This window comes from Xenopus laevis, chromosome 3L (genome assembly GCF_017654675.1).
Source record: "Xenopus laevis strain J_2021 chromosome 3L, Xenopus_laevis_v10.1, whole genome shotgun sequence".
Lineage (NCBI taxonomy): Eukaryota > Metazoa > Chordata > Amphibia > Anura > Pipidae > Xenopus > Xenopus laevis.
The window spans coordinates 90,142,230-90,430,587 of record NC_054375.1 but is presented as its reverse complement, the minus strand read 5'-3'; the positions used below and the strand labels follow the sequence as shown (position 1 = coordinate 90,430,587).

Genomic DNA, 288,358 nt, shown 5'->3' with positions numbered 1-288,358 from the left:
CAATTTCCTAAATGCAACAGTCACACATAAATAGGTCCACATAACTGAAATCTGTTTGTGAAGCAAACATAAACTTTATTTATGGTTGCAAAGGTGAATGCTGATATAAGAGAGTGGATGCAAATGATGAAACACTGTGTACAAAAACAGAACACTGTGTTCATAAAAGCCCTGAAAACAATATATTGTATTGATATTGTTGCAGATTATATTAACTGCCAACAAATGAACACATTTGTTTACCCGCAGGTCTTGTGGGTTTGGGCTGACCTCAACACACACTTTGTGGGTCGCTGGCTTCTTGAACTCTCTTTTATACCCATGCGCTCACCCCACTCCGCCCCTTTTGTGATGTCATTGGTGGGGAAGGTCTATTTGCAGAGGTTAGGATGCGGGTTGAGTTTTTCTCAACCTGCACATCACTAATACACATGCATAGGCAATACTACAGTATTTTCCCATTTGTCCTGTGAGCCAAAAAGCGGATATTATGGAGGACCCTTATCAACTAATCACCAATTATTTTCGTCCAGTTTACAGTTAAATTAACAAATGCAAATAAGTGATTAATATGGAGAAAGTAAGCACATATATGAATAAATATACAGTTAACATCAGGACTGAAATTTCTTATTGGATCCTTAGAACCCTGCCATGCTGTAAAGAAAAAAAATAAATAAATTATATATATATATATATCTATATATATATATATATATATATATATATATATATATATATATATTAGAGATGCGCCAAATCCAGGATTCACTCTGGGATTCAGGCAAGATTCTGCCTTTTCCAGCAGGATTTGGAATCCAAGTGCAGTAAATCTAAAAAATCACATAACTTTCTTCACACAAACAAGGAAACAAAACATTTTATGGTTCTCTTTTGCCCTAATTTCATTACATATGTGGTAGCTGTACTGACCCCCCCCATGCATGGGCCAATAAGATACTGATTTGGTCTGGTGTGGTCAAGTTGGCACCTAATGTTTTGTCCTCAGTAAGACATCTCTCAAAATATTGACTAATAAACACATGAGATATTTGTTGAAAATGTAAACCTGAGTGCAACATTATATTTTTGAAATACATAATACAGATATATTAAAATAGATTTTCTTTTAAATCCAAACCCTTGCCCAACCCAGCACTTCTGTACAGATACCTGTATACATTAGGTACCACCCCAGACCAAATCAGTAGCTTATTGGCTCACACATGGGGGCCAGTACAGCCAGGGCAGCCATCAGGGGGGGACAGGGGGGAGAGTTGTAGGGGGCCCGAGGGTAAGGGGGGCCAAGCCACGCCACACTTACTTGATTAGCCGGGCCCCCCATCTTTGAGAACTGCTGACTTCGGGAAGGCATGGACTTTTAAGGGGCCCTGGCCACCAATTTTCTTATAATATGGGGGGGGGGCCTGACCACCAATATTTTTTAATGGGGGGGCCTTGCCACAAATGTTATTTTATGGGGGGCCCTGACAACCAATATCTTTTTATTTTTTTATTAACATGTGGGAACCCTAGCCACCAATATTTTTTTTGTTTTTTTACTGTGTGGTGGGGGGCGGACCTGTGGGGTGGGGAGGGCGGACTGTAAGTGTGGCTTGCAGTGGGCGCAGCCCAGGAAACGTTGTCGTATGGGGCCCTGTGATTTCTGATGGCGGTCCTGAGTACAGCTACCTCTCTCTCAATCTCTTTCAATTTTATTGGCATATCATTGGCATGTTGTGGCAGGCAATACAATTAATACTATGCAAATGAAAATAATTTATTTTTTAACAAAATTGGGACAGTGAGGGGGTGAAATGTTCTGATCTCAATGCCATGTTAAATGCTGGTTGTGAATTCCTGTTCCACAGGCTGGTGCAGCAGTAACTCAATGTTCCGCATTGACCACAGGCACATGATTGTGCAACCTGTCTTTTATTTAGAAACAGTGACAGCATCATATTAAATAGTACAAATTGTCCAAATAGATCTAAACCTTACAGACAGACATATTCAATGATTAGTAACTTTAAATATGTGGAAGAAATGTCTTCTCGATACGTCCATGAAGGAAGGAGTGAAGGAAACCTATGGTACGGGTTAAACACAAGAAGCACACACACGTAATACAGAGGACACGCCTAGGGAAGACTATACGTTTTACGTTACCATCATCATGCCCCAGTCAAATAAACATAAGCATGGAATAACGTTAAGCAGATGTAACACTCTGGTTCGAAACAGAGAAGTACAACTCCTAAATAAACACTTGAAGCAAACTGAAGTGATATTGCCACAAGTATATACGCTGATCAGAACCTGCAGGTTCATACCAATGTCCCCGATGAGAGGGCCCCGAAGAGCCACCGAGGCGATGATTGGCACTGCCTCTGTTTCCATAACAACAGCTCTCTTTCCGGGAACGTGTCACATTCTCAATGCGGTAAGGATGGTATGACCGCAGCAGCGGTTTGACGTTTACGTACGTCAAATGCACACGCACATTCTGCCTTCATCGCAAGGTTTGCTGGGACATGTAGTTTTGAAACTAGTAGACGAGCGGCTCTTTGCCTACAGATCGCAATGTGTAGTCCAAGGGTTGCCAATTGCCAGGTTGGCTGGTTTCCAGTCAAATTGGGCTACTAATTTAAAGCTCAGGTGGGTTTTGAAACTACAAACTAGCCAAGGTACGGATTTGGGCTACTTTTTTGGCTGGTTTTTACTTTGGAAACCAGCCAAAGTTTTTTCTTGCCGTAATGTGCCAAGCCAAGCCAGTCTCCCAGTGTATGTTGGGTAATGTAGTTTTTGTTTAACAAATTGCAGACTGCCAAGTTTAATGTAAGACTACAATACCCAGCATGCAATGGGACTGACCTGTGTAGAAGTCGGGAGTTAGCAGATTTTGGCCTCTGTACCCCAATTAGTGTTGCCACCCGGCCAGTATTTTACCGGCCTAGCCGGTAAAACACCAGCCAAGGCCGGGGCTGGTATTACAAATTTACCGGCAATGTAGCTGCCGGTAAATTTGTAATACACCTAAAAAAGCCCGTGGCCTGCCCCCAGCCTGCTCCAAACTCACCTTTTTTCCTGGGCTTCTTGCCAAATGTGTGTGTTTGGCTCCACCCCCTTTGACGTGACGACCCGACCAGCCAATAGCGTGTCACGGCCTGCCTCCTTTAGCGTCACGGCCCCGCCCTTTTAACCACGGCCCCTCCACCTGCCGGTGAAGCTTATTTTAAAAGGTGGCAACCCTAACCCCAATCTCCCTTCCCTTAAGCATTCACGCATTTTCTGGTGACTTTCCTCAATTTCAGACAATTTTGGGGCAAAAATCTGCTGGCCAGCAAAATGTCTAGAGATTGAGTTGTTTTACCAATATTTATTGAAATTGTATATGTATTAGGCCCTTATGCGACCACTATACCCCCCTGAGCCCCCCCCCCTCTGTAGTTACGCCCCTGGTGACAGGCAAATCTTTCCGATTTCGGAAAAGTGCAAATCAGTAAAAATGGAAAAAGGCGTATTTTCACATATATTCATTTATTTTTAAGACTTTTTTTTTCACTGCACATGTGCTATTTTTGGGCTACTTTTGAAGTGCCTCTTGGTTAGTTTTGGGCTGCTTTTGTAGCTGACTTTGCTGTTTTTGAAATTAGACCTGGCAACTCTGGTGTAGTCCGCTATTTAGTCTCAAATATTTCATGTGGATGGCGAAACATCCTATATGCCACTGCCACTACAAATGCTACCCTCTGCTTTCCTGAATGACAACCTCCTGACATGAGAATACACCTATTAATATCACACATCTCCATTCCTTATTTTGAAATTTTGGCACTTATTCTCTGTACTTTTTGGGAAGCACATAATTAATTTTTCTATGTCTGGGGCACATGTCTGCCAGGGTCATTATCTAGATTAGTGTAGGACTGGGGGCAGGCTGTGGCCCTCCACAAAGTTAAGTTTAGTTGGGGCGAGTATGCAAAGATTTCCATAGACCTTTTTGCATTGTTTTATAAAATACCAGCTAATGTACCCATCATTGACTGAAAATGTTTATGTAACATTCTTAGGATACTTAAAAAAAAAAAAAGAGCAAGAGAGATAGCTCTGCCTTGCTCCAAAAATATGGATTATAATTATTAGTCATTTATCAAAGGTTTTCTGTGTTTAATCTTATAAGAGCCGTTACCAAAAATCAACCAAAGTGTGTAGTTCCCAGTCCAAGCTTCTGACCACTCCCCACTTCAGTTATCCAGTTATTCTGAAAGCTTCCATTTTTTTTTAAAAAAAATATATTTTATTAAAATTAAAGTTCCTTTTAATAGTGGCATTATTTGTTTGCTTCACAACCATTGAAATATTCTTTTGAGAGAAATTACTATTAAAATAAAATTTTAGCACATGCTAGAAAACAAACAGGGGGCATTTCCCTGCTCATATCAGCTGTTGACTGACCAGAGCATCTTCCCATTAGTAAAAACAAAACATTGCCATTTTTTAAAAACAGAAGGGAGAAACAAGTCTGAGTTTCATATTTAGTAGTTCAGTGACCGCTTCCTCAGAAACCAGGAAGATGCTCCTGGCTTGGTTCTCACTACTGTTCCTAGGCACAGTACCAGTTAACAGTCATATTTTTACCTAATGGCTCATAGAACCATTTTACTATATGGAGTTATCTACACACTATCCCTTTGTGTGTCCTATAATTTCCCCTATGCATGGTCAGTTTTACTCAGCAATGGAGACTTAATTTCTTCTGATTACATAGCAAGGGTTGTTTCATTAACCTCTACGTAGGGAACAAATATTAGTAGCTTTGTACATGGTATCCAATAAAACTTTGGAAAGTATCTTTTAGAGGTTTCATTTTGTCTGATTATCATTCTAACAGGCATAATTTAGTTTAATCATATGTATCAGGCCTAACATATAATATATATATATATATATATATATATATATATGTGTGTGTGTGTGTGTATATATATAGTTAGGCACTCAGGACTCCATGCAAGCGGACCAAGCCCTGCGTGTTTATTAAATGTAACATTTCAGGGGCGTACCCCTTCGTCAGACTAGCAAACCACACCAATGCTGAACATTTAAGGCCTATCCAAGAAAACACTGGCACTCAAAAGCAAGCAACAGCAGGGTTATACCCTTGCGTATTTATTCTGCAAACGTGCAACGTTTCGGGGTCAGACCACTTTGTCAAGCAAAAACATTGCTTGTTTGCAGAATAAATACGCAAGGGTATAACCCTGCTGTTGCTTGCCTTTGAGTGCCAGTGTTTTCTTGGATAGTTTGCTGAGGAGGGTGCTGATCTCTCCAACACCGTGCACCAGGCGCTGAACTGCTGAAGGCAAGGGTTGTGCGAGTGGGCTACAACACAGAACATTTAAGGCCACCATACTATAAATTAATTAGCATACAATTAAATCACCTCCACACCAGTTAATTAGAAAATTGTGCTAAATGTCCTTATTTTATCCATTTTGAATCCTGAAACCAGACAAAAGAAATTAAATTTTTTATATAAAAAGTCCAGAAAATATCCAGTGTCATAATCAATTGAAAAATACACTTGTGAGAAAAATGTAAATTTTTTTATACAAAGTTAAAAACAACGTATCACATTACCCAGGCATGAAACATTACCTTGCCCTCATCTATGCATAATCTAGCATAAAGTAAATTGCTTTTACCTTGCCCTTGCAACATACCGATTCAATTCTCATATCTGTAACATAAAGAGGTAAAAGCAACATATTAACATCTTTACAGATAACTGGCAAGATTAAATTCCTCATTCAGTCCCCATGGAACTTTTGTTTGTAAAGCCCAAAACCAGTGGCACTCTCTTTGTAATAGCAGTTTTTTATTATCCTGCTGATCGCTTATACCAATTTTTTCCAGTATGCCATCTCAATTGAGCAACTCTTTGACCCTTCTCATCTTTCTGATTAATAGAGGGCTGGTAATTACGCATTGTACTTTTATGCTTGTTTTAACATATTTTTATTGGTCTACTTGTCTGCCCTACGTAGGTGCAGGGATTGGCCTGCTTGCATGGAGTCCTGAGTGCCGGTAATTTTCTTATTTTCATGTGTTGAGGAAGTGTGCCGATCCCCTTTTTTACCGTGAGAGGCCAGGGTGCGCTGGTGGGTTTTGGAATTGGACATTTGACCATACTGACATAATGCCTTAGCCATCGTGGACTCTAATATAATTTCCTCTAAGTCCAATGCTTCCTCTTATGCTAATGTATCCATTTACCGTTTAACTACCATAATTCAGGGTCTATGCATTGGGAAAAAACATGGTGAGCCCTGCTGTCCCAGATTTGCTCCCTGGGCACTGAACCCTTACCTTCAACCTGCCAGATCACAAGATAAAAAACAAGGCAAAATAAGATACGTGGGAGGCAGAGGGGGGTAGAAATGTTATACATTATTTTTCGGTGTCTTGTACCCCAAGAGCTGTGCCTTGGGGTACAGTAAAGCTCACTGAGCATGTGAGTGTCACAAGTGCTGTGGTGTGCATCAAGAGTGGGTTACCTTGTCATATACAATTATACCATGTTACAAATTATTCACAAAAAGGGCATACATATGGTGTGTGGACTTATTCTGGATGTTGCCCCTGTGATTTGTACATTGTGTGTTCCACTCCCTCTCAGGTCTACCTCCCACCAAACGCTCCATAGCTTGTCAAAGTGTCTGAGAGTCCCCCTGGCTATATGAGTAAATTGAATAAGCGGTAGGGTTTGGTTATGTAAAGATATCCATTCCTGCAGTGTCAGGGGATTGGGTCTTATCCACGTTTTGGCAATAAGCTTTCTGGGATAGAAAAGTAGAGTCCTGTATCATTGTCTGGCTTGGCTGGTAGAGACTAGTTTGTCTACTATCCCAAAAATACATACCCGAGGTGTCAATATGTTTGGGAATGGTAGCTTTTCAGCCATCAATGCAGTTTAACTGATATTTCTAATTAAACAGCAAAAAATTGTTACTTCCGTAATAGCCTGGAAATCTATACTGCAAGTTTGGATACAGGAAAAATGGCTCTTCATTATGTATATTTAAAAATATGTTATTCAATCCATTCCATCCATCAATTCAAAAATAAACATATATACATAATACCTAATTGAGGTATGGAACAGTTTTATTTGTACATTAGACAAAAATAAAAATCAGTCTTACAATGTTTTCAATATTCAACTTATTTTGAATCAGGGGTGCTGCTAAATGACCCACTTATATGACTCTACTAGAAGATTTTGTCCCCACATCAGAACAGCTCTTAAATATTGATGATCTTGCTTTGCAGTGTTCTGCAATCATACTCTAAAGCAAAAACTAAACTATTTTGTGCTGCATTCGTTGTAATGTTTCAAAAGAAAAAAAATGTGGGTATAGGGTTACAACTTATGCCAGTGGCAAAACCTAAACCTGGGATGGGCCTCTTATGTCAAGAGTTGGTGAGATGATGTTAGGAGGTAGAACTATAATTTGGGGGGGGGGGGGGGGTGGACCAGTGACATTGTAAGGGCAAAGTGGTGACAGGACAGGGCTATCACATCAAGGGCTGAGACTGTGCTGATTTCTAGTGATGAGCAAAACTTTTCGCTGCAAAAATAACACCCATAGACTCCAAATGGGATAAAAAAAAATATTGCTGGTCAAAAGAAATTTGTTGCACGTCAAAAAGAATTTCGCCCATAGACTTCAATGCATTTTGGCTAATTTTCTGCAAAATGAAACGGGTCAGATTCGTCCATCACTACTGAATTTGTCTGGGTTTCACAATGCTGAAACTCAGATAAGCAGTTTTGTACTACTTGTAAAACATTCAGGTCATACTCCCTCTCTCAGCATCTGTCTCTCTTCATTCAGGAGTTTAATGTCAAAATTTATTGACAGGTCTAGGACGCAAACCCAAGACCCAGGCGACAAAAAAGTAAATCTGGCCCTGGTGGCAGGTATTAAAGGGGCGAGGTGGCAAACCTAGCCATAGGCCACCCAACTCCAACTGTGGGGGTTTGACATCTGAAACCTGACCGCTATGTGAGTATTCATCAGGTATCAGACCTGATGCAGGATACTCCTTTTAAAAAAAAAAAATAAAGTATATTTTTTATTAAATGTACATTGGAAAGTTGAAGAATTCCATTTTCTTTTATTATGCAAAAACAAACATCATTTCTATGAATTGCTTCCACGCCATTAGGGCTGGATCAACAACTCATGAACAGCAGAAATGAAAGCAGTGACTTCCCACGCCTTCATTCATTCATATCATTTAAATCACAGAAGCAGGAGGAATGGGCGGTACTTGCACTTTTCATTTCCGGGTGAGTTTTCACTTTCTTTTCGCCCTTTTTTTCCACTACAGGAAGTGCTTCCTGTCACTACCCTTCTGGGAACACTGTGCCTATCGAGCGTCAGACATTTTTAGGCTGCTTGGATTTTTATTTCTTTGTGCAGCGTGTTGCAAAGGGGAGCTCCCTGTCTATCATTTGGGAGGAGTGTACGGGATAGGTGTACATCCGGTTCGATGGATCCTTCGCTAGACGGATATGCCTTCCCTTCAGGATAGTGGCATCGGAACACAAGTACGGTTGGAGGGGAATCGTTCGCATGAGCTAGGGTTTATACGTTGTGCCCTAAGGAGCACCATGGTAAAGTTTTCAGCATTGCGTACAGCAGGGGCATTGAACGATTTCATTGGTTGGTTATTGTTGACGCTGGCAAGTGAGATTTTGGTTCGTTCGTATTCTAGCCGCTTGCTTTGGGCATCAAGCGTGAAAGTAAAGGCAGGTATTGTGTAACGCTGTGTTGCAATGGGAACGTGTCATTTTCTATGTGTGTGGGAAGAAGCAGTGGCACGTATTTGTTTCTGTTTAGCTCATGCGTATCAGGCGCACACTTGTCAACAGGTCTAATTTTCAAAACCAGCCCAAAACTAGCCAAGAGTCACTTCAAAAATAGCCCAAAACGAGCACAATATGCGTAGTGAATTTTATATATATATATATATGTGAAAATACATCTTTTTCAAATTTTCACTGATTTGCAAATTTTTCCATGAAATAAAACGGGACAGATTTGACCATCACCAGGGGGGTAACTACAGAGGGGGGCCCAAGAGGTATAGGGGCCCCATGAGACCCTAATACATATACAATGTCAATAAATATTAGTAAAAACCTATAGAGATTTTGGTGGATTTTTGCCCCAAAATTGTCTGAAATTGAGAAAAGTCACCAGAAAATGCGAGAATGCTTAAGAGTGATGGGAGACTAGGGTACAGAGCCCAAAATCTGGTAACTCCTGACTTCTATACAAGTCAGTCCCATTGCATGCTGGGTATTGTAGTCTTACATAAAACACATTAAACATGGCAAATTGTTAAACAAAAACTACATTACCCAACATGCATTGGGAGACACAGGCTTGGCACATTAGGGCAACAAAAAACTTTGGCCTGGTTTCCAAAGTACAAACCAGCCAAAGACCCAAATCTGTACCTTTGCTAGTTTGTACTTTCAAAACCCGCCCCCGGGCTTTAAATTAGTAGCCCAATTTGGCTGGAAACCTGGCAACCCTGCTTGTCAAATACAAGGTGATGGGAGGACGATGTGCAGGATTGTAGTGCCTGTTGGGTAATATGAGTGGGAACTGATTTTGTCAGAGGGGTTTGCTCAGTGCCTCGGCTAATAAAAGTAACGAGATTAATACTTTCACATTGTTTACTTTCTGGAAGCGCCTCCATGGCACTGTGCCTAATGTGTCAGATGTATTTTCATCTGGAAATGGCCGACGCTGAGGCAACCCTAGCCTGCGGGCATCTTTAGTTCTTTGTGTAATGTGACATACCCGCATAGTTTCATCACTTCAGAGACTTCTACAGCCCTAAGCATTTAGCTGAATTCAAAGTTTACTATCAGTTTTGGGATTCTGCCAATCTTACAAAAAAAAAAACTGGTTTTAGCACACGACTACAAAAAATTAAGCCAATGCAATTTTCTAAAGTTGCATAGATTTAATCTCATTATACCAAAATAGTTTTGGGTGGAAATCACATTTAAAGGGGAACTGTAAAAAAAATGAAAATTTAATAGAAGCTTATCATACTAACATAAAAAAAATTCAGTACCACTTCTAAAGTAATCAAGATGTTCTTTACTCTCCATCTCTCGGCGTCTGTCTCTCTTCATTCAGGAGGTGTCAGATTTTCATTGACAGATCTAGTATATCTTATAGGTGGACTCATAACATGTATTAGAGCTCACTCAAATAATGGAATCTGGCTCAAAAAACTGACTTTGGCACAAATCCTGCATGTAGAAAGACAGGATTCTTATGATGTTTAAAGAGTTGGCTATATCAAGGCTATATTAGATCTAACTGTCAATCAAAATCACACTCCTGACTCCTTCATTAAAGGAGTTGTTAACCTTTTAATTAACTTTTAGCATGCTATAGAATGGCTAATTCGAAGCAGCTTTTCAATTGGTATTCTTTCAATTGGTATTCATTATTTGTTTTGTTTTTTATAGTTTTTGAATTATTTGCTTTCTTCTTACTCTTTCCAGCTTTAAAATGGGTCACTGACCCTATCTAAAAACAAATGCTCTATTTGGCTACAAATATATTGTTATCCTCATTCTTGTCAGACCCTTCCCTATTGATATTCCAGTCTCTTATTCATATTCCAGTCTCTTATTCAAATCAGTGCATGGTTACTAGGGTAATTTGGACCCTAGCAACCGGATTGCTGAAATTGCAAACTGGAGAGCTGCTGAATAACTCAAAAACTGCTAAATAAAAAAAGCTGCAAAATTACTCAAATCACAAATAGTCGTAAATGAAAACCAATTGCAAATTGACTCAGAATATCACTCTCTACATCATACTAAAAGGTAACTCAAAGGTGTACAGCCCCTTAAAGGGAGAAAGAAGAAAGACAGATACTGAGAAGTGAAGAGTAACTTCATTATTTCAGAAATGGTACAGCAGTTTTTATTGATTATATTTAGAAAGTTTTGTCACAATGTGATGAAGCTTATATAAAATTTTCATTTTTGTGATAGTTCCTCTTTAAGCTAAGCTGCCTCCCTCAATTGCAAAGCCTTTCTCTACAATAAACAATACTATTTAAAGGACCAGTAACATCAAATTTTTTTTTTTAAATCGTTCGTATACATCGAAAAATAAAACACAAATTAAACTTTAAAATCGCAAAGTCTTTATTAAGAAATAACTTACTGAAACTCCGCTTGCACTCCTCACGGCAATGACCCATCGTGTGGCGCTCGATTTCTACTCCCTGGCTATCCCCTATAAGGAAGGCAGGGAGGAGAAATCGAGCGTCGCACAATGGATCGCCGATCATTTTCTGAAGAGGATCGCAAGTGTAGCTTCGGTGAGTTATTTCTTAATAAAGACTTTGCGATTTTAAAGATTCATTTGTCTTTGTGTTTTTTTTTTTTCGATGTATACTAACAAATTTTTTTATTATTCATAGTAATATATTTGTTATCCCTGAATGCTATTTACAGTCTTAACTTGAGTCCCTTGGCAAAAAACATTTAAATTGTGGGATGTCCTGTTACTAAATTTGTTAAATTTATAAGCTATAATTTTTTTTGGTTTTGGTATCTGCTAGCATATTTGCTACTACACATGGACCAATCTGCTTTTCTTCAGTCACATGCTTCTATCTTGTTGTCACCCAGTAGAATTTAAAGGGGTTGCAAAGTAGCAAAGTAAAAAAGCAAAGAATTGATATTTGGGTTCTCCACACAAAAATAAACCTATCCCAGTCTACTTCCTTTAAAATGTGTGCACCATTTAAGAAATAGAGTTTCCCACTTTGACCTGACAGCCATCCGTAATGATGTTCTGTCAGCTGCTGGCTGTGATGCTTTGAAGGAATTTTCGGCTCCTGCTCCACTGCCCAAGAGTATGAGAATTGCTGCTCTCTGTTTCTCATCCTATCTCTGTCATTTGCAAGACCAAAGAAAAGCTGTACTTTTGAGCAGTGGAGCAGGAGCTGCAAAAATCCTCCTAAACAGCCAAGTGGTGGCCTTCAAGTCCTACTTATAAAGGGGTGTGTTTACTAACAATGAAGATAAATATCATCAGTACTGTTGCCCATAGCAACCAATCAGGCTTTTTTTGTTTTCTAACTTGTAGGTGACTTGGTTCCCTTCTGCTCCATATGAGTGCATAATTTCAGGACTCTAATCAGCCAGTAAATGTGAACATATTTTTTATTTTGTAATCTATGTTGTTGTTTTTTTTTTTAATTACAGAAGTATGACATTCAGAATGGCAATATTAGAATTCCAAGTCTCCTGTGAACCTGTATAACTTTCAGTTCCACAACCATAGCATGCCAGTGTTACCAGACATAGATATGTAAGTAATTATTTAGCTTCTTTCATAACAAAGTGTGCTTTCATTATTTTTTTTTTTAAAGTTAAATATATACAGTTATGAATATTGTAAAATGAGCTGCTCTCAGTGTAACAAATTGTCTCTTTGTAAAGGCAATACAATATTTTTAAAGTTCCTTGAGTATTTCTTAGGCTACATCTAAGTGGTTGGGGTGGTTAAAGGGATTAACTATCACATATATTGCTTTTTAACTAATTTTCTGATACTGTTTCTTTGTTTTTGTTTTTCTAGGCTTAAATTAAACTGTGAAGGTAAGATCATCTAAATTGCAAAGAAAATAATCAGTTGTGATAGATTTTACATTGGCTTGTATGCTTTGCAATTTATTTTTCTAGCTGTTTTTAAATATGTTAAATATTCTAAAATGACTTTAACAATACATTAAAGAAACAAAATACTGGCTTTAAGTTAGTGGACATATGGTGGATACTTAACCCCTGAGTCAAGAGCCTTTTCATTTTTTTTCCAACCCACATCAACAGTATTCCCGCATCGACTATTTTCTTACACCACATAATAATCTTCCCATGTGCTCTAAGGCTACCATTGGTTCTATTACATGGTCAGACCATGCTCCCATTTTCTTATATTTTATGAGGCAGAGTCCGCCTTGCAAATCCTGGCAATGGAAACTGAATGAAACCTTATTGGAAGACACCTCCATCATTCAACGTATATCAGAGACCCTAGAGTGATACTTCAAGGAGAACAACACCCCTACCTCAAACCCGCAAGTGGTGGGGGAAGCACATAAACTATACTAAAAAAGCGATCTTTTACCAAAAACAGCTCTATTTTGAGCATGGAAACAAGTGCGGCCGTCTATTGGCCTCTGCCTTAAAAATCAAGCAAAGAGGAAACCACATCATGAATATTAGGGCAGAGAGGCTAAAACCACTCCTATCAAGCATTGTTGACCCTGAACAAGTGGGGTTTGTTTCGCGGAGAGAGGCACAAGACAACACACTCAGAGTATATAGCATTATTCATTATTCCATTATTGGGAATCGGGCCCACTTTCCTACGCTATGTATAAAGCTTATATGCACAACCGCAGGCACATATCCGTATCAACGGGACTTTGTCAGAACCTTTTTCTATCAAAAATGGCACACGACAGGGGTGCCCGTTGTCCCCCCTCCTGTTTATTCTTACGCTTGAACCATTTCTACAAAAGATTAGACAAAATCTGAACATTACAGGAGTAAATATCTGAGGCCATCATCACAAAACAGCAGCATACGCAGATGATATGCTATTTTTTTTATCATGAACCCGAGAGCTACACTCCCAGCAATCCTGCATGAATTTGACATATATGGGACTCTTAAGTTACTTGAAAATAAACCAGCAGAAATCTTGCTTCCTCAATATTTCTCTATCGCAATAGGAAGTACAGCACGTTCAGAGCACCTTTACATTTACGATTGAACCGAAGCATCTTATATACTTGAGTCTTAAGATGTCAGCAAATACAGCGGATGGGGTGCCACTAAATATTGATCCGCTTCTCAAAACAGTGAAATCCGATCTATAACCGTGGGATAAACCTGGCTTCTCGTGGTTCGGTCGCATTAGCATCATAAAAATGAACATTATCCCCCGCTTCTTGTATCTGTTTCAGACGGTCCCGTTCCAGATACCTAGATTGTTTGTTTTTTAAAGAGCTACATTCTACCATCTCTCAATATATCTGGAAACATCAGAGGGCCAGACAGAAATTTGACAATCTTACGCAGCCAAAGGCAACAGGGGGGTCTGGGCTTACCAGATTTCTGGGCATACCATAAAGCCGCTATCCTACAAAGAATGTTAGATTTACACATGCCTCAGACCTCCAAACTCTGGACTGGTGTCGTACAAGACCGTTATGAGATCGCGTTAGACACATACCTATGGTTGCCCAAACGTTGCCGCGATACCCCAAAAACGCCAGACCCAATCGTTAAGGAGATTGTTGGCACATGGGATGCATTAAAGCATAAGAAATGCCTTTTGAATGAAAACTCCAGAATTACCCCAATACTACATAATAAAGATTTCCCTCCTGGAATGAGACCCATACATTTCAAACACTGGACTCCAACAGATTCGTTATGGGCCTTCCAATTGCTTAACGGAAGATCCCTTAAATCCATGGTGGATATACTACCTCTTGAGAATACAACGCCGCTTGAGATGCTGCGCCTATGCCAAATACGACACTTTTTGAATGCTAAAAGAATTACAGATGAAACGGGGCCAGATGATACTTTATTTGAGCAAATGTTTACTAAATCGGACTGCACTCCTCATGAAATTGCTAAAATCTATAAAATACTGATTTGCTGTACCATAACACCAATGAGCAATTTTCGACGGAATTGGGAAAAAGAATTGCTTCATACTTTTACAGACGAAGAATGGGAACTCATAGTGACAAAGTCGTATACATCCACCAGATGTTCTAGAACAGTGCTGTCCAACATCTATGGTACCGAGGGCCGGAATTTTTCTAATCTTCATGGTGGAGGGCCGATAACGGAAGACAGTGTTTGCCACTCCCTGAGGGGTGCACTTTTAAGGGGTTTTTTTTTCCTTTTTTTCAAGCGTTTATTTAATAATTTGTTTCAGTAATCATGGTCACCCAGTTGAGTGGAATCCAACTACTTCCCCTTCTCCCTCTTGCCAGCAAGTAATAGCTCCTTCTGTGCGGTGGCTGCAGTGTGACGTGCGTATACGCGTCAATTACATCACTGATGCGATTGGGTGGCAGAGAGGCAGAGAGCTGGTGTCCTGCTTGGTGTGGCTCTCGCTGCTCTCAGCGTTGCACAGTTGCACAGAACTGAAGACATTCTTTCTATTACTGTGAAAGTGTGAAGCTTTCTGCTGGCACAGCCAGGTACAGATTTGGGCCGGGCCATATGTTTGCTGTTGCTGCTGGGCTGGCACAGGTACATAAATACTTGGGGGCAATATGATGTGATCAGATTTATTTTTGGCTGCTGCTGACACAGGTAAAGATTGTGGGCAATATGATGGCTGCTGGAGGGCTGTATGATGGATGGCTGCTGGGCTTGCTGGTACCGGTACAGGGGACAGTAATATAAATGAAAACGTGTTGTACACTTTCTTGCTCTCTTTGTTTAAAAACCATCATGGTAAGGAGGGAAATGGTAATGCAGGACAGGGGGCACTGATTGAAGCTCTTGCCTAGGGTGCCAAGCTACCTTGTGCCTGCCCTGGCAAGGATGTCACTCATATGTGAAAAAAGTTAAGTCATATTAAGACATATCCATATGCCTCCTCCTCCCCTGTGTATAATAAAGTACCCCAGCATATATGATTAAACACCTTAGGGGCCACTAACAATAATTTTCAAATGCCCCCAGAACAAATACCAAAGTATGACACAGGGAGCATAGGGAAGGCAGAACAGAGCAGGAGACAGGAATCCGGACCAGTCTAATATGTACAACATACAGTGACACAGTGCTGGTGCGCCATTACCATTTTGTATAAAATGTGAACAGGTGAACAATGTGGGCAGTTTCAGTCTGGGTCTCAGGTGTGAACAGTACAGGGTTTTAGGGTGTGAACAATAGAGGGGGATCACAGGTGTGAACAGTACAGGGGATTACAGTGTGAATTTGAGGTTTAAACAATGCAGGGACCAGTCAATCTCTGTAGTGATACCTTTTAAATTTTACATATGATAAGAAGACACAGCAGGCAGACTTTGATATTAAGGGCCACATAAAAGGGGTCGCGGGCTGCCAGTTGGACAGCCCTGCTCTAGAATGTTAGAAAACAATTACAAAATGCTCTCCCGTTGGTACAGAGTACCAAGCATTCTATCCAAGATATTTCCGGACGTATGCTGGAGGTGTGGTCAAACAGGCGGAACTCTTTTACATATTATGTGAAAATGCCCTAACATACAATTGTTTTGGACTCAAATCAAACAACTGCTGCCTCGATTCACAGATTTAACCATACCAGACTCGGCACCTTTTTTTTTTCTGCACTGCAACGAGATGCCCCCAGCACAATATAAAAATGCACTTATTTCTACTTTGGTAACAGTTGCAAAGTCGTTGATACCATTATTTTGGGAATCGAATCTCATTCCTACACTCAGAGACTGGGCACTTAAGGTAAACGAGATTTACCAGTTTGAAAGTTACAAAGTGGACATTAGCAAGCCGAAGCAGCAGGAGAAGCTCACTTTAAAATGGTTCCATTGGGTACAGTTTGTTGAATCTCCGGAATACCTTGCTCTTATAACATGAATGACGCAAAGGTACTGTGGCAGTATCGTTGAGACCCCTGGCATTCGATTCGATTTGATTACCACACGCCTGTAATTTAATTACATATGCCGAAAGTACTCGCTTCTCTACTCACTGAGCAAACACGAAGTTCGTGGAAGACTGCCCATACCAGTTTGTCCTCTCCCTTTTTCTTTTCTTTTATTTTCCCTTGTCCTTTTTCCATGTCTATTAATGGTTCATTTAACTATGACACAGGACAGGCATATTTTAGCAAATGATTAATTGTTCGGACGAATGATATGTAAGAAATTACGAATTGTAACATGCCTTAACTCTATGCTTTGAAGAAGTTTTACCGATACATTTCCTGTGATGTTCAGAAAAACCTTGTATGTGTAATCTGTACACACTTTCCTCTCAGGCTATTACAGTGTGTGGAAAGGACAGATGTATTTCCAGGATCAACTGATATGTGATATTGTTTTCAAGGCTACAGTCAATTGTGGCATTCCAGCTCAGCTGTATGTATTTAGATTCATTTTTCTTTCCTCTATAAATATGAAACATATGTAGGAGGTCTGGATATAACTCAATTGTAAGCTCTGTTGGGCAGGACCCTCTTCACCTGCTGTAACATTTATTGGTGGCTTTGTATTTAATTCTTTATATTCAGTGTATAAACCCATTTATTGCACTTTATAAAGAATTGATAATGTAATATAATGCATCCATGACTTCTAAAACTGACATGGCTATTGCCATAAACATTATTCTTTTAGTGTTAAGGGATTATTTACTGCCATTTGTCCTAAAGAGTCTTTATCTTTCCCTAGCCTTGAAAACGTGATAAGAATTTAGTTCAAGTGGCACTTGGTGGGTTTGATGTTTTTTTTTTTTCTTACACGCATGTATTTTTAGCATAAGGGTAGGGACACACTGGGCGATTTGGGGAGATTTAGTCGCCTGGCGACTAATCGCCGCGACTTTCCACGACCAATCTTCCCCGAATGCCTCCCCTCACTCTGCGCCTGGATAAAATGAAAAATCGCCTGCGCTAATCACACGCGGCGATTTGTTTTCCGAAGTCGTCCGAAGTTTCCTCGTGAGGCAACTTCGGGCGATTTCGGAAAACGAATCGCCGTGTGTGATTAGCGCCGGCGACTTTTCATTTTATCCAGGCGCAGAGTGAGGGGAGGCATTCGGGGAGAAAAGTCGCTGCGATTAGTCGCCAGGCGACTAAATCTCCCCAAATCGCCCAGTGTGTCCCTACCCTAAAAGTAAAGACAACTTTTATCTTTTTTTCTTATATTTTTTTAACATACAGGTCAAATAAACTTGAAATTAAAGAAGTAATCAAATTCCCAGAATTAAAACAGAAGTTACAAGGGCATATTTTCAAAGAGAGCTTTAACTGGACAAGAAGGTAAAGTTTGAACTAAATCTATAGCCCATAAATAACAAATGTTTAAGATTAATTTCCCGAGTTAATTACTTGAGTAAATGTCCTTTATACAGTATATCAAGGTGCTGAAGTTCTTTATTTGATATTGACTTTTTGCAGGTTCTTGTTGAAGCAGCCCTTTCTTTTGCTATTGTGTATTTTGGTTATTTTGACCTCTAAGGCAAAGTCATGATTGTTGGGTTGTAATCTGAGTTTTATCAGTTCAGTACAAAATAACAAAAATACAAAGAAAGTACAAAATAACATAGACCTATTGAAACAAATGTTATCTCTGCAAAATGTATTAGTAAAAGGAACATTTTCACTTGCAGCTTTGCTAATTATGAACATAATGTATATTCATTAAAATAGTATGCCACAAATACTTACATTTTCTAATTACTTTCTGTTTTTGTTTTTTAACTTTTTTAAGTTTTTTTTCAAAACCATGTTTTAAAAATGAATTTGAGTCCACCCCCTTTTATTTCCCTTTAACAGTTTAGCAAGTCTGGTTGTAACTCTTACATTTGATACTTTAGTATTTTGTGTCTGCTACTGAGAAATAAGAGAATCTACTGTATCAAATAATGAAGTCAGGGACATGACTAACTGCTCTACTTCTCTGAAACATGCAAGGTGTAAAACTAAACTCATATGATTTTAAATTGTACAAATTTAGAACAAAAATGAAAAGCTTCCTAATAGCACTGCTTTGTTTTTTTTTTTTAATGAAGGTGTACTGCCCCTTTAATGTACATTTCTGAGGTTTGGACCCACCACTTAATGGCAACAGCTGCTAAATGCCCCCTGTGCCATTAGCACATTTGTTATTTGTGTATATAGCATTATTACATCTTACCATTAGAAAATATGGAGTATGTTGATCACGCTTCAAAATTTATGAAAACAATTTAAATGTATGAAGTTTGATATGAGTATTTCACCTTCCCATTACCTTGAGTTCACTATTTTCTCTATTTCAACTATCTCTGACCCACAAATCATTCCTCCGCTTAATCCATCTCTGCTCTACATTTTTTTAAGCGCACTATGGCCCATTACAGCCATTTCCTGAGTTCAGTCATCTGTGCACATTTTATATTAAACTATTGCTTACAAATTTGTAAAACGTACCCCCTGTATAGCATGTTAATTTTTTTTGTCAGAATATATAGTTCTCCTTTGCATCTTGTGTGTTTGAATTTGCTATACTCTATTATAATTGGTTTATGCCATCCCTTTTCTCTTTAGCATGTTTAGAAAATCTCTACTACAGAGCATACCAATGTGGTGGGGTTAGAACTGGACAAATTGCAAACGTTAATGAATGAAAAAGAACTGGTAAGATTAGTGTATTATATCTTTTTATTAGAACAAAATATATGTGTCAGCCAGTCACTTGTGTGTATTTTTTTTCAATGGAAAGTTTATTACAGTACAAGTAAGCCTTATCTACCATATCTTATCTACCTTTATCTTCTGTGTATTTTCATGCTATCAGGGCAGGGGCACAAGGGCAGATTCAGGGAGATTTAGTCGCCTGGCAACTAATCGCCTCTTCTGCGGGGTGACAATCTCCCCGAACTGCCTTCCGCCTGCTATAATGAGAAAACGCCAGCGCCAATGCACTTGCGGCGCTTCGATTTCCAAAGTTGCCTCACAAGGGAAAATATACTCTTTTTAAATCTTCTTAATTTGGTACCATTTTTAAGCCATTTTAGCAGTTCAACATACAGTAAGATACTTTATAAGGCTCATTAACTATAGAGGACAAGTGCTAGAATGATAAGGGGCTACCCACAGCAAGTGAGGAGTGTGCTGTTGATCATAGGCTCATGGATGTTCTGTAATTAATGCAGCTTCAAGCTTGCTCCTGCCATTGCAGCTTGAAGTAAACTCTCATATTTATGATTCGTGAATGCATAGGTTGGTGAACCTACTTACACAGGAAAAATGTTTTTGAGTCAATGTGGTGCATCTGCTAAGTGCTGCTAAATCTGGGATCAAGGTGCATTGTGCCAGTATTTTGAACTTTGTACTAACTAACTTTGTAAGTAGGCTCATTTTAGTGTAATTATTAATTTTACATTACCTGTATAAATATTCTGATTAGTTAACTTGTAGTCTTTCTGCTGTGGCAGCTCTGCAGCCACAATAGAAGATAAATAGTATCCATTCTGAAACGCAACATGAGCAACACAAATATGAATGACTGAACCCTAACAATTGATCTGCTTTTAATGGCTAGGTTCAAAGACCCATACAAATGTCAGATAGCAGCTGAAAAGAGGCCTAATAGGAAGGATTATCATTCTAAAACCATTAAAAACTGAAAAAAAATTATATCAGCTGAAAAAGTTCCTTAGACTGTATCCTACATACCAAAATATTATCTATTTAAAAAAATTCTCTTTAACTTTTAACAGTCTTTTTGCAGACGCAAGAGCTGTTTTTTTTTTTTCTAAGCAAAATAAATGAAACGTATCTATGATCTATCTATTCAGGGACAGTCATACTTTCACTTTCAGCTGTTTGCTATGAAAAAGAAAGCAAAAGCTTTTTTTTTTTTTTCCATTGCACACAAAACTGAAATTCTTTAATTGTTTTAAAGGCTCAGTACTACCAGGAAATAAAATTACACCTACATATATAATATACACTTAACCTTTAATTAGTCTGCCCTTTAAAAACGTGATATTTTTTACTTACAAATACCCTATTTTTCTGTTAAGATTTTTAGGGAAATTTTGTAGTGTTCCCTCTACCATTGTTTTTACACCAATGGGAAAATGCTCAATACCTACCACCTACCACTGCGATTATGGATTTTGGTCCAAAACATGTACTCAATCTTTATTTTTTTTGTTGGTTTACTAGATTTAGATTTATAAGTGTTCCTCTTCTGCTTCTTTTCTTTGTGGGGTCACTGACCCTGACCACAAAAAAACATCCACACAACAGGGATTGGCCAGAGGCGAAATGCAGGCTGAGAATCCTCTGCCCTGCTCCTCCTCTTCTGCTGAGCTGCCTGCTCCCGGTTCATTACCTCCCCTTGGGTGCAGGCAGACGACGCAGATTTTGGCTCGAAATGTGAGATTTTGCATTTCATGCTGAAATCCGCTGTGCCTGCAGTGTGGTCCCAGCCTTAAGGCTAATGTTACATGCAGTATTTTTTCTGCTGGTGGAAAAGCACTAGTGGAGTACTCTGAAAAACCCCATGGAAATAAGCACTGAAGGGCACTGAACTATTAATGCTCACATGGAAGTGGATTTTGGCCTGAAATCACTCTAGTGTGAGATAGTCTGAAGGGACAGTTCGTATATCTATGTATTCTTAGGATTCATTGAACATAGGGCATAGGTGACAACAAACACCATTCAACAGGGGTAAGTTCATAGCAAATGCACTTTATATCTATCCTATACATTTTGAAATGTTTATTTTTCATAAAGAAAAAATCCTGGATGTCATTGAACAATATGTCAAGTTAAATGCACAATTCCTATCGTTAGTGTTATGTGGTTTTCATGCTGTCCTGAAACCCACAATCAGTGGGCCTAACTGTATGTATGACTCTTTCCGGCATACTTCCCTGGCTTAACCCCTTCTGGTACTAACATATATAAAACCTTACCTGCCTCTCCCTCCTCCTGTGATGAGATGGGCACATTGGTTTGGGCATTGGCATATAAATGTGAGTAGCAGTTTTGGCACTGGCATATAAATCAGAGTAGTAGTTTGGGCTCGGAGAGCACAGGTTAGTCCATGCTGCAGGTCTTCAAATTGTTGACCTGCTCATCGCTATTACCTTCAGTCACTTAAAAGGTATATAGACCCAAACAAATTAATTAATAACTTACTCTCTCATCTCTCTAAGCATTTTTGCAGTTTGTTTATTTGTAACTGTTTCTGAGATATTTGCAATTTTAGACTGCTAATACCAGGCTTTTGGCTTATTTGAGAATCATCAGCCTTGAGTTTAACTGAATTCAGTACATAGAAAGTAGGTCAGATTCTCTTAGCCTTCAAAGAGAGCTATTAAACTGAAGCATGTGTAACCAAATATAAATTGCAAATATTTAATAAACTGTTAAAAATAGAAAATAAATATAGACTAAAAAGGTGCTTAAATAAGCATTGTGTATATATACAAGCTGTGCCTAAAAAAAAAGTTAGGTTGAATAAAAGACACACGTTCATTGAGTTTAACCCCGTAATGTCTATATAAAATCAGCCTAACTTCTAGTTGATCCAGAATAAGGTGGAAAACCACATCTGCAGCCCCTCCAATTTGCCTGAAATGGGGTGAAATTCCTTCCTGACTCAAAGATAGCAATTAGACCAATCCCTGGTCAACTTGTACTAAGAGCTATTTCCATTAACCCTGTATGTTCTCACTTGCTAAAAAGCCATTCAACCCCTTCTAAAAGTTATCTTACGTTTCTGCCAGTACAACTGGTTTAGGGGGAGAATTTCACAACTTCACAGTTCTTACTGTAAAAAATAATTTCCCAAATGCTGCTGGAAGGACATACTAGTAAATGAAGCAAAACAGAGTTTATTATATGGTTCCCTTATATATTTATACATAGTTACTCATAATCACCCCTTAAGCTCCTCTTTTGCAACGTAAATAACACCTTTAAAAAAAAAAACTTTCTTTGCCATTTACCAGCTTAGTTGCCCTTCTTTTGGGCTCTCTTTAATTCAGCAATGTCCTGTTTGAGCAGTGGAGGCCAAAACTGCACAGCAAACGCTAAAAGGGGTTTTACCAGTGCTCTGTAAAGTGAAAAATTACTTTCTAATCCCCATAATCAATGCCACTTTTAATATAGCTCAAAACCTTGTTTGCCCTTGCAGCTGCTGACTGACATTGCTTGCTACAGCCAAGATTATCATACAAGGTCCTCCTCTATTATGGATTTGCCTACCACAGTTCCATTAAGGGTATACGTGGCTTGCATATTTTTACATATTTTAAGTGCATGACCTTACATTTACTGACATTGAGGATGTTATTTACCAAACCTCGATTTTCTTTTTTCTTTCTGGTTGAGCTTTTTTTTTGGAAAAAAATTCCAATTTTTAGAGGAAAAAAAAACAACTCGATTTCATCGAGATTTATTGTACCCTGAAGCTGCTAAAAGTCAGAATCCAGAAAATCTGCCATCTTGAGGTCATGTAGAAGTCAATGGCAGATGTCCCTGTTACAGTTTGAAGATATTGTGATCTGTGCTGTGTTTCGTCCAAAATCCGAAAGATTCTTAAACGATTTTAGTTTTTGCACGATTTTATCGAGTCTTTTCCCAGCCTGACTTTTTCGAGTTATTTAATTGATAAATAAGATAAAATTGTGGATGGGAGTTTGGTCGAGCTTAGTTTAATAAAAAAGTGAGATAAATTTGAGTTTTAGTAAAAAAAGACCCTGAATTTCATCTGCCACTTAGCTGCCCAGCTTGCCAGTCTAGTCCGTTTCCTATCCATGTGCAAACAAAACCAACCAACCAACCTTCGTTTAGAAAAGCAGTCGTTTGTGTGTCACTGTATCAAACACTTTGGCAACGTTAAAATAGATCAGAGGAGACTCCCTCCTATGTGACATGAAGTATGCAGCAAAAAAGATTCCCTATTTCCCCTAGGTCTCTCCTGATAGTAGTTGCCTAGTGCTGGCTGGAGGGGTCGGCACCTCTCCCAGCAATATCTGCACAAAAATTTGCCAAACACCGCAGGCTAGTATAGCGGGGATATCCCCTGCACGTTTATTTCGTCAAGTGATGACATCACTTGACGAAATAAACGTGCAGGGGATATCCCCGCTATACTAGCCTGCGGTGTTTGGCAAATTTTTGTGCAGACATGAAGTATGCAGACCGAGGGAGGACACTGCCTTGACATATGTTAAGATGCAATGTCTTTATATTCAGAATCACATGTTCTGATATGATTTGCTGGGATGACTGCACTAATAAGTGTTATATGTAAGTTACTCTGCATGGTTCATATTGATGGTTTGCTATATGCTATTGTACACGTTGCACATTACTCACTTGTAGATGGCATATATCCCGAATCAAGGGTTTATCCATTCATTAAAGGTTCTTGTGTTCAAAGACGATCTTTCTACTTTTCTATAGTTGTGCTAAGCAGCAGTGAGTCTGTCTCGACAAGCTGCCAGTGCTCGGTTTGACACATCGGGTACAAATGTGCTCTGGTTTAGAATAGTTGCCAACATATGAAACTATTTTTCTAGCATCATATACCCAAAAAGTGTATATTTTGAATTTTTTGTGTTTACTTTTAAAAGGATACTATGTAAATATAAATAAGATTAAACGATAAAATGTTTTCTTTACATGGATATTCTGTTTCTACCTCCCGGAAAAAGAAATATAATAACATTATAAACTATAATTATAAATACATTATACATTTTAATGTTTTTACTTACAAAATAGAATTCTGTAGATTTTTTGTTGATCTGGTTCGATTCTATGCTGTTATATGCTGATATGTGTAAGAGAAATTTAAACTGCATGTTGGCTCATGTCCTAGCTGTGACCTAGCTATGCCACATAAGTGAATTTTGTAGCAGACAAAAAAAGGTGTCATGTTTCTATGTAGTGTACTGTTATAGCACACTTTCTTCTCTGTAAGAAGGAGCTCATTCAAGTTATCTTAATTAGTCAATCTTAAAAAAAGAAACAGTAAGCTTATTATAAAATACTGATTCTAAATGTTGCACATATCATTGGTTTCTGTTTTTGGCTGTAATAAACACTACTTTTTTTCTAGAATGTGGGCTACAGTTGATGATCACTAAGTGGCAGATTTATGAAAATTCATCTATTCGTGTTTGGACAGACAATTTCAGAAAAAAGAGTGAATTCCTGAGCTCCGTTGCTTTTTCTGCAGTGATTTCTCCTGGCTTGCTGCGGAATGGGAATTTAAAAAAACAATATTTTTCTCCCATAATTGTGTGTATGCCAAAAATTAAAAGATTGCTACCTAAAACTGGGAAAAAAAACATATTTTCCCATCTAGGAGCAAGCCAGAGCAATCAAATGCAAAAAAGGTGAGAGAAGCAAAGTGTTTTCTGCAGTTTGTTGCCCGAAGATGGGCAGGCAATTCTCTAGTCACTCTCAGTACAGCCGATTTATCAAGCTTGACTAATCTCAACACGTGCCATCACCTTAAAACTTCTATGATATTTCCTGAGTTTATTGCCACAGAAGCAATACTTAAAGGGATACTGTCGCAGGAATAGTGTTGCCCTGCACTGTTAAAACTGATCTATTTGCTTCAGAAACACTACTATAGTTCATATACACAAGCTGCTGAGTAGCAATGGCAGAAATTGAAAAAAGACTATATGACACAGGATAAATAGTGGATAACGGATAACATTATGTTCTACAGAGCTTGTCTGTTATCTGATGTGTAACTTGAGTTTTTTCTCCTTTGAATGGCTGCCCCCATGGCTACACAGTAGCTTATTTATGTAAACAATAGTAGTGTTAAGTGGCTTCAGGCATTTCCCTGCCAGCTAAAATACACTATGTGAAAATGGTCCCATGTATGATTAGTCTCAATAAGCTTGTACAGTAAAGGAAATATATACAGGTGTGGGACCTGTTATGCAGAATGCTCGAGACCTGGGGTTTTCCGGATAATGGATCTTCTGTTATTTGGATTGTCATACCTAAAGTCTACTAGAAAATCATGTAAACATTAAATAAACCCAATAAACCGATTTTACTTCCTATAAGGATTAATTGTGTCTTAGTTTGGATTGTGTACAATGTACTGTTTTAAAAACACAGAGAAAAAGGAAATCGTTTTTAAAAATTTGGATTATTTGATTATAATGGACTCTATGGGAGATGGCCTTTCAGTAATTCGGAGGTTTCTGGATAACAGATCCTATACCTGTGCTTCTATGAACAATAACTCCGATCATAAATATGTTATACAATGTATAGCCCCATACCCAATAAATACAGTAAGAGGCAGTGGGAACTTTAGGCACAAATACATTAAATACAATGAGAGGCATTGGTCTATGTCACTCCAGACTCCCTTACCCTTCCAAAAAAACAGGTTTATCAGAAGGCTGGAGAAGATAGCATTGTAAAGATCAAAATGAAGTCAGAAATTGCTTGCATTGCTAGCCCCTAGTGGTAAAAATGAGAATAGCACCCAAGAAGGAAAAACCCTGAAATGCTGGCTCCTGCTCAAAGCACAGGCACAATGCACTAAGATGGCTGCCTCCACACCAATATTACAGCTAAAGAAAATACATTTGTTGGTTCAATAATAAAATTTTAACTGGTAGAGTGAATTATTTGCAATGTAAACAGTGTAATTAAAAATAAAAAGTAAACCATAAATATCATGACAGAATACCTTTAAAGCAATATTGTGTAGAAATGGCAGGGATGCAAACTATTTGCTTGTGTGATATGTAATTCAGTGTGTGATAGGCAAAGTTTCTTACCTTTTGTGAAACAGGTGCAATTTTTCACACATTTAATAATCGTAGCATTTAAAAGCTGTCCGAACACAGTTTAATGTTGTATCCATAGAATCCTAAGCAATCTTTAAAAGATAGATCTTTGCAGTTGTGTCCGGTCTTCCTTTCCTGTGGTTAAAATATTTCTTCTTTGACATCCTAGAATAATATGAAATTTTCATCAATCTTACAGCAGCTGTAGAATCTGTGTTGTGCTCTGCTTCTAAACAGACGTTAATTTGTGTGCTTCTCTGAGATCTGGCTGGAGACTTACTTTCACTTTCAGCCCGGTTTCCAAGCAATGGAAAGTGAAAACTATTATTTGATATTGGCAATGTTCAGTGTTTGTTTATTGTTTATTAATTAATTTATTTTTGTTTTATAAACTTGCCCCCCCCCTCAATAAAATATGTTGGGGTTCATTTATTAAAGTTGACTTGTGTGCAAAGTGCAAAATGTAGTTCAAATCTCCATGGTTTCTTACCCACAAACCCCCACCCCCCCAAATGCCAACATAATGGTAGGTGGTCTCAAAACGCATGTATAACTTGAGTGATATTTAGCAATGTAGGCATTGTCAGTTATTCTTAATTATTGTGCAGTTCCTGTGGTGTAAAGACATCTCGTCAAAGCAGCTGCTACCTTGCACCTTGAACGTAGTTCATCGGAACTGGTATTAATGCTTTCCGTGAAATCTCAGATTGCCCTCCCATACCTGCCCGTGCTTACCTCTTTTGTATGGGAGCGGGTCTGGGGGGACCTTATGCACAAACCGCAATTGCACTTTCTGTGCTAGAAAAGATAATTTTTCATTTTAAAAACATTCAAAATACAGCTTTTGAAGTTACCAGAGGTGGCTTTTTTGCCACTCATTGTAACCTGCCACATACTGCCGCCTGAAGCAAGAACCTTGCCTCCTAGCAGGAGGTATAGGTTTTTGCAGGTAGTTCTGCAGTTAAACCTGCTTTTGTAAATAAGCCCTATAAAAAGGGAAAATATACCCCCCTTTTTGACTTGAACTTATTTAGTTATATAGAAAAGGTACATAAACACTATCTGAACTTCCAAAAATAAATATTAATTTATTTTATTTTTACACACCAGGTTCCACAGATGAAAGGTATTCTTTCTGGGCTCAACGCCGACATGAAGCTTGTGGGAGCATGCGCAGTTAGGCCAAGTCAGAAATCTGCTTTAACTGCGCATGCTCAAATCGGCGGTGAGCCCCAAAAGAATACAAATTAGCGGAAGATGGTGCCCTAGAGCTTCCCTGTATTTTAGGTTCAGATTTTTATTTAAGGGGTTGTTTTTGTACTAATGCACAGTGAAGGGGGGGGGTGGCAGACCGTTTAGGGTGGATTTTGGTTTGGGGGTTTTAGTTCTCCTTTAAAGTCCCTCTGCTTTACAGAGATTCTGTGGACCAACCAATTCAAGTCCCCAAATGTATCACAATGGAACAAAGTGAGGGAGGGGTTGCATTGCACTCTCATAAGGGATCTTGGTAAATAGCTTGTTGGAGTTATCATAGTTTCCTTAAATCTGTGGAATCAGGTATGTTTGTGTAACGTAAAAATACATTTATATGTATATCTAGAAGTTCAGTTCAGTTTCTGCATACTTTCTATATAATCTAACCCGTAACAGCTGAATGAAGTCATTGTTATTTATCAAATTTTTTTTTTTCCCTTGAAAAAATTTTAGTTTCTGAGTGTAGTTTTCAGTAAAAACACAAGTTTTCAGGTTAATAAAAACCCTCAAATTTTTCTGGTTAAAAGAAAACCTCATATTTTTTGGGGGTTTTTTTAAAAAAAAAAAAACTTGAATTTTTTGTGATTTAATATCCCCTGAAGCTAGAAATAGCTCAAAATCAAAAATACTCTAGCTAAGACCTTTCGAGGTCATGTAGAAGTCAATAGCAGAGGTTCCTTGAACCATTTGAAGATGTGTGTAGCCTTCATGATTTTTTCGGTGCTTTGTGCTCAAAAATGTGGTAAATTTGAGCGATTTCACTTGATGATTTCAGTTTTTCACCCTGATTACACGATTCAAGTTTTTTCATAAATAAGAAACATTCAAATTGTGTGTTTATTCAAGGTATATACTCTACCTTTGATAAATAACCCCCGTAAATGTTAGATCATGGATTGTACTATTCATCTGTATCTGTTTTTCTTGTTTTATTAATTTTAATCCAGTTTAATCCCCAAATCCTAAAGCCTGTTAAACAAAAGACCATAGGTTCTTGCCACAAGAAGGTACTGTAATCATAATGTAATAGGTTGAATGTTTGCAAGTTTCTAGTAACAGTATTTCCAGGGGCCGTCTGTGATTCTTACAGACATTGCTCTGTGAGGCTACAATTTTATTGCTATTGTTACTTTTTATAACCTATTTTTCTATGCAGACCCTTTCCTATTCAGATTCTAGTCTCTCTTTTACCCAACTGCCTGGTTGCTATGGTAAATAAAGCCATAGCAGCCAGCTGCTGCTGAAATACCAAACTGGAGAGTTTCTGAACAAAAAAAATTTAAATGAAGACCAACTGCAAATGATCTTATAAAAATAATAATGTTTACATGATACCAATAGTTAATTTAAAGGTGAACAACCCCTTTAAAGGTTTGGTTCACCTTTAATTAAGCTGCCCCAAGTCATGTGATTTGTGCTCTGATAAACTTCAACCACTCTTTACTGCTGTACTGAAAGTTAGAGTGATATCACCCCCTCCCCTTTTCCCACCAGCAGCCAAACAAAAGAACAATGGTAGGTAACAAGATAGCAGCTCCCAAACACAAGATAACAGCTGCCTGGTAGATCTAAGAACAGCACTCAATAGTAAAAACCCATGTCCCACTGATACACATTCAGTTACATTGAGAAGCAAAAACAGCAGCCTGCCAGAAAGCATTTCTCTCCTAAAGTGCAGGCACAAGTCACATGACCAGGGGCAGCTGGGAAATTGACAAATTGTCTAGCCCCATGTCAGATTTTAAAATTGAATATAAAAAAAATCTGTTTGCTCTTTTGAGAAATGGATTTCAGTGCAGAAGTCTGCTGGAGTAGCACTATTAACTGATTCATTTTGAAGAAATGCCCCCAAGTTGAAGTTATAATACAGAGAAGTGGTACGATTGATTCATTTCTTTTCGTCATAACTGCATTTTTTCATTGATAGGAAAAAACCATATTGCTAGTCTCGGCTAAGGCACTTTCCCTACATCTCCATAGAACAGCACACATGTAGATGTGTATTAAGAATGCTTCAGCTGAGGCAAGTGATATGGCAGCTGAATATAATATTCACCCTCTTCATATTTATGTATTAATTTATTTATTAAGTAGATAGAGAAAGTATGTCCTCTGCACACCATTATTTATTGTTTATATCATTACATTTAGTATTTCTAAAGCACATTCACATTCTGCAACAGTAGTGTGTGTGTGTGTGTGTTAATTAACCCTCGATATTCGACTGCTAAATGTAAATACTTCGAATATCGAAGTCGAAGGATTTAGCGCTATTCCTACGATTGAAGGAATAATCGTTCGACCGAACGATTAAATCCTTCGATTCGAACGATTCAAAGGATTTTAATCCATCAATCGAAGGATTTTCCTTTGATCAGTGAATAGTTAGGAAGCCTATGGGGACCTTCCCCATAGGCTTACATTGGCCTCGGTAGGTTTTAGGTGGCGAACTAGGGGGTCGAAGTATTTTTTAAAGAGACAGTACTGCGACTATCGAATTGTCGAATAGTCGATGATTTTTAGTTCGAGTCGAAGGTCGAAGTAGCCAATTCAATGGTCGAAGTAGCCATATTCGACCATTCGAAACTCAAAGTATTTTTTCTTCTATTCCTTCACTTGAGCTAAGTAAATGGGCCCCTTTATATTAACTTCGTCAGTCATCACCATAAGAGTCAAAGGTTAGAGCCACACATGAATGATGTCATTTATACCATATGTAAAGCAGTCCTGGCAAATTGTCTACTTGATACCATGATCTTGTTCTGCATTTATGAATAACATTCTTTGCTAGAATTGTCTGGGAATGGATTGTTGGGAGGAAGTACACTTGTTCTTCTCTGAAACAGAAGCCATTTGAGAGCACTCCTCTTCGTTCCTCACTCCCAAGTGGTATTAGAGATAAGACAAGGGGAGCCTGGACCAATAGATATGCCTTTTAATCATTAGAATTGTAGGAGTTTTATTCTACCTTTCTTGTTTCTTCCTGTATATTTAAATTCTGCGCAATATGTTGGCGCTCTAAAAATAAACTTTAGTAATAATAATACATTTACATGATCTGATTGAACAATCCTATAAGGATGTGGAAAGAAACTAAATGTCTCTATATCTAAATATTTTTACAGATCTAAACCAAGGGGATCCCTCTAGCCGGACAGCTTTATTTTTATTTCCTCACACCAAATCACTGGGAAAAAGAGATAAAACAAATTAACTAAACAAAAATGTAACCTTGCCGGCAATATAAGTGTTTTTTTTTCTCTTCTTTCTCACCCCCAAGCCACTCCCCAGCCCAGCAGTACCTACAAGTCATTGAGATACATCAAATTTATAATTTTAAAATTCAGTTAAAGTCCTAATCCTCCACGGAAGATTCATCTGAATACTGACTAAGGATTTGGTGCATCCTTAGTTCCAACCTGCCTAACAGGATTCTGTTGGTTGAGGCCGTTTAGTCATGCAGGGCTAAGGGCAGTGCAAATGAGTATTGTTTCCATATTTATTGTAGCCTATAGAAGGATTGTTTTATGCCAGCCCAAGGTGAACCACCCCTTTTAGATAAAAAGATGTCCTTATACAGAGGCTTCTTAGTGCACAGCTTATTTACTTGACTGAGATCAGGAAGTTGTCTTTTCCTACTAAGCCTACTAGAGCAGTTGCTTTTTGATCTTGCTGCACAGACAACAATTGCACAGTATAGATCAAACAGCAACACCTTCCAAAACATTTTTCAGTTTAGTTGATATCAGATAGTACATAAGATATGGAGACTTTTTAAAATTTCTTTCTATCTTGTATTTTTGACCATTGTTCTAATGCTGAAATGTAAGCTTTTTAATAGTCCGTCACCAACATTTCTTATCTTTGGCCCTGCTGAGCAGAATCCCTCAGTTTCATTAAAGGCTGTTGCTATAATTGATACAATAGTTACTGATATTCCACAGATGCTGCTGAGAAATGCGTCAACTAATGTAGCAAAATTGTAACAGTTCAGAGTCTGTGCCTGGACTACTGAGCTGCCAGACTGAAAAACCAGAGACAGGAACATTTAAACTTTGTTAGAAAAACAACTAAAAAATGGAAACCACAATATATTGTATTAAAATATAATCTAAAAATAAAGTGAAAAAAGTGTTTTGAATGTGAACAACGTAAAGTAGAGGGTAAGGTAATGCTGTATTTTGCTTTTTTGTAGAGCAAGAAGAATGCAAGAGGAAGTTTGCCAAGGAAGAAATTTCATTAAAAGTTGGGCTTCTTTTGCCAGGCCTTCAGTATGCCATTATGGAAACCAATATATCATGCAAAGGGAAAGAGCTTTACCCTAAAGAATTAGTACAACAGTATTTAAAGACATTTGCTGAGCAGAAAAAATGGAGAACCCATCAAAGACAAAAGCAGATCTTGCAAAAACGACTAATTCTATATCAGGAAAATGTAGTCAACTTGACTTTTCACGGCTGAGTTCTTACATTTCAAATCCAGTAAATTTCTCTGTTCCATTGCAGAAGGCTTCCAAGCTCTTAGTGGAAAAACCAACAAACTCTGATAATAATGACAATTTAAATAATAACAAAGAGTTAAAAATGTCTGACTGTGAGACTAATATGGCTTTTTCATCAGGAAGAAAGTTTAAGACTGAGAACAAAACCCCACTAAATGGGAAACAAGAGAGAAAAACATGTTATCCAAAGAGCAGCAATCCACTTAAAGATGAGAAAATTAAAGTAAATAACGATGAGGAAACACATCTGCCCCAGAGTCAAGCTTCGCCTATTCAGAGAACTGATAAGCCATATACAAACAAAAATAATATACATTCTTCTGGGGAACACAAACACGTTGGTTCTACAAGCACAACAATTAAACTTACCAGCATTGGCATAAACAGAAGAAAAAGAGGTTAGTTCATGAACTTTTAATATACTTTTTATCTTATTGTATATTGATTAAAACACACCTTTTACTTGCATTGCTAGGGGCAGAGGTCCTTACAGCTGAGTTTGTTCAAGGTGCTGAGATCGAAAAAACAACCCAGGAAGTGTCGAGGAAGAGCAAAACTGGGGATGTTAAAAACACAGCTGCTGGCAGTAGTTTATTAAAGCTAAAAAGTAAAACTGCAAACCCAGGCAGTGCAAAGAATAAAGATGCAACCTTAAAACGAAAGACTTCAGATACAGCTAAAAATAGTAAGTCACATATAGTACATTTATGCTTATCATTTTGATGATAACTTTGATATATTTTAGTATTATAAACTTTACTGGTGTAAAAATCCATCCTGACATGTCAGTTCAGATACCTGGGTAAATGATTAGTTACCACTTGTTAAACATATTATTTATGTATGCTCTTTTTTACTGTAAGACATTCATCACTCTTTTTGTATATACTGGGCTGCTTTATAAGTACCAGTGGCTTAAAACACCAGGCTGTAGCATGGAACAGGAATGTTTTCCAACAGGTAGCTTTTCCATTAACTGTGTTTCTACATGTTCAGTGATCTAGAAAAGGGGTAGGCTCTCATTCAGCTCAGTACTTTTCATGTCAGACCAATGCATGTTTTTATTGTTTTATTTACACGTTTTTGTAGAACCTCCTCTCCTCTTTCTTAATTGTGCATAACGAGTTCTTCATAAATAAACCACTCCTTTCCTTTAGCTGCAGTTTCCAGGATTTGAGATAGGGAGGATCTCATTATATTAAGGGCTTATCAGTGTTCAGTTGCCTGTTAATTTAACTATCTTTGTCTTCTCCCTCAGTTGTTTTCAAGATAAGAAAGTGACATACTGAACAAGATTTCAGTCTGTGCCCTATTTACGGCAAATAATAATAATAAAAAACATGGATTTTTTAAAAGTAATAAATAAGACAAAAGGTATATTTAGCACAAGCACTATTTGTTAAAATCCTATAACTGGTTCTATCCAGTGCTCTTCTTACTACAGTAATTCACAGTAACTGCACCCATTTTTCTGACCTCTGATTCTTGACAACCACATTCTAGTAAGGAAGAATTTCACAAATGTGAAATATCGTAAAAAAAGAATTAAAAAAAACTCCAGCATCATTACAAATTCTTCTACTCCCATGCGGTTACAGGGGAAATTGGGAAATTCACTTTAAAATTAGCTTTTGGTGATTTTGTATTCTATATTTTGTTCAGCAGCTTTCTTTTAAATTGCTATCAGGTTGGGCAGAGCACCTCATTAGAAATTAACGTAAAACGCAAAAAAAACACGCAAAAGTTGTAGCTCTTGAAATAAATGGGGGTTATGCAATAAATGACAAAAGGATACAAAGGTCTAGTAACCTATCAGCAGGTAGTATTCATCATCTATAAGACAGCAGTTTCAATTATAGGTTGAAAATGGAAAGAAGAGAGAGAGATGCAAAAAATCAAAACCTGATAAAAAGTAATAACCAGTATAAAAGCTGCTTGCATTACTTATCGTTGCAAGTTAATAAACATTACATCATAGATTACATCAATAATGGTGAATTCTGTTTCAGTACTAAATGGGTACCATGTTTAAAAAGAAAAAAATCATATATTGTCTTGTTCTTCCTTCACTTTTCTCATAGCTAAACTGGATGAGCCGTCGGAATTGAAAATGAAGGCAAAAAGCTTAAAAGGTCCTGTTGAAAAGCATTCTGATAAATCTATTAAAAAGTCCATAAAGGGTATGGAAAAGGTTAAAAAAAATAGTCATAAAGGGATCAGTTGGTCAGGAGAAAAGCCCAAGCATGACAATACAAAATATGGTGCAGATGGGAAATCAGAAGAGACTATTATGGAGAAACGAATAAGTATGTATGAATCTCATGCTTTAAACTTATTAGCAGACCTTGCCTTAAACTCATTCAATTCTTCAGCAGCCCTTTTCCCTAATATGGATGCTGCATCAGACTCACAGGAATCAAAAAATGGGACCGATATTCTTGTGAAAGCCCTCCATTCTGAAAACAGATATAATACTGCCAGGACTTGCAGTCCTCCTAAACAGCCTACAGTTTCTCTTCTTTCACAGACAACAGAGCCTGATCAGATCCTGGATAAACATGACGAGACTAAAAAAGACAATGAATCCTGCTATATTAATAACTCTTCCATGTTTAAAGTAGAAACTAATTCAAAGACTACACTCAATGTTGCAGTTGCAAAGGTTAAAAATAACCTTATAAGCAACATCTGTCAGGAGCATTCTTATTCTCAGCCCCTGGTAAATAAGCCTAAAGTTGATCCACTCATGGACAAAACCAATGAGAGAGCCATTCAGACTCATCATGACCCAACTGTCAAACCTTCTATGGTCTTTGATAAACCACAAAACCCTGCATGTTTGCCAAGAAAGAACATGAATATGAAAAACAGCATGTATATGAATTTAAAGAAAGGCTCTCGTGCTGTATTACAGTCTGGAGACAGCCTCAAGATTGCACTCAAGTGGGATGCAAAATATGATTTTGGACTGGATAGTAAATTTACCCATGATTCTCTAGAGCTAACAGTTAATAGAGCTTTACATGGGTAAGTGCAATATCATAACATTGCATAACATAAAATCATTGTTTATTTTATCATTCTGCATCTGTAACATAAGCTTTTGGCATTCTGTCTAGCAGCACACGAGGAGAGAAAATGAGAGGGTGCTCATGATACACATTCATGATATTAGCAGTGTTAAAGTGTGCTCAGCATCAGTGAATGATCCCTTTCATTGTAATATTATTATTATGTTATGTAGCTGATAATGGGTTAGGTGTAACAGTCCTTTATTAACAGCTTCAGTCAGCCATTACACTCAAGCAGGAACTTCTAGTCTAACTCTAATAGCAGTATAGAAAGTACTATGTATACAAAGCAAAAGTCTTGTATGCAGTGACATCTACAGGTCATATGTATCAACACCACATGCATTATTATTAACACATATTTATAAAGGAGAAACCTATTCAGGTTTATACTGACTGATGTGTTTTATATGCGGTAATCTTTATTGTCCTAGATTCAAAGATATTTCATGCGATTTTTCACCTGCAGGTAGCCCATCACCCTTAGGATTATTTTTTGAGAATGTTGTTGTTAGTGACCAACAATGGGCTTTTTCAGGTGTATATTTTTTCTTGTTTTTTATAGTTCAGTTTTTAAAATGATATTTCTGGTTGTTTATTTTAGACCATGGAATCTCAATCTACGGGAAAAGGTAGAAGATGTCAAAATTATACTGCACATGTGGTTAGCTCTGTTTTACAGCAAATCAAACAATGCACTGAACTGCAGCTCAAGAAATGTGGTGGAACACAGCAATCCTGCTAAATTTGTTTCAATCAGTACCATCCGTGAACCTATTGACATGGGCAAAATTAGGGAGGCTGAGAATGTGACATCATCAGTTTGCACGTCAGGTTCTCTGAATTCAAAACTGCTGGTTCCAACTGGTAACCAAATTGCATCTAATTACTCTGGAAAGTTATCAATGCAAACTTATTCACAGAGGTATGAGTGGGTAAAGAAAGAGATCAGTTCAGCTGACGACTCTGTCATCTTACCAGTGCTTTCCCAGGTATGATATTTATGTATTGATGTATGAATATAACTTAATCGAAATATGACTTTTGTTTCATACGTAATAGAATCTTATTTGAGATATCACAAAACTTATAGAGAATCTATGTGCTGATAGTGTGGAAATATTTTTTTAGACCACATCTATTTGTAATTTCTAATTAAATGTATTTTAATGCACATACATTTTCAATCAAGCATCTGTTTTTATGCAATTTAATTTTTATATAATATGCAGCCTGTATGATGGATTTTTAAATACCAGTGCATGGAGACACCTGAATGATTCCAAAGATTGGATGAAATTGCTTCAACACATTGCAGTCTGCATTTAGCAGAACATTTTACTTGGCTCTAAAAGAGCTGGGTTCTAGTAGTAATCCCATGTTCAGTCTCGCAGGCAGGTTTACTTGATTATGTCAGCTTATCTTCTCACACAAGACTGCAGTGTATCAGTGGTGACCTACACAACCCATTTAACTTAAAAACAAGCATTTTGTAATGATGTGTATGTCTGTTCAGGAAGCTCATATTTTAAGAGACCTGTCATAGAGGTACCCATATATAACAAACATGCATAAGATAAAAAAACAAGTGCTCATGATGTGGCTGCAAACAGCAAACAATTAGCAATTGGCTTTACAAGGTAGAAAATTAATTGTCTAATCATTGCTTTAATTGCAGTAGTGCAGTTTTAAACATTACCTATTCAATCCATCAGCACATAATAGATCACATTCTCACATTATCCCTTGGATCGAATGACCTAGGAAGGTGACTTAAGAAATACATAACTAAGTACAGTGTTGCAACTGTATTCTATTTGGGTGCATGTCAATATGTAGCCAGTGTGTTTCCAGAGTTCTAAAGTGGTCTCAATCACTTTGGAGATTCAAATTTGCTCTTAGAGCACAAAATATTCTCTAATTTAGTCTTGGTCTGTGTGTTTGTGGCCCACCTATTGTTAATGCCTGCACTTATAAAACACATAAGAAAAAAGGACCTTCAGAAGATTATAACACTTGACACTTGCTGCAAACTTTCATGTACGTTGTAAATGTTATTATATATTCGATTTTGACAGCAGATATTCAGTCTGGGCAAAAAGCTCATTATATATCCATTTCATGGTGCAACACGTACCTGTATTGACAATGTGAAGTTCAAAAAATATATATCCCTTACTGATCTGTACTAAAATCAGTATTCATTAATGGTTTTTTTATTAACATTCCTACTGATTAACATTTCAGGAAAATAACATAACTATGAAGGACACTGATCGCATACATGAAAATGTGTTAAGTGCCTTTCAAAATAATGAAGTGGCAGAAATGGATACATATAAAATGGCAACAGGTGCAAAGTCAGTAAATACAAATATTCCGATTCTGTGTTCTGCACATGACACCCACCAGATTGATGCAGTGAGTGAACAAAAAGAAAAGTGCTGCAGCAGTGGTAAAGTCACTGGATGTTCAATGGAAAAGGTAACCTCAATTTTTTATTAAAGTCTACTTAAATAAGTGCTGAACTTTTTTCAATGCAATTAGCAAACGACAACTAGTGTTAACTGTCCCTCGGTATAGTGCATTACAGCAGAAGTGTCCTCTGTCCTCTTCTAGGGTGAAACATTGGAAAATGAGTTGTTGAGCAAAGACTTTATATCAGACAAAGAACAAGAAACAAACAGAGATGATGACTATTTTCAAAGGGCTGATGCTGTCACATTGAGTGAAGATGCAAGCATTTCTCCAAAAAAGTTTGTTAGCAATGTCTGTTCTAATGGTTCAGAGAATAAGCATCAGCTGGATACAGATTTTGCTCTCCTAGAGAAGGATATACAGGACATTGTAAGTGCTAAAATAGGGCTGTATGGACAACATCTCATGTGTTAGCCTACACATAGTGCATCCTAATGCCAATTTACTAATTGCTAAACTCACAGTTAAGCGCTTTATTAAGGGGCAGATTTATCAAGGGTCGAAGTGAAAATTCGAATTTCAAATTTTTTTGAATTTTCAAGTTTATTTATGGCCAAAACTGTCAACTTTGATTAGGGAATTGTTAAAATTCAATTTGAGTTTTTAAAAAAATTCAAATGAGATTTTCCAGATTTATCATACACTGGCCCTTTAAAGGAACAGTAACACCAAAAAATTTAAGTGTTTTAAAGTAATGGAAATATCATGTATTGTTGCCCTGTCTGTTTGCTTCAGACACACTACTATAGTTTATATAAACAAGTTGCTGTGTAGCAAAGGAAGAAATTAAAAAAAGGCTGTAAGGCACAGGTTAAATAGTGGATAACAGACAACACTATTATTCTTCTACAGAGCTTATCTGTTATCTGCTGTGTAATTTCTCGTTTGAATGGCTGCCCCCATTGCTACACAACGGCTTATTTATATGAACAATAGTAGTGTTTCTGAAGCAAACTCAGCAATTATACCAGTGCAGGGCAACACTATATATTGGTATTGTTTTAATACACTCAAATTTTATTTTGCGGTTTCTTTAAGAACTCGAATTCCACTATTCGCCACCTACAGAATTGCTGTTTTAGCCTATACAAGATGTCAATGGGATCAATTTGGAGTTGTTTGCAGCCTTCCTGACAGTTGATTTATTTATTTATTTTTTTGCACAGAAAAAACTTGAATCGAGTTTGAAAAACTCAAATAGAATTCGAGGTCCGTAGTATTCACCCGACTTAGAAAAATGTAATTTTTTATTAAATTTGATTGGTGGAATTTCGAGTTTATGGGAGTTTTAAAAATTCGATCCTTGTGTTGCATGACCTCAACCAATTATTATAGCTATGGAGTCTATAGTCTAAATACTGTATAGTCTATATATTCTGTATAGTCTATATGCTATGAGGTTCCTCTAAACTCAAAAAGCATGTTAATTGGCTCCTGATGAAATTGCCCATCGTGTGTGATTGTGTTGTATACAGGGAAACCTTAGTTGTTACATACCCTGATTTTACATTTCCCCACATGTTGCACCATTTTTTTCTGGTCCCACCTATATGTAACACACAATACATTACACAGACCTTAAATTTTCCAGAATTTGACACCATTTTTTTCCTGGTTCCATGAAAAATGTAAAATGGCTTTTGCCATGACCCTGTCTGCTTGAGAATTCAAAACTTAGGAAATGGAAAAGGTCATAGTTACTTGCTACTTAATCTTCCTCATTGGCTGGGTCTAGGTTCTTTAACCCAGCCATATCCAGTTTACCCCACCCCCATACCAGTTATAACCACCTGCACCCAGTCTAACCTACAACATACTTCCAAACTGTCCTGTTTTCAGTGGGTTGTCCAGAACAACCACAAGGTGCAACTAAGATACTTTTGTAACAATTTTGAGATAAGCAAATAAATAATTCTAACAATTTAGATAAGGAGGTCCCTTGGGATAAGTTAGACTCACAGCTTAAAGGGCAATTCACCTTCATTAACAAAACTGTAATAACTGGAAAACAAAACACAGAAATATGTTCAAACTTTCATAACCTGCCAAATTTTGTAAAATGAATATGGTAATTAGGGAGTGTGGCCACAAAAATGGGCGTGGTCAAAAAATGTCTTTGTCCCTCTTTTTTTTTTTTTTATTTCCAGAATGTTGGGAGGTATTCTACTATAAGTGATAGCTATAGCTTAAACTACAGTAAAAGCATTGCTTTGAGGTAGAAAGTAAGGCAAGATTATATCCTGCCAATTGTTTGTAGTGTCCTATGTGACTTGACACTGGGAAAATTGTACAGTGTAAATATAAAGTATTTATATATAATTTTTTAATAAATAATTATAAAACTTTTATTTTGTGCTGGTTAATATTTTTTTAGGATCCTGAGGTTGATGAAGCAGAACAGGATAGACCAGCGAGTCCAAAAAAAGACACACCATGCTCTGTGGCCTTTGACACACATAAGCACTCTGAAGTACTGAAAGACTGTGAGAGAGGAGAAAATAAAAGCAAATCTCATATGATATCATCCCAGTCTTTGCAGGAAGAAATTCCTGAAATTTCTGGCGTTCTTCCGCTATCTGAAAATGAAGAGGAGGAATCCACGACTGCGGATTCAAGGTACAGTGTGGAAAATGGGGGCAGAGATGCAGTGGAATCAACAAGCACAACGTCCCACCAGAGGATTGAGACCTGTGCAGGAAACAAGGAGTATGTGGACGATACAATGGAATGCATGGAGAGCGATAATAGAACAAAAACAAGTGTAACAGATTACACCCTTGAGGTAACAGTTCCTGCGAATTAACTATTTTCTTGCTTCTGTAATGTTCTTACTGTTTGATATCTTAACTGTTAAAACAAAGAACAGGATTGGCTCAGGACTGGCACTGGTGGTGGGGAAAAACTGAATTTCATTCTGTCAAGTTTGAGAATATCATGACAGTTTTACATATGAGCTGTTTTATGCAATATCTTTTTACAGAGCCCTTTATTGTTCAGGGGGTATAGTTTTCCTTTAAGAATGATTTAACCTTTGGTAAAATCTAGGACCGCTGGTTGGACGATGCATTAACTGGTCTGGGTAATAAAGAATAAGAGACAATGTTGGATTGCCAAAAGTTACACTTTAAATGAGACTGTGAAATGGGTAAACCCATCTTTCTTTTTATCTTCTCTAGCTTTCTTTCTTCTTCTATCTTTAACGTACAAATTATGAAAAGGAAAATCTTTCAAAAAAGAAAGAGATTTAACCTAGATTTATGATAAAAGTAGGTTTAACTGTATTTTGTTTGTTTTTCAGGAGGGTATCTATGAAAGACAAAAGACTGCAATAAACACTACTTCTGCTTGTTATGATGCTGCAGTTCTAGTGGATAGAGAGCAATTATCAAACAATGTCTCCAATAGTGAAGATGTAAATACAGTTCCCTTGCAGGCCACAGAGCAATGCAGGAAGGACAAACCCACTGGTGTTTCTCCAGCAAAAGAGTCTACAGCAAATGATCCAGTCTCTGAAAAGCTTGATGAGTCAAAAGTACAACAGCATACATTAGATAAATCCACCCATGTAGAAATGTGTATGGATCATCCTGCAGGGGACAATCAGAAGTTAGCCATTGAGCCATTCTCCCTTAGTGAAACCGATTGTGCAGTTCAAGTCGAATTGACAAAGAAAACAGAAAGTACTTTATTGTTTAGCAATGAGCAGAAAAGTTCAGTTCTTTTATCCATAGAAGATAATAAATCCTTGAGAAGTTTCAATGAGGAAACAAACAAGGCAAATGGCTTTATGGATGACACAAAGGAGTCTGCTTATTTTTCACAAACTAGAACACAGAGTTTTTTGGAATCAGATACTGCATGTCAGGAAAACTTGATGTTCCCTCAAACTGAAGGTATGCAAATGACTTGTGAAAAATCCAAAGCCGGCATATTAAATAAAAACGAATCCAGTTCACATGTTGTAAGTACTTTAAATGAGCAACTTTTGGCAAAATCCAATGGAAATGAAATCCGTACTGAAGAAAAGCATAATTCCCTAATACAAGAATGTGCAGTACATGGCAAAGATATATACCCTTTGCATAGCTGTTTGGACACAGATATTTCTAATAAAGGACAGTCTAGCAGCACCCAGAACATTAATGACCAGGCTGAAAAAGCAAATGAAAATAAAAGTGATATGTTACATGTTAAGAATGTGTGCTTTGACCATGTTCAAGGAATTGAGGACAAAGTAACAGATGCCTTTCCTGAAGATCCAATGGTTAACCCTGGGAAGGAGAACTGTGTAGAAATGACGAAGGAAGTCAATTTAACAGTGAATGAAAATCTTACAGCACCTGTAGCATGTGACAGTTCTGAAATGATAATGGTCTCCTTTGAAGAGAAGGTAATGCTTGAAAAACAATGCCAGAATGAGACTTTTGACTGTAGTGCTTTCTTGGCTCATACCAAATCAACAAAACAAGGAGACCTTGTGCTTGACTCTGAGGAAAAAGATACTGTAGAAATACAGGAAGATAATGGTTTAACAACAGATGAGAATTCTGTTGAAAAGAATATCTTCTCTGGAGATACGTTAGGACAGTTAAATCAATGCCAGGGAGTTTCTTACCATTCAAAAACCTCTCCACCTTTTTCTGAATCACTTAAACAGCCAAATGATGTTACCTTCCAAGACAAATACAAATCACCAAGCCCAAATTCTCTAGATGCTTGTCTTACTGCCAGTGTAAATGCAGAAAGTTACGATTATTGGTCAGACGATTCTTATGAGGATGTTGCATTTGCCCAAGAACCTGAAAATCCTGACAAACATTACTCATGCCCCCCAAGTTCAGATCATGTAAGCACTTCATTAAATGAGGCTGCATACTCCACCAAAATAAGACATACCAAGCATTTAAAAAGAAAGTTACATGTTTGTGATGTCCCTTTGTATGATGCAGAATATATCCCTAAGTACTTTAGACAGCGAGAGGGTTTAAGACGAAGGAAATATGAAAATGTTACAGTTAGTAGATATTTTCAAGAAACTGGCAGGACTTTGCCTAGGAAAAGTGGTTCTACAAACAGGCATGAACCATTCAATGTTTTTAAAGAAAGAAGGATAGCATCAGATGGTCCAACACAGGGTACGCTTGATCTGGAGCATTTGCAGTTTAATCATCGATTAAAAGGAATTTTAAGAAATGCCTCCACAGAGACGGATATTTTTGAACCTTCCTCTCAGACAATGTTTGAATCTAAGAGAATTCCATGTTGTTCAGGTTCTGTATCTAAAATAAAACACCCTCTTCTAATAACAATTCAGCATTCTGATCACAAAAGGGACCACACCAAACATAGAAGGCATAATAGTAATCACTCTTCCTCAGTGAACAATGAATATGAGCTAAAGCGTAGATCAGCACAAAGCTGCAGGAACACAAAAAAAGTCAGTGAATGTAAAAAAACAGCTTTTCATTTAAACCAGTTAAAATATGGGAATAGGTCAAAGAAAACAACTGATGATGACATTTCAGTGATCCTCAAGCAGTGTGCTCAGTCTACTCACTTAAAATTGAACAGAGTTAGTTTAGGTGATCCTTTAATAGATCGCACCGCCTCTAGAAATGTCACGGAGGCTTGTTCAAGACAAACATTTGATCCTGATGCACAAAATTCAACTGTTGTGAAGGACATTATTTCAGACTTCTGCACAACTCTCCACTGTAAATTGCACAATGTCGCAAAGCAATCCAGCAGAAGGAATTTTCAATTCTATGTACATGAAACCAGCGATGATTATTTCTTTACTTCAGTAAAGGTAAAAAACATTTCCAAATGTAACCATTAAGTACATATACAGTATCTGTTGCGTGCATCTGTCTTTAAAAAACAAGAAGTGTTATTTATATATTTTGTCAGCATGCCTTTTAACGCATTCAGTTAATCGACTTTTAAAATGCACATTACTATTTAAAAGTTGCAACATTTTGTAACGTATCCTGTTATCAGTAATAGAGCTCTACAATAGCAAGCACAAAGCATCACTCCAATCCAAGCATGTCATTTATTGAAACACAGGCATCAGCTCAACTTTAGTAGTGTTTTGCGATTTACCGAGCACTAAATCATAAGTTAGAGCTCTAAGAGAATTATATCTGGTTAAATACATCTTAATCAATAGCTTCCCGGTTTTTATTAAGTAATCAAAAAAACAATATAGATAGTCTAATCATATGCCAAAAAAAAATGTGTACAGATGCATGATAGTAGCTGTAGTATATTGTCTCTAAATACATCTATTAACAAATACAATTAAAGAAAACAATTAAGGACAAAAACTAAACATAATCAATTTCACCACAGTAACATGAAACATCAGGCTGTTCACACCATGGAGGATTTGTGTGGGTAAAGTAAATATCCACTTCACCTCCTGGTTAATGTCTCCTCTATTACCCATGGTAATATGTTCAATGTCAGTTACTGAAAACTATTGCAGATTACCATCCTTACAATCCTATTGGAAGGAAGAGATGATACCCTTGATTATTTTAGCCTCTTAATAGTAGCTAAGGTCTGATTAAAAAAATCAGTGTGGCCAAATAAGTTAATTAGAAGAGAGAAAAGCACCCCGCTTCTATCAATTACAATAACTGGTCTCACAAGGCTACTACAATGTTAATTCCACATACAACCAAGCAGGGGAATTTGAGGATCAACAAAATACCTGTGCAACAACACCAACTTGACCCCCTTAGGAATCAGTGATCAGCTGTTACTTAACCTAGAGTTTCTGGTTAAAGTGCTTTGTACAATTCATTAAATCAATGTTTGCCAATAATTTAAATAGTGCCTTTTAATTAATTCTAAAAAACAATTATTTGTATAAAGTGCATATGTGAAAATTAATTAAGCATTAATTAATAGACTTGATAATCAATTAAGATAAAGTGTTGTGCCAATAGATAATTCAAATTAACATTTCCAAATTTATTGCAATTAATAATAGTTAATTAATTAGTAACCTTTAAAAAAAGATATACAGGATAAATTATTTCCCAATCGGCTCAATTCATAGAGGAATAGTAAGAAAAATGAAAAGCAGAGAGGTGGAGTTGTCCCATAAGCTGCTACCTAAATTTTTCTGTTCCTGGGACACCACAAAGCTGTAGAAGACAGGGCACCCGGGACTTTGGTCTTGAATATTTAGCTTTCCCCAAGCTGTAAGGAGAACTAGCTTTGACCTCAAAAAACCACAAATCTACGGTACCCTTAGAGTTCCAGTGCAGGAGTGCAATAGAGAAGAGAGGAGAGTTGAATAGAGCGATGGATTGACTGCGCACCACCCCACTTGATCAATTCCCAATTAAAACCACTATAAGCTTAACCAAATTAAAATCAATATGATTATGCAGAGTTCCGCCAACGTGTTTTACTAGTTTAGCTTTCTCAAGGCAAATCGCATTACAATTCTGAAAATGTTTTGAGACCTGATTATTTTTCCAGAGTAAGGTGCAAAATTTGAAAAAACACCACTTCTGCATCTGTTTTGGAATGAGTACTAAAGGTGGCCATAGACGCACCGATAATATCTTACGAAATAAATTTTTGTATGATATTCGGTGTGTGGTGGGAGACGAGCCGACCTTTGACGGCACCTGAACATCGGCCATTGTTAGTGCTTAATCATCAGATGCAGTTAGAATTCTATTGTTGCTACCTGTATATCCGACGATTTTTTGGAAAATATGCTAGAGAGGAGTTTGCCTAAACCATACCACAACCAGCTTCTGCATGCAATATAAATGAGCCTGGATGTTTGTATTGTTTGTGTCTCTGTCACTTTTCTTTGCAGATTTTGTGAAGAAAACATTGGCAATTGTCAAACATTACTTGTTATTATTTTACAAAGCATTCAAGCAGATGTCCCTGATTAAATATTATGCACATGTTGTCCGTTCTTTTTTTAAATGTATTGATATGTGTGTGTCTTAGAATGTACTAAATCAAGCGGGTCACTCTGTAAGTGATCCTCAGCACTTATGCAACATTAATGAAGCATCAGGGGAGATGTTTGTTATCATCAGAAATGAAGACACATCTGCACACATCCAAAAGGTATGCACTGTTGGGTACAATAAATAATTCACTGTGATGCAAAATTTATAGGTAGGAGTGTAATATTAAAAATACATTAAACAACTTATGCAGCAACTTTGCACCAGATCAAAGTGTATTCACAAATATATATATATATAGATATGGGATTTGTTATTTGGGGGTATTGCCTAATGTCCAGCCTACAAAAAACATATTTAAAACACAGTAGAGATGATGGGGGTTATTTACTAAAATCTGAATATACAGTGGTGTGAAAAACTATTTGCCCCCTTCCTGATTTCTTATTCTTTTGCATGTTTGTCACACAAAATGTTTCTGATCATCAAACACATTTAACTATTAATCAAAGATTAGTCAAAGATAACACAAGTAAACACAAAATGCAGTTTTTAAATGAGGGTTTTTATTATTTAGGGAGAAAAGAAATCCAAACCTGTGTGAAAAAGTAATTGCCCCCTGAACCTAATAACTGGTTGGGCCACCCTTAGCAGCAATAACTGCAATCAAGTGTTTGCGATAACTTGCAGCGAGTCTTTTACAGCGCTCTGGAGGAATTTTGGCCCACTCATCTTTGCAGAATTGTTGTAATTCAGCTTTATTTGAGGGTTTTCTAGCATTAACCGCCTTTTTAAGGTCATGCCACAACATCTCAATAGGATTCAGGTCAGGACTTTGACTAGGCCACTCCAAAGTCTTCATTTTGTTTTTCTTCAGCCATTCAGAGGTGGATTTGCTGGTGTGTTTTGGGTCATTGTCCTGCTGCAGCACCCAAGATCGCTTCAGCTTGAGTTCACAAACAGATGGCCGGACATTCTCCTTCAGGATTTTTTGGTAGACAGTAGAATTCATGGTTCCATCTATCACAGCAAGTCTTCCAGGTCCTGAAGCAGCAAAACAAGCCCAGACCATCACACTACCACCACCATATTTTACTGTTGGTATGATGTTCTTTTTCTGAAATGCTGTGTTACTTTTACGCCAGATATAACGGGACGCGCACCTTCCAAAAAGTTCAACTTTTGTCTCGTCGGTCCACAAGGTATTTTCCCAAAAGTCTTGGCAATCATTGAGATGTTTTTTAGCAAAATTGAGACGAGCCTTAATGTTCTTTTTGCTTAAAAGTGGTTTGCGCCTTGGAAATCTGCCATGCAGGCCGTTTTTGCCCAGTCTCTTTCTTATGGTGGAGTCGTGAACACTGACCTTAATTGAGGCAAATGAGGCCTGCAGTTCTTTAGATGTTGTCCTGGGGTCTTTTGTGGCCTCTCGGATGAGTTGTCTCTGCGCTCTTGGGGTAATTTTGGTCGGCCGGCCACTCCTGGGAAGGTTCACCACTGTTCCATGTTTTTGCCATTTGTGGATAATGGCTCTCACTGTGGTTCGCTGGAGTCCCAAAGCTTTAGAAATGGCTTTATAACCTTTGAAATTGAACTCAGGTGTGATAAACCACAGTTAAGTTATTTTTTAACAAGCGGGGCAATCACTTTTTCACACAGACCCAAGTAGATTTGGAGTTTTTTTTTCTCCCTTAATGTAAACCTTCATTTAAAAACTGCATTTTGTGTTGAATTATGTTATCTTTGACTAATAGTTAACGGTTTTTGATGAGCAAAAACATTTAAGTGTGACAAACATGCAAAAGAATAAGAAATCAGGAAGGGGGCAAATAGTTTTTCACACCACTGTATCTCTTTTTTTAATTAAAAAAACCTTGTTTGCAGTTTCAGCAATCTGGTTGCTAGGGTCTAAATAAACCTAACAACCATGTATTGATTTGAATAAGAGACAGGAATATGAACAGGAGAGGCCTGAATAGAAAGATAAGTAATAAAATGACAAATTTGTAACCTTAAAGAGCATTTGCTTTTTAAATGAGGTCAGTGACCCCCATTTGTAAGCTGGAAAAAGTCAAAAGAAGAAGGCACATAACATCTCAGAGCTATAAGGCGACTAATATCATATTTAAAATCTTTATGCGACATCCAATTCACATACAGTCACTAAAATCATTATCAGGCATCTTTTATTTTGGCTACTCTGTATAGTTCATTCCTTGGGTGTCTGAAAAACAGCTTAGCTGCAAAATATTCAAAGGGTTTCAGAACATGTTCACAGGACATGCTCCACCTAGTGGAAGAGTGCAGAAATGTTCATACAATTGAATGTTATGGGTTGTGTTACAAGTATGTAGATGAATGTAAATAGCTGAAAGAAAATGAGTGGGGAAAAATCAAAAGTTATACTGTCACTTTTCTGTAGATTCCTTGTCTGTTGCAACTGCGGCTTCTTCCAAATGTAACCTTTGCTGGTGTGGACAATCCTGAAGACATAATGGATTCATCATATCAGGAACTTCTCCAGTCTGGCGGATTTGTGGTTTCTGATCAGACAGTGATGGAGTCCATAAGTTTAGGTAAGTCTTTTAGTTATTCCAGTGAATGTAAAAGCAGACTTTTGTTTACTTTGTTACCAGTTTATTTTCACAACTGTCCAATTCAGTGGCCTAAGGCTGGATTTTGCTATCCATGTTACCTTATGACCCAGCCCTGTAAGAGAGACCCATAATTAGTATTGTCCTAATAAAACTACCAAGCCTGTACATTTTGGAGTATGAAATATAATTGGCTCCATGGACAGAACTGGTCAGCGCTGGATCAGAACTAACAATAAATTGCAAGCACTGTTAACAAAAAAAAAAAAAAAAAAGCACTTACTATGACATGCTATGTTTTTCTTCAGATAAATTAAAAGACATTTTTAGACTGTTAAAGAAGATGAACAAAACATCTGGTTGGAAATGGCTTGTTCATTACAGAGAGAATAGAAAACTGAAAGATGATAAAAGGTAAGTGTAAAGCTGTTTCCATTACACTAGCACAAGGTTTGTTTAGGTGCAGAAACCCCTAACAAATAAAGAGTTTTGATCCTAAACAGGTGACCAGTACATGTTAGCTGCTGTAGGTGATTAGACATGTAGCAAACGTCACCCACCACCAAATTTGACAGTAGTTAGCAGTTGTTTTTCTTGGAATGTGGTGTTCATCTTCCACCATGCAAAGCGCTTTTTGTTATGACCAAATAACTAAATTTTTGTCTCATCAGTCCAAAGCACTTTGTTCCAAAATGACTGTGGCTTGTCTAACTGAGCTTTTGCATACAACAAGAGACTCTGTTTGTAGCGTGAGTGTACAAAGGGCTTCTTTCTCATCACCCTGCCATACAGATGTTCTTTGTGCAGATTGTGCTGAATTGTAGAACAATGTACAGATACACCATCTGCAGCAAGATGTTCTTGCAGGTCTTTGGAGGTGACGTTTGGGTTGTCTCTAACCATTCTCACAATCCTTCATATATTCCGCTCCTGTATTTTTCTTGGCCTGTCAGACCTGGGTTTTACAGCAACTGTGCCTGTGGCCTTCCACTTCCTGATTATATTCCTTACAGTTGAAACTGACAGTTTAAACCTCTGAGATGGCTTTTCGTAGCCTTCCCCTAAACCAGGGGTCCCCAAACTTTTTTACTCGTGAGACACATTTAAATGTAAAAAGAATTGGAGAGCAACACAAGCATGAAAAAAGTTCCAGTATGTGCCAAATAAGGACTGTGATTGACTCATTGGTAGCCCATATATGGACTGGTAGCCTACAGGAGGCTTTGTTTGGCAATACATCTGTTTTTATACAACCAAAACTTACTTCCAAGCCAAGAATTAAAAAAGAAGTACCTGCTTTGAGGCCACTGGGAGCAACATCAAAGGGGTTGGTGAGCAACATGTTGCCCGAGAGCTACTGGTTGGGGTAAACACATTACGTGTTTACTCTGGTTCCCAGACTTTTTCATATGACTGTATCTCTCTGCAGGTAGAGCTAGTATTTGTTAGTGGGAATGTGACTGCTTTCTTCCACCTGATTGGATTCATAGATGTTTCTGAAATGGTGATTACTCATAATTAATTTCAAGTATAAGTATGAGCCCAGGTGGGTGTAGCCTTAGACAGAGCTTCCGTAGTTTTACATTTAGGGCTCACAAATAGCATGTTCCTCATTTACTGACAATTATAGGAAAGCTGTGTAGGGTTACACCAATGTACACAAACATTTGTGAAATGTAGTCCTTCCTTGCTAGGGACCTCCTGACACATTGTATCTGTGACTTTTTAAAAGTATACACAAAAGATATTTTCACGCACCGCCTTAAAGAAATGAAAGTTAATAATTTCTTGAGTAGTAGCTGCGAGTACAGCGACACCACACGGGTGGCCAAATCAGGCACTATATAGTGGTCACACAGGTAGATCTTTGACCAACATTCTACAAGCAGATACTTTAGGGAATCTAGAGGGCTACACATCTGATATTTCCTTAGTCACCCATATAACTGGACCACTGGGGGGGAGGGTCAGTGCAGTTCGTCCAGCTGATGGCTGTAAATATGAGCAGATATGATCAACAGCCAAGTAAATTTACTGGTATCTCATTTGGACCCCAACATGGGCAGGATATTTGGTTTGAAATTGTGCCGACAGTGCCTTTGACTTGTGTGAACCACTGCATTTTTCTCCCAACAGAATGGGCTGTGTTTCTCAGATGAAGATTTCACTTTTAAGATCTTACCAGCTAAGGAATATGGTTGAAGTTTTGCCTTACCACCTGTGTGACTCTAAGAAAAAGGAAGCATCCGATGAACTGACGTGTATCCTGAATCTTCAGAACCAGCGAATACAAAGTAGACTTGCTGTGTATTTGACAGGTAACGCAGCTATTTATATACTCCGTTACATGCTTTTAGCAAAGAAGTTAGCTATACTACAATACCATATCAATGTAATTGTTTTCTCTCATTGTTCTTGTGACTGTGGCACCATTTATTGTGATGCGTTGTTATGAATTCTTTCATTGTGCTTATTCCTGTTCAGATAAGCCTAGCCCAGTAAGAGAGGAGTATCGGCAGAACGGTATCCTTGTGCTCGATGTGGACAGGTTTATTAGGAGAATCCAGAAACTCGATGCACAGCTTCACTCGTGGTGAGTGGTTATTGCCATCAAATGGTCTTTGGTCACATTTTTAAATTAACATTCAATTTCAGATATATAGAACTAAATCTGGATGTCGCTCAAATGTCCAATTTTCTTGCATAAAAAATATGTGACACATAAAACCTATTCTGAAGTGTTAGTAATACATTTCTGGTTACCCGTACTTCACCTAAAGGGCACAAGCATTTGTAATTATTCTTTATACACTGTGGTTTATCTGGTTCTTTCAGTCATCATACTGAATGGTAACTGTAACAATAATATTGAGTGAAACCAAGTTTAATACAGTTGCTTAGGAAATTAGATTTCCAGAGCCAGAAATTGAATCTGCCAATGCACAACAGTTTATGGTACACTGGCAGATGAACAGCTGATCCTCTTCACTGTCACTTCACTTTTGAAGGCCATTTTGTTTGTAGCCCCATATATGGTTTCCATCTGTTTGGCCCATGCGAAAATGGTGCAGAGATTGTACCTTGTTGGCCTGTGTATGGCCCCTTTAAGGTTCAGTGGTTTGGATTCAGCAGAGCTGGCTGCAATCATACGTGGCTGTGTTACATCAGCTCAATGTGTTTATCCACGAAGTGTGAGCACTTGTTTAAGGGAACTGTTAGAATTTTCATACAGATTATATGGCAGTTGAGTAACTGTGTTTATTACGTCTTTACTCGTGTTCTCTTTGTCTCATATTTTATTTGCTTTTTTTCATGACTGTATAAATGTTTGGGAAAATAATTGAACATGGATATACAGCGAAACCTCAATTTTAAATTCCATCATTTTAAGTTTTCCCTCATTTTATACCCGATTTTTTTGTGTTGTGATCCCACCAAAATATAATGCATTTCCCTGAATTTACATTTTCTTGGACTTTACACCATTTTTTTCTAAGCTCCTGAAAAACATACAATGGGGGTTCTACTGTAATATATTGGGACAGTATTTTTCCGAGCAGTTACATGTGACATTGTAATCATTTGTCTTTCCCCATAGGTGATGAAACATCACAGCACAAACTAGTCCAGAGGAGAATGACGGGAATGGTGTGTCATTTATATATATATATATATATATATATAGCATCTGGATACGATAAGGAGGCACTATGCAAAAAGATTTATTACCAAATGTGTTTTCTTTTGCTGCCACAGCTTTGAGCTGAAAAGTCTGGTACCTTCATTTTGCACAATATGTGCTGCTTACAGTGCTGATTTTAGCCTAGAACAATCCTCAACGGTTTTCCTTTCTGTTAAAGAGCATTTAAGTTATTGTAATCTTTGTTGTTATTTTATTGGAAACTAACATGTAAACAGTTTAGTTCATATGTAAATATATATATCTATATATACGTATTTAGAATTTATATATATATCTATATCTATGCCCCATGGGTTCTTTTTCACTACGTTCCTGTAAATGTTTGTACACACAACACTAAGCTAACCGAAGAGAATAAGCTATTTAACTAAAGCAATGTATGTTACAAGGTTCCACTCACACCTGTCCAACAAGATCTTTATATTCACTTTATATTTTTCTAATGTTTAAGTATTGTTTGTAAATACAGGTGATACCAGTTTGAGTGTCATCTTAATACGACTTTTTTTTATAAGGTACAAGTAACACAGTACGAAGAATAAAATAGGTATGTCAGCCTGTTTACATGACCTATTTGCTGTAGGCTTTGTAACAAATGAATAAAGACCTCTATGCATAATGTGGTCAGTGTCAAGGTGTAATGCTTACCATTAACAATATTCTAATTACCCCTGAAACAAGTGCTAAGTATCTGGTGCACTTCCTCTCTCAAGGCTCTGTTGAAGCCCAAAGTATCTAATGTTATAGTGCAGGGAGGAGCAGAACACCTGACTTGAGAGTATCTTCCCTACTCTATAATAATAGTTAATATTTCATTGCTCCAAAACTAACACCTTCCTAGGTCCCACATGGGGTGAGCTTTTCTATTTTGGGTCCCACTCCCATCCCATGGAAGAAGTCAAACGTGGTGAGGTATAGACAGCCAAGGTCTGGCTTTATGCTTCGCGCTGCTTGCTTTCTCCTTGTGCTTACTCGTGGAGGGCTCATGATGTAATGAATAAGGAAGCAGTGATCCACCAACATGTGGATTGAGTGTAGAACAGACTAAGAAAGAAATTTGGAGCCAAGCCTTGCAACCAAAGGTTGCGAATTATGCAGATGAATGCAAATCAAAAGGGGGAGCAATTCTTCCATAACTCTTAAAAAGCAACCGTATCCTCTATCTCCCTGGCCCAGGTAGATAGATTCTCCACACGCTTTGTGAGGCTACCTATTTATTAGTATTGTTCCTTACTGGTCTTTGTTATAAGCTTTAAAGGAGAAGGAAAGGCTTTGTGCACTTGGGGTTGCCAAATGTTAGGCACCCCAAAGTAATTGTATTTACTTACCTGAAACACCGGGCCGGTGCTCCTATCAGCAGAAAACTGCACCAGCTCAGGGTTATACCAGTGACCACCACAGAGAGATCTTCTTCCGTCTTCGGCTTTCCTTCGCGCGGCTGCACATGCGCAGTAGAACAAAAAGCCGAACTTTAACTAAAAAGTTGGCTATTTCATTCAACCACATCTGCGTTTGCCCCGGGAAATTTGAAGAAAGAAGAAGAAGCCGGTGCCTAACATTTGCACAAAGCCTTTCCTTCTCCTTTAAGACAAGTATTGTAGAAGGGATGGGATCATACTCATATGAAGAACATTCAGGAAAAGAAAATTACGGTAAGTATTGTACAATTTTCCCTGGACGTACTGGATATAAGCACTCACTAGGATGTAGCAAGCTCAATACCCAATAGGATGGGAAACTAGTCTCCATCAGACTCCAGGTGCAGCACCTAGTAATGTACAGGAGACCTATTATAATAAACCTAGAATAAATAGAGTAATGAAAGGAACCTGCAAGAAACCAGACCTAGACAAAGGAACTCACACTGAGAGTAACACCAACCTGAACTTCTCACATCCCTGTGGTGAGAGGTGGACAGTGCCTGACAGATGCCCCCGAATTCAACATAAACTATGAAAAGGCATGCTAAAAAAATATTTATATTTATCTAGGTTCTGGCTTAACCAGTGTAGAACTCTCCATCAGCTGTATATTATCCTGAGAAACAAAAAAACTCTATATGGTAAACTGCATCAAACCAGGTGTTTTTGGGTTTTTTTTGCACCATATTTGGAGTGAGCCAAGGTGTTTAGTTATAAACAAAAAAGGGGGAGACAAAAGGCAAAAGGCCAAAATATTCAGCATGGAATATTTTTAGTCAGCTACGACCATATTCAATGAGTATCCAGTGAGCACCTTATTCCCTTAACATAGAAATGGCTGTTGCAACTAGAGCCTTCTTTCTACTCACTCTTCCATAGTGACAGTGTCATTTTGAGATGACTAAATGTCATTCATATGTATTTTCGAATACTAATCCCAAGAATGAAAATGTGCATGTTGATCTGGGACGGAGTTGGTGGAGGTGTGTCAATCTTACATGATTATATGTTAAAGAGACATGGACTAGATGGTATGACAGCCCTCAAAAACTAAAACATATCTGGAATCTTAGCTGGAGGTGCCATAAAGAAATTGGTTTCTCTGGTGTACAAATTCTAACTGATGTTCTAACTAATGTGCTCCTAGAGTGAATTCAGGGACATCTGCAAGACTTTCTTGTCCAGTACAAGACTATTCAGGCTTTTGTACTACTGTCCCACTACTACTCGCTAAATTCTGCTGCAGAGTAGGTTTGAAGTACTCTCTATCCCCACTGCAGAGCAACTTATTCAGCTTTATGAGCTTCCTTACACCTTCTCCATCACATTCCTTTTCCACTGACCCAAACTGAAACATGATCAGCAAAACTCATGAAAGGTAAATGGAAGTCCAACTTGCTTGTTTATCACATGTAACAATTGTACTGTTTCTATAATGACTGTATTTGTCTCTCATTAGTACGTGTTCCTTAGAACATTATTAAAAATAATAAAATGACCAGTGTTTGTCCCTGTTTGAGCAGGGAAACTAATTGCTCCTCAACAGTGTGTGAGTAAAAAAAGAACAAGCCTTGCATTCATTAGCCAATCCGGATTAATCTTTTTTCATGTTACTATGAATGTAGAAAAAGGTTTTTGGGTATTTTTTTTCTTCTTGGGAATTGAATGTCATTGTCACTAGGAAGAGTTTTCTAGTGTAAGTAAATCTGCCTTATGGTTTTTCACTTTTGCAACATACACTCAGTGAAAGGCATTTATATAAATACACGAGGAAAGGCTAAATCACAGAGGAATGCTTATTTGTTACCCCCCCCCATGATTATAATCCTTTTATCTGAGAGTACCAGGCTATTGAGTGTTGCACTACCATCACGTGGCCTGTCCCAGGTAGTTGCCATGGGCTGGATAAAGTAAATTGGTAACAAAGGTGCTTTTGCTATAGAGATCAGTGTGCACAGCCCAGGGTAGGTGCCAGTGTGGTTTTCAGTTAAGGAATCCTGGCCCAGGATCTGTGGTTAGCAGTTATCGTGGTGGGTACCTAACAAATTGGCACCCTGTAAATGGTTTAACCCTTTCCTTCTCCTTAAACAAGCACTAAAGGAATTGACGAGAAACACGCCCTCTTGCATCCTAAGTGGTAGCCCCCCCTTGCACAGTGATTGCTGAGTGTAGAGCATGGGGCAAGCCAATAACACTGCTACTCAGCTCTGCATTTTCCCAGCAGGCAAGGGGAAAGCCTTCCCACTAGAGCTGCCTAGGGTTGCCACCTGGCTGCTATTTTACCCGCCTGGCCGGTAAAAATGATGGTTGATCCCAATTTTATTAATAGGTAAAAAAGATAAATATATAGGAAGCCCTGTATTTTTTTCCAGAAAAGGTGGCAACCCTAGAGCTGCCAGGTTGAAAAAATGGGAAAGGTGACTACTTGTTTAGGAGGACTCCAATTCCCCTTTAAAACTCCCAGTACCCTTTTGCCTATTATGACTATACTCATATGTATGTGAAACATCCCTCCTTATACTCGTGTGGAATTTCTAAGCAGCAGCCCTTTTGTATTAGGAATAAAGCCAGGAACATACAAGTCCCTGTAATTTAGGATTCCACATATTACCAGAGATGAACACATTTCATGGCCTCTCTAAACCCCAGTCATGTTAATACCTACTCCTGCATCAAAAAATACCATTTCCAGAGGGCGTGGCTTGCAGCTCAATGTGAACGGACGTGTGCAGGAGTGCTCCTCTCTCCGGGCAATAATTATTCTGATTTAAGACCCTGAAAAGTTCCTCAAGACGGCCTCAGACGAGCTAGACTGGCTACAGCTACCCCAAAGAGTCCTCATGGGGCAGAACAAGGCTCAGAAAAGAGCCTCAACATCGGTGAACAGGCTGGACAGGTTTGCCCGGGAGGAGAAGCAAAATGGCGCTCAAAGATCGCCCAGCAGGTCTCCCTCTCCTCCCCCACAGCAACAAGCGCCTGAACCTACACTGCAAGAAATCCTGCAGGAAATAAGAGACTCCAAGGCCACCTGCACCAGTCTTATCAGTACCAAGACGGACGAAATAAAGCTGGACCTCTCTATTATCAAGCAGGACCTGCAGCGGCTAAGGGAGAGAACTACTGAGGTGGAGCAAAGAGTGAGTACTCTGGAGGATACTTGCGCACCTCTCCCTGACCGCGTGGCAGAAGTGCATAGAATGGCTGTGAGTGGCTTCGCAAAAATGGACGACTTAGAAAACCGTCTCAGGCGAAACAATTTGCGCTTTGTGGGTTTTCCAGAGAAGGCGGAGGGGGAGCAAACCGAGCAATTTATCGAGGAATGGCTGGCAAACAATTTCGGCAGGGCAAACCTGTCCCCCTCTTTTGCTGTCGAAAGGGCGCACCGGATTCCAGCTAGGCCCAATCCACCAGGGGCCCCACCGCGGCCTTTAATTGCCAGGTTATTGAATGCCCGGGACCGTGATAACATACTTACCATGGCGCGGAAGAAAGAAACTCTGCAATTCCAGGCGACGTCGGTCTCCATATATGCAGACTACTCCGCAGAAGTCCAACGCCAGCGAGCGAAATTCATTGAAGTGAAGAGGAGGCTTAGAGCAGCGAAACTCGTCTACGCCATGCTGTATCCCGCGCGGCTGCGGGTACTGTTGAATGGTGCCTCGCATTTCTTCACTTTGCCACAAGAAGCCAGCAAGTGGCTAGATGCCCAGAATGTGCCAGCATCCTAGTAGCCCAGAACGCAGTCCCAAGATGGTCTCGACCAAGATACCCGGTACAGGTACTGTTCAGATAACCCCTTTTTATTATGCTCCTCGGTTCGCCCGACACCATTAGATGCAACGATTGTTTCCCGATTTTTATTTTTTTTTTTGTGCACCGGTCTGCGCAATACCAGCACCCCAGATTTGGCTACCCATAGTGGTCCAATTATGTGCATTATCCCCGATCCTGATGTGAATTATACTGTGGCCTTGTTTCTACTTTGGACAGTAAGGGTGTTACAATTGCTGTAAGGGGGAAAATGATAAGGCAACTCAACCTGTTCCCCCCTTTTTTTTTTTTTTTTTTGCCATGTTGCCGGATCTTCTTGGGGCTATAAAGAATCGTTGCCTCATAGCCTGGCTTACTGAATTCACCAACCGTACCATCACCGAACTGTCTTGTGGATCTAGCTAAATGTCCCGGAGAGGGGGAGTTGCAGTGTGTTTTGGTTTTTTTTTTGCTCCGACTGCCCCCAGGTTAAGCACTTGACTGTACGTTCACGGTCTAAAGGTTGGACCGGGCCTAAGGGCCACCCCAGTTTACATTATGTGTTTGGTTTCGGGACTAATTCTGCCCCCCAACAGGGGAAGGGGTGGAAGGGGAGGGGGGAAATTATGGGGAATTTTGAAGTTTAATGTTTATTGTATATGCTCAAGCTACAAGTCTGTGGGGAAATTACTTACTGTATGTACGTGTCAAAGGGATAAACACTTGGGTCAGTATGGCTGAGAAATTAATAAGTTGGAATGTTAGAGGCCTTAACTGTCCGATAAAAAGGAGGTTGGTAATGGATTTCCTCAAGCAAAAGCATGCCTCAATTGCCTTCCTCCAAGAAACGCATTTAGTAGGGAGCAAAACTTTGGCCCTGAAAAGGCCATGGGTGGGGTGGGCCTACCACTCCACGTATACGACCCACTCCTCGGGTGTAACAATATTGATTCACAAGAGGGTTCCATTTGTGCTGGGTGCAGTTAAATCAGACGCTAAGGGCAGATATATTTTTATACATTGTCATATTAACAATATGGAACTAATCCTAGCAAGTATTTACATCCCACCACCCTACAAGAGGGACTGTATGGTAGAGCTGGCACAGTTTATGGCGCAGCACCCATTTGCTCATACCATAGCCATGGGGGATCTCAACACACTGATGGAACCAGCTCTGGACAAATGGGTTAGGTCGGGTCAGCCCCTTCACGCACAAACCTCTGATTTACAGCAATTGGTGGTTGAGCTCGGGATGGTGGAAGTTTGGAGGTACCTGAATCCCATGGTTAGGCAATATTCCTGCTTTTCCCAATCACACCTTTCGTTATCTAGGATTGACTATGCACTTATTGATAAGCCCTTACTGCCTAAAATAATCTCTGTTCAATATCTCCCCAGGGGGATTTCGGACCATTCTCCCTTAGAACTGGCTATCCAAGTACAGCAGAAGGAAAAAGTGTTAAGATGGTCCCTAAATCCGGTTTGGCTGCACATACTTGAAAACAAAGTCTCTCTGGAGGCTGATATGCAGGAGTTCTTCTCCCATAATCGGGGTACTGCGGACCCACTGGTGGTCTGGGATGCCTTTAAGGCTTACCTCAGAGGGCAGTTAGGGGCTGATATAGCGGCGTTTAAAAAAGCAGCATATGCACAGCAGGAGAGCCTTGAAAAAGAGGTGGTGGAGGCGGAACAGTTGGTGGCCCTCCAACCCACTGGGGATAATTTGAATTCACTTAAACTAAAACAACAGGAATATAATATATTTATGACACAGAAAGCCCAGAGAAATTTGCTTTTTACTAAGGCGAAAGTATATGAGCAGGGGAGAGAGGTGGTAAGATGCTCGCGCAGCTGGCAAAACAGCACTCTACCCCTCCCACAATAGGGGCCATACGGAACCGAGAGGGGGTCACCCTAAGAGATGCTGAAGGAATCAATCGCACACTAACTCAATTCTATACTGACCTCTACTCTTCTAAATTGACCAAACCCCTAGAGGACATAGACGAATTCCTGGAAGGCCTCGACATGCCTATACTCATCCCCCAATATCGGGACTTCCTTGAAAACAGAGTTACTAAAGAAGAAGTTGTAGAGGCTATAGAGTCTTTCCCAAACGGAAAAGCCCCTGGCGCTGATGGGCTACCGATTGAGCTCTATAAGCGACATGTGCTTGTCCTAGCTCCATTACTGTTAGAGACATATAATGCGGCCCTAGCTCAGGGTGTTTTACCAGACTCGATGTACGAGGCAGCAATAGCCCTGCTGCCAAAACCAGGCAAAGATCCCCTGCTCTGCGAATCCTATAGACCCATATCCCTCCTTACGGCGGATGTAAAGGTATTAGCCAAAGTACTCGCTAAACGCCTTGGGAAAGTTGTTGCAATGCTGGTCAATCCTGACCAAACGGGCTTTATTGCAGGGAAAACAGCTGTTCTGAACACTAACCGGCTATTTTTGAACCTTACTCTTGATCATGAGAATAAAGGTCAGAGATCTATAGCTGCCCTGGACATAGCAAAGGCCTTCGACACAGTCGAGTGGCCTTTCCTTTGGAAAGTGTTAACACATTTTGGTATAGGACCAGTATTTCAGGGGCTAGTTAAATTGTTATATCACTCCCCGAGGGCCTCATTGAGGATTAACTCTGAGCTAACCACTCCTTTCTGCTTGGCAAGGGGCACCAGACAGGGGTGCCCCCTGTCCCCCCTATTGTTTGCGCTGGCAATCGAACCATTTGCACAGGCAGTCCGGCAGTCGAAAGACATCACTGGGTTTAAAATACGGGGCATTGAGGAAAAAATTCAACTCTATGCCGACGACACTCTGGTGTACTTGGGGGACAGGGGCCCCTCTCTGAAACGCCTTCTTGAAGTCACGGCAAAATTCGGGGAATTATCAGGTCTACAAGTGAGCACGACCAAATCAGTGCTGTTTCCACTTGATCCGCAGGGGCCCGTAGCGGAGGGGGAAGTGGGGGGGATGCCCATGGTGGAGAAATTCACCTACCTAGGACTAGAAATAACCCGTGACCTACATCTATACCCCAAGAATAATATTGACAAAGTGATAGCTTGGTTTGATGAGAAAGCTAAGGTGTGGGAACAACTGCCCTTAGGACCAGTAGGGAGAATACAACTGGTTAAAATGGTGGTCATGCCTAAATTGCTGTATCCGCTGTGGCACTCTCCAGTGTGGGTGCCCAAAGCAAAATTTGATGACCTTAATAAGAAGCTCAGAAGGTTTATCTGGGGCAAATCTAGGCACAGGCTTGGGCTGTCCACCCTTATGAGACCAATGGGGGAGGGTGGCCTGGCACTCCCCATCATGTATAATTATTTTCTGGCAGCACAACTTACGCATCTCCTAACACCTCTTCAACCGCACTACCACCCACCTCTGCATAGATTATGGGGAGCTGTAGCCACGTCAACATCGTTCCCGTGGAACGTTATCTTTGGTACCAAGGAGGGGCTAAAAAATGTTATTTGCTGTGTACAGGTCAGAGCCTTACAAAAGGTTAATGAGCTGCTTAATATTGTGAACATAGACCCCCGCGCCCCACTCTGGGGAAATCCACAGTTTCATTACCTGTCCCATGTAACCCCTCCGCAGTGTTGGACCACCAAAGGGGTTACGTCAATAGCTGATGTTTGGGAGGCAGATACTTTGCTGCCCTTTGCAGAACTAAGGCGTAGATATGGTCTGCCGTGTGGGCAATGGTTAGTGTACCAACAAATGGGTGGCGCACTCTGTAGACAATCCAGAAACAAACCAATCTGCTTAGAAGCATCACCATTACTCGAAATGCTCCTACAACCACATCAAAAGGGTACTCTTTCCATGATCTACAGGAAACTAATGTCAGCTCATGTCAAGGCCACCCCAATTCGCAGCCGTGATGCTTGGGATAATGATTTTCATTTCTTAACAGATGACCAGTGGGGAGAGGCACTTAAGGCCCCTCGACACGTGTCCTACAACTATAACGACAGGTTGCTCCAGACATACATGGTGCATAGAGCTTATTATACCAGGTCTAAACTCCATCTGATGTACCCTGCAGTGTCTCCCAAATGCCTTAGATGTGAAGCCCCTCAGGCCACCCTTCTGCATACCATGTGGGAATGTACAGGCCTTGCAGCTTACTGGGAGGGGGTGCTAAAACACTTGTCATTGGTACTTGGGGTGGTCCTGCCTGCTGACCCGGCCCTTTGTCTATTGGGCATTGGAATTAAAGCGTTGGTTTCCCCTATGTATAGACAACTGTTATCTAGAGCTCTGTTCCAGGCAAGGCGGCAAATTACTATGCAGTGGAAGGGTAGATTACCGCCAACAGCTCAGGCTTGGCCCTTAGCTGTGTCCTCGGTATGTAATAAAGAGAGAATTATTCTTACCCGGCAGGGGCAACTTACGGACAAATGGCCAAGCTGGCAAAAATGGCAGGATACACCCTTTAACTGTGATTTACAGGTTTAGTGTTCTCATGCCTAATACTATTGGTGGGTCATTGACTTTGATACGTAGTACATGTCTGCTGTCTCTGTAACATCTTTTGTACAGCTGTGACTGCCTTTGTGAATTATTTATGCAAAATGAAAATGTCATTTCTCTGTATGTAAACTGTTTATCCCCTAATAAACTTGTCTTGAGCAAAAAAAATACCATTTCCTAATGAATGTGTGCACATGCTTCTGGGCTGACGTGTTAAAGACAGTCGATCCAGAGCTACAAGTGAATGTACCTATAAAGACATCACAAGCCTGATAATGTAGCACGGTATATAAACAGCCAGACTTCCCAAAGGTTCAGCAGCAGCTGTAGCTTTACAGGCTGGAAATCATTGCTGTAGCGTTTTCTCAAGCTACCTTACCAAATCTTTCTTCATTTATTGATGTGGTTGGTTTTTACTTCCTTTTTGGGTCTGAAACCATAACTTAACTATAGCTAATTATATTCATTCAAATCTTTCATAGAAAAAGAGGACTAAGATGTAATCAGGGGCCCATACAAAAAAAACAAGCACTGAATAATAGTGGATGCAATCCTCACTTTTCACTGAAGGCAAATCCCACAGACATGAGTTTAAATACAGATGTGCACACATACTAATACAAACTACCTGGGAAAAATGGGCCAAACTAACTAGCTGGTAGCGATTTGTAAATGGAGTCCCAACTGTACAGAGATATTTGCTCAACATACTGAAATAAGATGTTTTCTATATACAATCAATTAAATATTCTCTACAGTTTCTGAAATAATCACGTTCATATTCACTGTTCCTTTTTCAGCATCTGTTTCTCTTTATTCTGTCTTCATTCAGGAGTTGGGTGTTAGATAAATGATCCAATATATCTTATAGGGGGGCTCATTTTGCCTATATGTATTGGAGCTCTATTAAAATCACCAGAAATCCTGTCTCTCTACAAGCAGAATTTGTGCAGTTATTTTGGGAGCCCCCCCCACTATAATATATATTGGATCATTCATCTGACACCCAACTGCTGCAGGAAGACAGAATAAGGAGAAACAGATGCTGAGAGAGGGATAGTGAAGATAAACTTGATTATTTTAGAAACCATACAGAATTTGTAATTTATTGTATTTAGAAAGTTTCTTACTTAAGTATGATGAAACATATACATTTTTCATTTTCAAGATAATTCCCCTTTAATGTAAATGCTTTTCAAATAGTCATTTTATTATAAGTGTCCTTCACTCTGGCCTAATCATATCCAATGTTTATTGAGTCTTATGTGGCAGGTTTGTGCAATAACACCTTTTTGCCACCCAACTATCGCCCAGAAGTCCTTAAAGGGATTTTTTCCCCCCCAAAATGCATCATTTATAAGTGCTGCTCCAGCAGACTTCTGCACTGAAATCCATATTTCAAAAGAGCAAACAGATTTTTTTTTTTAATTTTTAAATCTGACATGGGGCTAAGACATTTTGTCAGTTTCCCACAAACTGATTCAATGCAGAAGAGAGAGAACGCTGCCCATGTTAGCGAAGAAATCAGCCAGAAGATTTCAGCCCCATGTGGCCATAGCCATAAACTTCAAACAAACAAACAACTGAATGACAGTCTCAGAAAGGGTATATTTTCCCTTTAAAGGGATAGTGTCACATTTTTTCTGCTTTTTATCAGAAACGTGCCACTAGATCTTTAGTAAAGCCTCTGCTGCCTCCCTGTTAAAAACATGTCCGATTCAGACTTAGGTCCTTTCCCTGATGTCCCCGCAGCGAAGTGTTCCCTTTGAGGGCGGGCTACACTCCCAGTAGGCTGGGGCCTAAACAGCTTCTGTTGCAGAAGAGATGAGTGGGGCAGGCAGAGGGCAAACTATGAAAGGGAATGCTTTTCTTAGAGCAGGACAGTTAAACAGAGGAACAACCCTGCGGTTAGTGGAGTACCGCAGGGCTCTGTACTAGGTCCCTTGCTTTTCAACTTGTTTATTAATGACCTGGAGGTGGGCATTGAAAGTACTGTTTCTATTTTTGCAGATGATACTAAATTGTGCAGAACTATAGGTTCCATGCAGGATGCTGCCACTTTGCAAAGTGATTTGTCTAAACTTGGAAAACTGGGCAGCAAACTGGAAAATGAGGTTCAATGTTGATAAATGCAAGGTTATGCACTTTGGCAAAAATAATATAAATGCAAGTTATACACTAAATGGCAGTGTGTTGGGAGTTTCCTTAAATGAAAAGGATCTAGGGGTCTTTGTAGATAACACGTTGTCTAATTCTGGGCAGTGTCATTCTGTGGCTACTAAAGCAAATAAAGTTCTGTCTTGCATAAAAAAGGGCATTAACTCAAGGGATGAAAACATAATTATGCCTCTTTATAGGTCCCTGGTAAGGCCTCATCTGGAGTATGCAGTGCAGTTTTGGACTCCAGTCCTTAAGAGGGATATAAATGAGCTGGAGAGAGTGCAGAGACGTGCAACTAAATTGGTTAGAGGGACGGAAGACTTAAATTATGAGGGTAGACTGTCAAGGTTGGGATTGTTTTCTCTGGAAAAAAGGCGCTTGCGAGGGGACATGATTACACTTTACAAGTACATTAGAGGACATTATAGACAAATAGCAGGGGACCTTTTTACCCATAAAGTGGATCACCGTACCAGAGGCCACCCCTTCAGACTAGAAGAAAAGAGCTTTTTGAAGCAACGTAGGGGGTTCTTCACAGTCAGGACAGTGAGGTTGTGGAATGCACTGCCGGGTGATGTTGTGATGGCTGATTCAGTTAATGCCTTTAAGAATGGCTTGGATGATTTTTTGGACAGACATAATATCAAAGGCTATTGTGATACTAAACTCTATAGTTAGTATAGGTATGGGTATATAGAATTTAATTAAAAGTAGGGAGGGGTGTGTGTATGGATGCTGGGTTTTCATTTGGAGAGGTTGAACTTGATGGACTTTGTCTTTTTTCAACCCAATTTAACTATGTAACCCTGACGGCATATCAACTTCAACAACGCGAATGACTGATTAAATGAAACATGGCACCAGATTCCAGAATTTGGCTTTACTTTGCAGTACAGAAATCATTTCAAATTCTATGGAGCAACACACCAGACAATTCTCAGTTTGGTCCTTTCAAAGAGTTGCAACAGTGTTTAGAAAAATGCGTCCAAGCCTTACCTGCGTAATACTTTGTGTTTGTTACTTTATTAGATTAAAACAGAAAGGTGGTCTACAGCCCAACTTTTTTTTTTTCCCTAGCCGGTGGCAATAGTTTAAAACATGAGAATGGCACTCCAGGAGTTACACAGGGCAGAGAGAATTGGGTACAGACTATACGAGGGGAGGAGAAAGCAGTAACGGAGAGGCGCTTCATTGATAAAAGATTTGTACAATTAATGGGCAAAAGGGTGGGCACAGAATTGTTCCTGGGGCAAGGGAGACTCCTTGCAGGCCACAACCCCTCTAGCTTCTTCCAAAGCAAAATACCATGGTGAATTCTAAATTAAAATACCAAGCTTAAAATGGCAATATTATATGCACATCGATACATCGTTTACACTTTGGATTCAACCAGAACATTTAGATGCCTTCAAAAAACCTATTGGAGGTAACAGAAAAAAGAACCGCACAAATAGGACTTATTTTTAACAGCAGCCTCTTTGATAGAAAAAAGGGAAGGGGGGGGGGGAAAGCCATCATGAAACAGAAGGGAGCAATTACCAGTGCAATACTCTTTGATGTCATGAGGTCTTTACAACAAAGCAGGCCATACAATATTGAGATTCATACAGTGTTCCTAAGTTCCTGAAATACATATTTGAAGCAGATTCAAAACTTCTCCTATACTGGGAGCTTATTGGTCTTCGCCAAAAATGTCGCTCTTCTTGCGTTTCATCTCTTCAAAGTCAAATTCTGAGCCCATCATCCTTTTGTAGATATCCTTAATGTCATTGCAGGTGGTTTCAAAGTGGGTGGTAGGATCATAAGTGCGAGAAATAAATATCTGGGGAGCAAATTACAGTATAAGAAGAAAAAAAAGACAAACAAAACCTTTTATACCTGACCCACAAAAAGCCATATTTCTTAATACGGCTGAGGTAGGGTAATGAATTACTGACCTGGCTTTCGGTTCCCATATCAGTAGGTGCAAACATGTCACTAATGCTAACAAACCTGAAAGGAGGAAATAAAGGAATAGTATCACTATGTAGATAGGTTTCAGTGGTCTCACTGCTCTATACAGAAAATGTAAAACATTTGATTCATTATATAAAAAGCTTTAGATAGAAAAAGGAGTGATTATTTAGCAGAACTAAAGCTCTTTCCAGAGAGCACAAACTGCTGAATGAATTCCTACTCTAGCCATTCAGCTTTGCAACAATGTTCCTCCCAGTTGAAAAACTTTTTAGAACTGTTTTATGGATTCTATATCCTGCAAATATTACATGTGCTATGTTTCCTACTATATGAAACTAGCTTTAGGCCACAAGCTTTTCTGAGCAGGGTCCTTTAATGCCATTTTTATACAGTAATTTTTTTTAAATTATTGTAAGATCCCTCTGTTATAAACGTATGTAAAATACCACAGCATATGCTGGTGCTATACAAGTAATCATAATATAGGCATAAAACATGGTACATGGAAGCAGCAAGGGGGGGGAAGACAGCATCACGAAGCTTGCAATGTATGTATACGGTGTCAATAGGAATATTAGCAATGTTGATGACCCACACCCAGTGTTCTGCTTTAAAGTAAGCTGCAACCATATTTCCCACTGCTATTACCTACTACTACTACTACTAAATCAGCTTATACATGCTTACAATGCATAAAATAGCCAAAACTTACTTCTGCTCAATGGGTTCCAGGAGATCCAGAGCGGGCTTGATCTCTCTCTCCGGGTCGTTTGTTTCAACAGTAGTGCTGATTATTGCAATATATTTTCCTTGTGCAGCCACATTGTGGGCATATGAAATCATGCACACATAGATGTCTTGTGCAAAAAAAAAGTAAATAAGTACACATGCATTACTGAAAGTTAATTGGAAAAAAATCATTGCAACATGTTTGCCTTTGCCTGCTAAGTGAGGTCAGATAAGCAACAATCCACTGTACCTAAATAGTGTATACTTACGCCTAAAAATAAAGACATATCCCAGCATGGAGATAAGGTCAAATAATCCTATCACAATAAGCATCTATGACCTTTTGCAGATACTAAATGAGATCATTACTGCTGTATAGATATTTGATAATCAGCAGTTCTCCCTGTAACTTCTCTTTTGTTATCTGCTTCACTTTTCTTGTGCCAGAAGCAGGCTGCAGCAACATGATGCAGAACAAACAAAGGGCATTCAATATTTCACCCTTCAGAGGATAAAAAATGTGGTACATTTAATGATCAAACACTTCTCTGTATCACTAAAACTGCAAATTTTTATAAAACATTTTAACGTCTTGATCTTTCTCTCTGTATCCTGCCGTATCAATTATTTCTCCTGTTACACTGTTGGGCCTTGACAACGTAACGGTTTTTCTCTCGAGCTCTGACCTTTTCCTATACCCTGCACTCTCATTCCTACTTGTGCACAGACTGACTTTTTGTGAAACTCACCAGATTTTCTGTTGACTTGATTCTGTGGAATGATGATCTGGCAGGAATTGGCATCATTTGTGTTCTTTATTGGATGGCTCAGAATACAAATTACACGGATAACCTGTCCTACTTTAGTCACCCGATCTGGAACGTAACTAGGATCACATATCAGCTGCTTGCATCGGGCCACCTACAAAAGCCAAAAAGCACTTGTTACATTTAGGAAAATCATGTCATGCTGGTTATTTACCTGTCACCATAAAACCCCTATATATCCCCAAATGCAGAATACAAACATGAATACCTGAAGGCAACATACCAAACTGTTAGAAGACAGGCCAAAGTCGTAATATAAAGGCATACTTTATGTGATTGATCTACAGACATTCTGGAAGAAAACTCTATAGCAAAGGAAGCTGGTTGTATAAGACAACTATAATGCATGCTTAACACATTAACCACTGGTTCATACCAACTACACAGACACTTATAGCAAAAGTAAGGCAATATAAATGCATATAATATCTCACCTCCCCTTCAGACTTCACACCAACAATTTTGCCATTCTCCATCACCAGCTCTTCTATTGGTTTGTTCAACATATATGTCCCACCATAAATGGCACTCAGTCTGGAAAACAGAAGGAGGGACTTTATGAGCAATAACTTGTAGGCATACTTCAGTCTAATTATCCAGTCCATCTCCAGCTTTTCATTTATTTGAGGGAAAAACCATACATGAAAAGTTTTCATTCAAAGATGGTCATGGTCTCTCTTACAGGTTTACAATCTACAGGATGTCAGGTAGAAATACAAAGTGAACTTTGGGAAAAATTGACAGCATAATGTAATGGATATGGAAAAAGGATTAGTGAAGGCCATATGGGGTAAGGCAGCACAAAACACCATGGAGACTTGCTGCTTCTAAAATGTAACAGATAATATATACCATTAGTAGCAAAAGCTGCTTACAGGCACAATCCGATCCAGGTATGGGGGAAAACAATATTGGAGAATTCAAGCAGGTAAGATAGGAAAAAAAATTTTTTACAGGCTGGTCTGCAATAAAGATGGATTATGTACGTAAGTGCATCAACTGGAACCAAGTTTATATCTATTTTAAGTAGGGATGCAATGAATCCACTATTTTGGATTCAGCCGAATACTGAATCTGAATCCTAATGCATATGTAAATTAGGGGTGGGAAGGGAAAAACATGTTTAAAAGCATTGTTTTGTGACAAAAAGTCATGACTTCCATCCCCTCCCCCAATTTGTATATGCAAATTAGGATTCGCATTTGGCCAAATCCGAATCCTGCTGAAAAAGGCTGAATCCTGGCCGAAACCCGAACTGAATTCTGGAGTCGGTGCATCCTTAATTTGAATCGAGATTTGGACGTGCCTGATAAGTAAAATGGGTCTTACTGTCTTACCTTGCAAAACCTTGTGGCAGTTCTCCAAGGCCATAGAGTGGATAAAGGTATGGGCTTTTGCCGTATCGAGCAAGAGATTCACTGTACAATTTAATCCGGTTTACCGTCTCAAGACAGGGCTGGTCCAAATATCTAGGGAAAAAAATGAGAATTTTACACAAAACTTGTCTTCATTTAAGAATTAGTTAGCAAGTAGTATGGGAGAAAGGAAAACCTGCAGTCTTTATAGTCTTTCGTGTAATTACCTATTTGGAATTATTAAATAACATATAACTCAACTTACTCATCAGTCCTATAGAGTGCCAGAGCATGACCTGTAAAGTCAACAACATCCTGGCCCAAATCAAACTTCTTGTAGACATCTCGCATTGTAGTTTTCTTTGGGTCAACACCTTCTTGTGTCTTGCTGTCATTCTCATCAAAGCTGGCAACGTAGCTCAGAAATTTCTTAAATCGTCGCTTTTCAAACATCCCCATTAAACCTTAGGACAAAAAAAAAGACAATCAGGTACAAGTAATTTACAAGGTCAGCTGAAGGCCTAATAATCTCCAACCTTCTATGGGCAGATTCCCAAGTAGGCAAACCCAAATATATGTTCCTAAGCCATTTATCATAAAATAACTATGTCGATTCACTTTTAAAACACTTTACAATATAGTTTGTGCATTTTAATAAAAATCCATTTTTATTAAAATGAACACAACAGAGTTGAGAATTCTGTTTAGGAAAGTTACAGACACCAAAAGATTGCAAAATAGCAAACATAAAATATTTTCCACTTTATTTTCATGTGTTCAAAATAAGAGTGGGTGTGTGTGTGTGTGTGTGTTACACACTGCAAAAACTTGGTGTTGCTGGTCCTCACTACAACACCTAGGCCTAAACTATTCACTGTGCACCTGAGTTACATATAAGACATTATATATACCTACCATACACAAGAGCCATGAACATCCTGTAAATTATATAGTTATAAACCGTTCTTAGTGATGTCATCAGTTATAATCGGAGCTTAGTGATGCCATTGCTGTCGCATGACTCACAGAAACTTGTGTATTATAATAAATAAAGTACCCCCTGTTGAAAAATACGAGGCTATTACAAGTCACACCGGTGTCCCATGACCTGCACAAAAGCATTCGGCCTTGTGCTTTTATATGGTCATGGAACGGCTGGGTGACTTAGAATATCCTTATATTTCACAATAGGGGTAATTTATTAACTATATATAAAAAAAAATACACAGCAAACAACCCTTGTATTCTGCTGTGCCATCGCCACTGTAAAATATCCTGGGGATTTGTGTTTTCTTTAAAAAGGCACACTATGCCAAACCAAACCTGGTTGCTGCCCTAATTTTGCTATGGGAAATCATGCAGCCCTTTTCATAAAGCACTCTTTGCGAAAGATGGTATAAAGATGTGAAAAATATGGTATAGCAAGGCTGCTATACCATCCGGAAATATGGCAATTTAAGGGTGAGGAAGCATTTACAGGCAGAGCTCATCAAGATTTCAAAACTGCAATGGTATATTGCTCTGTCATCTGCATTCTTATCTTACAAAGCAAATCAATTGGACATATTGCTAAAGCCTCCCAGGAACAAACAGAAGGCATTACAATTGTGGGCTTCTCACAATGCTGCCAACTATAGTAGTATCTGGAAAGCAGGGTAAGGGGTACAACAGTTACATCCAAGGAAAACAAACTCACTAGATGCAAGGGCTTCTGTTTCAGTTGAAGGGACCTTATAGATTTTGCCTCCTTTGTAGACAAAGCTCCCCTCAATAACTTTAAAGTCCAGATAACGGGTAACTTCTGTGAAAAGCAACATCTTCACTAACTGGCCTGAAAGAGAGATATTTGAAGAATTCAGGGTAAAAAATAAATAAACTTTAATAATTTGCTTTTCTCGTCTCCTCCCATTTTTTTTTTAAATGAGTCTCACTCCTTTAATCGCATTGTTTAATTTAAGAGTTAACATTTTATCCTCTTGCCCCTTACTAGAGCAAGCGTGTACTGTAGGGCATTACAGGAAGTACATGTCACCCTATATGATGCATTTCTGATTTGCAGCAGTGAAAAAAAAATAAAAAAAAAGCAGAACTGCTCATAAACTCTCATAATGAAAGTAAACAGCATTTCCATCCCAGTACTAAGCTGATGTTATTGGACATAAAAATCGAAATAAAACATGGTGAAGAATGACAAATTAACAAAACATTAGCGAGGCCATATAGGTACATTATAACTTAATATAGAATTGCTCAGGGTACGGTTATAAACACTGTTGCAATGTGGCAGTTTGTTAATCACATATCTGCCTTAATAGTTGAAGTTGTTTACCTTGTTCTGTTCAATTTTCCTTTTTTTTTTTACATAATTGTATATCATAGTGAAAACAGACTTCAATAATGAATGCACCAATTTAGAGTCAGGCAAACCCCTTCTTTGGACATGTGTATGCCTAGGCACAGAGTTGGGACAAGCAATTACTTTCACTTTCCATTCAGCACTTCCTGCTCTCCCCACATTCCCCCCAGTTCTCTTAACGACAAAATTGTATAGCCAGTACATGGGGATGGACATCAGGTCCCCCATTCTGGTGCACAAACAAGATTCTGAGATGATGCAAGACTTGTCTTAATAACAGTGTCCACAAAATGGCTCCTGCCTGCTTGTTATAATTATGAGTTCCCAGACTGATGGAAACACGATTTAAGTAACTTTTACAGTGTAATTAAAGTTAATTTTGCTTGACTTACATGATAAAATAGAATTTGGAATAATTTTTGTGGGTGACGGATCCCGGTTAACTGTTTTAGAAACATGTCCCAGTGTTTCCAACTCACCACCTGGAGTCTGCTATACTATTTATGAATTATGAAATTCTAAAGTTAGCTTAATCAGATGAGGAATCATGGGTTCATATTACTTGGGTGGGATATTATAGGAGATGTGAGACAGCTCATCAAGATTTAGGATGCAAGAGGTTGGGAGGATACATCATTTCACTATGAATCCTTACAGGTTAAATTGGTATTGGGATTTGTATGCACATTTAGAAGATATATCTTCGAAATATATATATTTAGAAGATCTAAATTCTTGTAATTTTTGTTTGGCTGTAATTGTCCACCCTCTTAAGCAACTTATTCAATAGTATGTATTCAAACATCAGCACAGGCTACAGATTTCAGACTTACCATTGGCCATAAGAAATTTGGGAATGAGGTCCACATTCCAGTCTCTTCCTCGTCCCATAGACTCCGGAGGGCTTCCAGGTATATTAAACCTTTTGTACAGCTAGAAAGCGATTTTTTTTTTGTCAAATTGCACTCAACAGAAACACACCTTAACACATATGATGTTTGTTTTCCATGTATACATTATTCGAAGAGCAAAACTATAACTTGAAATATTCAATTATAATTTATAAAAGAAGTCTTTCTCTAGCGCTTACATGAATTGGAATGGTGTTAAACTGCCTTGTTCTAACAAGAGCATGCCATTGAGAAGCAAACCCTGTACTGACCTTGAACACATTGCTTACATTAAATCAAATACAAAACTACAACTACAAATGAGACAAAAGACACAAAAATGGCTTTATTCTAGTGGTCAATATGTATCCTTACATCTTCCAAAGGTGTTATTGATGCACTCTCTCCTCCATAGTAAGAGTTTCTATCCATGTGTAAGACCTTTTTGCCATTCACAGACATTATTCCAGAGAGGATGCATTCCTAAAGAGAAGACATGTAGAACTATTTACATAACAGAAATAACTAAATCTTCAATATATTTTCAATTTAGTCTACAAGTATATTGTAGAGAGAACATTATTTGTATTCAAAGCCACTGCAATGTATAAAAAAAAAAAAAAGGATTTAATCAGATGGTGTGATTAGACCCTGACATTTAGAAGATGGTTGTTACAAAGAATCTGACTGCATAATAATAGATCCATCTAGTTATCACACATATAAGAATTGAATGTGTTTTTTTATCCAACTAGTAAGATCCAGTTATAGCACACAACTTGTATAACTCTCTTGCCTGTAGAAGATATCCAAGCTACAAAATAAAGAGTAGGAGGATATTTTAATGCAAAAGTCCTCAGGATAAAGGAAGACTCATGAACTTCTACTAAAAGGCGTAATATACTTATCAATAGAATATAAATGATTTGGCAGAGAACAAGCAGTTCAGTGATCACTACCACACTGGCTGGCGTGTGTGCGTATATATCTACTGACTCAATCATGTCATTAAGACAGTGTAGGTCCAACACAAAGGTATTAGTTGTTACTGGTGAACACTTCTACATTCTAACTGTGCTGCTGTCTGTCAAAGCAAACTAGGAGCCCCGTGGCATCAGATGGGAAGACAGACCAGTGCAATTTGCCTTTAAACACACTCAAATCAGTGTGAAGACATGCCCGGATTTCCCCTAATTCCAAAAACAGGATGTGAAATGAGGCCATTCCAAAGTTGGAGAAAGTAACTACAGATCTGACTTCTCAGCAGAAATAGAAGTTCGCTGCAACAGACTATTAATAAGAAACAGAATATTAACGCTTTGATCAGCAAATTAAAATCATTTCATCTCGCTAATAAAAGACCTGTCTTAAACTGTACTTCTTTCATCAGCAGCTTAGAAGTACTCATGACAAACCAAATGGCTTATACACAGAAAGTTATTATTAGAGCTATGAGTCTAAAGATAAGGCACTAGTAGCATGTTCTCTGCTAGCAGCCTGTCCCGCTTGTTCTAACTGCCACTGGCTTTAAAGGGGTTGTTCACCTTCCAACACTTTTTTTGGTTCAGTTGGTTTCAGCTATTTCACCATAAATAAAGACTTTTTCCAATTACTTTCTATTTTCTATGTGTGACTGTTTCTCTAATATTGAAATGTAAAGTTTAATTTTTTACCTTCTTTTGTCTTTCTAAAGCAGCTCTGGGAGGGGGGCCGCCGACTCTGTAAACTGTTATAAATGGATACATTTAGTTGATACATTTCTTATCTTTGTCCCTGCTGAGCAGAATCTCTGGGTTTCATTAAATGAAGCTGTTAGACTTGATACAATAATTGCTAATACTCCAGAGATGCTGCCGAGAAATGTATCAACTAGATGTTGCAAAATTGTAACAGTTCAGATTCTGCACCACAGGAACATTCAACTTTAAACTTAGATTTTGGAAAAACAGTAGAAAAAATAAATAAAGGAAAGTAATTGACAAAAGTCTATTTCTGGGGAATAATCTGAAAACAACAACTGAAAAAAAGTGTTTGGAAGGTGAACAACCCCTTTAATGAGATATGACTGACACCAGCAGCGACGCATGGATTTTAGCCTGAAAAACACTCAAATCACTGTACACAGCATGAACAGCAGCAACAGGCCTTCTGCTCCTCCCAAAGCTACTCAGGAAAAGCACAGGAAGTTGGAAAGTTATAGTTTTGTAACAGTATGTGCCATTGGTAATCGTAAATAGAAAATTGCCATTTTAAAATCGTAGGATTCACGGTGCACACAAACAAACCATACATGTTAGGTCACATGAGCCAATTAACAGACAGAAGTGTAGACGCAAAAGACAACTCTTTCTGTTACAGTTAAGAGCTGCAGTATTTCTGGTCAGGTGATCTCTGAGGCAGCACACAGGCCTACACAAAATGGTGGTTCAAGACAAGAGATGTAAAAGGGCAATATATACTTAAATATATGTTCCAGTTCTGTTGCTTAAATATTCATTTTGGGGGTAAAGTTTTCCTTTAAGGCTGGAGAGTGTTATAGTTTATTAGACTTGACTGCTCAACAAACCAGATGTCATACAGAGTAACCCGATTACATGGAGAATCCAAAGTGCCTTTTTAGAAACCATTCTATTCTTAGTACTTATTATATTAGCCTTTAATATTTCCTTCCCAGAACCCAATCACCATGCTCTTTTATACACTTGTGGTAGAAAATTGTACATTTCTAACAAACATTTTTCTTTTCCTAGGACTCAGACTGGCCACACATGCTAAGGTTTGAATGGGCAGTTTGACTAATTCTTATAACAGCTTGACTGCCTGCTTGTTTGTGCCACATCAGATATCAGTTCAGACAGACAAACCCAATCAGATTGCTGTTGATCAATCCAGATTAATAATCATGCACATACAGGGATGTGAAGATTTTCATGTAACCAGGCGATGAGAAGTCTGAAGAAACCAGTTTTGCTGTGTAATCTTCTAAAGAAACTGCTTCAACAAGCATTGAAACTTAGTCTTATCACTTCTAGATATTGTATATAATGGAATATGGACTGCAGTGAGGAAGTAACTAGAAGATGAAAGTGGCACCTGCACTAGGGCACTACCAAGACTTGGGTCACAAGGAGGTTCCACATTTGTGCTACAGCCACATTATGGACACTGTCCATTTTCCATTATAGCTATAGGAATGTTGTTTACCAAGAATTCATATAGAATTTACAATTCTTGCGTTACATTTTTATTCATACAGACAAAACGCTGCACATAAAATCAGCTCAAAAAAAAAGGAACTAAAATGTTGTGAAAGTTTGCTGTGATTATCATCTTACTTCACAAATAAACTTCATAAATGAATGTTGAAACTTTAACCCTAGAGCTTTTTGAGTGGCTACCACAATACAGCTTTAGCTGGAAGTCAGTAGCAAAATGGGAACCAACTTCTTGTTTCTAAATACATGCATGTCACCTACTTGGAAACAATATGAAAACTCACTGCAGAATTGTGATAGAATTGCCTTTGTTTGAAGCGTAATCTTACGAAAACTGTACAGGAAGGTAGTTATCAAGACGACCCTTAGGGCTCTTACTGACGAGTGGTTGAAGCTGCGCTCCCCTGCGTTCCGTTTTTCAGCTGCAGGGGAGCGCAGGAATAGACGCATTCAGCTTTTTTCAATGGGGGTGTACTCACACAGGCGTGTGTAGGCGCCGATCGCAGGAAAAATGCAGCATGTTGCGTCTCAACCTGCGTTCGTCGCCTACACGCGCCTGTGTGAGTCAGCTGTTTTAAATTGATACATTTAGTGGATACATTTATTATCTTTGGCTCTGCTGAACAGAATCTCTGGGTTTCATTAAAGGCAGTTGTTAGAAAAAAAATGCAAAGTAATTGAAAAAAAATCTATTTCTGGTGAACAATCTGAAAACAATTGAATTATTATTTGTGGTTTTTGCGTTATTTAGCTTTTAATTCAGCAGCTCCCCAGTTTGCATTTTCATCAATCTGGTTGCTAGGGTCCAAATCCCTAGCAACCATGTATTGATTTGAAAGAGACTGGAATATGACCGGGAGAGGGTCTGAATAGAAAGAGGAGTAATAAAAAGTAGCAAAAATAATAAATTTGTAGCCTTACAAGGAGTTTGTTTTTTTTAGATGGGGTCAGTGAACCCCACTTGAAAGCTGGAAAGAGTAAGAAGAAATAAGGAGGATAATTCAAAAACCATAAAAAATAAAGGCCGGTAGAAAAAAAGTTGCTTAGAATTAGCCATTTGACAATATACTAAAAGTTAACTTAAAGGTGATTCACCATTTAAATGCATGGCAAAAGGTATCACATTTCGACCACACCCAGGAGCATGCATTGTCTTTAATTGATCAGCTTGCAATGCATAAAAAGAGATTACATAGCTGTGGACCCAGCACAGCTATAAATGGTACAATGGTGGTGGGAGGCAGCTGATGCAGAGGCATACATAGGCACACAAGTTAGTTTCAGGCACTTCTGAACAGCTGACAGTGTGGGTTGACAGTTTAGCCATGTATTGACAGTACCTTATATGAAAATGGCAGGAATGAATGAGTACCTAAGCAAGGTTTTCTTCATAGCAATGGAGTGGCAGAGAGCCCACACACACAGCCCTTTATGAGAGCCCTACAGATGCTTCTCATAGATCAGCGATTGACTTCAGCTCCCTAAAACGAGTGTATTGGTGACGGTGAAAAGGAAATAAAGGGAAAAGAAAGGGAAACCTGAGCTAGCTTTAGCAGTGCTGGAAAGTCTGGGACTCTCCACATATCTTATATGGATAAGGAAGTATAAGCTTGAAAAACACAGACTTGGCAAACTGGAAAGGTTTCTAACCTGTGTATAGATGGAACACTGCTTTGCTTAACTAGGGAACCATTTTAGATATCCCCTAATTTGGAATTGCAAGGCAAAGAAATGAATCAGCCCAGTGGTCTAAGCTTATCATTTAAGGTTTCAAATGGTGTCCAGAGTGCTATGAAATAGGCCAAAGCTGCCAGCCCATTAGAGGAGCAGATTGGGTCGGACTTCAAAGCTCCAGCTGCTGTGCAAGTTATGCCGTGTATTTCATTAATAGCAGCTCGGCTGCCCATGCCATTAGCTCGGGCTGGACATAAAGCTGACTCACTAACAAACATGCAGTTATACTTGTGCACTGATGAACGGAAAATACACCACAAATAAACCATATGATTGGTGTGAAATGCATGGCAAGGCTGCTGTACACCACTACTGCAAGGGAGTGTCCCCACACTACGGGCCTTGCCAGCAGGCCACCTCACACAGGCAGTGGATCTGGTGGAGAGCCGAGGTGTGGCTGGCACTGGCCAAGGAAAAAGTACAAGAGCCTACCGTCAGGCCGGTGCCTAACACGATTACGTCGTACTCCTCATTCATGATGTTGCCGGCACCGAGTGAATCAGAAGAAACGCGAGGAAGAATCAGGGATGCGCTCACGGAATACGGGTAGCGGATGCGGAAGCGCTGACAGGGAGGTGGCGCGCGCACGCACTGACAGGCCGACACGCTAGAGGCACGTCCAGCCAATCAAATTGCCTAACATCGACAGTCTCCGCTGGTAAGGAGGCGTATCTAGAGCTGTTCTCCGCAACCTATTGGAGTAGTTCAAGGGTAGGCAGCGATAACGTAAGTACCGATTTGGCAGAAGTACGACAGACGTGTAATTGGCCAATTAGCAAGCAGGGTGTGGTCAACTCTGCGCGTTTATTTGTCAGTCCTCGTGCGTAGGAGGGACACAAAGGGTGGGAGGATATTTCTTTTTTTTTTTGTGTAGCGTATTATTGAATAAATCTCAGTGTTTACCGCTGCAGGAAAGGGAGGTGCCGGGCAATGATACGTGGTCATGAGTCTAGTCTTGTTTGTAACAGGCTGGGCGTCCTGTGGTCAGCAGCATAGTTTTTACTACTGTTTGTGTAGTAGTAGCTTAACCTAATTTTAAATGACATTTCCAAGAACAGTCTCTGGTTCTTAAATGATTCTATGGTTTGTAAAACTGACTAGTGAAACATTTGCATTTCTATACAGAGTATTGTTCATTCCAGTGCCAGGCCTGTACAAATACCAGCCAGAGTAAACCATGATTCTATATGGCATATCTATTCATAGTTTTGTTTTGCTATTAATTGGGGGCTGATAATTTTATATTTTAACAAATTAAATGCCCTATATAACCAAACTTTCTTGGACAATACATTCCCTATTAAATACAATCCTGTATATTATATAATTATACACTAGAGTTTGGTCATCTTTCTATGCATCAAACTGTTAAGTATATAAATGGCACGTTCTGATGCCACAAAGGTACATGCATATACATTTATACAATGGAAGTTGCTGCGATAGCAGCAGGAATAGGAAATGTGAGAAGCGACAAAGGATGTAGATGACAAAAACAAAGCTATATTGTGGTGGCAACGTCCAAAGTTGATAGGTGCGATCACCATTTCTAAACAACCAAATCCCAGAACAGTGACACCACTCAAATTGGTTAGGACTAACTGCACAATTCATAAGCAGCTGTAAAAATATAAATATATATAATATAAAATGTTAACATTATATGTTTTATTTATTTAAAAACCTATTACACAATTACCGTATATACTCGCGTATAAGCCGAGTTTTTCAGCACCCAAAATGTGCTGAAAAACTCAAACTCGGCTTATACGCGGGTCATACCTCCTTCCGCGGCCCCAGCAGGACTGTCTGTGACTGACTGTGTCGCCGCCCGGAGCAGGTCCAGGAGCTCCGGGCGGCGCGTCCTTCCCTGCCGGCGTTCGCTCCCAAAATGGCGGCGCCCATGGCCGCCACGTGGGTAGCGGCCGGCGCCGCTACCCACGTGGCGGCCATGGGCGCCGCCATTTTGGGAGCGAACGCCGGCAGGGAAGGACGCGCCGCCCGGAGCTCCTGGACCTGCTCCGGGCGGCGACACAGTCAGTCACAGACAGGCAGGGAAGGACGCGCCCATCACTAATAGCAAACTGTGTGAGACTTTCCAGTGACAGAGGGATCATTAATTACGGTAATTAGTGAAAAGTAGATGCCCACAGTTTTGAAATTGCATCAGTTGTCGCTGTTTTGCTAATCATGACATTTTTGCCAATTTTGTGTCACTCAAGCTAGATCTGCTTTTAGCATGATTTGCTGGCAAACTGGCCTGATTTGCACATCCGAAATCAATATAATCACAGGCTATTCACACATTCCTAGCAATACCCAAAAGTGATTTCCAGTTTCATTATTTCATTTAATTGCTGATCATCATTATAGCTAAGTAAGTGGCTGTAAGATATAAAGCACCCACTTTGCAGTTTAATGACAAAGTCATTGATAATGATATTTGAACTGAAATTAATAATGGTTTAGTTCTAATAGCTTTTCCATTATTACTATTTGAAAGAGCAAACAAAAAAGTAATAACAATGACAATCTCACCAGGCTTAAATGACCTAGGCTTATACACGAGTCAATACATTTTTCCAGTTTTCTTAGGTAAATTAGGTACCTCGGCTTATACACGGGTCGGCTTATACACGAGTATATACGGTATGTACAATGAGGTAAATACAGCACTGGAGAACAAGCACATTACCCGATCTACAAAAATATACTGCAAAACCAAACAAAGACCCTGCCCAAAGTGGCTTACAATTTAGAAGGGGGAGATAAGATGTATACATAATGAACATCATGTTGCTCATGGAGCGCAATAAAACAGAAAGCAAGAAGCAAGTCCTTAAAGGGGACCTGTCACCCTAAGAAATTATTTCAAATTCTTTTCTATCATGTTAGTTGAGCAAAATAAACTTTACTTACACTGTATTTATTATTTAAATTTTGTTTCCTCCTGTTTTGGAATTATACAATCACAGCAAGCAGGCAGCTGCCATTTTGTGGACACGGTTATTAAGGGAAATTGTATATCACCCCAAAATCTTGTGTATGAACCAGAATGAGGGACCTAATGTCCATGTGCAGTGCCCTACACAATTATAGAGCCTGAGGAGGGAAGGGGGAATGTGGGGAGAGCTGTGACATGTAGGAAGTGCTGAATGGAAAGTGAAAGGAATTGACTGCCCCTCCTCTATGCCACGGGCATAGAGTCGGGGCAGGTAATATTTGATTGACAGTTTAGATATTTAAACACCTTTACAACAGGTATGGATGTTTTAATGAAAACATTTTTTGGGGTTCCATATTTAATTTGGAAAGGGCTTTCATATATGCAGTTTTTTATGTGTTGGTGACAGGTCCACTTTAAAGAACATTTATAGATTGCAGAGAGGATTGGAGATACTGCTTTATTTTTTGTCAAAGCAACCGGTAACTCCTTCCCAGCTATTCCACTGGATTTAGATGCTCAGGAAGACTATTTACACCTAGGGTTGCCACCTTTTCTGGAAAAAAAAATACCGGCCTTCCTATATATTTATCTATTAATAACATTGGGATCAGCCATCATTTTTACAGGCCAGGCCAGTAAAATACTGGCCATGTGGCAACCCTATTTGCACCCAATATAGTCACCCAAAGGGTTGTCCACTAAAGATGACACCCTAAGTACCTGCTCTGGGTATCTACACAGAAAATACAGCCCTAGAGGAACAGATAGTCCTAATTGTACAGATTACAACACTGCTGATAGATATCCCTCTAACTGTGATCTTATACAGAGAGACTGACTATGCAGTTATATAAAGAGACATGAATTGGTTTGGTACTACAGTTGTGGTTGCATGTGGGTAGATGCCTGATAAAGGCTACATTATACAGAGCAGATCACAGTGTGCTTATGCAAATACAGGGAATTGAGTCAGTGCAGGAAGTGGCTGAAATAAAGGAAGGAAAACTTTATATGCTAGGCAGATTGTTTCTCTTCAGTTGTTTATAAGTCACAGTGCAAACAAACATGCAGATAGGAAGAAAGAATCAGATTGTTGGTTAGTAGTTTGTGGTTAAAAAGTGGTGTGTAATTAATGGCACTATTGCTTAACTGAGAAAACACTAGAGGTGTGTGGTATCTGGTAGATCATGATATAGGCTGTTTGAGTAACTACCATGGCTTGGAGTGCTCCTCACTGCTTAGTAGTAGTCTGCATATGTTCACAGCACCAATTTTCATTTCCATAAAACCACCTTTATTGACAATCAAGGACAAAATACAGAAGTCTGCATAACAGCATTTCAGGAACCAAATGCACATTTTTTACTGCAACAGCAATGTTCAATTTAGAAAGCATCATTCACAGCAGAAACTTACGACCGTTTTTTATTTGTGCATAATATGAGGTGTAGCACCTCATGTAACAGTTCAGGCCTTACTCAAAAATTTCTCAAGCCATACTGCCTTATAGCATGCACAATTGCTCTACTATGCTTGCACGGAGTACCATATTATTGCCACAAATACCTGCCCTGGACTGAGTAATCTTTTGCTGTTAAGCTGCCTAGAGCACTGCATCACTGACATGAGAACCTGAATTGCTGATGTCTGATTATGTGACCCTACTGAAGACTCAAAGTACTTGTTTCTTTTAAAAAGGCACTTTTGCATCAGTGAAGTAAGTTGCAGGATCCAATCAGTAATACCTTGTGAACAATTTACTGCAAGTAAGCAACTAAAAGCAAATATCTAGATCAGATTGTTTGATGTGGTTTACTGCACTTGACACTGGGACATGGAAAGGTGCAATTTTTAGAACAATTCCAGGTCTCTAATTATATGGGGCAAGGTGGTTTGTATTTGTTTGTTTATATGACTACACCTGGGTATGACCTAAATAACATTTTTACAGGAGAGGCAGTGCTTGAAGAATACATGTACAGATGGGTGGTTTCAATAATGGATACGATTCCCTGTAGCATAGAAGCCATAAAACAGGTCACTAATGTTAAAACAAATAAATATGTATACAATTGATTAAAAGCCATGTCATCTTTCTGACCCCACTATTACAGCCTGTGTAGTAAGTAGCAGCTTGTTAAAACATTTCCCTTTTAGATGAAAACCAATGCATATTTGAATTGTTAACGAACAAGGGCAGCCAAATTAAGCACTACGTTGTTTGCCGTGGGCCAGTGTGCAATACTGGAAAAAAATGAATCTGCCCAGGGAACCTTATGTAACAGTGTCACACCACCATGTTACCATAAGGCTCCGTGGGATTGAGTTCAGGAACCTCCTGGTTACTGGCTGCTCTGTTTTAATATTGCACAAGAAGAGCAGACAGCAAGTTTCTGGTAATTCTGATCTTTTCACCTGGTCTTCCTATCTCATCCCAAAAGCTTTATTATTCAAGTAGGGTCTGCCAATTAAAGCCAGTTGTGCCCTATTAAAACCCTTGTTCTACATCATTTACTGACCTAAGCATAAGCTTAAGTATGGTGGCTAGCTTTTCTTGCTCTCGCCTTGTCCCAGTCCCGCCTCTATGCTTGTCTTTTTGCCCACCCCATCAAGACATGTTCCTGATTTTCTGCCTCACCCCTTAAATAGTTCAATTTTAGTCAAGATAAATGCAACTTGTCTCAAGGACTCATTACTTTCTCTTCAGATTCCATTACACTTAACTGCCTTTTAGTAATGCCTTGTGTAGATTAAGCCTTATGCAGCGTTTACTCTACTGTGCAAGTGAAAGTATGTCTAAAGTTGAAAATTTCAATACCAAGATATTATGTAACACAAAACTGAACCCAGTGTCAAAAAGCTGTGCCTTTATTGTAGATTATAGTCTTCCAGCAGGATAATGCCCTGAAATGCACTTCAAAAAGCACCCCAGAAAAGGTTAAAAACCTCTTTTGAAGTGGGAAGCACAGAGTCCAGACATAAATCCATTGAAACACTTGTGGAGAGTTCTAAAATTAGAAGAGTGAGTCTTTCAATTGGAGCAGTTTTCAAAAGAAGAGGTCCAAACGGTTTGTAGAAAAATGTTAAAAGCCCATTCATGGCTTTCAGAAGTGCTTCATCTCAGTTATTCTTTCGAAGGGGTGTGTTACTAAATATTTAGTCTAGGGTGTCAATTTTGTCAATATAGTTTTTAAATTTGTAAGGATATGCTTAGTTTTAAATGGAATAACAACTTCTTAAATCTTAACAGAAACAAGGAATTGTAGAAACCTGTTTTTGTCAAATTGAAGCTTATTTTACAGTAGATAAATTATTTTAGTGTCACTTGTGAGTTATAAGTGGAACGATATATTATCCATGTTTATACAATTATTGTGGATAAAAAAAAAAATATAGGGATGCACCGAATCCACTATTTTAGATTCGGCCGAACCTTCAAATCCTTCACTAAAGATTTGGCCGAATAACGAACCAAATCCTAATTTGCATATGCAAATTAGGGGTGGGAACGGGAAAATATTTTTTACTTCCTTGTTTTGTGACAAAAAGTCACGCAATTTCTGCTGTATTCAGTGCATTCCTGAAAAAAGAAAAAAAAAAAAAAAAAAAAAAAAGAAGAGACCAGCTTGGCTGCATCAGTTACTACATAAAACGAAGAAAGACACCGTCCAATTCTTACCTTTAAATATTTTTAGTAGCAAATAGGTATTTACCTCAATAACCTGCAAATGTCTGAATATGCCAGTACGCAATACCAAGCAACTCACCTGCAACAGTGGGCACAATGAAACCACTGCACCGTCTAATCAGCAAATGGCAGCAATCACTTAAGTGCAATGGATAAAAGTAATATGTTGTGTGTATGTTTTGGTTAATAAGAATCATCCGTATATGTAGCAGTTTACATTAAATGATAAAATTTTCAGCCAATCACTTTTTAATAGTTATTTTCTAAAATAAATTTTTTTTAAAAAAAAATGGTGGAGGATAGTGCAGGAGAGACCATAGCATGTTTTAAAGGTACAGTTTATTATTTTTTCTTACCCAAGCTGAATTACAACAGGTGATTTTTTTTTAAAGAAAATCCACAAAACTCTGGCAGTTCCTCTTAGCAGATATTTTTAAAGACCTGGTGAACTTCTGGTTTCTTTGCCAAGTCCTTTGCATACACTCCAGTGCAGTCAGCGGAATCATGGAGTCCAGATTTCAGAAGAATGTGGACACAGGATGCATGCTGACTAGCACTTGCCATGTGAAGAGCTAAATAAAAAGTATAGATCTTGTACAAAATTATAAGAAATATGTGCCCTAGGGTATTGGCACATGGGATGTTTTGTTGCCTCACGGGGAAACCTCAGGCTATTTTGTGTCTGGTATGCCTTCCCACCAGCGATTTATATTATTGTCGATGGAAAAGAAACCAGGGACGTTTTGTCACCCACAGTAGTGAAGATTTATTGTGGGAGACAAAACATCCCGTTTGCTTGGGCCCATAAGGGACATTTAACACCACTTAACCTTGGAGCTAACATTATTAGTGATTCAGGCTATACCAGGTTTGAATAGGGGGTGAACTAAAAAATAACATTAAACAAAATTCAACAGGACTGTTTTGCAACTAGTGTGGCTTTATAAGGCAGTGGCTTATTAAAAATATTTTTTAAAAAAAAATAAGAACTAATTGCTTAAAATTTACAGTATGGCAGATGGCCTCCCAATAATTCTGAGCTTTCTGGATAAGAAATCCTATACATGTGCATGACTGCAGTCAAGATAAAAAAATGCTAATAATTTATTATTTCTATGGACTCTGGATTACTGCAAAAACTGATAAAATTGCAGCATAGACCCCTCGCCTGTGTGTTGCCATTGAACATGATTCTACAAGAAAGCTTTATGTTTAATACGTGCAATAGTATGTTACCCTTACTTTTCCGTAGTAAAAGGGAAGCGAGTGTTACATCTTAAAGGAAATTAAATTAAAGCTGTAGCTAAGTACCTCTAACATTTCAATATTTACCTTTAGCCTTTTGATTCAGTCCCTAACTTTTTTAGTGACACTGTTTAATTCACAGACAAGTTAAAGAGAAAACATACCCCTTTTTTTCCCACATGAGCTCATTCAGATAGGCTTAAAGGGATTCTGTAAAGAGTAAAGAGTGACTGAAGTTTATAAGAGCACAAGTCACATGACTGGGGGGGCAGCTGGGAAATGGACAATATTTCTAGCCGAATGTCAGATTTCAAAATTAAATATAAAAAAATCTGTTTGCTCTTTTGAAAAACAGATTTCAGTGCAGAATTCTTCTGGAGCAGTACTATTAACTGATGCATTTTTCCCTTTAAATAGAAAAGGTGCATAAACCGTATCAGAGCTTTCAGATAAACATATAAATATATTTTAATTACAATTAAGCAGTGTGTATTCTTATAGCGAACTACATTGTTCATATAATTGTTGAAGAGCCTATACACTGTCGATGAATTATATATTTACTGACATAGCCTTGTAAGATTGCTGTGCCTTACTTCATACAATAAAAGTTGCTTACCAGATCTCCCTTTCAGATCATTACAGTGTAGGTCTGCGCCAAGAGTCAACAGGGTTAAAACGGTGCCAACATGTCCTTCCTAAAAAAAAAAGTATTGAATACATGGATACCATATTAGAACAAAACCATAAAACTCATAAATCCTTGCTGATCATCAGAATCAGTTATATATGGTGATATAAACAACAATTCCCACTTTAATAGCTTAAGCATACATTGTAAAATTTATATTAAGGGCATACTGCCACAGTTTGTAGTAGTTCAGGGACCGGGAGTGGTGGTGTGTCTTTTGAACATGCTCCTTTGCTCTCCACTCATTAGCCTTCTCCTGAACACAAGCAGAGCAGTGGACCCACGTATCTGTTGCTGTACATGGATCTGGAGCCCCCCAGCACCGCTCCTGCCATTTTGGTCCACATGACAGACATCTGCCTGAGTCTGCATCTTTCATGTGCCAGATGCCTCCCTGCCTTTACCTAAGTAAGTGACATACACAAACACACATACAGTACACTCTGTACATTAATACAGCTCAAATGCCACCTCCCCTTACCTCTTTTGTGTTGGAGCAGATCTGGGAGTCTGCATTGCTAGTGAGTGAGAATGCAATTCAATCTAATGACTCTGCCATGCATGCATAGACTTTGCTCCACTATCATCTTTGAACTTAGGTCACCAAGTGCTCACCAAGCTACACCTTATCACAAACAAAAATATAGTTCACTTGTAATTAATGTTCACTCACTTGTATTACCCAATTTCAGGCTGTGTAGAGGTATATAAACCAGAATAGGCATACTAAAAACAAGAAAAAGCAGTAAAACCCCACACTACCTTACTAAAATTAATTGAGATCTAATTATATAAGTGCTTAGTGCTATTATAATCATATGCTTAGTTGTCAATCAATTTAGCACCAACATAAAATGAATGGTATTTCAATCTATTGTGTTATATACAAATAATTAAAATGATTAAAGTGCTTAAGAGCTATAAATTAGGTGCTGTGACTTTCAATAAAATGTATCTATACACAATTGATGAATAATCTAAAAGTTCATGGTTCTTATATGAATTAAATAAGGTGCTAGTGCGCAATCCAGAGGCAAAATGTCATAGGTGCGGGGCAGAGGGGGCAGACTTTCTACATATGGTTTGGAGCTGACCCCCAGTAGCCAAATTCTGGACTGAGGTTCTCAAACTCGTAGATGACAAATTGGATTTCCCAAGGATACTTACACCACAGGTGTGTATATTAGGAATTATAGATGATGTAATAACTACCAGCCATGCCAGAACTAGATACAGATCCCTCTTATGTTATGCCAGGAAAATAATTTCTATGATGTGGATGGGCCCTAAACCCCCTACTGTGCAAACCTAGTAAATCAAAATCTGCCACTCATTAAGCTCACCTTGCTGGCTAGAGGCTCACAAAACAAATTCGATAAAATATGGAGTCCGTGGTGGGAGGCGGGGCTGGGAGGTTGTGGTTCTCTTACATAACTTATGAATTGTGGAAAAGGTGATATACATACCCAAGAGAACCGAAGTCTATGACAATGTAACCTTAATTTTTGGGTCTCAATAAGTAATTGCTTCTGCTTTAGAGACAATAAAGTATCAGCCAAAGTACTGGGATGTCAAGTCAATACGATGTTAAATGCTTAAATACTTGTCATTGAAATTGTTCCTAATACCATTGAATCGATATGGCATGTTTTGTTTTTTTTATATTTGTTTTATGTTGTGAAAATAATAAAAAGTTTCATCTATAAAAAAAAAAATAAGGTGCTAGTGCTGTAGTTATAATTTTAAAGTGAGTTCATGGTATCAAACAATTAAAAATAAAGCATCAGCAATTCATGAATAAAAGTTAGAAATTAGAAAATAGTATAGAGGTGGAGTTGTCCCGAAGAAACTGGCTGCATTGTTCTAAGCCCTGGGACACCACATGGCAGAACACGGAGGACTGTGGTCTCGTTACTACATTTAACTGTCTTGTAAGGAGAGCTAACTTTGCTATAAAACCAACAAATCCTCGGTGCGTTAGAGATAATAGAGAATAAAAGGAATGAATGCTGCGCTAGTAGCGCTACAATTCCATTAAATTTCTCTGGAGCCGAGATTCAATTTAAGTTTAAAAAAGGTAAGATTTTGAATGCTTGCCGACGCACGTTTCGCATGCGCTTTATCAAGGCTTGATAAAGCATATGCGAAACGTGCGTCGGCGAGCGTTCAAACCTTTTTTTAAAAAAAAGCTTATTATTGAAATCTTACCTTTTTTAAACTTAAATTGAATCCCGGATGAACTGCAGACGCTTTATTTTTATTTGTTTGATACCATGAATTCACTTTAAAATTATAACTACAGCACTAGCACCTTATTTTTTTTTTTATTTTTTTTACTAGCACCTTATTTAATTCATATAAGAACCATGAACTTTTAGATTATTCATCAATTGTGTATTTTATTGAAAGTCACAGCACCTAATTTATAGCACTTAAACACTTTAATCATTTTAACTATTTGTATAAAACACAGTCAATTGACATACCATTAATTGTATGTTGGTGCTAAATTGATTGAGAACTAAGCATATGATTATAAAAGCACTAAGCACTTATATAATTAGATCTCAATTAATTTTCTCTTCCTTCTCTGTAATTCACTCCCAATTTCTATTAGAATTTCTCCCAATCTAACTGCTTTTAAACATTTCTATAGATGTTTTCTCACTTTGCTGCTCCCTGGTCTCATACCCCCTTCTTCTTTTAGACTGTAAAGTCTATTAAGCAGGGTCATTATAGCTCTTCTATTGGTCTATAGTTGTATGTATTATGTATTTGTGTTATTGAGCATTTCTACCAAAGAAACAAAAATGCTACTGGATGAATAAATTAGTTCAAAAAATGAATTTGCTACAGGTCAAATACAGTCACTGTTTATAAAGATAAATCTTTCTACATCTTTATCTGCAGAAACAGTAGATTTGGACCCTGTTCAAACAAACACCCCATTGTACCCATCTAAATCACAAATTACATAACTACACACCTCAGGTTCAAACATTTTCCCCCCCACACCTGACACTTGTATAGATTGCCACAGCCAACAGAAAGCATTTCTGATTGTTATACATAAAACACCTATAATGATATTTAAAATATTGCATCTTTATTCACTTAAATCACCAGACCTTGGCTGCATAATGAAGTGCACTAAGTTGCATGGAAGTCGCTTTTTCATTTACATTGACACCGAGATGAGACACCAGGTACTGGAGAGATTCATTTTGTCCTGTGACTGCAGCTAGGTGCAAGGCTTGAGCCCCCATTCTGTCAAAAGCTGAGTAGCAGACCTAGAAAAGGTATGATGAATTATTCTCCATATTTAAAAAAAATACTTATTTAGCATTTGTTAATATATTATGCAGCACTATACCATTAATAGTAGTCCAGAGGCAAAAACTATATAAAAATGATCAGGCAGCAGCGAGCGCCTAGTTACCAGGGGCCACAAAAAGCCTCCTCTGGTAACTTCGAGAGCCGAATTTCCATGTTCTAACGGAAATTAGGCTCTCTGCACAGTGATGCGCTTCTCCCTAGACTGGATGCTAAAGTGTTAAGTGCAGAGTGGGGGTGATGGTGGGGTGGGGTGGGATGAGGTTCAGCAGCCCCAGGATAGCCCTTTAGGTACAGAAGCAGAAAATGAGTTAAAGTTTCAGTTCCATATATTGTCCTGTTAAGTGCAAGAAATTATCAGAAACCATACAAATTTTTTAAAGGGGTTATTCACTTAAAGGGGACCCGTCACCCAACAAAAATTATTCAAAATCCTATTTTATCACATTAGTCAAGCAAAATGAACTTAAATTACACAATACAAATTGTTTGAATCTTATTTCCTTCAGTCTGGGAATTCATAATTATAGCAAGCAGGCTGGAACTTTTTTGTGCACACTGTTATTAAGGTAAGACTTGCCTCATCTCAGAATCTTGAAGAGAACAGGGGAATGTGTGGAAAGCAGTGACATCTTACAATTGCTAGGAATGCTTTAATAAAAAAATAGAAATTGGACTTCATGTTTAATTTGAAAATTAAAAATTGTGTGTCTGGGTGACAGGTCCACAACACTTTTTTCAGCTCAGTTGGTTTCAGATAGTTTACCAGAAATAAAAACTTTTTTCCAATTACTTTACATATTTAATTTTTTACTGTTTTTCCAAAATCTAAGTTTAATGTCCCTGTCTGGTGTTTAAATCTGGCAGCTCAGTTATTAACTGCAGACTCTACATTTTGCAACATTCAGTGGTTACGTTCTCAGCAGCATCTCTGGAGTATTAACAACTATTGTATCAATTCTAGCAGCTGCCTTTAATGAGACTCAGAATCTGGTCAGCAGGGACAAAGCTAAGAATTGTATCTACTAAATGTATCGATTTAGAACAGTTTACATGGTCGGCGACCGACCTCCTACAGTTGCTTTAGAATATTAAAAAAACAGCCACACAGAAAATAGAAAGTAATTGAAAAAAAGTATTTATTTATTTCTGGTGAACTATCTGAAACCAACTGAACTAAGAAAAAGTGTTGGAAGGTGAACAACCCTTTTAATTAAAACAAGCTCAGCAATAACAAGAACAGCTTCTCTAATTTAATTAAAGGCAATGGAGTCCCATAACAGAGTCGGTTTACATAAATGTTCGTAAATCCAAGCATACTCCAATGGTTAAAGCATGCTGGAAGCTGTACTCTGGTAATGTATGGAACAAGCTTTGATGCAATGCTGCTTGTTTAAGGTTTTTTCTTAGGATATTTATTTTAGCGAGCTAGAGGGCATAAATAGGAGTGAGTGTAAGTAGATCTTCCATGAGTATAAACTTGCTTTATCAATATTAAATACATTAGGTAATTCAAGTTAATGTGCGGAAAACTACATTCTGGCGGTTAGATATGACCAGAGGAACAGTACATTATTTTTGCAATAATGATTATAAATGCACTTGTACTATATTCTGGTCGTTATACAGTACATTCATAATTCATAACCCCATAATTCATAAACACTGATTAAACATCTATGAGAAATGAACTGCAATAAGCATTACCTTTTTCTTTTCTATGAGCAACTGGGCAATACTAAGGTGACCATTCTGCACAGCATCCATGAAGGGAGTCACTCCACAACTGTCTTTGCAGTCAGGATCATAGTTACACCTTGGAGGAGTGAAAAACCACAGAATGTCTTCATTATACTTTACTGAACTGGTGTTTAAATAAATGCAATATGGAAATGACAATGATCAAAGAAATAAATATATTATAGAAGGTCTGAAATCGGTCAACATTTCTAAAACATCAGCCTTAATATTACTACTACAACTTTTTCTGGTTAGTAATTTTACTGTGTGGTACATATCAAGCAAACTACATACTAAGACATACAAATATCACTGAAGGTGTCCTGTGATGAGGTATCACCATTTTCTTTGAGTCATGTTCCAAATGACTAATTATCATATATGAAGGTAAGAAAAGACATCTGTAATGTCCTCAGATAAAGAATCATATTCTTGTATCTAAGAACCTTTGCAGCTACAAATAATTTGAAACATGCCAGTGTTCACTTCACACTTGTTGATAAGGAAGGTATGCTGACAAAATCTCTCCTCTACAGAATCCTTTACCGACATATGACTGTGAATAGAATTATGTAATGATGACTCTTAGTTGCCTTTAATTCAGGCAACTTTTTATACTACTATCAATCTGGGAATATCCATCCTGATTTCTTGGAATGCCTTTATTAGATCTGAGGGCCCATGCATTACTGTGGCAGCTGAAATGCTCAAGTCTCTTAGATTACCTGCATTCCTCCTTTACAAAACCAATGACCTGGTGCTTTTCTTAGCAATGAAAAATTAAAACTATTGTAAAGCTTGTGTTCCCCGGTAAATGCTATTAAACATACATGTGCAGATGATTATAACACGTCAACCAGAGGTTTTCAACTGGGAGGCTGGGGCCAAAATTAATAAATGAGGCTGCACTCCAGCTTGAGTAATTTTGGCATATTTGTTGTCTTCTAGTCTATATATTCCTAGTTGTAATGTCACTATGGGATGCTTAATACAAACATATAGACATATGAAACATTATTTGCAAGAGACAAGAGGATAAAGCATACCTTTCTAAAAGTACTTCAATAACCTCAAAGCAGCCATGCATTGCTGTTAAAAAGAGAAGCAATAGTTACCACATTAAACACAAACTAATCCAATTTGCTGTCATAAATGAAACATGCAACAATGACAGGGCATTGATGAAGTTTTATTTGACAAGTAGTTTTTAAAGGGGACACAATCTTAATGAAAACTGAAAAAGTACACTTGCTTAAAGAGCACTCTAGAAATTTAGTTTTCTGTATTTAACTCTAACGATTTTGATCAACTGCCATAGGTTGGAGCTGCTTTCTGTGTCCCCTTTGTACTACCTGCCAGCAATCTGAATGAAGCCAATAGACTAGTTTTGAAAAACAATGTTTTTATTTCATTTAAACAATGCCTGGGTATTAGATAGGGTAAGGAGAACTTACCCCATTTATTACCACTAGTGACAATTGTTTCAGGGGGAATAAACTCTCCCTTCGTCACGATTATTCTGACGAAAGGAGGGTTTTATTTTCACCAAAATGTTCATGAGCTCAGTTTCCCTTGAGCATTACAAAAGTGTGCAACTCCTACTTTGTTTTCCTCATACATGTATTGTGTATTCAGTTCTTTCTCTGTGCATCTCTACCATACTACCAGGCTCATTTATTTGCTGTAAATGGTACATTCTGCTGCCATTTCTAATAGCAATTGGGCATTAAACTTTTTTTAAGTTTAGATGCTGTGGATTTGTATACCCTACTGGACAGTGCTGCATGAAATCTGGTGTAACTGACCTACTTGACTTAGTACTTATAGGTAGATGAATTGTGTATGTACAAACTGAGAATATATCAGTGTGGATGTTACTAGTAAGCCGTCGCTTTAAAAATCTAGCCAGTTGATTTTATTTTGGCAGTCCATCATTTTGAAAGCCAAAGTAACACAGCAAATATGATGGCTTGTGATACATTCCACAGTGCAGACTACTATGACTGAGCCTGCTGCAAATTGAAATTACATCCCAACGACTTATGTGATGCACAACTTTCAGGTGCTGCACAGCTTTCAGGTGCTGCACAGCTTTCAGGTGCTGCACAGCTTTCAGGTGCTGCACAGCTTTCAGGTGCTGCACAGCTTACAACAGCCAAGATAAAAAGTTAAGGGAGTTTCTGGCCAGGTCCCAGCTGTGACTATTATGGCCTCCATGTGTTGAGTTTTAAGATGTGGCATTAATAAAAAAAATGTTCAACTCAGGAAGAGATCTGAATGAAACAATTTTAAAGATAAGAATTTGTTTGCATCTTACATTATTTTTAACAATACAGATACATCAGTACTGTAAGTAAGGCTTTCTTCCCAGCAAGCACAATGATAAACTACTGAACTAGTCTTAAAATAGTCTAAAGAGGGGCAACAAACACAAAGTGTACCTGCTGTGTGTAAGGGTGTTCTCTTAATCTTGCTCTCAGTTTTCCAGATATCAGGAAAGACATCAAGTAGATACTGGATAATGGCAACATCACCCTCACGAGTAGCTATGTGAAAACAATTCCAGCCATCTTTGTTCTTCAGCATTGGATTAGCCCGGTGCTCAATAAGATCTTTTATAATATCCAGTTTTGTCTTGGTGCAAGCCATCATTAGTGGGGTCCTAAAAAAAAGGTACGCTTATAGCAATGATAATCAACACATACATTTACTCTTTAAAAAAGCCTATCCAAACATGACATTTAATTTTTTAAAAAAGTTTAGATAAATTGTTAATCTGATTTTATTGGGATAGCCAAGGCAATTACAGCCTTGACAAGAATTGTAGTCTAATGTAAACCATGACATCATGGATCAGCTGAAAACACTCCTATAAAGGAAGCAGTTTCAATTTCTCATTGATGGGTGTTTGGTGACCACTGTAAAGGGAGAGGTCAGACTGGTTAAAGTATAACTTTTTTTGTTATAGTTTTGACTTTGATTGTCATTATGCTCAATAAAAGATGTTAAAAAAAAAGTATAAAATTGGATCCCTTTGTCAGAACTATTGGAATAATCAATTTTAAGGCAATTTCACTGTAAAGCAGTGCATTCACATATTTGTTTTGACTTCTTGTGGATCAAACTGTGTTGCATTTTCAAAGGGATGCTTCATTTACTTAGTCTTTTCCCAAACGAATTAGGATAATATTGTAAAAAAAGGTACAAAAGAAGAAAGATTCACAAAAACAAATACTAAAATATCAAATATGTATTGTACAACACAGATACATGTAGCACCATTTATTTTGAAGGGACTCAGCAAATGTGTTTTTTGAGTTATTTAGCTTTTTATTCAGCAGTTCCCCAGTTTGCAATTTCAGTAGTCTAGTTGCTAAGATCCAAGTTACCTTAGCAACCATACATTGTTTTGAACAAGAGACTGGAATATGAATAGGAGATGTTCTTAATAGAACGATGAGTAATAAGTAGCAATAACAATAAATTTGTAGCCTTACCGAGCATTTGATTTTTAGATGTTTCAAAGCTCGTAAGCTCGAGTCAAAAGGCAAATACTTCAAAAATTATAAAAGAAAAATAATGAAGACTAAGAGAAGTTGCTTAGAATTAGCCATTCTATAACACACTAAAAGTTAACTTAAAGGAACAGTTCAGTGTAAAAATAAAAATTGGGTAAATAGATAGGCTGTGCAAAATAAAAAATATTTCTAATATAGTTAGTTAGCCAAAAATGTAATGTATAAAGGCTGGAGTGACTGGATGTCTAACAGAACAGAACTTTCTGCTTTTCAGCTCTTAAACTCTGAGTTAGTCACTGACTAGAAGGAGGACAAATGAGACATAACCGTTCAGTGAGTTTGCAATTGATCCTCAGCATTCAGCTCAGATTCAAAAGCAAACAGTTATGGCCCATGTGCCCCCCCCTAAAGTCACTGATTGGTTACTGCCTAGTAACCAATCCATGGAAACCAAGAGAGCTGCAAAGCAGGAAGTAGTGTTCTGGCTATTATGTTAAACATCCAGTCACTCCAGCCTTTATACATTACATTTTTGGCTAAATAACTATATTAGAAACATTTTTTATTTTGCACAGCCTATCTATTTACCCAGTTTTTATTTTAACACTGAAGAATTCCTTTAAAGGTAAACCATCCCTTTAACATCTGCTTGAAGGTGATATGTAATGGCATTTTCTTATATTACTATGAGTTAATATGACACATGCCTCAACAAAAAAATGTGGACAGAAGTGAAATGTATGGCCTGGTATTAGAATGAATTTGGGAACCTTGTGGTTATACTATCTGGTCTATGCCTGGCTTCTCTGGCAAACATGGCTTTCAATATGAATTCCACTATCTCATGCTTACCAGTCGGCTTTTTTCAAGCAGTCCACCTCTGTGCCCCTACTAAGCAGATACAACAGGCAGTCCCTGTGACCCATGGATGCAGCTTCATGTAGTGGCCTCTTGTAATCATTATTCAGCACCTCCACATCCATGCCAACAGCCTCAACCAAGTAAGTCAGTATAGACAGATGCCCATGTCTTGCAGCATAGTGCAGCAAAGTATCACCAGACTTCCCAAAATGCTTGACATTCAATGCACCCAGTAGATGGGGTTCCCTCTGCAGCTGCTCCTGGAGGAGTCCCAGTTGCCCTTCTTGTATGATTCTCAGCATGTGCTTATACTGATCCTCCTCATTCATCTTGTTCAAGGAGGAGTTGTCATTTAGCATTTATAATAAACTTGATAACTGGAGAAATGCATTTCACAACAGGAGAATCATAGAAAAACCAACAGCAGCTACCAGTTCTCAGCCTGCACACACCATAACTTACACATAGGGGCGTGTGCAGTGAAACCCACCCACGTGTCAGGCCTACTGTGTCCTATCTATTACACTGAGGTCTCCAAGTGACACGCATAGAGCGCCCACAATTCATTGGGACACAACGTTTGTGCTCAGCTGCGTATCAAGCAGCAGCAAAGTCTCTGCATTCCAAGCTCTGTATTTGCAGACAGCCAGCAAACCGGCCATGAATTGAACTGCAGTCAGTAAGTGATGCACACGCCCATCTCCGTCAGCTAAGCTTCAGGTTACTGTTTGTTTGGCCATTCGGGAGCTAGAGGAACCTTCCACAAACGAAAGTGAGGGTTGGGAAGCAAAGTTTCCTGCTTTGCAGCCCGTGGGTGGAACGCAGCGTATTATGTGCGTTCCATTCGCAGGTTCCAAAGGATCAGAAAACTGCAAGGTCCAAATTTTGTTGAAATATATTGGAGCTATATCTTGGTAACTGCGTACCATGTTTTTAATCTCCGAATTCTGACAATATGCTTTTTTTAGGTGCAAGACTTGAGCCTGTTTGACGCACATACTAACTTATTTGTACTCAAAGCACCGAGTATTTTTATTGGCCCGTGTCAGTTTGGCAGATGATCTTTTATTCAGCCCAGGAGGTAGAAGTGAGAGTCAGTAGAGGGAGCGAGACGTGTGTTTCCTGTGGCGGTGATCACTTCCTGTCTTCAAGTATAATTTCTATTTGTTATTGTCATTGGAATTAGCTTTATTCTATGATACGAAAGTTTTGTTCTGCATACATTTAGTGCTACCTGCCGAGCAACTGCCGAGCGTCAATCCTTATTTTAACGCTCACTGGTTATTAAAGGGGAGGTTCACCTTTATGTTAACTTTTAGTATGTTATAGAATGAACAATTATAAGTAACTTTTTAATTGCTCATCATTATGTTTTTTATATTGTTTTTTAATTACTTGCCTTTTTCTTCTGACTCTTCAAAGTTTCAAATGGGGGTCTATTTAAAAAAACAAATGCTCTGTAAGGCTACACATTTAGGGGCAGATTTATCAAGGGTCGAAGTGAATTAGAGGGAATTTTCGAAGTAAAAAAATTCAAAGTAATTTTTTTAATACTTCGACCATCAAATAGGATACTACGACTTCGATTCAAAGTAAAATAGTTTGAATATTCGACCATTCGATAATCGAAGTACTGTCTCTTTAAAAAAAACTTTGACTTCAATACTTCACAAATTAAACCTTCCAAAGTGCTATGTTAGCCTATGGGGACCTTCTAGAGCAGTTTTCTGCGTTTTTTGAAGTAGAAGAAAAATCGATCGCTGAAATCTTTGCATTCGTTCGATTCGAAGGATTTAATCGTTCGATCGAATGATTTTACTTCGACCGCAAATGGCCAAATTCGATGGAAAAAAAACTTTGACTTCGAGGTCCAAGTAATTCAATTAGATGGTCGAATTTCGAAGTATTTTCAACTTCGAAATTCGACCATTGATAAATCTTCCCCTTATTGTTATTACTACTTTTGATCTTTTTATTCAGTGCATGGCCGCTAGGGTTATTTGTACCCTAGCAACCAGATTGCCGAAATTGCAAACTGGAGAGCTGCTGAATAAAAAGCTACATAACTAATAAAACACGATTCGTAAAAAATGAAAACCAATTGCAAATTGTTTAAGAATATCATTGTCTACATCATAATAAAAGTTTACTCCAATGTGAACAACTCCTTTAAGCAGCAGATCCTTCAAATAAGGAGTAGGTGCTCCAGAATATCGGTGTAAATCACAATGTAGATAGCTCACCAAGTTGATGATGTGGTCGAGGTGCACCAGCCCCAGATCCTCAGCCACAGGGAGCAGAAAAACGGAGGCCCTAGGAGATGTGTGTACATTTTTAACTTTGATTAATAAAAACCTATTTTTTTTTTAGCTGACTTTTTTGGCCCTGTGGATTCAAATGGATAGCCCATGCTTTTCCTCACACCCTGCAGAGGGATTTTGGTACTAAGATATTGGGCTTTGGTGGTGTTGGGGGCAATAATGCTAGAGAACTCTTAGTACTGGGTTAGTAAGCTGTGGGGTTGGTTTCAGTCAGTCACACGTGGAAGAGCAGCATGCATTTCAATAGAGTTTGCATGTATAGTTCATAAATTAGCAGTATAAATAATTTTTTATTATGAGCTTTTTTTTTAATCTGTATCCTACATTTTCTCTTTTCTGTTTGCTAAAACACAAGTGGCACAGTATTCTGCAATTTTAGTTAACATGTTTCTATTTTACAATTTATGACCGCTCTGCTTCTTACCTAGTGTACTGGATGAAAGAAATATGAGCCTATGTCTTTTCTGTCCTGCTGTTTCTTTTTGACTGGCAAATAGTGAAACGAAGGAAGCACCTTACAGAGTGGGAATGCCAGGATCTAGCACAAAGCTATGAAGGCTCATCACCACTCACCCAGCCATTCAGCCACAGACAAACCAGTAGGGATTTAAACCTGGGCCTTTATCCCTGGACCAAAAACGAGAGACGTGCCAGAGGTATGCTAACTATCTTATTGTAGTAATCATTTCTAGCAAAGTGTATCCAAGACAAGCATATAGAAGAGGACCTAATGTAACACAATAGCGATGTGCGGGTCAGGTTTTTCTTGACCCGCACCTAACCAGAGCCTGCCTGCACCCACCTCCTTTCTTTTATCTATAAGTCTGACCTGCCTCACGAAGACGTCAAAAAAGGGGCGTGGCGAGCGCGATCCTATGAAAACCGAAACAGGAAAGCGGCATGTAAGATCAGGGGTGGGGAAAACAGGCAGAAGACCTCAACTCAAACCTGACCCGCAAAGGAAGTGCTGAGGTCAGCCCAAACCCACCCGACTCGTGGGTGTCGGGCCGGCCCGCACATCACTATTAATCTTCACTTTAAATCTCCAGTCCTTATGGACAAATAAAACATAATATAAACATTTCTGTATTTTATTCTAAATGGAAAGATTAAGCATAAAAGTGACAACTGATGCCGTCCTATCCTAGTTATTACATCAGGTTCCAGACCCACACTTCTGCAAAAGAGATAAATTGCACCCCCCAAGTGTGTTACGTGCCAGCCAAATCTGTCCATGCCTTGCTAATGTTAAACCTCTACAATGTACACAGTTGCAGGTTATACAAATGATTAACTGATTATGGTTGATTATTTGGCTATTGCATAATCAGTTTAAGTAAAACACTCTGTCTCCAGTGCACAATAAAATTGGTCTGCTTACTGTACCAATATGGCCACACTGCTACAGTAATCATGACACTTGTGTGCAAGTGCATCAGACAGAGAGTGCTCTCTGCTTATTTAGAAATGTGCTACAGTCCTGGTAGCAGCATGTTCGAAAAGATTAGCGCTACTTCTGGTAAGAGGACAAGAGTTAACACTACCTCGAACTGAAATGCTTGCTTATTTATGAAAAACCTGAATGTAAAAAGCTCAACTGATGCAATTGTGGGGGAAAAACTTGAATACTCTAAATGATCGAGTCATCAGCTAACAAAAAACCTCGAATACCTTGAACCGATCAAGCTTTCGAGTGAAAACCAGCGTAAAAACACAAAAGTCATGAAGGCTACAAACATCTTCAAATGATTCAAGGGACCTCTGCCATTGACTTCTACAAGACCTCGACTAGTTTTAGCTGGAATTTTTTCAGATTCGGCTTTTAGCAGCTTCAGGGCATAATACTTTTTTTTTTCTTTTATCCTGAAAAATTAGAGTTTTTAGTGAAACTACCCTTGAAAAATTAGAATTTTATGGGAAAAACACTACTCGACCATTGATAAATAACCCCATTAAATATCCACAAAATGGCTCATAATTTTATTGACAGTTTTACCAAACTGATAGGAACAGGTTTGCTCAGCTTTAGAGATTCAGAAATGGCCTGTAAATGTAATTTATGTTTTTTTTTTAAAGTTAAATAGATCTTGCAGATAAATATTAAGAAGGTGATAACTGTGCAGCCAAACTGGATGACCCAATTTTCATTGAAGCCCAGCAATGAGCACATGAACCTACAGAATGTTTTATTTATTGGCTATACTTTGTGTCCTTATTGTTTTAGTATCTAATGATAGTAGTAGTGTTCCACAAAGCCTTGTGTTATTAGGGGGCAGATTTATCAAGGGTCAAATAGTAAATTTGCATTTTTGAGTGTCAAAACTCACACATATTCAAATTCGAAAGTGATATTTATTACAGCTTGACCATGGAAACAGTCCTAATTTGAATATTCACCACCTAAAACCTGACGAGTTAATTTACAAGTCAATGGCAGAGGTTCATTAAACCATTTGGAGATGTTAATAGCCTTCCTGACATTTGAGGGAGAATAATAACATTCCAATTTTCGGGTCTGAACCATTAGATCGAATTTTAGACATTCAATTTTTTTCTTAAATAACCTCCCAGTCCAATTGTGAGTATATTCAAATTAAAATAAATTTACATGAATTCGAAATTCAACCTTTGATAAATGGTGTATGTTTTTGAAAAATCTGCAGATCCATTTATTTGTATCTATTTCATTGTGTTTCTTCAGGTCAAACAAGGGGTAGCGTTACACACAAAGACTGTATCAACAGAAGTCGGACACCTGTGACTGAAATGAATGCTGAAGAACTACCAGATGACGTTCTCGATCAGATAGATGATCCTGCAATGCTTTGTGAGGATGAGGAGAATGCTGTTTCACCAAAACTATCTTCAAACAGAAAGCGGACTTTTACATTAATGCAGAGTCAGAGCCAAAATTCACAGTCTTGCTATTCAGATACAAATGAAATCACACCCTCTTCAAGCAGTTTCTTAGAAGATGATGATGATGATGATAATGATGATGAAGAGATGGTTTGCCTTCTTGATTTGCTTCCAAGTTCTCACTATGGACTACTGGGAGTAACTGACCAAGACAACAAATCTTGGGGGCATATTAATCAATTTCCAAGGGAACTCCTCCAGTGTATATTTAGTTTTCTTCCTATTGTGGACCTCTATAAGAACGTGAGCTTTGTGTGCAACCAGTGGAGGACTTTGGTTAATGATCCACTGGTACGTATTGAGATGTTTGCTATATATGTTATATATATACTATACTTAAGTATGCTTGTATTCAACCAGAGTACCAACAGACAGGTGGAGAATCCTCACCCCTTACACTCCCAAAATTCTCCTTCTTGGTGCTCAATGATGGGAGAATCGGCAACCTCCATTACAATACATGAAGAATTTACCAGACACACAAGATGCATTTAGCAGGGCAAGCCCTTGCAATTTTATTTAATGCAATGTGCAACGTTTCGGGGACACGCCCCTTTGTCAAGCATAGTGCATGCTTGGACAGAAAACATTTAATAGTGCTCCCTCATAAACCAATTAACAGTTAATTAACCCAATAGTTGATGAAACAAATTAAGTCCAAATGAGAAGTTCCAAAGTCTCCATTCCCTTGTGGTTAAACCTTGAAGTGAAATCATTGAAACAGTAACCTAATGAAAGGAAATACAAAATGTCCAACAAACCCAATTGCAACAAAAGTATTATACAAATAAATTACATAGTATCAAAATATCCATTGCTTAAAAAGTATAATTACCCTATGTATTGAGGGAAGAGAAATGGAAAATTACCTGTCCCTGGAGGGTAATCAGAATATGCTTGTTACCTGAAAGGAAGAGGAAGCAAATTTAGTATAACAGGACATGTTATATTCTTCATTTAAACCTTTGGGGGATCTGGTTTGAATTACCCAGATCCAATAACACTCTCTCCGTGAGAGTAACCTTTTATTATCTTGTCCTTGTTTGTAGATCTTGAAAAAGGTTAAGGCTAAACAAGGGTGTGTTATTGGATCTGGGTCAAACCAGATCCCCCAAAGGTTTAAATGAAGAATACAAAATGTCCTGTTTTTTATGAACAACATTGGTGCTATGTTCTAATACTAAATTTGCTTCCTCTTCCTTTCAGATAACGAGCATATTCTGATTACTCTCCAGGGACAGGTAATTTTCTATTTCCCTTCCCTCAGTACGTAGGGTTATTCTACTTTTTAAGCAACGGATATTTTGATACAATGTAATTTATTTGTATGATACTTTTGCTGCAATTGGGTTTGCTAGACATATTTTATTTCCTTTCATTAAGTTACTGTTTCCATAATTTCACTTCAAGGTTTAACCACAAGGGAATTAAGACTTTGGACTGTCTCGTTTGTACTTAATTTGTTTCATCAACTATTGAGTTAATTAACTGTTAATTGGTTTATGAAGGAGCACTCTTAAATGTTTTATGTTCCATGTATGCACTATGCTTGACAAAGGGGCATGTCCCTGAAACGTTGCACATTGCATTAAATAAAATTGCACGGGCTTGCCCTGCTAAGTGCATCTCGTGTGCCGGTGAAATTCTTCATGTATTCAACCGGAGGAAATGGTGAATTTAACATTTTTTGTCAAGTTTCACTGCAAAAATGACGCCCATAGATGGGTGAAAAAAATTTGGCATGCGTCAAAAATTTTTGTCCCCATAGACTTTAATCCATTTCAGCAAAATTTCACAGTTTCGCAACTTGAGTAAAGAGCAAAGAGTAACAGGTCAAATTCGCTAATCTCCAAATGTTTTGTTTTCTCAAGGAGAGCATATAGCTTACTCTCAACATCAGGAGATCAAATGCTTAAACAGGGTATTCATTTGCATCATATTTACCACTTCTTTGGTACAAAACTAATCCTCAAAGAATGTTTGTATGTGTATCATTTATTTATTTATTTTATTTGCCTGGAAGGGGATGTTAAGTGAATATTTCTCCCTATTGCTATTCTACTATGAAAGAAGTGTGCTTGAAGTAACATTTTGATGTAAACTCTATGAAATGAGCTATCCTTCCTTAATATAATTTCATTTTTATGTCATTTTTAAGTTCATTCCATGGAAAAAGCTTTATCACCAGTATCTTGTAAAAAATAAGGAAGCTATGGTTAAAGTTGAAAATATTCTCAAGAACAATGGAATAATCAAAGAAGATGAGTTTTGTGTCCTGAATCTAATAAGGTAAATAATAGTAGACTTTATACATGTCTTCTAAAATGTGGACAAAATAAGTGTCCAGCAGGTGCAGAAACTTAGAAGTGTCAAATTATTTATTTGCAGATTCATGGACAACAGCTATGTTTAGAAATATGCAGCCATTTGCCTGTTTTGAAACACTTTCCAATATCTCTGTAGCTGTTTAACTACATTTTGACTTTGCAGCATATTTAATTGCCTGGTCTATTACCTGGAATGCTTGGGGCTTTCCACATAAGTTTAATGAGGTTCATGATACCCTATGTATACTAAAATTATGTTAAAAAAAACTTAATAGGATTATTTAGTCATCAAAATGGATTTCTGCTAATTTAGTTAATACAGGTATGGGATCCATTATCCGGAAACCCGTTACCCAGAAAGCTCCAAATTATGGGATGGCCATCTCCCATAGATTCCATTTTATCCAATTAATCCAAATTTTAAAAAATATTTCCTTTTTCTCTGTATACCTTCAACTTGATCCAAAATAAGAAATAATGAATCCTCATTGGGGGAAAACCAGCCTATTTAATGATTACATAATTTTCTAGTAGACTTAAGGTATGATGATCCAAATTACACAAAGAACAGTTATCCGGAAAACCCTAGGCCCCAAGCATTCTAGATAACAGGTCCCATACCTGCATTAAAGGAGAAGAAATAGCTGTATTTACTTGGGGTGCCAAAAGTGCCTTGAGAGGCAACTTCGGACGACTTTGGAAAACTAAACTATTTGAGTGCCATCCTGCCAGCTATTTAAATTCTAGCCTGCGGGAAGCAGTTTGGGGAGATAAGTTGCCCAGAAGAAAAGCCGATTTATCGCCGGGCAACTAAATCTTGCCGACTCTGAGCGTGTCTCTGCCCTTATAATGTGTAGGCATAAACTAATAGCGGTTGGCACACTCAGATCACTCATTCATGTATTGCAGAAGAGAATCATATCATCTAAGGCAGCTATGTCATGAATGCTTTGCAGGTACTTTACTAATCTCAGAAGTTCCCGAACTGCAGATCAGAAAGCGATAATGGCACGTCTAAGGTACCATCATTTATATCCATTGGCTGCAGCATGTATAACCAACAGGTTGCCTGAGCTGGGGGATACAGATGAGGTACTGTGTTTTGCATTACTTTACAGTGTTGTACACGTTTTATTTGTTTTTGTTTTTTTTAACACAATTTTATTTTTTAACAGTTTTTATACCATTTTATTTGTAAACCACTTAAATGACACAAATTCCTGGTTATTCAAATATTTCTTATGATTGCATAGGTTTTGTGCAGGAACTGTTCACATAATTACCATTTTATACTTTTATTTAATTCTAAAAAAAGCTATTTTCAGTGTTTTTGCATATAGCTTAGTACTTTTGGGTCATGCAGTTCTATCCTAATTTCATCTGAAGAGGCCTATGGCACACCCAGTGCTTAAACTCCTGTGGCCCTCTCATGGAGAAGTGGTGGTGCTTGCAGCCACTTTCCATTCACATGCATACAAAATACACTGCATATGGCAGATAGCGGTGCCATTGTGCAGCCCCACCTTTAGAAAAAAAGATTATTATATAAGAAAAGGGGTGTTTGTGAGAATGCTTAAATGTATCATATTTAGCAGTAAAGCATGTCCATCTGTTTTGTATAGTAGTGTTTCTAGCATTGTCAATAGAATATTTATCGTACTGTAATACTTTATGCATCTGACTTTATACCTTGCAGACTATAAACCCTTGGGCTGTGTTTGCAGTGATTGTTCTTCTGTCTGGCACAGTTAGTGACATCCAGAAGTTAAAAAGGTGTGTGTTGGAATCTACAGTCAGATTTACTGAAATCACAGAAGCATTGTATTGCCTGGCGACACTTCTTAATGCCATGAGACAAGAGAATATCCTTATAAGTAACAGGTACTGTATGTAGTTATTTCACAGTTGAATTAAAATATGAAATAAAAGTATTTGTTACAGACCTCTTGGTGCCACTGCTTTCGTATTTTCATGTTTCTGTCTCTTAATGGTAATTGATATAGGACATATCTGCAAAAAAGAGACTGTTAATCAACTTAAAAGGAAAGGCTTAATCACTGGGGACTGGCAGTTATGTTAGGCAGCCCCACTGGTTATAATTAACCTCAGACTGGTGTTCCTCTTCGATATATAATGCACCGGCCCTGAGTAGTATTGGACTGATCGCTGTGCCCCCCATCTTGCTTCTGATCTCTGCATTCTCGGCAGTGCTCCCTACAATAGTAACCCAGACCAGTGTATTTTTCAGTAAAGAGGAGCACCAGCCTGGAGTCTGAGGTTAGCATTTTACTTCAAGTGCCAAATTCTTGTAGTGAACTTAAAAGGTTGAGATCAGGCAATTGTAGAACATTAACATTAAGGTTCTTGAGCCAGTTCTAAGTGCTGTGTCTTTAAAAAAACTAAAACATTTGGAGTATGTTCCTGTATTTTTCTCCATCCACACTTTCTTGTAATTATATACGATACCTAAGCAACATTTCATTAGGATTAATTCAGTTAGAGCAACATTTCATTGTAGGATTAATTCAGTTAAATTAAAATAATTTGAATAGTTTTTCATGGCACTCCAGAGTAGTATATTGGGACACTTTTCTAAGCATACTGTTTTTTACTTTTTCTTTCCAGGATTCACTACAATGTTGTATATTGCTTATATCTTCAAGAAAATAGCAGTGTTCAAACAAAAACATTTCCTTTCAGTTTCAAATCTGAGTAAGTATTTGCAGCAGCTATCAAAAACTGTTTGCAAGGCATATTTATTACAGGCTATAGTCTGCTGGATATTTTTATGGTAATCACTGTTCCCATTTTAAGGGGTTGTTATTGTCTTACAGCAGGTTTCAGGACAAAAAATCTGGTTTGTTGTCTACAGTACTCTCAGAAACAAACAATAAGCTCTGCCTACATGGAATCAATAACCCACTTTAAAAGACCAGCTCTGATATATGCAGACCATCAAAAATGTAAAATGCCTACTTATTCAAACCTTTGCACACAACCACAAGTCCCAGACACAGCCAATCACACACTGTTATTAAACTATTGGCCAACTCTGTTACAGGAAGTCTTTGCTGCCTTTTGCTTGCTGGTTTGTTATCTCCCCTCTGCATTATGTGTTCCTGTGGTCTATCCCCCTCTCCGCTATAGCTTCCTTAATGTCCTTTTATTCTCCCAGAAATCTCCTAGTTTCCATATCCCATTTGCCCTTTTTCAGTGTCCACACATTGCGCACTGCACCCTGGCCCTTTCAGGCTGTCTGTGAAAATTATAAGAAGCTTTTACATGTTTCATTTGGAGGCATAATTCACTGTTTGTCTAAAAAAATAAATGCTATCTTAAAGTGATACTAACACTAAAAACTACTTTTTAAAATATGAAAGTACATTAAAAGTTACCAAAAGGTCATTTTTTTTTTTTGCTGAGAGGTTTGTGTTTGTAAGTAATTTTTAGTTGAAGTTTCTAAACCTGACTGTTTTTCCAACCTGACTGTCCAATCTCAGCCTGTCAGTTAGAGATTCTAATGCTAACGGACTCCTGCTGCACAAATATGGCAGCCCCCTCATACAGGAACATGGGGCATCAGACAGGTAATGTAAAAGCATTGTGCAAATACTTTATGGCAAAGTTATACGTTTCTTTCAAAGCCAATATTATGATAGATGTAAAAAATTGTTTCATTTCTGGTTTCAGTATCTCTTTAATGTAGTTCTCAAGTTCACAATACATTCAAATAAGATTTTTCAGTAGGACCTACACTGTATAAATTGACTTTTTTTTTTTTTTTTTTTTAAACAAACATTTTTATTGAGTTTTCCAATTATACATTTACTGCATAGTCTGGGCCGCATGGCCTCTGCAGTGTTTAACATAATCAAAGACATAAGGTAATAGAAAATGTAAAAATCACAACTGAGAAAGAAAACTAAAAATAAGAGAAAGGAAAAGAAAAAAAATGGTTAATATTTCAATCTTGCACAGGCATTCTTTATCCTTAAAGGGGCTTCCAAACCAAAACTTGATAAAGAGGCCAACGTAACACAGAAAGACCCTAATATAACCATCATCGTTATTGGTTTCTTCAAAAAGTATGAAAAAATGGCATTGTCTATGCTGAAATCCAGCTGTTTAACAGTTCTTCTCTTTCTGCATCATTTGAAATCCTGGCAGGGAAGGAGGGACTAAACACTGATGCTACAAATTGTAACAACTTCTCCACAGCTTACAGACAGCATGCAAGAACTACATAAACCACAATGCATTGCACTGTGATGATCCTTTCCTTTTTGAAATCACGTGTGCAGGGAATTGTGGGGTTTGGAGGATGCAGGCTAAGGACAGCTGGCTGTTGACAAAGTAACAGTAGTAAGCCAGCTCAGCAAAGTAGTCAAAGAGATCAGAAGGAGAGCAGGGGCTAGGCTTAGGGAACTGTCAGAAACCATTAAAAAGCATGAACAGTCTGCATATTTTTTGATGTATATTGCAAAGTTGCTTCAAATTGTGTTTACTTTTCAAAAAGCTTAAGTTATGTTTTTGTGGAGTTCCCCAGCTCTCTAATTCTGAGTTAGTCAGCAACTTTAAGGGGGTCACATGGGACATAAGTATTCAGTGAGTTTGTAATTGATCCTTAGCATGCAGCTCAGATTCAAAAGCAACAGTTATGACCCATGTGCCCCCCTCAAGCCACTGATTAGTTACTGCCTGGTAACCAATCAGTGGAAACCAAGATTGGCTATTATGGAAAACATCCAGTCACTCCAGCCTTTATACATTACATTTTTGGCTAACTAACTAGTGTATATTAGAAAAAAATTTTTAGTTTGCACAGCCTATCTATTTACCCAGTTTTAATTTTACACTGAAAAATTGTGAAAATGTACTATGTTTTAACAACACTCACCTGAACTATGCAGTGAGTACCCTCTATATATTTTGGAGGAGTCTGGCCATCCATGTTTTTTTGAAAATGGTAACTGGGAAGCAGGCCCGGACTGGCAATCTGTGGGTTCTGGCAAATGCCAGAGAGGCTGCTATAGGGTGCCATAGAAATTCAGTATTTAGTGGGCTGATTGGGCCTCTGTGTACCTAAAATGACAGGGCCTATTTTGATTCTCAGTCCGGACCTGCTGGGAAGACTAGTGCACTTTTTGCATGGTCTAGCTCTTAACTCCCTCAGCCTTTGCCTGCTTGAGATCACAACTGACTTACCAACTCTATTATTTTATTAAAAAAAAGCTTTTATTGAAAAGGCTTTTATTAACTGGAAGTCTATAGCCTCAATGTCTTTAAACTTTTGGAGAAAGTAATTGACTCCCTGCTAAGTAGTAGTAGTTTGGGTCTAGTCTATAATAGAATTGTAACTGACTGTAAATGGCAGTGTCCACCCAGCTCTGTTTCAGTTCCATAGCATTCTCTCTCTTCTGCTTTGCTATCTGTCTTTTGTTTGTAACTTGGTAACTTTGTTGTTGTTCTTTATTACTTTGTTGAATTTAAATACAGTTATTTAAAGGTTTCAGTAAAGATATAGTTGGCATAATAAGCAACATGAAAATGTACTACTTTTTATATATAACTGTTCACTTTTTATTAAAGATAACTGGAATTATAAGTAAAGATGTGGGATCTATTATATGGAGTGCTTGGAACCATTTCCAACCCCAGATAAGGGGTTTTCCCATAATTTGGATCACCATAAATTGTCTACTGAAAAAAAAATGAAACATGAATTAAACCCCATTAGATTTTCTTTTATGGATTCATGCAGCTTAGTTATCCTCAAGTACAAAGTACTGTTTTATTATTTTTAAAAATTAGAATTATTTGCATAAATGGGCCCTATGGGAGATGACTTTGGAATCTGGAGCTTTCTGGATAACGGGTTTCTAGATAAAGGAACCCATACCAGTAATATAAAGCACATAATAATCAAATATGTATATTGTTATGGTTTTTCATCAGTATGCCCTAAGACCTATTCTTATTTATTCCTAGGCAGAGACCAACCTTAAATCTAACCAACGAGCAAAAGCAAATAATTAACCATGACATTGCTCCTGGGCAGGTTGTGAAAATCATGGCTTTTGCAGGTATGCCATATGAATAAGCACTATGTAGAGTTGATGTATTATATCATTCTTATATTGTACACATACAACAAAACAATAATCTTACATACATAACATGGTGTCCAGAGGTATTAAATACAAACTATTTAGCGTTATACTGGTGCCTATGCCTCATTTTGCATTTGGCATGTAAGAACTTTAACATGATAGCAAGCTACAGTATAGACCAGGTAACAGCAGAAACTGATTTGTAAGGAAATCTATATTTACTAGTTGTAATGAGGGTTTTCTGAGGCAGACACAACTGAAATGAAGGTGTTAGGCTTATTGAAGTTATGGGATTGTCTGGGCTTCTCTAGGAATTGCATATACTTAATTACCTACCGTATATTGCTGCTCGCAGTGAGCCCCCTCTCTGCTGATACTTTGTAAGATGTCCACTATATTCAGTATAGCTAGACAGCCACAGAGACAATGTTCAGTGAGATTTCTTTCAGTCTGTGTGTGTAAAAAATGTTTTGTGTGCAACTACAATAATTAAAAATTGTATGCACATAAGTTCATGCAATTGCTAAATTTTATGTGTACATACTAGTGATGTGTAAATGGTGTATTTGTGGACACGTCACTAGAGGGGGTTGGATAAGTGTGGTGATGTCATCAGAGATGTCCCCAGAAATTGCTTTCCAGTAAGAATGATTAAACCAAGGCTTTAATGGTTTTATGGGGTCATGTCTATGCATGGAATTACATGTAAAAAGGCCATTTTTCACTTGCACTTTTGAATTTTTTTTTTAAATTTATTTAAATATCCCTCTTTGTATTTTTGAAGGTACTGGAAAAACATCAACCCTAATCAAGTATGCGGAGAGCAGACCTCATCTTCGATTTTTATATGCCACATTCAACAGTTCTATTGCAAAACATGCTGCTTCACTTTTTCCCGGGAATGTGAAGTGCAAGACTTTCCATTCTTTGGCCTTTGCACAGACTGGTGTATTGTAGGTATCACAGATACTGTCAAATCTATGTTCATGTATATTTAAAAAAAATATTTTATATATATATATATATATATATATATATATATATATATATATATATATATATATATATATAAAGCCTTTAGAGTGCTCCCACAACCCCCCTGTTTTGATATTATATATATATATATATATATATATATTCCTCGATTCATCGGCACTTGCCAATCAAATGAACTCTGGCTGGGTGCTACCCATAAATTAAATATCCAGTACAAAGCACTCACAGATCTTTATTACTCCATACTTCTATCTACTTGTATCGATCCACAGGGGATCGTCGTCAGGATTACATAATATATATCAAGTAATTTTATAATAAATTGCTAGGTTATATCTGCTTAGTTATACATGTAAAATGTTAGATTCTGGTCTAACTTTGCCTCCAAAGTGTGATTGCCAAGGAACAAGGTAAACTAATATCTTGGGTAACTGCTCTAAATTTATTGCATTTGTAGGTATAAAGATAGAAATAAAATAAACTACTCCAAGCTGACGCCATTTTCAGTCAACTTTGTTCTGCCTGAAAAAAAAGCTGGATTTATCAGGGCAAAGCTTGTTGTGAAGACTCTTGAATCATTCTTCTCTTCTGCTGATGAGAATATAGATGTAGAGCATGTTCCTATCTGGTGCAAGGATACTCGTGGAAATCAAGCTCTGGTAACAGAAGAAGAAAAACTGGTGAGTTATTAGACATAAAATCTGAAAGTTTGAAGTATTCTGTAGCTCATGCAACTAGTTTAAAATTGCTGTTTTGGTTTGCTGGAGACTGCTTGGTTTTATGCTCTCGCCTGTTTTGACAGTACAGGTAGTACTTTTTTAAGGGATACTTTTTTTAAACGCAGTTAATAGTGCTGCTCCAGCAGAATTCTGCACTGAAATCCATTTCTCAAAAGAGCAAACAGATTTTTTTATATTTAATTTTGAAATTTGATATGTTTAGACATAGACATATTGTCAGTTTCCCAGCTGCCCCAGTCATGTGACGTGCTCTGATAAACTTCAGTCACTCTTTACTGCTGTACTGCAAGCAGTGACGTAACTAGAGGGGGGCGGCCCAGGCGCGGGATGCATTGCCGGGCCCCCTCCGTACACCTGGAACCGGCCGGGAATCGTGGCACGTGAGCTGCCGGGGGGCCCTGAGGTGATGCGGGCCCTGGCCCAATCGCACCCCCTGCTCCCCCAGTAGTTACGCCACTGACTGCAAGTTGGAGTGATATCACCCCCTTCCTTTCCCCATCACCAGAACAATGGAAAGGTAACCAAATAGCAGCTCCCTAACACAAGAAAACCGCTCCCTGGTAGATCTAAGAACAGCACTCAATAGTAAAATCCAGGTCCCACTGCAACACAATCAGTTACATTGAGTAGGAGAAACAAAAGCCTGTAAGAAAAGTGCTGGCTCTTTCTGAAAGCACATGACCGGGCAAAATGACCTGAGATGGCTGCCTACACACCAATATTACAACTAAAAAAAATACGATTGCTGGTTCAGGATTTCAATTTTATGTTGTAGAGTGATTTAGTTACACTGTGTACAGTTTAATTTAGAAATAAAAACTACATCATAAAAATCATGACAGAATCCCTTTACGAATTATTAATGAATGCCATCTAAAACAGGCAATATTCCTTATCTAAACCTTTTCTCTATAAGATTTTAAAGCAAACAATAATGGTTCAATATTCCATAAGTGCATGTTATCTTACTCTGTTCCTAAGGCTAATGTCACACCAGTCAGCTTATTGTAATATCGTATGTTTGTGTGATAAGTCTGAGTGAAAGCAGCTCTTCTTGCTTTTTATTAATTGCATATTTGCTCTTCATTGTCTCATAGTTTACTGTAAGGGAAGCCTCTAAGATATGGAGAGAGATGAAACTCCTTAAGGAAACCAGACAGTTTGCTTATAAAATGACGCCTGATGGTTCGTATGCAAAATAGTTTTATTGACTTTTTAAGAACTGAAATTTAAAATTTCTCTCGTTGCTGGTTTGTTGCCTTTTCTGTTTCCCCCCTTCCTTATTTATTTTCCTGCTCTGAAAGTGATAGGCTGTTTTTTTTAGAGCAATTGCAGGTTATAAGGTGGAAGTCACTTTTGTAAATGATTGGAATGACATAGGGGTTATTTGTCAAAAGTCAAAGGCTATTAACATCTTCAAATGGTTAAAGGGACCTCTGCCATTTACTCCTACATGACATCAACAGGTTTTAGATGGCACATTTTCTGATTCAAGCTATTTCAGGGTCAGGGTGTAATAAAGCCCGAAAAATCTGAGTTGTTTTTTTTTTGTTTTTTTTAAAACACGAATAATTCAAGGATTTTGTTTTTTTAACCTGAAAAATTGATTTTTGACTCAAATATAACCTCGTAAACTCAAAATTTTCATGGAAAACCCAACTCAAACCCTAATAAATCTGCCCCCAATGCGTGTTGTAAGCATGTACCTTAAGCTTGTCTGGAATAACCCGTTTATGACCACCTTAAATTCTGTTTTTGTTTTTTTTAAACAAACACCGGTTGTTCAAGACAATTGTAACCCTGAATTTCGGAAATTTAAAAGTGAAGGCAGAACACATTACAAGTCTTATGCATTTTGCTCATGTTGAACTAAGATGGATATTTTCTGTAATGTTTGTTTTAACTACAAACAACACATTCATGCAACCTCATTTATGAAGAATTGCATCTTGCATTCTAGCCACCTGCCAATGAAGTTTTCATTCAGTGCAATCTGACTGCTACTGAAGCAAATGATTTGTAGATGGGCCCTAAGAAGGGTTGAAAGCATGTTTATAAAGCATGTACAGGTCTTTTTTTATCCTGAGCCTTCTGAAAGTGGATTTGAGAATATTGATCTGTGTCAAAGGGGATAAGGGAGAAGACATACAATAATTTAAAGTGATATTGACATGTTCCTATGAAATCAATAGGAACATGTCTGTGTTATTAAAGGGGACCTGACACCCAAAAAAAATTATTCAAAATCCTATTTTATCACATCAGTCAAGCAAAATGAACTTTAATTACACTATATAAATTATTTGAATTGTGTTTCCTTCAGTCTGGGAATTCATAATTATAGCAAGCAGGCAGGAGCCATTTTGTGGACACTGTTATTAAGACAAGCCTTGCATCATCTCAGAATCTTGTTTGTGCACCAGAATGGGGAACCCGATGTCCATCCCATGTCCTGGCTACACAATTAAATGGTGAAGAGAACGGGGGAATGTGTGGAGAGCAGTGACATCTAGAAAGTGCTGAATGGAAAGTGAAAGTAATTGTCTGCCCCGCCTCTATGCCCAGGCATAGAGGAGGGGCAGACAATATTTAATTTACGGCTGAGATTTTCAAATGAGCTTACAACAGCTATGAACACTTTAATAAAAAATTAGAAATTGCAATTCATGTTTAAATTGAAAAGGACTTTTATTATACAGATTTTTGTGTCAGGGTGACAGGTCCACTTTAAGACAATTTTTAACTTTTTTTTAGTTAAAAAAAATGTATTCTTTTCCCAAAGGATACCTGAAACTTTGGCAGTTACGTAGGCCCCACCTCACAGATTATGATGCAATTTTTGTTGATGAAGCTCAAGATTGCACACCAGGTTAGTAAGACAATAAAGTAGTACAGCAATGCATGTGATAAAAAAAAAAATCTATGTTATACATCAAAGTATGGATTATTCCTCCCATTTCGCTTGGCGAAAAATTTGTGAATTTCCTGCGAAATGGCGAAATATTCATGAGACTAAAAAATTGACGCCTGCGTAAATTTTGGACATGCATTCGAAAAGTTGCTTGCTTTAATTTTGATGTCGGCAGTAAAGTCAATGGGTGGGTCCAAAATTTTTTGACGCTGGGGAATTTTCGCAAATTTATTCACCATCAGCGAAACGTGGAAATTTGCCGCAAATTTGCGCCAGGCGAATTTGTTCACCCATCACTAATAAGGATAAATGGAGGAAAGGTTTAACAAAGATACTGTAATCTGCAAGGAGATTATATTTATTTTTACCAAGGAAATGCACCCATTTGTGTTTAAACAGTTAATAAACCGATTTAATTAATTTTTACTGTTATCTTTGTGATTAATTTGCATTTATTTTGGTTCCGAGACGCTTTCTTTTTTGTAATTTCAATATATTTTTATTTGAATGCAGCCATAATGGAAATTGTACTTTCTCAGCCCTGTGGGAAGATTTTTGTTGGTGACCCTCATCAGCAGATTTATACATTTCGTGGAGCTGTCAATGCTCTTTGTGAAGTTCCACACACTCATATCTTCTACCTCACTCAGGTGATATACAAGGGAATCGTATTACTATTATTTTAATATTTTGTGACAAACCAGCAAGCATTACTGAGAGGTAAAGCTTAAAATAAACATTGTTCCATTCATGATATAATGAAAATAAATAAGTGAAATTTCAAAACTGACAAAAAATAAATACATAAAGTTGCTTGACAAAACTCCCATTGCCTTCTACAGAAATGTTGCGACTTTTACTTGCTGAGTTTTATTCATGTGACTTTTTGTGTTTTTTTTTAAATTGTGACTATGGGTTAGATGGCAGCAATGGTGCTGCGATAGAAAGATCTCTGGCCCAGTGTATTTTTACCTGGAGTACTACCAGCCTGGGTTAAACAACAGTTTTATTCTCTGGAGGGAGGGGGGGAGGTTTCTAACCAGTCGGAGGCGTAAATAGGTTAGAAACCTCCCCACCTCCCTCTTTTCTGTATCCTTTAATACCAATTGGTTATGCAGAGCAGCTCTCATTTGGCCACCCTCATCCCTGGATCTTTTAAATTATGCTCTGCTATTGTAACTGTAACATGACACGTCTTCCCAGGACTGGTACGGGCAAGATTGTTGTCCTGGACTGCTCATAAGGGGCAATAATGAGCATTGGAGACTGCTCTACATAACTGATCGGGAAGTAACACACTGGGTTTTGTTGTTCTTTAAATTAGATGGATATACTGGTGATTAGATTCTGTGGTCAATTACAGTCTGATGAACGTGCATTGGTGAACTGGTTCACTAAGCTCCTTTTGAACTTAATACAAACTGCTGCAAACATTTTTAATGTTTTTCTAGCATGCTTAGAGGACTGTATTAAATACGTAGCTTTAAAATTGTTTGTAAACAAGACAGTTCTATGACTTCATACAAAATGTATTGCAGGGGTGGCCAGACTTTATCTATGTAGAGTTTATTTAAGACCCCAAGTTTGCTCAGGTTCAGTAACCATAACAATAAAAGTGCCATTTATTGTAAATCAATCCTTATGGCACCCCGATCTAATACATGTTTATAATATTTATTCATTCAAACCCTTAAAGAAAAACCCAGGAAAACTGGTTAATGGATAGGCTGTGCAAAATAAAAACTGTACAGAACAGTACACTACATGCTAGCTGCTTTTCAGCTCTCTTGGTTTCCACTGACTGGTTAACCTGGTGACCAAGCAGTAACCGATCAGTGATTGGGGGGGGCACATGGGCCATAACGATTGCTTTTTGAATCTGAGCCCAATGCTGAGGATCAATTGCAAACGAGCTGAATGCGGAGGATCAATTGCAAACGAGCTGAACAATTTTGTCCCATGTGGTCCCCCTTCAAATGGCTGACGAACTCTAAAAGCACTAACTCTAAACACTAAAAGCTGGAAGTTGGATTCTGGCTATTATATTAGACATCCAGTTACTCCAGCCTATATACTTTACATTTGTGCCTAACTAGCTATATTAGATCCATTTTTTATTTTGCACAGCCTATCTATTTATCCTGTTTTTATTTTTACAGTGAACTGTTCCTTTAAATTCTATTTTATCTTCTATTTTAGAGCTTTCGGTTTGGTGCAGAAATTGCTTATGTCGGTGCCACTATTCTTGATGCCTTCAAGAAAGTGCAAAATAAAACTCTAGTTGGAGGTTATCAGAAAGGTAAGTTATGGGGAAGTGTAATCTACCTTTGCAAAAGGGACACTGACAGGACACCTATGTCATGCTCTGGACTTCTTGGAGATGGTTTTTCTTTTTGTTATAAAGTAGAAGTTCAATACAACTGACTGAAATTCCAGGCCCATCTTACGTTGCTCTGGAATTTGGACAGCTGACAACATTGACCTAAAAAAAAGCTACAGGTATATTAAAAGCATTTTAATCAAATAATACTAATTTTTAAAAAATATTTCCTTTTTCTCGGTCTTTAAAACAGCACCTTGTACTTGATCCTTAGTAAGATCTAATGAATTCTTATTAATTAACAATCGTATTAGGTTTATTTAATGTTTACATTGTTTTATAGTTGACTTAAATTATGGTGATTCAAACTACCGAAAAACCTCTTATCTGGGAAAACCCCAGGTCCCAAGAATTCTGGATAATCGGTCCCATACCTATAAATTGGGTAAATAGCCTTTGCAAAATAAAAAATTGCATCACATCAAGTCACTGATTGGTTAGTGACTGGTAACCAATAAATGGAAACCAAGGGAGCTGCAAAGCAGGAAGTAATGTAGTGGCTATTATGTTAGACATCCAGTCACTCCAACCTTTATAGATTATATATTTGGCTAACTAACTATATTGAAAACATTTTTTATTTTGCACAAGTAGTCTATTTATTCAGTTTATATTTTTATACTGCTTAATTCCTTTAAAGTGTTGAATTTCCAAGACAATTTTTAGAAAAGCATGTACTTTTGGTTGTAGGCACCATTAATGGCCAATGCCAAGAACAGCCTGCTATTCTATGCCGCACAAATTCCTGTGTCTTTGATGAAGCTGTTCGAGTGACTGAAGGAGAAAAACCTGCACAAATCCATATTATAGGGGTAAGGCTAAAAATTGTAAATAGCAAGTGCGTTGTATACGTTTTGAGCTACTACTTTTTCAAGCAGAATTCTTCATGGTCAGGTCATGTAGAAATTTACACGGGATAGCATACAGGGTAGAGTACAGTATGGCCTGTGGTCTGTGGACTTCATATAAAGAGAAAAATGAAGGACTCTGCTTTGTAAATGTTTTGAACTGCTAGTTTTTCATGCTTTCATTACTTAAAAATTGATACTGTCTCATTAATTGGTCAATGGATCATGTAACACTTTTTTTTCTAATTAAACTTATTTAGGGACCCAACAATTTTGGATTGAGTAAAATTTTAGATATCTGGATCCTGCTTCAGCCTGAGTCAGAACGAGAGAGAAGTAAGGCTTGCAATTTTTAAACTACTCAGTTTATATATACAGTATAACCCCCATTTTACGTTTTTCAGGGGACCATAAAAAAATGGTTCAAAATCCAGGATAATGTAAAATCAGAGAAATGTATTATCCATAATATGAAAATGGGAAGACAAAAAAAAAAAACGTAAAATTCAGGTTTCACTAAGAACTACTCAGTAGTCCCACTCATCTCACTTAGAGAATATTTATCTTTTTGAACAGTTACAGATTTTGTTTTACTTTTTATTTTACTATTTTGTGTAGTCAGCTGGTCTATGAATGCTGTGGCACATGGGCCATTTTGATCATTGATGCTTTTAAAATGCAGAAATCTCTACTGGTTGCTAGGAATTTCTACTTCTTGCTTGCTGTTGGCTGCAGTGAGGCCAGTGACCTGCAATTATCAGTCCAAAGCACACGATGCAATGTTTTGAAGTGCCAAGTGAGGCACTTACTACTGTAGAAACTTACTATTAGTACATAATTTCATACCTTACAATTGGTTACTTGTGGTTTGTTTACAGAAGTTATAATGCCATGTGTACCATAGTTCAAGGCAAGTGAATTATTATTGCCATTATATAAAACAAAAAACACAATAAGATTTCATCCCCCAATAAGATACTTAATTGGTAATGCTGAATATAATTAAAATGGAGATGTTTATTAGTCAACCATGCCAACATATATGTATTAAAAACACCATTAAAACACTAAGACACCTGTAAATGGAGGGGCCCCTCTTTCTGTGACACAAACGATTATATTGAAAAGTAACAATGTTATTACAATACTGTTAATAATAACTGTTGTTAATATTAAAATAGACAGTCCACCAAAAATTAATATGTCAGCAAAATATTGTAACTCCTACTTGTAAGTTTGATATATGTATATTGAACAGATTTCAAGGAGAGATGCATCAGCTGCAGATTAATTATATATGCACCATTGTGATTAAGCTTGCTTCCTCAAGAGTGTTCAAGAGTCACAAATAATGTCTTGTATCCCAAAATTGGTCTCCTATTTTTAAAACAACTCCCATTCTGGAGCTTATATTAATATCCAAAATACTTCAGTGTGAGATCAGCGTGTTGCTTGTATCCTTAGGTGCATGGATTTGGATTTGCTAGTGTGCTTAACAGCATATTGAATAAGATCATGTTATGTGGTGCCAATACTTCTCTGCCATCGCAGATATGATATAGATAAACTTGATATTAAACGTCAAATGTTCCATGCACCAATGTAACTTCCGTCTAATTACATCACACGAGCAGCATATCTCTCAGATTCGCTCAATATGCGCCTGGGGAGAGACTATTCCTGAGAGACTTCTGTGCACAGGATTAGAGAGGGGCCCCTCTTCCATAGGGGTCTTCACTTCTGAGTAATTTTTATTTTAGCTTATTATTGCCATTATCATGTCACATGCAAAGACATTTGTTTAAGAATACTTACTTTTCGAGTATACTGTACATGCTTTAACTAAATATTTATAACCCTGCAGTGCTTGTTGTTGTTGTTTTTTAATCCCCAATAGAACAACTGTTTATACAAGATTCGTACATAAGGATGTGGGCAAAGAAGGGAGGGTTTTCCGCTTTAAAATTGTATGCAGTAAGTTCAGAAGACAAAGAATTGGAGGCTAAAATCTCTGTCGTTGAGAAATATAGAAACAGAGTCCCTGAGCTTGTGAACAGGATTAAAAGCTGCCATACAGATGATGAAAAGAAGGCAGGTTAGTATGATTATCTATTTATCCATTAGTCTAAAAAAATAGTGTTGTAGCACCCATATGATGCTTCATGGGGCTAAGCACAAAGGTTATATTTTTGTAAATACGTATACCATTTAGCAAGTCCACACCACAGGTGGGTGAGCCTTCCATTTCAAATTTCCTATGCTTCATCGCTAATCCCTTGGGAGATTAGAAGGATTATGCAATTTGGTAACAATAAATTGTAACTTTTAATCTTTTAAATACATGAAAACACCAACACAATAGCCTTTAAAATAAATATTATTATAATATTATTACTTTGAAATAGCCAATACACAGTATATGTATGAGTGGAAAAGTGAGAAAACAGTATCCATATCAAATGTATGAAACCAAAATAAAATCACCAAAACAAAAGGTAGACTAATGCTAAAAGGTCACACTCCCATACACATGGATTCCATTTCTGTTTATTGTTAAAACTGTGGGTTAGTATAATTATATCAAGGGGCAGATTTATTAAAGGGATACTGTCATGGGAAAAAATTTTTTCCAGAATGAATCAGTTAATAGTGCTGCTCCAGCAGAATTCTGCCCTGAAATCCATTTCTCAAAAGAGCAAACAGATTTTTTTTTATATTCAATTTTGAAATCTGACATGGAGCTAGACATTTTGTAAATTTCCCAGCTGCCCCAAGTCAGTGCTGTGTAAGATGGTACTCCTACATAAATAATAAGGTTCAATTGATTAAATTAACTAGACTGCCATTTAATAGGATAAAAACTATAAATCAATGCTCAAATTCATGAAAAAAGGAGGAAAATGAAATAAGAGGAGGTGGAGTTGTCCCAAAACTGCTACCTGATTTTTTCTATCCCTGGGACACCACAAAGATGGAGAAGGCAGAGTAACCGGAACTGTGGTCTAGTAATTAACTGAGCCCTAAGCTGGTTTGAGAGGCTAATATATCCTGTAAAACCACAATTCCACTGTCTCCTGGGAGTTTAGTATGCAGAGGAAGAGAAAGAGCTGAACCGAGCAAAGATTATTTCCACCACCCTCACAAGAATTGTTTAACCCAAGGTTTTTAAGTAATTTAAATAAAATAGCCAAAAGATCAGGAAAAGGAATGCCGACGCGCGTTTCGCAATGTTTGCTTTGTCAAGGCGTAATGAAAATGTTCCTTCAGACGCGTGGTTTAAGTTACTTCCGCGTCCTACATCACGTGACTGAGTTCTCGCGGGATCTTACCCCTTGATCGCAAACGCTTATACGCTCCCACTACACCTATCGCGAGGACCTTCTGGAGTACGTGTGCCTCCCTCCTATTGGTGCCGCCGTTGTCATGACACCCACACCATAACTCAGTGACTCAGTAACTCCAGAAGGTCCTCGCGATAGGTGTAGTGGGAGCGTATGAGCGTGTGCGATCAAGGGGTAAGATCCCGCAAGAACTCAGTCACGTGACGTAGGACGCGGAAGTAACTTAAACCACGCGTCTGAAGGAACATTTTCATTACGCCTTGACAAAGCAAACATTGCGAAACGCGCGTCGGCGTTCCTTTTCCTGATCTTTTGGCTATTTTATAAGTGCTTACAATTCAACTGACAATTAATAAGTGTGTCCTAATTACATTGTGACTGCCTTAGTTTAACTGATCAAGTGGGGGTTCTTTTCTATTCCTTTGGCATTGTGAAATTTTTAAATACTGACTGCAGTCAGACCTCTACTTGAATCAGAAGGATAAAAACAAAGGGATAGTGTGGTGATTTGTGTTTTTTAAATCAAAAAGTATTGCAATCCAAATAAAGCAGTGTTTCTGTCATACACATGCTTTCTGCTTTTCTGAGCATGATCCCACAAAGGGACAACTTTGAGTATATATCAATCTGCCTAATTTGCTTCTAAAGTTGCAACACTCCTTATTTTTCAGATTTTATTTTGGGAACAGTACATAAAGCCAAAGGGATGGAGTTTGAGACTGTGCAAGTCACAGATGACTTTTTTAAAATCCCTACTGCAAGACACAACCTGGAGAGACTAAATATTAATATCACAAATTGTAAGTAAATATACAAACCCTAACATTGCCATTGCTAATTATGGAGGTGAAATCCTCACCAGTAGTAGTGTATTTTAGTGATGTGCGGGCCTGCCAAATACCCTTAAGACCCGTGGGTCAGGCGGGTTTGGCTCGACCTTGCACCCCCATTTTCAGGTCGCTGGTTCGGGTTGATTATAGAAGCACGCCTGCTTGCCCCACCCCTTTTGTGAATTCATCGGCAGGGCGGCTCTATATAAGCAAGGGGGAAGCCTTGCGGGTGGAGGGAGGGGGGCTGCAGGTTGGGTTTTACCCCTATCTCTAGTTTATTTGTATTATTTAGCACTGACTTATTATGCAGTTCTATACACAAATTTTTTTTCATATTAGTCCCACCCCCTTTGGAGCTTAGCTTTCCTAAGCACACTCTGTGTTTAAAGGGAACCTGTCACCCAAAAAATGTATTCAAAATCCTATTTTATCATGTTAGTCAAGCAAAATGAACTTCAATTACACTGTGTAAATGATTTGAATATTTTTTCCTTCAGTCTGGGAACTCATAATTATAACAAGCAGGCAGGTGCCATTTTGTGGACACTATTATTAAGACAAGCCTTGCATCATCTCAGAATCTTGTTTGTGCACCAGAATGCGGGACCCAATGTCCATCCCCATGCTCTGGCTACACAGTTAAACAGTGAAGAGGAATGTGGGGAAAGCAGTGACATCTAGGAAGTGCTGAATGGAAAGTGAAAGTAATTGCCTGCCCCGCCTCTATGCCTAAGGCATAGATGAGGGGCAGGCAATATTTGATTGACAGCTGAGATTTTTAAATGAGCTTACAACAGCTATGAATGCTTTAATAAAAAATAGAAATTGCATTTCATGTTTAATTTAAAAAGGAATTTTATTATACAGCTTTTTGGTGACGTTCACTTTAATTTCACACATGCAGTAAGAGTTTAGACTACAAGAAACCCAAGCAAACAGTGAGACATTTGACAAACTCATTATCTAGGTCCTGATATGAATTCCAACCATGGAAAAATTGAATGTTTGTTGGCACTGCATAAATAAAGGTTGATAATCATTAAAACCAGTTCAGCTTCATGAGTGTTACAAGCTGCCCATACTGGAATATTTCATAATATCTCCAGTTAGGTGGGCCCTGAAATGTGTCTGTGCACAGTTTTTGCACTGATGCTTTATGCTATAATAAATTGCATAGCACATAACTGGTAAATTAATCAGGATATAATAGATTCATTACAGTATGTGGAGTAACTTCATTCTTAAATCTCTGCACACCTATATTATGAAACAGTACAGGCTAATGACACACAGTGTTTTCTTCTGATCAATTCTGGACAAGCGGATGCTGTTCCTCTCTGTGCATACTCACATGGGCTGTAGTGGGCCATGTCTGAGTTCCCTCTGCAAGCGGAGAAACCGATGTGTGGACTACAACTGATTTAAATGGGAAACATATGGCAGTGCAGATGTTACACTAGTCTTAGGATGGATTTTTACTGCCAAGAAACATTTTAATTGCCTCTGATTGATAAACATTGATAAATATTTATAAACTTTAAATGTCAATGGATCATTTTTACTTTCTGGTCTTTGTGTTCCTGGTGGTGGCCTTTTAGAAAAAAAACCTTTGATCTGAAAAAAAGGCCAAAAGACAGAAAGCACAATATATTATATTGTGGGAATGTGAAAAGGAGAGATATAACCCCAGCAGACAGCATAACATAACCACCACATTAAATGGTATCTAAATCAGAAAGCCTGTGTGTGCAGCTACACGTACACTATATAGTCAGAACTATACACACACGTCTGCCCAACATCTTGCAAAACAAGGGTATTACTATGACATTGGTTATTCCTTTGCTGCTATAACAGCCTCTGCTCTTCTGGGAAGACTTTGGAGCAATTTTGGTGGGATTTGCTTTCATTCAGCCACAAGGTTGGGCACTGATGTTGGGTTACAGTGTTCTAGTTCATCCCACAGGCATTCAATTGTGTTAAAATCAGGACCCCACACAATAATTTCTTTTCCGTGCATCTCTGCAAACTCGTTTTGTGCTTTGAGTGTGGGGGCATTATAGTGCTGAAACAGTAAAGAATCTTCCCCATGTATTGCCAAAATCAGAAGCAGAGCATTGTAAAGAATGTCATTGTTCACTATAGTCTTAAAAAAGGAGGAACCCAAAACACTGGAGGGTCCCACATACATATTTGTGATTCTAGAAACTCACTTAGTACTCTTGGCCAGTGCTGATCTTCTTCCAAAAATGTTCCAGCCCAAAATATATTGATGCTTTTTTTCTAACTCCCCAGATATCCTCTGCACCTATTGTAGAAGGGCACGGGAACTGAACACAAGTCTCTGAGACTTGAATCACGAGGGGGAGTTTCGATTGAATTAGTTTGATTCTATATATATAAATGGGTGACAGTCAGAACTCACCATTTGATGAATACAGTTCTAAAAATCCCATAGGAATGAACAGATGTTTGCAATATTAGACAAATTAAACCTCTGCTGTGGCTCTTTAACCATGCTTCCGTCTTCTTTTTTTGTTTCTAAGGCTATGAAAAGACGCCAATGTTGATCAAATCAGTAGAATTGTGCAAAAATAACGTTTTTTTATTTATGTTTCCAGGCGCATCAGGGGAAGATGAATGGAATTTGTTGTATGTTGCAATAACCAGAGCAAAGAAAAACCTCATAATGACCAAATCTATTGAGAATATCATGACCTTAACTGGGGTAAGGGTACAATACATTGTGCATTGCAGGAAAGTGTCTTGTTTAAATATTTCATAAATATTCTGCACATTTTAAAGTTTAGTCTTTAATTAAAGTGCTGCCTATTTTTTCAGTACATTTAAGGGCAAATTTCTTAACATTTGAAATGGCCAATTCTGAAGGATTCCAAACTACTTGAATTTAATCATGAATTTAATCATAGTTATTAAAGGGATTGGTCACCTGTAAATAAACTTTTAGTATGATGTAGAGAGCCAATTTGCAATTTGTTTTAATTTTTTAAAAAGTTTTTTTGAGTAATTTAGCTTTTTATTTAGCAGCTCTCCGGTTTGCAATTTGAGCAATCTGGCTGCTATGGTCCAAATTACCCTAGCAACCATGCACTGATTTGCATTGAAGAGACTGTAATATAAATAGGAGAAGGCCTTAATAGAAAGAGGAGTAATAAAAAATGGGGTCAGTGACCCTCATTTGGAAGCTGGAAAGAGTCAGAAGAAGAAGGCAAATAATTAGAAAATGACAAAAAATAAATACCAAAGAACTAAAAGTTAACTTAAAGGTGAACCATCCCTTTAAGACATCTCAAGAAACTGTTGTTAACAAAATGATACATTTATCAAAGCATTTTAGTTTCCAACTGTCTTTGCCTCGTGTGTGTGTGTGTATTATGTGAGAAGAGGTTGAGAATCAGTATACATATAAAGTTTTGCTTATGTCACATGACTCACTGAAATATTTATTATAATAAATAATGTGACTTATGATATCCCTATATTTTACATTAGGGAGTACATTATTCCTGTATATTACAATCATTAATAAATCTGCCTTTTGATTCATTCTACAGTTTTATTGTATGGATTTTTGTTCAGTCTGCTCAGCAGGCCATTCCTCCCAGCAATGACATGTCAGACTTGCTAAACTGCTTGTAGGCCTTTCTAATTCTGACATCTTGTAATGTGATTATAATGTGAAGTACAAAAGCACTGGCATTTAAATAGTGTGCCAGTGACACAATGGTTTCTTAGGAAAAGCTCAGACAAGTGATAACTTTACAGAACCTTGGGTTTAAGAAAATTAAGATTTAAGTTTCATAAATATTCTTTTTTTTTTTTTTCTAATGCACCGTAAATCTGTACTAGTAAATTCCCTCATTGTATTATTTCAGGAGTACTTTCTGAGAGCAGAACTGAGCAGCCTGGTCTTTAAGGATGGTCCAATACAATGTGCTCTTAGACACTGCAACAATAGTCTTCTTGAAGATGCTGTCTTGACACTGAAGAAATCCCCAATCATTTATGTAAGTTTTATCAGTGTTTGTTTACCTTATTGTCAAATGATTAATTACAAGTGGACTAGATAAAGCAGTGGCTGCACGAATTCTTTCTGGGTATTGTTATTATGAAACCATAAAGTGCTCAATCACAAGTTTAAAATGATCTCTTGTAAAGTAAATGTATATCTATGTATTTCCTTATGGCTTCTTTTCTCATACTTTGTTATATAGCAATTTAGTGTGTCACAAGGTTGACTTAATCTGATGGGAGTACATATGAAATATGTAAGAATTTCCTGTAGCTCACAAGGGAAAAATGCAATGTTACTGACAAGTCAAACTAGAATACATTGGAAGCAATAGTATTTTTTAGAGTCCTGCGCGGGTCCATTTTTGGGGCCGTACCCGCAACCTGCAATCCGCAACCCGCATTCTTACCCGCTTGGACACCCGACCCGCAAGTACCTTATCTGCAACCCGGACCCGCGACCCGCTGACCATCAAGAATCAGGAAGCGATGTCGTAAACCGGAAGTGACGTCATCGGAAGTAGCCGTGGTCAGAAAAAAAGGAGTAAATGTCGCTATTGAGAAGACCCACGGCACAACCCACAAACCCGCAGAACTGCCAACCCGCGTCTATACCCGCACCTGGAACTTCTATCAGCAACCCGCAGGTTTTTGCGGGTAGCCAGCGGGTACCCAACCCGCTGCAGGACTCTAGTATTTTTTCTGGCAGTGCTCCTAGAGGATAACACCTTTGTGTTATGGAATGTAATTATAAGGGAACCATAAATTAACAGGATACTGTCATGGGAAAAAAAAACATTTTCAAAATGAATCAGTTAATAGTGCTGCTCCAGCAGAAGTCTGCACTGAAATCCATTTCTCAAAAGAGCAAACAGATTATATTATATTCAATTTTGAAATCTGACATGGGGCTAGACATATTGTCAATTTCCCAGCTGCCCCAAGTCATGTGACTTGTGCTCTGATAAACTTCAATCACTCTTTACTGCTGTAGTGCAAATTGGAGTGATATCACCCCCCTCCATTTCCCCCCCCCCCAGCAGCCAAACAAAAGAACAATGGGAAGGTAACCAGAGAGCAGCTCCCTAACACAAGATAACAGCTGCCTGGTAGATCTAAGAACAACACTCAATAGTAAAAACCCATGTCTCACTGAGACACATTCAGTGCAGAATTCTGCTGGAGTAGCACTATTAACTGGTGTGTTTTGAAAAAAACATGTTTTCCGATGACAGGATCCCTTTAAGATAATGCTGTTTCTGACAGCCTAGAAAGTGCTTGCAGAGTAGAACAGTAATGAAGTTACAGAGAATTTTGAGTAGTAGCCGTATGAATTCTGAAGTTGGGCAGTCGGTTATTGGGTAAAAACCTCTCATAAATGCTGAAATCACTCATGGCAATTGGAGATCAGATGTGAAAAAGTAGCTGGAATTATTAATTTGTTAAATGTATTGACGGCTAGTCAATACACAAAAAAAAACTAGTTTTGTAGGCAATTATGAGTAATATTTGGTGTTGCTTTTACATGGTGCTAAAAATTTATATTATCTTTAAAAATAGCCCCTTTATTGGAGCTCCCTATAGATGTTCTCTGGTCCCTGTTTCAAATGAGGGATGGGCGTGTCCTAACAGTCCCTGCCAGAAGCACAGTAGGAGGGGGACAGCCAATCACAGCCCTGCAGTCACACAAGCACAGACAGGCTTCAGTTCTCTATCAGGTCCTGCTAGCTGCTGATTGGTTCCTGTCCTATAGTGCAGTGAGCTGAGAGCCGTCGGCTCCCCTGTACAGCCTGGGAATTCAGGGAGCAGAAAGTGGAAGAGAAGGGACGGATTATTAGGGTTTTTGCAGAAATATTCAATAAATCAGCCTGAAACACTACTTTTTTTAAGCACAATTCTTCGATATCTAAATGAGTATAACGCACTGGTACATTCTTATTTTTTACACAATATGCCTCCTTTAAGAATAACGAGGTTAAGTTACCTGTTTGGGAGAGGATCTGGTAGGTGCCGGCAGAGAGGGTGGTAGCTAGTGGTGTCTCCGAATCCATGTGCCAGGGGGAGACCCCAGTTTGTTGCTTGGGAGCCTGGGCCCCCAAAGTTGACCCCCATGGCAGAAAGTTTTGCTTACCCTGTTTTAATACAGAAGCACTTAAAGTCCTATTCTGTTCACAGCTGAAATCTGCTCATTTAAGTGTTCTGTCTGAAATCTACCTGTCACTAATGGTGATCCCTTTCAAGTAAATGGCAGGCTGCATGGCCACATTTAGGGGCTGCCCAATATTAATTAGATATAAATCAATGGGCAGCACCAGTCCCCATATGGTGCATTGCATATTCCAGATGGCCAGAACCACAGATGCACATATATTTAATTCAGTGGGACCTGACACTGGTGCTGTGCATTTGATGAAACTGGTAATACAAATACTCAAATCCTAATCCCCCAGTATGTTCATCACAGCTACCTTCTGATCTACATTCCATGTGTGGACATGAAGCAATACTGGGCTAACCCAATAGGAGGTGTCTAAGAGAGGTATCAAGCAGGGTAGGCTCCAGTTCTAGGTGATAGAGAGCACCCAGCATTCAGACTGGATGCACCACTCTAGCTCTTTTTTTGAGCGGCCCTAAATGTGGGGTTTAGTCAATAATGAGCTGTGGACTGATGAAAGGGGGTTGTTTACTTCTAATATAGTAACTTTTTGAAAAAAACTTTGTATGAAGCACCCATTTGTTATAACTACAGCCCTTACAGAGTTGTATACAACAATAAAGAAATAGTTAGCCCTTTAGATTATCTCCCTCCTGCTGTTCTCTTTCAGTCTCTCAACTGTGCAAAAATGTCCAAAAAAAAAGAAGAAAAATATTCCATTTCTTGTAGAACAGCGCCTAAAGCAAATGGAGAGAACAAAAAAGCAGGAACAAAATCCGGTGTAGTATTTTCAATTGTTGTTAAAGCACCCTGTGATGGAAAAGTAGACATTAAAAATAGAAATCAAGAAATGTTTTGATAGTGTGGGCTTCCCTTTAAAGAGACCTTTTCTTTCTGTCCCAAAGTGTGTGCAAACGGAATTGGTGTTCTCTAGGTCCTTCACCAAGTTCTAGTAAAATTGCCTACTTACAAGATAGTGGCAGTTATATCACATGTAGTTTGATTCCCTGTATTCTCCTCTCCCCTGCCAGCCATCGTTAGGCTCCCAGATAAGAATACAAAAATTGCATAGTACAATAACGTTTTACTATAAAAAAAATTTTTAAGAACATTTAAAATTACACTCACACTAAGCGGAAGTGACGTCACAGTCAGGCCACAGAGAGAACACCATGAGGGAGAGAGACGCCGGCACAACCTCCTCCTTTGTATTACAGCTGGTGATACTGCCGAAAGACTTGCCTATATGTGACAAAAATCTAGGGGGGGTGGTGGAAGCACTCTTAAGGCTAATACAAAATATATTTAAGTATAATGGAAGTGCTACTTACAATGCACTTCCCTGGGCCCCTGTCTCATAAGTAATTCAATATAAATGCAAATAGCATTACCTGTACACAACGTGTGTTGTGCATTGGTTTCAATCTGAAAGCTAAATCCTCCCCCGCCAGCAAGGGCTTTTAAGAGAGAGAGATTGCTCAAACCAACGCCCATATTTAAAAGCATAGGGCCACCATTATTATAAAGGGGTGGGTATGGGGTGCTATTAAAAAACCACACTGAGCTGAGCCACAGCTTGAGACAAACATACAAAAATCTACACACATTGTGTACAGGTAATGCTATTATGCAGAGAAGTAGCTTTTTATATTGTGACCTGAGTTAAGTAAGTTAGGGACCGCCATATGGGGTTTACCTTGACGTGATATGGTGGCTTTTCAACTTTATGATCATAACTTTGTAACTAAAAACCCCTGTTTTGTAAACATATGCATTTGCATTTATATTGAATTACTTATGAGACAGGGGCCCAGGGAAGTCCATTATACTTAAATATATTTTGTATTAGCCTTAAAGGAGAAGGAAAGGTAAAAACTAAGTAAGCCTTATCAGAAAGGTCCATCTAAATATACCAGTAAACCCCCAACGTTATGTTGCTCTGAGTCCCCTGTCAAAAGAAACACTGCATTTCTTTCCTTCTATTGTGTACACATGGGCTTCTGTATCAGACTTCCTGCCTTCAGCTTAAACCTCATTGCCCTGGGCAAGAGCATGCTCAGTTTGCTCCTCTCCCCCCACCCCTCCCTTCTCTACTGTAATCTAAGCCCAGGCAGGGAGTGATGTCACACCACATTAATACTGCAGCTCCTATTCTAAACAAACAGAGAGTTTCTAGAGCTTTTTACTCAGGTATGGTAAAATATTCTACAGAATAAATATAGCATTCTAGTTTGCACTTTTGCAGCTAATGTATTGGCAATAAAATGCCTCTGTAGCTTTCCTTCTCCTTTAAGAGTGCTTCCACCACCCCCCCTAGATTTTTATATGTGACAAAACCTTACAAACAAATGTGAGTGTAATTTTAAATGTTCTTAAAATTTTTTTTTTAATGAAACGTTATTGTACTATGCAATTTTTGTATTCTTACCTGGGAGCCTAACGGTGGTTGGCAGAGGAGAGGAGAATACGGGGAATCAAACTACATGTGATATAACTGCCACTACCTTGCAAGTAGACAATTTTACCAGAACTTGGTGAAGGACCTAGAGAACACCAATTCCGTTTGCACACACTTTGGGACGGACAGAAAAGGTCTCTTTAAAGGGAAGCCCACTCTATCAAAACATTTCTTGATTTCTATTTTTAATTTCTAATTTTCCATCACAGGGTGCTTTAACAACAATTGAAAACACTACACCAGATTTTGTTCCTTACAGAGTTGTGCCCAGTCTGTTTGGTCCTTCCTGTCGTTTGAGTTAGACAACAACGCTGTATCAAGAATTCCTCTCTTAGCTTGAGGGTGTGAAACAATTTCTCACACCCCAAATGTTATTTATCTAAAACATTGGGACTGTTCTTGTCAGGAAGTGGGTGTTGAGTTTGTTACAGTAATTCCCCACAATATTGGCAGCGATTCATGCAACAGACAGTTTCACTTTCACCCAGAGTATGGGCTATGATAGTTACTCTCAATTACATTTGGTTGAAAGGGGTAGATTATATTTAAACTTTTAGTACCCTTTAGTCATTGATAGCTTTTGCATTTGGTCTTCATTTAATATCTGTGGGTTTATGTGGGTTTTGAATATATTTTTATATAGTTATAATGAACTTATATAGTTATAATTTAACTTTTTTGTGCAGCAGCTCTACAGTCTGGAATTCCGGAGCTATCTGGTTTCCCCTAGCAACCTGGAAGTGGTTTGTTCAAGAGGCAGCAATATGAATACGAGAGGGTTATGGTAGAAAGATACGTAACATAGAGAAACAGTTTTATGCTTGCCAGGGTCAATGACCCCCATTTGAAAGCTGTAAAGAAGATGGTAACTAAACTATAAAATTAAAAATAAAGACCAATTAAAAAGTTGCTAAGAATAGGAATTCTATTACATTCTGAAAGTTAACTTAAAGGTGAACTGATTTTAAGATTAGTGGTATGTATAGCACCCAGCACAGAAATCAGATCAAAGTTTGCACCTGCCTTTGCTAATCTTTTTGTGTGAATTTGAAGAGCGGTATAAAAACAACCTTCTACAGACATCACATTGATGATCCTGTTCTGGAAGAACTCGTTGCAGTGTGTGCAGGAGCATTGGATCAGCTTCACATAGATAGCATAGCCATGTTGATCGAGGGCTGCTGTGATGTGCATATTGGTGGTTGGGGTGTTTTTGTGTCCCGTTTTACTCTAGCCACAACATCAGTGTCAGTTCCCACGGAATATGATACATTTAGTGCCTGTTATTTTCTGCTACATGTTACCTTGATTATTTTATTTTCGTTATATGTCCGCTTGCGTAATAGATCTTTCCAGACTAATTTCTTTTCATGAGAAGGTGAGCAGGGACCTCGATTTTGGGATGGAAGTGGATGTGATCTACTTAGACTTTGCTACAGCATTTGATCCAGTACCTGTGACGAAACTGGGGGGTAGTTCAGTCCACCAGGTATACTAAGTGGGCAAAAATAAAAGGGTACTATAAAAAATACCAATACTCCCAGGCTAATTCAAAGAGGTCTACTCTAGCTTTCAGCAAATTCGTTCAATCACCTTCACCTGTGTATCGTGCTCACTCTCCAGTCAGGCCACACCAGAAGACCCACAGACAATTTCAGCGAACATAGGTATGGATGGAGCACATAACTCTCAGACTCTGCCACAAATACATATTTATTATATCACAACATGTTTCGGATCACAAGAATCCTTTTTCAAGTGAAGGTACAAAATTACAAACACACCTTATAAAACCAACCCCACCTTACAGCTCCACCCCTGTAAATTAGTGTAATTAGTTTGTAAATGCTGCCAAGTAATTCCTTCTTCCACTCGTTAAGTACTCCAAAGTTAATGTCCAAACAATACAGTGTGACCATTCATATTGTCCAAAAAACTGTGAATATTCATAGCTGGGGGTTACTATGAAACCCCCAAAAAGGATAAAATTGGAGGTACTTTTCATCAGCACACAGTTATTTACAAATAGTAATATATAAATTCATATACAGTACAGTAAAGAAAAGGTGAAAAATATTCAGAAACTACCACTTAGGTTAATCCTAGTTTTGCACATCTTGTTGTCTGGGTTGCTTCCTCTGCTTAGACTAACTTGGGCGAGGCTGCGCAAGGGCTTTCCCAAAAGCAGGGACACCTTCCCAGGGATGATTGACAAATCCCTGTGCCACTCAGATGGGGCTATACTAGAACAGTTTAGCCCATCAGCCATTTACCTTCAATGCCTGAAGTTGAGCAAAAACCCACAAGGTCTTTAGAGAACAAAGGAAAGATGGCTCCCTGGTGGATACTTTGAATACCTCCTGGGGGGAAGGTAAAGAGGGGGGGGCATGGGACAGAGGGAGAAACAGAGGGACTGCTTGTAGTAAAGGACCATATAACAGCAGGATACAATAAACTGCACAGAGCCTGCAATGTCTAACCCCCCTTAAAACATGGAGAAAAAAAAATACAAAAGTTTTGCATTTTCTAATTAGTTAGTGGAGTTCCACAGGGCTCTGTACTAGGTCCTTTGCTTTTCAACTTGTTTATTAATGACCTGGAGGTGGGCATTGAAAGTACTGTTTCTATTTGTGCAGAACTATAGGTTCCATGAAGGATGCTGCCACTTTGCAGAGTGATTTGACTGGATTAGAAAAATGGGCAGCAAGCTGGAAGATGAGGTTCAATGTTGATAAATGGAAGTTTATGCACTTTGGCAGAAATAATATAATTGTAAGTTATACACTAAATGGCAGAGTGTTGGGAGTTTCCTTATTTGAGAAGGATCTAGGGGTTTTTGTAGATAACAAGTTGTCTTATTCCAGGTAGTGTCATTCTGTGGCTACTAAAGCAAATAAAGTTCTGTCGTATATAGAAAAGAGCATTAACTCAAGGAATGAAATAATAATTTTGCCTCTTTTTAGGTCCCTGGTAAGGCCTCATCTGGAGTATACAGTGCACACATTGTATGCATACATTGGGCTCCAGTACTTGAGAAGGGTGTAAGGTCACCCCTTTAGACTAGAGGAAAAGAACTTTGATTCAAAGCAGTATTGGTAGTTCTTGACAGTGAGGGCAGAGGGGCTTGGTTTATTTCTTGGAAAAAGTAATATCATTGGCTATTGTGATAACAAATCTACAATGAATATATATTCAGTGTTGGACTGGGTCACCAGGGGCCCACCCAAAAACCTTTGACCAGGGACCCACCAATTAATCTTAGACCATGGGCCCACTCTTAGTATTAATTTTCTTCCTCTCCTCACTCAACCTCTATTCTCCTAGTCTCTTTTCTTTACATACTATACTCTATTTTTCCAACTATTTAGCCTCTTTGTACTCATAAAAATAGGGAATGGCCATGAAATATACCAAATGTTTAGCAGCACGAGGGCCCACTGACACCTGGGCCCACCGGGACTTTTCCTGGTATCCCAGTGGGCCAGTCCGACACTGTGTGTGTGTATATATATATATATATATATATATATATATATATATATATATATATATATATATATATATATATGTATATATGTATGTATGTGTGCTGGGTTTCATTTGGAGGGGTTGAACTTGATGGAATTTGGTCTTTTTTTCAACCCAACTTAAATATGTAACTATGTCTTTGGCTCAGCAGAGGATTTAATGATTGATGCAGGCAGTCTGTGTTGTTTTTTCTCTCTCTCTCTCTCTCTCTCTCTGTTATTTAGAGTTTAAAGGTAGATTTTTTTTTTAACATCTATATAGGGTGACAAATCTGAAGACAAAGGAGGATATATCTGCCATTCTTGTGCCCAACAGCGGATTGGACCACTCATTTCCTTGATGGCTTGTCCAGAACGGGTAAAATCCATGACCCATAGTGTGGAAAATGTGATACTTCCCAGAAACTTTCAGTTGCTTTTAGAAGCTTTTTAAGAAAATAACAAAGGAAAACCAATCATTTTCTTGTTTAGCTTAATCTCCAGAAAAGTGCAATAAGATATAAACCGCATGCAGTGTTTTACATGACTTAACAGACCAGGAATGGCCATTTATACAAGATTTTACACAATCAGCATGGAATTCTCTTTTTACAAATACTTTTGTGTGTGTACATTTTATTTATATATATATATATATATATATATATATATATATATATATATATATATATATATATATATATATATATATATAAAATTACTTTTATTTGTTCTCAGAAAAAACATATGTATAAATAATAAAATAAGTAAGTATAAGAAAGCAACCAATATTTTCTACTTAGTTAGAATATTTTTCTTAATTTCACTGAAAAGAGGAAAAATATTATGTTTGGCTCTGATCCCTTAACTAGATTACACCAAAATTATGTGGACACATTAATGGTCAAAAGTGTAGCAATACCTCTACTAAAATGTAAAAATCCTTAGGGGCACATTTACTAAAGGGGCGATTTGTGGATATTTAGAGACAATTCACCAAAAAGACAATTCGCCATGACATTGCCTATTTACTAAATGGCGAGGAGGACAGTTCACAAGCGCAAAACCTCAGCTAGAGAACTTCGCACCATTCCGCCAGTGAAAATCCTGTAATTTATCTCCGAAGAATTTTCCCTACTACTATTGTATGGAGAAATATACTGGTGAATTTTCGCAGAGAAAATTCACCAAAAATTTCTTGAAAAAGTGATCCTACAATTTTTAGTAAATATGGAGATGTGTTATGAAAATACACCTGGCGAAGTGAGACGAATGTGGTGAAGAGAAAATGCACATTTTAGTAAATGTGCCCCTTAGTTGGAACACTTACTGGTAAAAGTGTATTGCAGAATAACTATTCATGGGGACCCAACATGACCACAACAAGCATTGCCTGGAGTGGTGGGAAGCAGCTGCCATTGTCTCTGAAGCAAAAGGGTGATCTCTGGAGTGATCGCACTTCACCAGCTGTCAGTATGACCTATGTCTGGATGAACACTACTTGCCTAAATGTGTACTGGAGAATTGATGTGTGGATCAGATGGGTTTGTGCCCATGTAATTACTTTCTGGTATTTACAGTATGTGACACTGACTCATAATAATAATAATAAGTCCATATCACACTTACGCACTATGGTTAATTTTAATCAGGAATCTAATAACCTTTCTGTAAGGTTTTGGAGTGTGGGAGGAAATTGGTGTAGCCAGAGGAAACTGAAGTACCCAGAGGAAACCCATGCAGACACTGGGAGGAGATACAAACTCCCTGCAGAGAGTGCCCAAACCACAATGAAACTCAGGGCCCCAGTGCAGCAAGGCAGAAGTGCTGCCCAAGTGGTGAGTCCTGGGCAAAACTTCTATTGAGGTCCATTCCTACCCAAAAGTTCAGTATACATATCCAGTCCTCTCCAGTGATGTAACTATTGAAGAATCCACTCCCAGGGCTGGAACTAGGGGTAGGCAAAAGAGGCATGTGACTAGGGCACAATGGTGGGGGTCACTAGCACCTTACTCACATGTCCTTTCTGCTATTTCTGGCCCTGCTTTCAGCAGTGGCATTGGTTATGTAAGAGATAGAGGAGAGGTGCTAGGAACAGTGGGGGAGACCGGTGTTGCTGGGGGCTTGGTTTGGGCACACTTATGCATTGGCCTGGCTCTGCCTACTCCTATCTGATGTCATCAGAGAGAGCTACTACTGAATTCTAAACTTTTTAAAACTAGGTGTGCTCCTGAATGTCGCAAAAATATATTTATGTATTGTTACTTAACGTAACAACATGTATTCTACTTAATTTTAAAGGCATTGTTCAGTATAAAAAGAACTGGGTAAATAGATAGGATGTACAAAATAAAAACTGTTTCTAATATAGTTAGCCAAATATGTAATGTATAAAGGCTGGAGTGACTGGATGTCTAACATAATAGCCAGAACACTACTTCCTGCTTTGCAGCTCTCTTGGTTTCCACTTATTGGTTACTGCCTGGTAACCAATCAGTGACTTGAAGGGGGGGGTCATAACTGTTTTCTTTTGAATCTAAGCTGCATGCTAAGGATCAATTGCTAACTAACTTTATTATAAATATTTTTTATTTTGCAAAGCCTATCTATTGACCCAGTTTTTATTTTTACACTAAACTGTTCCTTTAAAGAAACAAAGGGATCAGCAAGCCCAGGGAAAGTGTGATGCTGTCATTGAATAACTGGAAAAAATAAAATGGTTCTAGTATATATTTTCTCCATCCACCCAGCTGAAGAATGGGGAAAAAGGCAAGACGACTTTCAGGCTGTTGCAAGATTAATGTGTCTTAAATCAGCTCTTCTCTATCCAAGACTCCAGTTTTCACAAAACCTTGCATGGCTCTGTCATTTCCCTTCATCTTGTCTATTAATCCCAGTTTTTCAATAATATACATAGTAAGGAAAAGGAGATAAGGGAACGGTAATAGACAGATACCGTTTACAAAAGCAATTCCATTTACAAATGGAACCACTGAAAAATCCTTAATTATTTTTAGTTGAAAAGTTTTTTGAAATTAAATTTTGTCATTATTCAAAAAAAAAAAAAAAAAAAAAAAAAAATATATATATATATATATATATATATATATATATATATATATATATATATATATATTTTCATTCCTTAAAGTATCCCCAGTAGCATCCCATTGAGTCACCATGCAAAGTTTCTTTTGAAACATACAAGAATTGTATTGTATATGTATTGGCTTTTAACGATACTGAAAATAATTTGCCATATGTGTACCTCAAGAAGCCCCAGCACAATCATTTATATCTACAGTGAACCCTCCTCTAATTTAGTGGAGGACTAACTAAAATTTAAAGTAGGGGATCCTACAGGAATCACAGCGTGTTCTTTTTTTTCCATTTCTTAATGCTTCCCTCACTGACCGGAAAATGTTCTAGACAGTAAATACAGGTATGGGATCTGTTGTCATCTCCCATAGACTCCATTTTAATCAAATAAATCACATTTTTAAAAATGATTTCCTTTTTCTCTGTAATGATTAAACAGTACCTAGTACTTGATCCAATGAAGGTATAATGAATCCTTTTTGGAGGCAAAATAATCCAGTTGGGTTTATTATAATGTTCAAATGATTTTTTAGCAGACTTAAACTTAAAGTATTGATTCAAATTACAGAAAGACCCTTTATCCTGAAACATTCTGGAGTGTTTTTTAAAATGAAAACATTTATCCAAGCAGATCAGTGTTTCAATCAATCAGAACTGAACCACCCACTTTAAGCCTGAGGGTGTTAAAGGAGAAGGAAAGGTTAAAACTAAGTAAGCTTTATCAGAAAGTTCTATATAAATACACCAGTAAATCTTCAAAGTAATGCTGCTCTGTCAAAAGAAACACAGCATTTCTTTCCTTCTATTGTGTACACATGGGCTTCTCTATCAGACTTCCTGTTTTCCGCTTAAACCTCCTGGGCTTGGGCTTGAGCATGCTCAGTTTGCTCCTCTCCCTCATCCTATCACCTGAGCTCAGAGCTATGAGTGAGCAGGGAGAGACTCGGGCATGAAGTGATGTCACACCAAATGATATGGCAGCTGCTATCCTACACAAACAGAGACTGTCTAGAGCTCATTACTTGGGTATGGAAAAACATTCTAAAGAATAAAAATGGCTTGCACTGTTGTGGCTAATCTATTGGCAATAAACTGCCTTGGTAGCTTTCTTTCTCCTTTAAAAGTTCAGTTGGAAGCTGCTGATTCAGAAAATGCCAGTAAAAGAACAAGTATTCTGTTAGATTTGATGTAGTCCCCTTCTCTGGGCTCCCTCTGGATTGGCAAAGAGATTGGGTACATAAACTAGCCCCCTAGTTTATATACAGACCTGTTCCTTTATGTTTTTGTTTTATCATGTATAAAGCTTTTAATGACAAGATATACATGAGAAAATAAGTGAAATATTATATTTATATACCTAAATGGCCAAAAATATTTTCACAGAAAAAACATGCATAAATATTGTGTGACAGACATAACATACATTATTTCCCAAACCCCACTAACAGTATATTTTTATTACATTAGTATTCATTTTTATTAGTTCTTAACAAAGGAGGGAGTGTTCAAACGGATTTATTTTCTACTGTGCTGGAAAAACACAGCAAAAACTAGGATTCCGTCACTGCATTTTTATATAAGATGTCACAGAACAATACAATGCTACAGTTTCTTTACAGCCGCCAGATTATGCATTGTAATTGCAGAATGTATGTACATAACACTGAGTTCAATGGAAAAAAACTTTTTGAAAGTTATGAAGAGTTTTGATACAAAACAAATAAATATCGTACGAGCTTCATACAGACCTTGTCACCGTGTGTTGTCCCTTTTTCTGAACTCTCTTTTTGGTTTACCAATACTACTTTTTGTACTAAAAGTACTAGTAACAGCAAAAATGAACATATTTTGTCTTTTGCGCATGGAAAATTGATTCTCTCTGCAATTTGCTAATTTCTTGTAAAATATTTTTGCATCGGAAAAGATTGAAAGAATATTGCCACACAAGCAAAACTGTTAGTGCAAGGTCATTGTAGGTTTTGCCAGCTCAGAACAGGCAAGGTTTTGGCAAAAAAAAAGAGGGGGAGATTCAGAATTGATTTTGTACTTAAAGTGAAAGCATGCATGCCAGGTTAGTACTAAAAACAAAATCAACCTGTAAATGAGAGAAAAATACCTGCATTTGCACTTACAGGGAAAAAGGACACTGTTATATTAACTCCCCTTTGAGTAAATTTAGTTCCTAAGTGATCATTACTTATAAAATTATTTTAAGGCATGGTGTTACCAATCATTTAAAAATAAAACAGGTTTCAGTGCTCTGCACTAGAGTTCTGTAGCAAGCTGGGTACCTTTAGGTTGCCTGCAAAAAAAAACCAGGTAACTAGTAAGTGTTTTTGGGTCGGGGATCTGATATATAGCAAGTTATACTCCTTTAAGCCTTTGCCCCACTTCCCACTTCTGATGATATTACTAGTTGGCAAAAACAGCACTTCCAGTTTAATGGAGGTCAAAGGGTAAGGCTGTAGTTAGGTTAGGTAGCAGGTCCACATTCTATATATCGCTGCAGGAAATCAGCTGCTGCCACTTCAGGATCCTTAAGGCGGCATTGGTGATTCTTTGACCAATTTTCATGCGATCCAACAAATCTGTCAAATGATCTATGAATGATTTTTGTCAGGTTCAGGTTAGAAAATTTGCATTGCTCACAAGGAATATATCCATTATCCAATGTTTGCAGGGCCAATCAGGCAGCTACAGTTTTCTACCTTCAACTAGATAATATCGATTGAAATGGTCGTTTTTTGTTGATGGACAAATTGTGCATTTAAACATTCGTTTCCGGTCCTACGATAGTAAAAAAAGTTCTTATTAACATATAAACATCTATGGCCACCATTCAAAATTGTTTTCTATGGAGCAAGTAGTCGATACAATCATAGTCATAGTCACAGTAACTGCTCTTTATCTAGTAGCGTGACAAATGTCTATGAAGTCTATGGACGGTATTGTAGTTTATATGGATGGGTATAACAAGAACACCAAGAGCACTGCTTTCAACGATAGAGGTTTTTACTATTTGCTATTTGCTGCTATAAATGACGGAATCGGTTTAAAAACCGTGATAGGGTCCCTTCTAATTACTGTTTCAACCTGTATTATTAGGTTAGTAGTGACTGTAGTCTAGTGGTGAGACTGCTTGAGCCCCAAGAAGCTTGCTGTTATTTGCCACTCCATGTGACACATTTAGTCCAGTATTCACCTAGGCATTCCCTTTTTTTGCTAATAGTTGCCATCTCAAGTGTGGGACAGTAAAAATGCTCTCTTATTAGATACACTTTGGTATTATATATATTAATGTGCTTTTTGTCTCTGTTGGATGGCCCTAATTTCACATTTGTACCACTGTAAATGTGTACCTTACAATATTGGTACATTCACAGATACTCCAATACTTCATATTTATATTTTTCTGTCCCATATTACTAAAACTCATGTCAATACTGTTTAGAACCCAGAAGACCGTTGTAAGAATCGAATCTGGCTTGGATTGCTTACACAATCATCCTCTACACAGAGTCTTGAAACTTTCTTACAAATATGTCACTTCTTCTGTATTATCATCAGCACTGGGAAATAAGGTAATAGAATCCCTATTATTAAGGCACTCCAGCTCTATTTCATGATCTTCATTAGAAAAACCATCAAATGGCAGATTGTGCGCTGACTGCGTTAAATCTGGCTTGTAAACTGCACGATGCCTGTGGAAAAAGGAATATGGTCATACAATGAATTTACTTGCAAAACCAGAAAAATTTTAAAAAAATTATACATAGGCTTTATTTTCCTAAATTCAGTTACAACAGGGTTTCTTGACGTATGCCCCCCCCCCTGTGCTGTTTAAAGGAGTTGCTCGTCTTTAAATTAACTTTTAGTATGATGTAGGGAGTGATATTCTGAGACAATTTGCAATTGGTTTTCATTTTTTTAATTTAGCTTTTTATTCGCAGCTCTCCATTTTTCTGTTTCAGCAACAAGTCAAGCAGCCATGCACTGATTTAAATAAGAGATTGAAATATGAATAGGAGAGGCATGAATAGAAAGATAAGTAATAGAAAGTAGGAATAACAATACATTTGTAGCCTTAAAAAGCATTTGTTTTGTAGATGGGGTTATTGACCCCCTGAAGAGGAAAGAGTCAGGTGAGGAATGCATATAACTCTTGGACTATAAAAAACAAAAAATGAAGGTCAGTTGAAAAGGTGCTTAGAATTAGCCATTCTATAACATACTAAAAGTTAAATTAAAGGTGAACAACCCCTTTAAGTTGAGTTTCTGCAGAGATGGGTAAATAAAGAAAGTGCAAAACTAAATCTAAGCAAACCATTGGGTCCCTGATATAAAGGTTAAGAAATACTGAATTTCAGTAATGATTTTAGCTACATCTTATAATATATATTTAATAGATATATCTCTTTCCTTAAAATGAAATGCTACCTTATCATTTGATTGTATTGTTTTGTATTCAAATCAACCTCAATTGTAATATAAATCAAGACCCTTCTTTTTTAGTAGCAAATAAATGGCACACAGAGCAATATTGAAGACAAAAGCCTGAGCTAATGGAGAAAAAACCCACGAAGCTACAGGGACTTCAGCCCCTCGCATCATGGGAGTGTGACACAATAGCCCTTTTAGGGCAAACATAGAGGGGCCGATTCACTAACTTCGAGTGAAGGATTCGATGTTAAAAAACTTCGAATTTCGAAGTTTTTTTTGGGCTACTTTGACCATCAATGGGCTACTTCGACCTTCGACTACGACTACGACTTCGAATGGAAGGATTCGAAGTAAAAATCATTCGACTATTCGACCATTCAATAGTCGAAGTACTGTCTCTTTAAAAAAAACTTCGACCCCCTAGTTCGCCATCTAAGTCAATCGAAGTCGAAGGATTTTAGTTCCTAGTCGAATATCGAGGGTTAATTAACCCTCGATATTCGACCCTTAGTGAATCGGCCCCAGAGTGTATGCAGTTTTACGCCAGATCAGGGATGATTAGTAGATTAGATAATTTTAACTGGTTAATCCGCCAGTTGTCAGGCTAGCAAGAAGTTGGGGAACCCAATCAATTTGAGCGATTCAAGGGTTTCTTTTTGCCAAAAACTTGATCAATTCGAGTTTTTTTTTGGGTTGTTAACCCCAAACTTACTGATTCAGGTTTTTTTTCCATTCAAGTTTTTTCTTAACTTAGAAATTATTTGAGGTGTGAGTTCATTCGAGGTCTAACAAAAAGCTCAAATAACTTAAATTCGACCTTTGATAAATTACCCCCTTAATAGATTGAACATGAGATGAGTTAAGAAATACTTGCCTGTATTTTAAAAACAGGATCAAAGAAATGGCAATGATGGAGGCAACAATTGAAACGCCTGAAAAAAAAACCCATAATCAATTCAGTGCAAAGTAGTAGCACATTTTGTACTCACAATGCAATTTTTTGTGGTATCATCAAACCTGTAGTGTAACTTTGACTGTGATATATAGTTCAGCATGTGTGTAGGATATGGTCATATATTTATAGACGCTTCCGTTATGTCCACTATTGTTACAAAATTGAGTGCGTCTAGGCACAACTAAAACCAATTATCTAGCCATAAATGCTTGTGTATAATGTTTCAATTAGGGCAGATATCAGTGAATATGCTCTGCACTTAAGAATAGCAAATGAGTTCATGAGCTGGGGCGATGGCTGGAGTTACGTCTTACCTATTGAGATATACCCCGGCGACGGCTTCTGTTCTATGCCTGCCAAGAAAAATGTTTTGTAATTTTTAATAAGAATTGCTGTAAATGTACAAGAGGAGCTGTGACAGAGTACAGGTATAAGAAAATTATGAATGCTTAGAACACTGGCACATGGAATAATTCAGAGCATATAAATCATATTGAGATACACAAAAAATGGTGCAGCAGTTGGCCCACAGTACTGTAAGACATATTAAATAAGAAAAAGAAAGGCACATGTACAATACCTACCTAGATTATTAGGAATCTGTTCAGTGGTAAATTCAGTGGGATTGGATACAAGTTGTTCTGGCTCTGTTGTAGTTAGCATTCCTTTTTTAGCATCAATTTCTGCAAAAGTCCCAGTGCTTCTTGGAAATGTTAAGGCTTCTGGTTCTATAGACAAACATATCGAAATAAATACAGTGTAGATGTTTCTGTTCTACGTTATTTTTTCTGTCTGTAAAAATATATACAAATAAAAGAACGAAGTCCAGGCCGTCAGAGGCAATCCAAAAAGAGGGTAATAGTAATTATTATATCATATTAGTGAATGGTGTGCAATAAATGCACATGCTGCTTGCCTGACGTTCCGGTGCTCTGTCCATTGGGAGTGCTCTGTTCCAAAGTTCCATGTGTAATAGAATTTCCAGAAGGTGAGATCTCAATTGGTTGAGAGATATCTTGTGGCCTTCTATGTACATCATTTTCAGTAGACATTCCAAAGCTCACTGGTGACATAAAAGCACATGGTTCTATATACATATGTATGATGAAAGTGTATAATCACTAAGATGATTCAGGTCTTTTGATATGAGCATACAGTCAAATCTAAATGTCATTTGGTGTTTCCCATTCATGTTGATGGGAAAGAAAGGAGTACATTTTTGTGTTCTTTTCAGCAACATGTTTTATGTGGGTTTATAACTTGATGGACTTTGGTCTTTTTCAACACAACTATGTAACTATGTATGTAGTTATAATATTTCGAGATCTGTCAGGAAATGACTGCATCAACATGCCGATGAGATCCTCTTCTGCATGGACTGCCTGATCACTATATGGTTGATTTTCAGATAAAAGTTGGGTAGGCCTATCAGCGGTAGCCATACATGGGCCAATAGGGTCTGGAGGGGTCAGATCAGGAGCTTATGTCGGCCCATATATGGCCAGACTAATGCAGACCTAGACTTGCCTAAACTTACCAGGAAATGCTTAAAAAAAGGAAGAGCACGCAAGGGAAAATTTCCATAGTGTATCACCAATGGTATAATTACAAGGTCTCTATGGATGCAATGAAACACTGGCATCAAGTCGGATGTGACGAGGATAAGGTTAGTTGCAGGAATATCTGATGTAGTCGCAGCGTGCATCCGACCCAATCTGTCATGTCGTATGCATGCTGCAACTTCATTCAACATTTCTATTTCTTACATTACGGCAGCGTTTCGTTGTGTGGCGTCGGATCGGACCTAAAACGCACCATGTAGTTCTACCCTTATTCCTGTTACCAAATAACAGGGAATGAGATTACAATATATCAAATAAAGGTTCACCACGGTGCTCTCCCTCCCGCCTAGATACTCACAGACACAATATAAATGTGTTACAGTTTATTAATGTGTTACAATTGCAAATAACACGAAAATATATACATTTTTATATATAACAAAAGATTTAAAGTGCAATTGATTGCTAGGAAGCCAACCTAACAAACACTGTGCAGTGGTAACCAAATGAAGGTATAAAAAACAGTTGGAAAAATGCCCCAAACAGGAGCTATCCAACACCAAACCAGCAACCAGTTGTTAGGGAACCAACGGAGAAACCACTAAAAATGTGTTATAAATAAATTGTAACACATTTATAGTGGTTGCTGGGGCAAGGTCCTAGCAACCACTTGCACTTATATGCACCTGTGCACTTTTTTATTGTAGTAACATATATGTTTAGTGGTTGCCGGGGTCAATTCATGGTAACTGTTTGTGCTTTAAAGACGCTGACACTGATGACGTGGGACGGAGCCTCATGAAATGCGTCATACATTAAAAAATTGTGTTCTTTTTGCTTGTACTTTTATTCATATTGTGAGTATTTAACTATTGATACATCATTAACCATTGTATTGCATGATTGTATATTTTTATCTTTTTTCCACATTGATTGAATCATTTCCACACTACTGCTGATGCTGAAATGCTGAGGAATCAAGTTGGCTTTCGAAAAGCGATCCTTAATCTAATATATTATATATATCCTTATCTAATATATTGTACTTACATTCCCTGTTAATTGGTAAGAGGATTTTGAGACCTTGAAATTATACCATACCAGTGATACACTATGGGAGTTTTCCCTTGTGGGCTATCTTTCTTTTTTAAGCATTTCCTGATTGGTGTGTGTGTGAAGCTGAGGATTCTACACTACTGAGAGCTGCCTTCATTTGGATTTGAGTTCAGAGTGAAACCGTTATTCTTTTATTCGTTTTTTCAATGTGCCTATACTTACACATAGACACATATATGGAAAGTAATATTAAGACAGTCAGGCAATCACACACACACATGCAGTATAGCAATATATATACTTATTATTATTTTATTATTATTAACATATATTTATAGAGCGCCAACATATTGTGCAGCACACATAATACAGACAAACAGAGATACATACGGTACATACACACTTACACTATTACACTTACATGAATATACCCAAGCCCTTACTTACTCTCTATACACAAATACTTATGCACATAATAGATTTGAAAACAAAAAAATACATAAATGACTTGCCTGATAAAACATCATTCTCTGTAGTAGGGTCACTGTATTTATATCCAGTTGTGCTCGTACTTCCAGGAGCTGTGACTTCCTTTGGTTCGGCCCTCTCTTGTGTCTGCTCTGTGGTTGACGGAACTGTAAAGTCAAATTCTTCAGATGTCCCAAAATGATCTGTAGATGTTGATGCACTAGAATCTGAATAATTAATAATGGTTAAGGCTTGTATACAAGCAACACCCAGTGATGTTTCTGGGTTGTCTGAAAGAGTATAAGATGAGAAAACAAGCTCTAGGCCAACAAAGACCTAGAAGGAGATATTATGGATGGAGAAATGAGAAGAGGAAAAGAACACAAGCAAAAAAAAAACAGTTAAAATGTGCAAGAGAGAGGGAGAAAAATAGTTCAGTTGCACTCTCTATAGTGCTCCCAGCCACCCGCCCCAACGGGCAACAGACTCAAAACATCCTTACAGTATTTCTATAAGGTTAGGGCACACAGGCAGACTCAGGGAGATTACTCGCCCGGTGATTCTTCAGGGTGACTAATCTCCCCAAACTGCCTTCCCACCAGCTAAAATGTTACTCGCCGGTGGGATGGCATTTGGAGCGATTCGTTTTCCGAAGTTTCCTTGTCAGGCAAATGCGGGCGACTTCAGAAAACGAATCGCTCCGAGTGCCATCCCATCGGCGATTTACATTTTAGCTGGCGGGAAGGCAAGGGTGGCAGTTCGGGGAGATTAGTTGCCCCAAAGAAGAGGAGATTTGTCATTTCCCTGACAATCTCCCTGGATCTGCCTGTGTGCCCTGACCCTAACAAAGGGTTTTGTTCTGGAAGCAACAATCTTTTTAAATATGTTTCTTCATTGATATAGGATGGCTTTAAGTATTCTATCACTCCAGCAGTATATACTTCACTTCATCAAACACATATACAGTACAATATACTCCTGTAAATCTGATATTATAAAATGAATCAGCAGCCTCCTTGTGGAATATTGCATGGCCCTGTGCTACTGATTATACTGCACACAAGAATTATATTAAACAGTAGCCTTCGTGGCCAGCAGTACATGGCACTGGACTCCATACCCCAGCAGAAACCCACTGTTCCTAAAGCTCACTGAGCAACAACACTAAGTATGTTTAATATAAGTACAGTATATAACACAACAACTTGTATACCTACACAGCAACTCCCATGTTTATGAATTTTTTGCACCCATCAGTTTACAACCACCAGAACAATAGCAATACCAACTGCAAAGCTCATAAGTTACTCATACTGTAAGTTTTAATAAGTTACTCATCTGTAAGAATGAGTCATTTGGGCATGATAGTACATCAGAGTTTACCTGTGGTGCCAAACAATATTCCATCACAAAAAAATACATCGTTCAGTGCTTCCCCACTCTAAGAACACAAACGATAATTTTTGCACATTGCTATTAAAAGTGGGCACAAAAAAACAAGTTTACCCCCAAATAGGTGCATAAACTCACATATATGACAGTTAACCCATACCTGAAGGGGAGAATGCAGTAGGTTTTAAGAGAGGACTGTTGGAGGAGGCTGGGGGTGGAGGTGGAAGTGCTGAAAACAACAACAAAAAGAAAAACAAAACTTCATTAAAAGCTTCTCTTGTTATATAAATTATATGTCCATTCATCGGGCATGTAGAACTATTTTAGTACAGCAAATAATACATTTTACACCAAGAAATATTAATATTAGAAAAGGCATCAAATAACAAGCCCATTTACAATAATGCCATTTTTAAAAAAAAAAAAACATGGTTTGAAAGTGTTCCATTGTTTTTTTACATTGTCAGTTCTTATTTCATGTATTTAAATATTATATACTGTATATACAGCTATGCATTATACAGGAACCTATTATGCAGAAAGTTCTGACATAGAGGAATGGCATTTCTCATAGGGTTTAAACAAACAGTTCTCGTTCTGTAGATAAGATGGGTAACATTTAATGGATAACATTAAAGGAGTTGTTCACCTTTAAATTAGCTTTTAGTATGTGTAGACAGTAATAATCTGTTTACTAGGGCCCATTTACTTTGGCAACCAGGCAGAGACTTGAATATTAATAGGAGAGGACATGAATAAAAAAAGTAATAATAATATAATTGTACTCTCACAGAGCTATCGTTTTTTGACTGCCCGGGTAAGTGACCCCCATTTAAAAGTTGGAAAGTGTCAGAAGAAGGCAAATAATTAAAAAAAATATATATAAAAAATTGCTTAGACATACTATATTAAAGAGATACTGACACCTGAAATTAAACATTGTTTACATCTATCCTAATATTGCCTTTGAAAGCTACTTATAACTTTGCCATAATGTATTTGCACAAAGCTTTTACATTGCCTGACTGATGTCCCATGTTCCTGTATGAGGGGGCTGCCATATTTGTGCAGCAGGAGTCCGTTAGTATTAGAATCTCTTACTGACAGGCTGAGATGGGACAGTCAGGTTGGCAAAACAGTCAGGTTTAGAAACAAACGATATAACTTACAAAAACAAACCTCTTAGCACAAAACAATGAACATTCATATTTTAAAAAGTAGTTTTTTAGTGTCAGTATTATTTTAAGGGGTCTATTTATCATGCTGTGCAAAAAGTGGAGTGAAACATTACGGTTGATGTTACCCAGAGCAACCAATCAGCTATTATATTTCAACAGCTAGGGAACATAAGCAAAAATCTGATTGGTTGCTATGAGCAAGATCACTGTTTCATTCCACTTTTTACACAGCAGCAACAAACCAACTGATAACCATATTCTTAAGATAATGGTTGGGATCTGTCTGCCACAACATACATGAGACACAAATCACTTAACCATCATTTTATAGCTTGGTGTTTGTATGAAAGATCAGCCCCCGTTAGAGCAGAAATAATATAGAAATGTCTCTCCACAATTTATTCAGTGGGAATGTATAGGCAGAAAAAATAGCTTATACAGTATTGGGTATTGTGCTAAAAAGTCTCAAAATGTCTTTATTAATTAATTAGGGGTGGGAGTACTTTTGAATGAATATTGTGGGGACCTATGTTTATAGTTTTTACATCCTTCTGATTCATCATAGCACTGGAATAACTTAAGGCATTTGGACCAGATTCAATTCAGTTCAATTCAGAAAAAGTTATCTCACTGTTTATTACATGGAAACTCATGGACAAGATTCAATTTGAGGAGTGAAAACGTTGCTCTAATTTAATTGCAGTTTTATCCCATAGCGTTTTCATGTGAATAACAGTGAGATAAGTTTTTCTCAATTGAACTGCATGCCCATTATTGGTTGGATGAACATTTGTGGCTATTTTGTGAATTCTGTTTCTACTTACTGATGCAGGATGTGCTTCCATAATTCCACTGGGCTGTCCCATTGATCAGCATGCATACTGCCAGGTTGGAGGTGCCTGCTTCCCTTTTGTAGCCATCCAGACATGTGTATCTCACCACAGAATCCAGTTCAAATTTCCCTTCAATATCATTTGCATACTTTACTGTCTTTGGCGCACTGCACACTGTTAATTTACAAAGGAAAATGAATCACTCTTGCAGTCAAGATATTTAGTTGTCATAATCATCATCATCGTCATTTGTTTATACAGTACCAACAAGTTATGCATCAATTTACATTACAGTAGAACCCCGATTTAATGTAACCTTGTTTTACATTTTCACAGATTTTACATTGTTTTTCCACGGTTCCTTCATGTTCTACTGCATTTCAATAGGAGTTTTTCCCGGGTTTTACATTTTGTTATCCCAGGTTTTACGTCCCTTACCAAACGCTCTATTTTATCAATAAAAACCCTTTTACATTAAGGGGTTATTTATTAAATTCCGAATGGCAAAAAAAATTGTGTTCTTTTACTATAAAATCCAGATTTTTAGTGGAAAAAAAACCCAGAGGAAGGAAAAAGTCAGAATCCGAAAATCCGGCATCTCAGAACAGTCAAGGTTGCATATAAGTCAATGGGAGAAGCATACCTCCCAACTGTCCTGTTTTTAGAGGGATAGTCCCTCTTTTGACAGCTCAACCCGGTATTTTTCAGAAAATAATGAGATAAATTCAGACTTTGATAAATGGGCCTCCTAGTGTTTACACGTTTGAAACTTGTGACTCGCTTAGGGTTGCCACCCCATTTAAAACCGAACATATATGGAATCCACAGCCTGCATGGCTAATTAGCATTTCATTTAGATGTATGGCTGCACATAAATCAGTTTAGTCTGCAACATGCGTGTAATGGAATTGCTAATTAGCCATGCAGGCTGTGGATTCCAAATAGGAATGGACAGCTTTGTTGGAGATTGAGGGATCGAGCATAAGACACAAGAATGTGGTGAAAGCATGTGAAATAACTCAGTAAAGTAATTCTGTTTCAAATAAAAAAAAAATCCTGCACATTTATGTGTCCTTAACACTTTTCCCTTATTTTACATTTTCCTGGATTTTCCTGTTTTTTTTCCAAGGTCCCTTAAGAAACGGAAAATCATGGTTCTTCTGTAATTACATTAATTAATTATAACAAACATGGGTCGTACAATTTTAAGTCCTGGTTCTGAATGGGTCTTATGATAATTTAACAAACGATTTAAAGAATAAAAATGGAATCCGAGGGCCCTGCTCACAAGAGCGCACAATGTATATAGTTATTAAGTTATTAAGGGAGCAATGAAGCAGAGTACCTGTAGAAAGAAAACTAGTCTTAGAGCAGAAAACATAGAGGGCAATAGAATCTCATTGGCTGGGGACATTAAGTTTTCTAGTATCCAGTGAGTGTTGAAGAAAAAGGATATGCCACCAGTTTTTGTAAATGGGTAATATTTGCTTAATAAATGGATAATATTTTCACTGCAAATTCCGGCAGACATATTTTTTTTGTTACCTAAGCAAAAGATGACACACAGATGTTTTATGCAGTACTTTGCCCTTAATCCAAGGGGGTCAATAAATTGCAACACCGATGCTTCGTTTCTTAGGAGGTAACTGACTTGCCTAAGAAGAAGCAAAGTAAGAGGACAACTGGGATAATAAGGTACACTGTGTCTACCAATAACTTCATAAGACTTCTTCATAAGGCTCCTTGTCAATCACATTGCAATAGGGCAGACTGTTGTCAGGTTGGTTAAAAAGGCTATAATTGAGGGGCTGTTCTAAACTGAAAAAATCATGTTCTCTTTAGACTGATCAGAGTCTCAGAATGGGTTTTTCATTTGGACTTTTCATATCCACAGCTGTTTTGTTATGCAGGAAGCAATAGTCATTCACCACTTCCCATACAATCGTCAGCAGACTTCCAGACACCAATTTTCTATTTGACATTCCTAACTTCCACTTTTGAATAACAAATCTCACCCCATAATCAAAAGTTTTCCTAAAGGTAAGGTAAACAGTTTGCTTGATTTCATCCTTTATACTCAATCTATGTATCGATCTATTACACGTATGGTAACTATGGACTGACAATCCTGCAATCCCATTGGTTTAGAGACAGTAGTTTAAAGAAAAAGTATAATCACTGGGGTGTGCCAAAATGTTAGACAGTCCCCTGTAATAATAAAATGTTTCCCTGAGACCCTGGGCTAGTGCACCAGCTACGTACTATTTTACTAACACCATGTCACCTTTTGCTTCCTAAATCCTCTCTATGACCTGGGTGTGCATCTACAGTAGAGTGAAAAGTCAAACTTAGAAGCAGAAAGTTGGTTTCTCATCTGTGCAGGTAGGACCCAAAAACTGGAAGAAGACTGTGACTTGGCTCTCCTACAGTAGTACCCAAGGCTGGTGCAGTTTTAAGTGAAAATGAGCATCAGCCCATGGTCTCAGGTAAGCGATTATAATGAGGGGGTGTCTAATATTTTGTTATCTCCAGTAATTATGCTTTTACCTACCACTCTGACTGGTTTTAAGCCACTCTTTAATAGAGAGCAGTGGGATAGACTTTTTCATAACATTTTTTCAAAACTTTGGGCGTCACCTATCATATTGTGCAAAATGTTTCCTGACTTCAAAAAAAAAACCAAACGGATCACTCATTGGTTACTATGGGTTACTGCTCAGGTGTACATGTTACCACTGTTGATAAATGACCTCGATTGCCTCTTCAAAAGCAACAAAAAGTAGGCTATGCTTCCAAGTTTACCACTTGGTACATATCCAAGGAGCTGCCCAGTAAATTATATAAAGGAGTAAATAGGTGAAGTAAACCGATAATGGAGGGAATTCGGTTTAGCAAACGCAAATGGGAAACTTTAGGGTGGTAAGGTAATTGGGAAGTCCATCTTCCATAGAGGCTGTTTTAAGCAAATAATTCTATTTTTTTAAAACTTTCATTTGCCTCTGTAATAATAAAACAGTACCTTGTACTTGATGGTAATGAAGCTGCATGAAACCATATTGGAGGCAATCAGTTGTATAGGGGTTCTTTCATGTTTAAATTATGTTTTGCAGACTTAAGTTTGGTTATCCAAATTACAGAAAGATCTCTTATCTGGAAAACCCCAGGTCACAAGCATTCTGAATAATATATCCTATACCTGCACTTTGTTTGACTGCTGTTTATAAAGAGGAAATGTACTTACCACTATTTGTTTTTTCTGTAAGTCTTATAGCAGTGCACTATGTGTGTGGGAAGTGGTCCCCCTCTCTTGACAGGAAACAATTTCTCCTGGCCACGAGTATTTGTCCACCTCCCAAAATCCTGCTCAGTGTGCTTTCCAAGCCTGAAATACAGAATACTTAGTGAAAATTCTTCAAGTCACAAAGACAGAAAAATGGGAGGGGGTGCACTGCTGATAATAGTCCTAATAAAGAATAGCAATTGGTAAGTTTCCTCTTTATACTATACAAGATGCACATACACGGGCAGTACACTGGCTAGCTCAGCCACTCATGACTCAATCTATAGCCTATTGGTCAATGTATGGACCAAACAATCCTCTTCCTCAACAACATCTGATCAATAGAAAATTCTATTAACTCAACCTGGCCAAAGAAGTAGCTCTTCTTATTACTCAGCTTTCTACCCTTGATAACAGCAGATCTGGCAGCTTTAACAAAGCATTTTCTGGCAACAAAACACAGGAACAAGGACTTATTTGTTATCTAATACACCTAAAGGATTTATCTATAATGGTATATGGTAAGTATCTGAGTGAACGGTGAGGAGGCAATGATAAATTACCCAAAAAGCTGGAAAGGATGGGTGGCAAAACCAAACTGCACTAAAACAGAGTACAGATCACTGTAAAATGATCACTTCACTTATCCCTAAATCTTCTTTTCTTCCAACTGTAGAGGAACCCTTGTCAGAAGCAAAATCATGGGTCACCTGTGATTTTTTGCATGTTGCAGGTGACCTGCATTCTCTATCATGGGCAAGCCCCAGAAAATTGTGTGAGGGGCCCTTCAAATTTACACAACTGCTGCTGTCTATTGTGCCACAATCAAAGTTGGAATAGGCAGAATGCAAGTAAATGGCTACTGGTCAACCCAGGTTAGGATGACAAACTCTGCTTGTGATACTTTTGTTCATGTACTAATTACTACCAGGAAATCAATTTGGACTTTAAATAATTTTGCAAAATAAAGCCCTGCCAAAATTCCAATTTCATTATTAACCTAAATCAGTGGTTTTCAGAAAGACTTGTATTAAGGCATTCATCCATATTTTCATGAACATCAAAGCCTTATTTAACTCAAATCTTGTTCTAAATGTCCTCCACAATGGCCATGGGCTTCCAGTAATATTGTAACATAGTAGATAAGGTTGAAGAAAGACACACATCCATCACGGTCAACTTCTTTGCTTACATAGATACTGTCTAACTGTTAGTTGCTTCAGAGGAAGGTGAAAACCCCAATCTTAAGTCTCTCCAGTTTGCCTCAGATGGGAAAAATTCCTTCCTGACTGCAATCGGACCAGTACCTGGTCCTACCTTGCACTGGAGGTCATTTCAGTAACTTAATGTTTTCTCTTTTTCAAAAAAAAAATCCAAATCTTATTGAAACAATCGAATGCATCTGCCAGTTCAACAGAGAGAATTCGACAACTTAACAGCAATCACTGTACAATAAAAAACATTTGTTTCGAACTTCCTTTCTTCTAATATGAATGATAATACAGGCAATTATAAAATCAGAGAATTTATTGTATGCGCCCTTATATAGTTGTACTTTGTATATTTCTACAAAGTATACATATTTAACCCTACGGACCTAATAGAAGGTCCAACCCATTAATCTTTAAAGGATTGGCTGCCAGAACACCAATAATAGAATTAAAGAAAAATAAATTCATTGGTTCAAGAATAAAAATTTAAATGGTAGACTAAACTGCATGCAATGTACACAGTGTAATTTAGTAATAAAAACGACACAGTAAAAATTATTTTCATGTTCCTTCTATATTTAAAATAGACGGCCCACATATCGTAATCACTCAGTAATCAGAAATTTCTGTGTCCTGGACAATTGTAAATATGACGGGCACTTAAGGAAACACATATTTATTTTTATTTAATTTCTTGACACTGTGGGGCAAATTCACTAAGCTCCGAAAATACGCTAGCGAAGCCTTAGCCGCACTTCGCCAAACGAAGTTTCGCCAGGGCCCCGCTTATCCGAAGTTACACTCAGGGAGGCGAATGGTAGCGAAGCTGCACTAGCGTTAATTCGTCAAGTGATGTGATGCCTAATTTGCATACGGCGCCAAGTTAAAATACAATGGACGTATATGTAGCAGCAAATACATTACACTACACAAGCCTGGGAAAACTTTATAAAATAAAATAGAGTTGTTATTTTGCCCTATACATGTGCCCACTGTGCCATGTTAGGAAATGTAGGGGGGAAGGAGGGTACCCCCATAAAAAATTTCAATATTTTTCAGCCTATCACCCTTAAAAAAGTAAAAGACGCCAGTGTTTTTTGGGACTTAAAAAAATTTCAACTTTTTTTGAAGCAAACCCTATCTACTCTATTGCACTTCACCTGGTCTGAGGTGGCGAAGGCAAGTCTGGCGCAAGAGGTAACCTTCAGTAAAATGCACAAGTTAGTGAATTAGCGTAGTTACAACCCTTCACCATAGCGCAACTTCACCTGGCGTAAGGGTGTGAAGTAGAGCTAGATTAGGTCCACTTCGGGAATTTATACCAGCACCCGTTAGTAAATTGGCGAATTAACAAAATTACGTCACTCTGGCTTTAGTGAATTTGCCCCTGTAACTGTAATATTATTTCTAAGTATCTGCGACTACTGTTGTGCTGTTTTGAAGATCTGCATTTCTGATTCTGTAACTGGAAATTGGGATCTTAAAGTTACCCGTAGCTGCGTTTTGCATGGCAGGATCATCCTTGAATGCAATAACAAAAAAGTGTTGTTCTTTAGAAAATTCAGTTATCTATAACTGAAAACCATCTGATGCAGAGGTGTACTGTACCCTTTAACAAATGTATGCAGCCTAACATTTAGGATATGGCTATAAATAACAAAATACTTAGAATAGAAATGTCTAGGAATGGCTAAAAAAGAACTGGGAAACAGCCAAAAGGTTAGACCTACATGGGAACAAAAGGCAAATGAGCAGGCCAAAGAGATTAAAGATAAATTATTAAAGGTTTTATCATTTTATCTACCAATAAAGGCACCCTTTGAATTCATTTTCCAGATGTCACATCAGCAATAAAAGCAAGAAGGGAAGCATCAGGAGAAGATTTCTGCTTCAGCAAAATAAACATTTGCCATTCTGTGCAGTGTTCACCCTTTAGGTCTGAGTGAAACTCTTATTTAAAAAAATCCAGGATTGGATAGAATGCACAGAAAATTTTATTGAGGAGCAGGGAGCAGAGAATTGACTGAGAAGAACCAAGAGACACAGGACAGTGTGGGGCATTTAAATTACACTCTGGGACAAAGGGATGTGCTCTGAAATCAGAACTGGCTCACAAAAAACGGGGCAGTTGGGAGGTTTATGGCCTTCAGTTCTAAAAGAGTGTATAACAATGACCCATGTGAAAGGATATATTAATAGAAATAATTTGGAATTTTGGCATTTAAAAATATCAGAGAATGAAATTCTGTGTTGAATTTGTTCAAATACTATGATCAATGCAATGCACTGTAAGTCAAGTCTTCAGGTAAAAGTAAACTTGAATGACTTGTCTCCCCATCCCCCATCTTCTATGTTATTTGTTTTTTTTATCTCTTCACCTGAACCAAGGCTTTAGGTCAGAGTTCAGTCACTTTAACACTAGTACCAATACAGAATGAAGGGATATTTTATGTATTTAACAGTTTACCTGCAATAATTTGTAAAATACATGATCGGAGTAAAGAAGTATCTATTTTCCGCAGATCACAAATTTTTACAATCAGCTGTTCTGGCTTCTGCAGCTTGCTGCATCCTTCTCCTTCAAAACCATCTATGCAATGAACAGGGGTTTTCCCTTAAGTACAGCCTTACAATATTATATTTTGCAAATGTTTTATGCTCTCTTTTGTTCTGGCACATAGCAACAACTCACACAACTTTGTCAGGTGCATACATGCGCACATCTACATATACAGTTTTTGCTTAATTTTTTTCAACCTATTTTTATTTTATTTCAGTATTTTATTGCATTTTAGTGATGTGACTGAATTATTTTTTTGCATTTTCAGTTCTTTGCAGGGTCAGACTTGGCCGGTGGGACACCGGGAAAAAACCTGGTGGGCTCTGCCGAACCAAATCCCTTTCTTCCGATGGCAACTGCGGGCATTGGGCTCTCTGCCATGAGGGGTAAAAAGATTTGTTTAAATGTGGGAAAGCTTTAAATATTTAATGAAAAGTAACATTCACATGGGAGAAACAAGTGCTTTAAAGGAAAATGGGTCAAAATTATGGTGTAACATCCAGCAAATGCCACATAAAATCCAGGGAATGCACCCACTAAAATGCATTATGATAGAAAGGGACTACCAAAAATGGGATGGGGGAGGAATGTGACAAAATGCAAAATGTTAAGGGGAGTGTAAAGTAAGGGGTTTAACTGTACTTAGTTTTGATAATTGGTTATGTGTATAGTAGGGTCGCCACCCGGCCGGTAAGGCCTAGCCAGTAAAACACCTGCCAAGGCCGGGGCCAGTATTACAAATTTTCTAGTGAAAACTCATCTTTTTGCCGGCGACTAGCACACTGTGGCTCCGCCCCCTTTGACATCACAACCCGCCCCATCCAATCGCGCACCGTGGTGACCCGCCCCTTTCGCCATCACGGCCTACCCTTTTGTTCGCGTCCCCTCCACCGGCCGGTGGAAATTTTTTTCAAAGGTGGCAACCCTAGTGTATAGTGGCACACCACTCACAACCTCTATCCTATTGGACAGTTGGTTCAGGAATCAGGTAGTCAGCATCAGCTCTGTGTACTTCCTGCTGTTCCTATTGTTTGTGCCCTTTGCACAAACCTTGTATACAGCTCTGCATCCATTGGGCCTGTTGTTTGAAGAGCCTACCCAATCAGCCTTATATATGTATATATAATGTAAAAGATAACAATGGACTCTGTCAGCTTATAATAGATACTAAAGTAGAGAATTTCTTGATGAAAATGATCAAATTACCATGAATTCATTTTGAACCACTTTCATAAAATTAATTAAAAAGTAGTCTACATCTAAGGGTTCAAGTAACGAGTTAATTTGGGACACTATTGAAAAGATATCTCTAGCTTGAAAACAGAATTGTAGAGATCTTTGATCTGTATTATCAAAAGTTAAATATTCATATTAATGCAGGTATGGACTTCAGCACTTACTGAACACTTCTGACACTTCTCGATAATTACACAATTGAGCAGTCATTAAGCATCTACTTTTGGTCAGCCTTTTACCAGGGTTGCTATGTTTTCAGCACAGCCTTGTGCCATTTTGTCATGGCCTGTAGATGTCATTGTGTTCAGACATATTGTGCATACTTTCTGGACAGCTTAAAAAAGTGAAAGTTACTGTTGTGTAATGGCTGCATGAGACTGCTAATAAAGCACTGTTATACTCTACTCATCCTCGGCATCCCAAAACATAACAATTGGCGACGAGGATGGCTCTTCTACCTCTGCAGCAGCCTGCACCTTTTCTTCCAAACCCTGGTGAGCCTACCATACCTTTTACTGCTTGGATCCGTATGTTTAAAAATTACATTATTGCTGCTGACCAAGGGGAGATTTCTGCTGCTAGAAAGCGTGCTTTACTTATTAACTGCCTGGGAGCAGAGGGACAGCGTATATTCTATACATTACCATTACCTGATGATACTTATGAAACTGCTCTTACTGCTTTAAAGAACTTTTTCGTGCCAAGAGTAAATGTGGTTGCTGAAAGATATAAATTCCGCCAATGTGGACAACGTAATGGCGAATCTACAGAACAATTTGTAGCAGCTTTGAGAGAGCTGGTTGTTACCTATGAGTTTGGGAATCTAACAGATGAAATGCTAAGAGACCAAATAGTGGAAAAAACAAACTCACCTCGCATTAGAGAGAGACTGCTCCTAGAGCAGGATTTAACCCTTGCAAAGGCTATTACAGTTGCAAGCCAAATTGAAACAGCAGTGGCAGAGGCTAAAACTCTCAGTCAAGGAACTGCTGGGAATGTACAGATTGTGAATTCAGCACTGTGGCCTAATAATGCACTGTCACAGGCAAAATACAGTGCTAAGGAAAGGGATTCACCTACACTGCAAAACCATACAGCAAAGACAAATAGAAAATACTGCTTTCGCTGTGGTTCAACACAACACACTGCAAATCATGTTACATGTCCTGCAAAATCTACGGTGCCGCAAATGCACAAAGGTTGGACATTTTGCTAAGATCTGCCGTAGTTCTGCTAAAGATGTTCATGAAGTCACTTCTACTAATGTTACAGTATTAAGTGTGGATAAAGCTGGTACATTTATTCCAGACAAGTTTATATGCACTGTCAGTACTGCTTCTGCTGACAAGGGACACTCCATTAACCTGATGCTTCATACAGGTTCAGCTGTTTCTATACTACCAAAGGATATTTTTTTGAAATACTTTGCAAAAGATCCGCTTGTTGTACCTGCCCTGAGACTGGTCAGTTCCTTAAAGGATCCATTCCCTGTGCTTGGTTGCTTGCCAGTGACTGTACAATTTGAATCAAATATTGCAAAATGTGGCTTTTACATTGTGAATAAGGGTACTGCTATACTCGGAAGGGATCTCTTTGCTGCATTAAACCTACAATTAGTTGATGGTCTCATTACTACAGCACCAGTGCCTGCCACACAGCCAGTGTCTAAAATTTCACCACAAAGCAACACTTCATTGGGTTGTGCAAAGAACTTTGTACACAAAGTTAAGTTGAGACCAAATGTAAAACCAGTACCATTTCCTGATTCAGCATGGGAAAAACTTGATATTGATATTGTCGGTTCTTTTACAGATGCTCCTACAGACTGTAGATTTGCTATAACCTTGATGGACTATTACAGTAAATGGCCTGAAATTGCATTTGTTTCTCATTTAACATCAGCTATAATAATAACATTTCTGTCTACAGTCTTCAGGAGAGAAGGTAATCCAAAGGAGATAATATCAGACAACAGACCACAGTTTGTCTCATCTGAGTTTGAATTCTTTCTGAGAGAGAGGAATATTATGCATAGGAAATCTTCAGTGTATTACCCACAAGCAAATGGAGAAATCGAACGATTCAACAGAAGTCTGAAAGAAGCACTACAGACAGCAAATCTTACTGGGAAATCTTGGAAAGTATTTACAACAGAGTTCTTACATAACTACAGAGCAACGCGCCATGCAACAACCCAATCATCTCCTGCTGAATTATTACATGGCAGACAGATCCGTACTAAGTTACATGTTGCAGACATCAAACTTCCACAAAATACTGTGCCTACAAAATCATCTACTGCTGACATTGTGAAACGTCAACAAGCCAAATGCAAGGCTTATACTGGCAGAAAACGTGGTGCCAGAGAAGTACACTTTCAGCCTGGATCTTTAGTCACAATTAAGAAACCAGGAATACTGAAACAAGGACAATCTAAATTTACTACACCACTTGAAGTGAGACGCCAGCGATGACCATACACATATGAACTGTCTGATGGATGCATATGGAATGCAAGTCGTTTTTCTCCTGTTAGATATGACTTTGGAGAAGCTCCATTTGATGACGGACATTTTCCTACTCCTGATGTCAACTGCAAAAGGCCTGAAGAAAGTGAATCTATAAGGCATACTGAGAGAATCAGAAAACTACCTGCATGGACCCAGTACTATGTGATGTGAATAATGTATATTATTGCTTTAAGATGCATTGTTGTTTATTACATTTGGCCAAATGCTTTCCTACTATTGGGGGAATATGTGGTGTTTATACAAACAAATGGCCTGTAGATGTCACTGTGTTCAGACATACTGTGCATACTTCCTGGAGAGCTTAAAAAAGTGAAAGTTACTGTTGTGTAATGGCTGCATGAGAGCCTGCTAATAAAGCACTGTTATCCTCTACTCTTCCTCGGCTACCCAAAACATAACAGATGACATTACAAAAGGGTCGGCTTGGGTCTATATATAGAGGGGAGGAGGCCGGTGCGGGCAGGTTCGGGTTGAGTCGGATGCTGGTCGAGTTATTCTTGACCCACGCATTACTACCTCACACTGTAACCTGATTGTTGTGATATGCCTACTGTAGCTGATTGCTATATGGTAATGGGTCATGTATTTCAGCTATGCTGCTTTTCCTTCCAGTTTTATAAACCCTGTAATATGTTAATGGAGAAATATCGAATTAACTGCCTGTTGTAATGTAGGTGGGCTGGTCACCTTGCGATGTACCAGAAGAGGTGGGCTGGTGACCTTGTGACCTTGGCAGTGTTCTCCTTAATGTTTTAGAGGTTCCTAGACAGGTGCACATCAATAAAATGTTTTAAAGTTATGGTATCTCTACCTAATGTGTGTAAAGTCCTCTTGCCTGCTGCAGTGATTATTCCTTCGCTGGCTGAGTGTGCGCACTAGAAGGTCATGTTGGTTGGTGTGACAGAAAAATGGGTTACACATACATAAAATACATATTATGGTGACAAATGAAGAACGGGGTCTAAGAAATTTGTTACATTTCCCTAGTTTCCCTACATTATGATGCACAGGTTGCACCACTGTCTCATTGTATCTGCATGGAACTTAATGACACATCTGAATCACACATCATTGAATAAACAGGTATAACTTGTTTTTGTGGAGTAAAGAGTATTTTATAATACTGTCTCTATTTACTTATATCTAAGAAAGCTGTCAGCAATAAGAAGAACTGTGATGAAAATCACATCTTGACAGAATTGTACTTTTTGCTGACATTTCCTTTATCACAATTGTGGAATATGTATGTTTACTTTCATAGTTTTTAAAGCTCACATATGATTACTGTTATCGTCTTTAAGGAACTATTCAGTGTAACAATAAAAACTGGGTAAATAGATAGGTTGTGCAAGATAAAAAATGTTTCTAATATAGTTGGTAAGCCAACAATGTAATGTATAAAGGCTGGAGTGGGTTTAGTTGTTCTCGGGGTGCTCCCATCTTGAGGTAAGTTGAAAAACGTATTTAGGTGGTAGTGATCCACTTGTATTTTGCCATTCCTGGTAACTTTAAGAGCAAAAAGTCTAATTTTTAAACTGAAAACTTGACTCTTCTGATGTATGTGTGTGGCTGTAGGAGGAGTTTCAAGCGAGGAATTGGAATTGCATTTATCTTACCATATTATGGGGAAATAAGATATAGAACTGGCACTGTATTACTTGTACCATGTGTATGGATCTAACCTATGTTTTACCTACAGGTGTTAACATGCCTTCCCCATCGTCGTTATGCTGCTTCTATTCATAGCTGTGGAAAATAACTCTTCCCAGGGTCAGAGAGAGGAAGTAGGAAGTTGGGGAGTTCGGAACCATATTTTATATACAGGGCCGGATTTAGGGAGAGGCCCCCTAGGCCCGGGCCTAGAGCGGCAAGATGTTTATGGGCGGCAAGCAGGCGCCCCTAACATCTATATAACTGTGTAACTGTGCCCCAAAAGGAAAAGGAGCGCAAACAACTTATTCCTTTAGCGCGCGTAATGACATCATCGCGCGACTGTGCTGCGCATGCGCACACACCAGCGCAACGTCACTCTGCACGCCGGCCGCGGACGTGCAGTTCTCATTTGTAAGAGTGGAGTGAGCGAGCCATGGATCTGGGGGGGCGCCACAGCAGCTGTGCCTAGGGGAGCACAAAAGGTAAATCCGGCCCTGTTTATATAGCAAGATTCCTTGATAAGGCTTTTAGAAAAACAGATGCTTTATTTGAATGGCAAAAATACAGATTCCTGGGAAGCTTTTCAGCAACACCGATCAATGTCTGTAATGCCAGGGTCTACTTTGAATCCCAGTTCAAACATGAATTTAGGAGTTCATTTAGAACTTACCCGTCATCAGTGAGTGTCTCCTTCATGAGAAGATGAGGAGAAAGCTCTGCTGTATGAGAACTCTGGGTCAGGGTTGGAATGGCCCAGAACTGCTCGCTGCCCTTGGCATGCTAAAAGTGGCTGTAGCCGGGGTCCGGAGGGGGATTTGGGTTGGGGCTCTGGGGGGCCCTGAGATAGCAGCCCCGGTGGGCTCTGGGCCCCCCAGTTTGACCCTGCTCTTGAAAAGGGAGCGGCTTGCAGGTGGTATTAACCCCTACTATTCTACAGAGGACTTAACTGATTTCATAAATCCTTTCAACATTACTCTGATATACAGTATGAAGTGTTTCTTGTTTGAGCTGATTCATCTATTAACAAACTGACTGTTACACTGGATCAACCATGGATACTTTTATGTACTGTTCTGTCTCAATTAGGATTATTATGATGACCAATCCCAGGGCCAGTCTTATCAAGTGCGGGGCCCAAACAGGACCATTTTGATGGGGCCCCTTAGACTGAGTTGCCAGCTGGCATACCACAAGGACTCCAGTGCCTGCCTCTGCTTTTCTCCTGCTAACTGTTGATGTAACCCTGCCTTTGTATCTCTCTCTCCCTTATTCGATTATCCCCCTGCACTTCATGGCACATAGTGGCCCACAAGTATTTCATACTATGACAGCCCACTGCCGCAAGAATTACTTAAATTCTCACTGCTGTCACCCGTAATTTTCCCACCCTTCACCATTTAACTTTTCTTTATTCCAGTTTTGTCTCCTTTCATTCCTTATTCTTCTTCCGCATCTTCACTCCTATTTATTCTGCCCCTTTATTTTTTTTTCAATCAGCCTCTCCTCCTTTTACAAATTTTTTTTCAATTGTTTTTTCTACACATTGTAAAACAAAATAATGGATAATTGCATTTCATTAAACTATTAGTCTATTAGTCATGTTTCTCCTGTATCCATAGCAAATTATATAGTGAGAGCAGGCACTACAGGCATATTATAAAGTGGAATACAATATTTCAGCTCTTATGTGCTTCCCTTACATCTCCTTCACATACCCGATTTTTTTTTCATTCTTAAGCTTTACTTTGTCCATATATTACCCCCCACACTCACCTCTGCCAGTGGATCATCCCAACTTTTCTCACTTTATTGGTTGTAGCTTCCTTACTGTATCTCCCAGACTCCAGTCTCTCACATTCTTCATAACATTCTCTCACAGTCACATCCCACTACTACCCAACTGTTTTCTCTGTGATTTTTTTCTTTTCTCCTTTAACGTCAGTCTCTGTTATATTCCCACTATGTTTCCTGTTTTCCTCATGATTTGTTAATTTTTCTCATATTTTATGGCACACGTCCTTCTCTGTCATTCTTTGGTTTTTTTCACTTTCTCTTTACTCTTCAACTATTTCTGCATTTTCACCCTCATTTACCATACTTTTATCTGCTTGTCTTTTCCCTCCCCTACATAGATATCTTGCCCCCCTTCCTATGATCATCTGTGCTGGAAAGTTAAAAGTGTTGAAGGAGAGGGGTTAATGAGCAGACCTGTGCTGCCGGCAGCTGCTAGCAAATTAGTTGATTCGTGATCATGGGTACTGCACGCTTACATTTAAGAAAGGGTTCCGACGCTTATGGTGCAGGGCTCCCACAAGCCCTAAGGCTGCCCTGGTCAATCCTATACTGAATGGAGCTACATTCACAGAGCATTCCATTCTCCTGTGATGAGCAAAATACTGGCCTTCCTATATTCTTGTCATTTTTTACTATTAATAACATTGGCATCAAGCATCATTTTATTGGCCAGGCCCATAAAATACCGGCCAGGTGGCAACACTAGGTGTGGATCATTATAAATGCTGCATCATTTATATTAACCCATGTTCCAGGAATTATCTGCTAGTTCTGCCTCACATGTAGTCAATGTCCCCAAGACCCTTATTATGGGAGGAACTACATATCCAAAGGTTAAATGTTTTCAGGAGTTTCCCCTGCACCAGCAAAAAGTAAAGCCCATCCTGAAGCCTCAGGTAGAGATTGTTTGAACGCTTTAGAGGTTCTCTTTGGTACATGTGACAACCCTCCTGCCTGGCTTATTATGTTTCAGAGGCAGAATGAAGATGTCTATGCTTTTATTAGACACCAGTAAAATGCCTTGAGGAAGCTTGTGTAGGGGACATGAGGAATCCTTCCCTGTTTGTCTGCCTGTGACACCATCCAGCCCAGTTGCATGCTGGATAGCGATCCGATTGGCTGGGAACCCCAGTGCATCCTTGGGAGAAAGGGTGTGCCTGACTTTGGAGCCAAATGCACGGGGTCTCCCAGAGAGAGAGCTGAGAGAGCTAGCGTGAGTAGCTGTAAGACTGTAAGGTACAGAGAAGAAGCTGTTCCTGTGTCTTTTATCACAAAGTTATAAAAGACACAGGAATCAGCTTATACATGGAAAGCTGGGTGGGCATCCTGTGGCTAAAGAGCTCAGCATTATGCACTGCCATTGACTTGCACTAAGTGAACCCATTATTAAAGTGAAGTATCAAAAAATCTGTTGATTTTCCTAATAAGAGGCCTCTGTGATGCACCTTAAAGGGAGCTAAAGTCTAAAATAGCATAATTGCTGTATTTTGTATACTAAACATAAACATGAACTTACTGCACCAGAAGCCTAATAACACAAATGATTTTTGCTTTCAAAGTTGGCCACAGGGGATCACCATCTTGTAACTTTGTTAAACATCTTTGCAAGACCAAGACTGTGCACATGCTCAGTGTGGTCTGGGCTGCTTAGGGATCGTCATAAATTATCAAAACAGCACAAGTCAAATAATATCTGCCAGAAACCGATACAGCAAGACTGATTAATAATCGGAATATGCAGACTGCACTGGGTCCTGTGTTGTCATGTTATCTAATGTTGATTTTATAGTTATTGTATTGTTTAATACATACTTTCTCCAACTCTGCAAAACCAGTGGCTGCAGCAAAATAATCCTTCAACGAGAATCCCAGTTTATCTGTTTAAATCTGGCTCCATGATCTTTGTCCCTGCAGCTGGAGTTGGAAACATTAAAGGGGATGTAAAGGCAAAAATAAAATCCAATACGCTGTCTACTCTACAGGGAAACAAACAAAGCTGCTTGAGTTCTGCATGGCTGGGAAGAAAGGTGGGGGTTTGCCCCCTGATGTTAATAAGTATGATCGTTTCCCTGCAGAGCAGTTAGGGACCATCTGAAGTTTTCTATCCACAGCAGTCAGAGCAAGTAAATGAAGGTAGAATTTCACTGCATACAGTCAGGTTATTTTAAAAATGGTACACATTTTTTAACTAAAGTATATTGGAGATTTTTTTTTTAATTAAAGTATATTGGAGATTTTTTTTCATTAAAGTATATTGGAGGTTTTTTTTTCATTAAAGTATATTGGAGGTTTTTTCATTAAAGAAATTAAAAATGTGATTTTATTTTTTTTGCCTTTACATCCCCTTTAAGTATCATCCACCTGGTCAGGGACCTTCTGACGAGTTGATCACATTAGGTGACCTCCCCCATTCTTCACTTTGGGTTGACCCTGCTATCCTTCTTCCCCTCATATTTTGATAAATCTAATGGATGCATAGGCTGGTTAATAAGCAATCATGTTATTAAATTTTCTACTTTGTAGCTTATTGTTGCAATGGGCTGCCTCCAGTGATGTAGTTGAAGATGACAGCGATGATTTCCTATTTGCTGTGCTTGTATGTTTCTGTTGCTCCTTACAGAACCCAACCAGGGGGAGGATGTAGGGATCTCAAGAGGATCTAACTTATCTAACATGCCCAAGATGACTGCAGCTCCTATTCCAGGCTATGGATAAGGACTCTTCTCAGGGTAAGAGAGTAAAAGTTGGAAGTGCCTTCAGGTGGCATTAACCTAATTATTTTACAGAGGACATCAATGACTTTATAAAACATACTTGGGGCATATTTATTATGTGTTGTAAAAAAAGTCAGGATAATTCACCACACATCACCAGGCTTTGCTGTGTAAAAAATAGCATACATTTTTTACACGTTTATTCTTAGAGTGACTTTCGCCACAAGCAATGTAAAATAACGGCGGCAAATCTGGTGTTCGCATGGCGTAAGATAAAACACACCTTGATAAATTCGCCATTTATTATACACAGCTTGTTACACTGTTCTATTGCCAAATTTCATTTTACACAGCATAATAAATATTCTCCAAAGTGTTTGCACTGATTAGTCTGTTATACTGATCTGCTGTGGATTCTTTTATATACTATTATCTCTCAATAAGTATAATTATGATGCTCAATCCTACTGCGAAGGCACCAGCGCTACATTCACAGAACACTGGCACTGTCACACATGTCACAAAAGTGTTGTCTGATGGTGATGCTTTGCCTGTGACTTCCTTGTCACCATTGTGATAACTTAATATGCTTAATAAGGGGGGTTTATAAAGATGTGTCAAATGCGCTACATTATCTTTCTCTGGAAGTAGTTTGAATGAGAACTAGGGATGCACCTAATCCAGGATTCGGCCTTTTTCAGCAGGATTCGGAATCTGCCCGGCCAAACTCAAATTCTAATTTGCATGTGCAAATTAGGGGCGGGGAGGGAAATCACATGAAAAAAAAAATGTTTTCCCCTTCCCATCCCTAATTTGCACATGCAAATTGGGGTTCAGTTCGGTATTCAGCCGAATCTTTCACGAAGGATTTGGGGGTTTGGCCAAATCCAAAATAGTGGATTCATTGCATCCCTAACTAGTTTTTCCCAAGGAGACACAGAGAAAAAACATAGAAACATTGACATTGCAGTACATGAATGGCTATTTTGGGAAACAAAGTTGTGAAACAACGTTGAAATAATCATACCTCCCAACATTTTGGAAATAAAGAGAGGGAGAAAAAATTTGGCAAGCGCAGCGTGGCGAATTTTTTTTTAACCACGCCCATTTTTGTGGCCACATATCTTAATTTTACAAAATTTGTCAGGTTATGAAAGTTTGAACATATTTCTGTGTTTTTTCCAGTTATTACAGTTTTGCTGTGAGTATATTGTTACAGTTACTTATTTCCTTATCTCGAAATTGTTACAAAAGTATCCAATATGCTGCTGTAGCTGTTCTGGGCTCTCTGCCAAAAGCCAATTTAGTTAGAAACTTTGTTTCTTTTTCTGTCTGTTCAGTGCAGAGAAAACCGTGACTTTCCAGTACAAACGAGGGACTGCGGGTTGAGCTGTCAAAAGAGGAACTGTCCCTCTAAAAACAGGACAGTTGGGAGGTAAATCTTTTTGGTTTAGTAGGATACCATGCATCAGTCAGAGCCTGGTTTTTCTGTTCGACTGATATGTAGTCATAAATGGCAAGGATTTATTGCATAGTTTTACAAAACCAGAGCAGAACTGAGAATAATTCAACACTTACCGTGGCTGTCTGTTCCATGTTCCTGGATCTGCAATAACAGGAGGGCTGTCATCAGCACAGTTGAATAAAGGGTGGAACATGTGCTAGGGAAACCACAAGCCATTGAACTGCTGCAAAAAAATGCCCCGTCTTTGGCGTGCCACCCCAACAGGCTCACACAGAAGTCAGCAGTGATATTGCACTCAGTGGGTTCACATTGCAGCCTCTCCAAGAACTACAGGGGTGTCTGAAATGCTTTGTCACGTAGGTAGCCATCGATGTAAACCTTCAAAGTGGAGCCTCAACAGCATGGGTGGAGGAGAATAGCAAGAAGCTCTTTCACTTTCATTTTCTCTCTTAAAGTTACAGTACCAACAGCAACTTTTCATCAAATCCGTCCTAGTGATAGTTATTTTGCACTGCCATTACTACTACTTTAGAAGGTTTTGGAAAAAATAAAAATGTGAGTTGTACAGGGCATGCCACAATCAGGCACTTCAAGAACATTGCATAGGTATATGTGCATGCTCTCACTCTGCTTGCTTGACTTCTGATTTGATGTCTTTAACTGCATACACATACCAGTGATCTGGAGTTCTGCTGTAACTGTGTGCATTGTAAATCTGTTTTTTTTTTTCAGTTCCTGGAGGTAGCATTTAGATTTGGGGGAGGGGTGTAAGAAGGGGTAGAAAGAAAACTTTATGGATCGTGAGAATGTCTCTGCTAGATAATGCAGAGTAAATGGAAATCTCCGTCACAGGACTTGCTGAGTCTGAACTGCAGTTCTGTAAACAGTGTTCCCTGAGAGATGTATGGATGCATGGTATGTGGTAACTAAACAAACCACAAGTCTGAACTGCTTGGCAAATACTTTTTATTGTTTCATTGTGCTGAACAGTGTGCTTAAATACAATCTATAAAACAATTCTGCATTGTTTCTGAAATAATCAAGTTTATATTCACAATTCCTCTCTCAGCATCTGTTTCTCTTCATTCTGTCTTCATGCAGCAGATGGGTGTCAGATGAATTATCCAATATATCTTATAGGGGGGCTCTCTTTCCTAGCAGATGAATTAGAGCTCACACAAATAATTGATTCCAGTACAAACAAAATCTAACAAAATAACTGCCTTTTGCACAAATTCTGCATGAGAGACAGGATTTCTGGTGATTTGAATAGAGCAAGCTCTTGATACATGCTGAAACTAATATTAAACTAATATTACATTTTAATTTTCACAATAGTTCCCCTGTGATTGGATGAGGTTGATGAATGGCAAACATCTCCTTAATACAGTGGCGTAACTAGATGTTATTGGGCCCCACAGCAAATTAATTTTAGGGCCCCAAAAATATCAAGAGGTTGTCCTGTTTTACCAAAATGTATTGAAATTGTATATGAATTTGAGCCTCATGGGGCCCCCTGTACCTCCTGGGCCCCCTGCAGCCGCAGGGTCTGCTTCCTCTGTAGTTACGCCCCTGCCTTAATAGCTGCAGGGAGTTACGAGATTTGTAGGTCAATAACATCTGAACAGTCTCCAGGTGCACATTGTGTCTTTTATTCATGAAAATCTTTTAAAATAAAACACTGTTTCATGTGGTTTATATGAAAAACTAATGCTGATCCAAAAGTTATGCCATTTACAATTAAGGTTGCCACCTTTCTTATAGTAAAATACCGGCCCAAGGTTAGAAGAGTGGTGGTAGGACGATGATCAGTGATGTGAAGGGGCGAGGCAATGACATAAGGGCAAGTAGTAATGTTAAAGGGTCAGTGACAAAAACAGGAGGGATGGAAACCAAGGTATGGGAATTTTGTGGTTATAGACCATTAGCCCCTGCTTTAAGCAGAGGTTGAGGGTGGGCTGGATGCAGAATGACAAGTAGTTGCAAATACAGATACTGTATATGCTGGTAAGTTTCTAATACAGGCTCCAGCCTTGGCTGGTATTTTACTGGCTGGGCCTCTGAAATACTGGCCAGGTAACAACCATACAAACCAGTTTCCCCAGGATACTTTGGTTTCTTCCCACGTGCTCCTAATATAAATTCATATAAAAATATATTGAGTCCTCATAATATAAAAAAATAATTATAAAATATTTAATAATGCTGTATTAAACCTTTTTAAGATGGTAATTCTACCTAAATTAGCACATAAATGTCATATATATACTTAATATGTAATTTCCCAATAGTTTTTTTATAAACTCAAGTTTCCATGGCTGCCAAGCCCCAGATGGTTAAACATTGATGAGAAAAATTGAACCCCTCTTCCCCCCCCCGAAGTAAAGCATGGACTCTTCCACACCAAAAAGACCTCTCCAAGCTTACCCTCGCTCTGGCTGTTCCAATCCCTCCTCGATAGGTGCTCTGTCAAAGCCAAAAGGATGGACGGCACTCCGTTCGAGGAGGTAGCAAGTTTTATTGCAGGGATTGTATCCCGAAACGTGTAGGGCTTTTGATCCTTGTAGGAGCCTGCTATGAGGAAAGACTGGCCAATGGGTGATATGATAACTATGTATAAATATATAAGGGGATCATATAATAATCTCTCTAATGCTTTATTTACCAGTAGGTCTTCCAGCTGACACGAGGTCACCCATTCCGTTTAGAAGAAAAGAGGTTCCACCTAAATATTCGGAAGGGGTTTTTTACATTGGGAGCTGTACCTACATTAAATAGCTTTAAGAAGGGGTTGGATGGCTTTTTAACAAGTGAGGGAATACAGCGTTTTGGAAGATAGCTCATAGTACAAGTTGATCCAGGGACTGGCCATTTAGGAGTAAGTAAGGAATTTTTTCCCCCTCTGAGGCAAATTGGAGAGGCTTCAGGTGGGTTTTTTTGCCGTCCTCTGGATCAACTGGCAGTTAGGCAGGCTAAAAAATGTTAAAAGATTGAACTTGATGGACGTGTGTCTTTTTTCAACCTAACTTACTATGTTACTATGTATTTTAAAGGTTTACTTATCCTTTAAATCTTTTTTTTTTTTATTAGAACAAATGTACCCAAAAGGATTAAAAAAAAAAAAAAAGCTATGGAGCCAAATAGCAAAAAACGTTTATTTATTGTGGTAATCATGTGTTTACTGCATTGAGCAAAAGTGCAGCTCATCCTTGTAGGGCAAAGAAACTACATTTTACCTTCTATAAGAGGGTGCCCAGATTTAGCAGGATCTCTCCTGCGTTTTCCCTTTGATCACACAAAGTAGAATTAAAACATTCTTAGACCTCTGTATCATGTTGATAATGGTTTCATTTGTTTGGATGTACCATTTAGTAAGGTTAGTTCTTATCACACTGGGATTTTTTTTTCAGACAGGCCATGCATATAAAAATGTCTATGGTATAAGCATTATTCATGTATGCATTGTTTACATAGGAGCACAATACTGATAAAAAATTATTGGGGGCTGACGAAGGGGATATTTATCTTGGATCCACCTGGGCCCTTGGCAACGCAGAATGTATATTTTGATTAAGGAGTTCAGGAAATGAGAGAGGTATATGAATACAACATTATTGTTTGGGCCCTTATAATAGCATTTTTAGTCCTATGTTCTATTTAAGATCCAGCACCAGGTGTGGCTTCTATAGAATCACTTTTATTTACGTACCTTTAATATAGAAAGCACACCTGCTTAGATCTCAGGAGGGCCTTTGGACAATTATTGCCACAATGTGTTTACAAGAAATACGTTGTTTATGCATGCCACTTTAACTTTTTCACTGCCAGACAGATTGCTCACTTTCTTAACATGAACTGCCAGCTGATATTGAGCATTCTGCGGTTCTTTACTTAAGGAGTATTTCCTGGTGGATGGATTCTAGGGGTCTTTAAAGAATCTGATGACTAATATACATAGGTTTACCAAAGTATGTGACCTGTAGAGACCCCAAAATGAATGCACCAGCTGCATATGGAAGTGTGGAAGTGCAGTACCCCTGAAATGTGTAAATTATTTTAAATATGTGTTAACATTTCTACAAGTAGCAAATAAAGCACATGGCTTAAGATAAGTCTGTACTATTTAACAACAGAGGTAATGTTTTTTTTAAATGCTTTATTTATTTGTTTTTTGAGTTACAGGTTTGGATGTAGGCCGGAGCTGTATTAGCTCTGGAAAACTTCATTATATTGTCTGCTGCAAATGAAACTTTCTTATCAAAGATAAGATTGTTTTCTTCCTGTAAGGAAATCAAGGAGGAAACAGAGTTCAGAAACTTAATAATTAACAGGAGATCTCTAACTATTTTGAATGATATGCACATATAGTAGCTTACGATGCAACATCACAAATTAATTATCACCTCTCTTGTAAACATTATTGGTGCTCTGAAAATCAATTCCCCACGTTTATAATATACAAACAGTGAAAAACAGCTGTTAGAGCACCCTGCCCCTGCAGAGTGAATAGGGCTGATTCTGGGTCTGCTTCCTGAGTGGCTGTCCCCTAACCTTACGTCTCTTGTGCATGGAGTGAGGGGAGTGAGGACAAAACACTATGAGTGAACTATTGGTTGCCTATATCCATCTGCCACTCTTCATATGTATGTGCTGAGATGGATCTAGTGCTTCCTAATATATGGCACATAAACTATACACTGGGCACATATGTAGGGCATTATAACAAATGTATTTTATTTTATTAAGGTTCTCTGGGCTTGTGTAGTGTAATGTATTTGCTGCAACATATATGTCCATTGAAATCTAACTTCCCGCCGTATGCAAATGAGCCAATGCTAGCGCAACTTCGCTTTGCTTGCCGAATTACGCTAGTGAAATGTCGCGATTGTTCGCGCCCTGGAAGCAACTTCACGCTTTAGTGAATTAGTGTTGTCCTGGCAAATTATCGCCTGGCGAAGTGTGCCGATGTGAGCGAAGCCGTCGCATTTCGTCAGGTTAGTGAATTTTCCTCTAAATTCTATATTTAGTATAGATAAAGGTATATATAGTTTATGTGAAGGTATGGAGGGGTGTTTGAATGGATGCTGGGTTTTCATTTGGAGGGGTTGAACTTAACTATGCCCGATTTAACTATGTAACTAGGTAACTATATGATCTGTTAAAAGATCTGTTAAAAGCTGCCACTGAGACAGCCATACATGAATAGATAGAAAGTAGTTGGCTAAAAACCGACAAATCTGCCTCTCCAGATCTGTGCCTGTCTTTTAGTGGGTTTTCATTGACCCTACCCCCACCTTTTCATTACCAATGTTGTGGGCAGATGCACTGGACTGCCAAGAATGGAAATGGAATTAAAATACCCCAAGTATGGAAGCTAAATAAGAGATGAAATGATATAGTAGCCTTCCTTATCAAATATATCCATTTTTTGGTTTCTCAATATATACAGTTTTCATAAAATGTTTGAAATGCTGTGAAATGGTTTCCTTCCATACAAATGTTTTCATATGTGCAAATGTGCATTGCTCCCTATTTCGGGAGATTAGTCGCCCAGCGACAAATCGCTACTTCTTCAGGCGACTAATCTCCCTGAACTGCCTTCCCACTGGCTAGAATCTAAACTTGCCGACGGGATGGCACTCGGGAGTGCTTAGTTTTCCAATGTCGGGCAACTTCGGAAAGCCCAAGCGATCTGACTGCCATCCCGTCTGCGATTTGCCCTAAGGAACAAAATCACACGGTCACGTTACGTTATCAAGTGATAGACAATGTGGAACCACAGACAAGGAGGTGACTGAGTCGCTTGCTTAAAGAAATTAGAGATGAGATGAATACATTCATTAGGTACACTTAATCCTAGGGAATTGAACCGGTAGTATACTCCTATTTCAATTATTTAAGTAATAGATGTTGTTCTGATTTATTGGTGCCTTTTGGTGCGTAATAACCAAACACAGCTCTTGTCCTTGGGTTGACGTTGATGTTCTTAACATGTAGACATTCAGATCCAAGATTTGAGCAATGATGAGCCAGATTCAATTGAGTGAGAAAAAGTTATCTCACGGTTTATCACATGAAAACTCATGGATGATATTCAATTTGAGTACAAAAACTTTTCTTTAAATTCATTTGCAGTTTTTTTCACATAGACTTCAATAGAGTTTTCACGTGTTAAACCTTGAGATAAGTTTTTCTGAATTGAATTGCATCTTAAATGTAATCATGTTCCTAAAGATAAAGGCAGCTTTATCTACACGGGCAGATAAAGCTGCCGATATCGGTCGTTTGGACTGATTTGACAGCTTATCTGCCCGTGTATGGGGGCTTCCGACGGGTCTTCCCGATCGATATCTGGCCACGATATCGATCGGGAAGGTTTGATTTTTACCCGACCGACCCGTCGGAGCCCCTTGGCGCATCGTAATTCGATCGTTCGGCCATACGCTCCCCGATATAGCCATGCTGTTTAGTGGCATATCGGGGAAAGATCCGCTCGTTTGGCGATGTTTGAGTCTATGGCCAGCTTAACTTTTCATGTGATAAACCCTTTTCTCAATGAACTGAATCTGGCCAAATATATAAGTAGATGTTTATACAAAAGTTTTAATGTGACCATGGCATTTTAAATATGTATCAAGGAGGCAGTCATTCCACAGAAAAAAAAAAGGGTGACAGTTTTTATATACTGGATTATGGACATTGTTTTTCATGTGGACGTCACAATACAGGGAATCTTTGGAGTAATATATATGACACAGCTGGATTTTGTACTTGGACACTTATAGAATTTGATGTGTGATGTTAAAGATGTGTTATTTCACTTAATTATTGTATTTGATGTGGATTGTACTTCGCTGATCATCATGGGAGTTGTACCTCATTGTTGGAGGTGGGGTTAATTTACCACTCCCTCTTAACACATGTATTTAAGGACGTCTTATTACACAAGGTGTCTAAGCCTTGATAAAGAATTGGAGCCGAAATATTGCCTGGTTTATTGGCACAATAAACACTATTTCACAAGATTCTGAGTGCTGCCTGTGCAAGCTTGTGGAGGGGGGTTGCGAACTGTGGTGGGTTGCCTGCGGGAGCGGCTGTCGTGCTGGGCCGTCCGAAAGTTTTTCTGGTGGGGGGCCAGGAATGCATTTATTACGCCCCGGAACCACATTTACCGAAGTTGCTAATCACCATGCATTTCAAGTCAATAGCCTGTGCCTGGTATGTAGATGCACTTTTAAAAGCAAATTAAATTAACTATTTTAGAAACTATCAGCAAATTCCTCCAAGTAATTGATATGTGTGGATATGTGTGGATGTTTATTTTCAAGGAGTCTGACCAAAATTGATTTAGTTCAAAGCACTTCATACTCCATTTACCTATCCTATCGCCCACTCCCTTTTAACCTTATTCTTTATTCTTGATATCTGCAAATTACAGAAAACACTTAACTTTTTAAGTTAGATTTTTTTCTTGTTAAATATTGAACTGTTTAATGCTTATTCTGTGGGTACTATAGAAACATAATAAGAAGGGGAATGGATACGCCTGAACAATAATAAACAATATATGCATACATACCAATCTTCCTAGGCAACGACTGAAACAAGAAGTATAAAAGCAACAACCACAAGCATGCCTCCAGCAACAACTATAGAGAGAAAAGAAGAATAAAAGGCATAAGTCAATATGCATCAAACAAACTGTGCAATGCTTAGATAAATAGTGTATACTAGTAGTTTACTTCACTTCACTGTGCACTTCTTTGCTTGCATGTGTACTTTATTTGTGTCTCCTTGGTGTTTTGTTATCTCATCCACAATGGCTGAGATTCTAGCTATTTTTTTAACAAAGCATAGAAGTATAGACTCCATAACAGGATTTAGGTGCTAAAAAAGGGCCAGTGATAGGATCTGATTTGCAGTATTGTAACTGAGCAGGCACTCAAGGAACAATCTTCCAAACAGACGTGTACAAGAAAACATTCTTTATTAGCTACTCATGCCATCACCTTACGCATTTCATATCTTTACAGACACTTACTCATAGGCTAAACATCCAATCATTACATAGCATATTTAACCCTTTCACTGCCAGCCAATTTGGCCAAGTTGGAATTTCTATTGCCAGACCATGTTTGGAACATTTTTTGCTCTTTCACTTTAGGGGACTTTACTGGGGGGTCTTTTAGTTTACCCACAAAAACAAGGTATGGTTTTTTTCAGGACAACCTAAGCTTTCAAAATATGCAAGATATTTTTGTTATTCCACTCCTGTAAAAAGATATGGTCTTCTAAGTGTATATATATAAAAAAAAAAAAAACAGTTTCACATGACACAAACGCACATATCAGAAGCATAATTTATTTTATGCACCAGAACAAGGCAGATTTGGAAATTTCTGTGTCTCCTGAACACGCCAATACCAAATATATATAGTTTTATGGAGATTTCTCACTTCTATAGATATAAAACTCTGAAGCAGTAAACTGCCAAATTTCCAAAGCACCGCTCCACAAAACTGCAATCATCTGATTTCAAGGCCAAACATTCCACTAACAGTAGGTTTACCCTAAAAAACTACCCCTTATTGGAAAGAACAGATTCTAATGAGTTCAAAATGGGTAAATATATATTAGTACTCCAAACTACCAAGTTGCAATTCTTTCCTAAAGTTAGCAGTTTTTATAAAAATGTGTTACATTTTTGAAGAATTACATCAAAGTGTCCAGTCTACAGCATTGTATCTCCCACATATCATTATATACCAAGATAAAACACCCTAAATATGAGCTCAGGGTCCGCTGAACAGTTTGATGCCCAATATGCATAGGTACACCTAAGTATGTGGCATATAGGAGCCCCAGAATGATGACACCCCATACAAGTTATCAGTTTTGAAATTCAAAATACTACAAAATCAGCACATTTACAGCAGTTTTCAAGTGGCAAAAGTACAAAAATGTACGTTCAACCAGAAAACCATATATTTTTGGAAAATACACATTCTGATGAATCTAAAATGGGCATGCACGTCTTTCTACTCCAAAGTACCAAGCTGAAAAGCTTTCCTACATTTGGCAATTGTTATGGCATTTCTGAAAATCACCTTGATACTACAACTCTGAATCATCGTAGCTCCCACATATTATATACCAAAAAAAACACCCTAAATATGAAACCCCAGGGTCCACTGAACAGTTTGATGCCCAATATGCATAGGTACACCTAAGCATGTGGCATATAGGAGCCCCAGAATGATGACACCCCATACAAGTTATCAGTTCTGTAATTCAAAATACTGCAAAATCAACACATTTACAGCAGTTTTGAAGGGGCAAAAGTACAAAAATGTATGTTCACCCCAGAAAACAATATATATCTGACGAATCTAATATGGGTATGCACGTCTTCCTACTCCAAAGTACCAAGCCACAAAGCTTTCCTACATTTGGCAATTTTTATGACATTTGCGAAAATCACCTCAATACTCCAACTCTGAATCATTGTATCTCCCACATATCATTATATACCAAGAAAAAGCACATGAAAGCCTGGGGTCCACTGAACAGTTTGATACCCAATATGCATAGGTACACCTAAGTATGTGGCCAGGGATGCTTCGCCAATGAGGCAAGTTGAGGCTGTCGCCTCAGGCGGCAGCGCCTCACTAGGTACCAGGGGCAGCATAAATGCTGCTCCTGGTACTTTAAGAGCGAATTTCCGGGGGATGGGGGGCAGCAGCAACTGCTGCTGACTCAGGCAGCGGAGGGGCCTGGATCGACCCCTGTATGTGGCATATAGGGGTCCCAGAAGAAGACACCCCATACAAGTTCTGTAATTCCAGATACTGCAAAATCAGCACATATACAGCATTTTTACGTTCACCCCAGAAAACCATATATTTTTGGAAAGCACACATTCTGCCAAATAAAACTTTGCTAAAGCTATCTTTCTACTCCAAAGCACCATACTGCAAAGCTACACTAAAGGCAGTGTTTTTTTTATGACATTTCTAAAAATCGCCTACAAATATTGCAGTTGGTTGCACTTATCTTACCCAATTTCTTAGATACAAATGGAAAACACCCTAAATATTGATGTCAAGAGTCTACTGAACTGTTTGGAAAATCAACAAAATAACAAACTAACTTATCCGACAGCGTGGTTAGTGGTCAGAATGCTTGAGCCAGTAGTCACGCTGTGAAATCTAAAGTTTTTAGGGAAATAACAAGAGGGAAACTTAGAAATTGAAGAACTAAAAAAAAAAAAGTAAAAAAAAACCCTATAAGTGTGTGTTTGTGTATGCATGGATGTACAGCTCTAAAAAGTGTATAAATTTGTGCATATGTGTATGTGAGTGTGTAAATGTGTGCAAAAGTGTGAAAAATCAAAAAAAATCAGAAGTCAGAAAGGCAAAAAAAAAAAAAAAGTACTTTTACTAATATGTGTACTGTGTATATGTAAATGCTTGTAAAAAGTGGCACTTACCGACTCTGGATGCAGGGGGTCCTTTTCAGTGCTGGAGGGTCCAGGATCGCTGAGTCAGAGCAGCAGGAAGTGTGTGGGCGGGGCTGGAACACGTGAGGTCCGGGTCCTGCGACAAGGAAGCCGTTGCTGCATCTGTGTCCCTCATGGAGGAGGGAATTGGCGATCTGCTGCAGGTAAGCTCATTGCCTAAGGGGCTCTGCCGCTCATTGCTCCTCTCTGCACGCTGATTTTGCGGTGCGTGCAGAGAGAGCGCTATTTTAGTAAAGAACGTAGCTCCTACGTTCTTGGCACTTAAAACCAACGTAGGAGCTACGTTGTTGGCAGGGAAAGGGTTTAAGGGATACTGTCATGGGAAAACATGTTTTTTTTTAAAAAACACATCCGTTAATAGTGCTACTCCAGCCGAATTCTGCACTGAAATCCATTTTTCAGAAGAGCAAACAGATTTTTTTTATATTCAATTTTGAAATCTAACATGGGCTGTCAGTTTCCCAGCTGCCCCCAGTCATGTGACTTGTGCTCTGATAAACTTCAATCACTCTTTACTGCTGTACTGCAAGTTGGAGTGAAACACCCCCTCCCTTTTCCACCCCAGCAGCCTAACAACAGAACAATGGGAAGGTAACGAGTTAGCAGCTCCCTAACACAAGATAACAGCTCCCTGGAAGATCTAAGAACAGCACTCGATAGTAAAAGCCAAGTCCCACTGAGACTGATTCAGTTACATTAAGAAGGAGAAATAACAGCCTGCCAGAAAGTAGTTCCATCCTCAAGTGCAGGCACAAGTCACATGACTGGGGCAGCTGGGAAACTGACAATATGTCTGGGAAACTGACAATATGTCTAGCCCCATTTCAGATTTCAAAATTAAATATAAAAAAATCTGTTTGATCTTTTGAGAAATGGATTTCAGTGCAGAATTCTGCTGGAGCAGCACTATTAACTGATGCATTTTGGAAAAAACATGTTTTCCCATGACAGTATCCCTTTAAAGGATCATCCACCAATGAGCACTAGGATACAAATGCCAGATCTTTAAGGGGTTCACCTTTATATTAACTTTTAGTATCTTATAGAATGGCCAATTCTACACCACTTTTCAATTGGTCTTCATTATTTGTTTTTTTATAGTTTTTTTAGTTATTAGCTTTTTTCTTTGGATTCTTCTCAGCTTTCAAATGGGGGTCACTGAACCCATCTAAAAACCAATGCTCTGTAAAGCTATACATTTATTGTTATTGCTACTTTTTATTACTTATCTTTCTATTCAGACCCTCTCCTATTCATATTCCAGTCTATTATTCAAATCAGTGCATGGTTGCTAGGGTAATTTGGACCCTCACAACCAGATGGCTGAAATTGCAAATTGGAGAGCTGCTGAATAAAAAGCTAAATAATTCAGAAACCACAAATAATAAAAAATTAAAACCAATTTCAAATTGTCTCAGAATATCACCATCTACATCATACTATAAGTTAATTTGAAGGTGAACAACATCTTTAAGACAGATCCCGTGTTGGATAAAATTTTAGAAGATGGTTGCCGGTTTGTGTCTAGAAAGCCAAGAACCCTTACAAGTATGATTAATACCTACAAACAATCTACTTAATTATCATATAAGGTATCATATAAATGTGGGTCAAAGAAGTGCATCATGTGTCGTGTCATGATGTATTGAATTTTCTTCTCATACTACAAAAAAAACCTTTTAAGATAAAACAATATATTAATTGTAATATACGGAATGTGGTTTACCTAATTTCCTGCAAAAAATGTGGTCAGCGATATGTAGGCCAAACAAGTCGAACTTAAAAGAAAGGGCACGTGAACACATTAATAACATTAAAAACAACATAGAGACAAATGTAACCAGACATTTCCGCATAGGCTGCAATAATAACCTGGAGTGCTTCAGCATCTGTGGAATAGAGAGAGCATTTCTGGATCAAAGAGGTGAGATGTAACTAAGAAACGACTTCATTTAGAAACAAAATGGATCTATAATTTAGCCACTAGATTTCCTTCCGTTATGAATAATGAATATGATGTTACCTGCTATTTAGTTTTTGTTCAAATTGTGCTTTATAATGTTTTGTATAAATAAAGTTTTGAATGTTTTGTATTGCCCTCTGTCTTTGAGAGCACCAATATGGCACCTGGAGCTCAGGTTAACGATGTAACACACACAATACCATTGGTAGCTTCTAACTTGTTATTATTTGGCAATTGTATCTGAATGCTCATTGGTGGTTGTTCCTTTAAATATTCTGTTTAGCCTATCATTAAGTGTCTGTAAAGATACAAAATGCGTAAGGTGAAGCCGTGAGTACCTAATAAAGAACATTTTCTTTCACACGTCTGTTTGGAAGATTGTTCCTTGAGTGCCAGCTCAATTACAATATGCTGTGGATCCGCTCCCTTAGCTGAAGGTTCAGGGCAGTGCATCAAGACCTTTACCTACACTTGGTGAGTTAACCTTTGAGTGACCTTCTTTTTTCTTGGTACATAAGATCTGATTTGGCCACATGGAGGGCTAAAGAACATTGACCTTCTTATTCTCCTAATGGTCTAAATGGTAGACCTGAAAGAAAGTGACAGGAAAATAAGGAATGCACTTCTGGATCTGCCAGCGCTTCATAGATGTGTTGGTGAGAAACTGTAGCAGATGGGATTTTCTATCTGTATACAAACATATTAAAAAATACCGTGCAAAAAGTTTGTATACACAGTAAAAGAATACTGAGTGTACTTAATGTACCTCTTATAGTTTGAGTTGATGATGCTTCTGAAGTTGTTGATGATCCTAAAAAGACAAAATAAATTACTAAACATGGTTGCAGCAGCTGGAGGTGGTGCAGTTTCCAGAGTGCGTAGTGGTAAAACACCTGCTGAGGCCGGTATTACAAATTTTCCAGCAATGTACTTGCCAGTAAATTTGTAATATTTTTTACTTGTGAGCCTGGTCTGAACGATTCCCAATTTTGCCCCTTTATCTCTCTGATCCATTGAGAAACTGCTGATGACCAACTCATTACCTCACTGCCCGATCCCTTTACAACCCTACCACGTTACATTAGGGTAAGGTCACACTGGGCGATTTGGGGAGATTTAGTTGCCTGGCGACTAATTGGCTCGTCTTTGCGGTGACCAATCTCCCAATCTCTCGCGAGCCATTTTCGGAATACGAAGCGACACGTGGGCCATGCCGCAGGCGATTTTTCATTTTAGCCGGCACAAGACAGAGGTAAGGCATTTGGGGAGATTGGTCGCCGCAAAGATGAGGCGATTAGTAGCCAGGCGACTAAATCTCCCACCATCACCCAGTGTGACCTTACCCTTTGTGTCCCGTCCCTTTGCATTACCACTTGTCTGCCCAACCTTTTATAAGGTAGCAATCTAACCCCTCAGGGTCAGATTTTTGTGCTGCTATTGTGATATTGTACCCCAATCAAACATTATATTAAAGATAAATGGACAATGGATTGGACAATTTGGGGGCCCACCGGGTTCCAAACTTCGGGGGCCACCAGCGCACATGCTGGTAACGTGAACACTGGCACATGCGGCATATCATTGTTTTGTTTTGGGTACAGGCAGATCAGGGGAGCCCAGTCCGACCCTGGCCCTAGGAAATGCCCCCATTGCCCTGGATACAAAAAAGAGGTTCTTCCACATAAACAGGAGCTTGAATAGAGATTTAAAGGAGAAGGAAAGCTACAGAGGCATTTTATTGCCAATAGATTAGCTGCAATAGTGCAAGCTAGAATGCTATATTTATTCTGTAGAATGTTTTACCATACATGAGTAAAAAGCTCTAGAAACTCTCTGTTTGTTTAGGATAGGAGCTGCAGTATTAATGTGGTGTGACATCACTTCCTGCCTGAGTCTCTCCCTGCTCTGGGCTCAGATTACAGTAGAGAAGGGAGGGGGAGGGGGAAGAGGAGCAAACTGAGCATGCTCTTGCCCTGGGCAATGAGGTTTAAGCTGAAGGCAGGAAGTCTGATACAGAAGCCCATGTGTACACAATAGAAGGAAATAAATGCTGTATTTCTTTTGACAGGGGACTCAGAGCAGCATTACTTTGGGGTTTACTGGTATATTTCGATGGACCTTTCTGATAAGGCTTACTTAGTTTTAACCTTTCCTTCTCCTTTAAAAGAGGGTCAATTTTGAAGAGAGTCCTCCATTTACAGTAATTGTACATTGTTGATGTTGATGAGTGAATTGCATGGGTGCAAATGTTATCAGTTCAGTTCTTTTTCTGAAAAACCATAATACCAGACATTGCAGCAAACCCCTAGTTTTAAATTCATAGGCTGTGCTCCCTGCCACATTAACATTAGTTTCTCTCTGCCCTTCAATTACAAGTACATCTGTCATGTTCGGGTTTAGTTTCATTCAGTTCAGTTTCATCCAAACTTTAAAGGGGTTGTTCACCTTTAAATTAACTTTTAGCATGACATAGACATTGATATCTCTACCCATTACGTGTACTATGGAACTCCGTCATATACAATACAACGCCTAAGGGTTACAGACTACTAGAATAAAAATATTACAGTGCCTGCAGCCTTTGCTTAACTCTAAGCAGACCTGCTGATTTAATTGTGTGCCCTCTGATCCTCTGATATTGTTAACATTTATATAACTTGCATGATGCTATTAAAAAGTAGCACTAGCTCACATTTTGCAGATATTGCAAATATGTGAATATCACTAGTCTTCATCCTACTTTTCATGATATTGTACACATTTTTCATATCCATACTCAGGCTTGTGTTTTCCTTCGCTTGTTTATTTTCATTTGTATTTCCAGCTTTAGTTGTGTACTTCTTGGTCATATTGGGTCCACTTGTTTTATCCCTGTAAGGCAACTCTTGTCTCACTGGAATAGAATTGTTCAGACTGGCATTCGGTATATATGGCAAAGGGCCACAGATATCTGTTAAAAACAAATTACAATTATTGTAATACATTAACATTTACATAATACATTTTAAGGAATTTAAGATTTAATTTCATGTTTTGTATATATTGTTTTTTTATCCCCCAACACTTTTCATTCCTGTAAGGGGCCCTGGACTGGAGTCCCGGTGGGCCCTGGGCCCCCCAGTCTGACCAGCCTACCCTAAATTGATTTGCACAAGTGGCAGTCCTATATTGGTGGAGAGATCAAAATGATTGCTTTGGACCTCATGTCTACACACTAGGAACAAACTTACATTTTTAAGATCTGTGTATTCATGTTCAGTCTGATCTCTCTGGCTTGGTGTGCAGGGGCAAATGCACTCTTTGCACTAGTGAATCCTCCCTGTTGGCACAATAAGGTATCCCCACCTAGTCTCCCAGGGATGTCATTCTGAAATTAATTCCAACACCACCTGGTGTGGGTCATACACAACTTTGTAATGGTTTGCAGACTTGTCTACAGTACAACACCCCTGCCTCAAGGAGGATACTCTTAGATATCCTATGCCCACTGGCAAATGTTTTCCCGTGGGGGTTTATAGCCCCACTTTATTCTTAGGTCGCCCGAGTGAAACGAGGCAAGTCAATAAAATTTGGCTAGTTCCACTCGGGTGACCTAAGAATGGCCTTATGTATAGCATATATGGGCACATGTTAGGGCCTATCTCCTGCAATTGCCTGTTGTTGCCCATCCTCTCCACTGGATTTTTACAAACTCTTTAGCTGCATACTAAAGAAAAGTAGGAAACTATAATATCCAACCTCAACCATTGTTTTCCTGAGCCCCTCCTATCTGCTTAATATTTTTATTTGTTGAATTAATGCTCTCTTGGCTCAGAAGGGATACCTCCCTGGTGCTAACAGAAGGCATATGCAAGAATAACAATAAGAGGTTGCTGCATTCAAAGGCATTGGACCTCGGCCCACCCCCTTCCCTCCTGTGGAGAATCCAGATATGCCCACCCCTCAGATCTGACCCCAGGTTTAGCCACAAGTATCCAGGCTGGGAAGATTTATTTTTTACAAGTTTATTTACAATCTGTACAATTGATGCCTCATACCTGTAAGGTTGTGTTGTTTTTGTTCAAGTTTCCGATTTTGATCACTGGTAGTTGATCCTGTGCCTTCTTTCTCTATTGTCAAAACCAGAAAATAGAAAAAGATAATAAACATTTGCAATAAGCAAAGATAGGGCACCAAATATTCTCTTTTTGTACTAAAATTGCTCATTGTGGGAAATTATTCACCTTCATCATAAGCACTTCATAACATTTGATTGTTGTAAAGAGGTGTAAAGGGTATACTTTTTCCAGATTTTCCCTTTTATAAGTTTAATGGACCTTCCCCCTGCAGTACTGAATGCCTTCCATTGGACCGCCATCTATAGGCACTTCCGATTCTTCCCTTTCCTCTGGGAAGGAAGTGGGTCTGATAACCATTGTTTCTTTTATCACATCCTGACAAAGGCTCTTCTCTGCAGAGGGCAAAGTAGTAATAGCTGGGTGCATAAGTACTGCAGCCGTAACCAGTATAAACCCATGCTTAGAAGTTGCGACTGCAGCAAATGAATATAATCCCAGACATATAAAGTAGTGCTACACAAACACTATCACAGCTTTTTGTAGCGACGGATGCCGACTGTGACTGCTCAGGTCCGGTTCATACTCAGGTCCATTTCAGCAGCTGAAATATTTTTTGGACTGTAGCAAATGAGAGAGTGAACGTGAGTGACCATAGATTCATGAGTGTTTTGCTTGCAGCAAAATAAATACACCCAAGGTTGTGAATGTTGTAGACCAGTATGTGAGTTGTGAGTGGATTGGGGGGGAGTGGACAGCTCTTGCAGGGGGAAATTTTTCCTTGTCATGGGAGGATTTGCCCTTGTGATTCAGGGAAATGCAAAAAGTTTAGAGTGGGAGGGGGTGGGTCTTTTACCGAAAGTAATATTATCAATAAGATCTGCACTTTGTTTTTTTTTTATATATTAGATTTATTATTTTGCTCACAACAGGGTCTTCAAGGATAATGCTATCAGCTTTATGAGACCTCAAGAATGGGATGTGTTCTGCTCTAAGTTTAGGGAGTCTGCAGAGGAGAGATTGTGCAATATGTTTATAACCATCCCGGTTTCCAGGCCATCTGAACTGAAGGTCACCCTGTTGATTGAGAACAAGTCCATCCCACCCGCATACTTAAAGGTTTGGCATATAAGGTTTGGCAAGGTTATAGGGGAAATAGAGAGGGGCATATAAAGGGATTTGGACAGGTAGTTGCCTGTAAAGTTCACCTTCGCATAGGGATTTGGTATGTTGTTTTTTTTTCCAGCCAACCTAGGGGCAAATTTACTTACCTGCGAAAATTTGCCAGCGCTGGCTTCGCGCACATCGCCACAATTCGCCAGGCATAAATTCGCCTGGACAACACTAATTCACGAAGATCCGAAGTTGCGCACAGGGTACCGAACGCTTGTAAAGTTGTGCTAGTGAAAATACGATCAGCAGTTCGAAGTTACGCTAGCGTTGGCTAATTTGCAGTTAAAGTACAATGGCCGTATAAGCTGCAGCAAATACATTACACTACACAAGGCCAGGGAACCTTAATAAAATTATATAGAGTTGTTATAATGCCCTACACATGTGCCCACAGTATAGTTTAGGTGCCATGTGTTATCAAATGTAGGGGGGAAGGAGGGTACCCCAAAAAAAAATTCTATCTTTTTCAGCCTATCACCCTGTAAAAAGGAAGAACCCAGTGTTTTTTGGGACTATGAAAAATTTTCAACAAAATTTCAAGTAAGTCCTATCTACTCCATTGCACTTTGCCTGGTCTCAGGTGGCGAAGTAAAGTCTGGCGATAGAGGTAACGGTCAGTAAAATCAAAAACTTAGTGATTTTGCGTAGTAACGCTCTTTCGCCAGAGCGAAAATTCGCCTGGCGTTAGAGTGAAAAGTTGCGCCAGAGTCTATCTCCTTTGCTAGCATAATTACGCCAGCAACCATTAGTCAATCTGCGAAGTGCCAAAATGACGCCACGCTGGCAAATTTTCGCCAGCGTTAGCCACTTCACCCTTTAGTAAATTTGCCCCCAAGAGCTGGTCAGGGAGCAGCAAACCTTTCAACAGCAGACTCCTAGAGAACATAGGAAAAACAAAGAAAGATTTTAACTAACCTCATTTTTTGTCATAGTGGACCCGTGTATGGTAAAGTTCAAAGCACAGCATAAAACATAAAACCGGCCAACTTGGGCACTTGGGGCAGTAGTAGTCCTGGGGATACTGTTAATTAGGCATGGGTGGGATGTGGCCAATTACGTGTTTTCCCATCAGCCTGGCAACAGTGCAGCTGCAACTGGTACTTGTGAACTAACAATTTGGAGCCTGATCCTGCATTGAAGACAATGTACCAATTGTAAAGGGTCATTTTGTCATTTTTTTGGCATAGCATATCAATCAGCGTAGAGAACCATATCCTCTAGCATATCCTTTATAACAAACAAATGGAATAAATCTAGAAGGTCAAATTTAGCATTATTGACCTTAACTCCAAGGACTCCAGTAAAGGGGGAGGGACAGAGTTACCAGGAGGCACCCATGCAAGCTCTCCAACAGCCTCAGAAAACTCCTCTGCCACTGCTTCCACCTCCTCTTTCTCCTCATCTACCACCAAAGGGACTACTGGGATACTGCTACTGCTACTCCTACCGTCTGACACCGTCAGTCTCTAGTTCACTTGGCACATGCTTTGAATTAGAATCACTAAATTTTATTGAGCTAGAGGCCTCTGCAGCCACGCAAGGCCTTGTGCCTTGGCCACCCCCTCCCTAAAATAAACTGTACAGCCTAATTGCAGTAAAAGGTGTATAGTTTATACGCCTCTGTATAGCGGTGAGAAAACCTGTTTCAGGCAGGCAAGATTCTCTTCTAAAAATTCAAAGTAGGCTGCTGGGAGGCAGCAGAAGGGCTCCAAGATACAGAGGAGTGAGGGAGGCACTTATGAGTACAGCTTTATGTAAGGCAGTGCTGTCCAAACGTTCCCCCCCCCACGTGTAGCCCTCCATTGAAGTCTGGTTACTTTGATCACTTACCTTTGTGTACATTTCAAAAAAACTGAGATTAAGCATTTTTCAGCCCTCTTTTATGGTTAATTCTGTTAGTATATCATTTTGTAAAATGTTATACTTTGCACTAATCTATCAATCTAATTAATCTTTCTTTGCTTTTCTTTTTTTACATTTATTGTGATGGATATGTGAAAACTTCTAATGATCTGATCTTTTTCTAAAAACCTGAGTTGAAGATTTAAAGCGTTATCCAAGGAATGAGATTAAGTTCTGATACCCCAGTGGCTCCAACAAGTTTGCACATGTCACCATAAGAACAACAGGCAGAGCCAGATAGAGCAGGCTCCAATATGTCTTCCCCCACCTGTATGAGAACTGTGGGGCTTGCCTGTAGTCTGGGCCAATAGGGGCATAAAAAGAGCCACCAGGAGATACTTGGGGGCAGTCTTCAGAGAGAAAGAGAGAGAGGAAAGACTCCTGTTCATCAGATCTTCTGCTTCAGTTACTTTTCAGCCATCATAATTTGGACTTTTATATGTGCTTGGGACTTTTCATTATTTAACTTCCACAAAATTATGTGTTGCTGTGTGATGTCATTGGACTTTACATAATAAAGCGAAACATGCCAAATGGATTTTTCTCCAGTGTTCTGACATGCTTCTGTTAGGTAATTTTCCTGGCACTTATGCATTTCCCAGCAAACCTGGGATGAGTTATTTGAGGGTTTATTATCAAGAAAAAAAAATGTGTTATGGCACTCTTGATATGCATAACACATTTTCCTGATTTTATAATTTCCTGGATTTTACACAATTCCTTTCTGGTCCCCTGAAAAACATAAAATTGGGTTCTACTGTACTATATTTGTACTATAGCTCCTCCCCCCCTATGAAGCAAATCAACAGAAACATTTAGGTTAGTACAAACCATTCAATGTACTGTTATAAAGAAAGAAATTAAGTTTTTAAAAAATGGCACTTACTTTTGCATTTCAGATTTCCTGTCCACTTAAGGACTCCTGAATTATTGACGCAGTCATATACTCCATTTGTTTTCCATTCTCGTTGATATCCAGGATCACAAACAAAGGTTATTTTTGTTCCAACGAAAGGCTGCTGTTCTGGGATTATAATGATATCCTTATTTAAGCGGAATATACAATTTGTTTGTATTTTTTTTCTATCATTCATTCTATTTAGAGTATATTTAATGTGATTATACAAAGCATTTTTTCTGTTAGCATGGGTTGATCACGCAGCATAGGCAGGACCTTAAACTGAAATCTGGTTTGGTGTAGGTTGACTTTGCCATGAAAATGTAAGTAGGCTAGAAGCGAGAATTAATAGGAATTGCTCTTAGCTCTTTGTCTTCATCATCTCTTTAGCAAGACTGTCATTTCTGACTGTATGAATAATGCAAATACAAAACAATATAAATAATAGATAGGATTGGCCTATCTCTTGAACTATACATTAATAACTATTGGTCTATTTAAAGATATGTTTGCTATTGGTAGCCTGGAGTAGTTTGTGTGTTTTGAATGGTGGTAAAGAAGACATTACAATATGCAATCTAGGACTTGTATAAATTACAGGTGTATAAAAACATATATATGCTTGTCATGTGGGATTAATAAGACTACCTTTTATGGGCTGGTGTTGAGACCTGTTCAGGGGAGGGCAGTAATGGGTACAATCACTGAGTAAATGAGAATCAGAGGGCCTTATCTACACATGCACAGAACAAAATTATAAGCTTTGTTTTACATGCATATTTTGCCCGCAGTGGATCATTACTTTCCCAGAATTCCAACGAACATGTCACAAAGCACTGTGTTTACTAAGATGTAGAATTGGATTCTTATACACATTTACCCTGCTATTGGCCTTGATGGTACCAGCGGCACAGGCTAAATGCCTCCCTCCCTCCGTATTAAAGTTAGAGCAGCAGGCAGATCTTAGCATGAATAACAGTTTATGGTGACTATATGTTAAGTATTATAATAATTTAACTACCAACAGGACAGTATTTCAGGAAAGGCATGCAAAGTATTTGCCTAGGTCTTTGTGTCTGAAGGTGGCACCCTTGTCTTGTGTTTCTCAATTTCCCCAGCTGCATTTGTCATTGAAGACATGACAACAAGGCAAGATTTATATATTTATATATGGGGAAGGTTTGAGGTTGACTGATTGAAAGACAGTTAATATCACTCCTCCTGGCTTTCTGCAGCGTGCAACTGTTTGTGAGTATGAAGTTTCAGATCAGGCGACTGATCCTGTAGCACCTCTAAGGCAGTTACCAGCTGCCAGACCACCTTCTAATCTGTTACTTCAATTGCATCTCTGTGACCTCCTTCATGTACAGATTTAGAGAGTGACTTAGTAGCTGCTGGTGTCCCGACCCTATCCTCTCTGATTGCCAGGACAGAACATTGTGATTTTATTCAGATGCTACGACCAATAGGAAATGTTATCACTATGTATGAGTCGTCTTATGAATGTCAGTTTGTCTGTGTATTTTTGGACATGTCAAAGAATATGCATATAGGAGAATGTATGTGGGCATGCATGTATTCTCTAGGGCAGGGATCCCCAACCTTTTGAACCCGTGAGCAACATTCAGAAGTAAAAGGAGTTGGGGAGCAACACTAGCATGAAAAATGTTCTTGGGTAAAGAGTAATTGAAGTTTATCAGAGCACAAGTCACATGACTGGGGGCTCCTGGGAAACTGACAATATGTCTAGCCCCATGACAGATTTCAAAATTAATTATAAAAAAAACAGTTTGCTCTTTTGAAAAATGGATTTCCGTGGAGAAGTCTTCTGGAACAGCACTATTAACTGATGCATTTTGGAAAAAGCGTGTTTTCCCATGACAGTATCCCTTTAAGGTTGATTTTGAAAATGCTTTATGGAGGTCTTCTGGGGGGGGGGGCTGCTTAGTAAAAATAAACATCACAGAAATATACTGCAGGAAAAGCAACCTTGAAAGAGTAAACCACAGCTCACCAGCAACACACGCAATTATGTTATCTTTCAGACATGAATGCCTCTAGAGTCACTTTCACTTTTTCCTGTTACAATGCATGCAAATTCTCGCAAACATTTTTTTGTATACATTGAATAGCTGCAATTTAATAAATCAAAAATGTTTGAAAAATCACAAAACTCAGCAAGCAAAAGCTGGTAACTTTCTATATAATCATTGGGAATTATTTCAAGCAATGTTATTTGCCATATTTTCAATTGTTTATCTTTCTTTTAGGGCCTGTCCTACTGTTTTTTCAGTAAGCAAACGGGGGAAAACGGCTTCCTGACAACCAAGCAGGCAATGGGACCAGTCTCTGGATCAACTCTGTAATAAGAGTTAATTTGAGTAACTGCATTTCCCTAACTTTCTAAAAAGTCATCTGACCTTTTTCTTGAAAGTAATGTTTCTGCCAAAACAAAATCCTTGGGGAGAGAGTTCCACAGCTTTACAGCTCTTAATGCAAAAAAGCCTTTCCATAACATAAGATACAACCTCATTCATTGAATCAAATGGATGCCCTCATGTTTGTTTGAAGACCCTACTAATGAATAAAGAAGAGTATGGTCCCCTTCTATACTTATACAGAGTTATTATCCCCCTTAAGTGACTGTTCCCCGGTCTAAACTTAGCCAACCTTCCATGCTCTGCAGTATCTGCTTCCTCTATAGTTACACCAGTGCTGCTACAGGTAAGTGTATTATACATAAGTACACCCAGATCCTTCTCTATCAAGGATGTGTCTTACTTAATGCCATTTGTATTCCAGCTCATCCAAGAACCTACTAGGAATAACTCTCTTTGGACCTTGTAATAACTAATAATACTGAATTCATCTCTAGCATTTGTGTGGGTGACCACAGGCCTGGATTTGTGGTAGGGCCACAAAGTCCCGGGTCTAGGGCAGCAATATATGACAGGCAGCATGCCGCCCAGCTGCTTTCTTAGGAGCACTGGGGACGTGCAGCTCCCCAATTCTCTGGCGCATGGGCGAGTTTGCTTGCGGGCAGTGTGGGCACTAGGACCACGAGGCCCAGGGGCGCTAGGACTGCACAACATAGGGGTGTGGCCTAGGGGCAACCAGTAAGGAAATCCGGCCCTGGGTGAGCATTTTGGGAATAGTGATCATAAAACAGTCTCCTTTGAGATTCTGTTGCAGAGGCAATTCTATAAGAGAGTAATTAAAACAGAAAATTTCAGACATGCAAACTTTGACAGTATAAGGGAATCTTTGCAACATATTAAGTAGGAAATGCTTTTCAAAGGGTTAAACACATAACAAAAATGCTGCTTTAAAATGCTATTTAATAAATATACATGTCAGTATATTTCCATTGTATGCAAGGAATGCTGTTGCATTACAAAACCTTTGTGGTTCAATAGCAGTATTGGTGTTGAGGTGGGTAAGAAAAGACGTGCTTAATAGATCTTGCCAGACTAACTTATATTTTTGCTGATGATACTAAATTGTGCAGAACTATAGGTTCCATGCAGGATGCTGCCACTTTGCAGAGTGATTTGACTAAATTGGAGAACTGGGCAGCAAACTGGAAAATGAGGTTCAGTGTTGATAAATGCAAGGTTATGCACTTTGGCAAAAATAATATAAATGCAAGTTATACATTAAATGGCAATGTGTTGGGAGTTTCCTTAAATGAGAAGGATCTAGGGGTCTTTGTAGATAACACGTTGTCTAATTCTGGGCAGTGTCATTCTGTGGCCACTTAAGTAAATAAAGTGCTGTCTTCAGGCTAGAGGAAAATAACTTTTATTTGAAGCAGTGTAGGTAGTTCTTCACAGTGAAATTGTGGGATGCCATGCCGGGAGTTGTTCTGATGGCTCATTCTGTTAATGCTTTTAATAGTGGTTAAATGATTTCTTGGACAAGCATAAAATCCAAGGCTGTAGTGTATGTATGGATGCTGGGTTTCATTTTGGAGGGGTTGAACTTGGTGGACTTTAGTCTTTTTTTAAACCAATTTAAATAATCAACTATGTAACTATGTAAAGCATAACAAAGAAGTATGCTAGAAAAGCTGAACAATATAGTTTGAGATGTGTACCAGTCCAAGGCGGCCACAGTCTTTTAGCTATGAAGACGTGAATCTGTTCATGCCCCTATAGCTTCCCATTTTCTTTTCTGCTTAGGTTGACTACATAAAGGGATTCTGTCACTGGAAAACATGTTTTTTTCAAAACGCATCAGCAGCTGAAGCAGAATTCTGCACTAAAATCCGTTTTTCAAAAGAGCAAACAGATTTTTTAATATTTAATTTTGAAATCTGACATGGGGCTAGACATTCAAATGGTTAGAGGAGGACAAGGTGCTCCAGAATTAGTTGTAAAGTAACTCACCAAACAGTGAAAGTGGTCCGGGTGCACCAGCCCCAGACCCCCAGCTTTAGGGAGCGGTACAGCAGTAGATAAAGAAGCAGGGCTGACCGGCACTCAAACGGGTCCACAAGACCAGAGATATTCAGTTAAAAAATAAATTTATTGGTAGAAAAATTCAAATTATAGCTTCATCTCCATCCTATCCACATGGGGCTAGACATGTCAGTTTCCCAGATATCCTTAGTCGTGTGACTTGAGCTCTGATACACTTCAGTCACTCTTTACTGCTGCTCTGCAAGTTGGAGTGATATCTAAACCATCCCTTGCCCCCCCCCAGCAGCCCCCCAGCAGAACAATGGGGAGGTACTTGGTACATATGAGTATAGCACTCAATAGTAATAATTAATGTGATGTATATGTTAAAGAGTATGAGGGCTAACCATTTTGTTTAATAAATCTGAGTATTAATAGTTTGTGTTGGCATAATGGCAGGAGGGGGGTGCCCAAAAGTTACATTACCACTGATACTGCTATAATGACTAACTTCTTGTCACGTTCGGCACCCTAAATCCAGAACCGATGCTAAGCTCCCTGGTCTCTGCTCTTGCTTCTGCCTTTAACAGCCGTTTTCACCTCAGCTAATTGGATGCTGCCAGGTCCTACTAAGAGAGGTTCTGGACGAGCAAAGGGGCACAATGGTTTGACAAGGATACTGGAAATGGAAGACCACACAACTTGGAAGACAGGCCAGAAAACACAGCGTGGAACAGGCAGGCCGGGCCAACACAAGCAGAGTTTAATAGTCAGACAGGCCGGATTGGTGCAGGCAGAGTTCTAGGAATGGTCAAACAGGCTAGGATCAGGATTGGAGAGCGCAGAGTAGTCAGGCAGGCAAGGTTCAGCTTGGAGAGGTCAGAATAATCAGGCAGGCAATAGTCAGATTGGAGAGTACAGAATAAACAGGCAGGCAAGGACCTGGATACAGAGTTCAGAATAATCAGGCATGGCAAGGGTCAATAACCAGGAGAACAACGGATTCACATAGAATAACACACCAAGGTACTAGCAAATAGAGCCTAACAATGGGCAATCTTTATAACACTGAAATCCCCTTAAATACTATTTGAATTTCACGCCATTGCTCCATGACATCATCATGCCGGCGCATAAACCCGGAAGCATGCTCCCGCATGTGCCATAGGGGAACAGGACGCATGCAAGGAGGAGCACCATCCAGGGGTTTAAGGTTATCAATTATATTTACCAGGGGGTTGCATAAAATGTTCACATCAACTGATGCCTCATTTACAAAAAAAGAAAAATTAAACAATACAAAAGTGCTTGTGTACAAACCAAAGTAAGTTTGCAAGCAGTGCCCTACTGCATACATTTAAACTTGATTGTAACCTCTTATGAGCAGGGCCTTCTTTACCTGCAGGAAAACAAGTACCAAATTGGCCCCACCACTAGATAGAATTTTGTGGTGTTAACATTGTTATAGTTGAGCTATATGCTTTTAATCTTTTGTTTTTTATAATTGACACTAATATTTTACAAGCTGGAATTTCCTGCCAAACAGAAAATGGCTGATTAAATAAAAAGTCCGGATTCTATCTCTGTGCCAAGAAAGATGGGGGAAATGAGGCACAGCTCTTTTATTGCTAATGCATCACTTTCTGTTCCTATTATTGAGTATCTCTCTAAGGAGAAATTTGATGTGGAAAAGAGTATTCACTATGATAGTGGTTTTTGCTACTCACTGAGTCATGCAAAATGTTTTTATCCTTTCTCAGGCATCTGAAATTTCTCTCTGCTCTGTCACGCCTGTGGTTGTGCAGGTCTGCTATACTAATAACACTGATTTGTAGTTCTGCAAAAAAACTAATGTCACTCACTCAAACTTTAGTGATGTATATTTATAAGCACCTGAGGCTTCCCTTATGTTTAACGGAGAATGAAAGTGTAAATTAATCACTGGGGGTGACAAATGTTAGGAAAGGGATGGCTCTATGGTGCTCCTGAGAAGAACCCCAGGCCCTTGCAGTTTTCTACTAATAGATGCACAGGCCCGGGGTATCAGGTAAGTAATTACAATCACTAGGGGTGCCTAACATTTGGCACCACCAGTGATATATACTTTCCCTCGCCTTGGTTTTGATTATCTGTCCCAGGATATGTTCCTAGTTTTTACAAGAGAAAGAAAGGCTGAATCACAGGCAGATGCCAATTTGTTAGGCACTAAGAAATGTAGTAGATACACCGCAAACCCGGATTCTACTCACTCTGATGTTGGTGGTGATATAAATTAAAAACAAGGGGCACTTCTCCCACTGAAGAAAATCATGTGTGTGCGGATCCGTAAACTAAAAGAATTTGTTAGGCACCCCAGTGATTATAATCCTTTATCTCGAGCCAGTGCTCCTATTCTAATGAGGACTGACAACTTTTGTCTTTTCCCATGATCTCTTGCTGCTGGTCTGTGTGCATGTGCATTAGAGTACATTAAATGTTCCTCAAAGCAAACAATCAGATCTTTGCTTTTGTTTGTTGTTGAAATCTAATTGCTGATTTGTAGGCAACATCGCTGGTAATGCTTCACTCCACTTTTTACACAGCATGAGAAAAAGGCCCCTTAATCATATATAGAGAAATAGAAACTTGTCTTTAGTCTGGACATAGCATTCTAAAAAAAACATTTTCCTGTACTTATATTGGCATATGTGCTTAATATATATTTAATTAATGAACAAGTTAAAATAATCCGCAAGTCTTTGTTCTGCTGTTACTGCACAATGTGCATCTTGTATTAGCCCTAAAAGTGAAAGGTGTAATATACTCTGAAATCACAGTATAGGGAAATGATGCCCAAATGTTATGTAGTGATCTAGAAGTGGATCTATGGATGGTGACTAGTAAAAAGTGCATTAGTTACCACCAGGGCAAAAACTAGGAATAGACAGCAGAGGCATTAACTGGGGAAGGGGCACAATCTTGGGAGAGAGAGTGAACAAATGACCAGACATTATAGCAAATCATGCTGCCAATTGAAAAAAGTATGCTAAATATGCCTCACAGACTGCAATACACAACAGCACATTTATCAAAGGTTGAATATAGAGGACCAGATTCAATTCAGCAGGAAACCTCATGGACACATTTCAATTTGAGATACAATTCAATTACGAAAAACGTATCTCACTGTTTATCACGTGAAAACTCTATTGAAGTTTATGGGAAAAAACTGCAACTGAATTAGGAGAAAAGTTTTTTATTTTCATATTGAATCTCAAATATGAGTTTTCACGTGATAAACCATGAGATAACTTTTTCTTACTGAACTGAATCTGGCCCAGAGTTTGATAGCTATTCTCTAAACCAGGATTGCCCATACTTTACTAATGTGAGGTCTACTTTTAGTGAAGTTGTCCCATTATGATCTACATCCATACAAGCATTGTTAGCATTTTGTTCCATGGAAAATATTACTTAAATATTGATTTATGAGAAAATGTATATTGTTATATTTAACAAACAAATATTTCTTATGTAGCCTTAATGTAATAAATATCTGAATGAAAAGCATGAAATAGGAGGGTGATTTAATCTGTTGATAGTGTCTTGAGATCTACTGAACTCTACTAGTATATCCTGATCTATCTTTTGGGCACCCCTGCTCTAAGTCAATAGAGAAAATGTAAAGGAACAGAAACACCAAAAAATGAAAGTGTTTTGAAGTAATGACAATATAATGTTCTATTGCACTGCCCTGGTACAACTGGTGTGTTTGCTTCAGATACTCTACAATAGTTTATATAAACAAGCTGCTGTGTAGCCATGGGCTTGAATGGCTGCACCCATAGCTACACAACAGCTTGTTTATATACAGTAATCTATATTTCTGTTATTATAGCAAACACATCAGTTTTACCAATGCAGGGCAGCTAGTACATTATATTGCCACTCCTTTAAACCACTTTCAATTTTTGGTGTTACTGTTCATTTAACTGGTGAACTGTGGTGAACTCTTTTCACCCATTGATCAATAAGCCCAACAGTCTTAACACCCTGCTGTCTAGCTGACAACCTTGAATGCTAACAAGTTCTCTTGTTACTTTTAATTCAGCAAATTGTGTTTAATTTAACAGGATACAGCATACAAGTCAATCTTCATATTTAATGAGCTTTGTCCACATCTATTATATAGAAAACATACTTTTTCTAGATATATTGCTGCTCTACCATAATCCTTGTTCCCTATTCTGCCCTCTATGTATCCAAATTTACCATCATGTGTCACAAAATTGATAACTTACCTACTTTGCTGGAACATCCCAACATAAGATGAAAGAATGCCAGTTCAAATACAAGCAGGCGGTGCTCCATTTAACTCGGATAACGTTCTGTCTCTGCTTCCTTTGCTCTGGAGAAATGATCTTGAGCTAACACTGGCATGTTCTCTGCTGATGAGGACTAGACAGAACCTACAAATCTAGCCTACAATCTATGACACACAGTTGTGGTTAGAGTTAGCCTTTTAACCAGGAAATCACTCTCACGGACCAGAAAGAAGTAAATCATAGGAAGTGACTATACACCTGGGTACTCTGTAAATGACAGTCTTACTTCTGGATGATGGGATAGCTACTAGAAGTAATCAGTAATTTAGCTCTCAGTGCAAATACCAAGAACTCTGAAGGTTCTAATAGTTTTAACTTTTATTCAAACCCCTCAATTACAATAATTCCTTATTCTTGTACATCAATACAAATCACAAAGACACATGCAAGTGAAAAACTAACACAAAGAACATGTGTACAGAGGCCAGGAACAAGTTTCTGTTACATTATCAAGTTATAGAGATGGATCTGTGATGCTACTGCTAATGCCATAAATGTATACCCCCAATAAGCATCCCTTTCCTCTGAGTATATTATCTCATTATTATTAATAATAGTAATAATAATGAATTTAAGTAGAAGATATTTCTAAGTGTGTACAAGCTCAGGATATAAGGAGTTAATGGTAATTTCCAGCATGGTTGCTAAGGCAATCTATAGTAATACTGAAAGTACCTTAGTTTCTATTTTTATGTAGAATGTTGGATCTTATCTCCCTGACTTCCTTGTATGTTCTGAGAATGCCCGTTTAATGCTGATGCTTATTTTATGGCACATATAAAAATAATCTAATGATCACAATTTATAATATTTGTTTAAACCTTAATATATTTGTAAACGTAAGTAAATATAAGCCTGCTATGCATGTCCTACATAATGTACATAAGATATTCAAGTGAAACCTAAGAAGTTATATATATTTAGCAATATCAAATCATCATCAACATTTTAGATCACTTATTTTACTTGAATCATCTTAATTTTATTGTGTCATTTGATTTTATTATTAAGAATCATTTGTTACAACGCAGATTTGTTACGAAGCAGATTTTTATGCATTAGCTTAACAAGCAAAACAATTTCAGTTCCTATAAAATTTTGTACACTAGCAAGCAAGAACTTTAAACTTAACCCCTTACTAGCCAACTTTGTCAGCTTGACCTGACTTTGAGGCCCAGTTAGTATATTCAATCTAACATTTCCCCCTTTGGACATAAAAATGTCCATACTAACTTTATTTATATACAGGAAGTCTATGCTATGGAGAAGAATTTACCCTTGAATGAGTGATCAGGAATCTTTCGTTTGAGTCCAAACTATATTGTAATGGTATACGAGTTTCAGTTAGTTGTTCAGTAATTATGGCCAGCTCAATAGAGATACCTTTATCAAGAGCAGCTACGGATGAATCAAGTTTTATGGTCAAATATTGGCCAGCAATGTTGGAGCTTGATTTACATGAACAAAGGGCTTTTAAAACACAAACTTTAGATAACCAGATAAAAAGACCAATACTAATCACTATCACCAATCCTTGCAAGGCAAGTTGCACAATACTACCCTAGAATGCTCCAAACTGTTCAGTAAGCAAATCATCATCAACATTTTAGATTACGTATTTTAATTGAATCAATCTTATTGGTCATCTTAATTTTATGTCATTGGATTTTATTATTAAGCATAATTTTTATGCATAGCTTGTCTAGACATAACTTCTCCTTTTTCCTATATGATTTGTTGCCTGAATTCTAAGCTTGACCTGATTTTGAGGCCCAGTTAGTATATTCAATCTTTAACATATCTCTGTTTATTAGTTTTCATTCAAACGATACATGTATCAACATTGAATAAAGTAAGCAAAATATCAGTACAGTATGACAAACAATACGTTTTATCAGTGTACACCTCTGATCTATTGAGACAATGTTGATAATAAAATTTTGTATTCAACCGCTAATCTAAAGAAAAATAAAAATAAAAAATAAATCATAAAAGTAAAGTTTCATAACTTCTGTTAAACCGTGATCTCAAGTAATCGTGCTATTACATATTGGTAGCAATTATCTGTGTTCCCAACCGTGTCGCTTTGACAACAATCGTCTTATGGGTAGGATGTGATGTTATCTAAATTGTAATGGAAAAGCAGGGGACTTCTTAAAATCTTCCCAAGGTTGCCATATAGTGTTGTGGTTTTCTCTTTTGTTCTCAAATATCGCTGTCAGATAGTGCATTTCTTGGATGTAATTGAGTCTAAATATAAACTGAGGCACAGAAAGAGCCGGAGAAATCCAATTAAGTGCAATAACCCAGCGTGCTGCTGACCATATTTGCAATAATAAATAGTTAGCTGATTTGTCAAAACCAGGGAATGGGTAGTTCAATAAACTATGCTCTGGGGCTCGTAATATTGGGTTGTTAAATACGTCTGACGCTATCCGTATTATGGCATTCCAATAGTTTTCTACAATCGGACAAGTCCACCAAGAGTGTTTATAATCGCCGAACTCTCCACAGCCTCTAAAGCATTGTGGGGTTGAGGTAGAACAAATGGCATGTTTACGTGTTGGTGTAAAATACCACCGTGAAAGGACTTTATACGCCATTTCAGGTATTGCAATATTAGGTGATATTTTATGTGTTGAGTGCAATGCTTTAGACCAGTGTTCTGGAGTCCACGTTAAGGCTAAAGTATATTCAATCTTAACACCCATCCACTCCCCCAATCTTCCCAGCTCTGCCCATGCCACCAGGCCCCCCGACACGGGCTCTGTGCGAATGCTTAGATTGCCTCTATAGTATAATGAAAGTATATAATTTACTAAGTGAGTTAAGGTGCAAAGTGTAAAAAGTGTAAAAAAAGAAAAAAAAAAAAAGGGGCAAAAATGCACCTTATTTTGACTTTTTGGCATCACCACTGTATGGCTGCAAACATATGCTTCTGACAAAGTATGGAATATTGATAGTTGCAGCTTTTACCATCTATGTACAGGGTCTATATGCATGAATATATGCATGCCCCTTACTTGGGCAGGATGAAGACACAAGAGGCAGTTAAAAACTACTTTTACAAAATTCTATGTGTACCACTGCCCTAATTGTGTAGTTGCTGAGATAAGAAAGATAAAAGGAAATGAAAACCGAACAACAGCCGTGAAAAGGAAGAGAATAATCAAACCACAGTAGTGTTATAATTTTATGAAACCCTGATATCGTAAGTAACAGAAAATGGCTTACGTTGTAGAACTGATTGAGTAAAGCAAAAACACACACAAACAACGACACTGAACAGGCAAACTAACAAAAAGATTTCTCACTTAGATATGAGCAAAATGAGTAGCTCAGAGAGCTAGCATTCAGCATGTATTAGCTCCTCAGTTGAAGCGAGTCTTTTATCTGCCTGATCAGGTCCCCTTTAGAATGCGTGGGCAGAAGATCCTTGGAGTTAGTTACTGACCTGAAATTACTGATGGTATATCGGACAACATCTTGGTCTGAAAAACTATACATGCAGAGGTGGTGGCAAGCTACTAAGAGAAAAATGAAAGTCTAGACCTAATACTTAGGGGCAGATTTATTAAGGTTTGAGTTGAGATTTCCTTGAAAATTCGAGGTTTTGAGGTTTTTTATGGTCAAAACTCACATTTTTGGTAAAATAAAAAACCTGAATTTTTTCAAGTTTTATTATACGCCATTTAAAACCTGTCATGGTCATGTAGAAGTCAACGTCAGAGGCCCCTTGAACCATTTGAAGATGTTAATAGCCTGCATGATGTTCGAGTTTTGTCCAAAAACTCAAATGATTTGAGCAATTCCAGGAAGTCTCCTTACATCGACCTTTGATAAATAACACCCTTGCTCTAAGAAGACTTCATTGGGATGGCAGTATGGGGTCCATACATGTAGCAATTGTTGGGCAGCAAAAACAAAAGACAGACAATTGCCCAACTATATTTTTTAAATGCAAGCAAATTCAATCTAGTAAAGAAAGGCTCTGCTTAGTAAGTTTTGCACTTCTGTATATACTTTACAGAAAAAATAGTTAAATGGTATATACAGAATAATAGACACTTTCTTTTAAAATATAAGTATATTAATAGGCACTGAAGAGTTCTGTGGTGATGTGGTTCATGCAACTCCAATGTGAGTGCTAATATCTTAATAATATAAATGGAAACTCCACACCAATTTTTAACACAAAAGAAAGTCCAAAGCAAATTTCCAATATAGAATAATTACAAAAATGCAGTGGTTTCAAAGTTATCTGTAAATGCATTGAAAGCATTATACTGTATGTCTGTCTCTGATTGAAACCTGGCTGAGGGATAGATATTTATTGTTCCACGAATCAGAACCAGCAGAGCAGAAAGAGACACACAATCACTGCTTTAAATTGCAGTTCCTTTTACAAATCACTTAAAAACCAAAGTTTGATTACATTTAATGAATGTATATTGGCAAGTTATTTAGAATTTTATTTTTTCATTTTTATTTATTATGTGAAAAAGGGAAATAGGTGGAATACGATATTTTTCACATTCATATATTTTAATAAGCTGGGACACAAATTAAACTAAGCACTCTTTAAAAGGAAGTCAAGGATGCGGAGGTGTATTGCACCAAGTTCCGCCGGTGGGCAGTGGAGACTGGGTGGAACGACATGGCGATTCGCAGCCAGTTCCGTATTGGGCTGTCTGATTCTGTCAAAGATAGCTTGGTAAATTACCCTTTATCTTCCAACCTGGATGATCTCATGTCACTTGCCATCCAGGTAGATAGGAGGCAGAGGGAAAGAAGGGTTGAAAGGGGTTCTCCTTTGCATTCTGGGTTTACCAATGTTAAGTATAACTTTTCTAATATGGTGTCCAATGTTAAGTCCCCTAACCCTTCCGTGGTTCAACCTCAGGAGGAACCCATGCAATTGGGCATATCCCGTCTAACCCCTGAGGAAAAAACCCGCGGGCGTTCCCTTGGTCTTTGCATTTATTGTGGGGAGAAGGGTCATTTCCTGAATTTATGTCCTAAGAATTTTCTAAGAAAGCCGCAGAAACCCTACCTCCACACAGGCAGTATGATTGTTCTATAGATCTAATTCCAGGGTCTACTCCCCCTCGGGGTAGAACATACCCTCTTTCCTTGCCGGAGGCCCAGGCAATGAAGGAATATATAAAGGACAACCTTGAAAGAGGGTTCATCAGGCCTTCTAGTTCCCCTGCGGGGGCGGGCTTCTTCTTTGTGGGGAAAAAGGATGGTGGTCTACGCCCCTGTATAGATTATAGGGGTCTCAATAAGATCACCATAAAAAAACGCTATCCCCTCCCGTTAATTTCTGAATTGTTTGACCAGGTTAAGGATGCTAAGATCTATTCTAAGCTAGATCTTAGGGGCGCCTATAACCTCATACGTATTAGGGAGGGGGATGAGTGGAAAACTGCATTTAACACCAGGGACGGCCACTATGAATATCTGGTAATGCCCTTTGGTCTCTGTAACGCACCCGCGGTGTTCCAAGAATTTGTCAACGACATCTTTCGGCTTGATAAAGGGCCTGGTAGGCCCGAAACGTTGCCTAATTGTATGATGTGGGCTTAATAAATTTTGGTACACTTTTTGCAACTTGAACACAGTGTGCTGCTGGTTCCTTTCTACATGTTATTATGACCCAGTGACAGGAGTGGGTCCTCCAGTTACAGCACCTGACACTACAAGAAGTGGGAAACAGTAAGGTGAGCGCTCCACGTTTACAGAGAACGACATCTTTCGGGACCTGTTGGGGATATTCGTAGTGGTCTATCTTGACGATATTTTAATTTTCTCCTCTAACTTGGGTGAACATAGAAATCATGTTCATCAAGTCTTGTGCAGACTCAGGGAAAATAATCTTTATGCAAAACTGGAGAAATGTATCTTTGAGGTTACTTCCGTTCAGTTTCTAGGGTTTAATATTTCCAGCAAGGGTCTTGAAATGGATCCAGGCAAAGTGAGAGCTGTACTGGATTGGACCCAACCCCAATCATTGCGTGCTACCCAGAGGTTCCTAGGGTTTGCAAATTACTATCGTCAGTTTATTAAAAATTTTTCCCTAATTGTGTCCCCCATTACTAATTTAACTAAGAAGGGTGCTAACCCCAGCATCTGGCCTCCTGAAGCTGTACAAGCTTTTGACTTCCTCAAGAAGGAATTCAGTTCTGCCCCCATTCTTCAACACCCCGACACTGCCCTTCCTTTTATTGTAGAGGTAGATGCTTCTGAAGTTGGGGCGAGGGCAGTCCTTTCTCAAAGGCATCCAACAACCAACAAGGTGCATCCCTGTGCATTCTTCTCTAAGAAATTTCCCCTGCTGAGATCAACTATGATATCGGGAATAGAGAATTGTTGGCTGTTAAATGGGCCTTTGAGGAATGGCGGCATTTGCTGGAGGGAGCAAAACACATGATCACGGTTTATACTGATCATAAGAATCTTCTGTACATTGAGTCAGCCAAGCGACTAAATCCTAGGCAGGCCAGATGGGCGCTGTTCTTCACCAGGTTAAATTTTTCTTTAACGTTTAGGCCTGGTTCCAAGGATACTAAAGCGGATGCAATCTCTAGAAGCTTCGAGTCCGATTCCTCTGAGTCTAGCGAGTGCATTCCCATCATCCCCAGGGAAGTAATTGTAGCAGCACTTGAATCTGACCTTTCCTCTTTATTGTCCCCTGTACAATCATCTGCTCCGGTGGATACTCCCTCTGGGAGGCTGTTTGTTCCACAGGAGTTAAGGGAACAAGTATTGAGGGAGGTTCACGATTCTAAGATGGCGGGGCATCCTGGCATTTCTAAGACGGTGTCTCTGTTATCCCGTTATGTCTGGTGGTCTTCCTTCAAACAGGATGCTAAAGCCTTTGTTAACTCCTGTCCGATATGCCAACGGTCAAAATCATCTCATAACTCTTCCCAGGGTCTGTTAATGCCTTTACCAATTCCTGTGAAACCTTGGACCCATCTTTCGATGGACTTCATTGTAGATTTGCCCTCTTCCCAAGGGAAGACTGTGATTTGGGTGGTGGTGGATAGGTTCAGTAAGATGGGTCATTTTATTCCCCTTCCACACCTCCCTTCTGCTAAAACCTTGGCTGATCTGTTCATTACTCACATTTTTAAGTTACATGGTTTTCCTGAAAATATTGTTTCTGACAGGGGGGTTCAGTTTGTCTCGAAGTTTTGGCGTGCCTTCTGTTCTTTAGTAGGGATTGAGTTATCCTTTTCCACTGCATATCACCCCCAAACGAATGGTCAAACCGAAAGGGTAAACCAGTCCCTAGAACAATATCTTAGATGCTATGTGTCCGATAATCAGTCTACATGGTCCGAACTGTTACCCTGGGCGGAATTCGCATACAATAATGCTACCCATTCCTCCTCAGGAGAGTCTCCATTCTTTATTGTCAATGGGTTACATCCCAAAGGGTTTTCTTTTTCTGGCTCTAATTCCCCTGTACCCTCTGCACAATTCTTTGTCCGCAGCTTCCCTTGCTCAGAAAAGAGCTGCTGATAAATCCCGTAGGGAAGCACCCCAGTACAAGGTAGGGGACATAGTGTGGTTGTCTACAAAGAACATCAAGCCAAAGGTTCCCTCTCTAAAATTGGGTCACAGGTTTATAGGTCCATACCCCATCACTGCAATAATTAACCCATCCTCTGTTTGTCTTCAGTTACCTGCTAATTTTAAAATTTCTAATTCTTTTCATGTCTCTCTCTTGAAACCTGCCACTCATGTTCGTCATTTGTCTGTTCCTCCCCCAGTATTGGTTGAAGGTCAGCCTGAATTTGAGATCCAAGAGTTCCTAGATTCCCACCTCGTACGAGGTAAACTTCAATATCTCACTAAGTGGAAGGGCTTTGGTCCTGAGGAGAACTCTTGGGTCTCAGTAGAGGACATCAAGGCTGACCGCCTCAAGAAACAATACCATGCTAAATTTCCCGGTAGGCCTGGGGTCCAGTGGCCCCCCCTAGAGAGGGGGGTAATGTAATGAACGTACCTGGTGGTCTAGTGGGGGGACGGCAGGGACGTCTGCCGCCCCCTCGGCGGGGATGCCCGCCACGACGAGCAGCTTCCTGTAGGCCACAGGCGCCGGCGTCTTAGGGCGCGCGTGGCGCGCTCTGGTGTAATTTAAAGGCGCAGGCGCGCTGACGTAGTGATGTCAGCGCGCAATGGCGCGCAATTCAAACCCTATTTAAAGCCCATTAGGGCTGTGGGACCTTGCCCGTGATAGGATATTGTTTCCTGGTGCTTGTGCTATATTCTGAACCTGTTTGATTCCTGTTTTTGACCCCTGCCTGGCTATTTTGACTATTCTGACTTCTGGATTCTGACCCTTGCCTGATTACCGACTACCTCCTCTGATTAACCCTCTGATTGACTTCCTGGTTTGACCCTTGCCTGCCTGATAACGTTTATTCTCTGCCTGCCTCGACCCGGCCTGATCTGACTACTCTTTTGCCTAAACGCCTTGTACTACGATCTTCTGTCCAAAGACTTTGCTTTACTGTAGTGCCCCTCTGCCTATCCAGAACCCTCATCTTGCACCTCTCGTTTAAGTCCAGGTGGCATCCAAGTAAGCCGAGGGCTCCTCCCGAGGCCCAAAGGTGGTCACACTACTGGTGAAGCACGAGCCGAGACCAGGGTGCCTGGTGTTTGTTCTGGTGTTGGGTGCCGACCGTGACATTAACCCATTCAGCGACTGTATTGTATGCTACGGTCGCTATATAGATGACCTTATATTCATTTGGTGTGGGTCCTCTACCAGGCTCACAATGTTTTTGGACTATCTCAATACTAATTCCTTCAATCTGATTTTCACATTGAACAAAAACCCTACCCATATTGAATTTCTGGATACCTTGTTAATTGGTTCATCCAATACAGGCAAAATTGAATCTAAAGTCTACATTAAACCCACAGCGGGTAACACTATTTTGAGGGCAGATAGCTGTCACCTTCGCCATACAAAGACCAGTATTCCATTCAGTCAATTTTTGCGTTTCAGACGAAACTGCTCCACATTACAGTTTTTTGATGAAGAGACTTTTACCCTAAAAGATAAATTAATAAATAGAGGCTATTCTCCGGATTTGGTAGAATTGGCTTATCAAAAGGCTCGAACTAGGGATAGATATAATCTCCTTCCTAAAAACAAGGAAAGAAGGAATGAGAATAGGGAAATCCTGCTATCTAAAAACAATGACAAAACTATCATTTATTTCAATACACAATATAGTATGGAATTTAATGATATTTGTAAAATTGTACGCAAACATATTCCAGTTTTATACAATGATCCTATAATGAAAAAAATATTGAAGGATAGCGAATTAAAAACGATTTCAAGACGATCTCCCATTTTGGGAACAAAACTTTCACCAAGCATGATTTCCAGTCGAGGCTCTCCTTCATCCAATACTTGGTTGGCAGTAAAGGGCACCTACAAATGTGGGAAATTTCCGTGTAAAACATGTACAGTTATTTCGATCAGTACAGACTTTAAATCAAATGTTACAGGGAAAATATACAGCAACCATACATATAATAATTGCTGTAGTAGTAGGGTTGTGTATTTACTCGAATGTAAGTCCTGTATGAAGCAATATGTTGGACGCACAATCTGCCCTCTCAAAGACAGATTAAGGGAACACTTGCCATAGAAAAAGGTGATATTAAATCCCCCATCGGCAAGCACTTCAAATCCTGTAGTAAACGTGGTATCCAGGACTTAGGGGTTAAAATAATTGAAAAAGTACTTACTCCCTTAAGGGGAGGTGATCCACTCCTTTCTCTAAATAATCGTGAAGCTTTTTGGATTCTAACTTTGCATACACGCAATCCAGATGGGTTAAATACTAGATTTGATATTTCCCATTTTATTTGAACGAATTAAGTGGCTAATCATAATGTACTAATTGACGAATTGTGATAATTTTAGCTCTGGTTTTAACCTTAACTGATTTGTATCTAAGTATATTATGATGGATACATTTTTAATTTTGTAACTTAATACCTACTTTGTTTATTGGAGGTCACTATAGGAAATAGCTATTTAAATTGTTCCCTTTACCATTCTCTTTCATGCTTATGATTAAGGGCAGCTGAGCCCGAAACGTGTAAAGCAGGATATGCAGCGTGTATTTTAACATGGCTTAATAAAGATTGTGACTTTTAACTGATGGTCCGGTGTGCGGAATTCACCCTTTCTTCCTCATCTCAATATGTATACTATATCAAGTGTCTGTTTTCTTGTAGCCATGTCAGTCGAAGTAATATAAAAATACTGTGAGGGTTGGTTTGACTTTTTGTATAAGATAGTAATCTGGACAACAAGGGTTGAATACTGAAAGTTTCCCAACCAAACCTGCTGGTAGTCTCTCCCTCCCAAATGAAGCTTTTTGTTCAGGAGGCTGCACCAATGAAGTGAGTTAAAAAAAGTTAAGCACTGAGGATGGCATTGCAGAAGCCACCTCAGCCATCTCCTTATAGAGAAACGCCACTTTTTTTTTTTTGATTATATTCTGGTATCTGTATAAAGGATTTGTACATAACCGATTTGCTTGATAGAGTTGGTATTGTACACATTTTTTCGAGTTGTCAGAAATCCCTGAATTTTTCAGATTATCGTACGAGACCCAGCACAGATCATGATGTCAAGGAACATCTTCAGGGACATCTGCCATTGACTTCTTCATGACCTCGACAGGTTTTAGCTGGAGTATTTTCAGATTTGGCTTTCTAGCTTTGGGGTATAATAAATCTCTAAAAATTCAAGGTTTTTGTTTTTTCTTCTAAAAATTTGAGTTTTGTTGTTATGATCCACTACTCTGCCTGTTTGTCTGGGGGAGGCATCTGCTATTGCCAAGTTAAATTAAAGGCACAGAAAAAAAAGAATATCCATGCAGGTCATAAAACAGAAAAGTAATGATGAATTAATATAAAATATAAAAGATGGGGAAAATAAGGGAAGGAGTACTGAAGAAGGGAGACAATCCTAGCACACCTACTACTAAATATCTATCAGTTTTTATTAATTACACTGTAAGGACCAACTGCTCTGTGAGAAGTGGCTAAGGGTAATTTTTAGATACACTGTTACTACATGTTGCACATACAAAGAGACTGTATTTAAAAACAGAGCATAGGATATGTTTTCCCCATTTATAAACAGAGCATGGTGTGAAGTGAAAATGTTTTCCCCACAATACCAGTGTATCTTCAGCCACTTACTTAGTTGTGCCCACTTGTGTGCTAATTAACATTCATATTTCCATGAATCGAGCAAAAATTGCAGCTAGCTTTTTAAGAGTGGAAAATAGTGTCACTTTTTTATGAAACAGCGTAACAATCAGTGACCCACAGGACCCCAATAACTGTTGGGTCCCTAAGCTTTTCAAGAGTCTGCTTCATTTATATTTTTGTAATTCATGCTGAAAATGTGAAAGGATTAACATTCTCAAGGTATTTTGCAGACTTAAAATGTCACAGACTTATGTTGAACCGCAGGAAGGAGAAATCATAGTAGATAGCTGACCACAGAAAATTTTCCACCCAGTACATTGTTCGCTGTACTTTGCAGTTCTCCGTTTTATCTGTTAAATTTCCTGATATTTAGCTTAAGATGTGTCATTTCTTCACTTTAGAAGGTTAAAAGGATGGTCAAACACTAAAAAATTCAACCCACTCTTGTCACATATATATTCCATATATGAATTTATTTTTCAGTGTTTTAACAAAAAAATAATATGCAGACAAGAGGTTGATAAATGTATTTCACCTTCATTATAACCATTTGAGCTGAAAACTCTATTTCTCTCCTGAGCTGATTTTTTGCTCTTAAGCATAAAAAAAAATCTTCTTTTGATAGAATCAAAGTGTTAAAATTTTATTTATGCTGAAATTGTATATAATACAGAATATTTACCTCCTGGGACAAAAGGAAAAATACCAAAAATAAGGAGCAAATCTCAATGTTTTTTCTTTGCATTTTGGCCCCATATGGTTTGTACCTGCTGCCTATACATGCAAAATTCTGTCCCCTGACTAAAATCATGTATAAATAAAGGAAGATCCTTTAATTAACTAAAAAAGTTCTGATAAAACAGATACAGGTATGTTATCCATAATGCTTGGGACCTTGGGCTTTCCATGTTTTTTCAACAGTCACAGATACATGAGGTCAGTGCTGGGCTGCAGACTTAGGCCCTTGTGGGCCAACCATTATTAAAGTGCATAGTAGTAGTACAACATTTAAGTTGCCCTTAAAGGCAACAAAGCAAAGCCCTTATAGGCTGCAAAGCAAAAGCAGGGACACAGCTAGAAGACCTACTTGCACCCACAGTCAGGATAGGACCTTCTTCCTCGGCCCCTTCCATTAGGGAAATTAAAAAGGTATGTCTCCTATCTGTGTCCTTATAGTCCGCTTTTTTTATATGTATGGAAAAATAGATCTGCTCTCCATTGCACAAACCTGTTGCGAATGTATCTCTTCAAGTTGCTGAAGCACTTGTACACCACATCTCTGTTACAGTGTACAGCGCTCAATTCATCTGCTTCTAGCTGCCGGGCTGTTTCCATCTGGCAGCATTGAACACACCAAACAAACTGTCCTATAGATCCATCACCTCATCAACCAGTGCCAATTTCTCGTCACTATAAAATCTGGGGCCAATTTTGGAGCTTAGCCCCTCCCCCTGGTGTGTTGGGGTGGTAGTGGAGTCCTCCTCTTCCTGACTCCACTCCCGGAGGGATGTTGGTCATCCTCCTCCTGGCTATACTCCCCACCCCCTGCCCTGGGTTCCCTTCCCTACCCCCTGCCTTTACTCCCTTCCCCACCCCCCTACCCTGGATCCCCATGACTACACTCCCTCCCCCCCGGGCCACCCTGCTTACACTTCCTTCCATGTGGCCCTCCTGCCCTGGCTCCGTTCACCCTCCTCTCCCCTTTCCCAGACCTCTTGGGCCATCTCCTCCTCCCCAGGGTCTGGTGCCCTTTCCCTCCACCTTGCAGCCTACTCCTATCTGAGATGCTGACCCTCCCTCTGCCCTCCCTTTGGGGTTCCCTACTTACTACCCCGCTCTCTGGCCCCCGCTCAAACAAGCCCTGAGTCCTCCCCCCCACTCCTCTTCCCTACCACTTCTGGCCATGGTTTTTTTTAAAAAAACTTGGTTTGGGCAGCCTTCAAAAAACACCTCCTTCGTGTATGCTTTTGAAACTGCAAATGAATAAAATGCGTGCCAGTGCTCCTGAAATGGCTTCTGCAAGACCTCCTGTTTGTCAAAAATAAGCAGGAAGCATGAAAAGAAACATCCATTTATATTTCTCAAATTTTTTAAGGAAACTGCTTGGAAAACTTTAATCTTTTGGGGAAGCAATCCAAATTATTCATACAGTTTGTCTCGAAAAATGTGGGTCGCTGGGGAGAAAATACAATAAAATCGTACGATTTTTTGGTGAATAAGAATAAATAAGCCAAATATCATGGATTTTAAAAACCACTAAAAAATCAAGTTTATTCCAACAAGCACACCAGTAGATCTTATCAGTTAGTACATATCCTGCCCCTGGCTATAATAAAGGAAGTTCTCAAGAGAACTTCCAGAAGTCATAAACATATTAGGAACTAATAACAGTCATAAACGTATTAGGTAATTGAGTTCAACAGTTCCTTTCCGACAAAGCTGTATTATATAAGATATTGAGTTAACTGAATATTTCTAGGGTTTAGCAGTTCTTCTCTACAAAGCTGAGTTACACACTTCTATGATATATGTGCGTTTGTCTTAGGTTCAACAGTTCCTTTCTACAAAGCTGTTTTGTACAAAACCATTATTAAAGTATTATTCATAACCACTGATACAAACCTCTCTCATTACATTCCCATGTGGTGCAACTTCATAGGTTGTGCATTTAGCCACATTCATTGTTTCTATATTTTAAGTGTGTTTTATGGCATTATGGCCTGAGGAGAACGACTGTTCTTTTTGCACACTTATATATGTGTACTTTATGTAACTTGTATGTACTTTACCCCTGCACCCATCCATACCACAATGCAGAATAAAGACCAAAGACTAAGTTTAGAAGAATAGAAGTATAACCATTAAGCATAGGCAGTGGCGGAACTACCTGGGGAGCAGGGGGTGCAAGCGGGCCAGGGCCCGCACCCCCTCAGGGCCCCCTGGCAGCTCACGCGCCACTGTCAAATGCGGCCGAACGGAGGGGGGTGGGGCCCAGCTGCGCGTCACGCACCAGGGCCCGCCCCCTCTAGTGACGCTACTGAGCATAGGTTGCCAATGTGTGGAGCTGAAGGGGTCAGAAGCCAAAAGTACAGTCAGGGTGAGATTTGTGGTGAATGTTTTTCTTCTCTTATTTTGCTCAGACCAGAGTCCAAATAGTATTTGGGGGAACATTTATTTGCTCACCTGAAGCTCGCAAGATGAATGATTAGATGATGATGATGGCCATATGCTGGAACCCAAGGATTAGATTACTGTCTTGTATGCATTTTCAAACTAAATCAGTGCTTTACTTTTAAATCAAGTATAGTGTTACACACCTAACCACAGTTTAATATTACCATCATGTGTAAAGTTGCACACTGAAGCAAAGCTTTATTGTAGTACAGTATGGGATCTGTTATCCGGAAACCCATTATCCAGAAAGCTCCAAATTACGGAAAGGCCATCTCCCATAGACTCCATTTTAATAAAAAAAAATTCCGATTTGTAAAAATAATTGTCCTTCTTCTCTGTAACAATAAAACACTACTGTGTGTTTGATCCAAACTAAGATATAATTGATCCTTATTAGGTTTAATTAATGTTTAAATTAGTTTTTAGTAGACTTAAGGTATGAAGATCCAAATTATACCCTTAACCGGAAAGCAACAGGTCTTGAGCATTCTGGACCTGTATCTAGAAAGTTCAGAAATACAGGAAGCCCATCTCCAACAAAGACCATTTTAAGCAAGCAATTATAATTTTTTTCAAAATGATTCTTTTTTTCTCTGTAATAATGGCAGATTTAAGTTATGATGATCCAAATTACAGAAGGATTGCTTATATGGAAAACCTCAGGTCTCAATCATTAAAGATAATAGATCCATTAACTGTACCATTTATATTATAATATATTAATAGATTAAGTAAGACACTGATCAATGTATCAAGCTTTTTAAAGTATCTGCTCTTACAAAAACCTCAAAGGCCACTTGAACCTTGCATATATAGCTATTTATGTTTTTTTCTCTGCCTGAGAGTACAAAAGTTTTTAAATCAGGAGCACTCCTCCAACTTCTCTCCATACCAGCGGGATCTATTCCAATGAAAGCAAACTTTTATTCATATAGTTAAGATACAGGAGCTTAAATCATCATCCCCATACCACACGTTTGACGAGTTTTGTGGCTACTCAAAAGCCTTACTGATTTGACTGCACCATCTCCAGCCATCCTTTCGGCAGATTATTCTCTAGGGTTTACATGGACATACCATTATCCTTCACCATTTACCCTTTTATATTTCACCATTGTGTTTCACCCTTCCATTCACAGTCAAGGGATTTGGTCAGGGGATTGATCCAGAGACTTCATTTATATCCTCCCAAGAGCATTTTTATCTCAAAAATAATATTTCAATTTTTGTTTCTTCTTTTTATCTGTTTTGCAAAAAAATATTTACACGTTCTACCTTTACTGGTTCTTTTTTATGCTTTCAATGTAAAATCAGTTGCTACCACACTTTTCTTAACATCTCTGCATTCATGCAACCCTCGGATATTGCATTATTATATAGCGTCACATTCTCTGGAACCATCCAGGAGATACAATGTATATTTTTTCATGTTACATGAAACCTGGTTCTTTCAAGACTTGGTCCTGTTTTTTATGTTAGTAAGTCTAAAACCATTGCAAACCTATGGAACAAGGTTTAAGCAACAGTTTTCGAGAGAGGTTCCTTGGCTAGCTATGCACCTGTGTAATATTACCCTTTTTACTCTTATATTGTATTACAAATATAAAGTTGTTACAATCTGAATATGTGAGAATGAGAATAGCTCTAGTTTCCCATAACGTTAAAAACTTAATTCACCCATAAGGCACACTTACCTACATAGATGCTTTCCCTTAATTCCACTCTCACATAATATTTACTGCAGACAAAGTTACTGATCCTGAAAGTCAGCAGATTTTACTTCAGAGAACTATGCTTGGTAAAGTTATTTTTAATGTATATGCTCCCCCTACAGGCTGACAATGCTTTTTTCTCTGCAATTGCTCAACATAACAAGGGGGAAATTTTCTTATTGGGAAACTTTTATTTAGCCCTACATCCAAAGTTGGACCAGAAAGGCCCACTACATTAACCTCTAAGGCTGCCCCAAAGTTTGTAAAAACTTTTCTACACAATGCTGAAATTATATATATATATTATATATACATTGAGATTCCTGCATCCTAAAGATATTGACTATACTTTTTACTCACCTGTGCAGCATTTCTACTGACTATACAGTATAATGTTTTGCCTATTTAGTTGAATGCAGGAATTGAGCCAATTGCATGGTTCGATCACTCCCCTCGTAGCCTAGCAGTTACATCTAGTCTGCATCTAGTCTGCATCTAGTCTGCCTGGCAGATGTGCATGGTGACTTAAAGTGCTGGTTCACTTTTACGTTAACTATCAGTATGTTATAGAACACCCAATTCTAAGCACCTTTGAATTGCCCTTCATTATTTGCCTTTTCTTCTGACTCTTTCCAGCTTTCAGTTGCAGGTCATTGACCCATCTAAAACAAATGCTCTGTAAGGCTACATATTAAGGGGGTTATTTATCAAAGGTGAATTTATTTTTACTCTAATAAATGTGAATGTACTTAAAACACGAATGGGAGGTTATTTATGAAATAACTCGAAAGACTAATATTCGATCTAATAGTCCCGACCTGAAAATTCTAATCAAATTCGAATCCAGTTTTTCCTCAAATGTCAGGAATGCATTTAACATAATCAAAAGGCTCAAGGGACCCTTGCCATTAACTTGTAAATTAACTTGTCAGGTTTTAGGTGTCGAATATTCGAATTAGAACTGTTTCCATGGTAGAGGCGTGATAAAATCACTAATTACAAATTTATTTGAATCGGAGGATTAAAATTCAAATGTACTATTCAACCCTTAATAAATCTGACCCTTATTATTATTGCTACTTTTTATTACTCATCTTTCTATTTATATCCCCAGTCTCTTATTCAAATCAATGCATGGTCGCTATGATAACTTGGACCCTAGCAAACTGATGAAATTGCAAACTGGAGAGCTGCTGAAAAAAAAGCTAAATGACTCAAAACAATCAACAATGACTAAAAACAATAAAAAAATGAAAACCAATCGAATATTGTCTAAGAATATCACTCTTCACATCATACTAAGGGGCCCATTTACTTTGCTCGAGTGCAGAAATAGAATAAAAAAAACTTAGAATTTCGAATGTTTTTTTTGGCTACTCGAATTGGCTACTTCGACTACGACTTTGAATCGAACAATTCAAACTAAAAATCGTTCGACTATTCGACCATTCGATAGTCGAAGTACTGTCTCTTTAAAAAAATTTCGACCCCCTACTTCGCCACCTAAAGCCTACCGAAGCTCAATGTTAGCCTATGGGGAAGATCGTTTGATCAAACTATTTGCAGTAAATCATTAGACTTCGATATTCGAAGTCGAAGTATTTACATTTGGCAGTCGAATATCGAGGGTTAATTAACCCTCGATATTCGACCATATGTAAATCTGCCCCCAAAAGTTAACTAAAAGAACAATCCCTTTAATGGCCCCTTTAATCGTGAATATCACACCCAGTAGTCTCTAATGACAGAAACCTTTCATAAACGTAGAAAACCTATGTTTGCGATAGCTTAAAAACCACTGAAGTGGTCAAAGCATAAATTTAAAAAAATAAGCCTGACTGCCTGTTGAAGAAAACATTGCAGCCATTAGGTAACCCCAATATGGAACTTGTTACATAATCCGATTGACATTATAAAAGTAGTTAAAGATTTCTATACTAAATTGTACACAATGACTTATAAGTAACTTTGCCCAAATTATCCTCTTATGAAAATATAGCTCTAGGGGGTAAATTTATCAAAGAGTGAAGTTCCACCACTAGAGTGAAATTCTGCAGCTCTCAATTCATTTCTATGGGATTTCGAAAGGCGTATTTATCAATGGGTGAAAGTGAAATTTCACCCTTTGATGAATACGCCCTTAAAAATCCCATAGAAATGAATGAGGAGTGGCAGAATTTCACTCTAGTGGCGGAACTTAAAATTGATAATAAATTATTTTCTAAAATCCTAGCTAGCAGGCTCAGTTTTATCCTTTCATGGCTAATTCACCATAACCAATCAGGTTTTGTCCCGGCAGGCAATAGATGGAAGGAATGGATTTGTGCCTTTTTTAAAGCCAAGTTAACTAAGTACCCATTTATACCCTTAAAGGCATCCTGTCATCGGAAAACATGTTTTTTTCAAAATACATCAGTTATTAGTGCTACTCCAGCAGAATTCTGCACTTAAATTCATTTCTCAAAAGAGCAAACAGATGTTTTCATATTCAATTTTGAAATCTGACATGGGGCTAGACATTTTGTCAATTTCCCAGCTGCCCCTGGTCATATGACTTGTGCCTGCACTTTAGGAGAGAAATGCTTTCTGGCAGGCTGCTGTTTTTCCTTCTCAATTTAACTGAATGTGTCTCAGTGGGACATGGGTTTTTACTATTGAGTGTTGTTCTTAGATCTACCAGGCAGCTGTTATCTTGTGTTAGGGAGCTGCTATCTGGTTACCTTCCCATTGTTCTTTTGTTTGGCTGCTGGGGGGAAAAAGGGAGGGGGTGATATCACTCCAACTTGCAGTACAGCAGTCTTGAGTGATTGAAGTTTATCAGAGCACAAGTCACATGACTTGGGGCAGCTGGGAAATTGACAATATGTCTAGCCCCATGTCAGATTTCAAAATTGAATCTGTTTGCTCTTTTGAGAAAATGGATTTCAGCACAAAATTCTGCTGAAGCAGCACTATTAACCTATTCATTTTGAAAAAAAATTTTTTTCCCATGAAAGTATCCCTTTAATGGGGCTGTATTAGGTAAATCCATAATGGAAAATACATACATAATGGTTAAATAATAAACTTAGCTGTGACAAGCAATTGCAGGCAGCATCTGCAAAGGCACACAATGTATTGAGCTGTATTAAAATGGGCATAGATTTACAGGAGGAGGGTTATACTTCCACTTTACAGAGTGCAAATTATGCCCAATCTAGAATATGCAGTGCAGTTTTGGTCTCCAGAGCTCGAGCTCTTAAATGGGGTTGTTCACCTTTGAGATAACTTTAAGTATGATGTAGAGAGTGATATTCTGAGAAAATTTGCAATTGGTTTTCATTTTTTGTAATTTTGGTTTTTGAGTAATTTAGCTTTTTATTCAGCAGCTCTTCAATTTGTTCTTAAGCAATCTGGTAACTAGGGTCCAAATTACCCTAGCAACCATGCATTGATTTGAATAAGGCACTGGAATATGAATAGGAGAGGCCTGAATAGAAGGATCAGTAATAAAAAGTAACAATAACAATAAATTTGTAGCCTTACAGAGCATGTTTTTATAAGGAAGTCAGCGATTAGCTTTTCCATTAGAAAGCTGCAAAAAGTCAGAACAAAGGGGCAAATAACTATAAAACAAAAAAAATGAAAACCAATTGAAAAGTTTCTATAATATAATACAAGTTACCTGGTTTTCCTCCTAAATGAAAACCAATTTTCTCTGGGTCATAACTGTTGCTTTTGAATCTGACCTGCATGATGAAAATCAATTGCAAACTCACTGAACAGTTATGTCCCATGTGGCCTCCCTTAAAGTCGCTGACTAACTCAAGAGTTAGAGAGCTGAAAAGCAGGAAGTAGTGTTCTGGCTATTATGTTAGACATCCAGTCACTCCAGCCTTTATACATTACATTTTTGGCTATCTAACTATATTAGAAACATTTTTTATTTTGCACATACAATCTATTTACACAGTTTTTATTTCTACACTGAACTGCCCCTTTAGGTATTTATTAGATTCATTAAGCATTGCGTTTTTAACAAAGTAAATGAATAACAGACAAAAAACAAGACTGTAATCAGGGTATTGATAATGTCCCTATGTTTATTACATCTTGTAGAAGACAATGTGATAAGATCAAGCTGTAAGGAAATATCTGCCCGTGCTTTAAAGCGATCCCAAATTATATGAAATTCTCAAATATGGTTGTTGCTTTGTCGCATGGTGTTCAGCAACACCAGGTAATATTTTATCTCCAATGGATGTCCATGCAAGGTCTCTGAATAAAACTTGAATAAAAGATTTGATACATTACATTTTGGTTAACTGTAAAAAATAAGGTCCTTGTTAGCACAACAATAATGGGACCTTCTCATGCCACTGTTACTGGTAAGAGATGCCGTTGCCACACAGCATAACTAGACTGTGAGTGTGATCTAAAGCAAATCTGAATTAAACAGACACACAGCGAAAAGAAGAACCTATATACTCAAAATTACTTATTTGAATATTACTTAGGGGCAGATTCACTAAGGGTCGAATTTCGAAGTAAAAAATACTTCGAAATTCGACCCTCGAATTGAAATCCTTCGACTTCGAATATCGAAGTCGAAGGATTTAGCGCTAAACGTTCGTTCGATCGATTCGAAGGATTTTAATCCAACGATCGAAGGAAAATCCTTCGATCAAAAAAAGTTTAGCAAGCCTATGGGGACCTTCCCCATAGGCTAACATTGACTTCGGTAGGTTTTATCTGCCGAAGTAGGGGGTCGAAGTTTTTTTTAAAGGGAAAGTACTTCGACTATCGAATGGTCGAATAGTCGAACGATTTTTCGTTCGAATCGTTCGAATCGAAGTCGAAGGTCGTAGTCGAAGGTCGAAGTAGCCCATTCGATGGTCGAAGTAGCCCATTCGATGGTCGAAGTACCCAAAAAATACTTCGAAATTCAAAGTATTTTTCATTCGAATCCTTCACTCGAGCTTAGTGTGTCACTTTTGTACAATAACACTAAGGGGCAAATTCACTAAAATGCGAAGCGGCTAACTTAATTTGCCAGCGTGGCATAATTTCGTTCCTAACTCATTTACAGGTGCTGGTGTAAATTTGCTAGCGAAGTGGATCTACTCTAGCGCTACTTCACACCCTTATGCCAGGCAAAGTTGTGCTATGGCGAAGGGACGTAACTACGCTAATTCACTAACTTGTGCATTTTACTGAACGTTACCTCTTGCGCCAGACTTGCCTTCGCCACCTCAGATCAGGTAAAGTGCAATAGAGTAGATAGGGATTGCTTCAAAAAAAGTTGAAATTTTTTCTAAGTCCCAAAAAACTCTGGCGTCTTACTTTTTTAAGGGTGATAGGCTGAAAAAGATTATTTTGGGGGTACCCTCCTTTCCCCCTACATTTCCTAAGATATGGCACCTAAACTATACAGTGGGCACATGTATAGTGCAATATAACAACTCTATTTTATTTTATGAAGCTTTCCCAGGCTTGTGTAGGGTAATGTATTTGTTGCTACATATACGTCCATTGTACTTTAACTTGGCGCCGTATGCAAATTAGGCATCGCTAGTATAACTTCGCTTTGCTTGACGAATTAACGCTAGTGCAACTTCGCTACCTTTCGCCTCCCTGAGCGCAACTTCGGATTTTAGTGAATTAGCGGCGCCCTGGCGAAGTGCGGTGAAGGTGTCGCTAGCGTGTTTCAGCACTTAGCGAGTTTGCCCCTAAGACTCCATATTATGTGAAAAACTCGCCACTGTGTAGTAAAACACAGGCTCCATTTCACTAGGCCCTAGTTTAACCCACAATACTGTTGTTTTTTTTTCATCAAACTTAGCAAAAGTCGTATTCATTGCACAAGTGGCCGCAACTCTAAGCAGAACATATATGAATTAATGTGAGCAAGACGGTCGGGTGGCAGCGGGGAAAGCTAATAAACAACAAGCTTTTGTTTGTTCCCTGACATGAAAGGAGGTGCGAGTAGAGGAAAAATAATCATGACATTACGCCCACAGCTTAGATTTCTGCAGTACTGGTCTACAGTGCCACGCCCCAAAAAAGGGCAACGTGCCGCGTCACTGCGTTAGTATACGTGTCGTGACGCCAGAGTCTCGCGACACAAGGCTAGTGACGTAATTATTAGGCGCCCGGCAAGAACCGAGGAGCTCGATGTTATCGTCGTTGCCTGTGGCTATACTGGACTGTGGGCTGTATTAAGAAAATCGTGACTGTCCCGCTTTTTGGGCGGTATGTTTACCCGATGGCTTGCGGTTGTGTTACATTTCTACACGATGTTTGTGATCGCTCTCTTTCCTCATGCATTGCTCATGCTTCTAGCATTGACACACCATCTCATTCAGTGAGAAAGGGCTGCATACAGTTCGTACGTAATTGCAGTCACATTGCTTGTTCTTTAAGTTCCAACCTGCCCCCAAACTGTTTCTCACTTGAAAAATGTTACTATTCAAAAATCTAAAATTACTCATCAGTAAGAAAACTACTTACATAGAATCTCATGGTGCATTTCTTAAACGTTCTTTCTTGAAGCTGTTTATTGTGTCTGCCAGCACAAATACTACAGGCAGAGAATTCCACCACTTACTAAGCTTAAACACAGAACGTTTTAGCATGTTAACATGGAATCTCCTTTCTTCTAATCTGATTGGATGCCCTTGTGTCTGCTGGAAGGATCTACTGGCAAAGTATTAGAGACTTTATTTATGCAGAGTTATCACATCTACTCCTAAGTGTCTCCCCAGTGTAAACATTTCCAAATTCTTGGCCTTTCCTTCTTCATTCCATACCAGGTGTAAAATGACACTTTACACTTCAATATTAGAAAAAAACAGGCACACATAGACTTAAAGGAGAAACAAACCCTTAATAAAAAAAACCCTACCCTACATTATGCAGATTCTGTCCAGCGGAGTTTACAGGCGCCACCTTTAGACACTTTGGTAATATTCTAAATGAGACCGGTGCTTCTGCAATTTTTTGTGAGTTTTGGCGCATGCGCAGTTGTTGTGAAACAGAAAATTGCTCCAACTGCGCATTTGCGGCTTCGCTGGTCTCATTCCGAAGATAAGTGAACTCCGCTGGACAGAATCTGCCTTCTATGGACAAAGGCAGGGCAGAAGGCACGTAAAAGGCAACACTTGGAACCAGTTACTTATACAGAATCTGCACGGAGGGTTGAGTAAAGATTTAGGGGCATTAGCCCCGGGGGGGGGGCAGCTAGACTGGAGGGGGTCTTTGTAGGGTAGGGTTTTTTTTGTTTTTTTTATTAAGGGGTTGTTTCTCCTAGAAAGTAATTTGAAAAAGTATTTCTGGTAAACTCTGAATCTGAAACCAACTGAACTGAAAAAGTGTTGGAACAATTATATTCAGCGAGTTCGAGTTGTGAAGCCCAAAAACTTGGATTGATTGAGTTTTTGGTGAGAAAAAACTCAAATCACTCGAATTGATCAAGTTTCGGGAAAAACCCTCTGAAAAAACGTGAACATCATGCAGGCAATTAACATCGTCAAATGGTTCAAGGGACCTCTGCCATTAACTCATATATGACCTCGACAGGTTTTAGATGGTGTATTTTCATATTCAAGCTTTTCCATAGTTTTCCATATTATGGTCGGCTTTCGAATCCAAACAGTTAGTCATGTCTTTAAAGGAAAACTATACCCCCCAAACAATGTAGGTCTCTATTAAAAGATACTGAGTAAAACAGCTCATGTGTAAAACCCTGCTTCATGTAAATGAACCATTATCATAATAATATAATTTTTTAGTAGTATGTGCCATTGGGTAATCATAAATAGAAAATTGCCATTTTAAAAAATAAGGGCCACCCCCTGAGATCGTAAGATTCACTGTTTACACATACAAACCACATGTAAGGTCACATGAGCCAATTAACAGACAGAGTTCTGCCTTTTGCTTCCTCACTTCTTCCTGTTACAGTTACTGTTGTAGTATTTCTGGTCAGGTGATCTCTGAGGCAGCACAGATAGAGTCACAAAATGGTGGCTCAAGGCAAGAGATGTAAAAGGGCAATATTTATGTAAATATATATTCCAGTTTGGTAAGATTCTTTAATATGTCATTCAATTTGATATAAACTATCTGTTGCTTAAGTATTCATTTTGGGGGTATAGTTTTCCTTTAAAGCTCTGGACAGCAACTGAACACGATCATTATTTGTTTGGCAGTATTCTCAAGTTTGAATATGCAAATAAGGATTTGTTCAGTATTTGTCCAGATCTTTTGTGGAGGATTTGGTATATGTCTGTATCCAAAAACTATAGATATGATGCATCCTTCTTTAAAAGGAATTGTTCTGAAGCATTTATTTCGCAAAGCCTATCTAGCTACCCAGTTTTATTTTTGCACAATTTGTTCACTTTAATAATTTTTACATTTCCATTAAACGCAACTGATTGATACGCATTATATATTCTACGAACTGCTAGTAAATGTGGTTTTTTTTTGTTTGTTTTTATAAAAAATGCAGCACATTACATTCTTGTCCTTGGCATTATCTGCTGCTTTCAACCAGAAGTGTTCTCTGCCCTATGAACCTTACCAATAGCTTTTGTTAACCTTTTTAACGCTGTTCACATTTGTTTTTTTAGATTAAAACAATAAAATGTCTTTATATGATGATCTTGGTGTGGAAACTAGTGATTCAAAGACAGAAGGATGGTCAAAAAACTTCAAATTATTGCAATCCCAATTGCAAGTTAAAAAGGCAGCTCTTACACAAGCAAAGGTACGTTGATTCTCACTAGGTGATCAATTGAAGGTTATGAGTCAGATTTGACCAAAGCTAGCCATAAAGTTCCACTCATTTGCTGATCTAACAATTGGCAAGCCAGATTGTGTCTACCAGCTCATATAGAGCTTCTAACCAGGATAACAAATACTTTGCTGATGCCTGGGCCGATATCCGTTGTGCAGGTCATTGTTTTGAAAAAAAATTTATTCACAGCAATAACTTCGACTTGCTTAATGGAAAGCCAAGGTGCCATGCCTTGAGCCTAATACATTGTCAGTTGGGTAAACTGTATAAATAACTGTTGGCATTCGCTCCAGAGGATCACTTCAATCGTCTAGGCTTGTAAAATCAAAGTTACTTCATAGAAACTTCTGCTTAGCTTTGCACATTTCATGCTGTACCTTGTTGTACCTCATACTCGGTACAGCACAAAATGCACAAGGCTGAGCTGATGCCGATGTTTCAGTAACTGATTTTACAAGCCTGGATTGGAGTAATCCTTTGGAGTTCATGCCAACTGACAGTGCTGTAGGCTCCGGACATAACATCTGGTCTCTTTAGAAGACCATTGTTTAGGCCTTACCAGGTACCAGTAACTTGCTCACCATCTGGAATGACTTGCAATGACAGTGGTTCACAGCTATTGTTGGTCTATGTATGGTTTCTTTTAGAAATCCTTCTTTTGTTTATTGGTCCAAAAAGAATGCAGTCTGTATTTTGATTTTATGTAATGTTTTGGTTTTTGCAAGATTACAAAAAGCAGTTGGTTTGGCTATGCTGGTGTTTAGCCAAATTGTGCTAAGCCAGTAGTTTGGCCACTGGTCAATGATCAGATAATATGAGGGCACTGGACAGACTTGTCAGGAGAACACTGTATTTATTGCCGACAGGATTGTCCAGCCAGTCTGGTTGACAATATATTGATTGGAGAGGGTGTTGATTTGGACTTCCTCAGTGGGCTTAGCTATGGCCTGCTTGGGTTTACATTCTGCATTATGTTTTTTTAAATATCTTGTGCTTAAGGGGTTATATTCAGTAGTTCACAGCAAGAGCTCAGTTTTTTTGAAAGGTATAACTTGATGTTTAAACTTTTTTAAAATCTTAAGTTCATTGTATGTGTCATATTTGCTTGTTGATAAAATGGTATTAGACATTCAGAAGCAAATGTTCAGTGCTGTTAAACTGTATATTTAAATGTATGCAAAGTCTATTTTTTTTTTGTCATTACTTTTTATCTGGGAGTCTGGAAGCTGACTTCATATAATTGTCATGCTACATTTATTATTTCTAACCTTTCTGTTTATTTTTCCATTGAAGACGCAGCGAACAAAGCAGAGCACAGTTCTTGCTCCTGTCATTGATCTTAAGAGAGGTAGTGCATCTGAAGAACGCCAGATTGTAGACACACCCCCCCATGTGGGTGCTGGAATAAAGGTGATCTTTATCAACAGACTTGTCAAGAAAATCTGTCTGTCAGACACAATTTTCAGAAATATTTCTTTTGTCAAATAAGATCACTCTTGGGTTATGTTATTATTTGAGAATAATGTGACATTAGAGTCTGTTGGGCCATGGGTTCCATATTCAGCCATTTGTTTATATATGTATCTAGATATAGTTTATGAGCTGTTCTTAAACAACAAAAACATAATGCAGTAGCATTCCTCAAATCTTTATAGATCTTTATAGATATGTAAAAGTCTGATGCCCTGAAAGGAAGTGTCTGGAAAGTTTAATTTAGTGGTTTAGTTGCCCTTTAATTCAAATGCTTGTGGTGTATTTTAGTAGCCCCCCCCCAGTCGTGTGGATTTATTTCTCAATCTGTTTTATTGATTATTAAAAATGTTTTATTTTTTATTTTAGCAGGAATCTGTTCACAGTGGGTTTTCAGCTGCTGAAGTTCTGGTCCCCTTGGCAGATGAATATGACCCCATGTACCCTAATGACTATGAAAAAATAGTTAAACGTCAGAGAGAGGAGAGGCAACGTCAGCGGGAACTGGAAAGACAGAAAGAAATAGAAGACCGGGAAAAGTATGTTGAAATGCCTTATTTAAAGGGGATCTAAAGAGTCCATAATATTTTCCCACTGCGACCGTAGTTCTCTAAAGTTCACAAGTTCTTTTGCCATGTATCTTATTATATTAAAGTATTACGTAAATATGGCTTTATTGTATTACACTATAAGCAAACTTCAGAAGAATGAACATGCTATTGTTTAAATGTCTTGTGAGAGAAAACTGTTTAAAACTTAAAGCCACAGTTCTAGCAACAGCTACATTTACACAAATCCAGTAGGTTTCACAGTAGAGGATTCTTAAGCAGTATCTGGACTGCTGGGGTACAGTTTTTATAGAGTAACATGGTTTTAAGGATATGGTCCTGATGTACCCTATAAGTACGAAAACTTGTGGCAGCCAGTAACTAGAGCAATCAGATTCTCGGAACCTGGAGCATGGAAACAGAAGCGTTGCAGCTCAGACAGGTTATATTAACAGCCATATCTTATAGTCGTCATGTCATGGGAAGGGATTTATTGTTTAATGCGTATAATCTTTTTGATGCCACGTGCCTTTCAATTGTGCGGCATAAACTCACTGCTGTGACCCAGTTTTTAATGTGGAATAAGCTGACCGTATATATACACACATTTTACTTTATGTAAATCATCTGCTGAGATACTTGTTGTTTCTTAGAGAGCCAAACCTCTCACTACTGCAGAACCAGTTGATTTTTTTTTTTTAAGTTTTCTATCTACAACCTTTCTGATCACCTCCCATAAGATCCCTGTTATAATGTCCTAACAAGAAGTCTAATTGGGTCTGTAAGTAGAACTCTTCAGGAACATTCACATACTTTTTTTTTTTTTTATAAACTAAACAGACACAGGTATGGGATCCGTCATCTAGAAAGCCATTATCCTTTTACGGAAAGGCTGTCTCCCATAGACTCCGTTTTATCCAAATAATTCAAATTTTTAAAGTGATTTCCTTTTTCTCTGTAATAATAAAACAGCAGCTTGTACTTGATCCTAACTAAGATATAATTAATCCTTATTGGAAGCAAAACCAGCCTATTGGGTTTATTTTAGTAGACTTAAGGTATCAAGATCCAAATTACGGAAAAATACGTTATCCGGAAAACCCCAGGTCTCGAGTATTCTGGATAACACATCCTATACCTGTACCAAAAAGTATGCCAGTGTATTACCTTGTACTAAGCACAATTCTACAGGAAAAGGTATAGAGAAAGTAAGCTGTAAAGCTCACTAAAATAAGTCTAATTCTTCATTTTAAGACATAAGGTTGCAGTACTTTAATTTCTCAGCAGATAATTTACAGTATGAACTCCGAATTCTTCTCTAAATATCAGGCAATGAAATGTCACATTTCGCTGGTGTTAATTGACAACAATTAAATTTTTTTAGGAGACGTAAGGACAGGCATGAAGCTAGTGGATTTTCTCGTAGACCTGACCCAGAGTCTGACGAAGAGGAAGATTATGAAAGAGAAAAGAGAAAAAGACGTAAGCTGTTTTTTTACTATTAAAGGTGACCTGATAGGTTAGACCTTTTAGCCAGTTTTCTTCAAAAATTTATATATTTATGATTTCAAATGAATTTCTCTCTGAATTATTTATTAAAATGTCTCCTTTACACTATTAATTTAAGCATGAAGCATCTCATACAGCTATGTAACATTCATTTTGGCTATTTATGCTCTTATTTCCATAAATAATTAGGCATTCGGTATAATAATCTTCAAAGTTGTAACATATGCAATTTCATGGTACATGTTAGATGTCTTATAAATTTATGAATGGAGTTGATGAGGATAAATATGGAGAGACCTTCAGAGTGCTTCCATCAATGAGATTAAGAGATTATCTGATTTGCATGTGCAGTTTAAATACAGATGCTGACCTTGCTTATCCACAATGCTTATATACATTACATCAGTTGATATCTGCTTCTGAACCAAATGCTTTCTGCTCAAGGGCAAATGATCCTCGAATAATTGTTTTCAGAAAATTCTGCTACAGGGAACTATAACATATGTACGCATGACCAGGAATTTCATGAATGATATTAAATATTGCATGTGTCTCATGAAAATGTTTTTATTTGAATCTAATTAGTGAATGAGAGCAGTGTTTGGAAAAAGTGATCTCCAAAAATTATAGAGAAGCTGTTACAAGATATTTCCTGGAAGTGCATGCTGTACTACTTTATTCATCATTTTGTAGCAGGAAATGAGTTGCTTGTGTAATACAGTCCCCCACTCTATCATATATATTTACTCAGGGTAGTGTAGGGATATTCTGTAGAGGCTTTGTTGAATACTTTAGCTATGAAGTGAGAAAATTATATCTTCAGGCCATTGTTTTTTGGTACCCACTCAGTACTTGTGTACCTGCACTGGTATATCTGTTTTACACCTGAACATTCTAAAATGTGTATATATTCTAATGAGAGCCAATGGTAATTTTGAGTTAGCGCCATACTGGAAAGTTTTATATCGCCATGCTGCTCAATGGTATTTGCCTGCTTCTGCTAGGTAGTAGGTTATAACTTTTTACCAGTTATTTTGGCTCATAAGTAATATATAAGTGTGAGATCTATCACCCAGAATGCTTGTGACCTTCTGTTGTACAGTTAATGGATTTTTTCCAACAATTTAAACTTAAAATAAACCTAATAAGATTGTGCATGTGTAGGCATAGAGGATGCTGGGGCACTGGAAAAGTATGGCAGCATGCTACCCTAGGCCAGTGGATTTTTGGATGAAAAGGAGTGCTGACCTGGGGTGTAATTTAAGCCTAGAAACTTGTCTCTTCACCATTTGTACCCATGCTTATCCATTAAAATAATACTTATTTTGAACAAGGGGGTATATTGCCCCTTTAATCAGCTCCTGATAAAATTGACTGTAGTGTGTGTGTGTGTGAATGTGGTTGTAACCCCAGTTCCAAAAGTGCCCTTTATGATACGGGGTGCATGATCAGTGAATAACTGCACCTTTCTCAAGATAATATATTTTCTATACAAATAGTACAGTGTTAATAAAAATGTTGTTGTATACACATTTCCTATTACTACTTTATAGCAATGGGAGGAGCAGCCATCGCACCACCTACATCCCTTATGGAAAAGGACAGGGAATGTAAGTAATTCAATGCGGACCCATATGTTGTTGGAATTTTATTTTTGACAAAAGGAGAACTTGCTAATGTTTTAGGCATGAACAAATTTGTGTTTTTGTTTTTTTTCTAAAGCAGCCAGGTAATTTATATTGTAAAGAATGAAATTGTTCAGTAGGAAAATGAATAGTTCCTCAAAACTGTTGATGAAATTTTGTGGGAGGTATACACAGTCGTAGGCTGCTGCATGTTTTATCTGAGACTGTAAGCCCCAAACATCAGCGATAGCATTTCTAGCCAAATGTTTGTAGGGCTATAATCTTGCTTTAAAGAATGTGGCAATTTTTTCCCATGTTGTATCACCACTAGATGGCGAAACATTCCATCTGTGATTTGACAGAGATGACTGTTTAAATCTAACGTATTAAAGCATCATAACTAACAGTCTGTGCTTGCATATGTTGCTGTTCTGTTAAAACTTTTTTAACGCATTAACTTTACCATTTGAGTGTAGGAAATACCACTGCTGGTGTCTATTTAAAGGGGTAGTACCTTTAAGTAAACTTTAATCATATAGTATATGTAAATCCTTGCAATTTTGCAATTTTTCTTCGTTATTTTTTTTTTTTTTTTTAGAGTTTTACATTTTTTTCTCTTAGCTGCTTTTAAATATGGGTTACTGACCCCAGCAGCCAAAAAAACGATTGCTCTTTTAGGCTACAGTTTTATTGTTATTTTTCTTTTTATTACTTATCTTTATATTCAGTCCCTCCTATTTATATTTCAATTTCTCTCTTCAAATAACTGCATAGTTGCTAGGGTAAATAAGACCCTAGCTATCGGCTGCTGAATTACCAAATTGGAGAGCTGCTAAACAGCATGTCTACTGAGTTGTTAAAGATTGGGGTGGGGGTTACCTACTGTATTACAAAGTGTGCTCTAATTATGTATTTCTGATATAGCTATTGTGCCTGCTTATGATGATGAGCCAAGGCCACGACCACCAATGGGAAAGGCAGCAATTCCACCACCTATGTATGATGAGCCAGAGAGACCAAGATCACCAACTGGGCCCAGCAATTCTTTTCTTGCAAATATGGGGTATGAATTATGGTTTTCTGTCTTTAAAGGAAGAGTATCTTAATATATACATTATTGGTTTAGAAGCTCACACTGGTTTGTTTGGGATCGTGTGCAACTGAGAAAAATAAGAGCATTATACACAGCATTGTTTCCTATTAATTGTGGGACATTACATTTTCAGGGTTTGACAACTGCAGGGATAGTATTCTCAGCAGCCCAGGGATGGCCCAGTCTCTCTACTTGTTTCTTTTTCTCTCATATGTTTAATTTGAAGGACACCGTGTATTGCCTCATATTTGACTGGGTAAACATACAAGGTGCCAAGTTTCCCATGTCTAGTACTTTACTGGTCTAATAATTACAAATGAACGTGTAAGAGAAATATAAAGCTAGTCCTTCAGTTATGTTGACTCCTGCCGGTCCTATATCAGTCTCTCAGCTGTACAACAATTTTCACAAAAAGTGGATCAGCGCCTAAGTTTACAGAGAAAACAAACAACAAAACAATATAGAAGTGACTGCGCTCTGGGAGAGAGGTTTAATAGGCTTCTTCTATCCCAGTATACACCCCCACCTCAGGTGTAAAGTAAATCAATTTAAATTGGAATTACTGAGAGAAACAGCCAAGATTGCAGTGCTTGCTGCTAATTGTGCTTTATTGCCACGACATGTTTCGGGCTCAAGGCCCTTTATCAAGTGTTATCTCAGTAACTCCAATTAAAACAACAAAACAATAATATGGTGTAGTCATTTTGAACAATTTGGTTTGTCACCATGTGTTGGATTAGGAAAAGAAAGTGCTGTTTTAGGTTAGTTCCCCTTGAGATGGTAAGTCTTTACTTCAAAAGGGTAAAAAAATATCCTGTGAAAATTCCCCTCTAAATGGGCCAAAGAGTTTTCCATGCATGCATGTGTGCTTAATTTAAAAGCTTCCACCGAATCTGGCTAAAGTGCCTACTTACAAAATAGTAGTTTTTTTTTTTGTTGCCTGTAATAACGGTTATTCTCCCTCCTCCTAAGCAGCTCCTTTATGCTCCAATACAAAAGTACAGAGATTCCATAGCCTTAAAGGGGAACTTGCACAGAATATTTTTTTACCCTTTTGAAGTAAACACTTGCCATCTCAAAGGGAACTAACCTAAAACAGCACTTTGGTGACAGACCAAAATGACTACACCATATTTTTACTATACTGGTCTGCTGACATACTAATAATGAAAGCAAACATGAAAACAAATATCTAGTCATTGGTTTAGAGCAGGAGCCAAATGTGCAACTTCTACAGTAAATTGCAGTAAAACACATGTACAAAGATTATACTTTATTCATCTAAATACGTTACTTGAGTATTAAGACATAGGAATTGCCTTTTTGGATGTATTTAATTAAGATCTCCACTGCTGATTCGTCCTCTATTTTTCTCAAATTTGCAGCTGATTGGCCTGTGTGTGAGACCAAAAATGATATCCAATATAAGTTAGTAATGCATTGGAATATATATTGTCCACAGTCAGCCACTGCATAATCCACATATTGAACTGGTGGCCAGACATTACGATTAGCCTAATTTGTTGATCACTAAACAAGGAGATATTTTGTGTACCACTTCAGTACCTAATGTATCATAACACGTTACAGAATGCTTGTTTGGCTTTGAGCCATATTGTTTGTACTTAGCATCTCTCAGACATGGAGTCACTCTTGTTTTACAATAGGAACAACCCACATATTTACCTGTCCCTGTCAGGTTTTGCTTACATTTCTAGGGGAATTACTGATTGATAATGCCGATAAAGGGGGTGTCTTTGCCCTGTTTTCCACCTGTCAAAACTGACTGTCAAAAAGTCATTCTGCGCCATTAATCTAGATATTTCCATTAGACACATCCACAGGAATATTAAAAAATTAAGGTATAGTGGCATTTTAGGTAACTTTTCTGAAGAATCGAATGGACAAAATTCCACAATACTTTCCCATCACTTTATTCGTTTTTAAAGTTATTTGCAGCTGCTGTAGGGAAAAAACAAAGCTGAGGTTTTGTACTGATTTTTTCTTTTTACAGTGGCACTGTAGCCCACAAAATCATGCAAAAGTATGGCTTCCGGGAAGGACAGGGCCTGGGCAAACACGAGCAAGGGCTAAGCACTGCACTTTCTGTTGAAAAGACAAGCAAAAGGGGAGGAAAAATTATCGTTGGTGACTTGGCTGACAAAGGTTTGTTGTTTTGAGTAAAGATTTTTAGATTCATAGTTGTGTTGTTTTTTTGCTAAAGGATAAAAAAAGTGTCTCCATGATTAAAGATTTACTGAGTTTCAGAGTGTGGTGTCCTTACTTCACTGGACATATATGTATATCAGAGTGTTCTCTACTTTACTATACTTATATATTACTGAATTTGCACTTTCTAAATCCCAAGTGTCAGTTGTTGGCACTGTAATTTCTGTATATATTGAACAGTAGATGCTGGTAGAATTGTTTTTTATTTTTATTCTAGGTTATGTCTCACATATTCCCTTTTTAATATATGAAGTGATTTAATTTAAACGTTTAATCTTTTGCAGTTGAAGCAGCTAAGAAAGCAGATCCAAACCCTCTGACGGAAATACTGAAGACTCCCACTAAAGTCGTTTTGCTTCAGGCAAGTTGTATAGGCGAAAAACTTATCAATACTTTCATATGGAAATTGAGGTTTTTTTTTTAAATAACACATTCATTGTGCTTTTTCTGCCTTTGGAAGACACTCAGTTTTTTTTTTTTGTTTGTGACTATCAAATACTCATTCTGCTGATTTCATCTTCTAGAACATGGTAGGTGCAGGGGAAGTCGACGAAGAACTGGAAGGTGAAACAAAGGAAGAGTGTGAAAAATATGGCAAAGTTGCAAAATGTGTCATTTTTGAGGTAAGCTCATAAAGTACAGGAAAAGCTTACACACGCACGCACGCACGTACGTACGTACACACATTCTAAATACACAGTCATATCCGTGATATCAAAGAGTGACTAAAGATATGGAGTAAGGTGCACTTCCTACAGTAATTTGCAAGGATATGCGGCCACAGAAGTTCTGTGACCAAATGCCTTTTATTGCGTCTTAAAACTCCAAGGTGACCTTGTGGGATTATAATGTACCCTATATACAAAAAAATATAACTGAGGTCACGATGGAGTTTTAGTATTATCCTTAATTTGTAGGGTAATATAATTCCTTATACCAAAGATTGCTTTTGTTACCCCCCACTGAACTATTATTCTCAAGGCATAGTACAACTTTGTAGAAGCTATGAGTCTATGTGGCAAAACTAGGGTAGAATCCGACATAAATTCATCAAACAATATGTTCAAAATGCTTTTAAGGTTTTTGGCTATTAGAGAAGTTTGAGATTTATAATTCTTTAACACTGTGTTAGTGGCAAAAATGGAAAGTATTTGCCTTTATCATTAACACACATGCTACTTTATGCTGCTTCCCAAATGATGTTGGCATAATGATGTAATGACTGTTGTTTGCGTGTGGTTTTGTTTCCAGATTCCTGGTGCACCAGATGAAGAGGCTGTAAGAATATTTTTGGAATTTGAACGGGTCGAATCTGCAATTAAAGGTAAATTGCTTGTCATAAACTGCGATTTAACTGTTGGGTAATAAAATAAACCTATTTGATAATTGGTTTGTCATAGAGACATTAATGAGGTATTTAGGTTTAGTAACCTATATCACCTTCTAAGTTAATGCACCATAGCAAATATTAAACCAATAGACAGACACAAAAGAGGGTTTTGAGAAGTGAAATCCACATGCTCGCTCAGTCATACTTTAGAGCTAATGATGCCACCAATAAACAAATCTTACACACTTAAAGGTACAATAAGGCCAAAAAATAAGTGTTTTAATGTAATGAAAATATCATGTACTGTTACCCTGCACTGGTAAAACTACTGTGTTTGCTTAAGAAACACTACTATAGTTCATATAAACAAGCTGCTGTGTAGTAATGGTGGAAATTGAAAAAAGGCTATATGGCAAAGGTTAAATAGTGGTAACACCATTGTGTTCTACAGAGCAAATCCCCAATAAGACAAATCTTTGAAGTGTTTATTATTTATAGTATTTACAATTTAGGTAACTATATGATGGGATTAGAGAGTTTTCCTTTGAGCGATAACATAATTTGTTATACTGTTACTTAAACTGGACTGTTTAATTTCAGCTGTGGTGGATCTAAATGGGAGATATTTTGGTGGCCGAATAGTAAAGGCTGGTTTCTACAACCTCGACAAATTCAGAACCCTGGATCTTGGGGACTAATATGGAATGCTTTATCGCCATTCTACTGTCTGCCTCTGCAAATGGAAATATCTACTAAACTATGTCACGTTTATTGTGATGAAATTTTATTTTCAGTTTTATAGTATAAAGAACTTTTAAAAACCGTAAAATCCTGTCTCTCTTCCTATGAAACTGCATTTTTTTGTGGTTGTCCATTCAATTCTCCTGACTTATAAAGCAACAGGAGAATAATGATTGGGCATGTTGAGCAATATGCTGCTGTTAACTAAAGGATGTATGTGCCCTGCACATACTGGATTGATTTGTTGTTCTTTATCGGAGATCAAAGGATGTATTGAGCCCTAAGTAAGTGTACTGTGGCAAAACAATGGCAGAACTACTTGTGCATATGTATGTAGATATTCATACAGTTTCACTTCTGAACCATCATGGCTTTATGTGCTGGTCCCTTATTGCAGCTGTCCCCAAGCTTTTTTGGACTGGGGACCGGTGCAAGGACCAGGGGTGGGGTTGGGGGAGGGCTCGGCAGCAAGTTTGAACGTGCCAGCGTCCAATTCGGTGCGCCTCGTTTTTGTGCACTGGGCTTGGTGGCCCAGAGGTTGGGAAACCCTGCCTTATTGCATTTAGACATATGTTCTATTGATCATCATTTTGATTATATCAAAATACTGTTAAATTGAATTTGGAACAGAAAACTTGTTTTGGATAAAATGTAACCCACTTGAACTTTGGTTAACATGTTTGTTTGTTTGTTTTAATGACAACAGCAGTTGTACATTACTTACAGTATATCCCTTTCCAAACTGGAGTGGTCCTGTTTCACCCAGTGTCACTGGTTCTAGCAGCTTGTGACCTAGCAGTATAATACACTAGGAGGGAAAGTAAACAGTTTTAAAAATCAGCCCAATAAACCCAAAGATAAAATGTACTCATTTGGCAGAAAGGAAAAGTGTCACCGTCCCTTTTAAAATCTGTGTTAAATTGAGTAAGCCTTACATAATTAACCTACATTTATTTGGCAAACAAATGAGCACAGTTTGTCTATTACATTTAGAATTGTGAATGAGTCAAAATATTGCTTCCTTTGTAATACAGGTCTGGGGTCTTTTGTCTGTAAATCTATCATTCAGAATGCCAAATTTCTGATAAGCGTGCCATTACAAAATGTACAGTATATTGTTTAAATAAATCTTTTGTTTCCTGTTGATCACAAAACCCTTGGGCCTAAGCAGTCTTGATAATGAAAACTGTATGCAACAATACTCATTATGAACTCAGATAAACATGTGACCTTTGAAGAATATCAGAATGTTTCAATTAGCTATTAGGGAAGCTAAATATTATAATACCAGTATGGGATCTATTATCGGAAAATCTGGTATCCATAAAGTTCCCAAATATGGTACTGCAATTTCCCATAGGGTCTGACTGAAACAATTCTTTTGTTTTGACTACATTGCCTTTTCTTTGTAATAGTAAGACAGTATCTTGCATTTGATGGTAGTGAAGCTGCATAAATCCATGCAGAACAGTCTTATTGGTGTCCCTTAATGTTCCTAGTATCCTTAATGCATAATGCTCCAGAATACAGAAAGACCATGTATCTGGAAAACCCAGGACATAATGGGTTTTATTATCCTGTATAGCAAATACATGTAACCGTACAGCCTAGCAGAATAACCTTGCAATGTTGATTAGGCAAAGAAAAAAAACAAGATACATAGTAGTTCCTGTAAAGGTATGGTGCTCTTCTTACGTATGAGGCTAGGCCCAATTCCTTGTTGTCATCTTTTTATATAGGGACAGTATGTGCAGAGGTGCCAATTTTTAAGGCACAAATCTTGGGCAAATTCACCTCTTTCATGAAAACTGGCCCTGGGGATGCTATTGTAAGGAGTGCCATCCTACCATCTTGCTTGCGTGTTTGGCCTCCTGAGGTTAGCAGTTATATCACTTGGGGGTGCTTAAAGGGATACTGTCATGGGAAAAAAAATTTTTTTCAAAATGAATCAGTTAATAGTGCTGCTCCAGCAGAATTCTGCACTGAAATCCATTTCTCAAAAGAGCAAACAGATTTTTTTATATTCAATTTTGAAATCTGACATGGGGCTAGACATTTTGTCTGTTTCCCAGCTGCCCCAGTCATGTGACTTGTGCTCTGATAAACTTCAATCACTCTTTACTGCTGTACTGCAAGTTGGAGTGATGTCACCCCCTCCCTTTTCCCCCCCAGCAGCCAAACAAATGAACAATGGGAAGGTAACCAGATAGCAGCTCCCTAACACAAGATAACAGCTGCCTGGTGATCTAAGAACAGCACTCAATAGTAAAAACCCATGTCCCACTGAGACACATTCAGTTACATTGAGAAGGAAAAACAGCAGCCTGCCAGAAAGCATTTCTCTCCTGAAGTGCAGGCACAAGTCACATGACCAGGGGCAGCTGGGAAATTGACAAAATGTCTAGCCCCATGTCAGATTTCAAAATTGAATATAAAATAATCTGTTTGCTCTTTTGAGAAATGGATTTCAGTGCAGAATTCTGCTGGAGCAGCACTATTAACTGATTCATTTTGGAAAAAATGTTTTTTCCCATGACAGTATCCCTTTAACTAAATGGCATACTGCAATGATTAAGCCCTCCCTTCTTTAAGATGCTCTCTTGCTTGAGTCCCCAAACTTTTTTGTCTGACATAAAATAGCAAACAAAAATAAAGCAAAAAGGATAGAAATATACAATAGTGCAGTATTTCTCAATTCTGTGTACTGCTAACTGGTGTATGTGCAAAGAAACTTATAAGTTAAAAGGCCTGAGAAAAAAAATAAAATATTTACATCTCACCAATCGTGATATAATACCACATCTATTAGAACCACCACATCAAATAAAAGTGAAGCTAGGTAATTCTAATTGACCACACACAATTACGGTAGGAATGGGACCCACATCCAACTTCTATGGTGCTTGTGACAGAAGTTAGGCTAGGGCAGGGGTCCCCAACCTTTTTTACCCGTGAGCCACATTCAAATCCCTTGGGGTGCCAAATAAGGGCTGTGATCGGCTATTTGGTAGCCCCTATTTGGACCTGCAGCCTACAGGAGGCTCTACTGGGCACTATACTTAGTTTTTATGCAATTAAAACTTGCTTCCAATCTTGGAATTCAAAATTAAGAACCTGTTTTGAGGACACTGAGAGCAACATCCAAGGGGTTGGGGAGCAACATGGTGCTCACAAGCTACTGGTTGGGGATCACTGGGCTAGGGCAACATGATACGGGTCTGTGGAGAAACGCAGGTCGAGAATTCGCTCCCCCTCCCTCTCCCTGCTCTTCTGCTGCTCTGTCTGCACCCAGAAATATTACCTCGGTTCGGGTGCAGCGAGATGAGGCAGATTTCAATTTAAGGTGCATTTCACATTTAAAGGGGTTGTCCACCTCTGAGTTAACTTTTACTATGATGTTCAGAGTGATATTCTGAGACAATTTGCAATTGGTTTTCACTTTTTATTTGTGTATTTTGAGTTATTTAGCTTTTTATTCAGCAGCACTCCAGTTTGCAATTTAAGGCCAAGGTCCAAATTATCCTAGCAACCATACATTGATTTGAATAAGAGACTGTTATATGAATAGGAGAGGCCTGAATAGAGAGATGGATAATAAAAAGTATCAATAACAATACATTTGACCCCCATTTGAAAGTTGAAAAGAGTCAAAAGAACAAGGCAAATAATTAAAAACCTATACAAAATAAATAATGAAGACCTATTGAAATGTTGCTCAGAACTACTCAAACATGAAGGACCCCATTAAATAGACTGTGTCTGCCTGCACCCTAACAGAGGCAATGTATGCAGGTACAAGCAGTGGGGGAGCGGATGGTGTTACCCTAACCTTATACTCATAAACGGTTAAATGCTTTGTAAACTTATCATACAGTTTAAGTGCTTTAAGGTTAAACGCATCAGAATTGTATACTCTGACTCTTGTCCTTATGCCTTGTATAATGATAAAAGAGTGGCATGTGTAAGGACCATTCAAATTACATGCATGAATCCCTATTGGTGACAAAATAATACTATTTGGTGAATGTAAGTTTAAATGATTTTAGCAGACAATGTTTAGTGATCCAAATTATGGAAAGATCCCTTATTAGGAACAACCGGGCTCGCAAGCATTCCAGATAATAGATTTTATTCCTGTATATGGAATGCTACACAGGACACTGGTTTGCTGTTCAGTATTCTACAAGGGCACTAGAGACCTATGAAATGACCTCCTGACGCAGTGGGGGCTGAATTTTTGTATTGAAATGTACAGGAACATTTTAGCTACCAGCTGATGAAAGCTGTACCAAGCAGGCCTTGTTTTTATATCTGATTGGAACACACATCTACACACTGTATAACATGCTACTAATAATATATAATTTGTATTGTCTTTCACTTCCTTTGGTAACTGTTCACCTTTCAGAGCATCTTTTATTCCTTATTTCAATTACAAAAATTGATATAATGGTTTTAGTTATAAGGCATTTTCTCTACTACAATGATAACAAGACAACACTAGTCTGCTCCAACCCACCCCATGGTACACTGACAGGAATGGCATCTATCTGTCAGTGCTCACATGGATGTCAGCCTGAAATTGCATACTTGCATGTCGCAATCCACCCTGTGTGAGCCCTGTGTGAGGTGGATGCAGTTCTGGTAAGTATGCACAGACCAGGGGCAGATTGGACCAGATTGACATTTCCTCTACCAGCATGTCCCATCTCATGTGACATTAGCATTATTGTCACTTTTATACCTGATATGAATGCTTTTTCCAACAATGTCCTATAAATAAAGCAGTATTGTCTCATCCTTTATTTGTTAACTTAGGACAAGATTGTTTCTAAGGACTCTCCACTAATTGTGATAAAAAAAACATTGTGCTTACATCCATTGTTTGTTCCAAGGCCTGCAACAAGTATACTTTGTAACTGAATTTGTTGGTAAACATCATTTCCTAGACGCAGGTGACAACAGAAATGAGATATAATACATTTACCTAAGTATAATACATTCATTTCAAGCAGTGACGCTAACTCAATAGCTCATTGATTAACGCTAGAGGTTTTGTTTTGTACAGGTGTTTGTGACAGATGTGATCTAATTATAAGCCATTATAAAGAAATGCCTTGGGGCAATTTAGCCAAACAAAGAATTATGTCCGACCAATGCAGCAAATCCCCTAAAAATGTGTCATTAGATTTAACACAACACTTCTTTAGGCAGGTTACTGAACTAGTAAAAATCATCTTCAATGGTATTGCAAATTGGTAGTAATGCAGATAATAAATATTAACTGAGACAGTTGGTTTAGAATGTTAATCAGCCCCTAAGTCACTGATGCAACAATGGGAATATGTAGAGAGCTGACCACCCACGGTAACAAGATCAGCCACATGCTTAAAATGTAGGATAATAGATACAGAAACTCTTCTTAGCAACAACACGTGCTAAAAAGGGTCATCCCCCAGGGCACTGCAATTCTAAATGGAGTCTTTGTCATAAACAAAACAGTAGAGACTCACTGCTTCTAGGTCTGAAATGAATATATATATTTAAGACAGACATAATCAGTTTAATTTGACTGTAGAGGCTGGCAATTAAGGACATTTGATTTTGCTCTTCAACACAAACTATGATTAACAAGGGGGTTTACTGCCTTTTTCAGGATATTTTCACACTACAGTAGAACTTTGAAAGACAACAATAAAAGTTGGGACCATAGTTACAGAGTTAATTTAGGTTGAATACATACAAAAAAAGTCCATCAAGTTCAACCCTTCCAAATGAACCCCAGTGCATAGCTGTAGATGTTATGCTTGTTAAAGAAGTCATCCAAACCCCTCCTAAAGGCATTGATAGAATCAGCCACCACAACATCACCAAGCAGGGTATTCCACAACCTCACTGTCCTTACTGAGGAACCACCATTGCCAATTCCAATGAAAATTTTGGCCCCCAAGTCTAAATGGATTGCCTCTTGTTATTTTCTATGGGAAAAAGATCTGTATATAATGTCCTCTCTCGTATTTGTAAAGCCTTGAGTTAATGCTTTTTTATGCAAGACAGTACTTTATTTGCTTTAGTGGCCACTGGCCAGGATCACCTGACTGCAGCTGCTATAGTTTATAAAGTAGTAGTGGCCAGCTCCATGTTGTAGCTCCACGTCTGCACTGAGAATTAAAATAGGCCCTGGCATTTCAGGTACACACAGGCCCAAACAGCCCCTACCAGCCAAATAAATAGTGACTGTCTATAGCAACTTACAGCAGCCCCTCTGGCATTTGCCAGAATGTACAGATTGCCAGTCCGAGCCTGTGTAGCTCCCATCCTTTCCAGCTACAGGCAGGGGATCCCAGTGGTGGCCAATAAAAGGGCAACCACATTTGGGAGTTTTAACCTTGAAGGCAAGTTAATTGCAGGTAAAACAGTTCCTGTGCTAAATGTATAATGAAGCAATAGAATTCTAAATGAATCAGGTGAAAGTGAGTGTAAGACTGGCCAGACCTGGGATGACCGATGTAGTTGGCCAGCTTAAATATACAGTATTGCAATATAATGGACAAATAATCCATGTTTTGTTTAAAGGAAATGGTATTTGTTTAGTAGTTTGAGGTACAAAATGTCTTAATGCCCTTAATACTGTAGATTGGTAATGGATTGAGTGCAGAGGTCCTCTTGTATTTGTTTGTATGAATTTTGCGGTCACAGCCTCATTGCACATACAGTATAACCATGTTGGCACACATGATATGTTGCTAAAGATTTAGCACCCCTTGCAACCAGAGACTTAGTGTGACCCTCCTTTCCCTAATTTTTGTATATTGATCTGTATAACATTGTATGAGTTTATTTAACCTCAAACGGACACCACTTTTATACCATTGTTCACCTTTTAGTTTTATTTGCACACCTGCAATTTATTGTATCTTGTATTACAGGTAGGGTTGCCACCTGGCTGGTTGATCCCAATGTTAATAGGGGAAAACAATAAATATATAGGAAGGCCAGTATTTTTTTCCAGAAAAGGTGGCAACCCTAATTACAGGTCATGTAATATTCCTATAGTGGTTTCACTAATGCTTCATATTTGTTTACATTTTTCTTTGAAAACCCAATAAAAACAGGGTAAAAGTATCTTAACCCTTATTACCCCCTCCAATAGCTTTCCTGTCACTTATGTTAAACTAACAGGCCTATAATTTTCATGCTTAGAGCAGGATACCTGTTTGAATAAAGGCACCACATTAGTAATTTGTCAATCACCACACCACACCTTAAACAATCCTAGCAATCACAGAGCTCAGCTATTTTAGTACCCTGGGATGAATACCATCTGGTTGTGTACCTTTGTTTACTTTCATATGTTGAAGTCTCTTAAATTTCCTCCTGAGCCACCCATCCATCAACAGTTATATCATAACAATTAGGTCTATTAAAAAGGAAACCTTCATTAACTGGTTCCTCAGCTGTGTAGCTAGACAAAAAAATAGTTCAGAATCTCTTGTTTTTTTTCCCCTTTTCTCATCAACCAATTCCGCTGATATTAAGGGCTCCAATACTTCTTGTTTCATTTCCCTACTATTTACATATTTGAAATATAATTTTAGATTGAGTTTGCTCCCTGCTTCAATGCCGTTTTCACTATTTTAGCACATCTAATTGCTTTTTGCAGATGTTTAAATGCTTCTTTAAAATGATAATGTTTAGCTACAGTATATATGTTTACTAGGGAAAATACAGTTATGGGATCAGTTACCTAAAAACACATTATCCAGAAGGCTCAAACTACAGAATGGCTCCTGTAGACTCCATTTTATTCAAATTTTTTCCAAACCAAGATATAATTAATCCTTATTCCAAGCAAAAGCAGCCTATTGGATTTATTTAATATTTACATGATTTTCTAGTAGACTTGAGGTATGGAGATCCAAAATTCTGGAACGATTCATTATCTGGAAAACCCTAGTTCCCGAGCATTCTGGATAACACATCCCATACCTGTACTGATTTGTTTATATGCTAAGGGGCCCATTTATTAAACCTCAATTGTTTTCTGGTCGAGGTTACTGAACTTACATTTTTAGAGATTTACCAAAACTGCTAAAAATCCCAAAATACGCCATCTCAAACCTGTATAGCTCATGTAGAAATCAATGGCAGATGTCCCTGAAGTTTCTTGACATCATGATCTGCACTGGATAATCCAAAAAAGATGGGGTTTTTGTCAGATAATCCTAAAAAGTCGAGTTTTCGCTGCAAAAAAATGTAACAAAGTCGAGTTTTTGAAGCCTTTGTACGATATTAATTTACGCTCAATTTTGTCATGACGTTTTGTCACTCTGGTTTTTTCAAGAAAAATTATTGATAAATGAGTTAAATTAGTGGAAAGGACCTTGGTCAACTTTGTTTTCATAAAAAACTGATATTATTCGAGTTTTAGATAATAAGCCCCTTCCATTTTCCTTCTGTGTTTAATTCAGTGTATTATCTTTTACATTTAACATTGCAGAAATTGCCCTTACGTAAAGTTTGCACATCTAAGATCTCCCTTAGGGTAAGGCACACATGGATTTGCCACTGATAAATCTGCTCTACTGGGAGACTAATTTTCTTTAAATATTTTATGCAGACTAGAGTCTGCAAATGGGCTTGCAGGCATTTTGTCTCTAGGAGAATTATTGCAATCAAATATTGGAATGTGTCCAGTCTGTGCCATTGGATTTCCTACACTACACACAGAAATATAATTTGCTACTCTGTGTACACCCTGCATTTTGCCAATATATCCAGCACTGAACAGATTAAAGGGATCTTGTCATTGGAAAACATGTTTTTTTTCAAAACGCATCAGCTAATAGTGCTACTCCAGCAGAATTCTGCACTGAAATCCATTTCTCAAAAGAGCAAACAGATTTTTTTATATTCAGTTTTGAAATCTGACATGGAGCTAGACATTTTGTCAATTTCCCAGCTGCCCCTGGTCATGTGACTTGTGCCTGCACTTTAGGAGAGAAATGCTTTCTGGCCGGCTGCTGTTTTTGCTTCTCAATGTAACTGAATGTGTCTCAGTGGGACATGGGTTTTTACTATTGAGTGCTGTTCTTAGATCTAGCAGGCAGCTGTTATCTTGTGTTAGGGAGCTGCTATCTGGTTACCTTCCCATTGTTCTTTTGTTTGGCTGCTGGGGGGAAAAGGGGAGGGGGTGATATCACTCTAACTTGCAGTACAGCAGTAAAGAGTGATTGAAGTTTATCAGAGCACAAGTCACATGACTTGGGGCAGCTGGGAAATTGACAATATGTCTAGCTCCATGTTAGATTTCAAAATTGAATATAAAAAAAACTGTTTGCTCTTTTGAGAAATGGATTTCAGTGCAGAATTCTGCTGGAGCAGCACTATTAACTGATTCATTTTGAAAAAAAATTTTTTCCCATGACAGTATCCCTTTAAACTTCCCCTTGTCGGTTCAGAACACCAAAACAACATGGTTCTACACTCCTATCATATATTTGCATAGTCGTAGTTTAGGAAATCAAAGTATTTGCAGCATCCAAAGAAGAGTGGGGTGTGGTATAGCCATGAAGAACATACAGATTTAGAGACACCATCATCTGCCTCAAGGGGGGGGGGCACAAGTTGCTATTCTGTACATGTGCAGTTGTAAAAATGTCCTGATTGCTGAATAAGCGAGGCATTGAAACTCCCTCTCTGCTTATCTAAGTGCCCATTTGATGACTCTAATCTGCATAAAATAAAGACTGATGAAGAAGTGGGAAAGATGAAATAAGAACACAGCATCAGGGCTTATCACTGCCTCTACTTCAGTAAGAAACAGATACATTTATTAGCATTATTGGGAGACAGTAGGCCTTGACTTTAACTTGAATTTATTAGCCTGATGCAAATCTCTACTGCAAGGCGTTTTATAGAAACAAAGTTGTTCACGTTTTTGTGCCATGCACCACAGCACTGCTTTAAAAATGGAACCAAGTAACACTGAAATAAAAAATAAGTATATACAGTATACATAATAATAGTATTCATGTTGTTTCTGTAAGGAAATTTGTTTAACAATACTGTTTGGTTTTTAATTACCTAAAATGTGTTGACATGTGTAAGTCCTAAAAACAGCTTAGCAAGAATTGCTCATACCAGGGTTCAAGTTCATGAGCAATTACTTTAAAGGAATTGTTCAGTGTAAAAATAAAAACTGGGTAAATAGATAGGCTGTGCAAAATAAAAAATGTTTCTAATATAGTTAGTTAGCCAAAAATGTAATGTATAAAGGCTGGAGTGATTTGATGTATAACATGCTTTTCAGCTCTCTTGGTTTACACTGACTGGTTACCCTGGTTACCAGGCAGTAACCAATCAGAGACTTGAGGGGGGGCACATGGGTCATATCTGTTGCTTTTGAATCTGAGCTGAATGCTGAGGACCAATTGCAAACTCACTGAACAGAAATGTACCATGTGGCCCCCCCGTCAAGTCGCTGCCTAACTCAGAGTTATATAGAGCTGAAAAGCAGGAAGTTGGATTCTGCCTGTTTTATTAGACATCTGTTCACTCCAGCCTTTATAGATTACATTTTTGGCTAACTAACTATATTAGAAACATTTTCTATTTTGCACAGCCTATCCATTTACCCAGTTTTTATTTTCACACTGAACTATTCCTTTAAATATGCGACCTCCAGCAGTAAATGTTGTTATGGCATGTTTTATGGCACTCTTACTACTGCTGAGTGGCTGTCACAAGAGATATAACATGTGATGTTTGCAAATAACCTGCCTGCTTCTGTTTGCATTCTAAAATGAATATTTGGCTTAACCCCTCATCATATATAGTACATTACTTTATACTTCCATTATACACAGTAATCGCTCCAGTGACAGATCATTCATGTTTAGTCTATAGGTGGGATTTGCATAATTGACTTTTCTGTATTCAGTAAAACAGATGAGTAAGAAACTTATTTAAAGCACTTGTAAACCCCAAAATACAATTTTGCCTATACATTAAGCTTGGTCATAAGGTCCATTTGACTGTAGAACTTTGGCTTCCAGCTAACCTTGCAAATATTATATATCATCGAAACAACCAGCAGCACAAATATAAGGTACTGTGTACCAGAGTGAAATGCAGTAGAGAACAATGCAAGATTCTAAGGCTAATGGCACTTGCAAGTTTCAGATTGCAGAGAAATACCTAGAACACCCCAGTGTCAGCTCCTACTCATCTCAGCTTGTGATCTTCAAATTGTATATATAATTTGCAATGGAATGCCAACCTATATGTATATCATGGAAGGCACGGGCAGGTGACAGCTGTAGACTCTCTCTGCAATTGGTTGTTTTGACTAATGCACCTCTGGTTTTTAATCTGCTGATACTGAAAGCATAATTGCACCTCCAATGAGAGGTGTAAAAAGGGGCAAATAGATGCAATCATTATATTTTGCTTGTCTTAGAATATCACTCTCAGATCTCGCTCTTTTTTCTGGGACAATTTGCAATTGGTTTTCATTTATTATTTGTTTTTTTATTTATTAAAGGAGCTATATAGTATAAATGAAAAAGCCCTAATTAATTTTGTAGGCAATTACAAGTAATATATGGAGTTGATTTTACATGGTGCTAAAAAGTAATATTATCTTTAAAAATAGCCCATTGATTGGAGCTCCCTATAGATGTTCACTGGTCCCTGTTTCAAATAAAGGGTGGGCATGTCCTAATGGTCCCAGCCAGAAGCACATTAGGAGGGGGACAGCCAATCACAGCCCTGCAGTCAACCCAGCACAGGTAGGCTTCAGTTTCCTATCAGACCCTGCTAGCTGCTGATTGGTTCCTCTCCTACAGTGCAGTGAGCTGAGAGCCACCGGCTCCCCTGTACAGCCTGGGAATTCAGGGAGCAGAAAGTGGAAGAGAAGGGATTATTAAGGTTTCTCAGAAATATTCAATAAATCAGCCTGAAACACTCCTTTTTTTTCAGCACAATTCTTTTATATCTAAATGAGTACAACCCACGGTACGTTCTTATTTTTTTTTTAAACAAAATTTCTCCTTTAAGATCCATATTCACCAGCTCTCCAGTTTGCCATTTCAGCAATCTGGTTGCTAGGGTCCAATTACCCTAGCAACCATGCACTGATTTGAATAAGAGACTGGAATAAAACAGGGACTATGTAGAAAGATGAGAAATAAAGAAATAAGTATACGTTTGTAGCCTCACAGAGCATTTGTTTTCTTTAGGATCAGGCCACACGTGCAGATTGCCTGGCGACTAATCTCCCCGAATCTGCCCATGTGGCCAGACAGATGTTGTCAGTGACTCCCATTTGACAGCTGAAAAGAGTCAGAAGGAAAAGGTAAGTAATTCTAAAGCCAATTAAAAAGTTGCTTTGAATCGCTCCTTCTATAACATACTAAAGTTATTTCAGGACACCTCGTTTAGTATTACAACACGTTTGTGAGATATGTAGATATTACACATATAAAATATGTCTAACATGAAAATGAAATATATTAATCCCTGTTTAATAAGGCCGTGTGCACAGGACTCCACTCATACACCAGGCTTCCCTGCTCCACTAGTTTCCCAGCATCCGCCGCACAGACGCAGAGTGAAGAACAGGAGGGGCAGCGATTAATCGCTTTTCTTTTCCTTTAGCGCGTGCCAAGCTCTACTTCCTCATTCAGTCTCAGACCCTTCCCTGAAGTGACGCGAGAGAGGATGAACAGATATAACCATATATGACAATTTCCTGCTCTCTTTCAGATCCTCTCGCTGTCCAGTCGCTGTCGCTGCTTTCCTGAGCCAGGATAAACTAGTCTGACTTCAACTGACCTCTCTAGGCCTCAGCAATGCCTTTCCGGAAAGGTGAGTGGGGAGGGGTCGCGGGCACTTTGAGCCTCACAGGGAACCCATCACTAGTGCTGCACACAAGCGGCTCATTCCAAGCTGCTGTTTAGTCTTTATGTTTAGTAGCAGCTACTGCTGGCAATGCACAATGTAATACACTTGTTTTTAATCAGTATATTGTCAGCTTTCATTTTCATTACTTCAGGTTACTAAACGTCAATCCTCTGTGGTGCAGCACTGCATATATTAGTAGCAATGTATAAGGAACATGTTATAATCCAACTGTGGTACCAATTTTACCCCTCATCCACCAGTTCAAGAGGAGTTGAGAATGTTAAATCTATTGTATTTTTTCTACAGCTTGTGCAAAAGTGATCACTAACAGCCAGCTGCTGGGTGCTGCCAGCCTTATTTATGAGGCCCTAAAAACCAAACCACTTTCTGCACCCACCCATGAGTTTGCTGTATGTCTGGCTCACTCAATAGACCAGGAGTGCCCATACTTTACTAGTGCGAGGTCTACTTTTAGTAATATTGTCCCAATAGGATCTACATCCACAAAAGCATTGTTAGCAATCTGTTCCATGGAAAATATTACTTACATATTATATTGATTTATTATAGAAATGATATCGCTATATTTAACAACTATTTCTTATGTAACCTTAAAGGAACAGTTCAGTGTAAAAATAAAAACTGGTTAAATAGATAGGCTGTGCAAAATAAAAAATGTTTTCTAATATAGTTAGTTAGTCAAAAATGTAACGTATAAAGGCTGGAGTGTAACATAATAGCCAAAATTCTACTTCATGCTTTTCAGCTCTGTAACTCTGAGTTAGTCAGGGACTTGAAGTGGGCAATGTGGGACAAAACTGTTCAGCAAATTTGCAATTGATCCTCAGCATTCAGCTCAGATTCAACAGTAACAGTTATGACCCATGTAGCCCCCACTGAAGTCACTGATTGGTAACTGCCTGGTAACCAATCGGTTGGGTGGAAACCAAGAGAGCTGCAAAGCAGGAAGTAGTGTTTTGGCTATTATGGCATCCAGTCACTCCAGCCTTTATACATTACATTTTGGTCTCACTAACTATATTAGAAACATTTTTTATTTTGCACAGTCTGTCTATTTACCCAGTTTTTTTACTGAACCAAGGGCGATCCTGGCCCCTCTGCCACCTGAGGCGTTTACCTTTTTGCACCTAAGGGGGTCCACTGGGGTCCACAAGGGTGGCAGAGAGGGCCAGTACACTAGCGCAGAGAGCCTAACTGAAATTCGGCTCTTAAAGTACCAGGAGCAGCATTTTTGCTGCCCCTGGTACCTAGTGGGGCGCTGCCACCTGAGGCGACAGCCTCAACTCGCCTCATTGACGAAGCATCCCTGCCTTTAACGTAATAAATATCTGAATGATAAGCATGAATAGGAGGATGATTTGGACAAGCTGTTTGTTGACATTGTCTTGAGATCTACTGATCCCCAGCTAAAGGGAAATGCTCTGCCAATGGCAGATGCTGATAATGTCAGGTGAGTATCACTTAGGAATATAAGATCTATGGCACACACGGCATTTTGAGCTTTAATATGTGCCCAGGCCCAGATTTGTGGCAAGGCCACAGTATATGCTATAGGCAGACGGGGAGAGACATTTTAATAGCAATAAATGTCATTAAGTATAATTTATGTAGTGTGCCGTAGTCCTTAGGCACCAGGCCCAGTGAGAAAAAAACAGTAGGTACTCACACTATAGGTGACATTAATATATACAGCTATTGTAAGTATTGGAATCGCTAACATTCACACAAATCACTAAATGTCTCTTGAACATATGGGGCCCTGTCTGCACATGTTTACATACCACAATACTCAAATCTGTCCATAACTTTCAGTGTTTTTCGTTTGTGAAACATGATATATCTGCACCAGACGTACCTTGTCTGGACTTGAAGATAAGTCACGAAAATGCATAAAGCATGCAGTAATGCATATTTGTACAATTTGGCAACAATAGTTACGCTTAGCATGGAATATTTCAGAAAGTACTAACTAACTGACATTAGAAGTTGTTTACAAGACATAGTCAGCACAATAGAAATAAGAGATAATGATCTTTCTGCTGTTTCATCAAAAGAAACCTGAAGAAGCAGAGACTAGTGTAAGGAAAAAAGGCCTGGCACACGTAGCAAATTAAACCGGGGTCCTACCCCTGGTATGTTTATTGCGTCAAACATTAATTTGCTCCGTGTGCCAGGCCTTTTTTCCTTACATTGGTCCATTGGGAGTGCCGTCTCCCTTAGGTCTTGGGCACCAGCGTTAATTTATGAAGGGCCTGAGAGTGCGCGTGGTTTCTGTGTACCAGAAGCAGAGACTAGTTCATATATGATGAAAAGGAAAATAAATAAATAAATATATATATATATATATATATATATATATATATATATATATATATATATATATATATATATATATATATAATTTCTTTTCTCTGCTCTTTCCCTCTAGTTGCTCATGATTTAGTTCATACAACAAAGATACTTTCTGGTGCTCTTTATTTATAGGCAACTGTGGGCCAGTGCCCACAATCCAATCCAGTCTGCTGCCTAGGGTGGCACAGGAAAAATATGGTAATATAAATAGGCATTTGGAGTCAAGATGAATACTATACTGCAGATAACCTTTGGGACCAGTTACACCATGTGGTGCCAGAGTGCTTAAACCCATTGTAATGCAATGTAGTATGGCAACACTAACCTTCTAGAATCACTGCATTGACCTGGGGCAGACACATTAAGTTGATTTTGCCATTGAAGCTCAAGTATGCATTTTAATGCCGAAATCCACCCCATGTGTCTGCACCCAGACAGAATTGGAAATGTCTCTGTATCACACTGAAGGATACAGTGCATTCTACACTTCCACATCTCTAGGCAATGTTAGAGAGCCCTACCTTATGGTTGTGAAATGCAATAAAACTGTGTATCATACTTGCAACAGAGCTGAAGATAAAATATTGCTAAATGTTATTTTGATTGCAGTTATGTTGAAATGTAATAATGACTGCAGTATGTGTAAAGTTGTAAAAATTCCCCTTTGACCTTGGTACACAACCTCAGTTTATTCTCTTTCTGTGGAATAAATACGCATTTATTTTACAGTCTAGGCATACTGACCAACTTCCCAAGATCTTACATCAGAAGGAAATTACAGGCTGTTTCAGGCCCCAATGGCACAGCATTCATTGTCTTTAATACATTCATAGATTCAAATGTTAGTAAATTATTACTGCATGGTTTAATAATAGTATGTTAGTATGGAGTGACACTTTGGCTTACATTTGTTGCAAACTGTAGTTAAAAAATTACCCCCTAGCAGAGTCAAAATAGGCAAGGGGCAAGGCTGTGGACAATATGGCAGGCAGTTCACATGAACACATTTACATTAAATTTTTTCAGATAAGGGCGGATTTGAATCAGTGTCAAGCTGAATACTAACATCCAGTTCATATATGCTGAAATTAATAAGTTAATTGACTTCTGGTTTTGGTGTGAGCTGACTATAATGGTCAGATTTGTATCTAGTCACTTGGGTATAGCTGATAAAGCACCTACCTACTGTATACTGTATCTTGAACTGCTTTCATGTGAAGTGTGCTCTGGTTAGATAAAGCATAATGTTCCTATGTTCCCCACCACAAATCATTCTTGTATTAACTCTAGATCGGCCCTATGAGACCCAGTCCAATACTGCGGGTGAGGTGTGATAAAAAAACACAGTTCATAGCAACAATTGGCATCAGTCCTGAACAATAAGGACAAGATTTACCTTTAAAGAGGACATATCACCAGTCATAAAAATTTGTATTACCAAAATTCTTTTCAAATTAAAGGGGATCTATGTTCGAAATCTATAATCTTTTCTAGGCTTTGGGGAATGATTATAAGGCTATTTGTAATTGCTGTGCATTATTTTTTACGGTTTTGATTCTATAATAGCCGTTACCTTGACTGTCTGTGTATTCCCCCAAAATCAGCTCAGTTTACTTGTAAAGAAAACCTCACTGCCTGTGGTCGTCTCATCTGCCTAACCCGCCCACCCACCAATGATTAAACAGTAGACGGTTATTTTTTTTTCAGAACCGCACACAACTGAGGGGAAGACTCGGGAGAGAGGGGGAAGCCTAACACAATAAATGAAATAACCGTACTGAAATCAGCACATAACAGCTCATTACTCATTTTTTATCCCCACTACACAGTCTTACCAAATCAGCGCAATCTCCTTGCGCTCGCTGCAATGCTTCCTGCTTTTTCTGACTGTGCCTGTCTGCACGCAGGGAGATCGCACTGATTCGGTAACAATAGCTTTTCTGATGGTGCTAGTCCTAGCATTGCAGCGAGCGCAAGGAGATCGTGCTGATTTGGTAACACTGTGTAGTGGGGATAAAAAATTAGGTTTTCTTTACAAGTCAACTGAGCTGATTCTGGGGGAATGCACACGGTAACAAATAATGCATTGCAATTACAAATAGCCTTATAATCATTCCCCAAAGCATAGGAAAGATTATAGATTTCGACCATAGATCCCCTTTAAGCATGAAACACAAATTATTTTTTTTTTCAATATCTGAACATACAACAATATGTGGTCCTATAAGAACCTCAGTTGTTTATATTGACATCTCCACCTCTATGCTGACAGCACAGAAATACTGACCTCTCTGATGTCACTGCACTTCTCCAATTCCCTTTCTCTCCTCACTGTTTATAATCTTGAATAGCCTGTACTTGGGCACTTGCATCAGGTCCTCCTTCCACAAGACAGTATAACATAATTATAATTGCATTAGATTTAAAGGGGACCTGTCACCCTAAGAAATAAACCCAATTTAATTTCTATCATGTTAGTTGAGCAAAATAAACTTTACTTACACTATATATTATATTAACATTTTGTTTCCTTCAGTCTTGGAATTACACAATCACAGCAAGCAGACAGGAGCCATTTTGTTGACACTGTTAATAAGACTAATTGTGTATCATCGCAAAATCTTGTGTGTTAAAAAAAATGGGGAATCTGATGCCCATGCACATTGCCCTACATGATTATAGAGCCTGAGAAGGGAAGGGAAAATGTGAGGATAGCAGTTACATGTAGGAAGTGCTGAATAGAAAGTGAAAGTAATTGACTGCCCCACCTCTATGCCTCAGATAATATTTGATTGACAGCTCAGCTATTTGAACACATTTATAACAGGTATGGATATTTTAATGATAAAAATAATTTGTGTTTCGTGTTTAATTTGCTACGGTCATTATGCAGCTTTTTATGTGTAGGTGACAGGTCCACTTTAAAGTGTACCTGTCACCCAGACACTAAAATCTTTATAATAAAAATACTTTTCAAATGAAACGTGAAATTCAATTTCTATATTTTATTAAAGCATTCATAGATGTAAACTCATTTAAAAATCCCAGCTGTCAATTAAATATTGCCTGCCCCTCCTCTATGCCTTAGGCATAGAGGCTGGGCAAGCAATTACTTTCACTTTCCATTCAGCACTTTCTAGATGTCACTGCTCCGCCCACATCCCCCCAGTTCTCTTAACCATTTAATTGTGTAGCCAGGGCATGGGGATGGACATTGGGTCCCCCATTCTGGTGCACAAACAAGATTCTGAGATGATGCAAGACTTGTCTTAATAACAGTGTCCACAGTTCCAAGACTGATGGAAACAAGATTCAAATAATTTATACAGTGTAAATAAAGTTAATTTTGCTTGACTAACATGATAAAATAGGATTTGGAATAATTATTTTGGGTGACCAGTCCCCTTAAAATGTTAATATTGAAGTTGGTTATGTATTCTTCATCTGTCAAACAGAAAAAATGTTACGTATAGAACTGTATTGTGGTTGTCTCGTTTAGTTTAAATATCTGTGTCATTTGCACCTCTGACATTTTTGGTGTTCTAGGAAACCAAAGACACTTGTGTGCATGGGTCAATAATAAACAGAATTTATGTAATGCATGTTGTAGTAAAGTAATGTTATTTTGGGCAAGCTGGGCACAGATTGGATTTCCTAAATGATTAGATCCCTGGGTGACAATAAATGTAGTCATGTACTCATGCAAGTTTTTGGTTTCTAGTTTAATGAACAACTTGTTTGGGAAAAGACTTGAATTGCTCATTAGTTATTTTTATTGTGCAGCTGCTGTTCTATTAACATATTCTAGCGTATTCTAGTCAATAGCAAATAAAGTTACTCAGAAATGCATCCTATTTGATCTAGGACCTGTGAAACTGCTGGCCTTCCTGCAAATAGATATTTGGATAGACATCTGTGTCCTCAAATGTTTTTATAAATGACTTTAGCATCTGTTGTGCTATGAATGGCTTTCCTAGCAATAACCAAGGAGGAAGTGTCAGTCTTATATATTAAAAGGAATTATTTTCCTAATGCTGAGTATATGTGCTGACTGTTATTTACTTCTCTGTTGCTGTTCTAGTGAAGTGCTGACATTGTTCCAGCTAATGGAGTTCTAGATGAAAGTCATTAATAGTCAGATGTGTCAGATCTGTAATATAGTAGTTACTGCAATAAGCAATGGTAGAACCACTAATTCAGTGGCATAACTAGATGTTAAGGCCCCCATAATGGTCTGTTGTACCATTATATTGAAATAAATATATAGAAACATTTTCAAATGACACTAGGCTGGTGTATTGTATGAAACCGAATGATGTTGGTAATGTTGTCACTCCTAAAAATTTGGCACATTAAGAACTCATGCAATACAGCTGTTCAGATGGCTTTACAGTCTGTAGAGATCTGAGATACTGAAGACTATGTAACTATCCTATGGACATTTGACACTACCCATACCAAACAAGACTTGGAACCTTGATCAACAACAACTATTTTTAAGTGATGCAATGAAGCGCTCATGAATTTTGTGAGCAAAAAAGAGAATAGAGTAGAACCCTGATTTTTTTACCCCAAATGTTATTCTTTCCTGCAATTGACACACAATGATTTGTTTACATAAAATAAAGGTTCTACTGTATAGTATGATTTAATGCATGGATTCTTATAGGAGACATATAGTATAAATGAAAAAAAACAACTAATTTCGTAGGCATTTATAAGTAATATATGGTGTTGCAGGAAGTGGAAGAGAAGGGAGGGATTATTACGTTTTTTTGCAGAAATATTCAATAAATCAGCCTGAAACACTACTTTTTTTTAAGCACAATTCTTCTATATCTAAATGAGTTTAATGCACTGGTACATTCTTATTTTTTTTTTTACACAAAATGTCTCCTTTAAATCTGAAGTTCAGGACCCCAAAATAGGTCCCCATACTGTGTTTGGTACTGTTTAATAATGTGAAGTTTCTTTCTACAGTAGAAAATAGTAATTATAATAAGGTAGTATACATTTACGAAACACTGGTTTAATGAAACCTGTTTTACAAATTGTATTTACAAATTGTCGAACTCCTAACCACAAATGGGCAAATTACAATCAAAGGGGTAGTAAAAGGCAGTAAAGTCCATGATTTGGGAAACATTAAAAATCATGCTTAGGTGAAGCAGTGAAATGCCTTCCCCTTGTCTAGGGCCTAAAGAAGTTAATTCTTTATTTTTATTAATATGTACAAATAATATAAATATATTGCCAAAAATCTGGTGTTTTCATAATTAAAATAGTTTACAGGAAGAAGCACCAGCCAATCATGTTATTGTTGCATTTGCCTCAAATGCCATTTGTTACCACAGCATAGGTACTTAAAGGAACAGTACATCAAAAAATTAAATTGTTTTAAAGTAATAAAAATATAATGCAGTGTTGCCCTGTACTGGTAAAACTGCTGTGTGCTATGCTCAGGCTCAGGTTACACAGCAGATAGCAGATAAGCTCTGTAGAATATAATGGTGTTATCTGTTATACACTATTTATCCTGTGCCATATAGCCTTTTTTCATTGTCCACCATTGCTACACAGCAGCTTGTTTATATGAACTAAAGTAGTGTTTCTGAAGCAAATAGATCAGTTTTACAAGTGCAGGGCAACACTACTTGATATTTTCATTACTTTAAAGCACTTTCATTTTTTTGGTGTTACTGTTGCTTTAAAGGGGTTGTTCACCATCCAACACTTTTTTCAATTCAGTTGTTGGCAGGCAGGTGACATAACAACCCCATTCATTTCACTGGGAATTGGTTGTCACTAAAGAATTTGTGTTTTATGGAAGGCATTGTTTTTTAATCAAACATGGGTCAATCAATTAGGACTTTGCACATTTGTGATGTTGGGTGTAAAGTGTATGTTGATGATTGGCCAATGTGGTTAAAATGGCCTCAATATAAATAAATCTTTTCTAATGTCACTGGGCTGGTGTATTGTATTAAACCGGATGATGTCCGTAATGATGTCACTCCTAAATATTTGACACTGTACTCGTGCAGTACAGCTGTCCAATGACTTCACAGTCTGTAGAGGTCTCTTAGGAATCTGTAAATATCCTATGGACATTTGATACTGCCTGGACCAAACAAGACTTAGAATCTTGGTCAACAACTATTTTTAAGTGATGCTTTTAAAGGACCAGTAACATCAAAAAAATTTTTTCAAAAATTCGTTAGTATACAACAAAAAAATAACACCAAGACAAATTAAAGTTTAAAATAGCAAAGCCTTTATTAAGAAATAACTTACATAAACTCCACTTCCTGTCCTCTTCAGAAACGGCGAAAAGGCGACCATCCATTCTGCGGCGCTTGACTTCTCCTCCCTGGCTATTCACTGACAGCCATCTCATTCTCCAGCTCTTCTTCATCTTCCCAGGAGCAGCAGTAGGAATGCAATGTCGGCGGGCTCCCCATTGGATTCACGAGGGGTGCAGGAAAGTAGAGGAGGGCAGTGCGTCCATTCCTGCCTTGAAGAACCGGTGCCGATACTGCAGGGTGTGTGTTCAGCGTGGTATAATAGCATGGAGTCCAGAAGCAGCCAGGAGAGGGGCCACATGAAGATGGAGCACTGAGCAGCTAACTCCGGGTTCGTCGCAACAGAGTCACCTGGTTGGTTATGTGCAGATCCGGGAAGAAAGGGATGTTCCTGGCCCACAGCGCTGAACAGTAACCGTCCGGCAGCTCGCAGATGTCCACAGCGCTGAACAGTAACCGGCCGGTATCTATATAGTATGTGTTTGCGATATTTCCCAGCCCTGGCTGCACATTTCCTCTTCTATCACTTTGTTTTTGTCAGCGGTACAGCGAGGTAGTATGCCTCCGACCCAGCCAAACCCAGGCCAATACGCTCTCACCAACGGCGACCCCTTGAACGGCCACTGCTACCTGTCCGGATACATCTCTCTGCTGCTGCGGGCCGAGCCCTACCCCACGTCCCGCTAAGGAGCTGGCGGCTGGTTACTGTTCAGCACTGTGGACATCTGCGAGCTGTCGGCCGGTTACTGTTCAGCGCTGTGGACATCTGCGAGCTGGCGGCCAGTTACTGTTCAGTGCTGGGGAAATCTGCGAGCTGCCGGCCGGTTACTGTTCAGCGCTGTGGGCCAGGAACATCCCTTTCTTCCCGGATCTGCACATAACCAACCAGGTGACTCTGTTGCGACGAACCCGGAGTTAGCTGCTCAGTGCTCCATCTTCATGTGGCCCCTCTCCTGGCTGCTTCTGGACTCCATGCTAATATACCACACTGAACACACACCTGCGGTATCGGCACCGGTTCTTCAAGGCAGGAATAGACGCACTGCCCTCCTCTACTTTCCTGCACCCCTCGTGAATCCAATGGGGAGCCCGCTGACATTGCATTCCTACTGCTGCTACTGGGAGGATGAAGAAGAGCTGGAGAATGAGATGGCTGTCAGTGAATAGCCAGGGAGGAGAAGTCAAGCGCCGCAGAATGGATGGTCGCCTTTTCGCCGTTTCTGAAGAGGACAGGAAGTGGAGTTTATGTAAGTTATTTCTTAATAAAGGCTTTGCTATTTTAAACTTTAATTTGTCTTGGTGTTATTTTTTCGTTGTAAACTAACGAATTTTTGAAAAAATTTTTTTGATGTTACTGGTCCTTTAAGCACTCTTGAATTTTGTAGTGTTTTGTGAAAGGCATTATCCTTTAATCAAACATTGGTCAATCATTTTATTGGTGTCATTTTTTAACCCTTGCAGCCTGCTTTCAGTCGATGAGCTCACCTGTGTAGCAGCTGCGGGCAACACTGTAAAGGCTAGAGAACAAGGAAAAAATAAGGAGTGGACAGGAGTAACAGTGGCCGGTAGAACTTACTACCCATAGTTGTTCCTCCTTTGGGGTTTCTAATGCATTATTCAAGGCAGGCCCGGACTGGCAATCTGTGGGTTCTGGCAAATGCCAGAGGGGCTGCTATAAGGTGCCATAGAAAGTCACTATTTATTGGGCTGGTGGGGGCTGAGTGGGCCTCTGTGTACCTGAAATGCCAGGGCCTATTTTAATTCTCAGTCCGGACCTGATTCAAGGGCAAAAAAGAGTATCTGGTCAGACATACTGACTACTTCTACTCATGCATTCAGTTACACAACTACACAATCAATACTTACCTATTGATATGTTGCCTGACTCTGTAGCCTCTGTCTGTTTTAGAATGGACAATAATATTCAATTGATTGGAGCTAGTTGGGTACAGAGGGTGTCTCTGTAATGGATAGATGGTAATAAGCATATGACAGAAGACAACGTGAGGTGATCACTGTACTTGGGCCATGGCAGGGCATTTTGCATCTTCAGTGGGAAGAACTTTACTTATTACAAAATTATCCCGTGCTCAAAATTCATAAAAATCTATTTTTTATTCAAAATTACAAATCAAAAAAGATTTTACATACTGACCCCATGACAGTCCACCTTACGCGTTTCGTACCCTGTGCCACTAGGAACTGGGGTAATATCCCTTTAACTCTGGCTCATTTTTGACCGGCAGTTATATTACCCTAAGAGACAATATTCTATTATAAAACTTTGACTAGTTTTCATATAAATCTGCAGATTATATGCAAGACATTTTGAAAATTGATTTGGTTTTTACATTTTTCTTCATGTTTATTTGAGAACGGTTGTGTATACATTCACAAGGCACATGTTTTTTTAAGATTAGAAAAAAGGATGAAGTTTGCCCTTGGGCAATACAGTTTGTAACATTGTTAGCTAGGTGGAGCTAAGTTCATGGGAAAACTATAGTCCAGGTCTGCAAGACTTTCAGTACTGCTTCTTAGGCATGCAAGTGGGGCATGGACACCCCGTGCTACTTAGGAGGAAGTGAGCATGATCTGCTGTAAATGGTGCTCCTGATCATGCAGATATTCATTTCAGCTCTTATAACCAGATACCCAGCAGCAATGCACAGCAACCAATATGTTGCTTGTACAGGGAACTGACTAAACACTGATTGTTATTGCCCCTCCCTCACTGAAATCTGCTGAGCAGTACCGTATTTTCAGAAGTCTGAACGGGCCTTGGTATCCTTCCTGGAAATAAAATATATACAGGGAGTCCTTGAGTTACAGACACCCGACTTACATACAACTCATACTTACAAACTGAGGCTATTTCAGTAACATACTATGGTTTGCTTGCCTTTTATTAGCATTTTGCTTTAATAAACCACCTGCCCCAATCCCCTCTGGTGTGTGTTGTCTACTGCAGAGCAAAGAAAGGTAAAAATAAATATGCACAGAAAGATCAAAATAAATACTATCTATCTAAGTTGCATTTAATAAGTAAATGCATATGTTCCAACTTACATACAAATTCAACTTAAGACCAAACCTACAGTCCCGATCTTGTATGTAACCTGGGGACTTCCTGTATCTATTTTCCAAAACATATCTAGTATACTGGTATCTCTGCCATCTCAGTCTTTATTCAGATCATCCATAAATTATCATTGGAAAACTTTATTGAAACTCATGCCATTTTACTTTGATTGCACTGATAAATACTATACATATCTACCTACAGGCAGTAATATGTAACTCCTTTTGATTGTATTCGTAGTCATGTTTTACTGACACGACAGGGTGTTGACTCTCTAGCAATGAATTCATGCACAAAAGTTGTTTTTTCCAACCAGTTGTTTGAACATCCACCCAGATGCAGGCACCACCACTTGTAAATATACCAAAATCTGCCCTAAGTAATGGACTGCTTAGAAAATGCTGAGTACATGATTTCAATTCCATCTCTCTTAGTAAAGATGATTGTATACAGCCCTACTTACAGATTTGTTTGGCATGATGCAGTTGCCCTTCTACAAAGCAATACTTGGGTCTGTCTGTAGCCAAACTGCACAAATATCTATTTGATTGGTCGATAAGCCAATTTGTTATTGTGTAAGCTTTTGTGGAATTTTACTCCATTGCTTTTTGTAAATACCTGTATGAAATTCCACTGCTCTTGAAATTCCAGCTACTAGAAAATTTACAGCTCGTCATACATCAATGGATATATAACGTATAGCACTAAGGCTAATGGCCTACGGGACATTTCACTGTGCTTTTACAGAAAATCCTGGCAGTAAAACCACATGAAACTGCTTCAAATTCTGCTTATGACAGATGCTGTGCTGGGAAATTGATAGATATAGGACACAAACTTATGCAAATCACTATACAAATACCAAATAATCAGAAGCGATATATAAACAGCATATATATAGAGAGAGACAACTTCCACTGCATGATCTAGTCAGTAATCAGTAATGGGCTAAGTGTAATAGTGCATTATTAAAATGTACTGCATGCTCAGATTTCTGTAAAAGATTAAATATCTATGCGGATTGTGTTTGTGTTGTTTTGACTTCATTATTCCAGTAAGGGTTAAATCTGTGTTTCTCTCAGCAGTAACTGAAATGTCTGTGTATAATTCCCATAGCTGGTCGGCAGGTGTTCTAGCCCGTGTACAGAGCATGCACAGCCCGTGCAGCTCAGAAACACTTCCCCGTGCTCAGCATGAGATTGGTTGGAGTTTTCAGGAACTTTCACAAGCAGCTTGTGTCAAAACAACGATCTTAGCTGTGCAGAAGAAAACATGTTTTCATCCTTACTGTATCCCAGCTATGCAACACACTACATGTGATCATTACATCATTTATTTAAAGACTGCACGGAGCCCGAATGCACCAAAAAAAAAAGCACTAAAATATTATGTCCTAGTTGGAATATTTGGGTGTGAATGGAACAGTCTGTAATAAACAATATGTGATAAGAACTTTGGCAAACATCGTTCACTTTTAAGAATCCTAGCATTCATAGCTGCTTATATAGAAACTGTTTTGGAGTACTGAGAATTTGGTATATGAAGTGCTCACTGTCTACTTAGAACAAAATGTACTATATTCGTATTTGTGCTTTGGCAAAGGGGCAGTTGTAGGTCAGAATATACCGTGCAACTCGTCACTATGCTTGGGGGTTTAAATATTTTTTATTTTTATTAATTAGTGTGTATTTTGATAAATTGTTCTCTTAAATAATTTCTAATTTGTATGTAAGCCAATCTGTAGGGCCAAGTCAATTTTGGCTCCACTTGGGTTTATCAAATTGCACTGATTGCAGGAATACAGTGCAGTGTTCCATTGGTTTGAAATTTCATACCCGCTTTGGAAAATCCTCCTTTAAACACCTAATGTGACTGCATTTAAAGCTTGTAAACAGACATTATCCAAATCAGCTAAGACACTGTCTGGGGAATGTGGAGTCAAATGTAGCTTAAGAGTTGTGACCCAGGGTAACCCTTGGCTGATAATTTCTGTTACTGGTCATACACTAACTTTGGAAATAAATACATAAGGGTACACTGCACTCCATTGCGTTGGGTGTAGCATAGTAATTCCATACCTGTTTATTACCATCTTTTACAGCTGGTACCATCCCAGCATGATGTATTGGGGGTCATACATCATGCTGGCAGTTTTGCACCTGTACCATAACCTATGGCAACCAATCAAATGTATGCTTCCAGTCTTCAACCTTCAACTGGTTGAAAGGAAGCTAATCACTAATTAGTTGCTATGGGTTCCTGGTCAGTTGCAAATGTTCCCATTGTTTATAAATGAGCCACAGTAACATCAAGAAATAAGTGTTTTAAAGTAATAAAAATCTAATGCAGTGTTGCCTGCACTGGTAAAACTCTGTGTTTGCTACGGAAACACTACTATTGTTTATATAAACAAGCTGCTGTATAGCAATGAGGGCAGCCATTCAAAAGAGAAAAGGCTCAGGTTACACAGTAGATAAGCTCTGTAGAACATAGTGGTTTTATCTGTTATCCACTATTTAACCTGTGCCATATAGCCTTTTTTCAATTCCCGCCATTGCTACAATATACTACTACTATAGTAGTGTTTCTGAAGCAAACACATAATTTTTACCAGTGCAGGGCAACACTACATTTTAATTACTTTAAAATACAAACTTTTGTGTTACTGTTCCTTTAAGTGAGAAGCTCTTTCCCTGCAATAGAATTTTGTAGTGTGGTGTGGTTTCAGTTTTACAGAATAAATTATGACTAACTGTTAAGCATGTCTTCTAGGTTGTGAAGTGGCTTTACCTTCCCTAATTGTCACTGAAATGGTGTAATCTGTAAAATATTGTGCTGTCTTTTATTTCGTTTCATAATCAAATCTGTTTCCTGTTATCAGATCAGAGAACACTAAAAGTAGTCATTTTGAACTTGGTCATTTTTTATTGTGTAATGTTAATGTATAGAAGCATTGTAAGGCAAGGAAGGGGCTGTGCAGTTATGATTAGCATATATTTTTATGATGTTGCCAAGGGCCTACTTTTAGCAAGGGTTACAGCGTGAGCTGTTCACAAATATAGCTGTTTGTAATTTTGTATGGTTTGCTTATAGGAACCAACACAATTCTAATCCACTGTTGCATGTTACACATTTATGAGCCTGAAATTTCTTTACCTTGTTACGTTATCCAAACAAAAATGATAAAAATGCTCTCCAGATTTCTTCCCACATACTCTGTACATCCATTTACTTTGTATGGTTATAATTACAACTCACTAGGCCGTAAACCAAATCTCCTAACCCAAAATGTATGCAGTGAGTCTAGTAACTCATAGCAACCATATCAGGTGCAATTTATTGGTCGCTGGTGTGAAAGCAAACATCTCATTTGTTGCTAATGGTTACTAGCCCAGGAGCAAACTTTACAACTTGTACAGTGTTTACAATAGCACCATAGAATGTTCTTAGATGGTGGCTTAAGCTGCTGAGAAAAATATTTTGTATCATATAGCCTATATATATATTTATATAGTTGTTCTTTGGATTTAAAATATGATCTGTAAATCTATTGCCCTACCTTTTAATTGACAGGCCACTCTTGGGTGAAACTGTTAAATTGGTTTTCATTATTTATTTATTTTTTATAGTTTTTACATTGTTTGCCTTCTTCTTCTGACTTCTTTCCAGTTTTAAAATGAGATTCACTGACCGCATCTAAAAAATGAATGCTCTGGAAGGCTACAAATGTATTGTTATTGCTACTTTGTATTGCTCCTCTTTCTAGTCAGGCCCTCTCCTTTTCATTTTCCAGTCTCTTATTCAAATCACTGCATTGTTGCTAAAGTAATTTGAACCCTAGCAATCATTGCTGAAATTGCAAACTAGAGAGCTGCTGGATAAAAAAAAACTATATCACTCAAAAACCACAATTGCAAATTGTCTCAGAATATAACTCTCTACATCAGTGGTCCCCAACCAGTAGCTCGTGAGCAACATGTTGCTCTCCAGCCCCTTGGATGTTGCTCTCAGTGGCCTCGAAGCAGGTACTAATTTTTGAGTTCCTAGCTTGGAGGCAAGTTTTGGTTGTATAAAAACCAGATGTACTGCCAAACAGAACCTCAATGTAGGGTGACAATCCACATAGGGGCTACTAAATGGCCAATCACACCACTTATTTGGTACCCCAAGAACATTTTTCATGCTAGTGTTGCTCCCCAACTCCTTTTACTTCTGAATGTTGCTCATGGGTTCAAAAGGTTGGGGATCCTCTACATGATACTAAAAGTTAACTCAAAGGTGAACAACCCCTTTAATATTCTAAATATTTGTAATGTCCTTAATTCACTATCTCTCACATAATATTATGGTAAAATGACTTCTCTGCCATCGTCACCGTAATGTTTATGCAGTTTAATTAAACGCTCTTTCATAAACGTTTGTATTGTTGCCAGATCTTTGAAAGACAGTCGTAACTACTGAACAAGCTGTACCAGGCTAAAAAGATCTGGCATGTATTTATATGGAGATCTTGATCTCAGACAGTGAACATATCAAATTAATATAGTACAACAGAGAAAAACATTTCATGAGTATTACAGGCAGCAGCCCAATTTCTCAGGAACGAAATGTCACAGCCCTTGTTTTGATGAATTCACTGAGTGAAATATGAACTGAGTATAAGCTGTGCAAATGTATGTAGTGGTATTTAAGTCTTCATAAGTATTTCAGCTATGTACTCTGTTTATCTGTCAGCCACAAGTAGTATTTGAAGCTTGCATGAGTTATATAAATGTTGGCATAACCAAGTTCAGTGTATTTCATTTACCAGAAAAGGGTAATATTTGCCACCACAATGCATATTTGCTAGTTAACTAACACAATGTACGATGCACTGTCTTGCTATAACAGAAGAATAATTTATTTAAATAATACACTCTGAGAATGACAAGCTCAGGGATAGTAAAGAACATGGAGGTTATACTGCGGCAAAGTGCAAGGATTTAAATTTCAGGCACTACTACTGGAAGCTGGGATTTTTAGTTTTTCTGTTTCAATAAGCAAATCTTAGGGAGGGTTTACGTAATAAAGATGCAAAGTTTGCTACAGGGTTATTAAACTATAACACGCAACAGGGTGATACAGTATTTCTAGCTTTGTTTTGTATCATAGGGCTTCTGTACATTCCTACTGTACATGCCTAGTGATATAGTAGTTCTTTGGATTAAAAATACCATCTACCAACCTACTTGTTCATTGGCAGGCCACTGTTTGTATGTTCTCCTGTGCTTGCGCGGGTTTCCTCCATTTTCCCCACACTCCAACAATTTACATACACATGGGAACCTATTTTTTATACTATATGGTGATGAGCAAAATTTTTTACCAAGTTGTGCTGCGAAAATCATGAAAAAAATTGTCCCTTGCTTTTACTGAATTTTCTGTGAAACGGGTCAGATTCTCCCATCAAAAAATGGCAACCAAATACACCATACATCACCAGACAATGCTACCCCATAATATGTGTGAATGCGCTGCGGACCTTAGATTGTAAGCTCCACTGGGGCAGAAACTGAGATGAATGATGCATAAGCTCAATGAAGTGCTCTATATAAATAAGCATAATATAGTGAATAAAGTACCCCCTCTTGTAAAATATAAGGATATAAGTTACCAAGGAGTTTCATGACCATATCAAAACAGGAGGCTGTAAGCCGAGTGTTTTTATACAGGTCATGGAACTCAGGGGTAACTTTTAATATCCTCATATTTTGCAACTGGGGGTACTTTATTTATTATAATACACAAGTTTCAGAGTCATGTGACAGAAATTACATTAGAACTCACCGTTTATAACTGATGACATCAGAACTCACCGTTTATAAGGATATCATTTATAAGATATCCATGGCTTTTGTGTATTATAATAATAATCATCAGGTAGTACATGTATGGGATCCATTATCCAGAAACCCGTTATCCAGAAAGCTTCGAATTACAGAAAGGCCTCCCATAGACTCCATTTTATCTAAATAATCCAAATTTTTAAAAATGATTTCCTTTTTCTCTTTAATAATAAAACAGTACATTGTACTTGATTCAAATTAAGATATAATTAATCCTAATTGGCAAAACCAGCCTGTTGGATTTATTTAATGTTTACATGATTTTCTAGTAGACTTAAGATCCAAATTACAGAAAGATACATTATCTGGAAAACCCCAGGTCCCGAGCATTCTGTATAACAGGTTCCATACCTGTATTTACTGGTCACCTGTTTAGGGCTCTTACACATGGACGGTTGTTATGCGTTGCCCTCCAGTGAATCTTTCATGCATACAACTGCAGGGGATCTTAGGGGTAAAAGCAGCCTATTCCTTTCAGTGCTTTGTACTCCATTTGCTGTTTTCCTGTGGCACAGTGTGTCCAAACTAATTGAAAAGAATAGGCTGCATTTTCTTGAGGTGGAATGCATGGAAGATTCACTGCTTCCATTTGTGTGTAAGCGCCCTTAAAAGAAAACATGATAACTGGGGTTTGTATTGGTAGTAAGCAATGATAAATTGTATTGCTGCTGTAGATGACCTGTTTATTTCCTCAGCACTTCAAAATATTTTTCTCTTGCCAGTGTCGAAATGGTTTGTTAGTGTGGATATTTTGTTCCAAAGACTTCCTGAAAGTGTTTCACATTTCCAGGAATCTCAACTCCAGACATGCATGTTCCTCCTCCCTGTTTCTGTTTTGCTTTGATACTTAAATTGAATGAATGTTTAAGATTACATTTAAAATATGTAATTTTTGTTTTTGTACTATGTACCTTCTTTTTGGTTGCCATGGGTTACTGCACTTGGACAAACTTGGTTCCTTATTTTTACATATGAGGATTGGGGTTTATATATCATAAAGCTTTTCTGGTCAATAAAAAAAGAGAAGTAAGGGGAACAAATGTATTTTTGATAAGTTATTGTATTGGCCCATTCACATATTAAAAAAAACAAATACAAAGAGCAGGGGTATATATATATATATATATATATATATATATATATATATATATATATATATATATATATATATATATATATATATACTATAGAGGAAGCAAACCATGTAACTGTTAAAGGAGCCAAATGTATAGGGTGGGGCATAATGTTTGAATATTCACAAATTTAGGTTTAGGTTTCCATAAAATTATTTTGTTTTGGAGCCTAACTCCTAGTTCTGCAGCTCAGTTCAGCCAGAACTTCCACTCCATGTTTTACATAATGAAATAAATTGTAATTCTTTGTGATTAACGTTAATGACATGTTTTGCATTTTGTTAAAGTGATAGATAAATAGGATAAATAGGATTGAAACAGAATGTTTCACTTTGTGCACTAGTGGTTCTGACTCTTGAAATAGTGTAGCAGCCAATCAGCTGTTCACTACTATGCTTTAAGAGTCAGAATGAGCAGGGCAGAAAATAGAAATGGGACAGATTAATAACATTTAATAGCAATTGCATTTAGATCTAAAACCACAGATATTTTCTAATGCACGTATATTGAAAGTTGCTTAGAATGATATTTCCAGGTAATCACTCTAATCATTAGTAATCGTACTTGTCCTCAGATTTATATACAAATGTTTACTGGATGGTTACTGATTGGCCTTTATTCAATTAGCTACTGAATCCTACCCATTTGTGTTCTATGCAAACAGATATTGTGTGGCTAAGGGGTCACATTCCCTTTGAAGTAGTGAGGAAGAATGTCTGAGAGGATTCCACATTGCTTCCTGTTGTGTCTGGCAGCTTGGTTGCTAGGTGTATTCTCAGTTCAGGAATCTGCTTGTTCTAATTTGCCATGTTAACACATTAAGATGTATCCCACCCAAAAAGGCAAAAGAAGAAACACTAATTGTTTGAAATATTGACAGGTAAGCTAAATTATATTTCCATGAATGCAAGGTGGAGAATGGTGAGTGTGTTGGAAAGTAGAAGTCAAGGTTTTACAACAGTGGCACTTTTTTGACTGCAGCAAATATATTTTGATTACCCCATGCTGGTGGGACAGATGCTAAAATAATACATGAGAATTCTCAGATAAACGCCATCCAAAAGACCCGCGTGGGTGTAGAATGAGCCACTTGTTTTGGAATATGTGGAAACTTTATAAATCATTGTCATCATTTATTTATACATTGAGCCAACAAGTTAGGCAGCGTTTGCTTTTACATTCATTTATAACAAACAGGGGTCTTTCAATAGTTTAAGAAACAATGGTTATTTGGCGTTAATTATAGTCTATGGGCTGCTAGCATCACTCACTTATTTAAATCTGTGTGGAATCAAGTCTTTAACATATGGGTGTCGACTCCCTATCTTAATCCTAATCCAGTCAGTGTTCCATTATGGGATAACTTGGACAGTAAATGTAAATAAATGTATTAGTATTTACATATTTCTGAGAGTTTAAAGGCCTTACGGTGGTCATAGACTCAAAGATCCGCTCGTTTGGCGACATCGCCAAACGAGCGGATCTTTCCCCGATATGCCACTAACGGCATGGCTATATCGGGGTAATTCGAACGTTCGGCCGTATGGCCGAACGATCGAATTACGATGCGCCAAGGGGTTCCGACGGGTCGGTTGGTTAAAAATCAAACCTTCCCGATCGATATCGTGGCCAGTTATCGATCGGTAAGACCCGTCGGAAGCCCCCATACACGGGCAGATAAACTGTCAAATCGGTCCAAACGACTGATATCGGCAGCTTTATCTGCCCGTGTATGGCCACCTTTAGGCCATGTGACTAGACTCCACCAGCATATTGTATCTGAAAAGTTCCAGTATCAGACTGATGGCAGACGAGAAGATTAGTTGCCTGCGATAAATCTCCTTTCTGTGAGCGACTGATCTCCCCCAAATGCTTCCCCACCAGCAATCATGTAAATTGCCTGTGGGAAAACATATTTTATGCAGCACTTTGTTTCTCCGAAGTCAATGAAGTTGCTGTGCCAAGAAACTTCCGAAAAACGATGCGTCACGTATATTTTCCCAACAGCGATTTACATTATTGTTGGTGTGAAAGCATTTGGAGAAGGTTAGTTGACCACAGAAAAGGAAAATTATTGTGGGCAACTCATTTTGTCTGTCATAACCTTCAATGTTGTCACACTTTTCCAATTCACTTCTAAAATACACTGCCAGAAAATACAGTGTCTGTGCGTATCAACTGGAGTGGGATCATTTTAATGCTGGTAGCTCTGTGTCTACATCATCTTAATAAATGTGACCATAATATCTTGCCAATATAGTGGAAGGTGGCTAGAGGATTGTGTTGTTTTGGCTGCCTCTTATACGAGTGATTACAGCAGTGGTCCAACCCCCCATCCCCCATGCCATTAGCTTTTGTATGACTGAAGAGGTTTACCAAAAAAATAAATGTTGCTAAGTAGATATAATTTAAAGCTATTGCACATGGGAGATTTTGACTGCTGCTGTAACCAGTAAAATCACCCTTATTTGCCTGTAAATGCTCCATGTAGAGAGTATTGGGAAATGGCCACCAATATACTTTAGCTAGCAGTGAGGCACCCACTGGCTCTTACCATTTACTTGAATGGAAAACACCTGTCAGCATTGGTACTGGATTTTTTCCGCCCCCAAAAACATTTTTCAGTTAAAAAGTAATATCACCAGTGCTGTCACTCCTTTCCCATCCAGGAGGGAGTGACAATGTCTTCTCTGCTAATGAAATACAATGGAAGAAGATACATCCAGAGTGTCATTAGCCTTACAATACTGGTCAAGCTTGAACTCTTGAGTGGAAAGAATCCCTAATGTTGGAAGACCCATATGTATAGCAATTAGCACATCAAGAGCTGAACATTATTAGTTAATAGGCAAATGTGTTTTGCATGCTGCTTTGACCTCAGAACCTTCTCTGTTCAGTTATCTGAGACGTTCATCAGTTTTCTGTATAAAGCTGGCCATAGACGCAAAGATCTCATCGTACGAATCGAGGATTCTTACGATTTTCTGAACGTGTGTGGAGAGTCCCGATATTTTTCATCCGGCGGAGATCAGTCGTTTGGTCGATCAGACAGGTTAGAAAATTTCTGTCTGCTCCGGGTAATATCTCTGCGTATATTGCCAACCGTACAATTTTCAGTGGGAGACTGTCACTAGCTTTGTCTATCGTACGATTGCTGTCAGGGGCAGAACATCGGCTGATCTGTTCTTTAACTACTTTATTTGGTTGGAATGGTAAGACTTTGATCTAAATGCGTCTGTGGCCAGTTTAAGAATAGAATATACCACTACACAACTCTTGACAAGGAATTACTAAACATTAGTGATGTCCTACTCTCCACCACATATTCTTGCTTAATCCTGTTTAAGTGTGTCTACAGCCCAAGCTAAACTAAATGTGTAATTGCTGGTAGATACCTGTGCAGGCAGGAACTTCTTTGGAAACTGCTTTTAAGTTAACAATAAACCCAACAAATGGTGGCTGGTTAGGAAAAAAAGGAAATCCAATGCTAACTGCAAATAAAGATCTTCAAATTACACTGAATCATATGTTGATATATAACATTCTATCTTATATAAAGAGATCTAACTCATTGTTGCCAAACATTTAAGGAATTCACCACTTTTTTTATACAGTGTTGCTGCTTAAAGGTGTGGTTCAGCTTTAAGTTAGCTTTTTAATATGTAGAATGGCAAATTCTAAGCAACTTTTCGATTGTCTTCATTATTATTTTTTAGAGTTATTTAATTATTCGCCTTCTTCTTTTGATTCTTTCTAGTTTTCAAATGGGGTTCACTGACCCCATCTAAAAAAACAAATGCTTTGTAAGGCTACAAATGTATTCTTAATGCTACCTTTTATTACTCATCTCTCTATCCAGGCCTCTCCTAATCGTATTCTAGTCTCTCATTCAAATCAATGCATGGTTGGTAGGGTAATTTGGACCCTAGCAACCAGATTTTTGAAATTGCAAACTGGTGGAAAAAAAACAGTTGAATAAAAAGCTAAATAACTCAAAGCCCACCAATAAAAAAGTGAAAACCAATTGCAAATTGTCTCAGAATACCACTTTCGACATTATATGAAAAGTTAATTTAAAGGTGAACAACCACTTTATGGCTTTGGACACACAAGGTTATTGAACGCTTCTCTCCACCTCTGTTGAAATTAGCGCTTCCAGTGTCTGCATTTAAAGGAACAGTAGCACCAAAAAATGAAAGGGCTTTAAAGTAATAAAAATATCATGTATTGTTGCCCTGCACTGGTAAAACTGTTCTATTTGCTTCAGAAACACTACTATAGTTCATATAAACAAGCTGCTGTGTTGCAATGGTGGAAACTGAAAAAAGGCTTTATGGCACAGGTTAAATAGTGGATAACAGATAACACCATTATGTTCTACAGAGCTTATCTGTTATCTGCTGTGTAACTTGAGCCTTTTCTCCTTTGAATAGCTGCCCCCATGGCTACACAGCATCTTATTTATATAAAGAATATCACTTCAGAAGCAAACACAGCAGTTTTACCAGTGCAGTGCAGTCATTTTTTGATGTTACTGTTCCTTTAAAAGAACAGTTTCAGCCTGTGTTCAGCTTCACAGAGCCAAGTGAAGCAGAGATCCGCCTGAAATACGCAAAAGTAGGCATTTTGGATCTTTGCTCGGAGCAGTAATACAAAGACTTTATCTTCAGTTAAGTGTGTAAAACTCTTAGAACACAGATTAACACAGCATGCTGTATCTACACAAAATATGATTCAATTTAAACTCAGCCTGAACACCTTTAATTACAGAATGACCATAATATTTAGCTTAATGCCATTTATAGTATTTTAGCAGGAGTTTTACCCCATTCGTGTAGTAAGTAGGGCAAACTATGCAGGTAGCAGGCAATCCCTAAATTTATGCCTGCCCCACAGCGGCAGCAAAGAATGGCAATCGGATTAGTCTCCAGGTTAACATTGTGCTATACCAGTAGTTTATTTATTTTTCTTGCTTGCCTTATAACCACCTCAGTGTGAGAATTCTACACCTTCATAGTTTCTACTGTAATAAAGGCTTTTCTCGCTTTAAGTTAACACATCCTTTATTCAGATGCCATTTTGTCCTCTGTAAATATGTACTGGTCATTAAGACAAAAGGGAGTTTACCCAAGCAGCAGGAGTAGGGATTGCAGGTAATAAGCTGGGTAGGGCAGGGGGTCCGAGGTTTGTTCTAGACCCCTGTGATCTAGGGGTTTGCTTCCCCAATAGTTACTACACTGGAGATAATGCTACCTTGCAAGTATAAAATGCAGACAAATGTATCTTTTTTTTTTTCAAGGGCTTTGTCTCGTGATTCATGAAAATCATTACATGCACTAAATCATTTCCTCAATTGCTTAGTTACAGGCTGTTTTTAATCAGAGACACATCAGTATTACTGTTTGTAAACATTTTATAGAGAAACTAAAGGGGGCCATACATAAAGGTCTCCAAACAAGAGGATCTTTTCCCATTATGCCCACCGAAGGTGGACTAACTCTTTACTTGCCCCTCCGTTCAGATTCTGTCCAATGGAGTTCGCAGGCGCCATCTTCTTCTGTTCGGTTACCTTCAGAATGAGACCGGCGAAGCAGCTTGTGCCCAGTTGTAGCAAATTCTTGTCTAGCGACAACTGTGCATGTGCCAAAACTCAGGAAAATTGATGCTTTGCCGGTCTAATTCAGAAGATTACCGAAGCAGCAGAAGATAGCGCCCGTGAACTCCGCTTGACAGAATCTGCACGGAGGGGTAAGTAGTTAGGGGCATTTGCCCAGGGAGGGCAGCTAGGCTGGGGGGGGGGGGGTGTTAAGGGTTTGTTTTTCCTTTAATGTGATTGTTGACCCCAGGGCCAAACAGTTGTATTTCAACTTCAACAGCGGGTATATGAGTAGTCAGAGCAAGAATTGCATCAACTAGCCAATGGGGTCCCAGATCCGACAGGAAAACCAAACCTGCCTGATCGACATCTGGCCAATTTTTGATAACAGGGGCGTTCTGTCCACCACTTTTTTTCTTCCATCATAAATGGTTAAAATTTCTCATGTGCCATTTTTCTGGTACGCCTAATGTCACTGGGTTTGTTTTGATCTTTGCTCTGACTGGGGCAGGTAGGGGTCTTGCGATCCAGAGAGCCCCCCAGTGATGCCACTGTATATGCCTGTGTTAGGATCAAGTCAATGAGTTGTATATAAAGCTAATTGTATTGACTTTGTTCTATGCTAACAGGGATGCTCCTTACTTACTAAAACAGAATGTACCTAAATTCATTAGTTAGGCAGCAAAACGGAATGCATTTATACAAGTATGTGGGTGTGTGCTGGGTATCATGCACATGATATGCATAACACTGACTTTGCAAAGACATAGTTTGACAGTTGCTAACCAGTTTAACAGTACCTTATACCAGTTGTTAACCTGCTCTTTGTGAAACTCCAACATATTCTGGTTTGTTCTAGTCACAACCGAAGGTATCAAACATTGTTTCTGTGTCTCTGAAAACAATTGGCCTTTAACGGTCATTAAAGAAGATTATGGTCAGGAATAAAGCAGCAGAAACCACAGTAGCTCATACACCTATGCTGTTTGAAGTGCTTACTCTGTGCTCAAACACACAAGTACTTTAACACTAGGTGGATTAAAATATGAAATGATCCATATTTTCAATGAAAATAATCTCTTGTGTGTATTCTCTTGAGAAAGTGGATTGAAAGCACTTTAGTTCATAAACCATAAACCAAATGCAAGATTGTATATGTCTACATATGGGGAGCTATGGTGTAGAATCAGGCCAAAGTGCTTCTTTTGTTGGACTATTACTATCTGATATTCTGATTACATTCTGTTTAGTGTAGAAATTATGCTTGTTTGGCATCCTGGAAAATCTAGGGTTGGGAAACTTCACTAGCCAAGACTTTCAGTCAGGACTGCTATCAAGCAGAAATGAGGTTTGCTTGTCATATAAGTGGATGGCACAAGTTTGATTATGAAATTCTAAAGCTAATTGTGCTGCTTTCTGACCTGCCATACACCAGTAATTATTTACTAATCAGACTCAGCCTTATATTGACATTTATTCACTATATTGTGCATCAGTTCTTAAGTTCGGCACATAGCAGCACAGAGCATGTGCAGTGAATCAGTAGAAAAGATGATGGGGAGACACAGGGGCATGTTTGGAGGCTAAGATTTTTACGGCTAAGATCTTTACTGCTAAAAGGCTGTGGTTGTCTTGGGCTGGTATAGAAGCCCACGGATAATGTACAACATTTCTGCCCTACTTCTTTAATTGAGCTTTTGTTATATATGTGATATCATGAACAGTATTAAATATTTACTTTCAGGGCCCTGTTAAAGACAGTACCACCTGTACCACCCTCTCTAGGATAGCTAGACCAGCTGTAGTGTCTAATCCCCCTTCTGATTTTACAGTATAGATTCTTCCTTTACCTATTAGATTGTAAAGCTCAAATGAGCAGCAAAAAGCAGGTATTGTCAATTTAATTTAAATTATGGTCCAACTTTGCATGTGCATCTGAGCAGCTTCCATTGTATTACCAGCCCAGTGCCAATGCTACTGCAACTGGATGAGGCACTGATACAGGTACATACTTGCAAATGCTTCTTCTTTACAGAATATAACTTTTCCTTAGGCCAAATGTGATTATTGTGGGATACTACTAGCCTATTGCTTTCGAAACTGGCTGAATTAGCTTGTGTAAGAAGTCCATTTCCCCATATGGCTGGGGCTTTTTCATACTCATATTCAGCAAAGAGGAGAGCTAGAGCATGGTGCTGGAAATAATGTTTCACAACATAAAATGCACAATCTCAAGTGCAGCTTGCAGATCCCTGTCAGGATAGAGCATCGATTAAATCCTGCACCCTAAAAAGCCACCAGCTTGGAATTTGCGTTTTTAATCATTATTTTTAATACATAACGTTACATTGCAGCAACGCTGCTTAGAAGTAGACTCCCAGGCAAATAGAAGCCACCCAGTAAGTAACCAATATAGCACAAGGTTCTTATCTTGTCCATCATTTAGCTCCTGTTACAATCAGTGCGGGCATTTTGCAACAAGTGTGCAGGGGACATGGCTGATTGGGTGGAACGTCGGTACAAGGCAGGTAAGTGGTACAGAGTGGATGAAGTGAGTGAGGGTGTGGGGTCAGGAGGAGGCAGAGATGGAAGAGGGAGAGAGGGCTGGAAGAGAGAGGGCTGGAAGAGAGAGAGGGATGGAATAGAGAGGGATGCTGCGAGTCCAGTTGTTAAGGAGAGGGGGAGGGAAATATTCAGACATAGTGGAACGTGAGGGACGTGCAGGTCCCACTGATCCGCGGGTGGCCCAGGCTACCCCTCCTGTTAGCCACTGCAGTCTCTCCATAGCTGCCTAGTCTGGAGATCATTGGCTGCTGCAAGCTGGAGGCTGAGCTGCACAGTGGCTGATAGCCAGGCTCTATGAGCATAGGAACTGCTGGAATAATGATATATGATTTATTCTATTAACTATTTATCTGCAGCCCCCTGTATTGTAAGCAAAGCCTGCTCATGCAAATGTAATTACTACCCATGGCTGAGTAACCATTTCACCGCCAGAAGCCACATGGCCCCCGTATGGAGCAGCAGCAGCAGGGTGCATAAATGGAAGCCCTTCTGAGTTATTTAGGTATGTGTATGGGCCAGGCAGGGGCAACGCACGCAGTTCTTGATGGCTATATGCACGGTTGGGCTATTGTGCTGCCACGCGATCTCACACTAAGAAACATTATTTAGTATCCGAAGTGTCCCCTGTTTTATTGCAAAGTTTAGGGTTCTCTCCTTTATTATGTGGATTAAAAAGAACAAAACGCAGATGTGTCCTTGTGTCCCGTATGGGGGGAGGGGGTGTCACAGATGCGAAAGGAACTTCCCAGGGAGGAAACACCAGGGAATGTTCCGGTGATTCCAAACCCAAAGTATCAGTAAGCGCAACACAAAATGCTACTGTGTTGCAATTGTAACTGCTATTATCTCTAGTTAAGTGATACGAACTACTGCACAGCATAGAGCTGGACCATATTTACTATTCATAAACTGTTCTCCAGCTACAACTCTCAGTATATCCAGAACATTACATACTCAGATGACATAGATAGATGGATAGACAGATTAGATAGGTAGAGATGATAGATAGATAGATTGAGAGATAGATGGATGAATAGATAAATGATAGATAGATGATTAGATAGGTAGAGATGATAGGTAGATAGATGAATAGATAGATGGATGAATAGATAGATAGATAGATAGATAGATACTGTAGATAGATAGATACTGTAGATAGATAGATACTGTAGATAGATAGACAGAGAGACAGAGAGACAGAGAGATAGACTGATAGACAGACAGATTGAGAGATAGAGAGATTGAGAGATAGAGAGACAGATAGATAGATTAGAGGATAGAGCGAGTACCAAACAGATACAGGGGTCGTGATACACCAAGGGACATAGTGACAGTCCAACTCTCATTTATAACGTCGGAAGGAGCAGGAATCCCATTTGATTTGATACATAGCAATGCTGGCAACGCCCAGTAGTGTGTGCTCTCCGTGGGACTGGGTGCATGCACGCTCTATTCTATACATGGCTCAATGGATGCAGTGATGCTAGTGCAACGTCAATTAATCAGATAGATTTTGCGCCCTGCTTAGTTACGTCTCAATTCATTATTGGGAACCCTATTACCTGTGAAAAGATGTGACATGTATATGGATGATATTATATGGCCACATTTGTTGGCCGTGTGTGTGAATTCATGGCTACACTGTGTGTCTCGGTGTTCTATAAATACGATTATAATTGTTGCCAATAATTCAGCATTTGACGGGTTAAGATGTACGTGCGCCGCAGCTCTATCCAGTAACACAGGCAGCAAGTAACAGGTGAATAGCAGCCGAGCCCCGCCCACGTCAGAGGGCGTGCCTTTCTTTTGCCGGTCGGGGATTTTATTAGGAGCTGCAGAGTGAGCGGAGATCAGAGCAGATCGGTGGTGGAATCGAGATCATTGCTATAGAAGAAACCAAATCCTCTTCGCATATCGTACCGGTTACACAGGATTTCTATTGGAACATGGCAGTTCTGTCGGTGTGCTGAAACTTACTGCGGCTTTTTGAATCCGATAAAAGGGGAATTTCAAGTGTTCGGAGCAAGAAAAGGGACTCATTTTATCCTTGTGTGTTTGATCAAACTGCCGCTACGATGCCCATGGAGTTAACGCAGAACAGGATCCAGAAGATCTGGCTTCCCAGGGACGAGTTACCGCAGCTGCCTATCAATGGTAACAATTAGGGCTAGCGGGCACTTTGGGGTGGGCGTGTATCGGCAATTGGCTGCTGCCTGCAATGTCATAGATACGGTGCATCCGCAGTGTGTCACGTGTGCTGTGTGAGCTCCAGTTGCACTCTTGCGGCTCCCGGGTGATTCCCATAGTACTGGCTGCAGCATCAGTGTCAGTATAGCTATATGACTGTTACATTGCGCTACTCGATCAGCACAAACCGGCCTTTAGCCATCTGGTCATCCCAAGAATCTAGTTTGTAACTAACCCCAAATCGTGAGCTCACCACTTCTCTCATAGTGTGTGACCCGTCAGCTATCAAGAGGTCAATAATAGTAGTCGGTCGATGTATCCCTATTCAAGTCCTTTAGGGGGTTGGGGGAGGGGCGCAGAGGGATCCCTTGGCAGGGACTCATCAGAAAGAGGTGGGCGTATTGCTGAGCCATCAGGCAGGACAGTCAGCTGGTGACTCGCACATTCCTCTCCCAATTCTGACAGATGGACAATGTGGCAGTGAGAATTCCCACATGATTCCTTTTATCGCTCTGTGCAATGCCTTCAGATGAAGGAGGGGCCATTCACATCACTAAAACACTGCAAAACAATAGACTCTAGATATCTTATTCACAGTCCATTATAATGGGCACAGCAGGGAATGGGCGATACAACAGTGCATCTTATTTCAGTCTCTCAGTGATACAACAGGACTCCCTGTCCTATGTTCTGCATACTGTAACATTTTTGCTTGGGCTGCATAGTTGGAAATGATTACATTTTATCACTCATAATTGCAGAAACAATCTATAGTTATTACTTATGATTTAGGCATTTTAATGGATTCCCTCATTACTGAGAAGTAAATACAGATGAAATATTATATGCCACATGTTGCCAACATGGTAAAAAGAACTGCGCCTTTAGTGCTTTACTGCAATCTGTAGAGATGACCTGTATGGTGGCAGCTTTCACCCTGCGTTAAGTATTAGGTGTTTGACATGCAGTAAAGACTTTCTTCTTGGAACGTGTTTTTCTGTTTTACACCCGGTATATTTGACCAGTAATTTATTAAGGTTTTCCACTTGCTTGGTGTCTGTAGACTGAGCAGTTAGTTGATTAATCCCTGTTCACATGTATGAATGATGCATGTTAAGCGCTGGATAAGAAAGGCAGACTAGATATCCGGATTACTGATCCAAAATAACATTATCTAGACATCATGTCCTCTCCCTAGCATTCCCTATGATTAGGCTTGATCCCATAGGCTTTAACTTTCTCTTGGGGATGGACACAGATCTTTGTGGTACAATACTTTGGATTGAAGGGGTTGCTATCTGCAGTGTGAGAGTCCCAGAAGCAGCAGTGTAACCACTATACTTGGTCCCATTAGGTGCTGAGATAATATACTGGCACCCTTCCCATATAAGGGGAGGACAGCAGAAACATATCTCCATGTGAATAATAAATACTGTTTGTTGTGCACCTGTATAGCAGCTGAGCCAATCTGTCTTCTACCACTTTATTTTTTTTTTTCCTCAAGCCAGTTGGCTTGCTCCATACATATGGTAAATGTTTTAGTGATAAAATCTTCACGCTACAGGAGAACCTGTAACTGTTTTTGCCTTGATCAAAACTTGCCTTAAGGTGCTTGATTCCTCACAGCTTGGTGTGATCACAGGCGGATTGCCTCTGGCAAGAGAAGTGCTATCCCAGCCCTACAGAGCAAACACTCACTGCGTTAGCGGATGGGTTTATTTGCACAATATGGTGTTTATAGCCATTATGGTTGTTCTAGGTTCTTCAGCTATTTAAATGTTTTGCTTGTTGCTTATTTCATTTTGTAGGTTACTTTGGGTTTTGTTTTGTACAGCACCCTGTTATGTTAACACAAATATTAATAACACCAGCTATAACTGAAAATTATCCAAAATGCAATCATCTCCAATACCTACCTTTATTATTACTTGTGCAAGCAACTAAAATGTTAGAAAACAAAAATAGCTGAAGCATCCAATTACAAAAATAAATGCAGAGGGACTTATTTCTATGAAGGCAGATGAATTGTAATCAGAATGCATAACCCATATATATTATAACTGGTTGTAAGGAGGAAGCTGTATATGCCAACACTTTCCTCTACTACTGTAGCTAAATTGCAAACAATTGTTAGCGACCACCCTGTGACTTCTGTCCCAGCAGAAACTTAAACTGTGCATGATTGGTATACAATACCATACTGGGCAATTGTAAGAGATCATTCTAGTCTCCTTGTTTTTAGGTCTTTTATCATGGAATGAAGTTCTCCATTATCATTAATCCCCTGGAGAGTTTTGTCATGCACCTGCTATGTAGGCGTAGCATAATCTGTGGGGGTCCATTCTGTTTTACAAAATCTAATTAACAACTAAAAAGGGATGCACACAGGATACTTCCAGGGGAGGTGCTGACCTCTTTATTTTAGGGCAATTGATAATGGGATTCTTTACATAACTTTTTCCCATCAAAATAGTTTGGTTTACTTTACCACAACGGAACTATACAAGGTTTTAATGCATTTTTTTTTCTTTTTATCCCAGTAGGTGGGCCCCAGTTTGCCAATTCCCCAACAGTGATCGTAATGGTGGGGCTTCCAGCAAGAGGGAAGACCTATATCTCCAAAAAGCTGACTCGTTATCTCAACTGGAGTGGTGTCCCAACAAAAGGTAAGATTTAATGCCTTGCATTGGCTTTTAATTTTAAAGCAACTTCCCCACTGGAAGTGGAACATGGCACCCATGTGTGTATAAATCTGTATAGAAAATACTTCTGCAGTGGTGCAAAATTAAAATGTGTAAATGTTTAACATGCATTTTTTTTTTTTAAAATGAAATGCTTTGGTTTAGCTACAAACATTAAAGATGAGTAAATATTAATGTTTTGTAGAAGTTCATCCTTTCCCTCTTATTCCATAATAAATCACAAGGTTACAAGTTACATTATTAGCACTCTTACCATTTGTGATTACCATTTCAAAATACACTACACTATATATTATATTCTGGGAAGTTGTATGGCTTGGAAATGCACTGCCTTATACTCTCTGCTGCTCTTTTGTAGTGTTTAACGTGGGTGAATACAGACGTGAAGCCGTGAAAGATTTCAGTTCCCATGACTTTTTCCGTGCAGACAATACAGAAGCCATGAAAATTAGAAGGTTTGTATCAAGCACTATGAGATACCTTAAAGTACTAAACCCTTCTAGGGAAGTATATCTGATATTGGATTGGAGAATGATGGTGGACATTATGTAAATCCATGATGTCATGTACAGTTGCACCCCTCCAATTATTATTAAACTGCCGGCATCCAACTTTCAGTTGCATCACATTTGATAGCAATAAAAAAACAGTCATGTAAGTAATATAAATCTTCCTGGTCTGCAAGGCCATAGAGCTGCTGACATATTGCTGATTTGAGACATTCTATCACATTGTACTACTGCCTCCACTTGAGTTCTTTCGTGATTTTACATTTGTCTTGTGGCTCATGCCATAAAGAGATCTTCTCCTCTGAGCTAGATAGAATTTGGGCCTGTCGGCTCCTAGTAAGAGCACATACGTTCTCCTACTTTTCTGTGTAATATAATTAGAGCTGCACACGTCTCTTGTCCTTTTGTGTGTGTCACTAAATGGTTTTTTTTTTGTAATTGTTTTCTTTTCCAGACATTGTGCCTTAGCTGCCTTAGCAGATGTTAAATCCTATCTCACTAAGGAAGGTGGACAAATTGCTGTAAGTTGATGTTATTTGCCTCTAGTTTCTTATCATGCCTTAGAATTTTTAAATGGAATATTTATGTAGACATTTTTATTACAGGTCTTTGATGCTACAAATACAACAAGAGAGAGAAGATCCATGGTTGTTGATTTTGCCAAAGAGAATGAGTTTAAGGTGAGCTACAGGAGAATGCAGGTTAAAACTCAGACCTCTGCAATGGCTTTGTGTATATGAACTGATTGTTAAGAGTCCTGTACTATATTTGTTTGAGTGGCTACATTTCTGAAACATTGTTATCATTTTTCAGGTGTTCTTCATTGAATCTGTGTGTGACGATCCATCTGTTGTTGCAAGCAATGTTTTGGTAAGAAAAAAGGAAATCCTGTTATACGAGTCCGACATTTGCGCATTCAGCAGCACAGGCCTTCCTTCCATTCATTAGTCACTGAAAAAAATGTGCAAGTTTTATTTGGATGCCGTGGCCATAGCTGAAATTGTGCTCTGAATATCAAGATATAGAATTTAATATCCATGTAATAGACTATTCTGCTCTTTTTTTCTTTTTTTTTTAATATAAATAGGAAGTAAAGCTGTCCAGCCCTGACTACAAAGGTTGCACATCTAATGTAGCACTGGAAGACTTCATGAAAAGAATAAACTGTTACAAGAACAGTTATGAACCTCTGGATCCAGATCACCATGACCGGTAATGCCTGCATAAAGACTACAGTTAAATAGGCAGTGGGTTTCTTAAAGATATACTGACACCAGAAAATAACCTTTTTTATGTCCATCATAACATTATCTTTGAATGCTATTTATAATTTTGCCATAAAAGTATTTGCCTGATGCTTTTACATAACATTTTCTATCCCCATGTTCCTGTATGAGGGGGTTGCCATATTTGTGCAGCAGTAGTCAATTAGCATTAGAAACTCTAACTGACAGACTGAGATGGGACAGTCAGGTTGGAAAACAGTCAGGTTTATGAACTTTAAGTAATAATTACTAACAAAAGCAAAACTATCAGCAAAAAACAATCAAAGTGACCTATATCTATCTTTTAATGTAGATTAATATTTTGAAAAGAATGGTTTTTATTGTCCGTATCACTTTAAGAACACTAGGCATAATCATCTCAGTGCCATAACCCACAGAAATCAGATATTAACTTTCAGTATTCCACCTGCAGCAGGCTGAAATGCAAATTGATTTCTGCACTGTGGTATTTTGCCCTATAGTAGTAGATGCCCCCAGTATGTTTCTGGGATGTTCATTGGCAAAGGAATTATTAAATGTTCAGTGGAAACCTATAATCCAAAAGGCACTGAAATATGTCTATTTTATTTCCCATAGTGTCCTATATATCTTTTACTGTTTTGCTTTTTCTCTAATAATTAACACCATTTACATTACATACTGTCTTATTAAGTGAGCATACCTTTACCCCCAAGAAGCCTCTTATCTGGACATTATCAATACTAATAGATCTCAAACTTGTACTACCAGTTTGCTGACCTTCATAAAATGTGTTTTGCATTGATTTAGTAGTGTTGTTTTTTTTTTTTTTGTTAATTATTTTTAACCTTTTTCTTTCAGGGACCTTTCCATGATCATTGTGATTGATGTGGGTCGAAGATTTTTGGTAAACCGAGTTCAAGATCACATACAGAGCAAGATTGTGTACTACCTGATGAACATTCACGTACAGCCTCGTTGTATATATCTGTGTCGGGCTGGGGAGAGTGAAAGCAACTTGAATGGAAAAATTGGAGGAGATTCTGGTCTGTCTCATAGAGGAAAGAAGGTAAAAAGTTTTTAATGTCAAGGGGTTTTTATAGCTCTTGCAACAGCTGTTCTGTAATCCGTACATTTTGTTTTCATGGTTTTTGTAGATTGAAGAGGGTGTGTGATACCATTTGATGTTTTTATCATAATAAAACTTGCATTTCTTTTTTCAGTTTGCTATTACACTAAAGAAATATATTGAGGATCAGAACTTAAAGGAGTTGAAGGTGTGGACAAGCCAGCTGAAGAGATCCATTCAAACAGCAGAAGCACTGAAGCTGCCTTATGAGCAGTGGAAGGCTTTAAATGAACTTGATGCTGTAAGTTTCTCTTTTTAACTTTGGTGTCCTTTTATGCCTTTTAGAAATCCCTAGCTTTAAATTCAGGGAATAGTTTGTTTCTGATAATACAGCTTGGGTATCTGATTAAACAGATGTTTGGAATGTAATGCAAGTGTATGGGCTGTTTTTGACAGGGTGTGTGTGAGGAAAAGACTTATGAAGAGATCAAAGAACTTTACCCCGAGGAGTATGCACTGCGTGCTCAGGACAAATATCATTATCGATACCCATCAGGAGAGGTAAAAGAGTCACAATATTAATAGAAACTAGGATATTTTGTTTAGGAACAATTAAACAATTGTTTTTTACAAATCTATTTTTAATTGTACTGGGTACGTTAGTTGATAATGAAAGTGTTTTAAAGTAATGAAAATATCATGTAGTTTGCCCTACACTGGTAAAACTGATCTGTTTGCTTCACAAACACTACTATAGTTCAAATAAACAAGCTGCTGTGTAGCAATGGCATACATTGAAAAAAGGCTATATGACACAGGATAAATAGTGGATAACAGATAACATTATGTTCTACAGAGCTTATCTGCTGTCTGCTGTGTAACGTGAGCCTTTTTTTCCTTTGAATAACTACCCCCATTGCTACACAGCAGCTTATTTATATAAACAATAGTAGTGTTTCTGAAATAAACGCAGCAGTTTTACCAGTTCAGGGCAACACTGCATTATATTTGTATTACTTTAAAACAATGACATTTTTTGATGTTACTGTTCCTTTAATGATATTGTAGCAGTTGCTATGTAAAGAATGAAAGCAAGTAATGTATACAGTTTAAGGTTTTAAGAGTGAGCAATCTGTATTACCGAGCTGCTACATTTTAGAAAAAAAAATAAAGTAATATAAACCCAAAAGTAGTCATTGTTTGTGGTGCACTATTTGAATACAATAATTGCATTGTAGGTACGACAAAATATTCTTGATAACCCAAAGTCTTGCTAAATTTTTTAATATATTCTATTTTCTTCTAGTCCTACCAAGATCTGGTTCAGCGCTTGGAGCCTGTTATCATGGAGCTGGAGAGGCAGGGAAATGTCCTTGTTATTTGTCATCAAGCTGTCTTGAGATGCCTTCTGTCTTACTTCCTGGACAAACCAGCAGGTACTGTTCTTAAAACAATGGGCAACATGAATGTATTCCAAATATGTTTTAGCAAGATACTCACTGATTCAAATTTTACTGGCTGCTGCTTAAACTTTTATTTGACTGACTGATTGGGTTTTATTTTATAGGAGGATATATACTTTCTCCATTTGCTTTTTATCCCCCAGATTCTATAAAGGTGTCTGGCATAGCTCTCCCATTTTGATTATAATCTGTCCCCTTACATGAACCTTGCAGGGGACATGGTCAAGTCACTAGTTCATTGTATATGTGATTGTTCGTGGCATTTAAATAGGTCAGAATAAGTGACTCTGCATTTGAAATTTCAAAAGAAATTGTAAAGCATTAATTATTTTTCTACTTTATTGCAGATGAAATGCCATATCTCAAGTGTCCGCTGCATTCCATGCTTAAACTGACTCCCTTTGCTTATGGTATGTACTGAAGTTTTTTTTTTTGTTTTTTTTTAAGTTGCTGTACCCATTCATTTATAGCTTCCTACCATGCGTTTAGTTGAGAACTGACCTAAGCAGAAATGCATATGACATCTCATTTGAAAACTTGAATATTAAAGCATCCCTTTATTTAATTTTTATTGGAGCAGAAAATGTTAGTTGTAATTTTTCACATTAATCCCCAAAAGTACAATTTGTACTTAAGAATATTACCCAATTCTAAATTAAAATGGAGATTTCCAGTGATCTGGTAGTTTTTAGAAGTACACGTCCCTTTACAGTCTGCACATGAATACCGAGAGCTGTAGTTCTAAAATAGTTGGTGGGAGAAGGTAGCAAACGACTAACAGGTAGCTAGTAACTTCATTTGCTCTGCATGAATGTTTTACTTAATTAAGTTGTTTGTTTTAGGTTGCCATGTAGAAACGGTGCCGTTTAGTGTGGATGCTGTAAACACACACCGGGATCGCATAATAGAGGTGAGCTATGACTGTGTGTGTGTGTGTTTTACGCTTTAACTAAAATGAACATGTACATTAAAAACAGAGATCATTTTCAGAGATAGCATGTGACTTGGGCTTTTAGACACATCCCTTCCACCAAATAGCTGTTTTATGTAATGAACAAAACCAGACAATTCTAATTATTTCAGTATTTCTATGCTGAATAGTATATAAACATGTCTTTAATTATCAGAAGATGATTAATTACCTGAGGTGATTTAGAACATTATGGACTTTTATGTTAGAAGTATTGTTATAGATACAACAAGTAAGGCTAAATGAAGTATGTAACAGAGGCAAAGATTGATATTACCCCCATCCCATTGGGGAAGGGGGGGGTTAACGTGCACATTTGGACAAGAAAACAATAATGATAATTAAGAAGAACATTATACACACTACAGTCAAAAGCCTAAAAGTGATTGTCAGAGATATTGTAAATATTACATAATGTGAAAAACTCCAGTGGCTTAGTGACTGTGTGTAGGGGAGGGGGCAGTTTTCTGAGTTTGTTTCTTTAATCTGTGACTCTGGCCTCATATGTGGTAAACTTATAAGGTTTGCTAACTATTTTAGGATTGCAAGAAATGTCCTACCCCCCTAATGAGACGCAATAGCGTGACCCCACTTGCAAGTCCGGAGCCAACTAAAAAAGCCAGAATCAATAGTTTTGAAGAGTTTGCTGCATGTTCATCTGTTGGCTGCGCCTCTCAAGAACCACAATCTGGACAGGTGAGAGACTATCTTGATTATTCACTTATTGCTCTGTATTATATTTTGGGTCCTTTTATCTATTTAAGCATGCAACAAAGTGGGAAACCTATTTTTCCTATAAGCAAAATGATCGCACAAACCTTAGTCTCTCCACAGACCATTTCTCATCTTTTGAGATTCTTTCATAATCTAAACCTTGAAATATGCACTTGAGAGCTTATTTTAACATTTATTATACATACCAATTTCCAAAATTCACCACATAGATCTGTTAAATCAATTTGTCTGTGTTTTTGCTTAAACTCCTTGTTGGTCTCCTTGATTAAAAAAGAGGTTCCCTGATACAGACTTCTGTGCTATTGACAGACTGTTCAGCTTTCCTTATCCTTGTGTTCTCTTTTTAATCTCAACTCATTCATTTTCTCCTTACAGCCTTTGCTAGGAAAGGCTTGCCTGTAAGTATCCTCTGCTTATTCCTCTTACTTACTCGTAATCTGTTTAACCCATGTGACATCATTCTGTTTATTCTATTAGCATGCTTAACAATGAACTAATGTTACTAGTTGTTGCTCTGCATGGTAAAAAAAATACTTTTTGTACCACAGTGTGAACAGAACGTCCCTCTCCTGAATTTTCTAATGCCAAAATCATACTAAGAAGTGAATATAAGAATACTTGTATAAAATCAAGGAGCACAAAACTCTATTGATGGGACCTTTTACATCATGGATAAGTTTTATGATAGGCACTATAGAAACAAAAATACAACCAAAACATGCAGTTTGATGTTCAGGTACATTGCTCAAATCTCTTGAAATTAAGCTTTAAAATATGTAGACATCTAACCTTTCAATGAAATGTCCCTTCTCTTCCCCCTCATTTTGAAGGCTTGTTTGTCATTACCTGACATTGGCTTCCTTATTTATATTTCAAAGGTAATTGGATGGGTGCATGCAGAACCTTATTGATAACATATGTTTGCAGGATCTAGCCAGGCAGATAATGACCTGATCCATCAGTCTAAAGATGATGCACTAACTCATAACAGTTCACTTTTGTTGGCATGTTTATGTACGGTTGGTGTTAAAGGGAAACCCTTAAAGGAAAAAATATTATTCTAGACATACAACATTGTTTCTAAATAATTGGCTGTGCCATAACCATATAGCTAGGGAACCAGCTGGGCTTTTTACATTGCAAGCATATGCCTATATCCTTTCTCAAAGGAGTACTCACTGAAGTGTGTATTAGGCCTCTCCCTCTATTCTTCTTACTTGTTTTCTATTTCTAGTGCAGAAAGACACTGATGCAAAATCTGTCAGTTCCCTATATGCAGTTGGTTTTTAGCTATTTGGTTAAGGCAAAATTTGGTACATAAGTGGCAATTTCCCTTTAAACCTATCTCTACCTCTTTCTGCACTTTTGTATGAATGTTTTTGTGACGTCTCATTGGTTTTTCTCTGTTTTATTACAAATTTATGTATCTGGAGGAGGGTATCTTTTTAATATCGATGACCCGTAGATTTTAGTTCCATTAAAAAAAAAAACTGATTAAGGCATGACAGTACTGTGCATATCATGAAGTAGTAAGTCATGTTTCCCATGATTGGAACTATGTCTACAGGCTTCTGTATAAGGCAGTGCAGTTCTACAAACCTATTTATGCTCATAATACATATGTAATTTGGAAGTCTCCTTTCAAATAATGGTATGTATAAGGATTTTCATATTTGTGCATCAGCAGTTATGTGGATACAGAAAGTTCCTTAGGGTTCCTCAAATGTTACTCGTCTCCTGGTTGAGAAGGATTTTCAGTGGATTAACTGAAATACACCACTGCATCAGTGACCCACAGTTACTATGTTTGATATCAGTAGCCCATCACTGTATTTTTGCCTGTTGCCTTGATGTCCTGTAATATATATTATTGTGTGCATGCTCTGTAAATAATGGTACTGCCAACAAGTGCCTTGCTATAATTACACTGCATGACAAGATTTTTCTTTTTATCTGCAGGGCATGAACCAGCAGGAAATATGACTTTATGGATAATCGGCCACAGAACAGTGGACCCCTGATGCTACATTCCATATTCCATTACTGAAGCTTGCCTGTAAGCTGCTTCATCACATAGGCTGGAAATCAGAAGATGACACCTCTCTCTTACCATAATAAATCAGAGTGGAAAGGATCTTTGTCAGTTAGGGAAGTGTAAAAGTTAGCCTAAGAGTCCCATGTCATTTCAGTGGTGGAGTGCAAAGCAGGACTATTTGCACTCTGCCAATTTTTTGTTTTACATTTTATGTATATAAATATGTTTCTCTGTTCATTTTATTAGAAATGTTTCTATTTTAATGCATTTTAGAAAAGAGGGAAAGAATAGTTAACTCAAAAATCTCTTGAATCTTGAAGAGACCATTATCTAACTTCTACCCTCACTACTAAACTTGCAAGGATTTTACTTTATGTTGTAGAGGGATTTCCCCCCACAGCTGCCTGACATTCAAACTGTGGCTTGGTTTGCAATGGAATACCTGATTGCATGTAGCTTTTCAAAAGTTAAATTGATGACTTGCAACAATTTCCCTTGTAATATAAGCAAAGTTATTACAAGTAATGCCTCAGGGCAGTGCAAATCTGAGCTTAATATATTACAAAAGAACTACTTCTCCTTTCATCTGAACTTAATGTGTGCTTATGTTTTCAGATGATCTGAGATTATTTTACATGGATGTCTAAATTAATAACCTTCTAAAATTATAATGAGGCCAGCATGATTCCAGTCCCCATTTTTTGTTTCGGCAGCAGTTGCCAGCAATGAGACAAGCAGGATCCTAAACCTTTGTCCTAACTTGTCATTTTAATTCATTAATTATTTATTTATTTAAATGCCCAGTGTGAATGTCAAAGTTATGTGGTGGGATGTATTACAGAACTAGTTTAACTACTCCTGTTAGAACAGTATTATTGCTAAATATTTTCTACTTCCTGTCACCTTTAGAGTCTTTGCATCTCCCTATAGGGTTAAAATTGTTTGTTATGCAGGGACAGACCACTTATGTGCTATATTCTAATGTTTTCTTTAGTGAATAAGGGTTTCACTTAATCTCAAAGATGCATATTTGCACTTTAATGGATGGGACAGGGTTATGAGGTGCGCCTTCTTATGCACAGGTAATGTTTGATCGTCATGGCAGAGACTGGGATAGCAGAGACTGTTGCTGATGCTTAGAGATACATGTCAGCCTTGTGAATTTCACAATGTTATATGGTTCACACATACGTCGGCCACAATTCACTGCTGCTCTGGGGTGATTTGCTTAATTTATGTAAAGGCAACACTGCTACTGGTGGCACTAGTTGGCACACTGTGTATCTTAAATGGCTGAGTGACTTTTTTTGTGTGTGAATGTATAGGAATGTGTTGTGTGGCTATGTACTTCATACATTTAAATAGAAAAACGTGTGCAGTTATATATATTCTCTAAAAACGAAAACCTTTAGAGGAACACTGGATAGTGTGTGTGTGTGTGTGTGTGTGTGTGTGTGTGTGTGTGTATATATATATATATATATATATATATATATATATATATATATATATATATATATATGTATGTGTGTGCAGATTAATGAGTAGTGCAATATGGGATTCTTCCTAGTTTTCAGATTTGCACTATAAGGTTTCCTGTTTACAAACTGGGATACCAAGTTTTTGTCTGATCATCTTGTATTTGCAAAGAAAAAAAAAAGTTATTTCAAGATTAAACTATGCTAATCTCAGTCCTGCCATCAGTCTCCATATTCGTAAATTTCTTCTCCTTTTTATTGGTGCTGGCTTGGCAATGCACCAATTTTGGGTGCTTTATTTTATGTTGCTTACATAATCCTATATCTTTTGCTTGCTGTTCACACCAGGGGGATTTTAAGTCTAACTATATGTACCTGTTTGACTTGGAGAAGTACAAGATCATTGATAATCTTTTTTTTTTTATTTGTAAGGCTTGTAATTGGTTAACATTATTTTTTATTATTGCATTATTATTTTTTTATATGTTAGAGTTGCTATTTATTTAATGTTATAATTTTGCTTAGATAACTTGTTTGTTTTTATTTCATACATGATCTGTTCATTGTATTTTGTGTTTGTCTTCTCCTGGCATAATTGTCTGAGACAGAAGCTTTGTTGACTGATGCAGGATATGCCTTCAGATATTTGTATATTTTGCAGTTCCTGGACCAATAAATTATTGTTGATTTATGTCACTGTCTTTTGTCATCTATGTACCTATGTTAATCCACCTTTGACAGCCCGCGAGGCCCCTGCCATTTTCTGGCGATACATCATATATACGTCTTTATTTGCAGGGACTGCGGATTATTGAATTAACAACATCACAGGGCAGCATAATCCAAGAAATAATCCAGCGCATATACATCTAAAAATTGTCTTGAGTAGATCTGATTTTGCCCTCGATCCCTGCAAAATGGTTAATACACCATATAGCCTAATTTTTCTTCCAGGAACTGGGAAACCGGCATGGCACAGCTGCATCGCTTACAACTTCCGGTTTTGTCAGAAGTCGGGTTAGGGGGAAGATGCGGAGCGCAGAGCTGCAGAGTGAGTGGCCCTATCGCCATTTTCCAGTAGACAGTGGTGTTTTCTAACTGTATATATATATATATTTTTTTTAATAAAGCATTGATATTAATAAACTTTATGCGGGGTGTGGGTAGAATGGAATTTTTATTTAAAATGTTTTTAGAACAAATACAGAGCCTGAGTCTCTTCAAAACCCAGAAATACCTCAGATTCTGGGCCCATGATACACATGACAGAAAGCATGACTGCGTTAACTAGCCCTTTTGAACATAGAGTTTTTGAGAATAGAGTTGCTATGGTTTATATCTAATCTAGACTGTAGGAAATACTCTACATTGATCTAGTCATATCAATGTATATATGTCGGCTTCAGAGCACAAGTGTTTTAACAGACAATGCTTTATTGCTTAGAGCATTCCTTCTAAATCTAAACTATATGTTATAAGCAGACATTTAGAGGGGCAAGGATGTACTATATTTCCTTGTGTCAAAAGATTTGGATCTAGTGGAAGCCTGATTGCATGATTCCAAACTGAAAGAAATCATAATCTTCTGGGCCGCCAAATCAATGTCCGAATCATTTTGTGCTTTTCTGAGTGTGGTATATTGGAGATGGGGGGGAGAGGGAAGATAGGTACAAACAGGCACGTTTCAGGGGCTACTTCCGCCAAGAAAAATCCTTGAAGACAAACGGGAATGTGATAAAGGTTAACGGGAAAAAAAAATTGTAATGCGAAAATGTATGCCTTTGTGCGAATTTAATATAGCTTTTGCAAACCTGGAAACTGTTTATCAACCACTTTCGACAGTGGAAGAGAGATTGCGAATTCTATAGTTTGTGCCAGTGTGCAGTGTATGTAATAATTCTTCTTACTGAAAAAGTTATGTTTGCTCCTAAAGATTATACCACCTTCAAACACTTCTTAAAAAAGTGCAATTAAAATTCACAATGCAATACCGTACATTGCGAAAATAGATATTTTTATTCTTACTTGTGCAAATTGTTTTTCTCTTTGCAACGTTTATTCCATTTCCCTCTTTCTGCATTGGCATCATTAACACTGCAGCAGCATCATTAAGTAATGAATTGCAATGAGTTTTTCCAAATAAACCTTACCCCCCCCCCAGCTCAGCAATACCTTGGAACTCTGACATTCTGTACAGTTTTTCTTAGTGAAGGTGCTGGACCAGGGTAATAAACCCCACTATCCTGTCTGTTATTTTAATGATTTGATACATTTCTGAACAATGATAGGAAAGTGTCTATATAACTATAAAAACAGAGCTGTACAAGGTGGACTGAAATCTCTGTATTACTGGCATCTGGTTTCTTATTACTCTTTTTTTTTTTTTTACATGGTGTGGAAATATCCTGGAGCCGATTTGTTGCATCATTAAAATACACAGGGTTGCACAGGTTCAGCACAACATTTTAAACAATTCGTAAAGTAGAATTTTGGAGGGTATGCTTATGTCATAGCTAGTACCCTATTACCAACAAATGCAGCATCTCATGAGTGACGGGGGGGCATAACGCCAACAGCCCCCCATGTTGCACCACAAATATAAACATTTGCTCTATTGTCATTTTAGGCTAACAGAGAAAATCTGGGCATATTTTAGGCTGACTATACAGCTTGCCCATCTTAGGACATATAGAATGATAACCTTGGGATCCTGGTGAAAATCCTGGTCCCTGCAGAAAATTGTCATTCAATCTATTTATGGCCGCCTTAAAGTAGCAGACAATTTTCAAAGTTGTCTCTACGGTGGTGGAACCTGATCAGACCTGCTTTATGCCTTCTAAATCAACTAGCTTTAACTTGAGAAGACTGTTCCTTAATTTACAACTGAAACACGAAAATATGGGTTCCAGGCTGGTGGTTTCATTGGACACGGCTAAGGCATTTGATTCGGTG

General features: G+C 38.3%; 8 protein-coding genes across 28 annotated transcripts in view; 4 read left to right on the top strand and 4 right to left on the bottom strand.

Annotated features, from left to right (window-relative positions):
* Positions 1–2,441, bottom strand: part of asb13.L (ankyrin repeat and SOCS box containing 13 L homeolog) — a 7,385-nt gene extending 4,944 nt beyond the window's left edge. The window contains 2 exon segments of one of the 2 annotated variants that reach the window (NM_001122887.1): positions 1–7; positions 2,334–2,441. The exon segment at positions 1–7 is cut by the window's left edge and continues 163 nt beyond it. In NM_001122887.1, the coding sequence (NP_001116359.1) occupies positions 1–7; positions 2,334–2,400 (74 nt within the window). In that variant the 5' untranslated portion in view covers positions 2,401–2,441. 2 annotated transcript variants of the gene reach the window in all.
* A 5,952-nt stretch (positions 2,442–8,393) lies between these two features.
* Positions 8,394–52,834, top strand: LOC108710278 (protein TASOR 2-like). The gene is given in 24 exon segments (XM_041585574.1): positions 8,394–8,620; positions 12,326–12,431; positions 12,702–12,721; positions 17,145–17,244; positions 18,048–18,104; positions 18,106–18,146; positions 19,416–19,446; positions 19,448–19,505; positions 27,779–27,893; positions 32,118–32,285; positions 32,288–32,821; positions 32,899–33,108; positions 34,505–35,450; positions 36,099–36,486; positions 37,742–37,978; positions 38,114–38,341; positions 40,347–40,754; positions 41,271–43,781; positions 45,959–46,081; positions 48,341–48,494; positions 48,821–48,926; positions 50,649–50,830; positions 50,997–51,105; positions 52,111–52,834. Coding segments are annotated over 23 exon segments (6,756 nt in total). The 5' UTR covers positions 8,394–8,620; positions 12,326–12,405; the 3' UTR covers positions 52,115–52,834.
* Positions 52,835–64,908: 12,074 nt separating this feature from the next.
* On the bottom strand, positions 64,909–77,758 carry gdi2.L (GDP dissociation inhibitor 2 L homeolog). The gene is made up of 11 exons (XM_018252766.2): positions 77,538–77,758; positions 72,532–72,639; positions 72,100–72,199; positions 70,607–70,741; positions 69,176–69,374; positions 68,893–69,024; positions 67,990–68,089; positions 67,478–67,649; positions 66,712–66,856; positions 65,981–66,035; positions 64,909–65,865 (listed from the first exon to the last, which is right to left on the bottom strand). Exons 1-11 carry the CDS (start codon positions 77,580–77,582, stop codon positions 65,716–65,718), a joined length of 1,341 nt encoding a protein of 446 aa, XP_018108255.1. The 5' UTR covers positions 77,583–77,758; the 3' UTR covers positions 64,909–65,715.
* A 6,311-nt stretch (positions 77,759–84,069) lies between these two features.
* ankrd16.L (ankyrin repeat domain 16 L homeolog) lies at positions 84,070–95,881 on the bottom strand. 2 transcript variants are annotated; one of them, XM_018251155.2, is made up of 7 exons: positions 95,120–95,590; positions 93,191–93,411; positions 91,796–91,838; positions 90,717–90,825; positions 88,805–88,966; positions 85,605–85,683; positions 84,070–84,312 (listed from the first exon to the last, which is right to left on the bottom strand). In XM_018251155.2, the coding sequence occupies exons 1-7, from the start codon at positions 95,485–95,487 to the stop codon at positions 84,161–84,163; spliced, it is 1,134 nt and encodes a 377-aa protein (XP_018106644.1). In that variant the 5' UTR covers positions 95,488–95,590; the 3' UTR covers positions 84,070–84,160.
* fbh1.L (F-box DNA helicase 1 L homeolog) lies at positions 95,673–133,620 on the top strand. 10 transcript variants are annotated; one of them, XM_041586581.1, is made up of 22 exons: positions 95,685–95,807; positions 96,097–96,279; positions 97,947–98,105; positions 100,151–100,659; positions 102,527–102,657; positions 103,652–103,787; positions 104,392–104,576; positions 105,321–105,407; positions 108,684–108,778; positions 109,590–109,758; positions 110,259–110,481; positions 111,639–111,726; positions 113,324–113,410; positions 113,966–114,102; positions 115,652–115,751; positions 116,523–116,644; positions 116,941–117,016; positions 118,578–118,775; positions 120,693–120,821; positions 123,473–123,579; positions 124,748–124,879; positions 133,286–133,620. In XM_041586581.1, exons 2-22 carry the CDS (start codon positions 96,186–96,188, stop codon positions 133,454–133,456), a joined length of 3,135 nt encoding a protein of 1,044 aa, XP_041442515.1. In that variant the 5' UTR covers positions 95,685–95,807; positions 96,097–96,185; the 3' UTR covers positions 133,457–133,620. The 10 variants fall into 10 exon arrangements, 9 of the variants coding, with proteins under 9 accessions (XP_041442516.1, XP_041442515.1, XP_041442518.1 ...); XM_041586579.1 differs by having other exon boundaries at positions 95,783–95,900; XM_041586580.1 differs by lacking the exon at positions 95,685–95,807 and adding an exon at positions 95,871–96,004.
* Positions 133,621–138,723: 5,103 nt separating this feature from the next.
* LOC108710597 lies at positions 138,724–167,461 on the bottom strand. Of its 2 annotated transcripts, XM_041586577.1 has the most exons (10): positions 166,543–166,629; positions 151,227–151,367; positions 147,977–148,159; positions 146,135–146,203; positions 144,627–144,809; positions 142,413–142,559; positions 142,081–142,224; positions 141,811–141,849; positions 141,416–141,473; positions 138,724–139,802 (listed from the first exon to the last, which is right to left on the bottom strand). In XM_041586577.1, exons 3-10 carry the CDS (start codon positions 148,026–148,028, stop codon positions 139,634–139,636), a joined length of 861 nt encoding a protein of 286 aa, XP_041442511.1. In that variant the 5' UTR covers positions 148,029–148,159; positions 151,227–151,367; positions 166,543–166,629; the 3' UTR covers positions 138,724–139,633. The 2 variants fall into 2 exon arrangements, with proteins under 2 accessions (XP_041442511.1, XP_041442510.1); XM_041586576.1 differs by lacking the exon at positions 151,227–151,367 and having other exon boundaries at positions 166,543–167,461.
* A 50,464-nt stretch (positions 167,462–217,925) lies between these two features.
* Positions 217,926–232,329, top strand: rbm17.L (RNA binding motif protein 17 L homeolog). 3 transcript variants are annotated; one of them, XM_018251186.2, is made up of 12 exons: positions 217,926–218,082; positions 220,464–220,600; positions 221,924–222,040; positions 222,473–222,639; positions 224,033–224,130; positions 225,711–225,767; positions 226,707–226,845; positions 228,890–229,041; positions 229,389–229,465; positions 229,629–229,727; positions 230,356–230,428; positions 231,035–232,329. In XM_018251186.2, exons 2-12 carry the CDS (start codon positions 220,478–220,480, stop codon positions 231,130–231,132), a joined length of 1,200 nt encoding a protein of 399 aa, XP_018106675.1. In that variant the 5' UTR covers positions 217,926–218,082; positions 220,464–220,477; the 3' UTR covers positions 231,133–232,329.
* Positions 232,330–243,916: 11,587 nt separating this feature from the next.
* On the top strand, positions 243,917–286,097 carry pfkfb3.L (6-phosphofructo-2-kinase/fructose-2,6-biphosphatase 3 L homeolog). Of its 7 annotated transcripts, none has more exons than XM_041586573.1 (17): positions 243,917–244,045; positions 275,742–275,867; positions 276,262–276,358; positions 276,867–276,933; positions 277,018–277,092; positions 277,226–277,282; positions 277,500–277,624; positions 278,518–278,725; positions 278,880–279,026; positions 279,182–279,286; positions 280,032–280,161; positions 280,536–280,598; positions 281,031–281,098; positions 281,699–281,854; positions 282,269–282,291; positions 282,724–282,771; positions 283,853–286,097. In XM_041586573.1, exons 1-17 carry the CDS (start codon positions 244,030–244,032, stop codon positions 283,857–283,859), a joined length of 1,518 nt encoding a protein of 505 aa, XP_041442507.1. In that variant the 5' UTR covers positions 243,917–244,029; the 3' UTR covers positions 283,860–286,097. The 7 variants fall into 7 exon arrangements, with proteins under 7 accessions (XP_041442507.1, XP_041442508.1, XP_041442509.1 ...); XM_041586574.1 differs by having other exon boundaries at positions 244,015–244,045; positions 275,745–275,867; XM_041586575.1 differs by lacking the exon at positions 243,917–244,045 and adding an exon at positions 263,715–263,733.
* Positions 286,098–288,358: the final 2,261 nt, after the last annotated feature.

Bases quoted from the DNA above. Each gene is read 5' to 3' on its own strand.
- rbm17.L (XM_018251186.2), top strand. From the start codon at position 220,478: ATGTCTTTATATGATGATCTTGGTGTGGAAACTAGTGATTCAAAGACA. The intron at 220,601-221,923 runs GTACGTTGATTC...TTTCCATTGAAG, and splicing joins CAGCTCTTACACAAGCAAAG to ACGCAGCGAACAAAGCAGAG. The intron at 229,466-229,628 runs GCAAGTTGTATA...TTCATCTTCTAG, and splicing joins CTAAAGTCGTTTTGCTTCAG to AACATGGTAGGTGCAGGGGA.
- LOC108710597 (XM_041586576.1), bottom strand. From the start codon at position 166,645: ATGGCTTGTGGTTTCCCTAGCACATGTTCCACCCTTTATTCAACTGTG. The intron at 146,204-147,976 runs GTAAGTAGAAAC...TGTTGTTTTCAG, and splicing joins TGGAAGCACATCCTGCATCA to CACTTCCACCTCCACCCCCA. The intron at 144,810-146,134 runs GTATGGGTTAAC...TTAATTATTCAG, and splicing joins TACTGCATTCTCCCCTTCAG to ATTCTAGTGCATCAACATCT.
- ankrd16.L (XM_018251155.2), bottom strand. From the start codon at position 95,487: ATGCTAAATGACAACTCCTCCTTGAACAAGATGAATGAGGAGGATCAG. The intron at 93,412-95,119 runs GTAAGCATGAGA...CCTTTTTTTTAG, and splicing joins TGCTTGAAAAAAGCCGACTG to GACCCCACTAATGATGGCTT. The intron at 85,684-88,804 runs GTCTGGTGATTT...TTTTTTTTTTAG, and splicing joins CACTTCATTATGCAGCCAAG to GAAGGACATGTTGGCACCGT.
- gdi2.L (XM_018252766.2), bottom strand. From the start codon at position 77,582: ATGAATGAGGAGTACGACGTAATCGTGTTAGGCACCGGCCTGACG. The intron at 68,090-68,892 runs GTAAGACAGTAA...TCTGTTTTCCAG, and splicing joins CTGCCACAAGGTTTTGCAAG to ACTGAGTGCCATTTATGGTG. The intron at 67,650-67,989 runs GTGAGATATTAT...TGGCTTTTGTAG, and splicing joins GTGTGAAGTCTGAAGGGGAG to GTGGCCCGATGCAAGCAGCT.
- pfkfb3.L (XM_041586571.1), top strand. From the start codon at position 273,090: ATGCCCATGGAGTTAACGCAGAACAGGATCCAGAAGATCTGGCTTCCC. The intron at 273,169-275,741 runs GTAACAATTAGG...TTTTTATCCCAG, and splicing joins ACCGCAGCTGCCTATCAATG to TAGGTGGGCCCCAGTTTGCC. The intron at 277,093-277,225 runs GTGAGCTACAGG...ATCATTTTTCAG, and splicing joins CCAAAGAGAATGAGTTTAAG to GTGTTCTTCATTGAATCTGT.
- fbh1.L (XM_041586581.1), top strand. From the start codon at position 96,186: ATGATCTTTTATTCAGCCCAGGAGGTAGAAGTGAGAGTCAGTAGAGGG. The intron at 105,408-108,683 runs GTAAGTATTTGC...ATTTATTCCTAG, and splicing joins CCTTTCAGTTTCAAATCTGA to GCAGAGACCAACCTTAAATC. The intron at 109,759-110,258 runs GTAGGTATCACA...TTGCATTTGTAG, and splicing joins TTTGCACAGACTGGTGTATT to GTATAAAGATAGAAATAAAA.